General features: G+C 37.2%; 4 protein-coding genes and 1 long non-coding RNA gene across 8 annotated transcripts; 2 read left to right on the top strand and 3 right to left on the bottom strand.

Moving 5' to 3' along the window:
• Nucleotides 1-6499: 6499 nt before the first annotated feature.
• Tapdelta (Translocon-associated protein delta) lies at nucleotides 6500-9151 on the bottom strand. Its single transcript, XM_071583171.1, has 3 exons — nucleotides 8809-9151; nucleotides 8101-8153; nucleotides 6500-7824 (listed from the first exon to the last, which is right to left on the bottom strand). The coding sequence occupies exons 1-3, from the start codon at nucleotides 9017-9019 to the stop codon at nucleotides 7564-7566; spliced, it is 525 nt and encodes a 174-aa protein (XP_071439272.1). The 5' UTR covers nucleotides 9020-9151; the 3' UTR covers nucleotides 6500-7563.
• Nucleotides 9152-21973: 12822 nt separating this feature from the next.
• On the top strand, nucleotides 21974-42671 carry LOC139686059 (translation initiation factor eIF2 assembly protein-like). Of its 2 annotated transcripts, XM_071583169.1 has the most exons (9): nucleotides 21974-22058; nucleotides 22313-22524; nucleotides 22592-22687; nucleotides 32812-32925; nucleotides 34584-34692; nucleotides 36658-36780; nucleotides 37538-37731; nucleotides 38030-38170; nucleotides 40254-42671. In XM_071583169.1, exons 1-9 carry the CDS (start codon nucleotides 22046-22048, stop codon nucleotides 40275-40277), a joined length of 1026 nt encoding a protein of 341 aa, XP_071439270.1. In that variant the 5' UTR covers nucleotides 21974-22045; the 3' UTR covers nucleotides 40278-42671. The 2 variants fall into 2 exon arrangements, with proteins under 2 accessions (XP_071439270.1, XP_071439271.1); XM_071583170.1 differs by lacking the exon at nucleotides 21974-22058 and having other exon boundaries at nucleotides 22459-22524; nucleotides 22563-22687.
• A 46925-nt stretch (nucleotides 42672-89596) lies between these two features.
• LOC139686114 (uncharacterized) lies at nucleotides 89597-151071 on the bottom strand. The gene is made up of 3 exons (XR_011700299.1): nucleotides 151000-151071; nucleotides 150156-150241; nucleotides 89597-89621 (listed from the first exon to the last, which is right to left on the bottom strand). It is a non-coding gene; the product is annotated as an uncharacterized lncRNA (long non-coding RNA).
• Nucleotides 151072-151554: 483 nt separating this feature from the next.
• LOC139686058 (platelet binding protein GspB-like) lies at nucleotides 151555-221887 on the top strand. Of its 3 annotated transcripts, XM_071583165.1 has the most exons (11): nucleotides 151555-151692; nucleotides 152385-152845; nucleotides 155465-155667; nucleotides 164028-164111; nucleotides 180510-180649; nucleotides 185683-185900; nucleotides 185996-186231; nucleotides 186323-186643; nucleotides 192845-200528; nucleotides 211454-211483; nucleotides 216427-221887. In XM_071583165.1, the coding sequence occupies exons 3-11, from the start codon at nucleotides 155638-155640 to the stop codon at nucleotides 218976-218978; spliced, it is 11295 nt and encodes a 3764-aa protein (XP_071439266.1). In that variant the 5' UTR covers nucleotides 151555-151692; nucleotides 152385-152845; nucleotides 155465-155637; the 3' UTR covers nucleotides 218979-221887. The 3 variants fall into 3 exon arrangements, with proteins under 3 accessions (XP_071439266.1, XP_071439269.1, XP_071439268.1); XM_071583167.1 differs by lacking the exons at nucleotides 151555-151692; nucleotides 152385-152845 and adding an exon at nucleotides 170479-170611 and having other exon boundaries at nucleotides 155645-155667; XM_071583168.1 differs by lacking the exons at nucleotides 152385-152845; nucleotides 164028-164111.
• Nucleotides 221888-246478: 24591 nt separating this feature from the next.
• On the bottom strand, nucleotides 246479-251712 carry LOC139686124 (dopamine beta-hydroxylase-like). The gene is made up of 3 exons (XM_071583308.1): nucleotides 251541-251712; nucleotides 251361-251465; nucleotides 246479-246648 (listed from the first exon to the last, which is right to left on the bottom strand). The coding sequence occupies exons 1-3, from the start codon at nucleotides 251710-251712 to the stop codon at nucleotides 246479-246481; spliced, it is 447 nt and encodes a 148-aa protein (XP_071439409.1).
• Nucleotides 251713-268052: the final 16340 nt, after the last annotated feature.

Genomic DNA, 268052 nt, shown 5'->3' with positions numbered 1-268052 from the left:
CGGGCTCAGTACTGGGTGAACTCTACAATCACCTACCAAACTGGCCTTCGGTTTGATTACTGTGGTTATTCTCAATGATGTAGTGTATCCATCCTACTGTTTAACACGTGCACCTGGATCATGAGTAAAACCAATCTTGAGCAATTACCAGTAAGCTTCTCCTCCCCCTTTGTACCCATCAGTCTGCCCTGTGATTTGCATCCGTTTTAGTTCACAGAGGTAATTTAGCAAGGGCCTCAACCCCTTCCTTCCCCTCCCAGAAACACTGGCGAACATAGTCACTACATTGCAGAGATTGCTAAGTTGATTTTTTTCTTCAAGTAACTTTGCTTTAAAAAAATAACAAATCATATTTTTTTAAATTTTGTCCTTGTAAAAAAATCTCCCTCTCCGTGGACTACAATGTGGTGGAAGGGCTTGTGCATTCAGAAGACCCGTAGAGTTATGCTGGTGGGAAAAATGATACATACTCCTCGTAGGTTCCCCTATGCCTGATAGGTTGAAGGGTGGGAACCATATGAAAGGTAGTCCATGCAGTATCTACTCCTCAGTGACATGGCCATTTGAGTTAATTGTATGGTGTTACAGTAGAAACACTATTGAGAAAGGCAACAGGAAACCACCTCAATTAATTATCCTATGCTACTATGATGAGCATAGATCAGACTTTGCATCCTGCCAACAATGGGATTTGGCCCACTGTGCCTTGTGTCATTCCTGACTGCAGGACTAGGTTACCACAGCCATCATCTCATGAAATCCATGCAAAGCAAAATTGACAGCAGCTGTGCAAGAGAGGACCAGGTCAATTGGAATGGGGACTTGGCATGTTAGGATGATGTAGAAGGCAGGAAAATTAGGAAATATAAAGCAAGCGATGGAAAAAGGAAAGAGATATTTTAGGACTTTGAGAGGTGTGATTGAAAGATTACATGGATTACTGGGGCGACAACTATGAGGTAATATACAGTGGAGGGGAGGAGAGCTAGCAAGGGGTGGCAGTATGATCAACAAAGGTACGAAAAAGCATAGTAAGTATAGAGCAAGCAACTAATGAAATATTATTTGTAGAAGTGAAAGCTAAACCAATGAACTTGTCACCGTTCAGGCCTACATGCCACCTAGCAATCATGGGGAGGAAAATATCATTGGGGTATATTTTCAGTTAGAATACATAATTGTGACTGTAATTGGAAGGAATCCTTTTGATAGTGATGAGGGATGGAATATGATGGTAAGGGAGAGAAGAGATAATAGGGAGGTAGGTGATTACAATTTAGGAACAAGGAATGACCATGGGGTGAAAGTAATAAACTTTTGTTAAAGATAGGTGGTAATCATAACAAACTCTTGGTTTAAACACCACAATAGGCACTGGTACACATGGAAAATGGCCAGGAATTCAGAAAAATATCAGTTTGATGGTAAAATGGTTTGCCGCAGATTTAGGAACAGCATGATTAATTTGCAGATTCAGATCATAATTTAGTAGTAATGGGGTGTAACATCGAAACAAATAGAATAGGAATAAATGGACAGATGAGTTTTTATGGTCTAATTCATAATATTTTTAAGGGCCAGGATAATCCTTTGCACCCATTTCATGTGTCGTTGCCATCAGAAAAAAGAAAAGTGAGGATGGGGATCAAGATGGTGCGGTGGCTGTCGTACTGGCTTCCCACCCAGGTCAGAATCCCGGCGGCATCAAATATTTTTCAGTGGAATCTCGATCCCTACTTGAGGTGCTTTGTGTAGGGTACTTTGAGTGAGTGCATCATCTGTTGGATGGGATGTTAAGCTGTGGACCCCTTGGCACCTTTCGTTAAGAGTAGGCTAATGCTGACACTGGGTTTCTCTCCAACCTATTCATCTTTTCCTGTCCATCCCTAATGGTGCTAATGACCTTAGCTGTCAGTTGCCTTCCCTAAATACTACTACTGTGAGGATTATAGAACAATAAGATTGATTTTTTCTGCAGCTAGAGTAATATTCAGAATCATCAATAAGAGGATGGTGAGATAGGCAAATGATTACTGAAGGGATTATCATTTTGGGTTCAACAAGGGAGAGGAATGATGCCATAGCAGTAATGAAGTCACAAATAGAGAAGGTCATGCAATCAGTATGTTTCATAAGTCTCCAGAAGACATCTGATGGAATGAATTGTGCAGAATTAATAAATGTATTAGAGAAGAAAGAAGTGAATTGGAGGGAAAGGTGACCCATCCATATCCTGTGCATGTCTCAGAATGCTCAGGTGCCGGTGATAGATGGAAAGTCGGAATGGGTAGTTCTCGGAAGGGGGTCCAGACAAGGTGCCCATTATCACCATTTATATGGATGTAATGGTTAAAGGGGCATGGGTAGAACTGGAGATGGGTATGAATATCTGACAGTAATCCATAAAATCAGTTTGGGATGTACATTATCTAGCTTTAGTTAACTAGTCAGCAAAGAGGTTTAAATCCCTGATGAGCACTTGAGAAAAAAAGTGTGTTAGGTGTGGAATGATAATGAATTTAAACAAGAATACGCCATGAGGTTTACAAGAAGGAGGAAGGCTAAGTTAAATGTCAACGTTGGGGAGCAAAAACTATTGCAATTAGAACAGTTAACTTTGCTTGTTAGTGTTTTGGGCCAAGATGGTCAAAGTAGTTATGACATTAGAAGAATTGCATTAAGCAAAGAAGCTTTCACATGGAGGAGGGCACTGATAGTGAGGACACTAAGAAAGGATTTTAAGTAAAGATTATTGAAAACTTTAATGTGGAGTGGTGTTCTGTACAGCATGGAAACATGGTTGTTGAAGCAAGATGTTAGGCATATATTGGAGGCTTTTAATATGTGCGTGTGGAGAAAGATGGAGGAGGTGAAATAAGCCAAAAGAAAAGAGAGGAAGAAGTAATAGGCATGAGTTGGGTGAAGAGAGGTGTGTTGGTAGAGAACCAAAGGAGACAGGAAATATTAAATCAAAATTATTCCTCCAAAGGCGAAAGAAGAAATTTTAAAAAATTTGGAGAAGTAATAGGTAGTGCCAGAAAAAAATTGTGCCAATTAAGCTGGGCTTCTTTGATGATAGCAGAGGAGAATTTAATTACAAAATTGGGACTCCATCCTCTCCAGGACTGCAGTTTGTATGCAGTTGATTTACTGCAGTACCTAATTCTCTTTCCAGACAGGTGTACAGAAAAGAGACTCATTGTTTCTTAGGATGTGTTATTACTGTAGACATTATAGCTACTATGTTTACTGCTAAAATGGTAAAAAAGTAGTGATGAATAAGAGCCAGATTTGTGACTACAGTTCCTTTTAGATCATTTGATTGGAGGGGCATGTTAGGGAGTTAAGGTCATTTATTATTCTCCAGGGTTCTTTGGATTTATTTTTGACTTTAATAATCCTGTTATTGTCGTGGGTTGTTATTTATGGCAAATGGCTCTCTACATTTCTTTTTGCAAGCTTCATATCCCTTCATTACGGCTGAATCATGATAAAATTTGGTTTTTGCAGCCATTCTCCCAGCATTTGTCACCAAGCTATTTTTGGGTATCTTTTCTCTCTTTGCAATCTGCGCATTTTAGGAAAGACAGCATTAAAATGATAAAGAAAGTTAGTGGATAATTCCTTGAAACATTCTTCAGAGGCATGTAATCTATGAACATTCTCCCAAGGGAGCTGCAAATTTGTAGCAAAATCAAGATGATTTTCATGAAAACAGTTGCATGTTAGTGTACATGTTGGGTAATTCACTTGGCTTAATTTGAAGGCTGCAAACAATGAATTGTGAGAGGATAAGGAAGAGCTGAGAATTTTTTGTCAGACAATTTTTCAAGGTTGGTTAAAATAATATCTAAACATGTCTGAGAACTTGTGACGTGAATGGGCATATAGTTTGTTGTGTACATACTATTACAATTTATTATAGACATCAATTCATTTCTTGCTGTTGAGGTTGACAAAATGTTGCAATTTTAGTCACCTGTCATTATGACACATGGGTTATGGGAAGATTCAAATATTCAGTCAAGGAGATGGTTGAATTTGGTCAAGAAAAAGTCAAATATTTCAGAAAGAGATCTATACACTGATGCCATTATAATCACAGTTTGATCATTTTTAATGCACACCGTGCAAAATTCACACTTCTTTCAATCAACTCATCTTGTGTGAAATCCATGTTTACTATTTGCATCTGCTTTATATTGATATACTGTTTTTGTGTTCTATGTGGTAGTAGATTCCCAAAAGGTCATACTTAGGGATATTAACAACACTTGAGTTGTTTTCAGTGGGAAATATTTCTAATTACAACATCTTATTTGTAATTCTCTAGATATATAAGAGAACAACTGTTCATGTTCCTTTGAAGATGGAGCTCCTTACCTAGGGAGGTGTTTCGGAGGGTTATAAGCAAGAGGCCCTGAATCCATCACTTCAACTAGGTCTATTTTGGAATCTAGTCAACATTCTTATTTCTGATAAAACCAAAGCAATCAATTGTCACATTTTCTGGCCATATTGCAATATCTAGAATTCCATCAAGTGAGTAGATTGTCAGCAATGATTTTGAACGATGTTAAAGGCCCTCTGGCATCGAGGGATTCTACCACAAGTATGCAATTGAATTTAAAAAAGATAAACCTTGACAGAATCCAATGAGGTGTCAAGATGCCATCTCCATAAATGGATATGGGCTTTACTTTCGTTTGGTGCCAAATTATTTTACAGCAGTTCCAACTATCCGTAACATAACTTTTCCTCCTGGAATACATTTTGAATCCATCTTCATCATATGTTGTTATACCAATGCTGATCATCTTGGTGACTGTGCACATTGCAAGGTTTTCTAAGATCCAGAACAGTTTCCTTCATAGCACGAGGTAGTTTTTGGGGTGTCTGTGTTGAAGCAAGGTGTTTTACAGTGGTTGGATAAAAATGAGTAGTATTTGTAGGGTAATCTATTTACACCTTTTCACAGTAAGATTGATTTGGCTCTCACAAATTTCCACACCAATACCATCAGAAATATGTATTTCCTTTCGAGTCAAGGTCCTAGATACTGTGGAATGTGCTTCTTACAAATGCTCAGTATTGATACTATGTGCAGCTATATTGTCAGCACAATCAGCAATTTCATTAATTAGATCATTAACAACAGTGAAAATTCTACTGATTGCGTAAGAGTCCTAAGGAGACGCATGGCAGTTACTACAACAAATAACTAGTTCCTTGTTTGAATGTAGGGCATTATTTCTCGTCTCATGAAGGCAGGTACATCATACAAGGGTGGTCTGAAAAGTTTCCGACATAACAAAAATACAAGACATTTTTTCTGAGATCTGAAACTATTCAGACCACCCTCTTATGTGAAACTGAGGCAATCAAACTTTGTAATAACATTACCTTTTCCGGCAAATATTTTCCAGCATGAAGTACATTACCAATGCACTTTCACCTCTCACTGGAAGATATGCTATCAATAAAATAATCAATAGTTTTTTCCCTCTATTCCATTGAGTTATACCTGCAAAGGTGCGATACTGTTCTTTGTTTTGTGGAATATCACACCAAGCAGAATTATTAGGGTTAACGATTTTTCAAAGTCCTTTTCCCAAATTGCAAGTGTACCAGCCTAGAATAAATATTCAAATGTTTCACTGAAAGAAAGTCATTTCTGTATAGGATATTGCAAGGTTAATGCATTTCAGCTCAGGAGAGTTAGATCCAGAAATGAAAGCCGATAATTGAAGAGCATACTTGGTTCACCATTGGAGAAATGAATATATTGAAAGTAATTCACATAAATATCTTTAAATTATTTTTCCAGAACATAGGTACAAGTTTCTTGCATTCCCTTCAGCCTCAGAGATGGACCCCAATTAAATCCCCCTGGGCTTGAGGGGTTAAAAATGTTTCCTTGCCTAACCAACACATCTTGGGTGCAAAAATTTGATGGTTGTACATGAAGATAACAATGCTCTGTTTGAACAGTTGTGAACTAAAAAGACATTAAAACGTTGTTTTACAAATATTTATAATTTATACGAAGTCTGGCAGTCTAATAAGTTTTAAAACTTTGGGGAATGTTTCCCTTAGTTCTTTCAGAATTATAACAACACAGCCTAAGAATTTGACAAGGAAATATCACGAGATCTTGGTACACAGCTGAGTGGGATAAGGTTGACATGAAATAAGACATATCATCCAGTACAGTCATACAATGGATCAGTGTTATTCATTAACTCAAATTTGGTGTCAGCCATCCAACGAAGTGACACACTGGCTAGGTAAAATTTAAAATAAATATTTAGAGACCAAAATACTTCCCAAGGCTAACAAGTTGTACTTCATAGAATACATCAACTCATTTGCCACAGAGTTAAATCTCAAAAGAAGTTCTCACACTATGCCAATACAATCATGGACAATGAATATTCTCCAAGATGCATTGCATAGACATTTTCAAAGCTCCTTAAAGAAAGGCTGTGCAAAGAGAATGTCAGTCTTGCATTCTTTTTATTCATAACTGAAGTTCTTAGCTTTTGTTTACAAGATTTTGCATTTTCCAATTCATGGACAAAAAAAAATCACAGGATTAATAACGAAAACAACTAATATGGCAGCCACACAAAAATTTTTAGATTCACATTAAGTCACATAAATAAAAATTAGGCAGAAAAGATATAACATAAACCAGGTAAGGCTACAAACTGATGTTGCGACAAACATTTTTCATTCCAGGTTTAACCACCATTGAGGTGCAACAGAGGATGACAAGATGTTTACTGTGTATGGTCTGTAACATTTCCAAGAACTATCAAAAGAAGCACCGCATTAAAGAGGTGTTACTAACTAGGAGTAGCTCACCATTTCTAGTTGACAAAAATTTTTATTTAAAATAATAACAAAAAAGGTCATTCAAACATTTAAAAGGACCAACTATTTTAATCTTAATTTAGTAGACATTGTAGCTCCAATTGTAAAAATAAGTACAGGCAACCACAGTTCATTGCACTTACATTAGCTATAATGAATTTCTCAACAGTCACAACCACTCATTTTTTTAATAAAACCAAAATACAACAATGACACAAATTAAAAGTAATTTTTTGACAGTTGTCATGCTTTTAGTGTTCTTCAAGATGCAAACAATATATTCTCAGGTATTAAACACTAATACAATTATTCATTACAAAAGTGGTTCTTTGAAAGCATGAAGCTTTTCATGTGTTCTTAGGTATATATATGAACGTTGTAAAAGATATGAACAAGAATGAAGGAAGTATGGTGACAATGAAACTAGTTTTTGATACAAACATAATAAAAAAACATCTAAATGTAAAATCATTCCATACCTTGCAGGAATTTTCCTGCATTAGTATTGATTCAGAACTCTGCTAACATCAAAAATAACTTTGGAATTACGGATACGAAAGAGTTAATTTTCATCAACTTAAAAAACAATGGGCTGAAAACTTTCAGACGAAATCAATTTACTACCTACATGTGCATTTTGACCATAAGCATGAAGCAAGATCACTCTTGCAACACTAGAGTGGTCACTTATGCTAAAAGCTTGGACTTCGCGGTGAATGCCAAATACCAAACCAGAGCAGCCAGCATGACGGCCATGAATTCTGAGTTAACCCAAGGTCCCTGATATGCACCTGGATGGTTAACTACAATGGTGACCAATGGTTTGGCATTTGAAGTATCTTCATTGTTTCTTAGAAGTTTCCTGAGAGTTGCATAGCCATCTTCGTCATAGAGATGTACAGGAACATCCCCAGTGTGTGCACTGCTGATTTCTTCAGTCCAACTCACCTGAAATAAGCAAAGAAACAGAACGTGTCGAGGACACAATTCCTTCCTGTTAGTCGCTTATCTTTAATATTTGACCAATGTTTCAGGCTACGTGCTATCAATAATTTTCAAAGACCAAAAGGATAAAAATTTTTAAAAGGCTCATGGGTCGTAATTACTACACAGAGAATTTATCGACCAGAATTACACTAACACCGAAATGGTTCCACTTCAAAATAATAACGGGAGCATAACGTGTTGTGGCTCATCCACTGAAACAACAAAAATGTCACCCACCTGGTATCTACCGTAACCTTCCGGACCGATTCTAGCTGTAGGCAATGTTACACCTGCAAGAATTAAAGAGCTCATAAGAAGATAAGTTAAGTGTATCCATATAATTAACAAAAAATAATGTAATACTTTTATCATTCATTCCTTATCATGAATTGAGAGCTAAGTCTGGAATTACAAGTTTTTAGGAAATCTGTTAGAACGAATACTAACTAACATAAACACAAAATGTATGTATAAAAGAAACATCCCGATACAAAAAAATGAAATTGCATCGATCATTTCAAATTTGTCTAACTTAATTCACCATGTTTAGCATTCATTTTCCGCTTCATTTATCAACCTAAATTTTTACTTGGAAAATTTCCTCGCATTCGTTACTAGAGAATTGAGTGCATTGCTAAAAATGGGAGACAATTAATGCAAACAAACAAATACAGCCAACAATTTCAAAATGTACGATCGAGACAATGTTACTCAATAGCTATATTTCTGCGGACATAGAGATGGAATTACACAAAGTTAAAACTTAATGGAGGAGGAAAGATCATTTACATACACCATATCAGATCGAAATAAAATTGCAAAACCTTAAAATATAACGGATGCAACTGATATCATTAACTAAATTCAACATCAGTAAAACATGGAAAAATTAAATTCAGATTAAAGGCCAATGAGATATTTAAACGAAAAATGTATATTGCTTACCATTCACTTCAGCATACAAAGGCAAGCGATCCTTCTCTGCTCCATTTGAGCACTGCAACGTAAACTCCGAAACATACGCTATGCTAGTTAAAACTGTAGCATCTTGTGTTGTGAACGCAGTTGCGGATACTTCAGGATTTGTACAGGTTTTTCCAAAAGTGAAAGAAAATGCTACAAATATAACTGATACGCCTAACTGAAACTTATACATTTTGAAATCTACTAATTGATCAAACTAATACGTGGAATGTCAGTATGGAAACGAATCACACCATCACCGGTGAACGAATGGATGATGTGGAGGTAACAACGTGTCTTTAGCAGCATCGGCACGGCATATTCCCCACACCATCGCTAATATCTTTACTATGTTGTCTTTTATAAACCCGTTCACAGGTGGCGTTGTTTTTACAATGAAACTAAGTCATAGTAATATCCTTGGTACATAGATGTCACTAATCTTGCATTACTGTACCGCGGCGGTAAAAACGGTCTTCTTTGTAAAATTTATATCATTCATTATTGCCAAAACAAAGCCATAAAATTACGAAAATCACTTAGGTGATATTCGCAGTAAATAAAAATTATGAAATAGCCATGTCATACATATTTATTGAGCGTAATTACAAAAACCCGTGCAATAGTAGTTTTTTAGGGGAATACGAGTAGTTTTTAGGGGACCCGTGCAATAAAACAACAAAGATCATAAAGGAATAATTTCAAAATGAAGTCCTTACATTTCAATGTATATTTTTGCAATGAATTTGTGTGAAAAGAACGCTATTTATTTGGCAGGCAGAACTAACTATTCCAAAGACGTAATAAAAATTCCAACGATCTTCCATTATATTTCTTTGAGCCTGTGTCGAAACCAAATTATTAATTAATGTAATTTTCAATTCTGCCCAGAACTGCTGTGAATTAGGATGGTAATTAGCAAGAAAGATTTTGGAAATAATATTGAAAATATTTTTGATTGGATCTTAGGTAAGGCTTTTTTAGCCCAAGGGCCAGAACTGCTTAGTCTTGAGTTCAGCCCATAGCAAATTTACCACTCTTATGGTAGTAAATCGGCCAACCTGTGGAGGAAGGTGGATTACCTTTTTCTTTCCCTGAACTCCTACGACTGGATTGTGGTAAGGGCTTTTCCAGTGATACTCATGAGGACTCCCATTTCTGACTGCCAACTTCAATGCTTTCTAGTACTGGTTATCTGTTGACACATTCAAGCTATAAAAAGTAGAATCCATGTCCCTTAAGAATTATAATAAAAATATCTATTCTGTCCAGTGATTTGTGAATACAAATATGTGTGCATGCAAATTTATTAGTGTATAAAGGATCCATGCTGCTTCCGGGATTTACCATCCCATAGGTGTCTTAATGGACAACTGGCTTGCCCCCAGTCCTGAAGATTCCTCCAGGGCTGGGGGCAAAACAGTTGTCCATTAACACACCTACGCGACCATAAATCCCGGAAGCAGCATGAATTCAGATAGGCATAGAGGAAGCCTAAGAATTAATATTAGTGCATACAAATATAAGATAAGTCAGAGATAATAACTAAATACTGTTACACACAAATGTATTACAATTCATCTATGGCTACATCATATACAAAACAGGGCAAACAAAAATGGTTTTGCACTATCCTATATACTCTTTACACTTTAATATGATTTCTCAATGAAATAAGTTTTACTTTGAATTAACATAAACCTTAGATATATTTTAATGAACCAGGGAACTTTTTACACCATCTGATACATGTGGCTAGTGGGCTATTTAGGATCAGTGCAGTTTGATAATAGTTTATATGTACGAGGGCAAGTCAATAAATAACTCACAAAACTGGATAGAGGCAATAATAATCAAGGGAACTTCCTGAAATGTATTTCACTTGTCTACATGGTCACCCTGTACATTCAGTCAGTTATACAATCTCTTTACAAGTACTTGATATGAGCCGGCAGCAAAGAAGCCTTTTTTGCTGTCGCAGCAAACAAGTAATCTCTTGGACTTCAACATCATAATTATTAATGTCAGCCACCCAAATGATTTTTTAGGGGGCTGAACATATGGAAGTCAGTGGGGGCTAAGTCGGAACTGTATGGTGGATTTTCCAAGTATTCCCAATGAAAATTTTTGAAACAACTCCTACATTTATCTTGTTGACATTTGCAATGCATTTATTGACATACCCTTGTATATCATTATGTCTTCTAAGGAAATGATTATGAATATGTACATTTGCTTCAATGTAATACATACTATATATACATACATACATACTATACATACATATTCTGTTTTATAAAATGTATCAAAAAATAGGTGTAAATACTTAAGATTGTTAATGCTTCTATATTTATATGGTTTGGAGGATATTCTTGAAGGCACACTAAATATAATTCTTTTAGCATAATTTTGAAGCAGAAAAATCATGTTTAATAAAAATGGTGTATCACTCCATTAGACTATGCAATTAGTAGCTTCACTATAAAAATGATGGAAATACACAGACAGAAAAATATTCACAGAAACAGATGACTTCAGAAATCTGACACAAAATACAGAAGAGTGCAATGGTGAAATTAAATTAGAGGGATGGACGTACACTTTCCATTATGTTGCAAATTCACTCATAGAATTTTTGTACCAGAGGAAGTGCTTTGTGGGTTATTACCCAATGTTATACTTTAATAATCATGAAAACTGTTGTCAAATAACACAATATGAGTTTTATTATAATTACATTTCTCATTTCAACTTCTCCACCATAAAATGTTATAAAGTGACACTTGGCCTTCAGAACCTTAAGTATTAACATAAGGTGGTGAAAAAAAGAAGTTAGTGCTGTCAGCTTAGATTGCATTTTCAACTTCCGGATTATTGCTTACTGTTAACTATTCATCTATAAAAATAAAAAATAGGATTGGATAAGCTACTGAGCCCTGTTACATTTCTTCTTTGACTAGTCAAGGGTCAGATATATAATTTGTCCAGTGGAGGGTTAAGAAAACCTTCTGATACATGTTATTACAGTACAACTTGATCCAGTTTAATACCCCTGGGGCCCATAGCATGGATTTTTTTAGCAGCAGCTGATGCTTTCCCACGTTGAAAGCTATTGAAGGATCTCTGAATGTACCTGAAATGTCCATAAAATGAAAGAGAGAATGCTTTTTTTAATGAATCTTGACCTTTTATGGTTTACATCTAGATTACTATTTTCTGATCAATAGAGTTCAAGATATAGAGCATTCTGTGGAAAATGGAAGCCATGGTTGATTTGTTTTTCCTGTAGCTCCACTGAGAGTTGGATCTGAATTTGTTTTATTCCAGATGGGGTATTAGATGTTTTAAATAAATTTGTTAGAATAATTTGGAAAATCTAGAGAGCAAGGTAATTGGTCTTAAGTTTTTATATCATCTTTGTTTTTATAAGTTGGTATCACAACACTCATCTTCAAGACTTTCAGATTTTTATTAAGTAATCTACCAGTAAAGGTAGGTTTTTGGTTGGACACAACTACCAAATAAATATTTTGTGACTCCTAAGAAAATACAATCCAGCGACCTAGTCTACATCAGGTACCTCTTAATCTCTGGGTACTTCCTTCCTCCCTTCATCCCGTACAACATCCCTCTCCTGTTCCTGCCCTTTCCTTGTTTGCCTAACATTCTCCCCTCTATTACAGTCATCAACATCCCACTGCTGATCAATATGCCTTTCATCCATTTTTCCTGCCTCTATAGGATTTCTCCCAACAAACCCCTCTCTTTGCCCACCATACCAAGTACTTCCTCATTTGTTTTCTCTTCTGTCCATTTCACCTTCTCCATTCTTCTCCACACCCACATTTCAAAAGCCCCCAATCTACATCTATCCTCCTGCTTCAATGACCACGTTTCCACGCCATACATAACTACGCTCCATATCAAAGTTTTTACGAGTCTTTTCTTAACATCCTTACTCAACGTCCCTGTCATCAACTCCCCCCTCCTTGTAAAAGCCTAGTTGCCTACCCCAATTCTTCTCCTTCCCCCCCTACTACTTTGACCGTGTTGGTCCAAAACACTACTGCGATACGTAAACTGTTCTACCTGCTCTAGTTTTTGCCCTCCTATTTTAATGTTTAGCTTAGCCTTTTTCTTTCTAGAAAATCGCATAAGCTTTCTTTTATTTATATTTATTCGCATCCCATATCTGTCACACTGAATTTCCAATTCACCCAGCAATGCTTGCAACCCATTGGCTGACTGACAAACTAAAGTTTGGTCATAAGGAAACCTAACTGATTTTACGAATTTCCCACCGACTTTCATTCCTACCTCCTGTTCTTCCCATGCCTCTTTAATCATTTCCTCTGCATACAGGTTGTACAGCAACGGTGATAATGGGCAACCCTGCCTTACACCTCTTCCTAACACTGCCCATCCGGACTCCCAGTTCCCCACTCACACCTAAGCAGTCTGAGACATGTACAGATTGCAGATTAGCCTCCTGTCCCTCCAATCTATTCCTCTTTTCTGCAATATACTCATTTGTTTTTCCCAATTCACTCTATCAAATGCTTTTTCAAAATCTACGAAACAGGCAAATACGTCCTGATTGTATTCTATATTCCTTTTGATTAGTAATCTCATTACTGCAATGGCATCACGCGTACCTCTCCCCTTCCTAAACCCAAACTGATCATCCCCTAAGTAATCATTTGCCCTACTCTCTATCCTTTTGTTTATGATCATTAGAACAACTTTAGCTGCGTGGGATATCAAACTTATTTTCCTGTAGTCCTCACATGATGTAGCTGTGTCAACTATTATCTTACCCGCCTTATCTCTAACTGTAAGCATTGATCTTCCCTTCTTACTTCCCAAGAAAGATTTAACTTTGCTGTGCAGCGCACCAATTTCACCCTTCCTCCGCAAACTTTCCATATCCTCACACTGTGTCTTCCACCATGCTTCTTTTGCTTAATTTGTTGCCCGCCTCAATTTATTGTATAATTCATTGTCCTTCATTTTGCCTAACTCTGTATTTACATTCTTCCATTTTCTCTGCTCATCCATCTTTGTAATCATCTCATCCGTGATCCATGGTTTCCTAGTCCTTTTAGCGTTGACAGTTCCAATAGTGTCTTTTGCGGCTTTAGACAACCCTTTCTTGATACTTTCCCATTTTTCGTTGATAGTACTTAGCTCTTTACCATCCTCCATCATTTCCTCTACCACCTGTTTGTATTCCTTCCTTTTCAAACCATTTAATGCTTCTACATTCCATTTTCTAACCCACTGCCCCTGCCTTATCTTTTTGAAACGGACGCTACATTTCATAACAACTAAATTGTGGTCAGAGTCTGCATCTGCTCCCGGAAAGCTGTGCAAATTTATCACACTGTTCCTAACCCTGTGTCTAACCAGGATATAATCTAGCTGATACCTTTTTGAGTCACCTGGCATTTTCCATGTATACCTGCGTCTTTTTTGGTGTCTAAACCAAGTGTTAGTGATGACTAACCCCTGTCTCCTGCAGAACTCAACTGCTTTCTCCCCGCGGTCATTCCTCGTGCCTAAACCGTAGTCCCCCAACTCATCACCATCTCTTCCTTCGCCTACCGTCGCATTCCAATCCCCCATCACTATCAAATGTTTCCCTGCAGGAGCGCACGAGATTATGTGCTGTAACTGATTGTACTATATATCCTATTGACCTCTTCCTCCATATTGTTGCTCGCTTGTTCTATGTTGACTGCGCTTCTTCCTACCTCTTCATTTAATACTATGGCAACCACTCGTTGGTATCTCGTCCCCACCGCTGTATATTATTCTATAATTATCACTCCAGTAATCCCCGCTATCCTTCCATCTCACCTCGCATATACCCAAAATATCTATTTTTCCCTTTGACCTCATCATTGTCATAACATTCTTTATCCCATGAAATCCTGCAAGGGTTTTGTGAGATGGTGACCAGGGAAGCCTTGCCTCCCCCGCTGCCGGGCATGATGCATAGCCGATTGTGACGAGCCCTGTAGTTGCCAGCACTCAAAATCTCTATATTGTCCATCATATTTTATCTCGGGAATGATAATTTAGGTGGTTTCTTGTTGCCTTCCTCAATAGTGTTTTTAACGTGACACTCAATGACTGCCCCACTGGGGTCAGATGCCTTTGCAGCTGCCTGACTGAGGAACAGATGCTGCGTGGACTACCTTTTGTCTGGCTCCTAACCTTCGACCTATCTGGCATGGGTGACCCTACCAGGAGCAATTATTATTACTCCTGCCAGCACAGCTCTAAGGGCTTCCACATATGTGCCATTTATTAGTGACAAATTTGTAAGAAGCAGTTACCTGATAAAATGACCCAAAAAATGATGGAGAAGATGCCCCGAGGCCTCACCTAATACAAATGAGTTATTGCTATGCCATTTTTTCAATGTCTTCTTAAATTCCTTCTCCTCTTATGGATCAAGATTAACTGTGTCATTTAAATTCACAGAACTCATTTTGCATGTTTCAGCAGTGCTACTGGTTTTAATTGCTATGTCAAGAAAATTTTTATATACTAAATCATTAGGTTTTTAACCACCCAAACTTACTGCTACTTTGTAAGAATGAAGTAAAATTGTCCTTGTATTTTTCCCACCTCTTGATTTACTTTCTCCTGAGCTACTTTAGTCATATTGGATGCTAGTGCAAGTTGAGAGTAAGATTATGAGATTTTTTTGGGCTTGAGGTAGGAATCTCTAATTTCCTTTTAATATAACTAAGTTTGCTCGAGACCATGGAGTATTTTGCTGATTTGTAAGTTAGGGGTTGGGTTTTCAGCTTCTGTGATAAAGCAAGAATTTCTTCGGTTACTCACTCCTTCCTTACATCTCTGTGTGAATTTTCTTTCTTTCCAACTATTGTAAATCAAATAAAAATAAGTATTTTTAGTAGAAGGACTGAAATCCTTCATTTAGGGTCTGAGCAGCAAAGACTTCAGACCACTCTTCTTGTGACAAGGAATGAAAGTGGGTAACAGCAGTATTACTTTCACTGCTTCATAATAACTGGTTGGGGTTTCTAGATGTTGAACAAATGTATACTCTCAAATGAGAGTACTACCATCAGATGAACCATAGGCAAAAACCTTAATGGAGTATATTAAGAAACATTGTTAACAAATATGTTGTCAATTATAAATCCTGCTGTCATTGATGTAACCATCCATTACATTACATTCCACAGGTAATAATCAATTATCAAAGGTAATAATCCATATGATTAAAAAATATGAAGCTGAGAGACATTAGTGTCATTCAGTGGCATGTTATTGCTAAAATCACTCACTTCTCGAGTTCTTGTATTATTCTGGTGGAGTTGGTCCAAAAGGAGATCCATATTACCAAGAAAAACATTGAAGTCACCTAAAGGAGAGCAGTAAAATGTTACAGTGACAATTTTAATAGAATTAAGATTGACCAGTTGACCCACTGTGTACTCGAGAACCATTTCTTCTGCTATGTTGGCATTAATTTGCCTATGATTGCACTTGAAATTTTTGTGTATAAACGTACTTTTCCACGCCTCCTTTACACTTTACAATTGAGAATGGTGATATTATTTGATTAACTGCTTGTACAAGACATATTGACCAAAAATGATGAATATCATTTAGAAAATCTCTATATATCACCTCTTCCCACTAAGGTGTGTACTTCCACAGCAACATGATTTCTAAATACTTGTGTAGCTAAGTTTACTTACATTTTCTCAGATGATATTGGGAACAAATGACCTTCTATGAGATTAAAGAGCCCATATAAATGAAATATGATAAGTGTTATAATTATATCACTCACCAAATAATTAATGCAAATAATTAAAAACATTAATGAAACACATAAAGCCACGTCATTAAAATTAATTTCAAACCTTGATAGTTTGAAAAGTTAGTAGTGTCAATTGATTTACCTAAAATATAGATAGAGGAATGGCCATTATCAGCTAAAGCTCTTATTTGATCCTATTTGTTTACCAGAGGAATTGGTTCAACATGAGTGCTTACAGGAATCCTTATACATCCTTACTTGCTTACCAAGTAGCTTGCATAAGTTAAAATCGAGAAATGATTGTTTTTCATTGTAAATAAATGGGCAAAATGAATATTTTCCACACTTGGATATTTATTTTACTCAATTGATTATGAAATAAATGACCTATGACCTTGGAACTGGAACCAAGATATGAGCAAATAATTACACTTTCGTATTATTTTCACGTTTTTACTCTACAAATTTAGGACACAAATTTTTGATGAATTTTTGCTTGGCATCCATGGCTAAGAGATTGTTACCAACAACATAATTTCCCATAGTGCAATGGGAGACCAAATTGCTTTCAAATCAATTATTCTTATGCATTTTCCTATCCACATATGCTTTTCTATTGCCTACTTTGATTATGTCATGGTTTTTACACGTGAAGTATATAATTAAATGCAACTGGTGTTAACTTCATACTTGAAAAGATTGCTGAATCATTTCAAAATACAATGGGTAGTGAAAATGCCAAATCTTTTTTACAGTTCAAAAACAAAGAAAGATTTATAAAAAATATCTCTTAAAATTTGCAGAGCTTTAATATTACGTACCCATATAGCACACAGTAGCTGCAATAATTTTGCCAGTTCCTTTTTGTATACTTTGTGCTTTCTTGGTTAGTATGGCCAAAATGTCTGATTTGTCTGAAATAGTATTGTACAGGCTGCTTCCACTTTCCTCAAATGCCTCTGACCATCATGAAAACTAGATACTGCTTGGCACTAGAGAGAAAATTATTGCTGCCACATTCAACATATCCATGTACATCATCTGCACCATTACTGTAGGCAAGTTCAGGCATTACTGAAATCTCATAAGAAATAAGGGTTCCCTAATGATCAACAAGTTTTCCTTAGGCCAGTGGCAGATGTGGCATGGCTGACAATGCCTTCATTCAGTTCTGCAGGAAAAGGTATGTCCATTCATAACCACAGCAAAGTATGTATTTCTTGATGGAAGATGAATATGTGTGGAAAAATTAAAAGCCTAAGACTTCTAAAAAATTAAAGCAGTAAAAAGCTTTTGGAAATGAGTCCACCTCCTTTCCCTTATGCTTATATTTACTCTCTTTGAAAATGGACGTCAAAAGAAGCACAAAAGAATCAATGAGAAATGTTTTGAAATATTTGGAAAAATCAAAATTAGTTAATTTAGACATCATATTTTCCCTTAATTTTAAACCTGCTCTCATCATTGTCCACCTCTTCACTCTATTTGTAGATTATTAATGAGCAACTTTTTCCTTGGTGTCATATGCACCAGCCTCGTCACTCTAAGCTCACACAGATCAGAGTGCCTGCTGAAGTTTGCTGTCAAAGGAAGACAAAGGAGGATGAAGAGAGTGGTGCTTTCAAGGATTGCCGAAGGAGGCTAATAATAATAATAATAATATACTTTATTCATCTTATAATCATATTCACATACGGTAGATGTCGTCATTTAGGAACATACAGTTGTTCCTGGATAATATAGTATACAGCACAATATACAATCACATAAAATACTTATTTGAAAATATTTGCATACATACACTTAGTATTCTACTCACGCTAGACCTTATAATTTTAGGCTAGTAAAGTCGAGCTCATAATACTCCTCTATTGAGTATAAAGGATTGGAGGTAAGCCAATCACGCAGCACCCTGCGGAACACTACATTGCGGGCTGACTTTACAGATTTTGGAAGCATATTAAACAATTAATGGCCTGGGGTCAAAACAAAAGGAGGAGGAAGAACATCAGGGGAAGGTGCTGGTATGCTAAGAGCTTTTTTTAGATATTTTATTATCCTGCCAGCCATGGCTAGGGTGTGTGGCAGGGGGTGAATACAAACCAGACTAATTTGGACCCAAATATGACCCCTACCAAAGTCGGACAATGTTATTCTGATCCCTTATCTTTCCTGGAAAAAATGACACCTTAAGTCTATTCGTTCTACCCTTAATCTCTCTAATTTTACTGTCATGATCTCTCCTACCATAGTTCGATGGGGGTAATAATTAATTTTCAACATCACTGCTAAAGAGACATCCTTCCAATTTATGCAAAATTTTAATCTATAATTTTAACTTTGCTCCTTCTATGATTCCCATCCTAGCTCCTCAAGTTTTTTTGGATATGATACTAAGCTTATCATAATAACAATTTAAAAATCAAGCTCTTCTATGCTGCACGTGATCTAACTCAGCAATTAATCCAACCTTGCAGCATACTCCAAATGACCAACCAACAACAGATAACCTTTCTCTTTGACCTTTTCATCTTATTCACCTAGTGCTCTTCTGAAGAATCCAAATTTTTGGTTAGCTTGCCCACATATTCCCCATTTGTGTTTAACCCAGGAGAGGGTGGGTAATACCTAAAAATTTAATCAAGTCTACACATTTCATTTCAGTGTTCTCAATGCAGTAGGCATTCAGGAGGGAATTGCTCTTTATCCAAAAATTCATCACTATACATTTTTAAGTTTCTAATTGCCAAGTGTCGCACCAGCGTTGTATAGCACTAGGGCCATCTAAAAAAGCTGCTGTGTCCTCAGGATTATGGATATCAGGGTTAACCACTGCATCATTGGCAAATATATGTATCTTACTTGTGAATTGGGAGCAAACATGGTTAACATAAATTAGGAATGAAAGAGTTCCGATAACACCTCCCTGGGGAAAAATAAAAGTAACTTCTACTGCATTTGGGCTAACTACATCTATGATTACTCTTCGTCCTCGACCATTCAAAAAGTCTTTAATCCAACCCAGGAAGGGGCAGATTCCAATGGTTCAATTGCCAATAGGTAATTTAGGGGGAAAAGAATAGGCATGGCAGAAGAGGTTAGGTACCCTGATGTAGGATAGGTCATTCCATCAGTATGTCAATCCTAAGACTGGTTTACTGAAACCCTCCATTTTTCTCTACTTAAGTGTGAATTACCTCATTCCCTGATAGCTTCTCTGTTTTGCATCCCCCTTAATTTGCCTTGCGTACTTGTCTGTAGGTCTTCCTCATAGGTTCTTCCCTTCTATTGTTTCTAGCTAACTTATTCTGTCTCAAGGCATGTCCAATCCATCTTGGTCTTCTTTGCCATAGATTGTCTTCCAGATGGTCCATTCCTCAGTCTTCTGCTCTTCTATGCATGTACTTCCTTCCTCCCCTCTATGCCTGTCAGTTTAATCTTTAGCATTCTCCTCCAGCACCATGTTTCAAAGAGTCTTCATTGGTCTACTTTTCCGAAGCACCATGTCTCTGATCTGTTGCGTGCCAAGCTGCAGATGAACATTTTGATGAATGTTTACTTGATTGCAACCTTAGTTCTTGGAACATAGTAGTTGCCTCTTCTTCATGAAAGCCTTCTTAGCTCGACCAATTCTTTGTTTGATGTCAGATGAACTTCTGTCATCCTAAGTTACACTGCTACCCAGTTAGATGAAAGATTCCAGTTGGTCTAGTTCCACTCCTCAAATTGTGATACCTATCTTCAGCATCTCTCTTCCTCAGACAAGTATAAGTATTTTAGTTTTCATCCTGTTGATGATCATATTATATTCCCAAAGTACTTGATCAATAGAATAGAGTTTCTTGCAGGTCTTTTCGCATATCTACAACTACTGTGTTGTCACCTGCACACCAGAGGTGGTTAATATCTTTGCCCATCAAGTAGATTCCAAATTCTTGTGTATCTTTTACTACTTCTTACACACATCTCTTGAACAGTGCTGGCATGAGGTTGCATCCTTGTCCACTTTAAGAATAGGCAAAGGAAGTGATACTGAAATGTTTCCAGCAAATGTGACAGCTGTTATGAAATTTCCACACTTAAGGTCTCTTGAACTTTGGCTTCTAGCAGAAAAACTTCAATACCAAAGCCCTGAAAGGAAAAATAGAATCATACTACTTAATTTTTGGGAAATCTAATTCCATTGAAAAAATATAGCAATCCCTTAAAATTCTAGAATTTCTACGTGCCTGAGTAGACCATACAGCCATATTACATACAAAATAAAATTAATGAAAAAAAAGCTGAAATATCTCTGGTGTATAGCTAATTCTGCACGTAAATCAGCATGAATAATTATAAACTTCAGAAGTATACTGTCTTAATACTCACCCAAACAAATACCATTTGCTGTGGTGGAAGCCTATTGTATTTGGTGGCAGCCACTGAAAATAATCTATCATGCTCTCAACAAGCATTGCCTCGCCGCTAATAGTTAGTTATATATTTTTGCAATATCATTAAATGATAGTTTCATGTCGAATTATCCCCGCAGAAATTGACATGTTACTTATTTTTAACGCATCCGATTTAAAACGGGCAACGGGGGAGAATGGATTCGTAAGCATGCAAGTTAATAGACATAAAGTTTTGTTATGTACCTTCATCAAGGCTTTTAAGTGAAATCGATGTCAAAGTTTGAACGCCAAACATTCAAACTGCAAAATAATCATTTAATGTAATAATGACCAATCCACCTGCAAAACATTAAATGATTATTAAAGCGACCTAAATTTGAGCATGAGTAAAAATGCCCTATTACATATCAAATAATATCACTAAATAAGCCGACATGGAGCACAAAGAAACTGCCATAAAATTGTATAGGCATTAAAACAATTCCGGAACTGCAGGTATAACCAATTTTTCATCAATCAACATCCACATCATATGATTACTCCACGTATGAAATAACTGTTGATGATTATTAAAGCTCGAAGTGGTCCCAGAAATAATTCACTGGCAATGAATCCGTTTCATTATTCATTTAATTACACTACTTCTCTCTCATCTCCCTTCGGACAGTTATAAGTTTACCCTCCTCTTGATTCACACCCGAACAGGCAACATCTTATTGCTACCATAATCGATGTCGGGAATTTTCCAATTGCAAAAAGAAAACAAAAATATTAATATCATTCTTAGCTACCAAAATTTCATTTGAACCGAAATTGGATCCTTCGCGGGAAGGCGCTACATCTCTTCATCGGGGATGGGAGAGGTGAATCACCTGCTCCTAGTTTAGAAACCCTCTTGAAGATGGCAGTGCCTAAGACCCATTGAGTAGAGAACCAGTGACGTGTGTCGTGGTCGCGCGAAGAGCGCTCACAGTCCACTTTAACTGGAATACCAACGATTTAAATTTCCAAAAAAATGTTATCGTTAGGTATGGATTGACCGCTGCATCTCATTTTACCTGTTTTGTTCAATTGATGGAAATGTATTCGTCAGTTATTTAATTAGATTGCCTATCTCCACATTGGCTACAATCGTTTCAACCTTTTCGATTGGAACCCAAATTACTGTCCCCATTGCCTTATTACTATAACCTGGCGAATTTCCACCATTACATTAGTAAATACTTACGTAAAAAAGAAGGAAACATTTCATTTAATAAACGACCCATTTTTCCTTTCATAGATTACTCTCACGACTACCTTCAATGCTCCTACAATAATTGGTGCAGCGAATTTCAAAATTATGTTAATGAGCATGTAGTAATTCCTGTGCCGGATGACGTGCTATTGTATTTGATGAGTGATGTTATGGTGTTACCGAAAAACAGTGTGGTCAGCTCTAGGAGTAACAATGAAAGTGACATCATTTGGGGTACAACAGAAGAGGAATTGGAAGTGAGTTTAATTTACTAGTTTTCTAGCTCCATTTTCAGTGAAGTTATGTGTTACTCTTCTCTTAAAGGAACCGAACTTCTTTGATTTCGACGAAAAACTGAAGGAAGCAATACAGTACCTCGGTGGGAAGGTTTTTATAAAACTCAACTGGAGTGCCCCGAAGGTATAGTAAATTTACATTTATTACTAATTCAAGTAAACATTTTTCAATAGTTACCAAATTATATCACTTTCTCACTAATAAAACTACCTGTCGGTAAAAGAAATACAAAATGCAATGCAAAAATCAACCATTTAAAACGGGATATAATTGGGTAATAAAGGGAAGGTGTCAATGCCTGGGATAGAGTGTTGCGCTGTAGGTATATTTCATTTGCACTTTCCCTGTATAGCCATATTTGTATCAACGGACCAGGTATAAGATTTATTTTTCCATGTATTGTTTTGTCGATTAGGATACAGGTCGTCAAAGGATGTTAATATTTTGTATAACTTTTAATAAATCTCGCATTTAATATAATAAAAACTCATGGCAGTAACTTATAAGTTATGTGCTTATCTGTTGCAGTTCAGTTGAACAAATTTTAAAATGCGATAAACTAAAACTTGTATTGGTACAGAATCATTTGATGAAAATAAAGTTTTTTTTGTGGTTATATCTTTCAAACTGAAAAATGAAGTATAAAATATCATAGAAGATCATTAGAGCAGACCACAAGGAACTAGTATCTTTACTATTGGCCACCAACCCATCAGGGGTATGAAGACCTCTCATTTTACATAGACATTCTTTCACTCTAGTGAGTAGTTTCTCTTAGCAGATTCACCCTACATCTTTTAAAACTCCGTACTGTTTAAATCACTTATTTTATCCATTGTTTTATTGTATTACTTTAGCCCCCACACAATGATTTCATACCACATGGGTTACATGATGTGCATAGGAATAATTTGTCCTTGTTTCTTTTTTCATGTGTGTGATCCACAGGTTTTCTTTTCGGGAATATTTCAAATAATTATTATTTACACGTGGCCGATTATTCTACCAAAAGAAAGCTTCTATAAATTATCATCAGTTCTACTGTTAAGAAACAAATGCCTTCCAATACATGATTTCTGTGTCCTTTTTTGACAGCCTAGTATAAACGTCATAGCCATTGATTGCAATTTCTACAGTGCTTTAATATTTTCCTTGGTTAGGTTGGAGCATCGAGATTGTAATCTAAGTGAAGTACTATCATCGATTTGTTTTCCCGGAGCCTTGTCCACATTGATAAAAAATAACTTTGAATAACATCGCAACCGTTTTAATAATGTAATGAAAACAGACTTGTTTGATAATGATTTTACAGACCTACTTTATATAGTTTTGTAATTAGAGAGAAAATCAACAATACCTTTTCCTTCCAGATGCTATTCTAATATTTGATTTTGTAGGTCTCTTTTTTGGGATTGTTCTTTTAACAACCCTACCAGGTTCCTATTTGTTTTTGTTTTTAGCACAGCTGCAGATTTATCATAATTCAGTTTTTATTTATTTATTAGGAGCAATATGGTGAGCTCCTTTAGTTATATGGGGTAACAATTTTTTCCCTTCCGTTATAATCTCTACATAACCTCTCATCTTCCACCATGCTTCTTTTACCATATTAATCTCTCTCCTCAGTTTATTTTTTATCTTGTTGTATCCATCCCCTTTCTCCAAGTCCTGTGTTCGCGTTTTTCTCTTTCCTTCTCTTTCCTATCTTCATAATCATCTGGTATGTCATTCAATATTTCCTTTTCCTATTAAACGTTCCTATAGTTTAGTAAATGGCTTTTATTATCCCTTTTTTGATGTTTCCATTTTTCTCCTATTTTACCCTTCTCCCTTTCTTCACTCATAATTTTTCTCTACAGGCTGCTGATACTTATTTCCTATTGTTCTGTTTTAAGATTCTGCATTCAAATTCATCAACTGTCTTCCCTGATTTATCTACTTGAACCTGATGGTATACTGTCCTGTAAAATTGTATGCATTAAGTAATCAGTTCCTAAATCTGAGGCAAACATAATAGAGCCTTACTCTTAGAGACTTGTGCCCTCTGAAGTCAGGGAATTTTCTGTGTATGCATATTGAGGTCATTAAATAAAGTATTCTTAATGATGAAACCCTTGCTCTTGTAGAAGTCTACTATTTTCTCCAAGTAGTCTCTCCTTGTTCCTAAAGTGCAGTCCTTATGCTCACTGCCATCTCTTCCTTTGGCCACTGTTTCTTTCCAGTTCTAAATCAATTTTTGATGTTTCCTTTCGGAAACACTTAATATCATTTCTTCTAATTGATCATATAACTTGTCTCTCTTTTTCCTCCCTTCATAGTTATTTGTGCATATCTAAAACTGAGTAATGACCAAGTTTGTCGGTTCATCCTTCTACTCATACTGTTCTATCCCTCACCTGCTCTATGCGTACTGTCTTTCTTCCTTCCTTTTTATTCATTACTAATTCCACCAGTTACCAGCTGTCCTGCCTATACTGTATATTACTCTATAATTATCTCTCGAATAATCCCAGCTCTCCTTTTTTAGCACTTTGCACAACCCATTTAGCCCATCAACTCCATCTCATTTATTTTTTGATTTCCCTTTCCTCAACATTGTCCTTAGATTCCAGGGCACTATTCTAACTGGCTTGGCCTTCTTGTTTTTCATCCCCTCTGCTGTTTCTCGTGGCTAGACTTTTCAATGGGGTTGCATGATAACTGCAGAAGCTTGACTTCTTCTGATTTCATACAAGACACCCAATGGGCTGAGTACTGTATTTGCCTGGAATCATTTCCATGCTTGTTCCCTTTTCCTTCCTCAGTTAAGGTTTTAGCATGACACCATCACTCGAGGGGCCACCCTCCTAAGGTTAGACACTTTTGTAGCTGTCTCACTGGTGAACAGATGCTGCAAAAACTACCTTTTGTTTGGCTTCTGCCACTGGACCTATCTGGCATGGGCCAATAACAAAATATCATTGCACACACCAACATAACTTCTAGTGTCATCAGAGCACAAAAACACTCCCATCAAATGAAGGTTGCAGTTTATTAGGAGGGATTAATAAGTTGAGTCTGCAATGCAATTTACTCAAAGCCAAAAGAGAAAATTGGGGGTTATAATTATGGAGCACAAACTCCAGTTAAAAAAACAGAGGTATTACCTCTATTTTCTTAAAATGTTATTGGGCTGGACCACACTGCAATTTTCCCCCAAATACTGCGACTAGAAATGAAAGGACCCAAATTGAACATTCTAGAACAATTTGAAAAATTAGAGTGTGCAGTTTGAATAGTATAAGTGTTGCAAATGAATGCATACTCATTCCATATTCTTCCTCCTTGACCTTCCAGTATCCAATTATTAACCCCATAAAAGGCAAACCATGCCACCCACTCCCCCTCCCTCCTTCCCACTATTAGGTCACTTCCCTCCGAGCCTTGCAAATGCACCATTACCTGTTGCATTATCCTGTCCCTTGCCACACTTTTCCCTGCCCCATCCAACATCATCCACATCTACCGACCACCTTTATCCCTTTAACATTCTAGAAACTAAAGAGCTGTGGATAATTTCTTTAACATCGCCTGAAGATGTTGCCCGACAACAAAATGTAGGTAATGTGATGAATATTTAATTGTGGAGTTATTAAGCATTTTGATTTATTTAATAATGAAGCAGTTCCATGATATCATGCTGAAAATTTGCCATCAATAGAAATGGTCGAGCCATTGACCAGACTTATTTCTCAATTAGTTTTCTGCCATGCTGTTCCATTTTTGGCTTTGTAGTATCAGGCATATCGCCTAATGCTTTTAGAAAACCATTTTTTACATTGGACAAAAACTCATCGTGCCCACCTTAAAGGATCCATTTGCATGTTTCTTCATATTACATACCTTTAATCTTTTGCCTGATTTAGTCTTTAATTCCAGTCGTAATCCACTTCTCAAGTCAATTTTGTCTTAAACGACTTATCCATAAATAAATCCAGTGCCGAATTTTTTTTGTTGATCCACCCTGAATAAGCCACTAATTTTACCAGTTTGAAGACTTGTTTTCTAACCCTTTCACAACATCTGCATTATGTGCATGTCAAGTGTCCATTATAGAGGAAGGGTTTTTGAAAATTAGACAAAACTTTTGTTAAACTAGTATAATAATTTTTTACCTTAAAACCAAAAAGTTAGTATTCAAGGATTGTTAACTTTTATGTATGAATTCCAAATTCTTGGTTCAGGGAACCTGCTGAGGATGGCAACAACTTAAAAAACTTTTGCCTATCCTATAGGAGCATGCAGATGATAGTAAGCTGGATCCCCAAAACTCTGCAAACATGTCGGTTTGTGCTGGGATTTTCCCAATCATATGGCCGTTTGAATTCTATTCTTTTCTCCCCAGTGTGAAAGACCCCTACAGCGACTCATCAGTACCAAGCCTTGGCACGGAACTCCAACTGAAAGGTCACATTTTGTGGACCTTTTGAGTTGCGAAGAAAATGTACTCTATATTCTATTGTTTCAGGCTTCACTTCGTGGAAGTATTTAATATCCATACTAAAAAGAAAGACTCGTATGGAAAATGTACTCTGTAGCTTTTGCCCACATACTTGACCTGTTTTGCAAATGGGACCCTGGGCATCCACATGTTGCATTTCTAGAGCCATTAACTGTAAACTAAGATGTGTAGATTCTGTGAAAAGGCGACTTGTCTTGAGTCCAAGGAATATGACATATTATAAGAGCACTGGGAAGAGAACATTTTAGTTTACTTTGATCCTTTCATTATTTGTTCATGACCCTTGGATGGTAGGTGGGTTTCAATGAAGCAGAAAGGTTGTAATGTGTTGAGTGTCAAATTTCCCTTAAATTACATATTCACTGTGGCATAACAGCTTGTTGAGAAATTATCATAGTTAAGGAGTTCACATAGTTTCTTCCTAAAAAAATGGTGACTAATGGGATATTTAATGCTCTTTTGCAGCATCCTCGGGAAACAGTGTGGCTTAATCATCACATTGCAAACCTATCACTTTTCAGTGTGGGAGGCATGGAAACGTAATGAAATGCAGAGGTGGGGAGGGAAGAAGTTGTGCCAGTCCAATGGCCATTGCATTTACACATGTCGAGAATACCTGTAGGAACCGAGGAAAAAATTAAAATCTCAAAAAGGTTGAATAGATTCAAAGTTAAAATTGTCAAATATTGTCATAAGTTCATTGGATGTTGGTTTCCATGACAAACAAAACCTTGCAATCTATATGTTTTGTATAAAAAGTATCGGGAAAAGTTTTGTAAAAATAAATTTATTTCTGATATTGCTTCAATATCTCAAAGTTTTTCATAGTACATCCCTTGAGTATCAACACACTTTTCCCTGCGGCTTTTTTGTGACTCAAAGGCACCCTAATTGGCGGATTCTGGAAGGTCCTTAACCCTCTTAGTGCGGCGGGGATTTCAGGGGTACTAGTGAGAAGTGCGAAGTGTAATTTAAGAAAATGTATCACCTTAGGAAAAATAACATTATGAAGTTATTTGTTTAGATATCCATATGCAGTTTTTTTATTTTAAAATATAATATTATAGTTAATAATGATGTAATACATTTACATCATCTGAATAATAAATGTAATTATTACAGTATGATAAATTTGAAGGGGATCGAGATGGTGCGGGGGCTAACGTACTGGCTTCCCACCCTGAGGGCGCGGGTTCAAATCCCGGCGGTGTTGAATATTTTTCAGAGGTATCTCGATCCCTACTTGAGGTGCTTTGTGGAGGGCACTTTGAGTGAGTACGCCGTCCGTCGGATGGGACGTTAAACTGTGGACCCCTTGGCGCCTTTCGTAAAGAGTAGGCTAATGCCGACGCCGGGTTTCTCTCCACCCTTCATCCTTTCCTATCCATCCCCTATGGCGCAAATGACCTTAGCTGTCGGTCGCCTCCCCTCAAAACTACTACTACTACTATAAATTTGAATAATATTTTTTTAGCAATAATATTTCGATTTTTAGACACAAAACTAATATTTTTTTAAAAACATATTTCAATAAAACTGCCATATTTAAATATAAGAAAGATTCGAAAAGACATGTAGAAAATATTATAAATAAATAAAGAAAAACCAGTGAGTTACAAATTTTTTTGTCAGCCTCTGCATAGTTCGATTTTGTTGAAAAGGCTGATCTCACTGAGTCAAATTGGGACTTTTCCCCTTACCTTGAGACTGCAGCAATGTGCTTACAATCTAAAGGCAGAAAAAAACTAAGTTCTAACTCACAGAGAAATGCTGACAATGTAATCCATTACACAGGGCGCAATTGATTAGATACGACGGACGGCAAGAGAAACCAAAATGATTACAAAGCAGTGCTCTCATTTCCATCGTCTCAACAAAGTCTGAATAAGCAGGTATACTATATATCAACACCACGACACCACAACACATTCAAGAGATTACAGATGAAAACAGATTAGTAGCCTTTCAGTGGCTTTTCATAGTGGAAAGACTACTCAGAAAAAAAAACGAGCAAACAATTAGGCAGAGCTTCCCGACATGTACAAAACTGAATGAAAAATTATGGTAAGAATTATACTTTTTTAAAAGCATTTAAAATTGCTAATAAAAAAATTAAAAAATAGTTACGTAATTCTATGGAATTCAACCTATCGATAGTACAAAAACCATAAATTATTAAAGAAAAAACCATAAGTTACAACGATTTAAACAAAAGCCTACGCAAGAGCCGATATATCGGCCCGCCGCACTTTTCGCCAGGGATACGAAAGCCGATATATCGGCCCGCCGCACTAAGAGGGTTAAGGGTACATGAGCAAGCTTTTTTGATGGTATTTAGGGTCCCATGGTGATGTCCTATGAGGAAAGATTTCACTGTTGGGAATAGGAAATAGCCTGCTGGTGCCAAGTTGGGACTGTAAAGGGGTTGAGAACATAATGATACCATTGCAGAAGGTCTTTGCAAGCAGACACTCGACTCTGCTTCTGGTTGTGTCAAGACCTTCAGGATGAGTTTAGTGCAGATCCTTTGCATCACCAAATTTTCAGTGATAATGGTGTGAACTGTCATCTTATCAATGCCAGTACAATGTGCGATCATGCGCACACTTAATTTGTTACCAATATTTTTTATACAAACCTTGTATTTGCTGAACCCCCAAGGAAATTTACATATAACCTTAGAAAATATTTGTTGTGCCATTGACACTCCTGAAAATAGTCTATATGAAAAATTATTTCTTAAAATAATAATGATTTTGTAATTTGTGTATAAAGTAAACCACATACAAGCCTTTTATTTTGGATTCTAGGTGACTAACCTATTGATATGCCACTGTGGGTAGAGCAAGTAAATAATATTCAGACATGGGATGAATTTTTTTTTGAAAATGGTATGAATTTGATACATGAAATGCTTTTGAAGTGATTGAATTTTTACTATAATCCATGGTATCGTCAGTCAGATGGTCACATTTTGCAGGTAAAACTACAAAACCCTGAAGGTATGAAAATTAAAATTGCCTTCGTCCAAATATCCATTAAATTTTTGAATTCCTTGAAATTTATTGAAGGGAGATTTCACTGTATATATCCTCCTTAACAACACTCATAGTACCGCCATTTTTAATCCTAAGTAGAGAATTTAAAAAAAATCATAGACAGTTATCAACCTGATGGTCGGTTTGGTAGGTGACGGTACAGTTCACCCAGTGCGAACAGCATGTGAAATTCACACATCAGGGTAGGGCGGCCAGTTCCTTTCCCTGTGCCGGTTATGGCTCCCCAGGAAGATCTGGTATCCGAAAAATCACAAAGCTTGGGTGGAGCTGCAGGTGGCCAGAGAGGCTTGCCCGGGAATCGAATCTGGGCCCTCCGGTCAGTAATCCAATGCTCTATCCCTGGACTACCACGACCCACTGATAGAGAATATTGTCACAATTAGAAAAAAACTGGTGTACATAGATGTATACTGCAGCCCTTGCTCGTTGATGCATTTATCAAACGAAGCCTTAGGTTCAAGTAATTTATTTCGATTGCATTGGCCATTAAAATGCAAAATCTGATTATTTGGGAAATTTGCCCTCTTGGGTATGTTGTGTTTATGTGCAATAAACTCAGATGTTGTACTTTAATGTCAGGATTGTTTGAAATATTATCAATTGACCTGCCACCCATTTTCAAAGTATCATACATAATTATCTAGTCAAATTCTCTTCATTTTCTGAATTCCATGCTTAGATTTTGTCACTATTTAGTCATGGTTGGAACTTGGATGGGAACACCTAGAGTAGCGGTACTATTCTGTGTCTTTAAGGTGCACACTTATGTGTCAAATTGGTGTGCCATTGAGACTGATGAAATGTTAGGAATGGCACTGATCATTGCATTTAAATTGTGGTTGTTATCCACAGGATTAACTTATGGATGTTGAAACAATCAAATTTTACTTGACTTTTTTCGTCACAGAATTTGACATAAACCTCATCCAGCCGCACTTCACTGTGCAACAGGTCATTACAGAGGTTAAAGGTCATTGCACATCAGCTGTAAGCAACAAACTTCTCACCTAATCATACATTTTCACACTTGATGTCATTGCAAGGTAACCTTCTTCTCAAATAATTGACCACCACACCAGAGGTAGAGTCACTTTCAGCAAGACCCACATAGATTGGTGTGCATCATGAAAACCAATGATCTTGTCTTAGATGGGTTTGAATTAAACCTAAACACAGTTTTAATGGTGCTTGTTCCTCTAACTTATGACCTGTCGGAAGCCACTTTGTCAAATCGTATTTTATATTACTAAAGAAGTAAATGGTTTCTAAATCACCATGGCTACTGCAGCTACTGATATAATTGTGTTTGTATTTGATTTGGATGTTAAAAGTCAATACCCCGTGCCCACTTCCCATCTAAACTTACTGTTTAATCATAGTATTTGTATCAGTGACATTGTAATCTGTAATCTCCACTTTTGAATTGGCCACTTAGGTTTTTGTGACTGTAGATAATGAAGTTGCAGTTTTTGGAATAGGTTTTGATTCAGTGGATGATGTTACACATTTCCAATTACTGACCTTGTGACCAATATCAATCTCGCTCTTATCTTATCCTGATCTGAGTTTGAACTCAGACCTGTTTTCACTCATTCAGTTATTTTTTAAGCATTCAATATTAGCCATTTCCATCAGTGATGAATCATCCATCCTGGCACACTAGTAATGGAAAACATTCAGGCAAAGCCTTCAATGAATTGTTTTATCTTGCATAAACCTGGGTATCAAACCCATCCCAGAGTAAGCAAGTGTTCGTTCCCATGCTTGCTATCCATTCACAATAATATTAAATTTTGATTAGGTTATTAAAAATTGTGGACAGGCAGATAAATTAGATTAGACGCCCAAATCAGGTTGACATTAGTAGTGTAAAAACTGGAGGAGTTCGATAAAAAATTAATATCTTTCACTTAGGTACAGAAATCATCTACAAAATCAATATTAAACTGCACCACAGTTACTTTGTTGCCCTTTATAGTAATTTTTTCTAGAAGAAGAATAAGACTGGGAGAAGAAAAATAACATGAATTCTTGATAAGCAAGATCTTGTACACAATCAGGAGGTCTGTGTACATGAGCAATAAATGTCACATTAGCTTTGCCTCTTTGATAATTGAATATTCAAAGAGCTAGTCTAAACTAGGGATCTCTTTAAATGGAAATTTTTTGAAGTCCACATTTTCTTTGATAAAAATGCTGTTATTACAAATTTTTAAATTAACAGGGCATGGTGCATTACCCATGAAAAAACCAGGAATCCTGATGCCCTCCATTTATTCATTTTTCAACTAATGCTCAATAAAAAATAAAGTGTGAACATTTTCATAATTAAGAGTTTAGGAGATAGGAAATATCTAATAACTTGTTTTTCTAGTACTGGACATAATGAAGTGCCATTTTCATAGGATAGGATACTCTCTTGAGAAATCATTATTTACTATTGCATTATTTTTCCACTTAAATTTGGATCTGACATTTAGATAATAAATATTTAATGATGTCAATGATTTAGCTAAGAGCAAGGCAGTCTCAATTTAAAGTTTTATTGAACATGGAAATCTGTTTTCATTATTAATTTCATCATTCTACTGTGGTCGGCATATTTTGGCGCATCTATTGATTATTTTGTGTACAATTTTTTGGAATACCAATCACTCATTCTTTGAAATGTATATATTTTCTAACAGGATGCAAGTTGGATTACTTCGACGAGGTCATTGTGCTGTTCTGACCCTGCTGATATTTATTTACTGCTGAAAAGCTCCTCTTATATCTCTGATGACCTCTCAATTTTGAAAAAGGTAAATTGCAACTATTAGCAACCATTCGCTCTGACTTTTTGATGTTAGACATTTTATATGCTTATTAAGCTGTTGATGCATCTAAATTAATAAATTGTCTAAGTTATGTCATAATATTAAGCCAAGTTGAGTCTTTTAAATGATTTATGGTGTTAATCCTTAGATTCTCATGGTGAAATGCCGATAAATTGTGTAAATTGGTGTTTCTAATGGTAAGATGCGAGGGAGTGTCAGGATGTTGTATTTGTATTTAGGGTGCTCGATTTTTATCTGATATGAATGAAAAACAATGTAGGTTTTGGACAGGTTAAATTGCTGTTTACTTTAAAGATTCAATTGAATTTGTCTACTGTGGCTTGGTTTGCTTCAAGCTGAATTAGTTTTAATGATTATCAGATGTGTGTCATGATATTTTGTAATATTTTCACCGTAATTTGATGGAGCTTTATTCAAAGCAGTAATTTACTGTATTTGTAGTTTGTACTGACAGTTTAGTCATATAACTGGTAGGAATACCTCAGTTGTGATGAATTAAATATGATAGACTCTGTACTGTCAAGTGTTTCTATGATGTAGATGTGGATGTCAGAATCCCGAGTATCTTTTTCTAGTTTTTATCCTGTGTGCGAATTTGTTTGATAAGACATTAACACTTATTTATTAACAATCTACTATTGGGAAATAATTTTGGTGTAATATTTAAACAAACAACCAACTAAAAAACTCATGAAAGATAAAATACTCCTCTCTTTTGATTGAATAACCAATACTTAATAATAGAATTGATGTTTTATGAAATACCATAAAAATTTTTTGTAATTCTTAATGAGACAATTAATCAATATCATATTTCTATTTTAAAATATGTTTAATTTAGGGCCAATTGCCAGCTTTCTTCAAACAAGTTGTATAGTTGTATTGAGAACAAAACTAAAAGATAATAGATAAAATCAGTCGGAAAAAAAAGCAGTACACTTAAAGGAAAATTCCAAACACCTATCTCAAACACAAAAAAAAAGAAAATCCCCATCTCATTAACATCAGTTTCCCAATCAATGAGAAAAATTCAAAACTAAGCTGTTACATACAATTTTACACAACGTATCAATCAAATTAATGTATAAATTGTTTACAGCTTTTGTTAAAAGCATATACCCTATTAGGAAAGGGCTCAAATAGTTTTAAATAATACCATAGCTCACAAATGAAATGGCTGTCTATTGTAAAGTGTAAAAATGGCTTGAAACCACTAAATGCTAATTATTTTAGTGCTCATCTCATTTTTACTAAGTTTTTAGAAATTAAATTTTATTTTAGTTCACTTCACATGAATCTAAGGTAGGAATGATTGTACTGATCATTTTCACCTGCTATACCCATGTATAACTTTTGTGTCTTTTAATTTTTAATATTGAGGAGGAAATGTTTTTTTTTCTATTTAATTCTTTATTAATATTTTGACCACATCTATGCCACTCGCATCTCCATTTGGAATGTGTCTGATTACTTGGGAAAGTAGCGAAAAGAACAGGATAAAGGATTGTTTATTTGTCAAAATATTAATTTCTACTCCACATTTCATAGCTGGATAAATTCTAATTCCAAATAACATAAATACTTCTGTGATTGGGTCCTTATATTTTTTTGCTTTTGAACAGTGTTCTGAGTCCAGGCATGAAGTTCCGTGTTGCTTAGTTCTTAAAAAATGGGAAGAAATTCACCCAGGAACAGAGTATAGGTGCTTTGTTTTAAACAAGAATCTTGTTGGTAAGTAAATAAATAATTTTCTCTGCTTGATAGATTAAACTCTACATTTTGTATGCTCTAGCATAAATAATGAATGAGTGCTAATATTAATTTTTTAAAATTATTCCTAGTATTATAAGAAGTACAGGGTTACTGTATTGAATAAAAGTGGATATGGTAGGCAGTACTTTCAAAAAGTACAAATGTTGCCGATCTGTTAGAATTTTCCATCAAAAAGAGATAGATACAAGTCTCCGGGAAGTGGAAAAAGTCACATGGATCTCTGTCTGGACTGTTTGGAGGATGAGGAACAAATTGCACATTGATTTTTGCAAGATATTCAGCAGTAGCATTAGCAATGTGTGGCTGTGCATAATCGTGGTGTAGCATTCAGCATATTGTTTTGAAATGTGCCTTTTGCAGTCGTTATCTCCTTGGAGAATTTTTAGTACATTCCTATAGAATGCTCCATTTCCAGTTGTGTGAGCTGGCATGACATGCTGATAAGCCATTCCTCAAATCTCAAAAAATGTTGTGGCCATAATGTTCCATGCATAACCCACCAATTTGGCATTTTTTATGTTGGTCATTCCGGAGATTTCCACTTTAGAGCTTTTCTGTTTGGATTTAAGTGATATATTTAAGTATTGTCTGCAGTGATAACCTTCAAAAGTAACTCCTCATCTCCCGTTGACAACAATCAACCACAGACAACAGAGATCCTGAAAAGTGTTTGCCAGAGAGCTGGGCTGTATTCTCTCCAGATCAAAATGATATAGCCTAGTGTCGACTGCAGTGATAGCCTTCGAAAGAATCTCCTCGTCTGCTCAACTGTGAATAAATCTACATGCAAACCTTTAGGTGCTTGGTTATAATTAATCTTGGAACTCATCTTTTTCAAACACATCTCTGCAATTTTTCTGCTGCCAATGGGTAGGTGGCTCCGATGAAGGCTTGAAGAAGAACCTCCGGATTCAGATTCAGGTGGTCCTTAGCTCTTTCAACCTGGCCATGCATTGCCCCCTTGACCTGTGGCTTTTTCGCTACTCTTCAGCAATACCTATTCAATCCCATGGTAATAATGGTCACTGAATATGTTAACTTTGTATTTGTTCACAAAAAAATATTACTTTACAATGGTTCATACCGTATATGCTTTAATATGGTACATCATCGGGTATTTGATCATCATCAGGAATTTGACACATGATGATGTTGCCTATGCATTGAAGCAATAGAAGTGTAATGAAGATTTTGTGAAAAAACTCGTTAACTCATTCAGTGATCATTAATTTTCACTCACTAGAACCTGAAATCATTGAGTTCATAATAATGGTATTGGAATCTTAGATTAACATATAGTTTCCTTTGCCATGAGTTCAGGCTTTCAGAATTATCTTGCATACAATAAGGAGGGTCCCTGAGGTTTTGCCAAATATGTTGAGTTGTAAATCAAGATTTGAGAATTGGTGGATTTCCCTGAAGAAAGGTTATTTGTTATCACAAGGTTTCATGTCTAGAGTTGTGGTTTGAAAGTGGATTAAGTTTTTATGTAGTGATTCCATTTGGTTACCATGAGTAGCTAGTAAGGGTTCCCATAGGTTTACCCATGGAAAATTCCATGCATGCATTTGTAAGGGTGTATAAAATTAGAGGTTAGTTACTTGGCATCTGAAGTTTCAACTGAGAGAAATTTATTACTGTCCACTCTTTTAACACCGTCATCTTTGACATGGAGCTGGACTGCTTGAGTAAAGCAGTTCAGATCCATGACTCAGGTGACTTCATCTTTTCCAGTAATCTTGTAGGGAGACTGTCATCTTGTATCCTTCATTGTTTCATCCTAATATTCCTTGTCTCTCAGGGCTTCTTATCATACTTTAATGCAGACATTAAGGGTAAAGAAATCATAGGATGTGAAATTGTTACTCATTGCTTTTATGTAGTTATGAAATAATGCTTCTTTCTATTTATGCTTTATTGTAGGTATATCTCAAAGAGATGTCACATCATACTTCAAGTTTATCAGCGATAATAAAAAATCCATATCTGAGTCAATTTCCGACTTTTTCATAAGCCATGTGAAATCGAAAATTTCACTTGATTCATGTAAGTAGCTTATATTATGCCATATAAAATTTTATCCTTTAAAGGGATCTTTGAAAATTGTTTTTAGGATCTAGAAATTATATTGTTATGTTACATATTGCATGAGCATTGTACAAATTGTTCATAAAATATTTAAAATCACTTTTTGTGCTATTTGGATATTTATTTCCTAATAACATTCATTACTTATCGCCCCAAAGTTATATGTTTGTAATGTAAAATATATATGTTTTAAGAAAACAGCTATTTGGTATCTTCATTATATTTATTGTGAGATTGCTGTTTACTTTGTCAACTGACATGTTACAGGGATATCTACCTTATGGTATGGGTGTTATGATTATGTTACCAAATGAAATAAAATATAGTTGTTTGGTGCAGAATTGATAATCAAAGCCAAAATGAAGTTCTCTATTTTAACACTGAGCCAAAACTAATAGCCACACTATGGAAATATAATAAATAATTTTAGCCGTAAAACAAAGTGGTTATTACCTATCCAAGTGTGGAATTGATCCCTTCAGTTTTTTTCAAATAGAAATAGAAGACAAATGATTGGATTCAGCTCCTAAAAACTATTCATGACTTGACAGGTTTCCTAGGTTGCTTTGGGATGGAAAAGGGAATATTTCATTGACACAAGGAAACTGGAGATTTGCTCACATTGATGGTGGCTGTGAATTGCCTTCCCTGTTTTAGTTGTTATTGTAATTTTAAATGAAGACTCTCAGGCTTTCAAAGAAACTTTATCTTACAGACCATTTTGATCTTGTTATTGGACCTGGAAAGAAGATCATTTTAATTGATATTGGTGTATTAAATGAAAAAAACAATTGCCTTATGTTTTCCTGGAAAGAATTGGAAGAGAAAAAGGTGTGTAAACAGTCTATTAAAGCAAATTCAGGGGAAGAGCACCCATCATATGGTGAGGAGCAAAATAGTTTGAGAGAGGTATGATAATAACCCTACTTGATATTAGTGTATGATATATGATAATATGAATACCCTAGTGATGTACTTATTTAGTTTCAAATCTTCGATGTAGGAAATAGAATATTAACACTCTTTGATGAATAAGTAAATTATCAGTCTTCAGGTATTACACCAGTATTTTGGGATATTTGTGTCTGTAAAATGTGTTCGTGTTTTTGTTTTGCCTAAGCAATCATGAACTACAACCAAGAAGTGTGGAAATATTAATAAAAAGTCAAATCAGTAAATGAATTAATGAGGAAAACCTCTTTTTCAGAGCTCCAGTCTTGAACCAGAATTCCGCTATATTGATGAGTTTACAAATGTCACTCAGAATCCTTGCAAACATTTTGGCATACCTGTGGATGCTTTGCATTTCTGTTCTGGGGAAAAAAATGTTGCAGACTATGTTCAAGATGTGAGTTAATATTATTGAAACTTTTTTTCACATAACCCCTTTCACTGTGGCCTACTCTACAGAAAGGTACTCCTCACATGCAGTGAAAAGGGAGGGCCTCCTTACGTTTATAATTGTTTATAATTATTTTAAAATAGGGGAATGTAGACAGAATTTAGACGTTTGAGGAAATCTTAGCTTTCCTGTAAGAAGGAAGGCAATGGCTAGATCCCTAGTTGCAGATTAATGAAAGCAGAGATTATTTCAGTGAATAAATTAAATTAGACTGATTGTGGCAGGCTGGATGGTGGTCGTAACGAATTTTAAACATGTAAAATCAAGGAATAAAATATAGTCTTCTTTTGGGAAGGGTGGCATTCAGAAATACGCGTGTGGTGGCATGGACCATGTGGGAGGATTTTTGTTAGATGCCGCATTCTAAAGAGCTTTTGAATTGATGTATTTATGGTTTGATCCAAGACGTTTGAGTTATAATCTTTTTATTCTACAGTGAAATTAATTGCAGGATGGATGGATTTAAAAAAAAAAATGTTGAGGAAAGCTATTTATCTCTCCTGGTGTTCCACTCCATGTTGGAAAAACATCTAAGGGGTATGGGTGCCAGGAAATAATAATTTTTGTGGGTTTGAATTCACACTGAACAATTTAGATTCGAAGAAATCCATGAAAATTCCTGGTATGATGTATGCCATAGCCCATTGTGAGTCATTCAGGTTTTGCAATGTAATTTGTTTTCAAGCAAGAGTATTTTGTGGAACAAAAAGTGTCAATAATTCGTTGAGTTCACTGATCACAGTCAGAATGTGGTTCTTTATGATAAATATGTCTTCCACCAGATGAGGAGACTTTTAAGCTGTAACACCTGTGAATAGAGTTGTTACATCAGAGGAAGCTGGGATCATTTTGCATTGAATTTTTATGTGTGTTTTGAATCTATTGCATAATTCTTCTTTACTGAGTATTTGATAGAGAAATAAGTGAAATTTGAACAAGTGCTCCATTTTGAAGACCCATTGGTCTCCATTGTAAATTTTCTGCCAAAATTCATCCTCATTCTGCATCTCTGTTCCTTCTTCTATCCACGGTCCACTTTACCCACCACTGCCTCTATATATCATAAAGCCTACCACGTAATCACTGTATAACTGTCATTGCCTACTTCGTAACTACCTTCTCCTGCTTTTGTGGTGGTATCAACCCCAGTAAGGCCCCTTGCTGATCTGACCCTCTTCCTCTTGGCTTCAACCTCATTCCTTTTGATTACCCCCAATATTTTTGTGTGTAGAGGCTACATGTTGGAAAAGACAGCACACTGAATGATGACATTGGAACATGAAAGTACATGGTGTTCAAAATTGAATTGAAAAATGTTTACTCTGCGAGTTCATTTCTGAAGGTAGAATTTCACAAAGTTAAGGGGCCTATAGTTACATTTATTGTTCGATGAAGGATTTGCTGCAAATACAATATAACTTGATGCTTGTTAGCTGCCCAGAATTCCATAAAAGTATACGAGATGAAGGAAGAATACTGAAATCTGTCTAGCATATGGAAAAACTCATCTGATGTACCAGTAAAACTGAAGATACTTCAACTTCAAAATTATAATTTCATGTAAAATGTTCTTTTTTTAATATTTAGATATTATTTAAATGTATCCACTGATTTATGTGTAAGTAATTTTTCCTTAATGTACATTTATTCCAGCAGTAATAATTGTGGTAGAGGTCCCCAATTTCACAATTCTGATAATGGCAAGAATCTAAATGAATCTTATCGTTTTCATCAAATTAAAAATATAAAATTATCATCCAATAAATAAAATATTTAAAAAGCCTATGTTTTAAGTTTCCCAAATACTCCTTGGAAGTTCTTGTTGAAATTATTTAAAGGTTTGGTATTAAGAGTTATTATTAGAGATGGTAAAGTTTTTCAGTAGAATTAATTTACTTGGTTATTTTTCATTGAAGAGTAAATTTTATTCTGGACACATGTACTTGAAACATTAATAGGAAGAAATTTATTTAGTTTAATTATTAAGTAAAATTTCCTAATTAATCATAATTTTTCTCATTTTTTTCAGGAAATCCTTAATAACAGATTATGATATGAGTACTTGCAATGGATAAGTCAACCTGGTCACTGAAGGGTTACTGAATAGTCCAAATCATGCAGGTTAAATTGATAGCCAGATTGTAAATGTACAAGCATTCATGACCATTGGTGGATTTATGGTAAATTATTCTCCCTATTATTGATGCAATCAACAGAAATGGGAAACTATCACAAATACATTTTCATTGGTCATCAAATGTGGACCATGGTATTGCAATGCAATAATTTGAGAGTATAGAAATCATTTGCCTTGACCAGGATTCAAACCCAGATCCCTTGATGTCTGGTCGAGTGCCTTAGCCAAGGGCTTGGCTGGACATCGAGGGATCCAGGTTTGAATCCTGGTCAAGGTGAATTATTTCTACACTCTGAAATTGTAGCATTGCAATGCATATTAAGCAGATGACTCCATTTAAAGTTACTGTCAAGGCATCTTCCGCAGTTTCTTGGAATTTGGAACATGGTATCCAAGTTAGGAAAACATAGGGCTGCTGACCATATATAGTCCCAGTTTCAAATTCTGGCAAATGCCTGTGGACACTACTATCTGAAATTCGAGGGTGGTCCCAGAAGTACCGACCCAAAAAAGAAAACACAAAATTGTTGGAAAAAAATGTATTTATTTTTCAACATATACTCATTTCAGCTCTATACACTTTTCCCAGTGATATTCAATAAATTCAATACCCTTTTTATGGGAAGAACTGTCTTGCTCCTCAAAATAGCCATTAAATGCTGACATCACGGTTGGAAAATCTTTGACCACCAAGCCAATTCTTCAAGTTTGCGAACAGAAAATAATCCGAGGGGGCCAAATCTGGCAAATTGGGGGCATGAGGTAACAATTCAAACTATCATTCATGAATTTTGGACATTTCAATAATGGATTTGTGGGCTTGTGCGTTGTCTTGATGAAACAACACTTTCTTCTTCTTCTTTCTTCATGCGGCCACTTTTGCTTGATTTCTTCGCTCAAACATTGCAATAAGTTTGCATAATACTCGTCGTTGATAGTTTTTTCTTTTTTAAGATGTGTATCTTTTTTAAGAAAAGTTGATAACCCTAACATTCCTCGATGACCGATTGTTTCCTCCCTTAAATCTGATGATGTTGTAATACATTGAAATCTGATCGTAAAATAAATTTTATCAAGTGGAGAAGTTGCTATGATCAGTTATTCATTATCTTCAAATAATGTCTCCACATTTGATGACTACCATGATCAGCCACTTGTCCAGTCCCTGCCATCATGCATAAAAGACATCATTTTCTGGAAAAAATTAATTATGTCTGCTTTCCCCTACAATACAGACTTAATTATGGCCACTATTGATGCTGTGACCTCCCTATGTACCTCTATCCCCAATGAAGAAGATCTTTCCAACATTTCCTTTCCAAATACCCCATTCCAAATGTCCCAAGTACAGGTTTTCTTTTGCGACTTACTAAAATCATTCTCACATTTAATTCTTTCACAAGCAACAATAGGCACTACATTCCAATTATAGGCTGCACTATAGGAAGGAAGTTAAGCCCTTCAAATACCAATCTCTACCTTGGCCTTCTTGGAAAAGGTTTTCCCTCCCAATATGCCCTGAAACCGTTACTTTGGCTCGGATACAGTGAAGATTTTTTTCTCCTTAGGCAGCATGGAATGGTCTTACTTAAAGGTTTATATCTTCCCTCAATAAAATATCCTTTTTTTCGTTCTCTTCCACCATTTCTTCCACTCAAGTCACATTTTTAGATGAACAATTATCCCTCCTCAATAACAAATTCCATGCCTAAGTCTATATCAAACCGGCAAACATGCAATTATATCTTCATACTCTCTCATCTGACTCTGACTATGCGGACTCCTTTCTGCCCAAAAATATCCTAAAACCCTCATACGTCCCTAAATTATCCCAAAAAAGAAATATGATAGTCTGTCCATCTGCACAAAATATCTCTCTGGTGTGCAGTCCCTTCAAATTATTCTTAGAGATTTTTTTTGTCATTGCAAAGTAATTTTTATTACTTATTCAAAACCTTTAAGTTAGCCCCTGATATGAATAATGATGTACTTGGATAAATTCAAGGGGTGAACGCAATGTTAATAAATTCATGAATATAGACTATTGCATTTGGTGGGACAGCAAGGAGAAATAAAAAAAATCAATTTTCAACGATCAAGTCAGAGCAAAAAGTATTTCCAAAAAATTGAGCATTTTGTGTGACTTTTGACTCTTATTCTGTATGAAATTCTGTAATTTACATTTGTGAACCTTTTAAATTGCTATCTCTGATAGTAATTTGGGTGGTGTACTGCCTGCTGTACTAATGACCGTGCGTGTCACCACTGCCATGCAATTGAGTGTGCACTATTAAAGAATGAAAAATTGAAGTTTTTTAGTAGTTATTTCATATGTATGCGTGTGTGTTTATCTTCGAAAAAGAATGCTTTTCAGCAACGGCACAAGGTGAGAACATGCGAGATGGCACACATCTGGGTACCTAATGTAATTCCCGCCGTATATAACGCACTCTGGTTCTTCCTGTTAGAATTTACGAATCGTCCTTGAAACAGACAGAAAAGATCAAATTATTTTTATGTTAACACTTAATACGAAGAAAATTTAATGGTTACATTAAAAAACTAGCAGCTGCACGTATATCAACGTTTAATCATCGTACAGTTGTAAAAATTCAACCCTGGGCCAAAACGCCTTTCAGCTGCCTTGTTTCCGTGTTGTGAAGCATATGTCCCATCTCCTGGGTGGAGAAGAGGGCCGTGTGGGTCACGGAGGGCAGTTGCCATACAAATCGTGGACGACGTGCCCGGAGCTGTGGAAGTGCCCCCACCCTCCCCGGAACACCCGAAGTGCACCCCTGATCATTTGCGGTGGCTGATGGAGTTGGGCTTTGCGATGGACATTGCGGAGCTGTTGGGGGTGGCGGGTCGAGTCGGTGAGGCTGCTGCTAAAGTAGTCAGAGTCGAGACACCGCTGAAGTCTTTGCACTCCCAAGTCGGGGCCATAGGGTGTTCATGCCTCCGGAACTACAGTTCATGTACTAAGTGAGCAAGGGAAAGGCGTTCAGGTGACTATGTGGAGACTTCAATCCCCCGTGCAGGGTACCACATGAGATAGTGCACGAGGACTTGGTAAGACACTCCTCCGAGTACAGAAACTCTAACACAATCACTGCCCTGTACGCCAACTCCCCCCCCACCTACCCCGTTTTAATCGTCGTGGGCGATGAACTACTGAGGGCCACAACCACCCCTGTGGAGTGTTCCGGCGGCTATGTCTGAGAATAACACGACACCTGTGGACTGTTAAGAGAGCACCAAACGCTTTCCAGACCGTTACCTGGAATTATCTCAGCCCTATTGGTGCAAGAATTTTTAACTGCAATTAAGACACCGCCCCTGATTCTATTTTCCCTGTCCTTTCTGTAAACATAAAAGGATTTCAGCGTCTTTGATATCAGTGAATAACCAGCTTTCGGTCCCAATAATTATATCTGTCGCTAACCTTTGAATAGGGTTAATATTTAAAGCTAAATAATTTGGCAAATAAAACTTCAGAGATTCACAATTTGGCCTGCATGCTGACCTACAGTGCAAGCGTGTATCCTGCCCGTTTCGTGGGAAGAATACCATTAACTCACAAGTCTCTGAATCAACACCATGTTATTCAGCATTTTATTCCCAGTCAAGAATTTCTTTCCTTTCCCTAAGCCAACACAGCCACCCATTGGTAGCTGCAAACCCTTAACTATGGAAATAAGTAGCAATGTTCTCCGCGATTCCCCAAGCAAATCCTCTAAATCCTCATTCAATGCTGTTTTTGATTCCTTTCCATGAAAGTTGTCGTCAACTACAGCTGGTTTAATGGTACCACTTAGAACCAAATAGGAGCCAGAGTGAAGGATGATATTTGGCATGCTCCATGGCTTTTCTTGATGTAAAATTCCAAGCATTGAAGTTTAGGGAGTGTTCTTTCGATAAACTACATTATAGGTTATTTAAATTATTCTAACAATGATGTAAAGTGAAGAATTTTATATGTGTAAGTGGTATGTACATTATTTTGCGTTGGTTGAATCTTTTGAGGTTTAATGTTACTATTTTGTGAATCAACTAGGAAAAGAAACTCCTATTAAATGCTCATTCAGACAAAATTATAAGAATGTTGAGTGAGTGGATGATTCAAATGAATATGATTAAAGAGCATATATTCATGATAAAACCCTTCTTAAGGGAGTATTTATGTGGAATGTTTTCCTAATGGAAAACTACTCCAGAAATAAGTTTAAAAATTGAAGGTGGGTTAAAGACATGGGAACAAGAAAAGTATACCTAGGTATTCTTAAATATTTCAACTAATTTGTTTGTGATAGAATTACTGAAGTGAAATGCAAGTATTTTAATATAATGCCAAACATCCACAAGGTTTTAGACCTATGGTGAAATTAAAAAAAATAAATTATCTCCTGAAAAGGTAAGGCTTGTTGACTACAAAATGCTTATGGAGTTAACCTAAATTTTCATAGTATACATACAAAATCATCTATAATGATAAAAAATGCCTAAGTCAGGAGTCTAATTATTTAAATATACCATACTTGGTGAAGAAGGCAGGAATGGGTTTCACATACTGGGCATCTGGCTCAGGAGGACTTCTAACTTGACAACCTATTAATTTTCTTGCTAAAATGCATAATCTCTTTGCATGGAGTTATCTGTTTTATACCAGTTCTGTTGCATAAATGTACCATTATCTTTGCTTTTTGTCAGCCATAAATTTCATGCTAGGTCTTCCTCTTCTCTTTCAAGCTTCTGATCTTCTCCCAATTAGATTTACACACTAATCTCAATGTCTTTTGAGTTGTCATACTAGCCTGTTACTTCCATTTAGTACTTTCCACTGGTACTTTTTCCTTACTTTTGCAAAAACTTCATTGTTCGTTCAGAGTATCTTAATCTTACGTACAAGCATAGTCAAACATTCAACTTTCATCTGCTTCTTTTTCTAGGATGGACCAGAATTTTACCCTTTACTTGTACAGTGCCATAGTTCCTGTATAGGTTAGTATGAAATGTTTCATACCTGCCATTATTCTCCCACATTTTTTAAACCTGCTTTTGATGTGAAGTGTTTCTTTGGCCTGAGATGCAATCTTCTATGTTAGATCTGGCAATGGTGATTACATTTTACTGAATTTCCCCTGATGTGCGTATTTGATCATTTGCCAGGCTATAATTTCTTGGTTTTGTCTTATACAGTAAAGGGTGTTATAATAACATATTGGTATTGTTGGCACCATGAAAAAAGAAGAGAGAATATTTAGATAAATGGAGGGATCGGAGACCGTAAATTAAAATATTTCATTAAATATTTTTCAACTCTAGTAAATTCTCTATCTAATTACGAGTATATTGTTTAATTCTGGTTATTAATTTTGTCAGCCCATAAAATGAATTAATGCTCGGTTTTCAGCAAAAAATGAGGTAATAGATGTAGAAGGTAGAAGAAAGAACTTAGGCCAATCGAGAAATTTTATACACGACTGATTTTAGAGTCGTGGAAGAAACCATGCATGCCATACTGTATGATAACTTACTGTTGGCTAAGAAAGAAGGAACACTTTGTGTGGAGTCCAGACCTTTGAGAGAAACTTTAAGCAACATTACTGATTATTTCTACACAAATGGCCCCTGAAAATAAGAATTTTGTCAAGTTAATCCAGGAAGGCCCTCAGCAAAGGGTCAATGATTACAATACCAGGCCATAGATGTAATATTGTTACCAGGTTTTTTGTAATCCAAATTAGTCATCTAGGGAAATACGTACATACATACGTTTGTCAAAAAGTTCACTTAATGTATTGGGAAAGTAGTCAGTAACCTGTAGACCGGCTAAATATTCACGGGTCGTTCTCATTGATAAGATATATTTTACTATTTGGTGCACTGTAAAAATTGAAACCTCCCCACCAAAGCCCTCCTACTTCTCTAGATTAAAGGACTTATACAGGATAGGACTTGTACAGCATTAAAATACTTGCCTCTTTTTAATGGAGTCAGTACTATTAGGCCAGATGGATTACTTATACAAGATATTTGCTTTCACACAATTAACAGAATATGTGAAGACTTGAGAACAAAATAAATATGAAGTGTTGGCAAAATGAGACAGGTGAAATTGCAGGTATGGAGACTCCTGAATTTTTTGATTATTTATTGCTAGTCAGATTATTGAACGTTTAAATTTATCCATTATTAGCTTTGGGCAAAATTTATTTTGTGCAGGCTTGGAGAAAATCTCTGACTTTCTTTAGGTATGTAAGACTTGGGCCGAGTAAGAGTGAAACCATTTATATATCCTCACAATGTTACAATCATAACATGCTGGATGATACTGCAACAGTGAGTGCACATTCCTTCCTTTAAAAATCCCTAAACTTAGAATTGAAGACATTTTATTTTTCATTTTTATTATTTTTATTTTAGAGATGTTGGGTGCAATAAAGAGAGTCAGAAGAAAGAATTATTTTGTTTTAAAGAACGCAAATATATGATTCCTCCTTTTAATAAATTCAATTTACTCCAAAGGGAGAGGAAGCTGCCACTCCGGCTAGCCTACCCCCCTCTCGGAAACTAGCTGGCCTTTCGGGTGGTCCCCCTCTTCCCTACCTTCCCCCCGCTGTCGAGGACTCGCCATTGTCCACGGTAGTACCCCTCCCCATTAACTAACTTACCGTATTTATTTCAGTTTTCCTTCCAAATTGTGAAGAAAAATTACAGTTTTTGAATTATTTAAGAGTTAAAGAGGGCATGATGTTAAACTTATTATGTTTTAATTAACAAAGAGAAATGGTCCAAACCTTTTGAAAACTCAACTAGTGTCGGCTATCTTCCTCCCAGGGAGGGGTAGCATTCACTCCGGGCAGCTTGACCCTCTTGGGAGGGATCCTTCCCAGTTCGGGCGATACCTCCCTACCCTCTTCTCCCTTCCTAAGAGACCTGCCATCATCCCCGCAGGCCCCCGTCCCCCTCTCCTTCAGCCAACTCATTTCATTCATTTACATTCCTTCCTTCGAAAATACCTGAACTTTAATTAGACTTATAGTTTAGAGATATTTGGAGAAATAAAGAGATTAAGAAGATAGAATTGTTATGTTTAAAGAACACAAATATATTTTTCCCCATTTTTTTAAATCCACCCTAACCCAAAAGTAAAGGAAGACGCCATTCCGGGTAACATAACCCCTTGTGGGAAGGAGCCTGCCCCTTAAGGCGATGCCCACCCTTCGACTCTCTCCTCCTCACTGTCGTGGACCCGACATCAACCACGGTATCCCCATCCCCCTTCAAATCTCTAGCAATTGACTACTCTTATTTATTTACTTTTTTCTTCCAAATTGTCTCAAATTGTGATAAAAAGACACTCTTTTAAAATTATTATAAAAGATAAAGAGAGCAAGAAGAAAAAACTATGTTTTAAAGAACGCAGATATAGGCTTCTAAATTTGATAAAATCTTTACTTAGCCCATGGAAGGGAAGCCGCTTCTCTCGAAAGAATAAAAATTGTGGAATACTACCTTGATCAAAAAGTTCCCGGAATAACCACCGTGTGGCGCTCCCATCGTTCCGATTTGAGTTCTGTTTTTTTGTTAAATTGGTACATCTGTTGTTGATATTCCCTTTAAATCTTAGTGTCATAACTTGACATTTGCAAAAGTTACGTAGCCAAGAGTACATCTATCTCTGTGTGTGTTGGCGATTTTTTACAATTGCAGAAATGGATTTAAATTTGCAACAACGAACTTGTATTAAATTTTGCGTAAAAAACGGATTTAGTGGCGCACGGACGTTGGAAATGTTGGAAAAGTGTTTCGGCAACGATTCTCTAAAAAAACGGTCGTTTACCAGTGGCACGAGCGGTTCAGAAGTGGTCGTGAGTCAATCGAAGATGATGAACGCAGTGGCAGACCATCGACATCGAAAGTCGGTGAAAAAATTGATAAAGTAAAAGAAATGTTGGTCAATAACCGCAAATTAACCATCAGAGAAATAGCGGAGGACTTGAACATTGCCTATGGATCCGCCCAAGACATTGTGGTTAATGATTTGGGTTTCCGTCGTGTAGCAGCAAAGTTGGTGCCAAAAGACCTCAATTTCATGCAAAAAAGAGACCGTGTTGACGTCGCAAAAGACATGATTTGCGAGGCTGAATCCGATCCCACATTCATCAAAAGGATCATTACTGGAGACGAGACGTGGGTTTATGAGTACGACACGCAATCCAGACATCAGGCAAGTGAATGGCGTTCACCAAATGAGCCGAGACCAAAAAAACCACGTCGTTTTCAGTCAAAAAAGAAGGCAATAACTGACGGTTTTCATGGATTACAACGGTGTAGTGCATCATGAATTTTTGCCAGAAGGCCAGACAGTAAACAAAGAGTATTATTTGGGCGTTATGAGACGTTTGCGTGAAGCAATTCGCCGAAAGAGACCAGAAATGTGGGCAGAAAAACTCGTGGATTTTGCACCATGATAACGCACCGTCGCACAGTGCTATCATTATTCGTAATTTTTTGACGAAAAATGCAACAAATACCATCCAACAGCCACCGAATTCACCTGATTTGGCTCCCTGTGACTTCTTTCTGTTCAATCGAGTTAAAAAAACCATTACGGGGAACGCGATTTAGCAGCCGAGAGGAAGTAATGGAAAAATCGCAGGAAGCACTGATGGACATACCGAAAACCGAATATAAAAAATGTTTCGAGGATTGGATCAAGCGCTGGCATAAGTGTGTTGCAGTCGATGGGGATTACTTTGAAGGGGACAATATAGATTTAGATGAATAAACTTGTATTTTTAATTTTCTGAATAAATTCCGGGAAATTTTTGATCAAGGTAGTATATCTAACCTCTTGGGAAATTCCAACCCCTCACACTTCCCTCTCTTTTGAGGACCACAATCATCCACGGTAGGCTCCCTCCCTAAAGGCCCCTCCCCGAACGACCGACTTACCTTTTGTATTCAATTTTTTCCACCCGATTTGTCTTAATTTGTAAATGAAGGAATCACTTTTAGTGATATTAAAAGAGTGAAAGAGAGGGAGAATATAAAAGTATTGTCTTTTGAAGCACGCAAATTTAAGGTTTCCCTTTTTAATGAAATCCTTCCCCCCTCAGATAGGGGAATGCGCCATTCCCGGCGGAATACCCCTCTGCGGGAGTGAGCCTCCAATGTTGGGTGTTCCCCCTCCGCTGCCTCCCTTGAGGACCCATAAAAATCCCCGGATAGCACCCTTCTCCCGCCTCACCTCCCCGCAATATCCATCGTGAAGCCGCGACCGCCTCTTGGCCACTCTCGCTCGTGCCATGTCACCGCGTAATTTACCGCCTTGACCAAAGGATGTCGTCATGGAAGCACTCGCGACAGGGTTGTACCTGTGATGCAAAACACTGACCTAAGGACGTGCGTGTGTATTTATGACAACACTGGGATGGTGGCATCTGTGCCGAATACGACCCAAGCATGCTGTCAGTTAGGTAAGCTGGATGAACCTGATAGACTTAAATACCGAACGCCGGCATAATTCTGATGGATGCCTTTTTGACCAAGTATTTGTAATAATATGTTTGCAACAAATGGCACTGTCATTAATTATAAAATTATTTTTACTCAACTCTCACTCCTTTACATTTTATATGCATTTAACAATGCCACTTATTTATTGTAATGAATATTACCGTGCAAACCAGCTAGTATAATCCTGTCACATCGTGGCAAACTTAATCACCACCCTGAATCACAACGAGATATTAAACCGTAGCTTACGTATTGGCAGTGCTTGTAAATAATTTCCACATTCTTTTTCTTTGGAGTTGTCACTTTCCTTTTACCCCAATGCCATTAGCTCTTCCATGAAGTGCACTGCTAATTTCACAATAACAAACAAACGTCATGATAGTCTCATTTTTTTATCTCGGGGCCAGGTCCCTGGTTCGATTCCCGGGCAAGCCTCTTTGGACTCCCATAGCTCCACCCAAGCTGTGTGATTTTTCGGGTACTACATCTTCCTGGGAGACCATAACAATGTAGTCCAACACTACCCTAGGACTTCCACAACCCACTCAAAATTATTATTTGTACGATTGATCGTGGACCATTTCATAGCCTTTTGAGACATGCGCTCACCCTCTGTGAGAGTCACACTTAACCTCCGTGGTTCATATAAAATAAGGGCTCCCAAAGAGTCTTAGAAAGACAAAAAAGTATATTTAATCTACTCTCAGTAAAGAGAATAACCTGAAATGTACGCTCATCCGCAAGTCTTTGATGTCGAGCCGGTTGCATACATCATATTGCACGCGTGCGCATTACGTTATGGTTTTCTTTTTTTCAATCCTGAGGCTAATGTGCTGCCATAAACGTAAGAACGTTATCATTCATTCGTTAAATAAACGTTGAACTAGAACTGAGGTCTAAATAGTTATTAAAATGCTCAAAGAGTTGTATATTTTATAATTTGGAAGGTGGTCCAATTAGGCATGAATATATTATCTGGCTCTTCGTACTACTGTAAGAGAGGTCATTCCAACAATATGCAAAAATTATATTTCGGTGGTCAAAGCCACCTTCATCAGAGTTTTTTTTATGCACCTACACATTGGACATTAAAAAAATGTTTTTAAAGATGATTAATAAATATATTTTTCTTTGTGATAATTATATAATTATAAATTATATAAACATAGAGATTGATTTTTAAACATAGAAACACGAAGGAAGGACACTCATATATGTAGTTTTGACATTTCGATGCCTCGACCGTCGTCATCAGAATGGCGTTCTACATATTCCCTCCCACCCCCATGTTCATTTCCTAATGGTCACTTACCTCATCTTACCTCCTCCACTCTTCCCCGCACATGTCCTCTCCATTCTTTCCCGAGAACGCCATCCTGATGTCAACGTCAAAACTACGTATGTGAGTACCCTTTCTTTGTGTTTCTGTGTTTTAAAAATCAACATCTGTGTTTTTATATATTTGTGCTTCGCCGAAGAGCGTTCCATTTTGAAGAAATTTATACATATATATACAGGGTCGCACCCAAAAGTGGTAGGACTGATTTTTTTACAAGAATTTTATTGACGATATACTTACATCGACTTAATAATCTTCAAAGTATGCTCCTTGAGCTGCTACACACTTTGTATAACGTTGCTCCATTCCCCGTACGCCCGCTGGAAATTTTCTTTGGGGATGCCGTTGATGACCCTCGTCGAAGCCTCTTGAACGGCCTTTATCGAGTCAAAACGTCGTCCCTTGAGCTGTCTTTTCATCAGGGGGAAGAAGACGAAGTCCGGTGGTGCCAGATCGGGAGAATAGGGCGGGTGCGGCAACGTGGCAACGCTGTATATGGCCAGGAGCTGTCTGACGACGAGCGCGCCATGGCATGGCGCGTTGTCATGATGAAGCACCCAGCAGTTTGCGATGGCCGGTCGGACTCTTTTCACGCGTTCTCGGAGGTGGGTGAGCACCTGCACGTAAAAGTTCGCATTCACAGTCTCCCCTGGTGGGACAAACTCCTTGTGAACCACTCCATGACGGTCGAAAAACACAATCAACATCGTTTTGATTTTTGATTTGTTCATACGAGCCTCTTTTGGACGTGGGGACGCGGAAGTGTGCCATTCCGCGTATTGTCTTTTCGTTTCGGGGTCATATTGAAAAACCCATGTTTCATCACCAGTTATCACATTGTTCAAACAATTTTCATCTCGGTGCAAATTGGCTAACACTTCTTCGAAAATGCGCACACGCGTTGCCTGTTGGACGACACTCAGAATTTTCGGCACCATCTTGGCGCACACCTTGCGCATGGCCAAATTCTGTGAAATAATGCGTTGGACGTTGGATGCAGACAGACCCAACTGGTCTGCAATTTCTTCACTGGTTAAGCGTCGGTCTGTGTTCAGCAGTGTCCTCACTCTGTCCACATTCGTGTCGGTTCTTGCCGTCGACGGCCGTCCGGAGCAATGGTCGTCTTCAACGAGCTCCCTACCCTCTTTAAACAACTTGTGCCACTCAAATATTGTGGAACGGCTTAAGGCAGTGTCCCCATAAGGCTGCTTGATCATATCGAGGGTCTCAGTTGCCGTCTTCCCGAGTTTCGCACAAAACTTCACGGAATAACGTTGCTCTAAATTCAGATTCATTTTGTTTTTCGACGCGGACAAAAAACTTGCTTCACTAAAAACGGTAACCTCACTCAACGACAGCCCGCAGGCGACTGAGGTTGAAGTCGGTCTGTTGCTAAGAGCCCCCCCCCCCCCCACCTTACCCTGCCAGGCAGACCCCCCCTCCACCGCTCCGTTCGCGCCAGAGAAAATCAGTCCTACCACTTTTGGGTGGAATCCTGTATATATATATATATATATATATATATATATATATATATATATATATATATATATATATATATATATATGTATACTTGTTTTCGATCCCGAGGCTCAATGTGCTGCAATAAACGCAAAAACTTTACCATTTATATATTCAATAAACTTTGACTTGGAAGTGAGGTAAAAAGAGTTATTAAACTGCTCAAAAAGCTTCATATTTTGTAAATTGGCCGGTCATCCCAGGAGAGATTATTTTGGAAATATATTATCTGCCCTATTGTACTACGGTAGCAGAGGTCATCTCAATCATATATAAAAATGATATATCGGTGATCAAAGCCACCTTAATCAGATTATTTTTAATACACCCACATGTAGATTATTAAAAAATGTTTTTAAGGTGATTAATAAATATATATTTCCAATGATAATTATATAAATATATAATATAATTATATAAATATACCATATGTATTATTCTTACTATTATTAAAAATCCACACGCGCTGATATACAGTGTCAGGTGGCACACAAGTCCCAAATAATCACAAAGGTAAAATCAGTCATTAAACAAAAGTACACTTACAGGAGACTTCCAAAAACAAATCTCTTTCACAAAGCAATAAAATCCCCATCTCATTAACATCAATTAATCAGCAAGAAAAAAAGATAAATTAAAAAGAAAACTAAGCTATTACATATAATTTTACACCACACATCAATCAAATTATTACATATATTCCTTACATCTTTTCTTAATAGTATGTACTCTGTTTGAAAAAGGCTCGAATATTTTTGCAGGCAAGGAGTTCCAATTAAAATTTTTTTATTCGTTCTTTGTGCCCGGAATTTTACCTTAAATTTGTGGTAATTTCTCCCTTTGGTAGAGTTCGCCCAGTATAAGCCCGACGGCGTGTGAAATTCACACATCAGGGTAGGGGGGCCAGTTCCTTTCACTGTGCCGGTTATGGTTTCCCAGGAAGACCTGGTACCCGAATAATCACATAGCTTGGGTGGAGTATTTCTAAAATCATATCTAGAGGGACACTGTCCAATTTATATAATATGCATCTTTTTGAGCATTTTAGTAACAATTAATTCCTCATTTCAAGTTCAACGTTTATTTAACGAATAAATGGTAAAGTTCTTGCGTTTATTGTAGCACATTAGGCCTTGGTATCGAAAAAAAAGAATCCCAAAACCTAATGCAAAACCGAAGCGATTAATTTAGTCCATCCGATTCAAGACCTTTGAAGTGTGCATGTGTGAACTGTTATGTATGCAACAGGATCGACATCAAAGATTTGCGGATAAGCGTACATTCCAGGTTATTGTCAATACTGAGAGCAGATTAAATATTCTTTTTTTCTTTCTTGAATTCTTATTGGAGTCCTTATTCTATATGAACCACGGAGGTTAAGTGTGACTCTCACAGAGGGTGAGCGCATGTCTCAAAAGGCTATGAAATGGTCCACGATCAATCGTACAAATAATAATTTTGAGTGGGTTGTGGAAGTCCTAGGGTAGTGTTGGACTACATTGTTATGGTCTCCCAGGAAGATGTAGTACCCGAAAAATCACACAGCTTGGGTGGAGCTATGGGAGTCCAAAGAGGCTTGCCCGGGAATCGAACCAGGGACCTGGCCCCGAGATAAAAAAATGAGACTATCATGACGTTTGTTTGTTATTGTGAAATTAGCAGTGCACTTCTTGGAAGAGCTAATGGCATTGGGTGAAAGGAAAGTGTTATGTAAAGGGGTGTGAATTAAGTAAAAAAATTTGTAATTAATGACAATGCCAATAATTGCAAAAGTAATTAATCAAATATTTTGACAAAAGTTTATCCATCATAGTTATGCCGGCCTTCGGTATTTATGTCAAGAAGGCTCATCCTTGAATTCAGTTTATCCTGACAGCACGATTGGGTCGTACTCAGCACAGATGCCACCATCCCTGCGTTGTCCTAAACTGCACTCACACGTCAGTAGGTCGGTGCTGTGGATCATGGGTAAAGTAAGCCGTGATTTGGCTTGAGTGAGAGTGGCGAAGAGGCAGTCAGCGGCTCCGCGATTGTAAACGCGGGGAGGTGAGGTAAGGGTAACGGTGCCAGCCGTGGATTTTGGCGGTTACTTAAGGAAGGCAGCGGGGGGGGGGAACGCCCAAAGTTGGAAGCACATTACCACATAGGGATATTCCGCCGGGAATTGCCGCTTCCCCTATGTGACGGGGAAACACTTTATTAAAAAGGGTGACCATACGTATGCATTCTTCGAAAAACAACAATTTTATAGTCTTATGCTCTTTAACTATTCATATTTGTAAAAGTGATTCCTTCATCGACAATTTAAGACCAATCGGTGGGAAAAAAAAGTATACATAAAAGGTAAGTCGGTCGTTCGGGGAGGGGCATTAAGGGAAGGAGCCTACCGTGGATGATTGTGGGTCCTCAATAAAGAGGGAAATGTTGTGGGTCGGAACGTCCGAAGAGGTTGGATCCATTCCAGAATTAATTGTCCTATCAAAGGAAGCGGCTTCCCTTCCATGGGTCGGTGTGTAAATTATCATATTTTGGAGCCTATATCTTCGTTCTGAAATGAAAAGTTTGCAGAGGAAGGGTGAAATTGGTGCGCTGTACAGCAAAGTTAAATCTTTATCGGGAAGTAAGAAAGAAAGATCTATGCTAACAGTTAGAGATAAGGCGGGTAAGATAATAGTTGACACAGGAAAGATCCAAGAGAGATGGAAGGAATATATAGAACTGTATAGTAAAAAACTTAGACCAACAAAGTTAGACATAGAAAAAGAACATGATGTGGAGGAATATAGCTTAGGTCCAGACATACTCGACGATGAGATAGAAAGGGCATTAAGGGAGAAAAAACTAAATAAGGCCGTGGGGGTGGATAGCATTCCTGCGGAACTACTGAAATGTTTAGGAAAATGTGGGAGGAAGAGGTGGTATGGGTTGATTCGTAGTATCTATGAAGAAGGAATCTGGCAGGAGGACTTTGTGAGATCAGTGGTAATTTCTATTCCGAAAAAGGTAAAGGCTACATCATGTGAGGACTACAGGACAATAAGTTTGATATCCCACGCAGCTAAAGTTGTTCTCAGGATCATAAACAAAAGGATAGCGAAAAGGGCAAATGATTACTCAGGGGATGATCAGTTTGGGTAGAGGAAGGGGAGAGGTACGCGTGATGCCATTGCAGTAATGAGATTATTAATCGAGATGAATCTAGAATACAACCAGGAAGCATTTGCCTGTTTTGTAGATTTCGAAAAAGCGCTTGATAGAGTGAATTGGGGAAAACTAATGGGTATATTACAGAAAATAGGAATGGATTGGAGGGAAAGGAGGCTAATCCGCAACCTGTACAAGTCTCAGACTGCTCAGGTGCGAGTTGGGAACGGGGAGTCCGGATGGGCAGTGTTGGGAAGAGGTGTAAGGCAGGGTTTCCCATTATCACCGTTGCTGTTCAACCTGTATGCAGAGGAAATGATTAAAGAGGCATGGGAAGAACTGGAGGTAGGAATGAAAGTGGGCGGGGAATTTTAAAATCAGTTAGGTTTGCTGAGGACCAAGTTCTAGTTTGTCAGTCAGCCAAGGGGTTGCAAGCATTGCTGAGTGAATTGGAAATTCAGTGCGACAGATATGGGATGACAATCAATATTAATAAAACAAAGGTTATGCGATTTTCTAGAAAGAAAAAGACTAAGCTAAACATTAAAATAGGAGGGAAAAAACAAGAGTCGGTAAAACAGTTTACGTATCTCGTAAACTGTTTTACCGACTCTAGTAGTATCTCGTATCGTAAGTGTTTTGGACCAACTCGGTCAAAGTAGCTGGGACGTAAGGAGAAGAATTGCACTAGGTAAAGCGGCTTTCACAAGGTGGAGGGAGTTGATGAAAGGGACCTTGAGCAAAGATATTAAGAAAAGAGTCGTCAAAAGTTTGATATGGGGCATAGATATGTGCGGCGCGGAAACGTGGTCATTGAAGCAGGACGATAGACGCAAATTGGAGGATTTTGAAATAGGGGTGGGGAAAAGAATGGATAAGGTGAAATGGACCGAAAGGAAAACATATGAGGAAATACTTGGTATGGTGGGCGAAGAGAGGGGTTTTTGTTGGGAGAAATCCTATGGAAGCAAGAAAAATGGATGAAGGGCGTATTGATCGGCAGTGAGATTTTGAAGACTGTAATAGAGGGAAGAATGTTAGGCAAACGAGGAAAGGGAAGGAACAGGATAGGGATGTTGGACGGGATGAAGGGAGGAAGGAAGTACTCAGAGATGAAGAGGAACCTTATGTAGAGTAGGATGTTGGATTACCTAATCAATAACCGGTAGATAACCTAATAATAATAATAATCTTCGTTCTTTAAAACATTATAGGTTTTTCTTCTTGCTCTCTTTATCTGTTCTAATAATATTAAAGAGGTATCTTTTTATCGCAATTTAAGACAAATTTGAAGGAAAAAAATTAAAGAGATAAGACAAGTTGGTTGTTGGAGATGCGCTAAGGGGCAAGGGAATACCGTGGATGATGTCGGGTCCTCTACAGTGAGGAGGAGAGAAGGGAGGGGTGGGGATCGCCCGAAGGGATAGGATCCTTCCCACAGGTTATGTTATGGGTCTTTGAGGAAGGAAGGGGGGGTATCCCTGAAAAGGTCAAGATCCCTCGCTAGATGTTAATGCTACCCGGAAGCGCTGTTACCCCTCTCATGGGGGGAGGGTAGATTTTATTAAATATTATGGCCGTAAATCTATGTTCTGTAAAAAATAATAATTGAAATAAATTTCTAAATAGTTTTATCTTCTTACTCTCTTCAGCTCTTTTAATATTTCTACAACCGTACATTTTATCGACAGTTGAAGGAAGTATGGAAGTAAAAAATAAGTAAATATTAGGTGACTTGGTTTTTTGGGGAGGGGCCTAGGGGAGGGGGCCTGTGCGTGATGGCATGTCCTCGACAGTGAGGCGGAATATAGGAAGGAAGATTGTCCAAAGAAGGAATATCAATCCCACAATGGGCTATGCTACATTTAGATCCGGCTTCCTATCTTCGGGCTGTGAATGGATTATATACAAAAGAAGGACTCTAAATCTGAGTTCTTCAAAACATAATAAATTTATCTTCTCACTCTACTTTCTCTTTAAATATTTCTAAAACAGTATCTTTTCGTCACCATTTAGGAGAGATTGGAAGGAAATAACGTAAATAAATAATCTGAGTTGGCTGTCGGAGAGAGACCTAGGGGGAGGGGGCCTACCGTGGATGATATCTGATCCTCAACAGCGAGGGAGAGGGAAGGGAAGTGGGGGATCTACACTAGTGGCAGGATCCCCCCGTAGAGGGGAACCTGCCACTACCGTAGATCCCCCAAAAATGACAGAACTGATCGATATATAATAAATATATATGGGTAACATTGCTAAAACTATGAGAAATAATGCGAGTAAGCTCGGCTAATCAGCGTTATCACAGTGTACTACTTAAGATATGGTTTTAAACACGCGGTGTTTTTCGGAGAGAGGATGAATTTCGCCATGAGATAGAAGAATCAAAAAACTGGATGAGGGTAGTTTTCATTTTTTTAATAAAAGACAACATCACCGGAGATTAAGTATAGGTGCTCAATGAAGGAGAGATAAAAAAATGTTACCTTAGCTGTGCTAAACGAATAATTTAATTGATGACATTACAAAAAACTTTCCTCGCAATCAGGCTTGGATTAGGTAGGCGGACACCTCTCCGCCACTCTCACTCGTGCCATGACACGGCTTACTTTACCGCCTTCACAAAAGGATGTCGTCATGGAAGCACGCCGGACAGGGTTGTAACCGTGATCCACAGCACTGACCTAGGGACGTGCGTGTGTAATTTTCGACAACACTGAGACGGTGGCATACTTCTGATGGACGACTTTTAGTCAAAATATTTGGAATAATATTTTTGCAAAAAAACGGCAATGTCATCAATTATAAAATTATTTTTACTCTAATTCTCACTCCTTTACATTTTATATACATTGAACCTTGCCATTTATTTATTATAATGAATATTACTGTGAAATCCGGCTAATCCTGTCATCTCTTGGCAAACTTATCCCTACCCTGAATCAAAAAGAGATTTTAAACCGTAGCTTACGTATTGATAGTGCTGGTAAATCATTTCCTCAATTTATTTCTTTGGAGTTTGTCACTTTCCTTTTACACAATGCCATTAGCTCTTCCGTGAAGTGTATTGCTAATTTCGCAATTTTAAACAGACAATATGATAGTCTCAATTTTTTTATCTCAAGGCCAGGCTCCGGGTACGATTCCCGAGCAAGCCAATTTGGAATTCCACAGCTCCACCCAAGCTTTGTGATTTTTTGGGTACCAGATCTTCCTAGGAGACCATAACCATATAATCAAACACTACCAAAGGACTACCAAAACCCACTCAAAATTATTATTTGTACGATTGATCGTGGACCATTTCATAGGCTTTTGAGACATGCTCTCACCCTCTTTGAGAATCACACTTAACCTCCGTGGTTCACATAGAATAAGGGCTCCCAAAGAATCCAAGAAAGACAAAAAAGTATATTTAATCCACTACGAGTAATGAGAACAACCTTAAATGTTCGCTTATCCGCAGAGCTTTAATGTTGAGCCGGTTGCATAAACCATTGCGTGCCGTTTATCGGATGAACTAAATAAATGACTTCGGTTTTGAATTACGTTTTGGGTTTCTTTTTTATTGATCCCGAGGCTAAATGTGCTACAATAAACGCAAGAACGTTAACATTCATTAGTTAAATAAAATTGAACTAGAACTGAGTAATAAATTGTTATTAAACTACTTAAAAAGATGCAAATTTTATAAATTGAAAGGTGGTCTCATGAGATATGATTTTAGAAATTATTATCTGCCCTATCGTACTACGGTAGAAGAGGTCATCTCAATCATATATAAAAATGATATATCGGTGATCAAAGCCAGCTTCATCAGAGTATTTTTAATACACTCACATGTAGATTATTAAAAATGTTTTAAAAGATGATTAATAATATTTCTAATGATAATTATTGAAAGATAATATATAATTCAACAAACATTATATATATATATATATATATATATATGTACATATAAATATGCACATATACATGTGTATACATATCTTATCTGCACCGTTGTAATACCGTAGGATATATCATCCCAATAAAATTCGAGAGATTAAGTTACTGAAAGATAGATGTTAAATACTATTTTTCCTATGAACAATAATATATCAGAAAAAAGGCAAATATAACGTGGACGTACCTACGTTCGGGAAGCCTTGAAAACGAGATAGCTGAGACCGTAAACTTGATTGACACATGTTTATAAAGGGGGGGAATAAAACAAAGTTACTAGCAAAGGGAGAGATAGGGAGCACACACTAGGCCACTTGGGTTTGTTTGGGAAACATTGACCCACGCACCTGTGTTTACCTAAATAACACACAAAAAGACAAGATTAATAAAAGATTAAAACAATTAAAAACCACTTGATCACTAGGGTGTATTAAGGAATGAGAGTCACTCTCGTGAATTGCATTCATACAATCACTCACGGTTTGCAACGATATCTCCTATTTCTGGGACCCGTTGTACTCACACTGGAATAAAAACAATAAAAATTGAAAAAAAAGTTCCCTTTCGCAATCACCCAATCACTCGGGTGTTTTAGGCCTTTCTAAATTGTACTCAATCACTCGGTCAGGGTTTACAAGGATTCCTCCTATACCCTACAGGGGCACTGAAATCACAGAAATGAATACAAAAATATAAAATGGATGTTCGCACGCTTTCGCTCATTGACTCAATCACTTGTGTTTTCAAAAACAGGGAATTTTGCGATTCATAAATATACACTTGTTCAGGGTTTAACAAGGATTCCTCCTATTCCACGGAAGTCACAGAAGTAAATAGCGTAAACGGAAAGGACTTACGTACACACGTAATTACTCATTCACTCGGGTCTATTACATCTTAATGAATCGCGAACACTCAGTCGTTCAGGGTTTACAAGGATTCTTCCTGTGTAAGGGGCCCTTCAATCACACAAATACAAACAAAAAACAAGGAAATAAGTATCGTGGGTAGGTAAGTGCTTAGAGAAAACCTGACACCAAGTGTTATGCAAGCCAATCAGGCCTTTGCAGAGAAGAATTTTCAGTAGTACTAGTAGTATTTAGGGGAGGCGACCGACTGCTGAAGTCATTTGCGCCATAGGGGATGGACAGGAAAGGATGAAGGGAAACTCGGCGTCGGCATTAGCTTACTCTTTACGAAAGGCGCCAAGGGGTCCGCAGATTAACGTCTCATCCGACAGACGGCGTACTCACTCAAAGTGACCTCCACAAAGCACCTCTAGTAGGGATCGAGATGCCTCTGAAAAATATTCAACACCACCTCCCACCCAGAGGCCTCGGGTTCAAATCCCAGTACGATAGCCACCGCACCAATCCCGATCCTCAAGAATGTTCAGAGAAAGGACTGATGCTCATCGGGAATAGCCTTGTGTTCTTGCCTTTATAGGCGATTTTCTTCCACACTATCATCGGATAAGTGTAAGGCATGATCAAACTTAACTAAAGATATAAAAGCAGACCGGACTCTCCATCACCAAGTCCCACCTGAGAAGTCTGTCATACGTACATGTTGTGAACAAATCTCCGATTCCTCTAATCGAATACTGTTTTATGCATTGTATTCTGCCCAGCAGATTAATAGCTAGAGTTGCCGCTTTATAAACTTTCTTTTCAATATGGGTGGCATTTTCAGTGGATGCTATAACTATTTCTGAGCACATGAACGTATATTTGTTTGCGCATATCTGCTTTCAAAAAGTCCTTGTTCTACCTGACTAATTCCATCACAATTTTCTTAGTCGGATATGGGCAAATTTTCCTCTTGGCGGCCTTGTTACCCTGTTCTAAAGGGTAATTCACGGCTTTCAGTTTTAAATAATTTTAAATGTAAACACTGTGTGGCACTCATTCCTCTTGGGATTCAATTAGGTTACTATTATTATAACTTTTTGCGACGCTTACTTCTGTTAATAGTTTGATATTTTTGAAATTGGCTTTAAAAATAACAAAATTCTATATAAACAGATGGGCGACATCCTAGTTAGTCTAATGCTTCAATCACTTCATTTTTAGTTTTATAGTTTTTGAGCGAGTGTAAGGCATTAATATTTATTCGATTCTGCATTTTCCTTTTCGGTTTTCCTGACGCATTATGATTTCAGGATGATATTTTTACCTTTTAAAAAATTCATCACTGACCTCTTTTTTATGTTTGATTCTAATTGCTATGGGTCCCATAAACTATCTATATCCATGATGTATCTACTCAAGCTCTGATCATCGGAATTACAGATATCATTGTAATTCATTTCATCATCAGTGAATAAGATGTTTATCAAAAATCCAAGAATTTATGTCGTTACGATAAATATGGAATGAAAGAGCCCTAACAACATTTCCTGGGGAACACCTTGTGTGAAATCTACCATATTTTAGCTAACTCGATCTATAACTTTTCCTTGTTACCGTTCATCCAAAAGGTCTTAATTCAGTCCAGGTTTTTGAATTAATGACAATTGCTTCCAGCTTTGTGAGCTGTTAACTATGAGGTATTTTGTAAAAACTTCTTGAAATCTGGAAAAACACGCCCAATAAAACATTGATGTATTCCTAAATTAGAATGTCATGAACAAAAAAGGGCCAGATTGATTTCACAGTTTATTATTCTTTCTAAAACCGTGATAATATTTCATCAATAAGTTCCGAATATTGAGGTTTCTCGCAATAAAACTAACAACGATATGTTCCATGACGTGTCATGTTGTGCATGTGAGGGAATCAGGTCTGTAACTGCTCATTTCCACCTCGTCTTCGGTTTTCAATATTTATGTTGAGTTAACCGATTTTCAATCGCTGGAAACCTTGAGATCTTCTAGTGAATTTAAATATGATTTTAAATACAGAGCCAATTTCTAAAGTCTCTTCCCAGAATTGATAGTTGTAGGCTTAATTTCGTAAGCTATCGGAGGCGTCTGGTGTAACATTGTTGAATACGCTTTGAAAGAAGGAATTCAGTAAGTCAGTCATTGCCAAATTTCTGAACAACCTTCACATTTATTATTTTGAAGTAAATAAACGAATCATTTTTTTTCTTAACCTCTCGGGCATACGACCAAAATGCTACCGATGTTTTGTCAATTTTCTGAACATTTTTCCTTTTGCACTCGCTTAAAGCTTTCCAAAATTTATTCCTGGCTCGCTCTAGATATTTTTTATTCATCAGTGATCTTATACCTTTTGTCACTGGAGGTATTATCCCTAATATTTTTAATCTTGATGTGACGTAGCATTCAGTTTCTAGCATCCCCGTTGTTGTATCTAGGTTCCGTGTCATTTTTATTGAGCTCTTGGGAATTAAAATGTTGACTGCCGAGATAGTGACGTCATGGAAGTATTTCCAAGTGTCCTCAGTACATCGTGGACAAGTACCAAATTGAATCATAACGAAAACATAGAAAACTTAGATAGAAATATTTGATTAGCTGATCTAGCTCTAGAATTGTCCGTTATTCGGCGGATTGTATGGGGTATGTAAGGGGCCGAGGTTTTCTGGGTATAAATTTCACACCTGACAGCACAGTATTTCCTAAATTAATTCTAAAAAAATCGTAAATGTATTATTTATAGCGCAGCTATTTCATCTCACAAATAGTATTGCCTCAAAGCTTCATACTTGTAGGGCTTACGGCGCTATCGCCCCTCTGCCAATACATGCATACATTTTATCAATCCAGAAAAACTTGGAGTGTACAGGCAGTCAACCATATGAGTGTGCCTCTAATAGGCATAGAAAATGGTTGCTCTATATACAAATTTGGATATTATCAAAGTAATTATAGAATCTAATCTTCGCAAAAAGAGTAAAAATGACAGAGAGCATATCAGATCTAAAGAGGGAAGTGTGGCGAACAATATTGCTATTAAACATTGGGGGCGTGAATTACAATCCAGGGCACGGTAATAGGGAGGCGAAAAGGCGGTTTGGCCCCTTCTCCGACTGAGATGACTACGCGAGAACTGAGGGAGCAGAACGTGGACATAGTGAATGCAGACATGAATAAAGTAATTTACGTTAATGTCTTTCTAAGCATTCAAAAAGTACGCTGAAACCTCCACTTCAATTGAAAACAAAGGTTATTAGGTATCACGATATGAAGTCATACCAACGGGAAGTATGTTATGGCTGTCAATTTGAAATTTGTCTTTTTGAAAGTCCCAGCGGAGAGTAGAAAGCGTAAATAAAATGTTTTTTTATGTGAGTATTAGTTATGTGCTACGCGTTTTTGCACATATAAATACGCCTCTGTTCTTGTAGGTATCCTATTGTTCTTGTAAGCGAGAGCAGAAACTCCATCAACATATCATGCTATTTTATTGAATGCTATTTTTTTGTATTTGCTTCCGCAATAAAAAAGGAAAGGTGTGATTGAGGTAACTCCTTCACCACCTTTCCTTATTATTATTCGTTCTTGTAGGTTGACATTTATATATGTATGTGTTAGCTTTGAAGGAGGTTTTATTCTCTTTAGAGGGTATTGAACTAACACACCCAACACCACACCCCGTTACGATAGCTTACGGGGTATTTTCTATATGCTGATGAGTGCGGATCTAACTGTGTAAGAAGGTTGGAATTACTAATCTAAGTTTGGACATTGCTCCTACCATAATTTAAAAAGACAATCGTAGTCTCACTTTTTATTCCCTGAGGCAGCCCTTTTAAAATAAGGTTTCAGATGAGGACGGTTCTCCTGGTAACTCTTTGTGGTAATAAGCGCCCGCTCTTTAGAAGTTGAATCAGCCAACTTGTTCTTCGCTGTTGTGCCCGCTCCGGTGTGACTCGTAGTGACCCCGAACTGATGCGTAGATGAACGTTTTTTTTCATTTTAGTGCCGCGTCTTCCGATAAGCCTAGTTCATTTGTGTGCATGCAAAGCATTGTGACAAGTGACTCTCTTAATTTGATCCTCCAATTGCTTATTGAATTCCTCCAGCTAACTACCAGAACCGGTGCGTACCACTGGTTCTGGTAGTTAGAGATCCAGTTCTGATCGCCATTCGTCAAGATACTGTGAGAGTGTCACCTTGTTTTATGAGACGATGGATCCCTAGAAGCCGCAGTGGAATCCAACACCAAGGAGACCAGCATCGTTTGAGGCGAGAAGGGAGAAATTTACGGGTATCACCGACGATCTGACAAATGCACGACCCCGTCCTCCCACGCGTCGGCAGTCTGTGATGGCGCCCTCCAACGGTTGTCTCGGACCCTGACTCGAAGGTACCGTTTTGGTAGATTCTGTGTTCGATTTGTGAGTTCCCGCGAGAACTTAAACGAAAGGGCCCCACTCCCAGACTGATGAGGTCGTCGATGCGCACAGCAGTTTAATTTCTGTGCGGAATTGAATGTCGCTTACTTATTGTTTTGGTAGTAGCCGCGATGTTTGAGGGTGCATCATTGCCATCCTTCTTTCTCCATTAAGTTCCGGAAAAAACAGTTAGTCGGGAATATTTGAGGGTGATCTGATAGCTTCTCGGTTTGACGATGAAAATGGTGAGACATGTTTTGAAAATGCTATATTTTTCAACATAATCTCCTTTAATATTAATAAATTTCATTCAAAGGTTTTCCATTATCTCGCCTCTGCATTGTTCCTCTAGAAGTGCTGCAAAGTGCTTGTCTACAGCCGCAATTGTTCTTGATTGAAGGAAAAACTTTGACTCGCAAGAAGACTTACGAGCCAATGACGGCTATGTGTGTGCGATATGGCAAGAAGTCTAGACTCCATTTTTATCAATTTCTAATAGATTATTCAGTTATACGAGGGTCATCCGGAAAGTAGTACCCGTTCGTGCCGCATGAAGTGCTGACGACGCGAGTAGCCGCTGGACGAGGTCAGATAGCTTCAGTGGCTTGTCTGCCTTCTCTGAGCCAAGTTGCGTGACGCTAGCATTGCCTGTGTTGTTTCTGTGATTGTTTACAATGTTTAAAAAAATTGAGAACGCCGCCAGTTGTGAAGTGAGGGCAGTGATTAAATTCCTCAATGCAAGAAACGTTCGCCCATGTGATATTCATCGCCAATTAAAGGAGGTGTATGGAGACAATGTAATGGACGAGTCGTCTGTTCGGCGGTGGTGTCGCAACTTCAACATGGGGAGGGGGAACACACACGACGATGAGCGTTCGGAGAGACCGTCTGTCATTACAGACCAACTGGTGAGCTCAGTTGACGAATTCGTGAGGAACGATCGGCGCGTCACAATTGATGACATCTGTGAGCATTTTCCCAATGTTTCTCGAACAATTGTTCATGAAATTGTTAAACACCATCTGCATTATGCAAAAATTTGTGCAAGATGGGTCCCTCGCGTATCTCAATGAGCTGGCGGCGAAGGACTATGCAGCAGGAATACAGAAACTTGTCACACGTTATGACAAATGCCTTAATTTGCTTGGAGATTATGTTGAGAAGTAGTTTAAAGTATCCTCTTTCAAATAAAATTTTTTATGTTTGTTAATATTTACTTTTGTGTCTTTATTTCACGAACGGGTACTACTTTCCGGATGACCCTCGTATCTTTTGAGTTTTGGTATTATTTTATTTTGACAGATGTCAACGAAGGCTATTTTGGCCAAAATCCTTTGCCCCATTGCAAATTGTTTAGGGGATAAATCAATATCCCTTTTTGTGTCCCATGCGGAACCTACTGTAATTCCTGAATCGTATTTGGCACCCCAGGGCGATGGAGAGGTTCCAAGCACCGTGAAGGGATAGACCGCAGGTCAAAGATGTCTACTATTAAACGCCGTCAAAATTTCATCATTTTATTTATAATGCCTTCCGTATAATTTCGAATCGCACTAATCCGGTGAACGCTTGACACAATCGATTATTTCGGTGGATACATAGCGGTCATGTACTTTCACAACTAAGTAGAGTGGAAAAAATATACCATTTTTGCTTGCGATTAACGTCTAATTTTTCCGTGGAAAAGAAGGCTGCTCGGTGCTCACCTTCGCCGCTTTAGTTATTTCAAAAATCACAATTGTAATGAAATCTTTAAATTATTGACAAAAATTTGTTGGTAAGAGATTGCGAGAATGTTGATAACGATTGTGTTGTGAGTTAGTCATACGCAAAATAAATCAGTGATCATAATGTCCACAGTTATTGAAAGAATAAAATGTTGAACAAAAATTTATTATAGTTGAACATACAATTTGCTCCAACTTCTCGAAAGTGGACCTAAGCTTAAATAGCAGAATTAAATATTTTAAACATTTTCTCTTTTTTATTTAAGAAGTGAGCACCCTATTTTTATGAACAAATGTTCACAATGGTCCAAGTAGATAAAATAACTAGATATTAACCAAATACGGCTTTGAAGATATACTTATAAGTATTCGGTTTTCCAGAACTTAGATGTCTGACTGAATGTTTTTCCTTAACATTTCAACAATGGAACTATTTACTTTATAACTTGAATCCATAAAATTAGGAAATTGTTTTGCCCATAGGCATAAACTAACAAGATATTAATGAAAAACGTGCGGCAGAACATTCTGAGCAGCACACATTTTTCGACTTCGGACGCATGAGATAAGGTATTTATATTAGAATTATGTCATCAATTACAAATTGAGATAAAAACGTGAACCTTCTAACATTATGAATAAGTTTTCAAATGGTCAATAGAAGTTAAGATATGAATTAAATCTTGGACGCAGGTGAAGAAACGGATATCCCTAATGCCTTAGCCAGTGATGCTGATCGTGCTCCACCCCGTTTGTTTATGTTGTGGAGCACGCCATTAAGGGAAGAGGGCGAGGGTTAATCACCGGGCCGAGGGACGTAGAGAAGCACCGAGCCGCCGCAGAGACCGCCCACGCACGATTAGCAGGCCCTAACCACTCAGCTCTGCCACCCTGTAAAAACTATGCAAAGGAAATGTCACGCAACGGAAGGTTTCTGCTCAAAAAACACGGAAAGCGTCGCAATTTCCGAAAGGGCAATATTGGGCTAATGATCGGTGTTTTCAATTTGAAGCAATAGTTTGAACTATACGTTTGAAGTAAAAAGTCAATATATCCATTAGGAAAGCGTAAACATTTTAATGAGTTATGTAGGTTTCAAACGAATGCTGACTTTATTTTTAAGTTCGGGTGATGATGTAAGGCTTTTTGTTTTAACATTGTTCTAACAATAACAATAGGACTGTCTGTTTCTGCATTCACCTAAGCAGGAGAAATATGCATTTTTAAAAATAGAAATAAATCTTAAGCAATGGATTTGGCAGCGTTTTGGAAAGGAGCATGAGTTTACGTAGGAGAAACTAAGAACATTACAACTTGCAAGTTTTGCGTCCACTTTTTAAGCGGCAAGAACTCCTCCATTTACTATGCATGCTTAAAATAAGCCTCTTCACACTTACCGCGTGAAGAGGCTTACCGTGTAATGACTGAACGCTGCCGAGAATTCCTCACAATTCACCACGGACATCACCGTGTCACCTTTTTCTCTTAGTGTTAACACAAGCCCGTTATTAAACGGTTTGCTCAGACTGCTTCTTTTTTGTGGTTGTTACTTAAGATCCCTCCGGCCTGATAATTGCGCTCAACATGTAACATTCTCGAATGACAGCATTTTGCTATTTGTTTCGGGAGTATTTCTCTCTATAAGTGATTATGGCCGACTAAAATCTTCTTACAAATTAAGAAAAATAGATAAAGCTGAATCTCAGGACGATTTATAAGGCAATGAACCATGAGGAAGCGGAAAATATTTTCATCTTGAACCCAATGTATATGGAAGAGGGTGGTCTCCTTGGACTGCGCATTTGTAGCTGGTTATCTTAGATGCCTCAAGCGCAAGTGGCCTTGAACCTATCATTTCTATATTTAGAATCCTTATTTGGAAAGCACTGTGGTGAATGCGTGTTCATAGCGATAGAGAAACAAGTTTTTTAGAGCACGTGGCTCTTTTGAGCTGATGTTAAATAGTCTCCCCATTACCCAGAGGGCGTGGCATTGTCGTCAAAGTTTTTTACTATACTGATTCCATATTTTTAATATTACCATTCTTGATTGTCTATAGTAGGAACGAATATTTAAACCTATCATTATATGAGTCAAACTCCCTTATCTTTATGGTCTAACTTACTAAATTAGTGTGAGGCCATAATAAATCACTTTTAGTCAGTGTTAAACTTCTGTTTTTCGAACATTGCTAAAAGTTTTCAACACAACAATCACCCACGAATTCACTACGCAGTATTTACAATTGATTTCGTATGTATGCAGAAATGATTCCCGTTAAAAGCGTGAAGCAAGCACTACCCCCAAATATTTAACTTGATCTGTCGTGGAAGCTCTATTGTGTAATTTTTGTCCTACTCATTACATCTTATTTCCAAAATTTCAAAACGTCGCATTTATTTCCAATTCGTTCTAATCCCGATTCCAGGCACAAATGTTAGTGACAGTAGTTACGTATCAGGGGAGGCGATCGAGAGCACAAGTCATTTGCGCCATAAGGCATACGAGAGTAATTCGGAAGGGGTAGGATGTTTCAGGGTACGAAGGAAGGGCCAATAAGAATCAGTACCATTGGGAAAACCGGCCACCTTCAGGAATAGAACATGGGATATCGGGGTGAGAAACCAGTCCATTAGCAAATGCCTTACCCTAGGCCTTCGGGATGGGAAGTACATCAGTCAACGCAACATCCCAATCCCCGCCATTTCTGTTTTTTTCTAAATCACCAGAGAGTATCTCGAAATCTAATGGGGCCCTTAAAAACGTGTAAACCAACTGTTCGCCTGCAAAAAACTTAGGTAGCTAATAACAGGTGAATTTGTGTCATTATTTTGTATAAAGAATAATGCCGTCCATAATTCACTTGCCTGAGGGACGGCCGAAGCTAGATCTGCCCCTGTTAATTGCATTCCCGTTTTTGACTGCTATTTGTTTGCGATATGACAAGGAGTCTCAAATCAATTTTGCACTCTTTTCTTGATTACATATGTTTTTGCGAAAGGGTTTTTGAGGGACATACCCGAAGGTAGTTTTGAAATCCAAAATACTGCCCCTTGGTAAATGATTTTGGGATTAAATATCCATACGTTTCAGCGTCCTACGCGCTACTTTCTGCCTTGCCTGAACCGCATTTTGCACCTCAGAGAGCTGAAGAAGTTTCTATCTCGATGAAAGGATAGACCGCAGGTCATTGAATAGGGTCAGGTCCCATACGTCGTCAAAATTTCATCATTTATTTATCAATGCCTTCAATATGATTTTAAATCGTAGTAATCCGATGAGCGCGTAATACAATTGAGAATTTTGGTGGCTAAACAGTTTTAATATGAGTTTACTGCCAGGCAGAGTGGAAATTGGTTACAATTATTACTTTCAATGAACTTCTAACTTTTGCCGTGGACAAGAAATCTGCTCGGTGCTCATTTTCACCGCCTTAGCTTTCTCACAATCCACAAATGTAACAAAATCTTTAATTTTTCGACGGAAATATTTGCGTAAGAGTTTGCGAGGATGTTAAATGCTCTTATGTTATGTGTTTCACCCTATATAATCGCTCACTTTTTTACATTTGTTTTGCAAAGCAAGTATCCTATAATTATGAACAAATAAATCTGATAGTCCAAAGTAGATGAAATAATAATGAGATATTAATTAAAAACATTTTTCAAAAATACATATCAGCATCCTGTTTTTCTGACCTTTGATTTCTGAATGAATTTTTTTAAAATTCATATCATTCAAACTATGCGACTGTTGCCGTCACAACTGGTATCAATGAAAATTGTAAAAATATATGTAATTGTCTCAAGTGGATAAACTAATGAGATAATAATATTAAACGTCTGGCAAAGCATACTGAGCAGCCGTCATTTTCCTATTTAGGACTTGTGAAGAAACCGAAGTGCCTATTGCCATAGTCAGTAATGCTCATCGCGCTGCACTATGCTTGCTTTTGTTGGTGGATCACACCATTTTAGGTAAAAGGGCTAAAGATAGTCACTTGGCAGAGTGACGTCAATGAGCACCAAGCCGACGCAGCACCTGCCGACGTCCGGGCCACGCAGCTCTGGAATCCGCTGAATAGGTTACTATTCACAGGAAATAACACGCCACGGAAGCTTTCTGCTCCAAAAACGCGGAAGACGTCGCAATTTCCGAATGGGCAGTCATGGGCTGATCCTTCTTTTTATAAATTTGATGCAATGGTTTAACTAAATCCTGGAGGTGAAAAGTCAATATTCATATCTGTTAAAATTGCCTAAATTTTGAGGTAATAGGTTAAACTCTAACGTGAGGTAAAATGCTCTACATAAGAAGGGAGATTTACAAAAATGTAAAACAGTTACTTAGATTTTTTACGAGTTTCCTCTTTATTTTATGTTCTTTTGATAACGTACTGCTTTTGATTATTAAAAAATATTCTAAGAAAAGCAATTGTATTGTCTGCTTTTTTCACCTCGAGCAGAAAAGTTATGCTTTTTAGAAAATTGAAATAACTCTGGTGCGGTGGATTGGCAACATTGCCAAGGGTAAATGGATTTATGTAGCCGCAATTAAGAAGACTATAACTTGCAAGTTTTGCGTTCACCTTTGCAATGACAGTAACTCCTCAATATAGTATTTGTAAATGCATTCAACCTCCGAACATTTTCCCTGTAAAAGAATAACCCGCTTCGGGTGGAGTGAGGGTTTGACGCAATTACCTGTTGAGGCTTTGAGTGGGAGTGTTTTGATGACAGTTATCGCACTCAGCTACTGGGCGGTCGAGGGTTGTTGGGGGGTAATGGGTGACATAGGGGGGAGAGGGAGTGCGGGAAGATAACGGGATGCGTCGAACAGGGGGGCCTCCATGGAATGTGCGCAGTTATCTTTATCGCAACGGAGTTCGTAACCACCTTGCTCCATCATGTCTATTTAGTCTTCGTTGTATCGCAGAATGTTTTTAAATGTGTTTGTTGATAGTAGTTGGCTTTTAGTTTTTGCTTGTGGAGGATGGGCTTTTTCTCGGGAGTAGTTTTGCAGGACATATTTACCCAAAGAAACGGGCCCATCGTCAATTTGATTAGTTATGGTCTTGGAGTTTTAAGTTATATTTTTCATTGCTACTTTTGTCTATTTCTTATTGTGAAGTGTAACAAATAATTTTGCCGCGTATTGATTCTTGCAGCTATTTCTTTTTTTTTAATTTCGTATCGTGAACGCGAATTGAGCGTAATGCTTTTCATTTTAAAACATTCTAACAAAAATAGCACTGCTTGTTCTTTTATTCACCTTCTGCAGGAAAACTATGCTTTTTATACAATAAAAAAGACTCGGATGCGGTAGATTTGACAGTGTTTTCAAATGAGAGTGGGTTTACGTAGGAGCACTAAGAAGGCTGAAACTTGGAAGTTTTGTGCTCACTTTTTAAATGGCGGTAGCTTCTCAATTTAGCATTTGTAATTGTTTTAAACTACATAAAATTTCTCCTGTAAAAGAAGAAGTAGGCGGAGTGAGGGCTTGAAGCGATTACCCGTTTAGGCATTCGGTGGGAGTGTTTTGCAGACAGCTATCGCACTCAGCTACTGGGCGGTCGAGGATTATTGTTGAGGTAATTGATAAAATAGGGCGGAGAGCGGATGCGAGAAGATAACGGGTTATGTCAACCAGAGGGGTCCCTTTCGAATGCGCACAGTTGGTAATTTGTAACGCCTTAGGTGTTCCTAACCTTTCATCTCTATGTACAAATTCCTGGTTTGGAAAGTACTGTGATGATTGCGTGTTCATACTTGTTTAGGGGAACGCTTATTTTTTGTGAGGAGGCTGCTCTTTAATTCTGATATTAAATATTCTTCCCCTCATCTCAATGTATATGGCATTGCAGTCAAAGCATCGGAGTCCTTAACTCCACCTTACTCCATCATGTCTATTTTGTCTTTGTGGAATCGTAGATTGTTTTTTAATGTGTTTTTATAGCAGTTTGCTTTGAGTTTTTGCTCAGGGAGGATGAGCGTTTTCTCGGAAGTTGTTTTGTAAGGAATATTCACCCAAAGAAATTGAGTGGTCGTCACTTTGATTAGTTGTTGTCTTGGAGTTTTAAGTAATATTTTTCATTGCTACTTTTGTCTGTTTCCTATTTTGAAGAGTAAAAAATAATAGTGTAGCGTTCTTGGCAGCTATTTGTTTTCTGATAAGCTGTGTGAGTCGTGATATGCGCTTGTATCACTTGGCATGTGTAACCGTTTCCTAAACACGGAAAATTTAGATATCTAGTTGATGACCTTGTGAGCCATTTCCAGGAGGAATGGGACAACCTTATTGTATATAGCTTCGGGAAAGATTAAGGAGCATTGATGTCGACTTTCTGGTATTCTATGATGAATAAACGTTTCCATATATAAAACTGGTTATATGTTAGAATTTAACCCTTCATAATAGGTAGTATCTTCCCGCCGAATTAACTTGCGCTTTTTATTCGAAGTTATATCCATACACCCCCGGCCCATGAGACGTAGGCTAATTTTAGAGAAGATTTTGGAACAATATAAGTTCGTGTTATTGGCCAACATATAGGGTAATTCCACTTCTCAATCTCCGCAACTATTACATAATTTCCATAGTTTTTGCCATCTCTGACTTCACTCGTATATATTTATTATTTTTCAAAGGTTTTCATTCAAATATATATTGAACTTTTAGTGAACTCTGATCCGAACACGTTAAAATGATTTTAATAATTACTATATATATTCTTTTTTTAATCTCCATGTTAGGGAAAGCATTTTTTTTAAAGTTAAACAATGCTAAGATTGTCTTTTTATCTTACATATTGACATCTCTAATTATACGTGGTACATCGATAATATCACATTAAAAACAATCAGGTAGGCTCAATTTTAACTCTACGTCTGGAGTTCTTCAAAGAGAAACATTACAAAAAGACGACAACAGCATACCACCCCTCGTTAATGCCAAGAGCTGGTTCCTAATTAACTTTCTTTTTTATTGAAGTGACAGATTCATTCGAAGTTTTGTCTATTTTTAGGAGGACATAAATGTAAATCGCTTTACTCATATCTATCCACTAAATCCACATTCTGCTCCCTAAGTTCTTTAGTCATCTCATTCGGGGGTGGGCGAACTCGCCATACAGTTTTCTTGTGACCACATTCTAACGGATGATTCACGACTTCCAAGTTTAAACGCAATACTGTTTGGCACTCTTCCCACTTAAGATACCATGAGCTTAGCATTAGTTTTAATTTATATGTGACGCTTAGTTTCGAATAGTATTTTGATATTGACGAAATTTGTATTAAAAGTACCCTTTTCTTTGCCTCTGCGACACTCTAATACTACTTAATATTGAATGCTTTCAGATTTCGAGTTGGCCCTACGCGTATGAAGCTTCACGGCAGCACCAAATGTGGAATGAAACAAACGTTTTACCTTGTATATAATTTATTATTCCTTTGAGATTTTTTTACAACATATACTCATGCAGTGCATTAGGACATTGCCAGGTGGCACACAAGTCTTTAAAGTCGTAAATGAAATTAAATAATAGCAAAAGCGATCATTGATAAAAATTAATCATTCATATAGTCATTATAATTTTTTAAATCTTCATGTATCTGTTCTATGCTTGACCTTTCGAGTTAATTATCGGAGTGTTAGAGAACAAGTGGTAAAAGTACTCGCATATTGAGGGATCTGAATTCGAAACCCGGTCAACGTGTACGATATTTAAACTTTGAAATTATGCCATAGTAAATCATATTTAGCGGATGACACCCTTAAAACGTTATTGTGGCGAATTCTCCTGCAGTTTCGTGGAAATAATATCTCGAATTTTATTGACTTCTTTTCTCATGCTACTGCACGATGGGGCAAATAATACATTTCAACGTCAGTGCTACAGAGGTATCCTTTCAATTTATGAAGGAGATTTAATCTGTAATTTAACATTTGCTCCATGTGTAATTTTAAACATATATTCTCTAATAATTTTGATACACTATACATGTTCTCATAAACACGCTTTCCAAAGGCAGCTCCTCTGCACTGTACGCGATCCAATACGGCAACTAATCGAAATACAAAAGTATCCCATTGATAAGTAGCATACTAGAAATGAGGCATAACGAGTGAATGATAACATTTCTCTTTAATATTTTCATCGCATTTTTCCAGCACTCTTCTGATATATCCAAATGTAGTTAGCTAGTCCAAATAAAGCATATGTTTCACTCAGTAGAGTTCGTGAGTGAGAATAACGACCTTTAGTATTATATAAAAATGTAAAACTATTTAATCAGATCACACCTTGCATTTCCGTGTTCCTGGTGTAGAAAACGTTCCTTATGGTATTTTTCTTTTTCAAAAGTCTTAACTACGCACTTTTTTATGTTTAATTCGAATTGCCACCTGTCGTACAACCGTTTTATAGACATTGGGTTATCTGCTAAATCTGCGTTATCCTCAGTATAACGGATATCGGGTGACCGAGATAAGGGATGGGGAAAGTTTGGTGTATGGCGGTTAGCCACTGAGTTCGGGGTAGAGGTTCTTAAGTAGCAATTGTGGAATGTCTGTGAGGAGGCAATGGAAAGGAAAATGGTGATTTTTTCTTCTCTTTGTACACTAGTCAGAATGGCTTATTGATCTCGGATGTCCATCCGTTTCCCCTTCCTCTCCTGTCACATCATTTGCGGCATTAAGTCCGCATGATGGCCTACGGTGAGGAAATGGGCCGAGAATTGTGATAACTACTTCCTTCGTTGGAATCCCGGCGATAGTTCTCTACTCGTACCTGAAGATTAAAACCACGGAATTGATGTCTTGAAAGTTTAGAAGGAATAAAAGATATCTGAGAATACTTCACTAAGGACCACCTGAAAAGACCACTGCTGCATTAGAGGTAACACTAACTATTACTGCTATTAGTACTCAACCATTTATGTTGTCTTTAATCCAGCCCAGGATATGTTAGACTGTGCCGTGGGTTTATAGCTTGGTGAGTAGTTAACTAATAGCTGATTTGTCAAATTACTGGGAACATTGTGATCTACTAATGATTTCTTAAATTTGATTTCTCTATACGGCGCAATCTCTGACAGTAGTTCTTAAAATATTAGACTGCGTCTACAACCCGCTTGACCCTTTTCTGCTGATGCCGCTCCTACTTTCCGACCTAGGGCTATAACCTGAGTTGCTTCATGCGTAAGTCATTCATGTCGGCACATATTGACAATGTTAGTGAACATTTTCTGGCATACCCCACAGGTGTATCTGAATTCTTCCTCATCTCTCTGCGATAGAGCTGCTGCCTAGTTCCTTCAGACTGCCTTGGGCTCTCAGTCGATAGTGGTACTTCAGCTACAGCAGTTCTGACTAACTCTGCATCTTCTTCCTCCTCTTCTTCGTCTACTGCTCCTTGGCTTGACGACGTGATCTATGCTCTTCAGCATGCTCTTCAAGGGCCAAGAGAGTGGGAAATCTCTCACCACACGGTGAACATAAGTGTTATAACTCTTTATTTATTGAGGACATATGGGATGGTAAGCCTTCAAGATAAGCAAATGTGGGCGTCTCACCTAAGGGCATTTCTGGGGTGTCCTCTGCAGCCTCACGGAGGTAACAGTGATGAGAACCAGATAAAGACTCTTGAAGCTTACGATGCCACCTCCTGACTGCAGCTCATGAGAACCGATTGGCACAGTAGGCACAAAAATAAGCGTTAGGTATAGGAGAAGATGGATGAGATCTAGGAGTGGGTGTAGATACAGGGTCGAACCCAAAAGTGGTAGGACTGATTTTCTCTGGTGCGAACGGAGCGGGGGAGGGGGGTCTGCTTGGCAGGGTAAGGTGGGGGGGGGCTCTTAGCAACAGACCGACTTCAACCTCAGTCGCCTGCGGGCTGTCGTTGAGTGAGGTTACCGTTTTTAGTGAAGCAAGTTTTTTGTCCGCGTCGAAAAACAAAATGAATCTGAATTTAGAGCAACGTTATTCCGTGAAGTTTTGTGCGAAACTCGGGAAGACGGCAACTGAGACCCTCGATATGATCAAGCAACCTTATGGGGACACTGCCTTAAGCCGTTCCACAGTATTTGAGTGGCACAAGTTGTTTAAAGAGGGTAGGGAGCTCGTTGAAGACGACCATTGCTCCGGACGGCCGTCGACGGCAAGAACCGACACGAATGTGGACAGAGTGAGGACACTGCTGAACACAGACCGACGCTTAACCAGTGAAGAAATTGCAGACCAGTTGGGTCTGTCTGCATCCAACGTCCAACGCATTATTTCACAGAATTTGGCCATGCGCAAGGTGTGCGCCAAGATGGTGCCGAAAATTCTGAGTGTCGTCCAACAGGCAACGCGTGTGCGCATTTTCGAAGAAGTGTTAGCCAATTTGCACCGAGATGAAAATTGTTTGAACAATGTGATAACTGGTGATGAAACATGGGTTTTTCAATATGACCCCGAAACGAAAAGACAATACGCGGAATGGCACACTTCCGCGTCCCCACGTCCAAAAGAGGCTCGTATGAACAAATCAAAAATCAAAACGATGTTGATTGTGTTTTTCGACCGTCATGGAGTGGTTCACAAGGAGTTTGTCCCACCAGGGGAGACTGTGAATGCGAACTTTTACGTGCAGGTGCTCACCCACCTCCGAGAACGCGTGAAAAGAGTCCGACCGGCCATCGCAAACTGCTGGGTGCTTCATCATGACAACGCGCCATGCCATGGCGCGCTCGTCGTCAGACAGCTCCTGGCCATATACAGCGTTGCCACGTTGCCGCACCCGCCCTATTCTCCCGATCTGGCACCACCGGACTTCGTCTTCTTCCCCCTGATGAAAAGACAGCTCAAGGGACGACGTTTTGACTCGATAAAGGCCGTTCAAGAGGCTTCGACGAGGGTCATCAACGGCATCCCCAAAGAAAATTTCCAGCGGGCGTACGGGGAATGGGAGCAACGTTATACTAAGTGTGTAGTAGCTCAAGGAGCATACTTTGAAGATTATTAAGTCGATGTAAGTATATCGTCAATAAAATTCTTGTAAAAAAATCAGTCCTACCACTTTTGGGTGCGCCCCTGTATATGGGCTATAGTAGGAGGAAACACATGATTTGCTGATGCATACTGACGAAGAAGGCTGGGCCTGTTTGACCCTAAGTGATGCTCCATTATGCGATCCTTCAACCTCCTCTTCTCATCAAAACAAGCATCACATGTGTGGCAAAGAAGCAAGTGTTAAAAGTGTTCTTCTTCCACTCCCTCTGTCAGGCTCACATTCAGGGGATTGACTTGCTCTCCTTGGCAGTGTGGTATTCATATGTGGGTGTCTCCCACCTCCTCCAGAATGGACTGCCATTCTGTCACCAACAACAATGCCACAGTTTGAAAGTTCCTTTTCTGGCAGATGACAATATTTGATGTGAGAACGGAAGTAGTGAAAATTGTGACTGAAACTCTTCGATATACGCCTAAGCATATATCACATGCGAAGTGTTCCTCCAGCTCCACCACGGCCATCATACATAACTACACGGGCCTCTTCAATACGAAAGTTATATTTATCGGGTGGTGGAGTTTCTGCTCAATCCTTCCTTCTTCCTGGTCCAGTCCTCTGTGGAGGAACAGAAGGGGGAGTGGATGATGGTGGAATGGAAGAGGTTGATATCGAGGGTAAAGCAGCAGGCAATCTGGTATTCACCTGCTTGGGTATTGATTCATCTGGATGGTGCTGTGACATGCCAGAAGCACTTCTAAGAGGTACATCAAGCCTTCCACCTTCAGCACCAGGGGGAGTCCACTGCTCTTCACCTGGCCTACATCCATTTGCTGCATATACGTTTGGTAAAACACCCCCCCAAGAAGCAAGTTTGCTTCGGTAATGTTACTTCGGGAGGCACCGAAGGTGGGCACCTGCCCTTATAAGCTCAATGCTGAAGATGGTATTGGATCTGGAAAACTGGATTAATTGAATTTTTTGTCATGCAGCAGATATCCGGGAGGGAATGGTGATTTGGGCGAATCCAGACATAATTGGACTTTCTCTGGGTCACCTCTCGTTTATATGGTCCCTGCGTGGCTAACTACTGTATTTCATCACCTGTCCTAAAGCTGAGTCTCTGGTGTCCCGGCTTTCCTCAGCACTGCAGTAGGATATTCTACCACTGGGCGGAGTGTTCGGTGAGCCCACAGCAGAATCTCTTCCAAAAATCAAAGGTAGGTTAGATACAATTATGCGACCTGGAAGGACAGCACACCTTCCATCTGGTAAATTTGGTTGAGCCTGCTGTGCTGATACTTTGGGTGATTATGGACTTCACTTCACCAAATTTATGGGACAACTGTGGCCATGCGCCTGTTTGGCATAAGAAGAGGAAATCACTGGAGGAGGGGTAGGTGTGGATTGTGATTGCCTGCACATTTTTAGGTTCATTGCAGTGCAACTTGGTACGGTGGCAGCAGTTGAAGATTTTGCCAAGTTGAAGGCATTTGCGTTATTTTTCGGTACTGTATATGACATTACAGTCACATTTATAAAACTTGCAGCTCCTTGGGAGCATATTGAGGATGCTAGCGTAATTGAGCATGCCGTAGGGGGTAGTGGAGCTCAAAATCGACCTACACGTATAGGAGCGCAACGACCGACATTGGGACGCCTACCGACACCACAGAGGTACGTTCCTCCTGTCGCAGATCCTCTTTAATATTGCCTGGGAGCCCATACTTTGCAGCGTTCTCGTGAAGACAGCGATGGAGCCATGGACCGGACGTCAATTTGTGTGCTGACGTACGCGGCCACCTGGTCCTCATCGCCAGGAGAGTAGCGGCCCTGCGAGGTCTCCTACAATCCATGGGCGTGGTGGCAGCGTGCGTTTGCAGTTGGCATGGCACACCTTGTAGGAAACAGCAGGCGGTGACAGTGCTTTTTGATAGCCGTAGAGTGTCCTCGCCTTTACACTCCAGGAGAGGTCATCCAGGTACGGCGCTTGGGGTTGAAAGGAAGCGAGTTCGGTGCACTTTCAAGCTGCGGATCCAGCCGGATGCATTGGTGATGGGCGCAGTGGGGAACGACGCTCTCCTTTACTGACTCCAGATCCCAGAAACTCCAATCCACAGTGTTCAACGTGAGATGGTCTACGCTGGCACCAAACTGTCGTGATATATATACGTGACAGTGGGAAGGACAAGGGTCAGTGGCGGCGGAGAAGGGGCCAACACTGATGCAGGGGGCTTGTGGGATGGAAGGAAGCGTCCACCCACGGACGACGGAGGGCCCCAATCCAAGAAGGGGATGGATGAAGGAGCCCAGGAGTCCATCATGAACATCCTCTGGGACTAAGCTATCCTCCCAACCCCCCTGAGGAAGGAGCGTATGTTTTCTGTTGTGGATATGCAGGAGCAGTGAATGATTGTGTAGCTAAGTGCATTAAACCGTAAATAAGAATAGACTACGAGTGAATCTACAGTAAAGGCATAAATTTGAAGTGACAGTGTAAAAGTAATAACAAATGGGATTCATTGTTTTTCCCCAAATTTGAAGTAAACGGAAAACCCTGAGAAGTATTCTCTGTGCCTCCCTGTGCTCACCTCTTAAAAGCTCTCCTTTTCTTTTTTTTATTTTCAATCATTTCACTTGTCGATTGTATTTATGTTTATCTTTAGAAAATGTGGTTGATTTGAAAATAGCCGTTTTTATTTCCTTCAATTCAACTGTCGAATGCTCACGGCGGTCCCTAAGCACTTCAATCACATTCTTTTCAGAAACCGGCTGTTAATGGCTTTGAAGTGTTCCTCCATTTCAGGTCCGAGTGCCCGGCTGGAAGAGAAGAGAGTGGGAATGAAGAATTATTTGGGTGAAGTCTAGTGGCCTTTGTGGCGAAAGTTTGAAGTGCGTGTGTGTAGGGTACTGTTTTGCCTTGACGAACAATCCTTTTTGGACATTTTAGAACATTTTTCTTCCTTCTTGCTACCGTAAAGGTTTAAAAGGTTGCTGTTGTATTTTGGTCAGAGAGGTGCCCACATTTGTGGGAATCCGTGTTGTTTAGCATTTTTATGTTTTGCACAAAACGGCAAAAAACCTATGTAATGAAATAGTATGTGCCAATACAGCTTTGTTTTCGCTTTTTTACCAAGATGGTTGAACTTTTTTTACCGTTATTACGCACAGGAAATAAATCCTCAGCGAGGAGTTCAGAACACCCCAACCCTGTCGACGCAGCTAGCTCGTGGAATTAACAGAAAATTAAGTACTTGAAGGTGTGCTCCAAAAGGTGTTCAAAAAAATTGTGACAAATAACAAATTGAACGAAGCAGCGTGGAGGAAGACGATGCGCCAAGGTACACAAGGTTCTTAGATGAAGGGTGGACTCAATACACTGCACAAGGACGTTAAATAAATACCAGGAAAAGAGAATATATGATCGGTGTCTAGAGTCAGAGGTACATCCGGTAAGACTTTAGCTGAAACAAAACAGACCCAAGTGACAAGGAAGGAGTATGTAAAAGGGCCGATTGGTAGAGAACGTTCGCCAGCAGGCATTGACATAGAAAGTGAATAAGACGACAATGAACATAGTTTGAGTAAAGGCATAATCTACGATTTTATATCGAGAGAATTAAGAACGATGGGATCATGTATTGACGTAGTGGTCACATAATTTCTGCGGTATTTCTTAAAGGTTTTTTAAAACGTGGGGTGAAGATAATGTATGGCGTGATTTCATGGAATCAAATACGATTGACTTTGGTTGGTATATTTTGTTAGACCAGTGTTTCATTCTATTTCGAAAAGCGTAAAGGCTACATCATGAAAGGCCTACGGAAATGTAATTTTGATATCCAGCGATAGTAGCCTGGTTATATGGATCATCAACAATACGCATGTACAGCAGGAACTTGATTCCTTTGGCGAAGATGACTTAAGCTTTAGGAAAAAGAGCCACATTAAAAACCAGCAGCACCTGTGATAATGGACATCCTTACCTTAAACCTCTACTTTACACGGCCCATCCAAATTCTCCTACCCCCACTCACACCTTACCCAACTGAGATATGTACAAGTTGTGGATTAGCGTCCTTCATTTCCATTCTACATTCAATATACGGCAAAGTAAACATTTTTTGTCCTAATCTGTATCAAAGGCCTTTAAATATCTACAAAATGGGAAGAACACCCTCCTATTCTTTTCACAGGTACTGCTGGTTTTTAATGTGGCTCCTTTTCCTAAAACTTAAGTCACCTTCGCCAAAGGAATCAAGTTCCTGCTGTACAAGCGTATTGTTGATGATCCAAATAACCAAGCTACTATCGTTGGATGTCAAAATAATAGTTCAGTAGTCCTCTCATGATGTAGCCTTTACGTTTTTCGAACTAGGTTGCAGCACTGTTCCCTCTCTATGTTAATGCCTGCTGGCCAACGTTCTTTACCAAGCGGACATTTTACATAATCCTTCATTGTCACTTGGGTCTATTCTGTTTCAACTAGTATCTTGCCCGATGTACCTCTGACTGTAGACACCGATCATATCTTCTCTTTTCCTTGTATTCTTAACGGCCTGGTACAGTGTATTTCGTTCAAACTTCATCTTAAAACTTTGTATACCTTGGCGCTGCGCCTTCCCCCACGCTACACTCCTCAATTTCTTATTTGTCTCAATTGGTTTGCACCGTTTTTTACTTACTTCTGCTAATTCAGTGTTGACATGTTTCCATTTACTACCCCATTAGTCTCTCTAAACATCACATCCGTGATTCATAGTTTCCATATCCTTTAAATTTTAACATTTACTATTATGTCTTTTGCGGCTTCGCTAACCCTTTTCTACGTAAGTCTCCAATCGCTTTCTGCTCTTTTCCCACACTCATGATTTTTCTACCATAAATGATACTTTTTTTTTAAACCCATATCACGCTTCTGCATTTCCTTTCATAATTATCCGCCCGTAACTTAACTTTTAGAATCGGACACTTAAATTTCTTAGTTAAAATTAGTGATAGAGGTCCACAGGTGCTCTCGGAAACTGTGCCGGATGATCATGCTACCCGAAAATGTCTTAACTTATTACTATCTACCAATTATTTCGGTTCTGTTGCTTAACTCGGACTGAGAAAAGGCATATTTTACAAATTAATAAAAACAGCAACCATTTCCCGTGCATGGGGGATGATAGAGTATGTAAAGACAGTAATTTGAGAAAATTGGCTTGCGCACATACTATCAAAGTATCCCCGCTGCCTATTAAAAGTTTATCTCCCAGCAAATGATGGATTAAAGAAGGTGACATTATTTCCATACTTTATTACTTGAATTTAATCCCCTCATACATTTTTCCATCATACAAAGTGGATAAAATATTTTCGTATCATTACTATAAAGGAATCTTTATAAGATACGGTGAACGGTAAACCTTTAATTGAACCTCTTTTTCGTGAGTGTTTCCCGACCTACATCTACAATTTATTTTTATACCCTTTTCAAGATAGGAAACTTACTTAACATCTTAGGAAAAGAGATAACAAAAGCCGCAAAAGAAACAACAGGATGTGTTAATGAAAAAAGAATATGAAAACCATGAATCACGGATGAGAGGCTGGGAGAGATTGATTATGGTAGCAAATGCCAATTGTTAACACTGACCAAGCAAAAGAGAGTACCAAACGGTTCAAAAAAATTTAGACAAATAACAAATTGAACGAAGCAGCGTGGAGGAAGACGATGTGCCAAGGTACACAAGGTTTTTAGATGAAGGGTGGACTCAATACACTGCACAAGGACGTTAAATAAATACCAGGAAAAGAGCATATATGATCGGTGTCTAGAGTCAGAGGTACATCAGGTAAAACACTAGTAGAAACACAACAGACCCAAGTGACAAGGAAGAAGTATTGAAAAGGACCACTTGGTTAAGAACGTTCGCCAGCAGGCATTAACATAAAAAGTGAATAAAACGCAATGAACATAGTTGACCCCGGTGGCGGCGGGGTAACGTCCTCGTCTGCCATTCCAAGGGTCGCGGGTTAGATTCCCGCCTGGGTGTTTCCCTCCATCTAGGGCTTGGGTGTTTGTCAATGTGTGACCATTGTTATCGTTGTTAACAGTTCGATGTAAAGGCCAAAATGCGCTGTTTTCGGACTAATACTGAATAAAATAAAATAGTTTAAGTAAATGCATGATCTACGATTTTATATCGAGAGAATTAAGAACGATGGGATCATCTAACGACGTAGTGGTCACATAATTTCTGCGGAATTTCTTAAAGGTTTTTGAAAACGTGGGGTGAAGATAATGTATGGCGTGATTTCATGGAATCTATTACGATTGACTTAGGTTGGAATATTTTGTTAGACCAGTGTTTCATTCTATTTCGAAAAACGTAAAGGCTACATCATGAAAGGACTACGGAAATGTAATTTTGATATCCAACGATAGTAGCCTGGTTATTTGGATCATCAACAATGCGCATGCACAACAGGAACTTGATTTCTTTGGCGAAGGTGACTTAAGGTTTAGGAAAAGTTAACTTTAAGTAGATTAGTAAGTTTAGAGTTAGAAAATGTTAACTTTGCCGTATATTGAATGTAGAATGGAAATGAAGGACGCTAATCCACAACTTGTACATATCTCAGTTAGGTTAGGTGTGAGTGGTGGTAGGAGAGTTTGGATAAGCCGTGTAAAGTAGAGGTTTAAGGTAAGGATGTCCATTATCACAGGTGCTGCTGGTTTTTAATGTGGCTCCTTTTCCAAAACCCTAAGTCACGTTTGCCAAAGGAATCAAGTTCCTGCTGTACATGCGTATTGTTGATGATCCAAATAACCAGACTACTATCGTTGGATATCAAAATTACATTTCCGTAGTCCTCTCATGATGTACCCTTTACGTTTTTCGAACTAGGATGCAGCACTGTTCCCTCTCTATGTTAATGCATGCTGGCCAACGTTCTTTACCATGCGGTCTTTTTACATACTCCTTCCTTGTCACTTGGGTCTATTCTGTTTCAACTGGTATATTTCCCGATGTACCTCTGACTGTAGACACCTATCATATCTTCTCTTTTCGTGGTATTTATTTAACGTCCTTGTGCAGTGTAATAAGTCCATCGTACTTATGTTAACTTTGTATACCTTGGCGCTGGGTCTTCCTCCACGCTACTCTCCTCTATTTCTTATTTGTCTCAATTGGTTTGCACCGTTTTGTACTTTCTTCTGCTAATTCAGTGTTGACATGTTTCCATTTGCTACCCCATTAGTCTCTCTAAACATCACATCCGTGATTCATAGTTTCCATATCCTTTAAATTTTAACATTTGCTGCTGTATCTTTTGCGGCTTCGCTAACCCTTTTCTAAGTAAGTCTCCAATCGCTTTCTGCTCTTATCCCACCATCATGATTTTTCTAACATAAATGATACTTTTTTTTGTTAACCCAGATCACGCTTCTGCATTTCCTTTCATAATTCTCCGCCCGTAACTTAACTTTTAGAATCGGACACCTAACTTTCTGAGTTAAAATTAGTGATAGAAGTCCACAGGCGCTCTCGGAAACTGTGCCGGATGATCATGCTACCCGGAAATGTCTTAACTGATTACTATCTACCAATTATTTCCGGTCTGTTGCTCTATATCCTTTAAATTTTAACATTTGCTGCTGTATCTTTTGCGGCTTCGCTGACCCTTTTTTATGTAAGTCAATTTTCTCCAATCGCTTTTTGACCTTTTCCCTCACTCATGATTTTCCTAATATTACTGATACTCAATGCAACAATTTCAGAGAAGAGGATATCGAAGATATTGAGGGATCTGGGTTCGAATCCCAGTCAAGGCGAATGATTTTTACACTCTGAAATTGTTGCATTGAAATGCACATTAGCGGATGACTCCGTTAAAAGTTACTGGTGCGGCATCTCCCGCAGTTTCTTTGGAATTACTGATACTCTTTTTTGTTAACCCAGTTTACGCTTCTGCATATAATTTCATAATGCGCCGCCCGTTTTGTTGGGTATGCCAGGCAACAATCAAGGAATAAAATAATATAACGATTTTTAGATATTTTTGTAGATATTTTTAGATGTGTTTATGTACTGCGAGCCACCGCTATGGTGTATGGAAGGAAAGTAGTACACACCAGACTAATTTTGGCACAAATATGGAGGGGCAATAAGGGGTTATTAGAAAAATAAAGTAGAGGATTGGTAACGAGGGTGAGGCCATGTTCATCAGACAAAGAATATTTCCTGAATGGCTGCATGACAGATTGCGAGGAATGTAGGTGGAGGGGGAAATGGAAGTGGGGAGAGAGCAAGGGGAGATCGGGGTGGATTGAATCCATGGGGATAATAGGAAGACGGGGGAAACAATATTTCAAATTTTCCTTCAATAATTTACCATCCACCTGCTGTGTGCCCCCGTTTAATCCTCTCCGATCCCTCATCCCACGCATTTTCTTCCCCAATTCATTTTCATTGGCTTTTCAAATCCCTGCAAAATGAATAAGCTGTATCAAAAAAATGCCATATCCATTCTTAAAGACACAGTGAAGGCCTATCTGATGGAGATATCTCAATCCTCTCCCCATCTATTCCCAGCATCCCTTTGTTCTACATTCTCCCAAAAATTCATAAAGTGAACATTCCGATTGTTTCCTCCCGTAACTCTCTAACATAATTCATCTCTGAATTTACTGACATACATAAAAGACACCATTTTCTAAGGAATTTTGATACTTTCTGTTTTCCCAACAATATAAACTTCATTATTGCCACTTTAAATGTTTTAACCTCCCTATATAATCGTATCCCATACGAAGAAGGTCTCTCTAATATTTGCTTTCCAAACGCCCCGCTCCACAAGTCCTTAGTGCAAATTTCATTTCACAACTTACTTAATTCATTCCTCAAGCGTAATTATTTCGAAATCGACAATAGGCACCACATGCAAATTAAAGGTTGCGTTAGAGGAAGTAAGTTAAGTCCTTAATATGCCGATCTCTACTTTGGCCTTCTTGAGCAAAATTTTCTCTCCCAACACACTTTAAAACCCTTACTTTGGCTCTGATACGATGAAGATATTTTTCTCCGTAGGCAGTGCGTCTCACTTAGATATTTCATCTCCTCCCTCAACGCAATATCCCATGTTTTCCATGTTTTATTCACTTTCACCATTTCTTCCACTCAAGTCACCATTTAAATGCACGAAGTATTTTTAGTAGCTATATCATATATAGTATATATATATATATATATATATATATATATATATATATATATATATATATATATATATATATATATATATATGTGTGTGTGCGTGTGTTTATCTTCAAGAACGAATGCTCCCCAATGACGACTAAAAATATTAGAACATGCGATATGGCGCGCATCTGAGGAGGTAACGTATTTCCCACCGTATGAGACGCACTGTGGTTTTTCGGGTTAGAATTGACGAAATGTACTTGAATCAGAAAGAAAAGATCAAATTATTTTTATGCTAACACTTAAAACGAAGAAAATTTAATTGTTACAATAAAAAATTAGCAGCTACACGTATATCAACGATTAATCATCGTACAGTTGTAAATATTCAACCCTGGACCAAAACGCCTTTCAGCTTCCTTGTTTCCGTGTTATGAAGCGTATGCCCCATCTCCCGGGCGGAGAAGAGGGCCGTGTGGGTCACGGAGGAAAGTCGCCAGACTGCGATCGTGGACGACGTGCCCGGAGCCGTGGAAGTGCACCCACCCTCCCCGGATCACCCGAAGTGCACCCCCGACTATTTGCGGTGGCTGATCGAGTTAGGCTTTGCGATGGACATTACGGAGTTTCGGGGGTGGCGGGTCGAGTGCGAACGGGTCTAGTCAGTGAGGCTGCTGCTAAAGCAGTCGGAGTCGTGACACCGTTGAAGTCTTTTCCCTCGCGAGTCAGGGAAACAGGGTGCTCACGCCTCCGGAGCAACAGTTCATGTACTAATTGAGCAAGGGAAAGGTATTCAGGTGAATATGTGGAGACTTCAAACCCCGGTGCAGGGTACCTCATGAGATAGTGCGCGAGGACTTTGAATGACACTCCTCCGAGTACGGAAACTCGAACAGAATCACCGCCCTGTACGCCAACTCCCCCCCCCCCACCTCCCCCGTTTTAATCGCCGTAAGTGATGAACTACTGAGGGCCACAACCACCCCTGTGGAGTGATCCGGCGACTACGCCTGAGAAGAACACGACACCCGGCCTGACGGGATTCAGAGACCCGCCGATCGCCCTTGGCGCTACTTCCTCTAAATATTTACCGGTATCCTGGCGGATTACGTCATGGCCTGGGCCCTCAATGGCCGAAGGGCCCTCCTTTACATTCCAGAAGGGCTTCGGAGGACTGCATGGGGCACGACTTTGTACGCCAGACCGCCAGGAGCAGGCAAGAGATAGCTTTCTGGTGGCTCAATCTGGCGGATGTCTTCCCATCAGTCCCACATCCGCGCATCTTGAGGATGCTGGCAGAGTTGGGCATCTCGGAAGGGATGGTGGATTTCATTGAGGACCTCCAGAGGAGCACTACGACCGACGTTGGGACGCCCACGGGTGTCACAGGTGAGATAGAAGTACGTACCTCCAGTCGCAGATCCTCTTTAATCTTGCCTAGAAGCCCGTACTTTACAGCCCTCTGACGAAGAAAGAGACGACGGCGTTCTCCGTGGACTGTGCGTCAATTTATGTGCTAACGCACGCGGTGACCTGGTCCTCATCGCAAGGAGAGCGGTGGCACAGCGAGGTCTCCTACACTCGGCGGGCGCGGCGGCAGCGTGCGAGTTGGATGTGGCATGGCACACCTTGCGGGAATCAACAGGCGGTGACAGTACCCTTTGACAGCCGCAAAGGGGCTCTCGCCCCTGCATGCCGGGCGACATCGTCCAGGTACGGCGCTCGTGGTTGGAAGGAAGCGAGTTCGGTGGGCCTTCAAGTTGCGGATCCAGCCGGATACATTGGTGGTGGTCACGGTGGGGAACGACGCTCTCCTGGACGGGCTCCAGATTCCAGAAACTCGCAGTTTCGCCGTGATTTGGTCTCTCCGGTCACCAGACTGTCGCGAGATATCTACATCAAGCAGATGACGGGGGTGCATTAGTGGGAAGACCAATTCTCAGCAGCGGTGGAGTAGAAGGCGGGAGTAAGGGGCATGTGGAGGGACGGTGGCGTTGGCCCACGGACCTGAGGGGATCCCAATCCAGGGAGAGGAGAAGGACCGCGCCGAGGAGGATGAATGAGCCCCGGAGTCCATCGGGAGCATACTCTGATGCGGTCCTCTCAACCCCCCTGAGGAAGGATGGTAGTTATTTGTGCTGCGGATAAGCGGAAGCAGTGTATCAGTGTGAAGCTTAGTGCATGAAACTGTAAATATGAAGTGAATAAGTTTGAAACTAAGAGTATAAAAGTGAAGTGATAGTGTGTAAGTGAGAACAAACACTGAATTCATTGTATTTCCCCAATTATGAAGTAAACGGAAAAACCTGGGCAGTGTACCCTGTGTCTCCTCTCGCTCATTGCTTTTAAAAAACCCCTTTTTATTTTATTTCCTATTGTTTCAGTTGGCAATTGCATTTATGTTTATGTTTTGAGAATGCAGTGGTACGGAGAAAGACCGTTGTTATTTTTTTTAAATTTAAATCGTCGGATGTCGACGACGGTCCCTTGGTTCCTGCATCACTTCCTCGTCAGGGCCGGCTGTTGCTGGCTTGGATGTGTTCCTCCTTCTCAGGTCCGGGTGCTGGGCTGGAAGAGGAGAGTTAAAGGAGGAAATAAGTAGTGGGGCGGAGTGCAATGGCTTTTGTGGCGGAAATTTGAAGTGCGTGTGTGTAGGGTGCTGTTTTGCCTTGACGAACAAACCTTTTTGGACATTTTAGAACATTATTCTTCCTTCTTTCTACCGCACATATTCAAAAGGATGCTGTTGCGGTAATTTGGTCAGAGAGGTGCTCACATTTGTGGGCATCCTTGTTGTATAATATTTCGACCCAGATGGGTCAATGTATTTTTATGTTTTACACAAAACGGCAAGAAACCTATATGATGAAATAATATGAGCCAATAAAGATTTGTTTTCGTTTATTCACCAAGATGGTTGAACTTTTTTTACCGTTATTACGCACAGGAAATAAATCCTCAGCGAGGAGTTCAGAACACCCCAACCCTGTCGACGCAGCTAGCTCGTGGAATTAACAGAAAATGAAATACTTGAAGATGTGCACTCTGAAATGGAAACAGCTTATGAAGAGGAATATAAAAACGCCAGAATTGATTAATGTATACATAATAAATGGATAACAGTTTAAAACTATAAGACTGAATGCGAGGAAACTCGGCTACTGATCGTTATCACAGTGCAAAATGTAAGCTATTGTTTGAAAAACCCGGTTTTGTTCAGTGTGAGAATAAAGTTCGCAAAGAAATGGCAGGATCAAAAAAACTGGATAAGAGATTATTTTTCATTGTTTTACTTAAAGAAAAAACAGCACTGGAGACTAGACAAATGTGGTAAATGGAGGAGAGATTAATAAATATTGTTATAAATGTTACCTTATCTGTACATAGTGTAGATTTGAATTTATGATATTACAAAAATTGTCCTCGCAATGAGAATCGGGTGAAGTATGTAGTATGTATGAAAGTTCCCATAAGATGCATGATTACTGCCGGTGATCGACCCGTGTTTCATCCGCTGTGAAATACACGCCATTGCGTGGTTGTGTGCATTGGGTTACAAATGAAGCTCCGCAGCTGATTAGGCTTCCAGGATGGGTTTCTCAAGCGGGGCAGTCATTTGAATTTGAAAAGTACAGGAAGGTTGCAAAGAGTAGCGGTTTAAGCCTCTAGGTTCCGAACCGCTGGTTGGAGGTTCGTTTTTATGGGAGAGTAATAAGGTAAAAACAGAACCGAGGTAGATAGAATGTATTATTGAGTACGCACGACGGGATTTGTTGGGGACCTTTCAACCAACCTCGATAATTTACTTTCTTTCCTTCCAAATTGTCTTAAACCATGAATTAAACATACAGCTTAGCGACATAGAGATTAAAAACATTGAATGATTATGTATCGAAGAGCGGAAATATAGGGTCCCCCCCTTTAATAGAGACTGCCCCACCCCTGGGAGGGGAAGCCGCCCCTCCTGGCAGCATGCCCCTCTGTGGGAGGGAGCCTGCCCTTTCGGGCGAACGCGCCCCCCCTGCCCTTCCCTGCCTTGAGTGCCCGTCATCATTCACGGCAGGCCCCCCAACTCCCTCTCTCCTCCTCGCGGAACAGTGATCGCCTCTTCGCAACTTTAAATCGAGCCATGTCCCCGTTATATTCGCCGACGTGGCAAAACGATGACGTCATGGATGCACACCTAAATGCGTTTAACTCCATGTATTTACTTTATTTCCCTCCAAAAGGTTTTAGTTTTTAAACTAAAGACACAATTAAAGGAATTGAGAGAGATAAAGAGAGCTAGAGAAAAGAATTATTATGCTTTAAAGAGCACAAATGAATGGTTCCACATTTTAATAAAGTCACCCCACCCCAAAGGGTGAAGAAGCCGCCTCTATAGGTAGCATACTCCACTGCGGATATCATACTGCCCCTGCGGATGAACCCCCCTTGCACCAGCTTCCTTCCCTTAAGGACACTCCATCATATACGACAGGCTACTATATCTCTCGGCCACTCCTTTTTCATTCAAACCAATTCACCTCATTCGTTTACTTCTTTCCTTCAAAACTGTCTGAAACTTTAAATGAAAGATAGTTTAGTGATATGGAGAGAGATAAAGAGAGTAAGAAGTTAGAATTATTATGTTTTAAAAAACGCAGATATAAGTTCCCAAATGCAACCTAAAATATTATTGACACGATTTATCGTAAACCCTTTTATAAGCTTTTGAGATATGCCCTCACCCTTAATGGTCCATTAAGACTAATGCCTTCAAAAAGAATCCCAGAAAGCCCAAAAAAAATTTGATCCATTACAAGTGAGGCTCAATCTGCTTGCCATAAATGCAAAAACATTAACATTTACTGGTTAAATATAAGGAATCAGAATAAATTATATTTTGTCTGACTGCACTAGGAGGAAAAGGTGCTTTGGGTCAAGGGCAGCCTGGTGTGTAAACAACCCCTACTACAAATCCTAATGGTGGCACGCAGTATGATAAGTTAACCTAAAGCTAATAAAAATCTAAACATGTACAGGTTGTGAATATGTCTCCTATCCCTCAAATCGATTCCTATTTTCTGCAATAATTTCATAAATTCTACCATTTTACTTTTATCTATCATCTTGTCAAAATCCACAAACATGGCAAATACATTCTAATAGTATTCAATGTTTCTTTTTGTTAGTGGCCTCTTCACTGCAATGGTATCACTCCTCCCTCTCCCTTTCCTGTACGTAAGCTGATCATTCCCCAACTATTCATTTTCCCTGCTACCTGTCCTTTTGCCGATGATGCTGAAAACCATTATAGTGTATCAAGTGTGTCATAAAGCTAATTGTTCTGTATTACCTATATATTTCTGCACTTCCCTTGAAATGTGGAATCAGAACTGATACTGATCTTACAAGGTCTTTTGGCCAAATTGCTGCAAAATTGCTCTCATAATTGCTGCAAAATAGTCCATAGAAACATTTCCTGCCATATTTTCCTAAACTCTTCAGCAGTTTAGCAGGAATGTTGTATAACCCCTCGGCCTTATTTGATTTCATCTCCCCATAATATTTCTCCATTGACATACCTGTACAAAGGTTGTTCTTCTTCCCGAGCCCCTGCCTCTATTTCTACTATCTCATGTTTTCCTGGACACCAACCATTAATGTCTTTGTAACCTGACATAATTAATTTGGGAGAATTTACCTGAGTTCAAAAAACATTTTATGAAATATATATTAGTTGGCCATCTCAGGTCCTCCCACTTTGCTTAATATTCTCCCTTCTTTTTTCATGGTGCCAATAACACAACATATGCCACCCTTTCCTGTGTGTAGAAAAATTAGGAAATTATATCCTGGAAAATGATTGAACTGTCTCAGCTGAAGAAATTCATTAAAAATATAACCACTAAGGCCAGATCTAAAATATAAGATAGCAACTCAGGCCAAAAAACCCTTCACATCCAAAGCAGACTAACAAAATTTGTGGGAATCAATAAAGATATAAAAAATCTCATACAATTTCATGTTGGTTGAAATATTTTGTAACACACAGGTAAACTTTTTGTTTCATTGGACTTTGGTCCACCTTCAATGTTTTAAACGTTTTCAATAGTAATTTTCCATGACGAAGACATTCTACCAAAATACTCTACAGGGGAGGGTTTTATCAAGTAATATATATTCTTAAATTATAATTGTTAAAATCATCATCTCACCCAACATCTTTATCTTGTTTTATCAGAATGAACAGCATATTTTATATAAGCCTCTTTCCTAGTTGATCCACAAAATAGCAACCCTAAAACTCAATAGAATCATCTACCACAAAATAATCTACACACCACTTACACATGCCAAATTCTTCATTTTACATATCTGATGGTAAACTTTAGGTAAACTGCAACACAGCTTATCAAAAGAATGCTTTCTGAACTCCAATGCTTGGTATTTTACACCGGGAAACCCCTAACTATATTATATTGAAAAACCTATGCACAAGGCTTGGGTTCCCACGGCTTGGGCATTGGATAGGTTCCCACGTAAATATAACACAAATGTTTACAAATTCAGTAACTGCATGTGTTTTACTACATGCCTTCTGTAACTGCACCCATGAGATGACAACAAGAAACTGTAAGAGAGGCTACAACAGTAATACTTAAAGTAGCCATCTGCTAAACGTGCATTACAATGCAAAAATTTCACAGAGTAAAAATTATCTCAGTCAAGGCAAATGATTTTTACATTTTGAAATTGTTACCTTAAAAGTAAAATCTTTTTATTTTCGACAGAATGCAAATACAATGTTTTCTTGTATTCCTTTGCCAATGAATATTTGATCAGAAAAAATGTTAAAACATAGGTTTATCACCATACAATCCGATGCCAAAGAATTTATATCTAATAAATCACATATGGGGACGGGGAGGTAGTTTATAAATTCTTCATTTTATCATTTAACATGAGATGAGCGATCGTTGAATGAACTTGAAAGGGTAATAATTAGGGTAGCTCTGGATAATGAATGGTATTATTACAAGAACCTTAACCAATAACTCAATATTGCCAATAGATTTGGCAATACACCATGGTTTATACAAGGATAATAACCTTAGAAGTTATTTACAGGAGCACAATATTTCAAAACTTCTTCTTTGCTTCAAATTAGGTACTTGCATCTCAGATACATATTAATTTATTATTTCAAATGATTATGAAATAGGTAGCTCAGTCTTATTAGCAACAAGTTTAAATGCCAGCACTCCTATTACTAATTTGCATTATTTACCCTAATTTGTGATGTTGGGATCCCATCTTCATGTGAAGGGATACCATCCTTATGGGATTAGATACCATCCACCTCAAGCTCTGTATTTACAAACATTATCTCAACATTTTCAACATTTCACATGCATAATTTGATAAAATCACTTTCATGTTACACTAGGCACTAATTGTAGCTCACAAATTTTTAAAAGCATTGTGGGAGGATCAGAGTAAAGGTAATATTTGTTGCTATTTTAATTTCCAGCATCCCTGTAAATATATATTTTGTTTTTCGGTTTCAGTGGGCCTGATTAAACCAGGCAAAGACAAATGAACTTAATTATATTTGGGGTGCTAAAGATTTAAGGTCTCTTTAAAATTCATACACACACCATGATGGTTATTTTTCAAGCTGATGGATAGGCATTAAGGTTACCATTATTATGATCAGTTGCTAAAATATTTTTAGGTTAACTATAGATTGGCTATATTATTATAAATAAATTGTGATGCCTTATGTATCATAATATTTCAATGAATAGTAGTAAAAGTGATAATGAAAATTCACATATTGTCTCTAGGGTGCCCTTATTCACATGCCCAATAATTATTAGCATGAAAAACCATATGAAAACACATAGAAGGAACTCAACTTTGATATCACAATCATTGTAGCTCAAAATTGCATAGGAAAACATGTCTTTCAGTCAGTCCTTAACAAAGGAAAATAATTCTTGAAAGATAAGATGAAATCAATAAACACCTCACCATATAGAAGGAGAGATACGGCACCACAATGCAGGTATGTTGCTGGTTCCATTGACGAAAAATACTATCCTTGGTAAGGAGTATATTTTTCAGTTAGAGTAAATGAATTTTATAACCTTTCAAAGTAATGATAATTTAAAGGACATTTCCAACAGCATAGCAGTAATGGAATCTGCTGAGCAGGAATTGGCATTGATTGAAAATAAATAATTGTGCAAATGACAGTATAAAATAAAGCCAACTCTACCAGAAAATACACATTGGAAAAAAATGATGGCAATATTTCTAAAAATACTTCAATTTTTCTCTGGGGGAAAAAATCTCCTTTTCTATCCTTGAGAAAAATCATGAGTAGCTATCGAAGTTTTTGTTTTTCATCAAAAGTGGAGTTGACAACAACTATTTTTTAAGCAAGTACTATTGTTTTTACTTGTTTTCTCAGGAGATGATTCACTGAATTATGAATAAAACATGTTTTTAATTAAGTGAAATATCATTTAATTATTTCTTTTTTATGCCAATTTGCCAAAACCAATGGTTGTGATCTGTCTTATTATTCCGTGTTTGAATATGCTGCAAGTTCCATTATTAAGTGTGAAATATAATGGAATTTTCATATAATGATTTTCAAATGAGAAATGTATGTAATTCAGAATGAATTCATGTCAATCACCCTATATCCAACATTATGTTATGCAACACAGCACAAGCACTAGCAACTTCAGATGATCAATGCAAAATTCTGTTCTTTAATCGGCATCTCAACCACGCTTTTATTACCCCAAATGTCCTTTACACTATACTTGTATTGAGGCAATCGCAAAAGTATCTTTGTTCAGGGGATATTTCGAGTGCATGGGGTATTTGGATTTGAAACTCGTGGCTCTAATCTATATCTCATAGCCTGAATCACCTACGAGGCAATGAGAAATGTTTTGTGAAGAAAGCTTGGTAGCTAAGTAGATATAAACACTAATTCTAAAACCTCAAAACAATATTGCTTTTGCTTTAAATTCACCCAAAAAATAAAATTGGATGTTGCCTCCTCATGTACTGTCATTTATGCCCTTTTGGGCTTAAGACCAATGCCAAACGAATTGGTCATGAACTGAGTCAGCCCATTCAAGTGTGTTATTCTTCTATATTCTGTAATAAAAAATCTGAAAGTATTGCTTTACAGTTAAATAAGCGAGTTTCTTCTTGCCGAGGCTTACCAATTGCGACAAGGATGTAATCAATTGTCTCAATCACTCCAGGAAACTAAATATCTGACAAAAACCTGTACAAAATTAGTTAATCTCATTTTTTCATCATTAAACTATTTAGAGATTTTTGTAAACATTCCTTCTCTCAAGTTTGACCATTTCTGGATTATATACAAGGATTTCACGTAGCCGAAAGCATAAATATACATACAGCAATGTCGCCAATTAAGGGAATAACCTCCAAGTAATAACATAGACATTTTTTTTAGAAAATAGTTGGGGCGCTTTCCATAATTATTTTGGTTTTGATACGATGTATTTAGTATTTTCCCGTGCCTTCTCAAAAGTTCAAACGGTGATTTTAAATGTATTTTTTTAAATTCGAGTGCAATTTCCTTTGATGCCATAAAACATTTGGAACCTCATCAATGGGTAACCGTCGTTCTTTGCTTTCGTGTTTTGTTTTGGAACAGGAATGTTTGTCGCCACATTTGATTTAGTTGAATCCAAGAAACACTTCCATTTAGTTTCAGGGCCAAGTTGTGCGTATTAGTAATAAAAGTTTTTAGGTTTTTCTTAAGATAGTCAGCAAATTCTTTGAGGGTACCCTTTCACGAAGGGATACTGCGTTCTTCTTTCGGTTGCCACAAACGGCGTTTTAATGTGCTATTATTTAGGGACAGGTTATGAAATAGCCTTATCGGATGTTGTTACCTTTCTTTGCTGTTCCCATTACTTTGTACATGGAGTTGGTGGTGACGTGTTGCCACATATGAAAAGCGGTTTCTCACCGCGGTATTATTTCAGCAGGCACAGGCATCCCATTATCACGCTCTTCGCGTTCCTGCGGTAGAGATGTGATACTTGGTTATCTAAGGCGCATATATCTGAATTGGAATCGGTTCTTCTGTAAAATTAGCACTCGTATATTATATTGGTTATTTCTAGATTTTGAACAGCAAACGCTCTCAATCTGGTCGTCAAAATTTTTCTGCGCATAGATTTTAAATTGTTTCTCGATGCTAATCAATTTCTCCTACTACCGTTATTTTTGCCCCGTCTCGTTCGAAATGCTGTAGTCTAAAGGGAGAACTTCAATGTTCTTAAAATCTCAGTTAGTCAGCTCTATTTACAAGATTATGTCAACATTTGCACTTCATAATTAATGCTAATTTCCAACTTCTTTGATTTTACTACCAAGAAAAAGTATATTATATATTTAAAACAAAGTCGTAAATCGTGTTAGTTACACCATTTATAACTCAAGAACGGCGGTACCGATTTTTATGATATTTGGCTTGTTGGATTCGTCTCGGCCCAGAATAGCAGAATAACCATTAAAATATCGTTATAGTTCACGGAAGAAAAATTAATCTTGATCTTAGGGGTATTTTTGTAAGATCTGGTAATACTGCAACAACTGTCAAGTAGGTCAAAACAACAAACTAAATGATTTGTTTTGCTTTTACTAATTTAATGACTGAGCTTTTTAGCAATATTAAAAACATTTTAATACATCGACAATTCAACTCGAGTAAATTCGAGCTAAGCCCAGCTCAAGTTGACACGTCACTACCGTGTTTCTAAACAAATCACAGACAACAAACAAGCATTTAGGTTACGGGTAATTTATTTGCTTTATATTATTATGCCACGACACAGAAGATTTAATGTTTCCCTATAAGGAAATCAGGAATCGGAACATCGCGAATCAATCCACCGTGAAACAACAACGAGGAAATCTGCGCGCGATCCAATACGGCATTAATCCAACCTCAACTGTGTACCTGTATGTGCTGGTAGTTAATGGCAAGCATCTTGCATCGCATTTTATTTTAGCATATTATAAATCAGGTCTAAAGAGCAAAGGATAAAATTTCTCTTTAATCTTTTCATCACGTTTAGAAACGTTCATCTAATAAATGCTACTGTTTTTTAGGTTGTCCACATACTCCCAGCGTAAGGTCCATCCAGGAGAGTTTGTGAATGAGTCTAACGCCTACGTATTTAATCGAGTCGGTACATTTAATTTCGGCGTTTCTGACGGATTGTGCTTTCGGGAGGGAATTGCTCTTTTTCCAAAAACTTATCACCATGAACTTGTTAAGTTTAATTCTAATTTCCATGGGTCTCACAATGGATTTGTAACCATGATGCTATCTATTAAAGCTGCCTTCTCCTCAAAATTACGAATATTTTTGCAAACGAATGTACCGTCGGAGAATTATCGTATCTCTCATGTATTATTAATAGCGGAAATTATGTCCATAACGTAAAAAAATTATTGAAATAAGTCCGATGGCACGTCCCTGGGTAGCACCTTAAGTGACTATTGCTGCGTTAGAGCAAATATGAAATATGACTAACCTTTCTACTGGACCATTCATATAGTCTATAATCCAGCCCAGGTTTTTGTAATGAATGACATAGGATTCTATACTTGTGAGTAGTTTACTGAATAATATACTGTCGAAAGCCTTTTTAATATCTAGAAAAACCGCATCCACTGGAACATTGCTCTGTCCCGAACTAAGGAAATCTAAAAAGAAAGCGCAAGTTGCGTCTCGTAATGTATTACCCTTTCAAAAACCGCGCTAATTTTCATCAAAAACCCTTGACGGCTCAAGGGTCTCACTATCGAACTAGCCCGTTTATTTTCAATGACCTTGCATGATAGGGATGTGAGGGAATTAGATCTCTAATTTCTCGGTTCCTATTTGTCTTAATTCTTAAATATAGGTGTTCGATTAGCCGTTTTTCAATCATTGGGAACCTTGTGGTTTACAAGCCATTTCTTTAATATGATTTCTAGATACGGTTCCGTTACCGACGAGAGGTGCTCAATTATCTATCAAACCTTGAGTGGCTATTTGAGTGGATCTGGTGAATTTATTAGGCTTACAATTTTCAGAAAATGTTTTATTCTATTATATGAGATATTAATTTTGGGCATTGGCTGGCTACTCGAGACATTTGGTGAAACATTGGAGAAGACGTCTTGAAAGAACTGATTTAAAAAGGTCGCCATTTTCAAACCTCCAGTTACCATTAAACGTGCCACGAACGTACCTATGGCCGTAAAGCAATGGGAAAAACGATATGACCAAGACCGTAAACTTGATTGGCTGTAGGTTTGTTTTGGGATGAAAATGAAAACAATGCCACAGCTCATGGGACATTGAAAATCACACAATTAATCATTCGGTAGCAGTAGTAGTATTTTGGGGGAGGCGACCGATAGCTGAGGTCATTTGCGCCATAGGGGATGGATTGGAAAGAGTGAAGGGTGGAGAGAAACCCAGCGTCGGCATTAGCCTACTATATACGAAAGGGTTCGGGAAATAAAATCCCACTGACGGGCGGCGCACTCAAAGTGCTCTCCACAAAGCACCTCAAGTAGGGATCGGGATATCACTGAAAAATATCTACCACCTTCGGGATTCGAACCCGGGCCATATTTTACCTCTTATCATTAGAGATCAAAATTAGTATGACAGCAATCGTGTGGATGATAATTAGATTGGTATTGTATATAATTGTCAATATCCTACATGCTTCCCCCATCATGTTATTCTTTTTATTTTACAGACCCACCTTTTAACAGTTCTACGGCATGATTTGAATCTACGTATCCTGTTATTGAATGAAACAGTTTCTGGCGTCACTTTCTTCATATTGAAATTGAATTTAAAATACTTCGCCTTTCCACATAAATCACTTTTATTACTACCTAGGTTTCGTTATGGTATAACATCATCAGGTAAAAATACAAGTCAAACACAGTATATATAGTTCTGGACGGAGTGGAAGAAGAGGGAGGGAGGAAAGCAAGGATTGGTTGAGGTAGGAAGAGGGGGCGGAGGAGGAGGAGGAATGGTAACATTGAAAAATTAGCAGGCTGGGAGAGGGAATTAATGCATTGTTGAAAATATAAAATAACAGAAATAGACATCGTTGAAAAATACATTGAGAAAAAAAATTATACAAATATTGTTGGAGAGAGAAAAAAAAAAATATATATATATATACATTTTCTTGGCGTCGATTAGTTGGCAGAGGAGTGGGGGAATGGGTATTGCGAACGGCACTGGGTAATTAGGTGATTAAGTAGCAGGCTGGGAGGAGTTAATTCATTGTTGAAAAAGCTTAGCTTGGTGTCAGTTTAATTGGCAGATGGGCGAGGAAAATACAATAACGGGGAACGCGAAGGGTAAAGAAATTCGTTGGTCAAAACCTCTCCTCCGTAATCCATGTGCTGAAGTATTTCTAACTGCTCCAGTACATCGAGGCGGTGGCCTTTCTTCTCAAAGTGCAGGATTTCGGGGATGAAATCACTGCTGTGACCACAGTCTCTCAGATGTTTGGCGAAGAGTGACGTGGAGATGTTTTTTCTAAAGCATGCTCGGTGCTCCTTTATTCTCGTCTCAAATCTCCTTCCCGTCTGGCCTATGTAAATCCGGTTACAGTCTTTGCAGAGGAGTTTGTACACCCCACTCTTGTGTATAGGTTTTACTTGGTCCTTCGTGTGGCATAACAGGTTGATTAATTTAGATTTATTGTAGAAGGCCGGTCTCACCTTTTCTTTCGGGAGGATTCTTTGAACTTTAAATGACAAGTGGCCAAGAAAAGGAAATCTCCGCCACTGTGGCTAAAAAATACAAAAGACTATAAAGCCTTGCTGACAATCAAAGACACAATTTCGAAAGAAGACCTTATTGTTTCCAAGGCAGACAAAGGTAACGTAGTAGTTGTCCTGGATAGAAGTGACTACGTAAAGAAGTGAGAAGATTTCATCTTGAAAAACAAAGCAATAGTGTTAACTAAGGACCCCACACCCGAATATCAAGAAGTGTGCAAAGCTTCCATCAACTCCTGTGAAGTGATAATAAGCCCCCGGGAGAAACGCAACCTAATACAAATGAATCCATCAGTGCCCAGATTTTTTGGTCTGCCAAAAATCCACAAAATCAGTGTAAACAATCTGTGTAGCAGTGTTCCTATTCGGCCTGTGATTTCCAATGTTTTAGCCCCAAATCACTTATGGGCAAATAAGTTAAACGTCTTATTCAAAGCTTTTTCCAAATTTTCCCCGAAATTTGGAATAAAAAATTCACAAGAACTGGTGGATGTGTTGTCTAAAGAAATAGTAACCCCCAAGTGCATAATGGTATCGTTTGATGTTACAAATTTACTCCCCAGTGTTCCAAGATCAGAAGCCCTAAATCTTGCAGCAGTTACCCCTGTTAAAGCAAGTGTTCCAACCCCTGTAATTTTTAAATTGTGTTCTTCCTTAAAGGTGTGTGTAGAACAAAACAGTTTTGTGTTTAACGGCAAAATTTACCAACAACAAGACGGCTTTTCTATAGGCTCTCCGCTTTCCCCGCTACTAGCAGACATTTACCTGGACAATTTTGAGCAACTATTGTTGTCCTCAGAGAATCCCCTCTTAAAGAATATCCTTTGCTGGTATCGATATGAAGATGATGTTTAATGAGTCTGGACGGGTTCTGACAGACAATTGGACAGCTTTTTAAATTTCCTTAATTCTAGAGATAAACATATAAAATTTACAAAGGAATTAGAAGCAGATAGATCCCTCAACTTTCTAGATTTAACTATTAAAATTAAAAACAATAGGTTTGATTTTTCCATTTTCAGGAAGAAGTGTTATACAGACGAAGTCATTCACCATAATTCTAGGCACTGCTTCTCTAAAAAATTATCAGCTTTCCACGCCATGGTACACAGAGCATGTTTTATCCCCATGTCTAAAGAGACCACTCTGAAAGAACTCAGCATCATAAAACAGATTGCGGTGAACAATGGGTATAGAGAAGGGTTAATTGATAAACCCTACACAAGAAACTATCCCGTTTATCCATTTCCTACCTTAGGTTCGGCACATGTCGTTCTTCTCTGAAGAGGCATGCTTGACAGGCGAAGCTCGTGGTGTCAGGCTTACTCTGGACACGTTCGTATTTCCTGTCACTAATCACCTTCTTGAGTGTGATTGACAGGTTCCCCGGCATAGGAAAATTACTTACAAACCTTGAGTATGTGAGTAAGTTCATAAAGGTCACTATTTCCGAAAACATCTGAGAGTGGGTGTTTTTTTTTATTTTTTCATTTCTGTGTGTGATTTCTAGCTAACTAGCATAATAACGAGGGTCACTGTTTTTCCTAAACACACCCGATTGATTGGGTAGGGTTCAGTCCCTTTTCTTATTCATTTATTTTTGCTTTGTTTGTATGATTGACGGGTTACTGGCATTGGAAAAATCGTTGTAAACCCTGAGTGTGTTTGAGAATGGGATCAACAAAGGTTACTCTTTTTCTTGAACACGACCGAGAGATTAGGTGGACGTATGCCTGATTATTTATTCATTTTTTGCATTTTTTGTATGATTGAAGGGTCAATGGCATATGGGAATTTCTTCTAAACACTGAATGTGTGTTTGAATGCGATTCAAGACGATCACTGCTTTTTTCTGAGCACCCTCGAGTGATTGTGTAATTTTCAATTTCCCCTAAGTTTACACCTTATTTTTATTTACCGCCAAAACAAACTCAGTGCCAATCAAGTTCAAGGCCTTGGTTATTTCGTTTTCCTTCTTGTTAAACTTTCGCTAATACCGCTTTTAGATGAATTAGAGCAGACCTATAGCTTCGAAACTGTGTAATATCCGGCCAAAATGTTTATGAATTCATTCACAAATTTTCTGAAAGATTTAACGAATCATGAGTAATATCGGCCCTAATTGGTGAAGTGACAAGTTGATCAATGTAGTTCATCTTAATGGTGTGTAATAGCGACTCGTAGGTATCTTTGTCTTTTCTCTCCGATTAAAAACGATATTTGCCTCAATCTACAAGTGAGACATCAAAATCTCCACCGTTTGTTAACTACTAAAGTTGCGAACATCATTTCATCGCCAACCAAATACTACCTTGATCAAAAAGTTCCCGGAATAACCACCGTGTGGCGCTCCCATCGTTCCGATTTGAGTTCTGTTTTTTTTGTTAAATTGGTACATCTGTTGTTGATATTCCCTTTAAATCTTAGTGTCATAACTTGACATTTGCAAAAGTTACGTAGCCAAGAGTACATCTATCTCTGTGTGTGTTGGCGATTTTTTACAATTGCAGAAATGGATTTAAATTTGCAACAACGAACTTGTATTAAATTTTGCGTAAAAAACGGATTTAGTGGCGCACGGACGTTGGAAATGTTGGAAAAGTGTTTCGGCAACGATTCTCTAAAAAAAACGGTCGTTTACCAGTGGCACGAGCGGTTCAGAAGTGGTCGTGAGTCAATCGAAGATGATGAACGCAGTGGCAGACCATCGACATCGAAAGTCGGTGAAAAAATTGATTAAGTAAAAGAAATGTTGGTCAATAACCGCAAATTAACCATCAGAGAAATAGCGGAGGACTTGAACATTGCCTATGGATCCGCCCAAGACATTGTGGTTAATGATTTGGGTTTCCGTCGTGTAGCAGCAAAGTTGGTGCCAAAAGACCTCAATTTCATGCAAAAAAGAGACCGTGTTGACGTCGCAAAAGACATGATTTGCGAGGCTGAATCCGATCCCACATTCATCAAAAGGATCATTACTGGAGACGAGACGTGGGTTTATGAGTACGACACGCAATCCAGACATCAGGCAAGTGAATGGCGTTCACCAAATGAGCCGAGACCAAAAAAACCACGTCGTTTTCAGTCAAAAAAGAAGGCAATGCTGACGGTTTTCATGGATTACAACGGTGTAGTGCATCATGAATTTTTGCCAGAAGGCCAGACAGTAAACAAAGAGTATTATTTGGGCGTTATGAGACGTTTGCGTGAAGCAATTCGCCGAAAGAGACCAGAAATGTGGGCAGAAAACTCGTGGATTTTGCACCATGATAACGCACCGTCGCACAGTGCTATCATTATTCGTAATTTTTTGACGAAAAATGCAACAAATACCATCCAACAGCCACCGAATTCACCTGATTTGGCTCCCTGTGACTTCTTTCTGTTCAATCGAGTTAAAAAACCATTACGGGGAACGCGTTTTAGCAGCCGAGAGGAAGTAATGGAAAAATCGCAGGAAGCACTGATGGACATACCGAAAACCGAATATAAAAAATGTTTCGAGGATTGGATCAAGCGCTGGCATAAGTGTGTTGCAGTCGATGGGGATTACTTTGAAGGGGACAATATAGATTTAGATGAATAAACTTGTATTTTTAATTTTCTGAATAAATTCCGGGAAATTTTTGATCAAGGTAGTATTGCCAAGCTTATCTTGAGGTACTTTTGAAGACCAGCTTTTCGGAAGCAGTTCAGTTATGTTTGCGTTGTTTGAACCCACGCCTCTAATTATAATGAACGGAATGCGAGAGAGCATGTAAAGCCGTAATTTCTTCTACATTCCAAGACCTAAATGCTGAACATAATGTGAAGGAAATATCATAATTAGTGACGGCTGTACAGTATGTACCGTGGCAAAATGCATGGATTGCTAAATGTTTATTTTCATGTCCTTCCTCTCCGCCTTCCGTTCAACCAAATTTAATAGGCGCGTTACTTTCACATTCCTATAGCAATGTTTCTTGGCCCTCTTGATTCCCATAAAATGAAAAAGTGGAGATTTTATATTGGTATTGGGTAATAGGAATTCAACTCGAACTTTTATAAGGAAGCCTAATTCTTTTGATTTTGTAAGGCCGCAATCAATGAATAAAATAATGGTGTGACTCTAAGCCTCATCTGCTTACCATGCTTCTAAGGCAACTGTGCAGTGCGAGGTACATCGGGCAGAGTGGTCGAGCGGTGCGGACAAGAGCGGAGGAACACAAGAGGTGCTACAAGAAGTGTAACCTAGCCCAATCCCACTTTGCCAAACACCTGTGGGAGGAAAATCACACCAGTGATTTCATCCCCAAAATTCTACATCGTGAAGAAAAAGGGAGGAGGATGGACAAGAAGGAAGAGTTGGAGATCCGGAGAACAATGAAGAAACATCCTTTACTCAATGACATTCTGTTTGAAAACGTATCACCTCTCCTGGAAGCCTCCCTAGCAATAACAGAAAAACAGAACCTCTAACCCCTTCCCCCTAACTCCCATTGACTCCTAACCCGTACCTTTATCCCCATTAGCCATTGACTCAAATTATACCGACCAATGAAATTTTCCCCTTTCTTAACCCACCTTCCAATCCCCCCACTCACTAACGCTTTTCCTGGTGTTTCCTGCCCTCTCCCACATTCTTTCGTACCTACCCCCGTACTCCCCTCCCCGCCCCCTCTTCCCACAACTCCCCCACCCTTTCCAGAAGAGGGTATATATACAATGATTGTGACTTTAAACTTTGTACCTGAGGATGACGCCGTAGCGTCGAAACTAGTCGTACCTGTAATAAAGTGGTGGATTGGAACAAAGTGTTTCTTTTTCATTTATTAAAATGAACTTCCACAAAGTTGAGGCTGAAACTATTGAACTTACCACATATTTATTCACTTAGTGATAGTTTTTCACCATTATAATTGTTTTAAGCTAGTGGAACCAGTGAAGCTGACGCACACATTTCCAATGTTATAGTCTTTGTGCGTGCAATGCTAATGGCGTTAACTTATACAATTTAAGTGAGTCATCATAGGAGAATATGCAAATATCCAATTACTAAAAGGATCATAGCAAGGCAATTATTAACCATAAGGCGTTTAGTAAATTTTGAAATGAATTTTATCCTGTAGAACGAAGAGTAATTGCTAAGATGAGGTCATCAAGTAAAGAAGAGCGGATATTACTGAAACAATCCGCCAGGATGAAAGTGATCTTATCCTAATGCTTAATTAAAAATTGGAAATTTTTTATTACTCATAATATTCCATTATATAGCACCTGAAACGACTCTTTTTATTTTTTTATTGTATCCAATTGCGGCATCTTAACGGAAGGCGGAGAATTGTTTGAAGACAGAAGTTAGGTAGGTGAATTCGTTGAGATACCTAACCGGCAACAGCGCAGACATCCAGAAAGATAGATGGTCCCCTTACCCAGAGTATAGCACAGCGGGATTCATCTTTTCTCACCCACTCATATTGAGAGAGGTATCCATATATTTTCCTTACGTCTATGGCGGTGTTGTTCCAACGCTTCTGTCGCATACCTAATTAAACTTGATACTGAGGCTCGAGTGGTATCAGTTCATTGGCTCCGAAAACTTGCCCGCGATAACTCTGGGCGGCAGATTTAGTTGATGTACTTTTCATGGCACTCGGAAGGGAAATTTCCCCAGACTATGCGAGAGAAGGAGATCACCGTCTCTTTCAGTTTCCCAATCCTCTGAGCTCCTTGAATGAGAACTAATTAGCACACAACATAAGAGAAGGGTTCGGGGAGAGGAGGAGGAGATGGGCAAAGAAGCTTACAGGTCCCAAAGAAATCACCTATGGTTTCTAACAAAGCTTAATTCGAAAATGAAGGAAATACTGGATAATGCAGTTTAGAAAATAAATACTATAAGCATATGCTTTTTTCTGAACCCATCTTCTCAGTATTTGTAATTTAGAGCTGGCAGGAAATTTCTCATATGCGGTGAGAAAATTTCCCGTGTATTTTCTGTAGGGACTAGAACCTAATGGCATAGCTGGGTAAGTTCTTCCCTGAACGGGAAGACCACGAACGGAGGGAGCAGAACGTAGATTTAGTAAGTGCAGATCTGAATAAAGCAATTTAGTTTCATGTGCTCCTAAACAGTCATAACGTTCACTGTAACCTCAAAATTAACATTAAGACTATAAGGGATCATTGATTTACGTCATACCGACGGGAAATATATGTATGGCCGTCGATTTGCAATGTTCCTTTTTGAAAAGCCCTTGTGGTGAGTTAACAGCGAAATTAAAAGCATGTTTTTATGTGATATTAGCTATGTGCTGCGCGTAAGTGGAAATGTCATTGTGTAAGAGGAGAGGAGGAAACTTATTTGAAATAGATTCGGGAAAGAGTTAGCCGCAGTGATGTCTATTTTCTGGGGTTCTATGATGAATAAAGGTTTCCAAGTATAAAGCTGCTTATTTTTCTAAGTTTGAATTCAATCCTAAGTAATGGGTAGTATTTTTTCACCGAATAGGTTTGCGCTTATTGCTCGAAGGTTTATCCTCACACTACCGACCCCTGAGGCATGGGCTGATTTTAGAAAATATTTTGGAGCGATACTATTTCGTTTATTGGCCAACAAAGAGGTCAGTGCCACTCGTCAATCTATCAAATATTACATAACTGTCTTAGTTTTGTTGTAACTGAGGCAACTCTTACATCATTATTTATTTTCAACTGTTTTAATGATGCTATTTACAATATTAGCGAACACTGAAATCACCATGTCAACAATAATTTTAATAATTACTTTAAATATTTGTTTCTTCATCCCCCTGTAAAGAAGATCGCATTATAATAGTTAAGGGGCTACATACTACTTGTAACCCGGAAGAATTTGGTACCCAAAATGTTTTTGATAAATACTGGTATTAACTAATCACCGTATTTCCTGGCCCATAAAATAAATCTGCTTTTAAGACCCCTCCTCATTTTTCTGGTAAGAATTAAAAAAAAAATACTTGAATACGGCAGACGAAGATATGGGTATTTCATGTTAACACTTGATACGAAGAAACTTGCATTGTTACATTAAAAAATAATTAGTTATGCATATGTCTACGTTTATTCATCGCAGAATCCTAAAAATGGGATTTCTCTGTTACCAAATAATTTCCGCAGTTATTTTCACTCAAGGTAGTACCTTTCCTTTTACACAATGAAATATTTACTTACGCGTAGAACATTGATAATATCACGTTAAATAAATTATGGAAGCACAACCATTTACTCTGAGGTCCATTACACGGCGGAAGCGGCGAGTGAGGTAGCGGATAGGATACTCGACCACTGTAGGCCTTTTTTAGGATAGAGGGCAGGTCACTTAGTGGGTCAGTAACATCTGGGGATAGCGCGTATAATATTATTAATAAAAATATAAAAGTCACCGAAAACACTGGCATTGATTTAGAAAGACCTGTGACACGCACTTCCCCACAAAGGCGTCCTAAATTACAGTCAGGCACAAATAAGGACGTTATTCAACATCAAAATAATTTAACTATACTTGTTATAAATTGCAGAAGCCTCAAGGACAAATCAGCGGATCTAGAACACATAATCCAAACTCATTCCGCTGATATAGTATTAGGCACAGAGAGTTGGCTGTGCAATGACATAAACGACCAAGAATTTTCCCAATAGATTTCAAAGTTTACCGACACGATAGAGATACAAGACCCGGAGGAGGGGTTTTCGTGGCAGTTAAAAGTCATTTTGAAAGCAGGCAAGTTTCATTTGAAAATAATAACATAGAAAGTGTTTGGTGCACCTTAATACGGACCAATCAACCCAACATAAATTTATGCTCTTTCTACAGACCTCCAGACTCAGATTTGAAAACACTTCACACCCTCAACGATCAAATTTACAATTTTACACGTAAATATAATAGCAGCATAAACATAATTGGTGGCGACTTTAACCTCCCTGGAATAGATTGGGACAACAATATCGTTAAATCTGGGACCCGCGATCGCGAATCTTGCAATTCCATGATAAAATTGGTTCAAAAAAACTCCCTCCATCAAGCAGTACGCATGCTCACCCGTGGAAAGAACATATTGGATCTATTTCTCACAAACACGCCTGAACGTATTATTAGTGCATCAACTGATGAGGGTTTGAGTGACCATAAAGCAATTAATGTCCACTTGGACATAGAAATAAAAAAAATTGTTAAACCAAAAAGAAAAATTTATAATTACCATAAAGCAGACTTTGAATCTTTTGCCAATCAATTAAACTCTTTACTACCCGAGTTCAAAACCCGCTTAAGTCATGTCAACGTGGAAGAAACTTGGACAGAATTTGTCAATATCATGCAAAAAGGAATCGTAGATTTCATACCTATAAAATACGTTAAAGCAAATCGCGACCCCAGGTGGTACAATAAAGACGTTAGAAAAGCCCTTCGAAAGCAGAGAATGCTACACTCTAGGGTAAAGAGGGCAGGCGTGAACACATCATCCCCTGAGAATAAACAATTATGGGACACATATAGATCCTCTAAAATTGAAACCAAAACACAATTACGTAGCGCTTTACTGGACTTTAAACGCAAAGTACTTAGCGAGCACTTGGACACTGACCCCAAAGCTTTCTGGTCATATGTTAGGGAAGTAAATGGGAGTAAACAAACCGTGGCTTGCTTAAGGGATTGTAGCAATATAATTCATACAGACAGCGAGGGTAAAGCTAACATCCTAAATTCATTCTTTCAAAGCGTTTTCTCGAATGATGTTGCCACCGCATATCTCCAAGAAACAATACATACTCCACCCATGGAAAAAATAACAGTGGACCAACAAGGAATTCTAAAATTTCTTAATGAGATTAAACCCAACAAATCCCCGGGTCCCGAAAATATACCAGCTAGGGTGATAAAACATTTAGCTCCAAACATTGCCCCGTACCTTGAATTTATATTTAACAAATCCCTCACAGAGTGCAAAGTACCTAAGATTTGGAAAACCGCGCAAATAACGCCTATTTTTAAAAGTGGTCACAGGGAGGATCCCAGTAATTACAGACCTATATCTCTCACTTCTATCTGTTGCAAAATCTTAGAGCACATAATTGTCAGTTCAATAATGAGACACCTTGACAATATTAACTTTTTAAGTGACAATCAACACGGATTCAGGAAAACCCGCTCCTGCGAAACCCAATTAGGATTATTTACACATGATTTACTTTTATCAGGTGAGAGAGGTAGGCAAGTGGATGCCATCTTCTTAGATTTTCAAAAAGCATTTGATAAGGTCCCACATGGTAAACTCATTCATAAATTAAAGGTCGCGGGTATAAACAAGGGCGCCATAAGTTGGGTTAAAGATTTTCTTTCAGAGCGGGAACAGAGGGTAGTCCTTGATGGCGCTAGTTCCGACAGCGTTCGAGTCACGTCGGGGGTACCTCAGGGAAGTGTGATCGGGCCGTTGCTTTTCTTGATTTTTGTTAACGATTTGAACCGCGAAGTGAAAAGTAAAATTAGGATGTTCGCGGATGACACGGTGATCTATCGGGAGATATCTGGGGATGAGGATCGTTATATTCTAGCGCAGGATTTAGATTGCATTACTAAATGGTGTTCTAACTGGGGATTGACTCTAAATTATAATAAATGTTCAGTGGTAAATTTCTTTAAAAGATCAACGGGATTTGCTTACAAATTAGCTGGAGGTGACCTAGCAGTAGTTGATACGGTAAAATACCTAGGTGTCACATTCACAAAAGACTTAACTTGGGGGACTCACATACGTAAAGTCTGCGGTCAAGCATATAAAAAATTGGGATTCATTAGACGCGTTGTCGGCAAAAGTGACTCGAAGGTCAAGGAACGTTGTTACCACGCTCTTGTAAGGCCTCATTTAGAATACGCATGCAGCGTGTGGGATCCGAGTGAAAAAGGTCTCATTCGGGAAATTGAGAAGGTTCAACGCCGGGCAGCCCGTTTTGTAAAAAATTTCTACGATAAAACGCAAAGCGTCACCGAAATGCTCATGGATTTGGGGTGGGAATCATTGGCTGAGAGACGATTCAATGCAAGATTGAAATTATTAAATAAATTTAGATCCGCATGTTTCACCACCGAGATCTCGCAAATTATTCGTACTCCTACATACATTGGTCGCTCGGATCATGCATATAAAATTCGGGAAATAGATGCCAGAACTAGCCGACTCAAGGACTCCTTCTTCCCACGGACAATACGGGATAGCAACTTCAGGGTTATAGATAGCAAAAATTCCCTCCTCCTCACCACCCTCAGCAAAAAAGCCACCCTCAGCGTCTAAAAAATAATTAGTTGTATTTAAATGCATGCTCTTCCACTAACCTTATGTGTTTTGTTATAATAACCCATTCTTTCCGAATGACCTCATTCGTGTTCTGTTCATCTGTTTTTAAGTTTCCCTTTCAATCCCTCGTCCCTCTCGGCGGGGGGAAATTCCTGCTACCTGCAACGTTGGGTCGCATTCCCTGCCTTTTACAAACTCTTTGGGGGTAGAGTGTTTCGTGGTACATTTTCATGTGGTAGTGATGTTTCAATTTCTTGCTTGTTGTGTCCTGGCTTCCGTGTTGTAGGATGGCTTTCGTGCTGCATCATGGGGTGCAGTTTTTTAGATGTTTTGCGGTATACTATGTGTTTGCATGAGTATTGGATGAAGGGATTTTTGCATGAGTGTGTGCGCTGCTGTGGGTGTAATTTTCCGTGTTGTTTCTTTTGCATGTGGTATTTTTCCTTTTTACGGTTGGTGACCTAACACCCCCCGCCACACGCCCTTGCGGCGGCTTGCGGGGTATTATGTAGATGTAGATGTACTCTATGTTCTGGCTTCTTCAAAGAGAAACATGAAAAATCGACGGCCATATCATACTTCCTGTCGTTTTAATGCCAAGAGCAGTTGGCTAATAATCTTTCTTTTTAGTTCAAATGGCAGATTAAGTCGAAGCTTTTTCCATTTAGGAGCACATAAATGTAAATCGTTTTACTCATCACTGCATTCTCTAAATCAACATTCTGCTCCCCAAGTTCTCGCGTAGTCATCACAGTCGGAGGTGGGCCAAATCGCCTTTCAGCTGCCTTGTTATCGTGTTCTGAAGGGCAATTCACACCTTCAAAGTTTAAGCGAAATACTGTTTGGCACTCTTCCCTCTTTAGATCCCATTAGGTTACTATACGTTTTACTTTTATTGTGATGTTTATTTTCTATTATTATTTGTACTTAATGAGATTTGTATTGAAAACAACCATTCTCTATGCCTTTACGACACTCTCATGCTACTTCAAGTTGAATATCAAGAACACTCCGAGTTTATCGGGAAAGTCGGGAAGACTTAAATGTACGGTAATAGCAGAGGGGCGACATCCCCGTTAGCCCTACGCGTATGAAGCTTCGCGGCTATGCCGCATGTGAGATAAAGCAAACGTGCTACCTTCTATAAATATCTGATCCATTTGGGATGTTTTTATGAATTCCTATCGACAAAATATAAAAACTCTGTTGTTTACCTCTGATTAAAAACCGGGATATTATCGAATTTAATGAGAGCGGTAGCAATTCCCTTTGCCTGATGCGGAAAAAATATGTAATATTAAGTATTGGTCCATCGAATCGGCTTGTGCTCATGGGTCGAAGGTAAACCCAAACACCCTGTGCCCATAAAACGCAGGCTCTTCTAATAGGACACTTTGGAGTAAAGAGAGTTCGTCTTATATGCCGGTAAATATGGAAATTAGCTATTATTATTTAAAATATGTGCGTACAGGCACTGCCAGGTAAAGCGTACGTCTTCAAAAATCGTGAATTATATGACATATAATTACAGCAAAAACAAACATTGAAAAAATCAATCATTAATATTATCACTAAAATTATTTGATCTACGTGTATCCGTTCTATCCTTGATCTCTCGATTGTACTCTCGCAGTGGAAGAGGACGCCTCGGTAGCTTAACTGCCTCGACCGGTCATTGAGGTATCCGGATTCAAATCCCGGTCAACGCGAATCAATTTTGCCAGCGTAAAATTGCTTCATCATAACACACATGTAGTGGATGACTCCATTAAAAAGTTACCATCGCGGATTCTCCCACAGTTTCTGGGAATTAATCTCTAGAATTTTATTGACATTTTCTCCTACTCTAGTACGATGGGGTAATAATACATTTCAACGTGAGTGTTATAGAGGCATTCTTCCAATTTATTAAAGAGATTTGATTTCAATGTGTGAATTTTAACCTAGATCCTCTAATAAAATTGATACCCTATGCATTTTCTCATTACCACGCTTACAAATCTAGATCCTCCACGCTCTCCGCGATTCCATATGGTCATTAATCCGTCTTCAAGAGTATCCCATTTACAAGTAGCATATTATAAATGAGGTTTACCGAGCGAAATATAACATTTCTCTTTACCATTTCCATTACATTTCTCCAACACCCCTCTAATAAAGCCTAATTTTTGCTAGCTTAATAAATAATTGATCGTAGCACTTTCCCACTTGATGTCAACTGGAAAAGTGCTACCATCAGTTATTCATTATGTTCGACTTACACCACATCACGCCTGAAGCTACTCAATTTGTTTTGTTAGCTTGTCCACATACTCCCAATACGTTTCACCCAGGAGAGTTCGTGATTGAGGGTAACGCCCTGAAGCATAATATAAAAACTTAAAAGAATTTAATCGAATCACACCTTCTATTTCGATTTTCCTAGTGCAGAACACATTCCGGTATGTAATTTTTTTTCAAAAAATCCTTAACTAAGAACTTTTTTATTGTTATTTCCACTTGCTACGTGTCACACCAGCGTTTTATAGCCATCATGTTATCTGCTAAACCTGCTTTATCCTCAGGGTGACAGATATCTCTGTAAACGACAATACCGTCATTTTATACTAAAGTATCCTATGATTAACCATGGTGTTATTGTCCTTAAAGTTAAAAAGGAACAAAAGATGTCTGATAATACTTCACTAGGGATCACCTGAAGTGACAACTACTGCATTAGAGACAACACTAACTATGACTTCTCTTTGTACTCAACCATTCATATAGTTTCCTATCCAACCAGGGATACTTTTATCTGTGCTATAGGTTTCAAACTTTTCGAGTAGTTTACTAAATGTTCGAATTACTGAAAGCCTGGTGGTCTACTAATGATTTCTTGAATTTGATTTCAATGAAAGGCCCAATCTCCGACGGTAGTTCTTTAAATATTAAACACCGGGATCGTGCCGGGTGAATTTATTAGGCATAGTTTTTCCAGCAAACTTTTTATTCCGTTTTATGAGAGTACTAAATCGGGTATCGGTTGGCAGGAAAGATTTGGTAACACATTCGGGACACATGAAAAGAAATTGGTTATGATTGGTTGAATGAAATAATTCAATGGGATGACCTTTTTCAAACTGCTAGGAAACTGCTACTCTTTTGCACTTCTCGTTTTTGGTGCATTAACTGCAGATCATTTCTTCGAACCTCACCGACATACGAACAAAATGTTTAAAGATTCTATTTAAAATTATCAGTTAATCTTTCCCTATTGAATTCAGTTACCGTTTTCCGAAATTCCCTCGTGGCATTCGCCCAAGATGATTATAATCATGAGCAATTACATTCCTTTTGTAGCTAAAGTGTTCTAAAAAGGCATTCTTTTTATAATTCTTTTCAGTAGGGCGTAGCCTTTGATGTCGCAATGAGCTTCTAATATCCGCATTGTGCAATTTACGTTCCATGTTTTGCTTTATAAATATACTGGGAATAAATCTGTTGACAGCTGAGCGCATTCTGACCGGGAAGTGACTCCACGTGTCCTCAATATATCGGTGTTTACTCTCGCTTTCAAAATTAATAAATTTACTCAGTTAAACGAATTTTAAGGCAAAAGTTTTTTAATAAAAAAGTCTTATAAAAGTAAATTTTTCTTGTAGGCTCTTAAGTTCGGACCCGATAAAGGGAAAGCTTAGCATTGCCATCTTTGGGGTCACTATGTCGTCAAAAATTTTTACCCGGTACCTTGGACGACCAACATTCCGGGAGCAGTTCTGACCCGTTTGCGGCGTTACTTGACCCTGCGCCTCTAAGTGCATGGAAGGGAATTTGAGAGAGCATTTTCAACCATAATTTTTTCTGTATTTAACTGTTTGAAATTAAAATGGCGTCTTTAGCGTAGCAAATAACGGCAGGTAAATACCATAATTAGTGGCGGTGGTTTTTACCACGGACAAATTTATGCCCCAAGTAATGGTGATTTTATGGTCTTCCGGCTAGCCGAATATAATAGGAGACCAATTATTAATTTCCTATGGTACTGCTTCGTCGCCCTAACGATTCCCATAAAATGAAAATCTCGGACTTAGATGTGGCATTAGGTGGCCGGAAAGGAAACCTAATACTGTGCGTTGTGAAAGGCAGTAATCATTGAATAAAATAATATTAAAACGCTTAACCTTCATCTGCAAATTAAGTTATTTAACCACTAACGGAACAGAATTCGAAACATTCATGTCTATTTTGGTGCTTCTGTTCTCATGGAAACGACCCTATATATTTATTTAAAGCAACTAGAGTTGGCGGATTTCGCAATGTCAAAGATCCGTGACTTATCTGATCGGTGCATATTGCAGCATTGAAAAACAGTGAATTGCTCTTTGCTGGTTTAGCAACCCAGGCACGAGTACGTACGGAACGCCATGCTCTTATCAGTAAAAATATTTTTAAAATAGTCCAAATTTATCTGATAATTTGTGTCGGTATGTATGCTTCCCGCCCGTTTCGTGAGAAAAAATACAACAACCCACGTTTCAGTGGAAATATGATCAATATCCTGTTATTCAGCACTTATTTTCCGGTAAACAATTGCTTTTCATTCCCTTGGCCAATCCGGCCTTCCAATGGCACCTGCAAACCCTTGAAGGTGCTAGTGAGAAGGAATTTTCTTCGCTTCATCTTCATGATGCTGACCACTGAGATGGCTGTTGTCGGTTGTAGCTTGATAAAACCATTCCTGTATTTCTCGTGTTATGCTTTTCTGTTTATTTCCATTTGCGTTGCCGTCACCTGCAGTTTTTTAATGGCACCTTTGTGGGACAAAAGAGTGGAGAGGATAGATGATATATCGTTTTTCTTTGTTATTTCTGTTTTTAAAATATTTTATGGATTTTTTTTATTTATTATTTTTGCCTTCGCGTCCAGGATTTGAGATTTTAATAGGTTTTTATTGCCTTAACTACCCGAACCGAACACGAAATAATATTCATGTAGCATATATGCATTATATATTTTACCTGTATATAATTACTATGCATATATTTGTGGCCATGAATAGGGGCGCGTAGGATAGGAAATGTAATGTACTAGAAAAAGCATTAACTGGATTGACAAGGAGTATAAGCAGGCTGTAGAAAAAACCATCAGCGAAGGGAAGGAGCTGAGTTATGTCGAGGAATAATGGACATATATAAAGAGATATCGAAAGCCGGAAAAGAAAATACAGGGTGAGGCAACATAACTTCCTTTTTTCAAACGCAAAACGCTTTCCAAAGGGAATTTATACTGCTGCACCCAGTAAAGGAACAGATAATAGGATACGTATAAGAAAATCATGAATCATGGATGAGAATATTATAAAATTGGATGGGAGAAGGAACTGGAAAAATGTAAACACCGAGTTAGGCAGAACGAAGTACAAAGCGTTAAATAATTAAATGAAACAGGTAACGAAAAAAACAATAGAAGCAATGGTGGAAGGCGCAGTGCGAGGGTATGGAAAGTTTGCAAAGAAAGGATGAAATTGGTGCGCTATCATATCGCGCGATACGTTAAAACATTTTCATTAAGTAAGAAGGGAAGATCTGTGCTAACAGTTACAGATAATTCACGTAAGTTAATAGTTGAAACAGAAAATATCCAGAGAGGTGGAAGGAATATAGTGAAGAACTATACTGTAAAGAACTTTAGCCAATAAGCTTAGACATAGAAAGAGAACATGACGTAGATGAAGATAGCTTAGGTCCAGGCATAATCGACGATGAGATAGAAAAGGCATTAAGGGAGATGAAAACCGATAAGGCCGTGGGGGTAGATAACATTCCTGTGGAACTACTAAAAGGTTTAGGCAAATGTTCTTTAAGAGTGTTCCTATCATCCCTTTTTATTGTATCTATTTCCATGTGAATAAATATTTATACATACATTCGAAAGTGCAATAAAAACTTTTTTCATCTGGTCTATAAAAAAATACCGCATAAGTACTGAGGAAGCATTAAACAAATAAAACACGGGAAACGGGTTAAGTTATAAAAAAATATTATCTAACCATATGGGCCGTAACCGACGTTTAGCGCGCCACTTATTTCACCTGTTAATTTATTGACATGCTAGCATGTACCCCAGAGGGCAGCACCGATGGAGGTAGTGGTCGGCGGTTCTTCACGGCGCTGATCTCAGATGGATTATGGTATCAGGTCAGGAAGGTACCCTCGTTAAACGGTTGAATTAGCCAACCTTTTCATCGTCATTGTGTTCGCTGCGGCGCGACTAATGGTGACCACCAACTGGTGTCTATGAGGGTATTTCTTCAATATTGTCCGGTGGCAATAGTGTTTTTGTGTGTGTATGTAGGGCATTGTGATCAGTGAATCGACCAATGTGGACTTCAATTACCTCTTGCGGCGTGACACCTTTCTCGCAGTTAGAGATACAGTTTTGACCGCCATTACTTAACACAATGACAGATTGTCACCTCGTTGTTTTATCAGAGATCCGATGTGCCCAGGTGGTTAAAAATATAATCACAGGCCCACTAAACTTCCAATTCGTCTTACATCTTGTTCTCTTTCGGGAACTCTCCTGCCCACGAGTATGCAAATACTCCTGACTGAATCGATTTGGACGGTTTTTTAGCGCAGGCCGGTAAAATCGGTTATTGTTGCTGGTGGAGAGCTTGGCGTCGGGGACATCCAGAATCGTGGTGTGCGGTCACAACGCGGTGAGCAGCGTCGAAGATGGGAAGTCTCGTGACCGCCCTTATCGTCAACCTCGACACGCTGTGGAGACGATGGCGTCCTCGGAGCCGCATTGGAAGCCAGCCCCCAAGAGGCCAGCACCATCTTCAGGACAGAAGAGGGGCATTTGCGTACATCACCGACGATCTAACATTTGCACGACCCCTTCTTCCCACGTGTCGGAAGTCTGTGATGGCGCCCTTCAAAGGGTGGCTCTGCCCATGACTCGAAGGTGCGTTTTTGGTTAATTCTATGTTCTATTTGTGAATTACCTCGAGTACCTATTAGGCTAAAGGGCTCCACTCTCCGATTGATTAGTTGATCGATGCGAACAGAAGTGTAATATTTGTGTGCGATTGAATCGTGCTTAGCTTTTGTCTCTGCCCAAGTCGCGATGTTTGAAGGGGAAAGTACAACGTGGGAAGTCATAAGATAGGGTTGTAACGGGATTAGAGAGTGCTTAAACATGCAATACGTTAAATGCTGTGGATATGAATTGCTGGTCGAGGGATTAACTTCACATCAGTCTCCGAGATCGTCACCTACCCTTCGGCCGGTCAAGAGAAATCTGTGAGCATTCCCTTACGTAATTAAAAATGGTCGTGTGGATGGAAGAAAGTTACGCGACCCGCCGGCGTCTCGCAGTAGGTTTATTAATCACCTGTGCATCAGATTAATGGTTAATTTTTCAACTAAATCGTCTTTAATATTAATAAATTTCATCCAGCGGTGTGCAAGTGTCATTATCCCGCCTCTGTAGTGCTCCTACAGACGTGCTGCGAGGTGCTTGCCTACAGCCGCAATCATTCTGGATAGTCGAAAAACGTTGAGTCGCGAGGTGACTCTCTAGTTTCCTGACAAGGTGAAAGTCCGGCACTTAGTGCGCAGTTGAATTGTCTTAATGGTAAATGATTTTCCACCTGAAAGCCTGGTCTGCTTTAGAGAATTTTCGCGTTCAGTTTCGTTATAATAGTCCTCCCCAGTGATTGCTTTTCTTTTATTAAGGTCAGCAGATTTTATTTAACATCCCTAAAAACATGAGACAGGAACTTTTCCGCCAATGGCATCTTCTTCGGTTTCTTCGGAGCTGTAGAAACGACCTCTCTCCACCGTAAGGATGGTTGTTTCCACTCAGATTTTTAATGGCGAAACCATACATGACGCAATGTCACATGTCCTTCTACGCTCTATACTCCATCGTGCCGGAATAATGCCCAGTTCCTCGTAATCAGGACTTCACGTTCGGGGTTTTCGGCGAATCAGTGTTATCGACACCGGAGCAAATCCCCTCCTACTACCAAAAAGCCAAACGTTTCCCGGATATATTTCAGAGATATTCTCGATAACGCATTTTGAATTACATGAGTTCCCGTTAATCTCTTTTAGATTACGAATCACATTGTCAACGTTCCAATGATTCATTGCTGATGTTCTTCGGCGAATGATCTATTGATACATTGAGAATATTTTATCTGCATCTAAGGTATGCACCACAATCTACCGCTAATGCTTGTGGTGGGGGATGTTAGGACACCATGCGTAAAACATGCTGTACAAACACGCATACTTAAATACACATGAAAAGTTACACACATGCACCTACCAATGCACCAGAAGTACACGCAGCATTTATTCGTTTTGTACCTTGTTATGTGAGGTTTTTACTATTTTTAGTTCAAATATTTTATGTTACTATTCTTGATTGTGTGATGCAAGAACGAATATTTATATCCGTCTTTACTGGGTCCCTCTCCCTTATAGTATAATGTGGGCCCATTCTATTTCTCGTTGTTTCATTGTTAAACGCATGTGTTCAGAACCTTACTAAAAGTAGTAGTCCCGCGTGTTCTCTTCACATCTAAAGCTACTCCTAGGCTAGTTTTTCTAGAAGGCCTGTCACGCTCGTTTCAAAAATTAAAAATTTTGTAGAATCTGACGGACATTCGTCCAATTTGATATAATTTTTACATTAAAAATGATGTCCATGCACATTCACCTACGAATGCAGTAGATTTCTTCGCCGCATTTAGTTTGTCCTTGCTTGTGAATAGATATTACTTTCCAAATGCTGCCTAACTAAAGCAAAATGCCACATATATTTAACTATTCCATTGCTTCCCCCTAAAACCCGTTAAATGAGGACGACTTTCTTCAAACCTGATTGTAATATTGTCCAGGTATATATTCCCCAGGAAAAGGCGTGCAGTAAACAATACCCACAACACTTGAAATTGTTCTGTTGTGGCAGGCACCGTATGCCTTGTAATATTTATACTGCTCATAAATTGTTTTCATCTAAAATTCCAAAACTGCGTTTGTCTTTCTGTTCTGTTCTAATCTCGATTCCTTGCACCAATGCGAGTAGTAGGCAGTTACGCATGAGGGGAGGCGACCGAGAGCAGAGGTCATTTGCGCCAAAAGGGAGAGGAGGACAGTTTGAAGGGATAGGATATTTTAGGGAACGGAGGTAGGGCGAAGAGAAATCAGTACCACTGGAAAAACCCGGCCAACACCGTGACCTGAATCCGGGCATGCGCTGAGGCTAGCCAGTATATTAGAGAACGCATCATACCGATTCCCGTCAATCCTATCATTTTTTTTGAGTTCGCTAGAGAGAAGCCCGTAATCTGATTGTGTTCTTAAATCCGTATATACAACCGTGTCGTCTGCAAATAACCTAAGGTTGCTGCTAAACACGTGAGCTTATGTCATTAATGCAAATTAAGAATATTAGCGTCCCTATCTCACTTTTCTGGTGTATGCCTTAATATATATCAACCTCCGTTGAGCACATACTCGCCGATGACTGCTATTTGTTTGCAAAATTACAAGGGTCACTAAATGATTGTATAACATTTTAATCAATACCATAGCGCTTGAGGTTTTGCATTTCTTATTATGAGGGACGAAAACGAAGGCTATTTTGCAAAAAAAAAACTGTAACCCCTTGAAAATTGTTCCGTGGCTAAATTTTTGTTCGTCGCTGCGCCCTACGCGTAACCTTTTGCGACGTTTGAGCATAATTTAGCACCCCAGAGCGATGGATAGGTTCCTAGCACCACGAAACGATATGCGGCAGGTCACTGAAGTTTGTTCCAATGCGCCGTCAAAATTTTCCCTTTCCATTAGATAATGCATTCAATATAATTCCAATGGCCGTACTAACCCGGTCAACGCTAGCCACAATTGAGAATTTCCGTTGCTATCCAGATGTCATGTTTCGAGTGGAAATAATTTAACATTTTTACTTACAGTGAACTGCTATATTTTTCTGTAGAAAAGAAGGCTGCTAGGAGCTCACCTCTTCCGCCTAGGCTCTATAATAATAGGCGTATAATTCACAAGCGTTAAAAAATTTTAATTTTTTGACAGAAACTAGTGAGTGGGATTTTGCGAGGTGGTAGAGTGCGATAATGTTGATATATTTACGATTACCAATATAAATAAGTGATTGTAATGTACATAGTTATAATAATATAATGTTGATTAAAATTTTCTTACAGTTCCACTTAGTTGTACACAATTTTTTGCTACTTTTGGAACGTAAATCTAAGTTTTATTAGCAGATAAAAATATTTTCAACTGTTTCTGCTATTAATTGGTTTAGAACGTAATAACGCTATAATTATGAATAAATGTTCGCGATGAGCAAGAGTTGATAAAATAACGAGTCTACGATACGATAAAATAACCAAATGTCTACGATACGATGAAATGATTATACTGCTAAAGAGACTTCTTTCCAATTCATGCAAGAGATTTTAATCTGTAATTTAACCTTTGCTCCGTGAGTGATTCTCAGCCTAGCTGCCCTAATATTTTGGATGCGCTACTAAGATTATCATGACAACATTTTACAAATCTAGCTCCTTTGCGCTACTCGCGACCCAGTCCGGCAATCAATCCAACTTCGTGAGGATCCGATATACTAGAAGCATATTCTAAATGAGACCTAACTTATGACAGATAACATTATCCTTTGACATTTTCATCACTTTTACCCAGTACTCTTCCAATTAGTCGTAATGGTTTTTTAGCTTGTCCACATATTCCACGTGTGTTTCACCCCAGACCGGTTGTGAGTGAGGTAACGCCCAAGTATTTAATGAAGTGTACTCATTCCATTTCGGTGGTCCCGATGCAGTAAGCATTCGGGAGGGGAATCGAATGATACCAAATTTTTGTATTTATAAATTTATATACTTAGCATTAGTCCGAAATCAGCTTTTTTTGGCTAATAACACTTAGCGTACCGGGGTATTTAAAAGGACAGTAACCTTCCGTTCTGGCGGATTTTTAGGTGTAGTTTTTGAACATGCATTGCTTCAATAAAGTTGTCATAACTTTCTTAAAAATTAAACATTATCAATGCAACTTGCAATGTAATTTTTGCCAGTAATTTCAGTATTTCTTCTTTGTGTGATACTCCGTGAAACATTTTCCTATGCGGGGTGGAACATCTCAAGTAAAGCACACACACCTCGTCTCATTCCTAATTTTTCTTGAAGCACGCACTTAACATCTTCTTGTGTGGTATTTTGCCTTCCCTTTACCAACGATAAAAATGAGGTGATGTATACCAAGGTCTCTCGAGAGACAGTGTGGATGATCCCTTGAAAGAACACGCTGCGTCGGCTTACATCGCTGTCGTCCACCGAAGATGACTCATCTGGCTCCCCTCTACCCGTTGCCCACTCTTTGGCGCTCTGGAGCAAAAAACCTTTGAATCGAATGCTGTTTAATTTATTTAGTGTTTTATATACTCTAAAAACATTTAATAAGCCACAGTACTTCTTTCTCTGACCATTTCACTGTTTTTCTCATGATTATACAATACGATAAAACATATCCGCTTTGTCTATGGCTTTATGAACCTCTTGTGTTTTAAAATGTAGAGAGGTTTTTTGATTAGCAGTCCTGTGATCCTATCTTACAGCTTTTTACGTGTATTAACCATCCTAGCGCTGTAAATAGTAATAATCATCCTCACCTAACTTTTGTCTTTCCAAATCACCAGAAGCACTTGACCTTTGCTAGAAAAATTGCACCGTAACTTGAACTTTAATTCTGCAATATGGCATGGAGCCCTCTATTTAATGTGATGGTTTTAGTAGAGATTTCTGGTTAAGTATTGCCTTCATTGGCGCTCTCATCGGAGTAACTATACTTATCGAGAGAAGAGTGGATTTTTTTTCTGACCTTAACTACAGCATCGGAATCCCCTCCGCTCTCGTCGGTCTATTCGCTTTACTCTAATGGCACATCTGACAAGTCGTAGGGGCGCAGATCTAATATGATTTCTTCATCGTGCAAAGCACTCTCTTTCCTATGCGATGCCATGATATGGAATATTCCTTTAAATATTTCCAAAATGACGGATAGAGAAAACCCTCTCGCAAGACAAACCCAGCACCAAAATCACAATTCATTGGGGCTCAAGGAAACGAACTGCTTAAGTCACATTCAGAGGAGGACCTGGCCAGAACCGTGAAAGAACTAGGGACAAGACATCATTGGCCCCCTCACTCTTTTCATAAAAATTGTGACGTTGATGGAGCAGCGCCGAGAGTGCATTCCATTAGCCGGGAGTGGAACTTGCTGGCGAGGCAATATCCCTTGAGGCGTTAGAGATAAGGTTCCTCGCCTATAGCTCAGCTAGGGCCATGTGGATAAACATGAAATAATGAGGCAAGGCATTGGGGTATCCAAGGAAGCGACGAAAGAAATGTCGCCTCCGAAAATAAGAGGGACGACGAATAAGTTCCAAGCTGTTGAAGTTGAAGTTGCGTGTCAATATAGAAAAACGATCTGCGGCATAAATACAGTTATACGGCTTATTATATCAAAATTACATCAAGAAATCAAGAATAATTTATGACTGCTCTTATTAAATAACGAATGACAAATGAAAAATTACCACCAAGCAGGCAAATAATGTTCATTGACAGTTTAAAATGATAGTATCTACGTGCTAGGGGAGGTGACCGAAAGCAGAGGTAATTTTCGTTAGAAGGGGTAGGATGTTTCAGGGAACGGAGGAAGGGCGAACGGTAATAAGTACCCCTGGGAAACCCTGGCCACCACCGGGACCTGAAACTGGGCCAGCGTGGTGGGAAGTCAGTAGATTCGCCAGCGTACCAACCCGATCGCCTTCAGTCCTGTGATTTTTTCTAAGTCGCTCGAGAGTCTCTCGCAATCTGCTGGGGTCCTTAAATCCGTTTATACCTCATTGTCGTCGGTAAATCACATTAGGTCCCTACTAACGCGTGGGCGTAAATCATTAATGTTTATTATGAATAATAGCGCCCCTATTTCACTTTCATGAGGGACGGCCCTAGTTACACCTACCTCTGTTGAGTTTATACCCGTCAATCACTACCATTTATTTTCGACTCGACAAGGAGTTTCGAATCCATTGTTTTCACTTTCTCATCGATTCCATATCATTTATGTTTGTGTTTAAATTTGAGGGACGTACACGAGGGCTATTTTGAAATCAATGAGAAAGCAACCTCTTGCAAATCGTTCCGAAGGTAAATCTTTATACGAATCTGCATCCTATTCACTACCTTATACGATTCCTGGACCGTATTTGGCATCCCAGAGCGATGGAGAGGTTCCAAGCACGATGAAGGGATATACCACAGATCAAAGAAGTTTATCATCATGCGCCATCAAAATTTCATCTATATATCATTAGTGCATTCAATATGATTCCAAATCGTACTAACCCGGTCAAAGGACCGGACACAATTGAGACTTGCGGTGGCTAAACCACTTAGTTCTCAGTTTCGCCGCCTTGGCTTTCTCGCAATTCACAAATGTAAAAAATCTTTAATTTTTTCGACAAACATTTTTAAGGGGGAGATTCCGTTGATGTTGCCTGCGACAATGTTGACAAGAGTCTCATAAGCTAAAGAAACAAATGACCATAATATCCACCGTTTTAAAAAAACAGAATGTTAAACAAAATTGCCTTCCAGCTCCATTGACTTGTTTAGCTTTTTTACTACATTTGGAAAGTGGAGCTAGTTTGATAAGTAGATTTTAATATTTTCAACTATTTCTCTACTTGGGTAAATAAGCAAAAACCCTATAGTTATGAATAAATATATTTGATACTCCAAAGTGGGTGAAACATAGAGATATTAATAAAAACGGCATTCAAGAAATACTGCTCAATATTCTTTTTTTATGATCACTAATGTCTAAATTAAGGTTTTTTTTCCAATTAATATTGTTCCCCCAATGGGACTGTTGTATTCACAAAGTGAACCCCTCAAAATCGGAGAAATACTTTTTTAATGGTCAAGAGTGAATAAACCAATGAGATATCAATGAAATAATGTCCGGTAGAACATGCTGAGCAGAACACATTTTCCGAGTTAGGACGTATGAATAAACCGAAGTATATTCCTTCAGCCAGTAATGCTCACGGCGCTCCACCGCGCTTGTTTATGTTGGTGGTGCACGCTAACTAAGGGAAGAGCTCGTAAGGTGGCCACCAGGCCGAGGGGTGTCGAGGAGTACCGTACAGCCGAAGTGACCGCCCACGCACGCTTAAGGCCCCGAGCCACGCAGCTCTGCCACCCGGTGATTTCTATTCAAAGGAAATAAGACGCTACGGAACCTTCCTGCTTCAAAAAAACTGAAAGTGTCGCAATTTCTGGAGGGGGAGTCATGATAATTTTTTTAACATTGAGATAAAAGCTGTCACCATAACGTGGCGTAAAACCATTTAGATTTCCAAAACATTTTAGTGAATAACGTAGATTTTTAAAGATTTCCCTCGTTATTTTTGCGTCCGATCGTTGACGTTGATTATTGATCGGTTCTGCATTTGAATTACATTTTTTTCTGACAAAAACAATAGCACAATTTGATTTTGTATTCACCTGCAGCAGGAGACATATGCTTTTTAGATAATTGAAATAACTCTTGATCGATGGATTTGGCAGCGTTTTCAAAGGAGATTGGAATAAGGTAGGATCATTTAAGAACACTACATTTTGTATGTTTTGTGCTCTCGTTTTAAATCGCGAAAGCTCCTCAATTAACATTTGTACTTGCATTAAATCTGTTCAAACTTGCCCTGCAAAAGAAAAAGCGGGTGGAGTGAGGGCCGGAAGCCGTTGCCCGCCGAAGCTTTGGGTGGGAGGACTTGGGAGACAGCCATCGCACTCAGATGCTGAGCGGTCGAGGGTTACTGGTGAGGTCATGGGTAAAATAGGGTGAAGGGGGGATGCGGGAAGGTAACGAATTACGTCTACCAGAGTGGTCCCTTTGGATTACGCACAGTTGGTAATCTGTAACGCCTTGGTACTCCTAAACCTTCTTCTCCATATGCAAATTCCTGGTTTGGTAAGCACCGTGATGATGGCGTGTTCATACATAATCGGAGAAACCTATAATTTTTGTGAAGAAGGCTCCCCTTTGATTCTGATGTCAAATATTCTTTCCCTCGTCCCATTGTATATGACACTGCAATCATAGTTTCAGAGTTCGTTACTCCACTTCGCTCCATCATGTCTATTTTGTCTTTGTTGAATCGAAGAATTTTTTAACATGTTTGTTTGTTGTTGTTTTCTTTGATTTTTTTCTCGGGGAGGAAGGATGTTTTGCAAGGTATATTTACCCAAAGAAATGGAGTCGCCGCCACTTTGGTTAGATATTGTTTTGGAGTTTAAAGTAATCTTTTTCATTGCTACCTTAGTCTGTTTCCTCTTTTGAAGTGCTACAAATAATTTTGTAGTGTCCTTGGCAGCTATTTGTTTTCTGGTCGGCTGTGTGAGTTATGGTGTGCGCGTGTATCACTTGGTATTTTTTAACCATTTCCTAAATAAGGAAAAGTCGGAAACCTAGTTGATGACTTGGAGAGCCAATTCTAGGAACTTGAGTTCCCTCATTTTCCGACTAACTAGTTACGTGGATTGTTTTCGCGTTGTCTTGAAAGCCGTTCTAACACAGAATACACTATAATTCCTTGTTTTTAAGAGTGGAAAAATGTTTCACTTTGACTGCAACTTAGCGGATAACTCCTTTGAAATAGTTGCGGCAATGCTTTTATTTTAGACATTTTTCGAAAATATTTCTGTCCATTACGAGCTCCAAAATCGTGTCATCGTAGGAGGTGAAGTAACAACAACAGTCCCCGGATATTATTGCAGTGATAAATAATATCTGCAATGATAGTAATAAATAAAAATGCAGAAATAATTCAAAATGGCAAAAATCCTATATAAGCATTGTTCGTATAACTTATGCGCTCACTGCCAAATCAAACTCCTCACTATATACTACGAGAATCGTGGATCAGTAGTGCTGTAAAAAATGCCCTTGAGCATGACACAACACATCCTTATTCGCTACAATACAAACTTAGGGTGGCTTCAAAAACATAATAATAATACAAGCAGTAGAAGATGATAGTCTCAGGCTTATCAACCTTGAAACTGGAGATTATGATACTTTCGGTAAACTGTTATTTTTGGCCTAAACCAGCTGCAATGAGTTGCTTCAGTTTTTAAAATCAGAGATTCCACATAATGTTTCTAATTTGAGTATATTCATGTAGAATATTCGGTCAAGTGTGACTAATATTATTGTTAAAAAAGCCTCTAATTCATTTTTTTCAATTTTGTAACAAGTGTGATTCCTTAGAACTGGTAAAATGGTTAACGTTCATATTGCTGCAAGGATTGTTTCTAGGAATTAATTATGATTTTATTCGCTATCATTTCTCAGTGGACTTGCCTTAAAAATGTAGGATGTGGAAGCTAGGACATAAGGGCCTAGCCTCATGTATAAGCTGCATGCATATAAGGCATAGGGGCATTATCCCCGTTAGCCCCACGAATATGAAGTTTTGCGGCAGCACCATATGTGAGATGATAACAACCCGCTATATTGTACATGTATAAACTTATAATTTATTTAGAATTATTTTAGGAAGTACCATCCCCGAAATATTAAAATTCTTCTGTTTACTTCTGAGAAGAACAGGGATATTATCGCAATTTATAATAACAGTAAACATGTCTTGTGTTTGAAGTGGGAAAAACCTTGCAAAAGTACATATTTTTTCATTGAATGGGCTTGTGCTCGAGGGTCGAAATTCCACCTAAGTATCCTCTGCCCATAAAACACGGGCTGATCTAAGAGGACAGTTTGGAGTAAAGAAAGTGCGTCCAATATGTTAGTAAATACGGTAATTTATTATTTGAAATATAGCCCTACAGATAATGACAGGTGAGACACAAGTCTCTAAAAGTGTGAATGGAGTTGCATATAATTATGACAAAAGCGATCATTTATAAAAATCAATCATTCACATAATTATTTTTAAAATTTTATCTAGATGTATCTGTTCTATTCTTAATCCCTCGGGTGTATTATTGGGGTGTAGGACCTTAACCGGCAAAAGGACTCATTGGAGAGCTTGGGATCCGGGTTAGGATCCCGGTCAAGGTGGGTTATTTATTACACTGTAAATTTGTTGCATATTCATGCCCTTTTATCGGATGACCCCGTTAAACGCTATTGTCGCGGCATCTCCGACTTTTTTTTGGAATTAACTCTCGAACTTTATTGACATGCTTTCTCCTCCTGTATTACTATAGGGTTACTATTATTAGGTAGTCTACCGGTTAAGGTAGGTTTTTTGGATGGACACAACTACCAAATAAATATTTTGTGACACCTAACGAAACACTAATTCCCGCATCCTACTCTACATCAGGTCCCTCTTCATCCCTGAGTACTTTCTTCCTACCTTCATCCCGTCCAACATCCATATCCTGTTCCTTCCCTTTCCTCGTTTGCCTAGCATCCTCCCCTCTATTACAGTCTTCAACATCCCACTGCCGGTCAATACCCCCTTCATCCACTTTTCCTGTCTCCATAGGATTTCTCCTAACAAACCTCTCTCTTCGCCCACCATACCAAGTACTTCCTCATTTATTTTCTTCTCGGTCCATTTCACCTTCATACCAAGTACTTCCTCGCTTGTTTTCTTCTCTGTCCATTTCACCTTCTCCATTCTCCTCCACACCCACATTTCAAAAGCCTCCAGTCTACGTCTATCCTCCTGCTTCAATGACCACGTTTCCGTGCCATACATAGCTACGTGCCATATCAAAGTTTTTACGAGTCTTTTCTTAACATCCTTACTCAACGTCCCTGTCATCAACTCCCTCCTCCTTGTGAAAGCCTCTTTGCCTAGCGCAATTCTTCTCCTTACGTCCCTACTACTTTGACCGTGTTGGTCTATAACACTACCGAGATACGTAAACTGTTCTACCTGCTCTAGTTTTTGCCCTCCTATTCTAATGTTAAGCTTAGCCTTTTTCTTTCTAGAGAATCGCATAACCTTTGTTTTATTAATATTGATTCTCATCCCATACCTCTCGCACTGAATTTCCAATTCACTAAGCAATGCTTGCAGCCCCTTGGCTGATTGACAAACTAAAGCTTGGTCATCAGCAAACCTAACTGATTTTACGAATTCCCCGCCCACTTTCATTCCTACCTCCAGTTCTTCCCATGCCTCTTTAATCATTTCCTCTGCATACAGGTTGAACAGCAACGGTGATAATGGGCAACCCAGCCTTACACCTCTTCCTAACACTGCCCATCCGGACTCCCCGTTCCCCACTCGCACCTGAGCAGTCTGAGACATGTACAGGTTACGAATTAGCCTTCTTTCCCTCCAATGTATTCCTATTTTCTGCAGAATACTCATTGATTTTTCCCAATTCACTCTATCAAACGCTTTTTCGAAATCGACAAAATAGGCAAATACTTCCTGGTTGTATTCTTTATTCCTCCCGATTAATAATATCATTACTGCAATGGAGTCACGCGTACCTCTCCCCTTCCTGAACCCAAACTGGTCATCCCCTAAGTAATCATTTGCCCTACTCTCTATCCTTTTGCTTATGATCCTGAGAACAACTTTAGCTGCGTGGCATATCAAACTTATTATCCTGTAGTCCTCACATGATGTAGCCTTAACCTTTTTCGGAATAGGAACTAACATTGTTCTCAAAAAGTCTTCCGGCCAGATTCCTTCCTCATAGATACTACGAATCAGCCCATATAGCCTCTTCCTTCCACATTTGCCTAAACATTTCAGTAGTTCCGCAGGAATTTTATCCACCCCCACGGCCTTATTTAGCTTCATTTCCCTTAATGCCCTTTCTATCTCATCGTCGAGTATGCCTGGACCTAAGCTATCTTCCTCCACGTCATGTTCCTTTTCTATGTCTAACTTTGTTGGTCTATGTTCTTTACTATACAGTTCTTCTATATATTCCTTCCATGTCTCTTGGATTTTTCCTGTGTCAACTATTATTTTACCTGCCTTATCTCTAGCTGTCATCACAGATCTTCCTTTCTTACTTCCCGATAAAGATTTAACTTTGCTGTACAGGGCACCAATTTCACCCTTCCTCTGCAAACTTTCCATATCCTCAAACTGCGTTTTCCACCACGCTTCTTTTGCTTCATTTGTTGCCCGCCTCAATTTATTGTTTATCTCTTTGTACTTCATTTTGCCTAACTCTGTGTTTACATTCTTCCATTTTCTCCTCTCATCCATTTTTGTAATCATCTCATCCGTGATCCATGGTTTCCTAGTCCTTTTCACGTTAACGGTTCATATAGTGTCTTTTGTGGCTTTCGATAACCCTTTCTTGATCCTTTCCCATTTTTCTTCGATAGTACCCAGCACTTTACCATCCTCCATGGTTTCCTCTACAGCCTGTTGGTACTCCTTCCTTTTCAATCCATTTAATGCTTCTACATTCCATTAGTAACCCGCCGCCCCTGGCTAATCTTCTTGAAACGGACGCTACATTTCATAACAACTAAATTGTGGTCAGAGTCCGCATCCGCTTCCGGGAAGCTGTGCGAATTTATCACACTGTTCCTAAACCTGTGTCTAACCAGAATATAATCTAGCTGATACCTATCTGAGTCACCTGGCATTTTCCATGTATACCTGCGTCTTTAGTGGTATCTAAACCAAGTGTTGGTGATGAATAACCCATGTCTCCTGCAGAACTCAACTGCTTTCTCCCCGCGGTCATTCCTCGTGCCTAAACCTTAGTCCCCTACCTCATCACCATCTCTTCCTTCGCCTACCGTCGCATTCCAATAGGCACTAATTACTCCCCCATAACTATAAAATATTTCCCTGAAGGAACACACGCTATTATGTCCTCTAATTGATCGTATATCCTATAGACCTCTTCCTCCGTATGTTTGCTCGGTGGCATTTATACCTGAATAATAACCAAGTTCGTCGGTTCTGCTTTTATCTCTATTAGTGATATTCTATCCGTTACCTGTTCTATGTTGGCTACGCTTCTTCCTACCCCTTCATTTGAAACTATGGCAACCCATCGTTGGCTCTCGTCCCCGCCGCTGTATATTATTCTATAATTATCACTCCAGTAATCCCCGCTATCCTTCCATCTCACCTCGCATAGACCTGAAATATCTATATTTCCCCTTTCCATCTCTCGCTTAATATTCTCCAATTTCCCTGCCCTCATCATTGTCCCTACATTCCACGTTCCTATACTAACTAATTTGGTCTTCTTCTCCTGCGTCTTCTGTCCTGCTGCTTCCGGTTTTCCCTTGCAAGGGTTTCATGGGATGACGACCGCGGAAGCCCTTCCACCCCCTGCTGGGCACGACACACGGCCGATTGGGCCGAGCCCCGTAGTTGCCAGGACTCAAAATCCCTATATTGTCCATCATATTTATCTTGGGAATGATAATTGAGGTGGTTTCCCGGTTCTTTCTTCAATAGTGTTTTTACCGTGACACCATCACTTACTGGCCGCCCCACTGGGGTCAGACGCCATTGCAGCCTCCTCACTGAGGAACAGACGCTGCGTGGACTATCTTTCTTCTGGCTCCTAACCTTCCACCTTTTTTGCATGGGTGACCCTACCAGGAGCCATTATTATTACTCCCGCCAGCACAGCTCTAGGGGTCATCGAAACGCGCAAGCCCTTCCACCACGTCAAGGTTGTAGCCCGGAGAGGGTACGATAGAGTAATAACACAGAATTCAAAATCTTTGTTGAGAGGCATCCATCCAATTTATGAAAGAGGTATTCAACATAGATCGTCTAAAAATGGTAATAAAATTTTTACTATCTCACGACCACGCCTTGTGCTGTACGCGATCCAATTCGATCATTAATCCAACTTCAACAGTATTCTATTTACTACCGCATTTTAAATAAGGACTAACAAGCGAATGATAACATTTCTTTTTCACTTTCTCATCAAATTTCTCCAACACCCTTCTAAATAATCTTAATTTTTCTTAGCTAGCCCACAGCCTCCCAACATATGTTTCAACCTAGAGAGGTCGTGAGCGAGGGTAACGCCTTAAAGTATTATAAAAACAAAAAATTATATGAGTCACGCCTTCTATTTCCGTGTTTCTGATGCAGTACCTGACCGCATTGCTCTTCTTCCAAATATTCATTACTCCGCACCCCAGTAAGTTTAATTCCAATTGCCACGTGCCGAACCAGCGTTTAAGTCTATGTCTTAAAGTTGCTTAACCTCATGATGACGGATAAGTCTGCTACTCACGACATAATCATTTCAAGTAAAAGTGTGCTGTTATTAACCACAGATCTTATGTCTTGTCATAAAAGATGTCTGATAACCCTTCACTGAAGAACACCTGAAGAGACTACAGCTGCATTAGAGCTAACACCATCCGTGATTACTCCTTGTAGTTGAACATGCATGTAGTCTAATATAGCCCAGGATATTTTAGTCTGCGCCATACGTTTCGAGCTTTGTCATTAGTTTACAAAAAGGTCAAATTTGCTGTTTCCGGCGTAACTTTGTGGAATTTATTGGAATAATAGGCCTGATGATGGCGTTGAACGTCGAAACCTGGGTCGTGTTTTTAAATAAAGTTTGTGGTACCTAAAAGTCAATAATTTCATTTCAACATTCAAAAAGGATATTTTACGAATTACTGAAAACTGATTTCATAAATATGATTTCTCTATACCGCGCGATTTCCGACGATAGTTCCTTGTCTAAAATATACGACCGCATTTTTGATCGTGCGCGGTGGATTAAGTAAGTATAGTTTTTTCAGCATACTTTTTATTCTGTTATAGGAAATCACAATATTGAGCATCGTTTGGCAAGAAGATTTGGAATCCCAAAACGAGACATAAAGTGAGACGATTTTGAAGACTCATTGAAATTGTGGAGTTCAATGAGGTGACATTTTCCGAACGGCTAGTTACTCTTTCGCATTTATCATTTTTGAGTGCATCAACTGCAGATTATTTCTTCAAACCTCTCTGAAATTAGAACAAAATGCCTACAGATTTTATTTAAAATTGTTTGCTAATATTTTCCTTTTGAATTCGGTTAACACATTCCCAAATGTCCTCTTGACGTTGGCCCAAGATATATTTTAATGGTGAGTGATCTCATTCCTTTTCTCGCTAGGGATTGCTTCGAAGGCATTCCTTTTATTTTTCAGTTCAGCTGGGCGTAGGCTTTGACGCAACGATTTTCCAACATCCGCGTTGTGCCATCTACATTCCGTGTTATGTTCTATAAATACAGGTCTGTATATAGGGATAAACCTGTTGACTGTTCAGCACGTGATGTCGAGATAGTGACTCCACGTGCTCATAGTACATCGCTGTTTACTAACCCTCCCAAAAATTACTAATTGCCTCTGTAAAACGCATTTTAATGCATGTTAGTGCCCATCTTTAAACAAGCCAATTTTGCTTTTAAGCTTCTAAGTTCGAATCCCAAATAGGGAAATCTTAGTATTACCAGCAATGTGTTCACTAATTCCTCTAATATTTTCTAAGGTTAAACCTTTTTCGCGTGTGTTCTTTGCTTAGATTTCAAGAACTTAACATATTGTAGTTGGCGAAGTGACAAGTTTATGCATGCAGTTCAACGTAAAGGAGTGTCATTAGGACTCGCAGGTATTTTTTACCCCTCGTTTTAAAACTATATGTGCTTCAATGAATAATTGTGAATAAATGTCCACCAATTGTAAAGTTCTCAATCTGTCCACACTCCTTGCACACCAATATCGCCAAACAGATATTGCAAAGTTTGTTACCCGGTTCATTGGACGTCCTACATTTCGGATCAGTTCTGAACTGTTTGCGGCGTTACTTGACCCTATGCCGCCAATTAAAAGGAAGTGAATGACAGAGAGCATATAAAGCCGTAATATTTCTGTGTATTTTACTGTTTCAAATTAAAATAGCGTCTTTAGCCAGGAAAATAAAGGGAGGTAAATGTCATAATTAGTGGCGGTTGTATTTACGGTGGCAAAATGTATGCCCTAATAAGTGGTGAGTTTCATGTCTTTCTTCTCTGTCTTTTGTTCAACCGAACTTAAAAGGCGACCAATTATTATCTTCCGGTGGTAATGTTCCGTCGCCCTGATGATTCTCTTACAATTAAAAACTGGAGCTGTGATGCGACATTATGTGGTAGGATTTCTAGTCGAACGTTTTTAAGGAAACCTAATTCTATGGAGTTAGCATGGCAGCAACCAACGGATAAAATAATATTACGATTGTTAGCCCTCGTCTGCTTATTAAATTTTTTCCACGAAACAATGAACAGAGTTCCAGATATCCAAATCTAATATCGTCCTTTTATTCTCCTGGAATGGTTCTATAATTTAAAGCAACTAAGTTGGAGGATTACGCTTCGAGTCTTCAATTATCTGATCCGTGCATATTGCAGCATTGAAAAACAGTGACTTTCTCTTTACTTCGTTGTCATTCCAGGCGCGGCTCCATACGGAACAACATGCTCTTATCAGGAATTAGATTTAAAAAAGTCACAATTCTTCTGGCTGATTGTATCTGAATGTGTCTAAGCTGCCCGTTTCGTGGGAACAAATACAAAAAACCCACATATCAAAATATATATAATCTACATACTGTTATTCAGTACTTATTTTCCGGTAAAAAAAATACTTCCCCCAACCAAAGCCGTTCCAGCAATGAAATGGCAGCTTCAAACACTTGAATATTCTAACGAATAGACATTTTCTCGGCTTCGTCCTTATGCTGACCACTGAGATAAATGTCTTGGGTTCTAGCTTAATAAACCCATTTTGGAAGCATTTCTTCTGATTTTTCATTCTCATCTTTTTTTGTTACTATCATTTCCGTTCCTGTCTCATGCAGATTTTTAATGGCCCCTCATTGAGAAAACAACAGTCGAAAGTGTAGACGTTGAGATCGTCTTTTCTTTGTGATTACAGTTTTTGGAAATTTAGGATTACTGTCATGTCTTAAGCAATTTTTACCTTCAATTCCACGAATAGCGATGATTAATAGGTTTTTTTCACTAACTGTCCGAACCGAACACATTCTCATGAACATATCTCCATGGTAGCAAGCAACGTCACTGGCTGTCGATTTCATGGTGTCGTAGTCCTATTGCTGTGATGCGTACATTAGTACAGGGGTCATTATGTGTGAGCTGAGTGGCATTCATAATCGCAACCGATCTGCGTTTTTATCCTCAAGCACGAATTTCGTAACTTTCTGTGGAATTTCTTTCGTCAAAGGGTCTATAGATAGCCGCTCATACACCAAAAGGCGTTGAGGGAGGCGTTTTATAATTGTATTAATTGAAAATAAAAAGAGAAAAAAGGTTATTCTGTGGAACGAAGTGTAATTGACTTTTGTTCCCTACGTACGAAGCGGAGGTCTGGTCCCTTCAAATTCGTTTTAAGCATGTACTACTGTGTGTGTGTGCATCAGTGTAAATGACTGCATCATTACTTCTATTTTTTCCGATGAAGACGGAGCTGAATTCCGTCGAAATGATCAACAAATAACGAGTGAGAAATCTTTTTATGTGTTCTTATATTGTTTTTTGCTGCCCAAGTTTGTTATATATATATATATATATATATATATATATATATATATATATATATATATATATATATATAAAATACTTTATTCATTTTGAAAAAATGGTACAACCATATTAAATGTCGTAAATATAAATATTATTTAACATATAATCATAAGTTCTTAAATGTGATAATTGTCACAAAAGAATTCATCCAATGAGTAAAGTGAGTGAGCAAGTAACCAGGTATATACCCTATTATTGAAACTCTGGATACCGTCTGATATCAGCTAGGTAGGCAGATAGTTATACAGTCGTAAGTTCATGATGAAATTGTTGTAAGTTGATGATAATCTACAATAAGTAGTATTTAGATTTGATTTACCTCTTGTGGAGTAGTTATGGATATATATATATATATATATATATATATATATATATATATATATATATATCGTCGAAAAAAAGCATGCACGAAAAAGGTTAAAACAAAAAATATTATCAAACCATGTGGGTAGCAAACGACGCTTTGCGCGCACTTTTATCGCCAGTTCATTTATTGGTGATAGGTGATGATAGCGTCTATCCCAGAGGGCAGCACCTGTTGGAATAGTGGGTTGGTGGTTCTTTAAGACGCTGGCTTCAGGTCAGGACGGCTTCCTCTGTTAAACGGTTGAATTAGGCAACTTGTTTGTCGTCATTATGTTCGCTGCGGCGCGACTAATGGTGGCCACCAACTTGTGTCTATGATAGTATTTTTTCAATAATGTCCCGCATGGTCCAGTGGCAATTGTGTTTTCGTGTGTATATACGAAAGTGAGGTAGATTAGTGAATCGACCAATGTGGACTTAAATTACGCCTTGCGGCGTGACACCTGTTCTCGCAGTTGAAGATACAGTTTTGACCGCCATTACTCAACACGGTGAGAGATTGTTACCTCGTTATTTTATCAGAGATCCGATATGCCTAGGAGGTGAAAAATATAATCACAGGCCCACCAAACTTCCAATTCGTCTTACATCTTGTTTTCTTTCGGGAACTCTCCTGCCCACGATTATGCAAGTACTCCTGACGGTTTTTTTAGTGCAGGTCGGTAAAATCGGCTATGGTTGCTGGTGGAGAGCTTGGCGTCAGGGACATTCAGAATCGTGGTGTGCGGTCACAACGTGGTGAGCAGCGTCGAAGATGGGAAGTCTCTCGTGACCGCCCTAATCGTCAACCTCGACACGCAGTTGAGCCGATGGCGTCCTCGGAGCCGCTTTGGAAGCCAACCCCCCAAGAGACGAGCACCATCTTGAGGGCAAATGAGGGGCATTTGCGTGTGTCACCGATGATATAACAAAGGCACGACCCCGTCCTCCCAAGCGTCTGGATTCTGTGATGGCGCCCTCCAGCGGTTGGCTCGGACCATGACTGGAAGGTGCGTTTTTGGTTAATTCTATGTTCGATTTGTGGATTCCCTCGAGGACTTATGCAAAAGGACCCCACTCCCAGACTGATCAGTTGATCGATGCGAACAGCAGTGTAATATTTGTGTGCTATTGAATCGTGCTTAGCTTTTGTCTCGGACCAAGACGCGATTTTTGAGGGGGCAATCACAACGTGGAATGGGACATGCAATACGTTAAATACAGTAGATATGCATTGCAGGAACCTGGTCAATGGATTAACTTCGCATCAGTCCCCGATGGCGTCGCCTACCCCTAGGCTGGTCAAGGGCTGTGTGCAGTCTCCCTCGTTATTAAGGAACGTCCTGTAGGTCGAAGGAAATTACGCGACCCCTCGGCGTCCCGCAGGAGGTTAATCATTTCACTGTGCGTTAGGATCGCAAAATGCAGTGGAGATGATGGCGCCCTCGGAGCCGCAGTGGAAGCCAATAAGACGAACGCTATACGCCATTTTAGTTCAGCAAATCGCAAATTTGTCCTATTTCGGGCATAGCTATTGAACGGTTTTTTATTTTTAAGAGGTTTAAGGTTTAAGGTTTAAGAGGACGTAGTTAATAGTTCTCGATCAGTGTTTGTATTTTTTAAGTGTATTGAACATAAATGAGGTTACATCACTTTAAGACGGAGAATTTAGGGCGTTTAAATTAAAATGCTGGCTGTCAGTGTATTCCCATGAGCGTTCGAAAAGTGAGTTGCCTGTTTTGACAAGGGAGTGATTGAAGGAGTTTGCTAGGTTTTTAAATGGCCAGGGGTGTCGAGGTCGTGGGTATTAATGGAGTTTTGGAAAAACCATTTGGCGTCCGCTAAATACGTATGTTAAGTTTGGAAAGCTGACTGGCTATGGCCGATCCGCGAGCTGGATATCGACAAGTTAGGATAGGGCGGATCATGGATTCATACAGTTAAACTTTCACAAATTCCAAGAAACTGTGGGAGATGCCGCGATAGTAACTTTTAACGGAGTCATCCGCTAGTAAAACTTCGTGTGGAGACGTAGTGGACCCGAACGTTTGATAAAGGGGTAGTTGGAGAAGGGGGCGGCGTTTGCCTTGTTTCTGGCGTAGTCGATATGTGTGTGCCACCTGAGTTTTTCATCAAGGTCACCCATAAACTTCGCTGATGAGGCCTGGGGGATACGGTTTCGGCCGTAAATAAGGGGTGTACAATTTGGTTTACTCCACTTACGGGCGAAGTTGACGTTTGGCATTTTGCGAGGTGTACGGAGAGTTTCCCAAGGAGGCCAGCATCATTTTGAGGAGAGAAGAGAGACATTAGCCTGTATCACTGACGATCTGACACGGGTGCCTGGAAATGCACGACCTCGTCCTCCCATGCGTCGGCTGTCTGTGATGGCCCCCTCCAACGGTTGGCTCGGACCATGACTCGAAGGTGCGTTTTTGGTTAATTCTGTGTTCCATTTGCGAATTCCCTCGAGGGATCAGCGAAAGGGCCCCAATTCCAGACTGATGAGTTCATCGGCGCGAACAGCAGTGTAATTTTAGTGTACAATTGAATCGTGCTTAGATTTAGACTTGGTAGAAGTTGCGATTTTTGAAGGGCAACCACAGTGTTGTAAGTGATAAAAAAGAGATAAACGGGTTAGAGAGTGTTTAAACATGTAATACGTTAAGTATGCATAGCAAGGGGCTCGTTGATGGATTAATTTCTCATCAGACCCCGAGAGTCGCCTATGTTAGTCGGCCGGTCAAGGGAAATTAGTAAGTAGTCCCTTGCGTAATTGAGATTTGTCGTGTAGCTTGAAGGAAATTACGCGACCCGCCGGCGTCCCACAGAAGGTTAATCATTCAGCTGTGCTTTAGATTAATGTTTAATTTTTCAGCTTAATCTCCTTTAATATTAAAACATTTCATCCAGCGGTGTTCCAGTGCCATTATCCCACCTCTCAGTCGTGGCGAGTGTGGTTATTACAGCTGTGGCACCTGTGTGGGCTTCAATAGACTTGTCTTGTATCGTAATATTATTAAAAAAGACAGTCGGCCTTTTTCGTATGCTTCTTTATGTGTCACCATTAGACTGAGGAATTTAATTCCTGAAAGCTGGTCATGTGCTGGCATGAATGCAAATTTCAACTAAGCATATTGAATCCTGTTATTACAATTTAAGATGGCAACCCAAAGAGCTCGAATGAAAGCGATTGTAAATGTACCAGCATGAAGGTCTAAAGCAAATCACGATCTTAATAGCACCCTGCCACCGAAATCTCCAATTAGTAAGGAATCTCCAACTGTAGAATCTAAGATCAAAAAAGTCACTATCCCAAGTACAAAAAGAAGTTCGTGAATCGAAGGCTCCAAATGCAGTGATATGTGGAGACAAATCTATCCCAAATCCATACTCTGAATGCATTCTGCAGGAGAATTAAAAATTTCAAGCAACAAATTCTGAAACTGATAATTCATTAGATCAAAAATAAAATGACCCATCGTACCTAAGCTTATTGTACCTGATATTAGAGAGTCCGAAAAGAATTCAACTGATGTTAGTGCTCCTCCAGACATGCTGCAGTGCTCGTCTACAGCCGCAATCGTTCTTGATAGGCAAAAAATGTTGTCGGGAGGACTTTCGAGTTTTCTGATTAGGTGAAAGTCCGATGGAGTTGAGACACTATTGTGGGCAGTTTTATTATCATCATGGAAAATGTTTTTTTACTCTGCAAGCTTGGCCTGCTTTAAAGAATTCCACGTTCAGTTTTGTTAGAAGGTTAGAATAGTCCTCCCCAGTGATTGTTTTTTTTTCAAGATAGTCTGTCAACAGAATTCCATTATCATCCCAAAAAACAGACGCCATGAACTCTTCTACCAATGGTATCGTCTTTGCTTTCTTCAGAGCCGAAGAACCGGCCTCTTTCCACTGCATAGATGGTTGTTTCGATTCTGGTGTGAAATGGCTAATTGGCACGCCAACGTTCCAATTATTCATTTCCGAAGTCCTTCGGTGAATCATCTATTTTAGTTGTTACGTTGAGAATATTTCAACTGCATCTAATTATACCCTGCAATCCACTGCTAATGTGCGTGGCGGGAGTGTTAGGACACCATCAGTCATATAGAAGGAAACTAGATGAATAACAAACGAAAACATGCTGCACACCTACACATACTTTAATATACTTGAAAACTTGAAGGCATGTATCGACCAAAGCACTAGAAGTGTACACGGCATTAAAAGTTTGAGTACGGACCTCGGGTCTCCGGAGACCCGAGACATACATTTTCGAAAATAATTCTTTCGATTCTTTTGCTGTAATTGATACTTCATGTATTCCTAGAGAATCATATTTTGAGTTAAAAGTCTACAACAAACATTTACCTTAATTTTAAAGTATAGGAATCACCAGCCTTAAGAGTGCGGAGTGTCCTCGGGGACCCGGATCTATACTCTGCGTCTTGTAAATTTAATCACCGTTATGACGGGGCAGTTCAAGGTGCAGACAAAGACAGCTCGCCGCTGTACTACATTGTAATTGTTCTCAAAGTCTAGACGCCTCGATTTTCAGTCTTACCGTTGTCTCCACCGTTCACATCGTTGTTATCCTCCCGAATCTTATTGTAATATAATTTTTGACTGTTTGTGGCTCTAGTTATTCTGAAATGGGAGATAGAATATTTACAAGTGGAAAATAAATGTTTGCAGTATGTAGAGGTCAAGAAATGGAAGAAGTTTGTGAGAATTTTGGAAATAATAGTGATGAAAGTAATTTAAGACCAGATAATGTCGAAAATGAAGTGTGTGATATGAAGGACAAATTCGATTGAAATGTGATCTCCGTGTGTTAAAGGGATGAAGATGTGACAGTAGGCCGTAATGATGAAGTAGAGGGAAGGCTTTGGAGGTACATGGGCCCACAATTTACAAGAAAGAGACCCGAAAATTTAATTCGTAATACGGGTGGAGCAGAATGGACTCCCTGATTTGACGAGTGAATTGTAAGAAAACCAACCAGGATAATTGAGAAAGGTTTTTATTTCTGAAAACTACATAAAATGCCATTTTATTTTCATTAGGTTTTGAAAACTATTCCATCCTGGTGACGACCTTGGTGAGCGATGCACAAGTTAAGTCATTGAAAAAAGATTTCGAAAACTCTTCTCAACATATCTTGCATTATTCTGGCGATGACATTGTTAATTTCCTCCTTTAGAGCTTCAAATGCTCTGGACGAGTATTCTGGGATAGGGCTAACCAGCACCATTAATGCTTTTTCTTTCTTTTTTTTTTTGCTACACTACTTCTGTTTAAATTTCTCATTACCCAAAGAAGTACTACAAATTATTTCCACATCACATCTAGTTGAACTCCCTGCCCAAGTTTCATAGGAAAGTAAAGGCCTAAATATTTGAAAGTATTCCTAGATGGGATGATATCTCCAAACTGTAAATATATTGGCTCTAATATCTTTTTATTTGAAAAAGTTATATGCTTGCTTTTGCTTGTGTTAATGTCCAGAATACTTTTTATAACCTAATCGGCAAGGAAGTCAATGCCATTTGGAGTATCAGACAGTCATTTATTTGCTGTATCCATCTGTAGATAATGCAATCATTGACAAAGAATCTTTCTTCAAAATTTAAATCATTTGGCAGATTATATGCTGATAAATTAGAAAAAGTAATGGAACCCTGCAATGTGGAACTCCTGATGTAAGGTTTGCCTGGTTAAGAATACTAATCTGCTATTTTCACTTGTTCAATTCTACCAATAAGAAAATTTTTATCCATTTTTACCCTCAAGTCCAATGGTAATGATTTCAACTTTAACAATAATCTATCATGAAGCCATCATGTCTGTTGGACTATTTGTGCCAACTCGGGACTTCCCACTGAAATTAGGAAGGAAATTAACTATTAAGAGAAACGACTACATATTCTTTAGAAGGGGCTAGTTCTGCTGGTTGCATGGAAAGACAAGAGAGAAGTGAGGATATTGTCCACAATGTATGATGTGAGTGTGGGCATAGGTTAACAAAGTATGTGGACTAGGGAAAAATGGAAAAAAGTGTATTTTCGAGTGAAGTGCGAAGTGGAAGGAAAAGTTTTCCATGGTTGTTCAAATATGCATCGTTTAACTTTTTTATAGTGAACTAAATAGTGAACAAATTTTATGATGTTGGTTTTAAAAAAATTTGTTTTGGAATCTGCCAAGGGTTGTGTTAACGCTAAGAAGCATGTACATCATAGAGTGATGAAGACTCGGAAAGTGAGAGAAGAGTGAGTGAGACTTAGTGTGTGCCTCATTGGGATCACCCAGCTGGATTATACAGGAGATTAGTGAAACACATCTTTAGGAGGACAGTGAGGAAGTGAAGGATGAAATATTCATCATGGCCATGGCAATTTTGTTCTGCAAGGAAACATTGCATCTCTGTACAGTCTGCAAGGTGCCTCAGCCTGAAGGGAGATGCTCCACTGGAAATCATGAGAAAAAGGAATACTAGGATCTGTGGTAAGTACCATTTTTTAAATTTTATCAAATTTGGCTAATAAATCCTCTAAGAGTAATTTTTATACAGCAAGATCATTTTGGTTCAAAGTCTTTTATGCTCAGCTCTAAGCCATAGTGTTGGAATGAAATACCCAGTCTTCAATGTGTTACAAAATAGTATGAAATACACAACCCAAAGTCTGTCACAGTGTACAAATTTTGGTTCCCTGCTGTTCTTGATGCTAATCAATCATCTTTTTCAAGGTTTCAATCCTAGAGCCAAAATTTTTTTAAAGAACTCTGTAGCAATATTTCAGTTGACCATCAATGGGAGTGAGCATTTGAAAACGGAAGACAACAGGAGCAAAGTTATGTCTATGGTCAAGTGAATATGTTCAAGTGGGAGGAGGTGGGATTGCAGATATTTGCATGACCAGTACTTAGCTACTGTTTTCTTCCCTGTTGTCAAATTCTCACTCCTGTAGATGTTCACAAAATATTGGTGTAGAGTCCTTGAAAAAATCAATATTGGCTAAAGGATAGCCTACAAATTCACAGCCAATAGTTCACAACCTCTTAGTTTATATCAATGGCATCATCTTAAGTAAAGGTAACAGAACCAATGCCATATGCAGGTGACACAATCATTCTAATTAATGCTGATTCTATTCATCAGCTGACAAAAACTGTACTCCGGCACTGAAGATAACTTCTTATTGCCAAAAATACAAATGGTTTGAATGTAATTAGCGAAAAAATTCCAGACTCTCCATTTCACTCGAGCCCTTAATATGAAAAGATAACTAAGCCTTGCCTTGTTGTAAATAGATAGTTCCTTGGCATATACTTAGACTTACGCTTAATGTGGGAGGCCAAATTGACATGATATCAGTAAAATTAACCTCATCGTACTCCCATGGATCACTGGAGACCCTGAGGGATGTGCTAAAAATTTTCGATATACTCTCATATTTTTTATGGCATCATCCTTTGGGACTCATTGCCTAATTTGAAAATATTTCAATGTGCAAAACAAGGCCATCCATATCATTGCCACTAAACCTACCACATACTTCAAAATATTTCAGGACCTGGGTGTCCTGTCATTACCATGTATTGAATCCTAGTGTCCTTCCTAGGATCAAATATTAAACAGCACATAAATGAATACCAAAAAAACTTATGAACTGCCGCATATATCAATACAAAATTTACTGAGGAAAATTATAATAGCATTTCAGAATTTATTCATGAAAAAAATGAGACCCTATGTATATAAAATTTATAATTTTATCCATACTGCCTGCCTTAGTATTGATTCTTGTGTTGTAAATATGAGTATCTTGTAATTTTACCTGTGCTGTATAATTTTTTGTATTATTATTCTTTTTGTATCATCACTGAAATGTAATTCTCAAGTTTTCTGTTGAAGAGATGACTATTTATTAGAACGCTGAACCTTATTGGATAATTTCCCCTTCCACATCACTGAATGTTTTGAAAGAGGGCAGGCAATGTATACAATATCATGGCCTCTTTACCCCAAATATAAGGATTGCTTTGAATAGATACTGAATTTGCCGTGTGTTTGCAACAGTAAAGTATTATTGTATGAGATCAAAATGTGAAATTCAGACTATTAACAGATTTTCTACTTATGAAATTCAATGGTAATTCATTGGGTGAAACAAAACTTGGTGTTTATATATACTTGGATGATTCTGTATTTTGACTAACATGGGTGAAGTCAGTTTAGCCAAGGAAAGCCCATCTGTTTTGGTATGGAGACATGGGTTCTGTCATAGCCACAAGGGCAATGTCTTCAAGTGAGTATCGGTGAATATATAGGGTTGCCATGTGCATAATTTACACAAGAGGTCAGAATCCCAGAACTTCAGAATCACGCTCACTTTCTTTTTTTTATAATTTATTCACAAGTGCCTAATTCAATTCGTAATAATGAAGGAATGGAATTGAAGCTACAGGAGCAGTTAGATTAAACAGAAACAACCGCTACCCATTTCGTGGTGAAAGAATGATGATGGGAAGACCACAAACATCTCCCAAATTTCTAATTTGAAAAAGCAGTGAACTTAGTTGTTGTCATGTTTAAGGACATTAGCGTAATGCTGTCAAATGATGTAGCTGCAACGTCACGTAAGCAATACCCATATTACTCAGTTTCACTAAAAATAAAATGTAGTAGTTAGTTGGTGGAGGCAATTGACAGTCAAGGTCAATAAAAGAAAAATTGCACAACTGATAATCATCTAGTATTGCTAGATGGAAAGATATTTCCATTGATTTGAGTGTCTCAAATGATGGAATTGTCTTTGAATCTCTTGCTTTCAGTCTTTGATATGCCAACTTGTAAAAGCAAGTTCTGGGCGTATATTGTTTGCTATCAGCTTTGCTAATAGCATTGATCTCTTCTGTAAAAATCTTGACATCTCCTCATTGCATTACTGAATCAATCCCCTATGGAAATTATCATAATAGCCTGTAGCTTAATGCAAATTTGGTGGTTGAAAGTAAATAATGGAGTAAGCACTGCTCAGTTTTTAACTGTCATAATTGCCTTCTTGAGACTGTTGTTGAAAACTATAATAAGCAAAATGTGCATTCGCAGTATTTTTTTACTCAGTCAAGGATATGCCTTAGAATAGCTCTACTTCTTGTTATACTAGCAAAAATAGTTTGCAGTTATTTGTAGATTTGGTAAAAACATACAGTACAGCCACACACGGTGGTAGCTTTGACTTACAAGTAATTTTCTTCTCAGTTTGAGTGCTCATTTCCTCTGGTCACTATGCTTTCAAAGCCTGAGCATGCAAAACATTGGATTTCTCCTGACACTCTCCATTTGGTAAGTGATAATAAAAGCTTGTACCATCATAATTAATGCCATGATAATGAACAGCTTTCAACAAATACTCTAATCTCAAGAAAATGCATAAGATCCTAATTAATCATAAGAAAAAATAGTAAAAAAATCTAAAATTATGAATGCTCCAATAAAACCAAAGAAGAATGCAATTTAAGCAATAGTGGTGTAGGCTTAAAGAAAATAAGGTCTTTATCTCTTGTGGATAACAATAGCGATGGAAGTAATTTCAATCCTTTTCATTCAGCCAATTCGCATAATTCTTTTTTTGAATTGTCTTTACCATCTACTACAGACATTCTAACACCTCACATAAGTGCAATGGAGAATATTTAACCTAACTGTGAGCCCTTGTTCCTTCAGGCTTGTCCATCTGAGCATTCATTTTATAATGTCCAAGTTGGTAATAAAACCTCTGCTAGTTCAGATGGAATTCCTGGCAAGTTGCTTACAGAAAACAGGACAGTTTCCATGTCACCCCTTTTATTTCTCATCATTCAGTCATTATTATTATTATTAGGTAATCTACCGGTTAAGGTAGGTTTTTAGATGGACATAATTACTAATTAAATAATTTGTGACCCCTAGCAAAACACAACATCCTACTTTACATCAGGTCCCTCTTCAGCTCTGAGTACTTTCTTCCTCCCTTCATCCCGTCCAACATCCCTATCCTGTTCCTTCCCTTTCCTCGTTTGCCTAACATTCTCCCCTCAATTACAGTCTTCAACATCCCGCCGCTGGTCAATACCCCCTTCAGCCACTTTTCCTGCCTCCATAGGATTGCTCCCTACAAACCCCTCTCTTCGCCCACCATACCAAGTACTTCCTCGCTTGTTTTCTTCTCTGTCCATTTCACCTTCTCCATTCTCCTCCACACCCACATTTCAAAAGCCTCCAGTCTACGTCTATCCTCCTGCTTCAATGACCACGTTTCTGTGCCATATCAAAGTTTTTACGAGTCTTTTCTTAACATCCTTACTCAACGTCCCTGTCATCAACTCCCTCCTCCTTGTGAAAGCCTCTTTGCCTAGCGCAATTCTTCTCCTTACGTCCCTACTACTTTGACCGTGTTGGTCTATAACACTACCGAGATACGTAAACTGTTCTACCTGCTCTAGTTTTTGCCCTCCTATTCTAATGTTAAGCTTAGCCTTTTTCTTTCTAGAGAATCGCATAACCTTTGTTTTATTAATATTGATTCTCATCCCATACCTCTCGCACTGAATTTCCAATTCACTAAGCAATGCTTGCAGCCCCTTGGCTGATTGACAAACTAAAGCTTGGTCATCAGCAAACCTAACTGATTTTACGAATTCCCCGCCCACTTTCATTCCTACCTCCAGTTCTTCCCATGCCTCTTTAATCATTTCCTCTGCATACAGGTTGAACAGCAACGGTGATAATGGGCAACCCAGCCTTACACCTCTTCCTAACACTGCCCATCCGGACTCCCCGTTCCCCACTCGCACCTGAGCAGTCTGAGACATGTACAGGTTACGAATTAGCCTTCTTTCCCTCCAATGTATTCCTATTTTCTGCAGAATACTCATTAGTTTTTCCCAATTCACTCTATCAAACGCTTTTTCGAAATCGACAAAATAGGCAAATACCTCCTGGTTGTGTTCTATATTCCTCTCGATTAATAATCTCATTACTGCAATGACATCACGCGTACCTCTCCCCTTCCTAAACCCAAACTAATCATCCCCTAAGTAATCATTTGCCCTACTCTCTATCCTTTTGCTTATGATCCTGAGAACAACTTTAGCTGCATGGGATATCAAACTAATTGTCCTGTAGTCCTCACATGACGTAGCCTTTACCTTTTTCGGAAATTCAGTCATTACTACATGGTGAATTCCCTGTTAATTTAAAAAATCTCTGAGGTGGTTCAAGTCTATAAAAATAGAGATCTTAAGTATCTAATCAACAATTACAGGCTCCAGGTCCACCTTCCTTTGAAATTATCTTCCCTCTAAAACTATTTAACTATTTCCTAGCTGTGCTTTAGGGAAAATAAACTCTCCATAAGCCTCCAGTGGCATTGCAGAGAGATCTGCCAAATAGGGCATAAATCATCATCTTAAATTGGTTATTCCAAATATCATTATTATAAACTGGTATCCAATCCATATAGGTTATATATCCAAATATTGGGTGGTAACCCTAAGGAGAATAGATTGTATTTTGAAAGATATTCAGCCTTTGAATCAAATGTTTTGCAAAAGGGATTTGAATGTAAGGGTAAACACTGAAGGAAACATTCACAAAGATAGAATGGCCGAGCTATTATGTGGACATGTCCTGTGAAGAACACACATCAATTAATTTCTTTAATGCTTTAAATGCTCTTCATTTGAATCAGTGTTCACTGAGGAGGAAGTTATCTTTCACCTCTGTTAACTGATAATTCAACAATGATAGAAGGAAGAGCATCAGTTCTTTATAAGCTTAGAGACAAAACACTTATAAACAGGGGTGACCTGAGATCAGGTTACTTATCCATAATGTCTGTTAGTAAAACTAAACAAAATTCCCTTTTGTGGAGTTGGGTAATCTGATGTCTATATTTTAGCTCGGGCCAACCTTACACTCTGACCTTCAAGTGTGTCATTCAATAGAAAACCTCCTGAGCTGGTCTCCCATCCAGAAATCAAAGCATAATGATGATTGTGTCCCATCATTGGTAAAACGGCTTTATTTTCCATATAGAAAGGGAGTGGGTACCCAATGAATGCTGGGGAGGAAGGCAGCCTAGGATTTGCCAATGATGTTGGTGAATGCTGTACCAATATAGTGCGATTATTGTATAAGTAACATTTTTTAAAATCATTTTTGTTTGTAGAGAAAGGAAATGGAATATGTTTGGAATAAACAAGTAGAGGTGGCAGGTTTTGGGTGAAGGAATGTTTAGGTTGAAAGAATCAATTGATGAGAGCATTAGGGTACTAATTAGGGAGAGGATGTTTATTCAGAGGAGAAGGTTGTAGAAATTTAAAAACACATAAACAAACTGTCAGGCCTGAAGAATGGCACACTCCTGTTGACCCAATGTTTTGAGTCACCAGATCTTCCCAGGAAATCATAGGGAATAAATTACTGGTCCCCTTACCCTGGGAAGTGAATTTCATATGCATAAGGATTCTCACTAACACTCTAATTTCACCTTGAAACAAATTTTCATTTTGATAACTGTTTTTTGGGAAGTAGATTGAACAAAGTATTTTTGGATGGATCCTAAAAACTATTACAAATTGACATAGTCTTCAAATTGTATTAGCACTTCTAAAACAGTGAACTAAATTCGCCTAACCATCCTACGATTCCTTGGTTTTTTTACTTCCATTTATGATGCTGAATGGTGCTACTCTTTTCCTCTCTCTAACTTGCCATTCTCCTTTGTATCCCAAACACCAACACTCCATTACCAGATTAAATCCCTTCCATCTACTTATCCTGTATTCTTCAAATTTTCCTCATCAACTTCCTCCTTTCCTGTGCACTGCCTACAGTTTGCTTTGTCATCCTCTTGGGCTATCCTTTTATTTTATACCCTCACCTCAAAAGTTTTATGAACACTCATCTTTTCCCAAGGGGTGGGTTTTTGAATGACTTAATCCTATACTTTAGGTCATAGTCCTCAGCAGCTATTTCTTTGTTTTCAATTCCCTCTGCTATGACAGCTTCAAATGCTAATGTAACATCTATGACTTAACATTTCCAACTTTTGCCTGAAATTCGGTTCAAATAAGTATGTTCTACGTGGCTTAGTTTTGACCCTGACCTTTGAATAACTCCATATTGTACTCCATACCATCTTGTCATATTTTCGTATAATTTATTTTCATTTAATAACTTCACCCTAATTGTGTACCCTAAGTAAAAAATAAGACTGCAATGCGTTTACTAAATCTTGGTTACCTTAAAATCTAAACTTATATTATCCACTTCATTCATGCTACCATTTCTAATCCCACCCGTTGCTTTCTTATAATTTTCTTAACATATATCTAAAGAGTACCTAAAGAGCACCGATGATAAGGCACAAATGTAATGCACCTACTACATAATTTTAATATAAACGCTTTTTCTCGTGCTCGTTACTAAATGGTTTAACTCATCATATGTCAGTGTCCAGTTTCTTTATGCCTCACATTGGTTATCTTCTACGAGTGTTGAGTAAAATAAGAAATTAAGTGGCCTATCATATTTTTCAAGGTACAAATGTAATTTACCAACCCTTAACGAAAAGAATTATGCATTAATAGAATTTACCAATGAACCTATTTTCTAAACGAGATGAAATATTTTAAAATTATATAAACACACACACACACACACATATATATATATATGTTATAAATATTAAGAAAATGGTCAAGTCCTTTATGAGAAGTCAATAAAATATTTCAGGTGGCATTATCATAAAATCTTGGTTCACCCAGCAGTCACTGGAAATATTATCTCTACCCTGACCAAAAATACATGACGATTATTTCATTTAAAATTAGAACTTAAGCTACTTAGCTCACAATTCATCGTTGATATCTGAGTAGTAATTATGCTGTATGCATAGTAACAATGATGAGTGACAGCGGCTGGGGTAATTTTCACCCTCCTGTAAAAAGATTTTGTGTTCACATTGTGAGAATTCATTTCATTCTTTAAGAAGAATTCGTAGCTTTCAGTCCACACAAACAACCGTATAGGTATAAACGATCGAGAGTTATAAGGCGGAGACCTACTGAACGGGAAAATAAAGGTGCAATCGACTTCACTTCGGCAGCCAAACAGTTAAAGTATTTAAAAAAATCAGCGAAATGTTGCACAACGGCATCGGCGAATCTACCATGCAATTTTAGCAACAAAGACAGCTCAATCCAATGGATCATAATTTATTTTGGCAGAGTTGAAACGTGTAAATAAGAATTCTTCTTTCCTGAATTGTGAGATTAATGCTTCTGTCCGACCTCCGATGTTATTTATGATGGTAAAATAATAAATCTATCACCACCACACACGGATCCGTTATTCTGCCAAATATGAACCCCAATTTAAAAGCTGACCCAATTATCACCATGCATTATATGCAATAATATTACCCTTAGAATTTTGGATTGTTTGTTCGGTGTTGGCTTTGCGTTACAGCAGCATTGTATCTCGATTAAATGACTTGAAGATTGTAACCGTAATATCGCGTAGCAAAAAATAATAACAATGCGATAATTTCTGCCTCGTAGAAAATATCTGTAATTCTGATTGAATGATAAAGCTACAGAAATAGGATCTCTTACGGTGACATTGAGGCATATGCCACTTTTTACTTATGTTATGAGGCATTCAGTTACTTCGGAATATTTCTTTAATAACACTTACGTTTGAACAAAGTAACGCTGAGAAAATATCTTGTTTTTACTTTAAAATGCGGGCATCTTTGGCGAAAGAATTCCTACCCCCGTAACTAAAGATAAGAAACGAGGGAATGCGAGACAGGAGAAAGGAATAAATTACAAAAAAGTACCACCAGTTTTGGCTATCTTCCATTCAATAAATTGCATTAAATTAAATTCACCTTCAATATTCTACGAATATTGTTCCTGGTATAGCTACATTAAAAAACGTACAGATATTTCTATTCACTTCATCATGAATTCAAAACATCGCACAGCCGAATATAAATGACTCATTAGGACATTTAAATAAAAGGGTTACCCGATGATGCCATTAGCGATGCCTTTTAAATGACGGGACTAATATATAATCAACACTGACGAAATAATAATGCCATGAATAAAGGATTTAATTACGGCAAAAAATGAACTGTTTATTAATTTATTCCAAACGGCATTGGGGACTCGTCATTTGACATTACTATCCTATATTTTTAGGCATGAAACAGTCCCTTACTTTGACTCCTCTAGTGACCTCTAAGCCAATCGTACATGGCGGTACTGCGTGGTTGGTTGTTGGTTAAAGATGTCGGCCCGAGAAGGAAGAGAAGGTACTCTCGGAAACTGTTTAAACAACGTCGATGCAGTGGAAATAGGGATTGTATATTTTCTTCTTAAGGTAATATAGAATATAAGAAACATGATTTTCAAACCAATGTACATAATTATGAATGGCTAAGATCATTTCTTCTTCTGTGATAACATCAACCGTACGCGTAACAATCCGCCATGTTCTGTTACATAAAGGTCTTAAAAGTTATTTTGTTTCTGTTTTATTATGTGCAATTATGAAAAACTTGTGGCCTCTCGTTCGCCCAAAATTTTCGCATGAATGTGTTACTGTAAAGGGTGTTTAAAGTCTTGTAGTGTGTGCGGATACACTGCCGTGAGGGTTACGCGTAAACGTTCTCTGCCATGTATTCCGTGCCGATGCTGGTTGAAATCGAAAAAAATTGCTTTTGTTTCCACCGAGGTATTTCACATCAGCCTGATAACGACTGGATAAAGTTTAACTTGCATGCCTGGTCAGGCCGCCTAACATCGTCAACAACATTGACTCACCGCTTTGCATCTATTCTTGTTGTATATTGTATGTTTATTTGATCATGTGTTGACATAATATAGGTGTTGTTTCAATGGATACTGACTTGCATTTTTGGCAGTTATCAAAATAATATTGAATCGTTGTCTCGATTATATTACGGGCATTTGTTGAACGTTGATTTGTTATTGTTTCCGAAATTTACGTGCCTATTTCTTACTAGGCTTAGCGGCCGTTTCCTGTTAGCCAATTTCATTTCTGTTTTACAGGACGTTATGGACATCTCCTTGCTCCGTGGTAATATAATGTCTTGCACCTTGGGGCGAACTTAGTAGTTGGAGATGTTCATTATCATCCTTTCACTTAAGACGATCAGAAAAGTTTGGCATTTAAATGTTTAGATTCAGCTGTGGTCCCTTCTTCTCAACTACAATATTCAGCAGTTAATTAAGCTTCTTGGTTACCTACTGCATTTAATTGACTTAGTTGTGAAGTGTTCAGGTGGTGTTCCTTTTCAAAGTATGAGCAAGATTGAGATGTTGCACATATTGTAACAAAAGTGCTGTGGTCTGTGCTAGTTACCACAAGTGAATATCGGAAATACTAAGATTTTTAATGGTTGAGGTGCTGAGAACAGTGGGTGAACGTCGGTTTTCATGTGGATGCGATTCAAAAGGATTATTGTGCTTCAAAAATTTCATCGCATTCATGGATCCTGCAAAAAGTTAAGGTAAATTTTAACTACTTTATTATAAAAAGTTGATCGTGATTGGCAAGTGTTTATTTCCACTTTCGCTCTCAGCGCCTTAAGGTGTGTTGAAGTTTTGGATTGAGTGACCGTACGAACTTATTTAAAATGCACCCGTTTTACTAGTTGATTGGTTGACTGAATGACAGCGGTGATATCTATGGCGCTTAGTTGTGTATACTTCATGACCCTTTTCATTAAATGCCACGGGTTCGCTGTGCATCCCGACAGTTATTGTTAAGCTATTCTGCCAGTTTTTGTAATGCTCTTCTACCAATTTTTTCTCAGCAGTTTGAACTAAATAGATTGAAATGTTTAAATGTTATAGCTTTTGTATGCGTTTATTCATTTACCATGTTCGCAGAAAATATTGGAATTTGATAAGATGATGTAATTCGTTCGTACTCGTGTACCCGTTATATTCTATTTTGCACGAATATATTATCCTAACCTTTTAAATAGCCGGTTTTAGTTGGTCTTAGGAGGTGACATTCGGTTGATTTTGCTATTAAGCAAATGTGTTAAGCCTCCAAGATATTCTTATGCCAATCGTTCGTTCGGTGTGAGTACCTCTGAAAATGTGACTAATTTTTAGTCTGGTTAATGTATGTTTCGCTTGCCTACATGCTATGCATATTTTTTCTATTTCGACCTCACCTATTTTTATTGCGTTCTTTTGAAGTGGTTGCCATGAGCTTATATATTAGTTCCTTCGTTGTTGATGGTCACCGTAATATGTTTGTCATTTTTGATCGATTATGGGAAGAGATCACAAATATTTTATGTAATGCTTACTAGAGACACCTTGCTATTTACCTTTGTTCTGTTTTAAATGTTTCATAAAGACTCCCTTAATGGGAAAAATACGTTGAGTTGATACAGAAGATATGTGATGAATTCGGAAAATTGTTAAGGATATTTATGTGACATTGTTTTGAGGGAGACATTGTTTGACGTTGACTTTTGGAGATTTTCTTTTGGAGATTGCTTTTGGAGGTTATCTCCTTTTCGAGAAACATCGTTGAGTTGATGCAAAAGACATGCTTTGATGACTTTGGAGAAATGTTTAGGATATTTGTGACATAGTTTTGATGCAGATATTGTTTGACATTGACATTGGTTTTATCCTTCTGGAAACAAAAATATTTTGAGTTGATACGAAGACACGATTTGATGAATTTGGATTTGGAATGCAGACATTGTCTGACATGGACTTATTGAATTTTTTTCCCTGACTTGAAGTTATTAATATTGGCTGTTCAAATGACATTTTTTGATCATATGTAGTACTTTATTGACTTGCATGCTGATTTATGTTTCTCCTAATGTTAGTGCTATTTTTCACGCTTTGAATTTATACGTGCCTACGACCTACCGAATCAATTTATTAATTGTACAGAAGTTCTGTTGTATTATAAACAATCGTCCACGAATATAGGCAGTGTGTTACCTAAGACATTTATTGTTGCAATTTTTTGTTTGAATATCTTTCTTTTAAGACTAATATATGTTCCTAAAATAAAAGGTATAAAAATGTTTATGTTATTGGCTGTTGTTGCTCAAATCTTTTCAGATTTCGAAAAATATTTATGCTTGTAGATTTCATGTTTTTTAGCATGGTTTTGTTTTTTGTCTGTAGATAAATGTAGATGATTTTTAGGGTAATTTGAAAATTCATTTGCGTATAATGAAGAAGAATATTTAAATGAAGAAAATAAAGTCAGCATGCTAAATAGTCTATGCTATAGTATTCATTTTTACAGCAGTGTCCGTTGGCTTAATGCATTAACGTGACAGGATGAAAACGTAAACACAAAATTGTATATACTCCTTTTAAATAATTGGAGTATGAATTCAACATTAGAAAACTGAAATGTCGCTGTATATTGGAAAATAGCTAGCGAAATCTTTTCTTTGACAAAAAGAAATACTTTTTTGAGTATTTCCTGTTTTGTCCAATTATGGAAAAAAAACCTTGATGGTTAAATGAAATCTTACATATAATCCCGAAACAATTTCACCAGGTTAATGCATTTAAAAGGTACTTTTAAGGTCCATTATTAAAGATATTGAGGTATTTTTTTAAGGCTATTTAAAAGAATAATAAGGCCTTCACACTTTGCCGCAATGCATTTAAGCGGCATATAACAAAAACCCTTGAATGGCAAGAATCTGCAACCTTCCATTTGAGCAGAAGGGGGCTTGCAAAATTGACAGTTACATTTTGTGACTATGGTCACTATTCAATCATTACAATTAGATTCATGCATTTGTGGTTGAAATTACTCACAAGCAGGAATCGGCATCACATTTGCAAATTTATATTTTTGCTTGTGTGGTGGTATGCACCACTCAATATAAGCTCCATGTCAAAATGAGGTCAACCAGCATCTACTTATTATTTTCCTTGCAATTTCGATTTCTGTAGTGAGTTGGTCTACGCTGTCTAAAATCAGTGGATCAATGGTTGGCACTCAACCTTGTTAAATCAATCTGGTATATTATTCTCCTGTTACAATTATATCAGAAATACTGGGCGTACTTAGTAATTAGTTTTAGGGGTAGCTTTTGGAGATGTGAAGTTATTAATTTTTTCCTTAGTGCATGCAGACAACATTCGCCTGATTAAAAAAAAGATAACAGTTTTTTGAAACTGGCCTGTAAAATTTCTTCTTGTGTGCTGGATTGGATTTGAATTGAAGAGAAGTGGGCCATATGCTGGCAACTGCCACTGATGTGACTGTGTCTCCAACTATAACATTGGTACAACCTGAATGTCGTCCCTGTACTCCGTCCAGACCACGGTGAGAGACATTTGCATTTAAGCATGTGTTTACGTTGCCTATTCTCATTATGCTACGCCACAGAGGAAGATACAACAATAGAGCATGCACGCATTTTATGAACGCTGTGCACATAACCTACTAACATTGTTATATTGTGCTATATAACTTTCTCATTTTGGTGTTACTTGGGTGTTTATACCACCTTGTTTTCACTGTGCTGATTCCTGCTTAATGGTGGTCTTTAAATGTTTATTTCTATTATGTTTCAGAAGCACATCTTGCTGCATTAACTCTTATTATTATTTGGTGTATTAATTTATGTTATTAGTGAAGTTTTTGGGTTTTGTTATTGTTTTTGTATGAAATACTAATGAAAAGATACTTGTAATTCCAAATTGTAACCATACTAATATGTCAGTGGATGGCTGTGAGCCAGAACGAATTGTACTGTATAATATTATGTCAGTGCCCCCTAAGCTTAAGGTTCTTAAGTGAAAGCACTGATTCACTTCTATTTTTGTGGAGTTTCCTTCAAGCGCTTTTGGTGAAATGCCTTTCATTAGTAATGTTTATCTGCACATGAATTCTTCTTTGATCGAAATTTTGTAAATCACTTGACTTGCTTGAGTCAAACAGGCACCAAACACTGAGTAATAGACAGATCTACATGGAAATTGGTGTGTTTCTTCAAGAGATGTTACTAATTGAAAATAATTTTAATATGCACCATTGGTGCCATCTCTCTTGCAGACTGTTCTAACTAGCCTTGTAGTTCAGTTTTCTTAGCTTATTTTTAAGCATTTTTTTGAAGTTAGATTAACCCAAGGGGTGGTTTTACTGATCATACAGGAGCATAATGTTTAACATTGGAGAGTAGGATGGGTGTCATATATTATCAATAATAATGTCCTTGTCTTTTGTCAGGTATGCAAACTTTATGAGCATCTAGTGTTTTGCCTCTATTTTCATTATAATATCAGGTAAAAAATTGGCATAGAAGATTTTTTGCCGAGTTAGAAGTATCATTGTTTTTCTGTATAAAATGTTTATGTTTGCAATCCCTTACTTCTAAATTCCTCCCATTTTGATGGATGTTCATGGTGGCATATGATGTATACTGCAGTTCTTAGCTTTCTTTCCCTAATACCTTTGGCATTGTTCAATAATGATAATTAGTTTTGTTGCATAAAAATCAGATATGTAATTGTGTTTTTGAAATAATTAATGTATGTTTTGCAATAATCTCCTAATTGGCTTGGGTAAATAAGCATTTTCTGCTTCTAAAACTTATAATAATTGCAGCAACAGCTGAAAGAGAAAAGCACCAATGAAATAATTTCCACTTCTGTTCCGCAATGGCTTCCCTGAGTTCCCCCAAATGAGTCCCTAGAGATAGAATGACTAATTGGAGGTAGGCACTGGCTCACTGGAACAGGAATTTTTAGGGCCGAGTAGGGGCAAAGTGGCAAACTGGTCATGAAACAGTCAATCCCTGAGGAATTCAAGGAAATCTTAGTAAATACTTCTGCCAACTATCTGAGTGCCCTGTTAAAAACTGGAGATAGGCTGCAGTTAATAATAGCAGCAAATCTACAGTTATCTCAAATGAGCATCTAGCATATCTCATCTCAGAGGAGAATATTCCGAAGCCTCTTCGAAAGGGAAAGAATTATATCCTGCTCCTGCCTATTATGCAGGAATTGTGTCCTTAAGTGAACATAAGCACTTTCTCTAAGAATAATTAGCAATGCACCCCATTAATATTTTTCTATAAATATCACTATAAATTGAGAAATGTGTGTTAATATTATTATATAAATATTTCTATTTAGTTAGAAATATTTTTTTCATAATAAATTTTTGTTAAAAATCTTATGCTTTTTAGTAGCAGATATGATAGGTACTGATACATTAACTCAACAAATTGAAGTAGAAGATATAAATAGTAAAACCCTGAAGAAATTAATAGCTAATGTATTTGTATTAGGTATTATATGGAGACTGTCTTAAAGTTTCCAAAGTGAATCTAGTAGGTGAGAAGCATATAAAAGGTTTATATTAGTTTCAAAATGTGTCCCCTGAAATTTAGTGTAAATGGAGGAATTATATTTCATCATAATATTTTTGCGAACATTTCTAAGATTCCTAACCCAAGTAGGTTAATCTCAATCTTGAAAGAGAAAAGGTGATAAATCTTCAAAAAGAAAACATCCAGTTTTTTAAACTCAGTATTATAAAATATGAGTGAGATTTGATACAATGGGAAGGTATGTGAATAAGTGACGTATAAGTGAAGTATAAGTGAAGTAGTTTGTCCATATTTCAACCCAAGTTTCAAAGTGGCTTGCAATGGGGGAAAAGTTTGTTAGTTTATCAGCGTTAAATTATGCATCATAAATGAAAGGAAAAATTCACATCTGTGATTTGGCTTGTCTAATTCTGCAGTCTTTGCCATTTTTTTCCTGTAAAAAAAGGCTTATTGTGCCATTGGGTATTACTGACAGAACACTCTTAGAAACATAAATGACATTGTCTCGCATAACAGATGGCTCTGTCGTTAGATGAATTGAGTTTCATGGATTTCACCTTTGCTCTCCACCATCATGTTCGTATTTCTTAAAGTCCATTGACTCATAAAGAGAGCCTTCAGCTCATAACACTTTATGGTTGGTCATTCTAATGTGTACTGCATTGATGGCATCGGTCGTTGAAAAAAATACCGAATCAATGGTAGAATTCTATTGCCTGGAGAGCCATTTTTTTTAAAGAAGAATTAAGTAACTGAGGTACATGAATTTCTTGAAAGATTTTCAGGGTGTATTTACTTAATTAACAGGGAGTAGCTTATAAAATGTACATACATCATAAGGTGATTTCCTTGTGCATGCCTAGTAAACTTGACTGAGGTAACTAATATTATTAATATGAAGATTCACAGATTGTTTAAGGCATGTCAAACAAGTTATTGAATGCCAAAGGAACTTATTTCAGCCGAAAATATGTTTTCTTACTGTCCAGTGTATTTTTTTAGAATAGATAAATTCAAAATCAAGTGGGAAGTTAACTTATGACAATTTTCCCTTTCTTATAAGTTAGCTAAGTTATTTGACTTGACTTAGTTTGCCTGATCAACATATCTTGGCTCTTTAAAGGACGAGAATGGTCAAAGTAAATTGAGCATCAAGACACTCAGCATCCAAACTCAAAACCTCATACTTTATTATTTCCTCTGAAAGTAATCTTTCAAATAGTATTGAATGACTTAAGAAATTGGTACATGTCCATTTATCTAAATACTGAGTACTTTGCCATGTGATTTCATCCATCAAAATGCGTATGGTGTAAACCTAAATCATGTAGTCATAGTGAAATATATGACTTACTTAAGTTCATTTAAATTTATTTATTGCAATTGATAATTTTATATACTGATTTGTGAATTACACACGCCGTTGGGCTTAGTACTGGGTGAACTTCGGGTTGATTACTGGGTTTATAGTTTTTTTTCAATTCAAGTAATCAAAGTAATGCAGAGCTTATGTCAGATTGGTACCAATCATTTCAGGATCATATTTTAGTGTTGTGGTAAATGGGAAATATGTGTTCCTGGTGTTCGAAATTAACTTAAGCTAACTTAACTAATTGGTACAATGTTTTGATGTATATATCGTATTTGGTGGCCTATGGGATGCTTCCTTTTTTTTTCAAAAATATGGTGAAAACAATCAATGGTCGATGTTCGGTACTGAATATTTTTACCGCATATGTTTGGTACTCTGTATTTTGCCTCCATTAAATTAACTTACATGATATTTATTATTCAATTCAAGAATTTTGTGGTCAGGGATTGTTATTATTAAGCTCATCACTCTTTATGTTGTGTGAATATCGTGTTGCACACTTTGATGTATGTATCGTATTTGCTGGCCTATGGGATGCTCCTTTTTTTTCAAAAATATGGTGAAAATAGCCAATGTTGATGTTTGATACTGAATGTTATTTTGCAGAAAGAGATGCAAACGAGATATCAAATGATCTTGATCATATTTTATCAGGACTGATCATAGCAAAACAGCATATGCTATTCTTCATGACTGGCATTATTTGTTTTGCAAAATTACACTAATAAATGTGGCAACAGGAGACAAGATTAAGCTGTAGAAATAGTTGAACACTGAAGCAGTAAACATCAGATCCAATATTCTATTCTTCTGATTTTTTTGCAGTTAATACATAAAAATTGTCATATGAGAAAATATTTTCTGAAGATTTGATCTGTAGGTTAGATGTGAAAAATTGAAATGTGAGAAAATCATTAGAATCATGATAAAGATGAAATGCATTAAATTGCAAAACTGTAAAGTTTGATGAAAATATTGAGTCTGAGGTAACTTGATTGAAATTAGAAAGGCAAAATATCAAGCAGATAATGTTGTTATAAATTCTATTGTAAGGCTGTATGATAGTGTTGTGGCTAATCAGAGAAAAGGGAAAGCTAGAGATTCTTAACTGTGACCCTTGATTAATCCGTACTGCTGGTTTTCATGTGGAGGTTTAGTGGAGACAGGTGTGTCCCCTCTTCACATCCAAGAGGTGATAATGAATTGCAGAGTGCCTAATAGCAAAGCATCACTGTATGCATTTAGATAAAAGTTCTTATGGTTTTCATGTTCATAGTACTTCAAATGCATTCTCAGAAATTGTAAGCGGTTTGTTTGGCGAGTCCTTAGGAAAAAATAGTAAAACGAATTATTTTTGGTACAAATTTTAAATTTTCAATATAATCTCCTTTAGCTTGAAAAACTTTTCCCAGCATTTCTTCAGTTTTTTTAGTCATCCAAAAAGTGGGATTTTGGAAGATCCTTAAAAAAGGCAGCTGGTTGGTGGTAGTCTCCTTGTCCAACGTTTGTTTACTGCTGAGAGAGAATTTTTTCAAGATTGGAAGTAAAAAGTCACTGGGGGCCAAGTTGGTGGATTTAGTAGATGTTGTAATAAATTGACTTAAATTCCATAATTTTCATCATTGCCACTGAAGAGGCATGCATTTTCTTGTTGGAAGATCACTTTTGCTTTGCCAAATGAAGGCATTTTCTCAAACAACCATTGCTGTAAAGAGATATAATACTCTCCCTTTACTTTTTGTCCTTTTGTAACCAATGTAGTTGATTCCTGCTGCGTGCATCTCGAAAAAACTGGCCATCACCTTGTTAGCCGATTTCACTGTAATTGCCATATTGGAAGCCGAAAATTGAAAACACTGTACCCTGTGATATGCCCGCTGCCTAAAGTATTTTGCAAACTTTGATCGGTGGATCACCCATAAACATATTGTGGATTTGGTCAATCATTTTGGAGGAATTCACTTCCACTGAGCGTCCTAAAAGATGTCCATCATTTGTGGATATATGGCCATGTTTAAACCCAATTGTAAACAGTCACAAGCAGAGGAGCAGATGTGCCATGAATTTCATCCAATACGGCTTTCAATTCTTTTGATGATTAACTTTTTAAATGGAAATGTTAATAACCGCATGAAACTAATTCTTTTTTCATGTTTACAAATAAACAAAAGTTTGTTGCTGCAATCAACTATAAAAATGAAACCATGTGATCGAAATAACTGAAACTTAAATTAGCAGTCTAGTGAGAGATAAGGATTACTAAAGACAAACCTTTACCATTAAGTGCCATCTCTTGGAAGTTCTAAGGACTTCTTGAACGACCCCTGTAAAAAAAGGATGTTTGATTGCATGCAGTTAAGATCCCTTATGGTATCACTCCGATTGAAGCAATTTTTTTGAATTAGTAATCCCATTCTTCCTGTGATTTTTTATCCAGTTCTAAACATTTTCTCTAAGGTTTGACCTTTTAGGAACACATTAATGTGTACATTTTTTATTCATATCTGCATTTACTAAATCCATCGTCTGCTTCCTCTATATGCGTGCATATTATCTCAGTTGAAGGTGGACCAAAACATCTTTCAACTGCCTTGTTACCGTGCTCCAAAGAGTAATTCACAACTTCTAAGTGTAAATGCAATACTGTTGGTCAATCTCCTCTCTTAGGATTCCATAAGTTTGTTGTCATTTTAACTTTTTATGCAACACTTAGTTTTTGTTAGTATTTGTTACTACTGAATTTTGTATTTCAAGCAACCATTTTTCTGCCTCTATGATACACTGTCAGACCAATTAAGGTTGAATGCCTATAGGCTCAAAGTTTTCTGGTAGAGGCACAATATATGTAATAAATATCAGAGAGTTGGTGACATCCCCATTAGCCCAGCAAGTGTTAAGTTTTGCAGCAGCACCACATGTGAGATGAAGCAAACATGCTACATTGTGTAAATTAAGGATTTATTTGGGAATTTTTTTATGAAGGACTTTTACAATGAAGTTTTGAAACTCTAAAGCTTGCTACTGACTCAAGACAGTGATATTATCAAATTTTCTAAAAAATTTCTAAGCCTGATTTGGGAAAGAATACTTAAAAGCAATTATTTTTCTGCTGAGTCGGCTTGAGACTTATAGACGGAAGTCAAGCGTAGGGCAGGACCGCAAGACACGGGTTGATTTTGGAGCAGAAAAGGTGCATCTTTTGGGCCAGGAAATACAGTATATAAGAGGGAACATTGACAACTTTATGAAAAACCTATGGTGAGAAACCATTGGACTCTCATTAAGCTATAATTTTCCATCTTACTAGTATAAGTAGTTGTGGATTGCAGTGAAATGTTAGATCAATTAAGTATCAAGTTTGTTAAAATGCACTGGACACAGCCTGATCTATATATAGCCAGAATAATGTATGAATTGTTGGTAGTGATAGCTGGAGCTAGTGTTCATTTAACTAGTTGCTCATCCCTATCTGATCATAAGTTAACTTAGGAGAACTTTAAATACCCTCTTTAAACAAAATCATGGCTCCCAATTTCTTTGTTCTGTATCTGCTGACAACATCCGAAACCACATAAACAGGAATTTTAAGGAAAGGCTACTTCTCATTTCAAGCCCCGTGATGAAAAAGCCATTGTTATACCCAGGTATTGCTGTAATTTTGTCCAATATTTTGTGTAGATAAGATAGGGAGGAAATTTGATTTATCTCTTATTAATTGTACAATTCATGTTTCTTATGCAGGAGCTTTGCATTTACAAGTACAAGCACCTGCACATCTAGTATGATCAACAAGTAGCCTCTGTAAATTGTGTTGAATTTACTATGTGATAAAGAAATCTTGCGGAAAAGGATTCTTTCATCATTCAGTTCTCATGAAAATTGCAATGCAAAATGAGTATTATTAGGCTTAGGCCCTCTTGTCAAAGTGAACTTTAGTGGTCGTATTTTTTATTTTATCCCTTAATTTCTCCCTTGGTTCAACATAAATAAGGTTTGTTCATTTGCATCACAGCACTTTATATAATCAATCCATGCCTTCACATTCTTGCTGTATCATACATGAGGAGGGCATTGTGAAAGCACTATTTGGTTAATGTAAATTATAGTGTTATCAATGAAGTAAAAAGTAGAACTCTATTGGCACTTCTCAGTCGACTCTCATGCATAGTCTATTAAAATTTAAAAAATCAAGTAATTTTTAAAATTAATTGTTAACATTTTTCAGTTTCATTCTTCAAATGTCATCGATATGCTAGATTTGAAGTCAAAGTCAAATTAATGTTTAAACATTCTAGCAGTATTTTATTTCATAATTTGCAGAATACTCAGAAATGCCAAGTTCCCTGTATAGTGTGATGAACCATTTTGCAGGTTGTAATGCTTAAAATGGCTATACAACCAATAGTTTAAAGATTACTGAGTGTCCATAATTCAAACTATCTGTCCATGGGTTAATAACTTTCTAAGACTTATTATATACCTGTATAGCTTTAGGCCTTGCAATTGAAATATTTGTATTGGTGTTATGTGTATTCCAGTAACATAGATGTAAATGGTATTTGTGTGTAATCTGTAACAACTGTAATGTGTGAAACAACAATAATAATGGTTCATTCTTTTTTTGTAAAATGGTCTGTGAAAATATATCTAAATATTAGATACCTTTTTTGAATTGCATTTTGATATTCTGGCATTGGGTATTATGAGCCTTTTTTTCATTCTATCAATGGAATATCAATTTAATTAAAGACCACTTTTAGCTCCCATTTGATGATGTGGCTTTCAAAACAAGAGGTTTATAAAGATAAAGTGTGATTTATAGCTCTTCCAGTTACTTTGTTGCTAACAATGTTACCAATGCCATTAATATTGTAACATGATGCCATATTCGTAGCACTATCAAATGGTTTACAAAAATTAAGTAAGGAAAAATAATAAGTGGATTATCAGAATTCTTCGATTAATATTTTGATTCAGAAGCCTCCGACTATGTCTGCTGAGAATGCATCATGTTCATCCCTTTGCATAGATGTGAGCCAAGTCCTAGGATCAACAATAAAGGTAAACCAGAAATATGTTTTGTAAATAGCACGCCGTGGTTCATATCTGATTTAAGTTCTTGGTGAAGGCGCTTGATATTTTAATTATTTGTATTGCTAAGCAAACAGATTTTTACTCATCCATCCATCACATTATTTGGGGAAGTAAAATAATTGTTCATGGGCATAATTTGTTTTTATTAATGAGTCAACATATTTTCTTTCATCATGAGTGGTGTCTATTGGTAATTCATGTGGATCTCTTTTCTTCTGGTCCATTAGCATCAGTTTCAATGAGTGACATGCAAAATGTTCCATTTATACTCCATTCTAATTAACTAGCTTTCTGGCAACTTTTATTCCTAGGTATAATTTAATCACCACATTTTATGCCACAACTGGGCATAAAAATGAAGAAGGGGCTACCCAAGTTTTGCAGTGTCCTCTTTTCAATGTTTAGATTAGAGATGATAATTGAGAACAATCCTTAGGCCTAATGCACTCGTTAAGATGATAGTGAGCCATAGGTAATGTGCTGTACAAGATGCGTGTTGAGAGTGATGTTTGGTTTCTTAGTCTTTGGAATTCTTGCCAATCTGCTTAAACCTGTACAGTACATTGTATATATGCTTGCTAGTCACACTGCAACAGAAAAAGCTAGAGCACAGTCTTGCTATAATTGGATTCTGCCCAACACTTAGCGTCTTCGTCACTTTTGCACTTAAAAAATAGTGATATTCCTTGCACAGAAATTGCCATCCTTTAGATAATTGAATGCTATTGGATGTATGCTATTTCTTAACTTTATTGATTATCAGCGCTAAATTAGTTGGGAAATTCAGAAGCTTATTTTTGTATTTAGACTGAGCATTATGCACTAGAAAGCATATGTTCCCTGAAAGAAAAATTTCAAATGCCACCATTAATTAGTAGTTTATTTGATGCATTTGCTTTTTTTAGCCCTTAAATCGAAGCAGTAAAAAGTTAGTGAAATTAATCTGGGGATTTTCTGCACAAGGATGTAGCCATTTTAGTACAGGAGAAAGGAAAGGTATGAGGACTTCCATGGCCTTGTACACACTTATCAGGCGCTCAACGTTTCAAAGATAAATTGGTGAATTTTGGAGGGATAAATTTTGTCGGCAGTTTGATTTAGTGAATCGTCATTTGAAATGAAGTGCTACAGGCTTTGAGAATCAACTTTCTTGTCTTGTATCTATTGTTGGTGCGTAAAACACTCAAGCTTGCTTTGAAAACTTCTGTTTGAAAGTTTTAATCCTAAATTTTTTCTCATTAGAAGTATAATAATCCTGCCCTTTGATTTTATTAGTTAATTTTTAATCCTTCATCTATACTGTTAGTTTGTATGTTCTGACTTTTTCTAGTCCTTTATGCTAGAGATCTACTCAAAATATCATATTTGATTGTCTTGAAAAATTGTTCTGTCTACATGCTAGATACCAGTTTTTAAAAAGCACATTTCTCTCCTAAAGTACATTCATCTGATCATCCTCTCTTTCTAATTATGCTATTTGGCAAAAGAACAGAGACTGGAATGAATGAAACATGGCATTTAAAATGCTTTGGTTAGAATCATAAGTGTGACCATATTCCTCTAGTAAAGTTATTTGAATGACATAGATACACACTTTTTTCTAATTTGGCTATCTCAAGAAGATGCACAATTCTTAATATATGTGGGTGTTTATGTGGCAGCCATATGGTGTGTGGCCCCTTATTCAAGCCTCTTACTTTAACTCACACTGGTGTAACTTGTGAGATAATGTTTTTGGTAGCTATTCACATTGTGTGTGTTTAGATTAAATTTAAATTTTGTTAAAATTTCACCTATCATGGAAATGCTCATTTGGTCCATCTTTGATTTCTGTTTCACGGTTTTACTTCTCCAACTAATGAACCAACCTCTTAACTTTCCTAGTTTACTAACCATTTGAATGCGTTTAAATTTTTATTTTGTGATCTAATGTTTATGAACACCAGGAGCCTTGATATTTTTAAAACATACCAAATATTTTTAAAAGTAGATGCAGTATTCAACTAGTTCAAGGACCATTGAATGCTTCAAGGGGAATTGAAGAATTAAACAAGAGAGCAAACTTTGGTCATTGTTGAAATTATTATTGTATTTAAGTGCAATAAGCATATATATTATGTGCTGAGTGCACATGACTGAGCCTCAGCTGAATGTGTTGAGGGTATGCCAGACCTAAAAACTGAGGATGCAGTATTCCTTCTAATGTAAATAGTTTACTTGCCGGTTAACTGGAATGGAGTTTTTCAATATTACTAATTTAAGAACAATGAGCCATCTCCAGAAGTAAGAATTTATATGTGCAAGAACCGTAAAGTGAGATACACAAAAGATTTTACGGTTAACCACTAGAAAATATGAGGAAATAATAGATAATATTATCTGTAATAGATGGATGAAATGTCAAGGATGCTGCTTCATTTAACAAATTGAAATATACCTGCTTACCATAAAGGGTTATTGTAAACGGCCATTAAAGATGGAAAAATGTATGTGCTTACTTCATTGTGGGTGTACTGCATTTTATTACTGCTAATGTAAACAGAAACATATCCCTTCACTTCTACGTCTAATGAATGTTTTCATTTTCCACATACAGCAAATGCATGAATGAGAATATTGCAAAACTATGAGCTACATAGTCCAGATATCTCATATTTTCCTATTTTCATTCATTTCCTCCCTTGCATATCCATTTAATTTGCGGATAAAAAGAATTTGAAATAGATGCCACTACATAGGCCCCTACAATTTTTCTGGGCGTTTGTGAAAACAATGAAGAAATGTTATCCTTAGCAAAAATTAAGGCTGACACAAAGTTATATTTAGACCAGGTGTAATGCCTCTTTAAAAATAAGGTTAACTTGATTTTCCTGTTAAGTTAAAAATTCAGTTTGATGACCTATAGTAAAGTTCAATATTTACTTAAATTGATCAGCAACTGAAAGATGGTGTTACAACAGTTATGTGATTGTTCACATTTACTAGTAAGCAGTATTAATTATCTTTAAAATTGCATTAGTTGGTTATCTCCACGTATAGTTAACATCCTCATTACTGAACAATTGCATTCAATGAGATCAAAAAACCAGACCATAGTGTGTCTTTTTTTTTGGTATTTCTCAGGAATATGTGTATAGGTTATCATTTGAATGAGTTACTTAATGTAATTTCAGGCTGTCTCTAAGTTTTGGCATCTGTTCTGCCTGTTTTGTAGCAATACAAAATTGAGATAAATACATCAACACGAAATTATTTCAACTTCTGAATCAGAATTGTGTTGAAAAATAAAGTTCTAAATGATTTCTAGATGAAGTGTTTTTGAGTCTTGCAAATGGTCCCTCTACTTGTCCCTTATTTGCCATTTCGTTGCATCTGAAATAATTTCATGAACAAGGCATGAGGAAATTGAAAACTGAATTTTACCTCCATTTTAAAAGATTTTGTACTCTTCCACAGATTTCAAGTTACAATATGTTTCACCAACTTACTGCATCGTCAGGTATGCTACCTACCTACTTCCTACCTGATGATCCGGCGATTTGGTGAAAGGCGTTTTAACTTAAAACAAAGTGTGTTTTAAAGTACACAATTTTTTAAAATGGATACTGAATACTTCCATGAAGTAAAGCCTGAAACTCCAGAGCCAAATTTTACCTGTTAATTTGCAGTAATGTATGATGAAATGTATGGATTAGTGTTTGATAGGCAAAATTACATAGCCTATTTTATGGTAAGTAAGTAAGTAAGTAATTTTATTTGCCCAGCAGATTTGTACAATTGTAAAAAACAAGCACAGATATAGGACACGTCAATGTTATATAAAGAAATGATAAATACTAAGTACATGTTTAAATACAAAGAAACTCATGGGACAAGAAGTTCATTAATAGAATAAAACATTTTACAGAGTAAATATTTCTGAAGGTTGAGCTTAAATATAGGCAGCTTATGTTGTGCTTTCAGTTCTTTAGGAAGTTTATTAAAAATCCTGAGGCCCATATGTTTAGGTCCATGGGCGGTGGTACAGGTTCTGACAAAGTTTTGGTGGAGGTCAGCAGAATGCCTTGTGTTATAATTGTGAACGTTGGCATTGGAAAGATAACTAGAGAAGTTGCTTTTGACATACAAAGATGCGCAATACATATACACGCAGGGAATGGGTAAAATTGTCAATTTTTTAAAGAGGGGACGACAGGATGCTGCATGAGTAGCAAGGCAAATAAGTCGGATGATCCGTTTTTGAATTTTAAATATAATATTTGCATTAGGTGTAGGGCCCCATAAAAGAATACTATAAACAACATGAGAGTAAAATTCACTATAATAAAGAGACAATAAGACCTCAGTATTGACGGTATGCCTAATGAATCTGATAAGATGACAGAGTGAACTCAACTTATTACGAAGTTTGAGAATATGGTCATCCCAAGACAGACGACTGTCAATAGAGATGCCTAGAAAACATGATTTACTTTTTTGTACAATAAGTTCGTTATCAATATTTACAGTTATGCAAGCAGCTGATTTATTCTTATTAGCAAAGTAAATTAAAGAAGATTTACTAACATTGAGGAGGAGGGAATTGAGGAGACACCACTCATGTAACAGCTGGGTAACGGAAACAGAGGTTAATATTAGTGTGTCTACAGAGGAGGCAGACACGAGGACATTTGTGTCATCAGCATAGACGACAGGCAGCACGCCTGGTACAGAGTTCAGTAATGTTGGTAGATCATTTACGTACATAAGGAACAAGATTGGGCCCAGGACAGATCCCTGGGGTACACCACATAGAACACTTTTTACTGGAGAAAGGAACTCTCTTCCTTGTTTACTTAAGGCTACACATTGTTTTCTGTCCAGGAGATAGGATCTAACCCAGTCTAGGGAAGTCCCTCTTATTCCCAGGCATTCAATTTTTCGAAGTAAGAGGTTGTGATTGACAGCATCAAACGCCTTTGAAAAATCGAAAAATAAGGCAAGAGATTCAGATCTATTGTCAAGATCAGAAGTTATTTTGTTAACTGCTTGATATATAGCTGTGGATGTAGACCTGAGTTTCCTGAAACCATGTTGGTTGGGAGAAAGTAAGTTATGGGATTCCAGAAATAATATTAAGCGATTGTAAAAAATTAATTCAAATATTTTACCGAATTGGTTGAGCAATGAAATGGGCCGATAAGAAGTCATATCGTCTTTAGGTCCTTTGCCCTTGTAGAGGGGCAAGACTTTCGCTACTTTCAAGGTGGCAGGGAATTTCCCTACCTTTAGAGATTTGTTAATTAAAAATAATAATGGATGCTTAATTGCCTCGTAAGATTTCTTAAAAATAGTGGCTGGTATTCCATCAAGACCTGCAGAGTATTTATTACTAATTTTGGACATTGCCTTAGTTAATTCATGTTCCGAACAGGGATATAAGAATAGCGAGTTACAAGAGTTGGAAATAAGGGGATATTTGCCACTGTTACACTGATTTGTAGGAGTTATCTGAGATAGGTAATGTTCATTGAGGGAGGATGCCATCTGTATAGTATTTTGATTGAGCTTTCCAGAAGTATTACGAAGTACAATGTCAGAGTTGACATTTGAGATAGATTTGGATTCATTAATTATTTTCCAGGCTTCCCTAGATTTGTTAGAGGCATTAGTAATTCGAGAATTGTTATATGATCGTTTGGCATTGTAAAGAATAGTCCTGTATTCCTTTTTCAAAGTGGAGTATTCACATGAGTTACTTTTTCCCAAAAAATAACTCAAAAAGTAACCCTGCACGTTTTTAGTATTTTAGACTAACATTTTGTTGTAAATAGGTTGCTGTATTTTTAATAACATTGTAGTGATAATATAAGGTGCTGTGATTGTAATTATGTTAATATGTTATCATGAGAGCTTTATAGTGATTGAGTTTGCTTGCTCTCTTTTTTTCTCATCTTGACAAATGTAAAAGGTTATGAAAATATTATAATTAACAATGGTATAACATTTCATGTTATGAATACTTGTCTTTTGAATAAATATTTTCTGCTTGTACTATATCACGTGAAACTTCACTTGTATACATGTGAAAATAATAATTTTTTGTTGACTATTTGCTTAATTTACTAACCTCCTTAATACCTTTAACAAGTTGTCTGTAAAACCTCCATAACTAATCTTGAGGGCCTAACCTCTCCCTGCTATGTTGGCTGTAGGCATGAATTGAGTTTCTTCTTGTAAACGTGGCTTGTCTGGTTTTAAAATATTTTAATAAAATGAACTAACTGGGAAGGATTAATGAAATAAACATAACCTGGAAATGAGAAACTGGGAAAAATTTTCTGCATTTCACCAGAAAAAGAAGCTATCCTCTTAAGTGGCTACATTTGGAAATACACCAATGAAATGCACAGGAGCTGCTGTAGATTGGAGGATTTCCCGTAAAGGCTGCAGCTATGGAAGGCTATTTACCACCTGCTTATGTTTATGTAAGTTACTGAAAATGAGTGCACACTTTCTGTTGTTAAATAGTTGAGGCATAGTCATCCATTATCTACGTATGTGGAGAGGAAATTAAAACAATATGGTGTCATTTACCTTTACCTTTGTGAAGGAGAAGCACGGAAGATGCATGGGAATGCATTTCATACAAACTTATGATGAAGTATTTGCATCATAGTGTATGTATGAATCACTGCTAGCAGGAATGCCTTTATAGGGTTTCAAATGGGAAGTTTATTCAATTGTAATCAACATTTTTTTCAGAAATCCTCTAACTGTAGGAGAATGTCTTTTTAAGAAAAGTGTAAGCATTAATGTACCCTATATTTCTTGTTGTGAAGAGGCTTGTTCTGTGTTGGAGAACTCTAGGGTGTGTGAGTTTCAGCAAATGCATCACAAATGATACAAAATATGTAAACCATGTGGATTGAGGGTAACATTTATGCCGTACCAACTGTGGAAAAGGCCTTGGAAGTCATAGATGCTCATGCCATTTTGGTCCCAGCCAATTTTGCATCTCATCAGATGCAGACTAGTTCATTTTCGTAACCGTGGTGCTGAGGTTGAGTTGAGTGGTTTGTGAACCATAGTGTACTGAGGTGTGAAATATTAGTTTTATTATCACTGAAGTTCTAAAACAAAAAAAGATGTTAGCCGTGGTGGCATTAAGTGGTGTTAGATATATCAGTGACAACTATTTATTTTCGATATTGTGTAATAACAGTTTAAAGAGTTAAATACTGTTGGAGTCTAAATTTTTATCCCCAGTTAATATAGTCAAATGTACATTCAATAAAAATTAATATGCACAGTATTATCTGAGTCTCTTTTCATTATGAATTTCAATGAGTTTTTTTTAAGTTCAAATTGTGTAGTTTATTTTTTAATGCGTGAATTTCACTTGCCATTGGGCTTGGTATTATGTGAGATCTACCATCCACCTATAAAATCAACCTTTGGGTTGATAACTTTTTTTTTTTTAATCAGCATCAACTTAGACCACGTTATAATTGAATCAGTGTATGTCTGTTTGGAAAAAAAGTAGTGAATTTAGATGCATGCCAGGGAATGATGATGATGTGTGCATAAGTGTAAAGGAAGAATACCTCTCTGTTTGCAGAATGCTTTTTTGAAAACCAAACTAATTTTTGCACATCCAGCCTAGATAATATACTTGCCTTTGATATTCCTGCATGATCAAGAAGTTAGGTGAAAAATTAGCCTTGATCTTGTGCTTGCTAAGAAGGCTAGATAATAAAATACGTTAAAATGTGTTAAAACATGTTTGAAAGAATATTGTCTATCCTTAAAATTGCTAAACAATGTAGAAATAAGAGATACAACTTGAAGCATAGCAGTAGTTTGTGTATCGAATGTAGGATTTTATGTTGAAGGAGTTCTATCTGCATTAGAAAATTTCTTTGCTTTGATGTTTATGGTAGGTTATTTAGTTTTCTTCTTTGCTTATTCAAGATGTGGCATGTCTCTTCAGCTTGAAAATCCAATCATGATTCACCCCATGCACATTTTTCTTGTAGCTTTCCAAAATATGTAGTGTCTGTACATTTTTTCTTTATTTGTTAGTGGTTGGGGTGTTTGTCATCATATTAACATTTTATTACCAACTGTATTAATATCATTACAATTAAAAGTGTGAAAATATGAGGCATGTGTCTTTAATATTGTCATGAAGGATCTCTTTTTTGCTTACAGTGTTCTTTATCTTGGGAACCGCAGTTCCATAGAAATACTGTTAATACTTTATTACTCAGGAGATGGTATATTAATGCTGTGCTTATCAGAGTAATTGGTATACCACTTGAGCGATTGCCTGAGAGTTATCCATTTGTTATGACTCTCTGCAAATTGTTACTTTTCTGCAGTTTATTGTTTGCATACCTTTCTAGAACTTATGATGCAATAAATGCTAATTACTCTCTTTTGGCGTATCATACTAACCTATAGAGGAGAGGTATGATAATCTGGTGGGTAGAGTGCTAGGCTACACAACAGAGGACCAGGTTCAATTCTGGGTGATGCTTCTGGGCACCCTGTGTGATTTTTCTGACACCCGATCTCCCTAGGAAACCGCAGATGGCACAGAAAAAGGGCTGACCCCCTATACCCTGACATGTGAATTACACACATCATTGGGTTTAGTGCTGGGTGAGCTCTACCTTCCCCTATCAAACTAACCTTGGAGTTGATAACTGTTTTTTAATTGAATCAAATCTTCTAAAGCATAATCAGTTAATTTATATATGTACACAATGACGTTTCACTTTTATTTAATAATTTAGCTTCGTGTGATGTATTTTAAGGCATTGGGTGAACATCAAGAAGTACATCAATAAATACATACATGATATCTTGTAAGCTACCCCTAGGATGTAGAGCAGGAGGTGATTACACAACAGACTACTAGATAAAATATTCTTCCCCTCCTAGCACAACTGAACAATGTTATTCTGATCCATTATCGTCCTCAGGAAAAATGCCATCTTAAATCTAATTGTCCTATTCATAATGTCTTTGATGTTATTTACATGATTTCCCTTATGTAGTACAATGGTTCCAAATATAAATTTTCAACATTATTTCTAAAGAGACTTCGTTCCAATTTTTGCAAGAGATTTAATCTATAATTTAATTTTTACTACAAGAGTTATTCCAACCTAGTTTCTCTAATAATTTTGATTTACTACGAAGTTTATCATAACAACATTTTACCAATCTAGTTCCTCTATGCTGCACGTGATCTAATTTGGCTATCAATCCAACTTCTTAAGGATTCTATGTACTTAAAGCATATTCTCAATGAGGCCTAATGTGCAAAAGATATAAAATTTTCATCTCATATTTCCAAGAGTCTTCTAATAAATCTTTATTTTGTTAGCTTGTCCACATATTCCCCTCATGTGTGTTTCACCCAGAAGAGGTTTTAAGTAAGAGTAACACCGTATTATTTAATTGAGTTTACACTTTCTATTCTGATATTCCTGATGCTGTAGGTATTTGGGAGGGAAGTACTCCTATCCCACAAATTAATTTTATAGCACTTTTAAAATTTTAGTTTTAATTGCCATGTGTTGCACCAACCTTTCATAACATTAAGGGCATCTGCTAAAGATACTTTATCCTCAGGTTTACGGTTATCTCTGTAATTTAGTGCATAATCAGCAAATAACCATATCTTACTCTTAACAATAAAGGTACTGTCATTAATATAAAAGGAATGAAAGTGGTCGGAATGCATTTCTCTGGGGAACATCTGAAGTGGCATCGACTGCACTAGAGCTAATGCCATCTCACCAAAGAACTAGCAATTATATGTTCCATGACCTTATATGATATGGATGTGAGGGAAAAAGGTCTGAAAAGCCTCAGTTCTTCTCTGATACATCATCCACTCACTGCAGGAGAAAATAGTTTCCTTTCATTTTTTTTATGCTAGGCATGCAACACTAGTTTTGGTGTCATGTTTTCTCTTCCCAGATGGTGGTTTTATTTGGACAATGTCTCTGTTAAGTCTTCTCAGTATTTCCCATTGTCCTCTTTTTCTCTTCTTATTTCTACCAATTTATACCAGTCCCTCCACTTCATTGTCGTTAGTTTTCTCTGGTGTACATCGCCTATTTCCCCTTTTTTATTATATTTGTCTCGTAATTGTTTTAGGGGTTTTTTTTGCTGCTCATTAGGACATTCCCCAATGTGTTATTTTAATATTTATTTGAAAAGTCAAACACTTCAGGTTACTGAAGAAATAACTTATCCCTGTTATATAAATTTTTCAGCAAATTTTATGCAAGAGCTAGTACTATCCTGAAAGGTCTTGTTAAACCCTAACACATCTTTGCCTATGACTTTCTCAACTAGCTCTTCTGTTTTTTTCTGGTGAAGGCAATCATATTCTGCACTCATCCAGTTTTAGCATCACACTATGTTTATAATTACATTCCATATTGTGGTTGTTTTTTGTAATGTGCAATTTTCATCCACAGGTAACTTTCAGAAATATAACTTCTGGTACATTTTTACTAAATTTCCTAACTAAACGTTTTGGTCATAAACTTGTGATAAATTTGGGTGGCTAGCTATCTGTTTTCTTAAAAATAATTATTTAATTTGATTTTTAAGTGATTCCTTGCAAAGTAAGGGATCAAAAAAATGTTGCATTCCCTTTCTTGTCAGTTTGCCTCCAATATTAATCCAGACTTCTTTTCATCTTTAGCTGCTTACTTTTTTCCTCTTTTAATTTCTGTTATGCCACAAGTTTTATCTCCATGGACATCAGTTCACAAATATTTTCCTCAAAAAAGTTTTTAAATATGTATAGGGACTCTTTTATTCACATGTTTGATGCTTGGCAATTGAGAATACTTGCCAGAAAGTAGAGTTGAGGTTCACCTTTGTCACACTATTCAAAAGCAGTAGTCTTGTGTACTGTGTGTAGGTGATACTTTTGTTGCTGCTCATTTCTTATGTGTCACTGATGGAAGACTTATCCAACTTTGCTATTTTTTCTTACTGCAGGGTTCACTCTGCTTGGGCCTGACCTTGGCTGACACCAATATTTAATCCTCCACAGTGAAATAATCCCTTAGTGTAAAAATTATTCGCCTTGACCTAGGTTCAAACCCTGATCCCTCAGCGATATCCTCATGGCATCTCCCATGGTTCCTTAAAATTTCATCCATCCACTTATGAACACTGTCCACTTGCTCACTGAGATCCAGAATTTCTGTGACAGCCCTCTGGTAATGTTGTCAAACCCACAAGCAAACATGTTTCACCAATATATATGGAAATTTTGAAAGTGCATTTTGTGGCAGGGGAATGATTGCATTTCTAGTATCTGCACTTCCCGATGAAGGAAAATGATGTGTTCAAGAATAGACAAAGAAGGAAGAATACATTTTTTACAATGCCCAAAATTAAAATACCTTTCCATTTTTTGGGGTCTAGGGACCTCACAAGTTGAAAGGATTTATTGATGACAATGTTTGCCATGAAAATCAAATATTTTTAGCATTTGCGTGGATCGCATGTACCACACTTTGACAAGGAAGGAAGAAAAACCTAATCTGAATTGGTAACTGTAGACTAGCCTGTGTGAAATGTGGTGACACCTTCTTTCATAGGGTGACTGATGCCACACCAGGTGTCTGTACACTTTACTTAAATCCATTCCTCGAAAATGGAGGGGTGGTAGTGATTTGTAAATTTTGGAGGCAAATGCACAGAGACAGCGTAAAAGACAAAGGTTATTTTCTTTCCCTCTAATTTTCGGTGTATGATTTAAATATTTGTTGCTCTAGAAGAAGTTTTATTTTGGAGAAGAATGAATGCTGCATTGATCATATGAGGCTTATGATCAAGGTAGCTTTCTTATAATTCTATAAGGCTTGTTTTGGACTCATTTCTTTCTTATGATAATTTATCATTGTGTTGAAAAAAATCGTGCACACTGTCGAGGTACATATCAATTACGCATAGCATTTTTTAATCAAAAAGATGCGAAGTTTCTTCCATTTCATGTGTCCTAATACGGTTCATTCCCTGAAAGTCAAAAGTCAGGGAAACCACCTAACAATGTGATCTAAAGTCTTCAATGAAACATTTGCATGACTGCATTGTAAGATCATCACAACATGCAGGAAAATTATCACACAATAAAAATTCCCTCAAATCTAGAGGTAAATAGCATTTTATGGGAAATAACATCAGCCCTAAGCTATAAATATGTTTTGAAATAATAGCAGAAATGACAAGGTTTTTTGCAAAATGCAAGCAATTGGTATTTTCTAAATACTAAACCCACTTACTCTCTTGGTTTAAAGACAATATGATTTCCACTTACTCAGCCTTCAGTTAGGATTTAAAAGAAACATCCAATCAGTGTGCTTAGAATTAATGCTTTTGTTTAGCATGAAAGAAAAATTGTTAAGTATAATTGAATTATGATGTACCATTTGATACAGCACAGTTTCAATTGCCTGCATGAAGTAATATCATATCCTTCATAATATTGTGTGATTCGTATTATTTCAAATTATTAAATAATCTTCACAATGAAATGGAAGAATAACCATTGCTATAAATCACTTAATGTGTTCTAACAAACAACTAAAACAGTTCAGTTGCTATAATTTCAACAAAAAACTGATTTCCAGTTCCACCATGCAGTAAAAAAAACTTCCCAGAGATATCAGAAGTGTACTCAATGGAGCCACAAGCTTAGTAAGTGTCTTTTGTGGAAAATTTTGACAGTCTTGAGCTCTGAGGAAAATAATTACTGGATTCCCCGTGTTGTATATGCATTCGGCTAATGCATGCTTTGGCAGAGTTATCTTAATGGGTTTTCCACAATGATATTGTTCCTGAAGTTGGAAGTTATAAAAACCATATTATTGGACCATATTTTTTCAAAATCTTTCGAAGTTTGTGTAGTAATTTGGAAATACACATTTTTCCTCTACAAATGTTTTGAGATGCATTGCAGAGAGAATAGAATCAAATTTTTATTCAACTATTTCCTTGAAAAGAAGGTAAAAGAACCAAGATGCAGTGTCTGTCATGCTCAACATGCAACAATCATCATGTATACTGTGAATCCGGTGGTTCTGGCTGAATTTCAGGCTCTTAATTCTAATTTCTAAATTTTGTGTAGCATATGTAAGACTTATCAAATCAATTTAATGTTTTTTGACTGGAAATATTCTTTAGTCACATAATTTTCCTATGTAATAATCCCACCATTGTTTTCCTGTTTTCACATTGTTTGCAGCCATTCTAACTGATTTTCAGACTCCATAATCCTAATCTCTAAATTTTGTTTAATGTTTGCCAGGTTGTTTTTCAAATAAATTTGTTTTTAAATGTACACAATTATTTATTAACATAATATGCCTCTTTAATTATCCCAATATTGCTTTTATAATTTCGTTTAAAATTCACCACTTCAACGTTCAGAATTAATGTACTTGTTATCAGCATTAGAACTCGCATCATTTCAAAGAGTAGTATCTTGAGAGTGTGCCTCTTAAATTTGTGGAAAAATATACTGACTTAATCATGATTTAATCTAAGAAAGTTGATTTTTTTGTTTTTTATGTTGTAAATTTATTATTTTTAAAAACAAATTGCATAATGGTTGTTTTTAGTTGATTCAAATTGAAATTAAAGAAGGAACCTTTGCATGATCTTATTAAGTGTTGACCTTTGTCTCTACCAAAATGTAGAAAGGAGGAATTTGGTTGATGCCTATTAAATGCTTTGACCCCCAACCAACTTTTATCAATTTTTACAGACAGACAAATAATTTAATTTTGATGCATACACAAAGATATCAATTTATTTGAAAAAAAAGACATTCATGTTGACTCCTGGGTTATATAGAACAACAAATTTTAAAGCAAAATTACATGTTTCATCTTAATGGACTGCAAACTTCCTCATTTGTGCAGTAGATATTATGGTCATTGTTCGTTTGCAACAATTAGCATTACTCATCAACCAACCCATATTCATCATAATAATTATGTGTGTACATGAAATAGAATTTTAATAGCCATAAACAGACTAAAAGACAGAAGATAAACCAAAACACTGACCTGTGATGGGTGAAGTAGGTATTTGGTAATTCAAGAAAACATACTTCAGAAATGTCTAAAACCTTCCGCTAGATCATAAGTTATTGCTTTTCATCTAATTACTCCTAAAATATGGAAATTAATCTCCCCAGGTCCATTACAGGGTTCCTTACTTCCATTTGAATTGACCTGAAAAAGAGTTGGCAAATTACTGTCACAATTTGCAATTTCCCCACGAGAGAAAACTTTAGGCTGGCCTCTCTGGATTGGCATGATTCTCTCATCCGAGTCTCCTGAAAGTTGCTTCGTGAGTTACGGACTTGGGCTGGGAGACTCATTTTCTATGGGAGATTCACCTTTCCCTTTCTTGGGAGAAACAAGTTAGAGAGTTGGGTAGGAAGATTCGGAAGTGGCTTTCTTGGGAGAAACAGGAAAGAAATACATCTCTATTATGCATTTTTTAGGACATTTTTACCCTAAAAATATGTTCCTTCCACTCCGAGGCATAGTCAAAGACTACACCAAGTGAAATCATGCTCAATATTTTTAAAGTATTAACAGTGAATAAGATATTTTTAACTTCATAATTTATTTTTTAAAACTTAACTCTGGTGTGAAGTAAAATTGCAGTTGACCTATTTATTACATAAGTCGTGTAATATATATTTAGTTGTATCAGTTAGTTGCACCCATTCACAATGAAACCATTCAGACAAGATTGTCAAGCCTTTTTCTAGTTTCCTTTTCAAAACATCCCGTGGAATATTTTATTACGTAAAGGCTACATCGGCTTTAAATGCAGTGAAATAACCATGACATCTATAATTAAAGAAGTCATTTAAGATCAAATCATTCTTAAGAACAAATGGGGCCAAGCACATCCTTGTGGCACCAAATGTTATAGTTATTTTGTTCACTGTAACAGTTATTAACTTCTATGCGTTGGGAGCACATGTTTAATAGAGTGTTTACCAGTGTTAATAAAGTGTTAACCAGTCTGTGGTAAAGCCCTGAATTCCAGCTTGATAATTTTTTTGCAAATAGTATGTTGTGATTCGGTGTATTAAATGGTCTTTAGTATCTCTAAATTAACTAGCTGTATGCCTATTAACATAGGATTATATGCTCTGCGTAAAGTTCATTAGTGCATCTTCAGTACCTATTCCATTCCTGCATTGAAATGACCTTAGGCTAAGATTGTTAGTTCTGTAGAAGAATATTAGTATCCATTTTTTTTAACCAGTTTCTCTAGGATATTGGAGAGGATTGGGAGTAGAGATCTGCAGTTTCCCAATTTGTCATTTCTGCCTTTTTTACGAATTGGGATGACTGCTGCTTTCTTTAGATCCAAAGGTAATTCACCAGTAGAAATACTGAGGTTATATACATGGTGAAGAATAGGGTCTAAGTAGACATTAAACTCTTAAAGGAGAACTCCACCAATGCCATAAATTCTGGAAAATTGGCTGGGTGAGAGTGATATCCATCTCGAGTAAAATTTCATTTGCTCAAATTAGCTCAAAATAGTGAATGCTCTACATTTTCATTTGGGTTGGGTTGTGGGTTTCATGATTATTATAAATGGTTGGTGCTCTTTTATGGAAATGCAAAAACTAGAACAAAGTGTTCATTAAATGTGAAAGCTATTTTCAAGTGATCATTGAATGATCTTGAAGACTGAGTTGTATCGCTCATGTTTTTCCTTCTACTGTGGATTAACCCCAGTACTTTCTTAATAATCTCCCATCAGTGCTGTAAGGTATTTATGGTGTCAAACCACTACTGATGACACTAATGCCAAATGTGGGCAAATCTCTAATAAGTAATCTCCCACAATCAATAAAAAAATTATTGAACAAATGTCATAATTAAAATTCAAAAGAAGACATTTGGGTGCGTATACTGCTGTACAAGGATTCCAGCAATCACTTTTCTTTTTGGCATTTTGTGACCGCGATGGAAAGGGAGAGCAAATTAATTTCGGACTCCGTTTATAGCATTTTTCTGTGTTTTGATGGGTCGTGGCCTGATACACCATCTATATGTCCTTATGAAAGCTCATATGACTTCTGTAGACTTAATACAAAGCAGTCTCATCTGATTATACCTAAGGTTTCTAGTAAGTGCAGTAGTTATCTAGTTAATCTAAATAATAGAGGTCGAGTATAATTTTATTAGTTTTTTATTTAAAAATATATTTTGAATGCAGAAGTCTTGAATCACATTATTCATCATTTATCAAATCATGCAATGGGAAGTTATATGATATTAACTCATGTACCTCTCCTTTTAGGGTTTGGAAGTGGTTATAAAGAACCCCAAAAAAAAGTACCAGGACAAAGTGAGTGCACTTCTGTCAGGATGGGAAAGACTTGCCTCACTTTCAAATGCATCTCCTGGATCAGTCAACAGCCTGGCAGAGTGCTTGTACAGGTGATGTTCAATTATTTGAGGGAACTATTGTTCCCATCAAGTAATAAGTACTATTTGCAGTGCAAATCTCTGGTATCCAAGGAATCCAGCTGCTCATAACTTAATGTTTGATTCATTATGGAGAAATTTTACATAGATACATGGATTGTAATGCACTAGCTGAAAATTGTCTCCATTGTAGGGTTGACTCCATTAAGTACATTCATGGTTGGATGTAATTGGAAGTTGCACTGTAATGATATTTTTAGGCTATAAGATTTGATTTTGTATTATGTAAATAAAATATTATTAATGTGATTTTGTATTAAAGGTTCATTATCAGGCCCCTTCTGGGAACAGTCACTTGTAAAGGTAATGGCAATGCATAGGTTCAAGGAAAGAATGTCTCCTACTTGCTTATGAGATTTCTCTAAAAAGTCAAAATTTGTAATTACCCATGGCTTTCAACCCTTAAGTCTGAATTTTATTTCATGGGGTTGGTTCATTTACAAAGAATTTATCAAATTTTTTAGACAAGCTTAACGATTCACTAAGCTCTTTCTGGTTTGTTGGCTACAGATATTTTGTATTGTTACTGTTGGATATCATTTCAAGCTGAATGTGGCTAAAGTAATCACCTTTGAAGAGTAAAAATTATTCATCGGAAGCAGCACATACCTAGCATTGCACTGGAACCTAATTTTTGAAAGCACTTGGTGACTTTAAGCTTGTATGAAGATTAGATGTGATTATGGTTCATGAATGTCATGGCATAATGGGTCTTTCAAGGATTCAACATGAGTGCTACATAGGGGAAGTGACAATGATCCTTTTTTTGCCAGACATTTGCAAGTAACTGCGCATACATGTTTTTGTTGAGTATGTTGGTTATTGTAATGATAAAAATGCCTTTATTGGGACAACATTGAGATTACATAGTCCCAACCAATCCCTTGTTATGTGCATGTATTAATCCATCAACAGTCATAGCTACAATGTTTAGATATTTTGACAGTAGTTACAAGGACAATTGAAAATAAAATAACAATGATATATCGAGGAAAAATTGGATAGGGTGTTGAAAGATTAATGCAAATTGGAGATTGTTTTGGGATTGTAAACTGATATCATTGAGGAAAAAGTCTGTTGCTGGAAATCACCCGCACAGGCAGGGGGGAGTGATAAACCTGCGAAACCTACTGAGAGAGACTAATGTGCAGATACCTTATAGCAGTGGAGGGGTCATGAGAACACTAAGAAAAATTATACTTGCATTATTTAAAAAATTTTTTGCTAAATATACATTTTGAAGAAAGCACACGTTTCATCAACTTATAATAATAACTCATAGCTAATGGCAAAGATAAAAAGAAATACTTCTCAAACCAGGCATTCATTCACTGAAATGCCATAGTTGCTATCTCTCTCAATGTCAATCAGACTGAGAAATTTTGAGACATGAGTCAAAGAGCTTGCCAGGCATCCCTGAAATCAGAACTCCAATTCCCTCTTTGCAGAACACTTGGTATAATACAACCATGTTAGCAATTTTTTCCTTAAAATACTGCACATCCTCCCTATAAAGAATTACAAACGGATGATCTCGAGCAAATCTAGTTAAGAAGGTTATTGGCTGGCCCCAAAATGATCCTTTGTTATGAACAGTTGTGCCCTCCCCACTCTACGAGAAACTTACCAAGAGGGAAGAACAAAACCAACCTGTCAACATACCTGATCGTCCCGACCCTTCCCATGTCCCTCCACCAGGCCCTCATGCCACCTCATAGCCATGGTGGAACCACTATCCCTTCCCTGACACAAATAAACCCAACCCCCCGCTTTCAAGATGTTGGAAATCATCATTAATATGCCCAATACTATTATGTAAGAAACTGAGTGCACTGTGTAAATAAATTGCTGGTCGTCCAGTCATATGCATTTTCAATGTCATTAATTCATATTTACTGTCTCGTCTAGCTGGGGATTATTTTTTCTGAAGCAGGGAAAAGTTGAAGTAATAAGATTGCAGTAGTTTCCTTAAATAGCTACCTATTAACATAAATTTTCATTTAAATGCATTCTTTCTTGCCTGTATTTAAAGTTTATACTTTTACTGCAGTTTTATGACATAAATCCATATCATTAAGCTAAATTAGAGGAAGAGATTACTGAGCACACTTCCTTGTGGGATACTAATATCACAAGGCATTTTGTCAAAAATTCTGTCATCTTTTCTCTTTGATATCTCCAGGATAATTAAACTACTCCAGTGCCATCTCAGTGATTCCATAATATCTATTTTGTAATCAGTGTAGTGAGATTAACTGTATCAATAGCCCTCTTCATGAATAGCATTGCATTAATTCAATGTCAAATTGGGAAATGATGCAAGGCCAAGAATAGATCGTCATTAGTGAAATTGGGTCCAGACAGTAAATAGTAACCTTAAGTAACCTTACATGAATAAGACCCTCTTAAATACCTCGTAAAATATTTTACTGACAGTAATGACTAACTGATTAAACTGACATGGTTAATGAAATCATATTACTGTAGTTTTCTTGAATATTCATATTTTTTATCACTTTGGATAGAAGAGACAGTTAAAATTCATTTAAATCAAGTTATTCTATAATTAAGGCAGGTTATGGGCAGTTCAAAATGAGAATTGTCTTCTAAACTTCACAAGAACTTCTTGCTTGTCTTGCATTGTTTCCTTTTTCTGTTCTCATGACTTTTTCATGCCATCTAGGCAGCCTATTCTCTTCCTGTCTCAATCCTGGTTACCTAAAATTATCCATTCTATCATGGCCCTCTACTTTCTACTATCATGGGAGAATAGCTTAAGAGTCGATAAAGATTTCTTGAACAGCAAGGTACATTGTCACAAGTCGTGTATTTTGAATTCCAATGAGGATACCATAGGGCAGTTATTCCAGTTGCATCACCATGACTTTTCAAGAATTTATTCAAATAGTATTTGGCATATGGAAACCTTAAAGGGGAACTGTGCTGTAACTAATAAAATATTTCAAGAAAAATGACTGGTGCATTTAAATAAGTTTTAACTGCAATAGTATTGAGAAGTTATAACTTATTTATTGAAAAAAAGATATTGAAATTTGGTTAAATAATATCAGCAAACATATGTACACCTGTCAAAATGTTTTTGGCCAGTTGTAAGAACTTACTATTTGAGATCTGTCCAGAAGGTATCCAGCCATGCAGTATTTTGAGAAAAATAGCCGAGCTAGAACAATGAGGCCTTAATCCGCTTTAAGTATTCCCCTTGGGACATCACTTTTCTCCTCCCAGCATCTCTTCCACTTTTCAAAACAATTGGAAAAGTCCTTTATCGGAATGGTCTTTGGCTGCCTCATCACGTTCTCTTTTCTCTTGTCAAAATCAAGACTTTTGTGCTGCAGTTGTAGGGGACTTGCTCCCAAGCCACAAATGATGACTATAGGTTTTCTAAAAAAAGGTCATAACTGGAGATGAGCCATGGGTCTACAGCTATAGCCCTGAAACAGAAGCCAGTCTTCCCAGCAGTTTTTTGAAGAGATAATGACGAATGCGATGTGGCAGTCCATGACCCTTCTGTAAAAGGACTTTGCCGTTGTTTTGAAAAGTGGGAGAGATGCTGGGATGTGTGAGGTCCCAAGGGGAATACTTCAAGGGGGACTAAGGTCTCGTTGTTGTAGATAGGCTATTTTCTCAAGGTATTGAATGGTAAGATACCCTCTGGGTTGGCCTCAGATATGAAAAACACTAGAACCAAGTAAATGTGGCATGCACTATAAACTAAAGATGAAATTAAATAGCAATAGCCATTATAACAACACGTTGAAAAATGCATCTCAAAGGAGGAATGTAGAATGAATGAACTGTAATTTTGAACACATGGAAGAAATATCCCTATAATTTTATAAAACGCACCAAGCGTTGGAGTTAATAGTTAAAGATCAGTGTGCTCTGTCCATGTTGATAAACTCATTGTACCAGTCAGCTCGCTACTTCTTCTGGATGCACTTTCGACTAATTTGTGATTGCTTAGTTAAACGTAGTGAATGTTGAGGTGAAAAACATCAGCTGAGGGCACTTTGTAATCTTATGGAAGTAATCTTGAAAATGTCAAATATCAGTTGAATTTTTTATGTGAGTAAAACCAACATTATAAAGTAGTCACATGAGGAAATTAACTTGCCATGGCAGTAATATCTGGCAATGTTACTCTACACTTCTTTAAATGTTAATGTGCGGTGAAGGGAATTTTTCCCCTATGCTAAATCTAATATCAGGTGTTTTATATGGTAATCAAGAATAGTTATGTAGATATAAATTGCTTCAAATGATTTTCAAGGGTTTATTTTCTGATTAAAGGTTTATTTACATTAGCCTACATAATTGGAGCATTGCTTGTGAGAACTGATTATTTTACTACTCCGATGGTTTCTCTTTGGAATTGGTGGAGATTGGAAAGAGTAAAGTGATAGGTCAATGTTGCACATATTCTAGGAAACTGGCAGCACTCAGAATTGTGATAGTCCGAAATCATTTGTATAGATAGGTGTAAATGGCTTTAAAAACTTCACCAAAGCATTTTCTGTTGACATCTATCTCTTGCAATCAATTGAATGAGATAGAGCATGCATGAATTAAATTTGTTGAACTTGATGGCTATTACTGAATTTGGTATTCAGAATTCTGGTCAATCTACTTCTTTCTTCCCTTCTTAATTCTACTTGTAGTAATGCATAAGAATAATTTGGAATCCAAAGCCAATAGCTATAACGATACAGAAATAAATGGTCCAAGACACGATGATGGAAAGGGATCCCCAAGCTGTCTCAACTTTTCAATAAAATGCATACATTACTTTTTCCATTAGTAAGTAGCTTTTATGTATACCAAATACATATTTTAATTCTGATATTTGACTAGGACTTAGTAATATTTCCATTTATGTGAAAAGCAGCCAAAGTGTCCACTTTATGTTTAGAAGTTCTGGTAAGAGCTGTACAAATACTAATGATTACATTTCTCTTCATTTACAGAGACACATTAACCCTGGTTTTGAAGGGTCATTGGCCAAAGTTGTCTCCTGCTACCAAGACCCATTTGAGTGTCATTTTGCAGCGTTGTGTTGGCTCCCTTATAAGTCACAGTGCTCTTAAAAAGTGTCGTGACCTAATTGGATTGGTCAACAATCCTTGGGGCCATCCTACACTGACTGGGATACTTAATAACCAGGAGAGTGTAAATGACAGCGATGGTAAGTGGTTTGCTTGGCATTGTCAATGTCAATTTTTTTATTATCTTCATCCAAAAAGAAAACTGGATAATTGTTTGCCCAAACTTTTTTTTCAGTCCTTGAATTTTGCCTAGCTGAGAAGGAGTCGATGATATTCATAAGATTGGAGACTTTATGTGACTCAAAGTGTGAGGATCTTGCTCTGAAATTGGCACGTGCTTGTGTGCAGTGTCTCCGGTCATCTGATACTCGCTTTCATGATGCGTGCACCAAAGATGAGCATTACTACATTTTAGACTTGTACATCTTTCTATTGTATAAGTTTAAAAATGTTCAAGAAATCATTAATGAGGTCATTATGCTTGATGAGTTTATTCCATTATACTCTGTTGCTGAAGTGTGCCTTTTCAAATTTTATAGTGGTTCTCTTTTTTTATTTTCAGTTAAAGCATTTAGATCTGAAAGAGGGACTGGCATTAATTAGAAGATATTCTGCTGAAAAAGTCATTACTAACTTACCAAGAGTTTACAGGAATAGTCATAAAGTTGCTGAGTTAGCAGCTCAGTATTTTTTGGCCGTTGCCATGGTTAAATCTGTTGCTGAAACTGTAGGGCTTCTCAAAGATCTGATGACAGAATGGGTGATACTGCACTGTAGAGATGAAGCAATTTCAGAGAACCTAGCTAATATGATCCGCAAACTGATACAGCCTGCTGAGTCTGCCTTGCATGTTTACATATTTATTGAAGTACTTGTTGACAAGGTAATTATTTATTTTGATGTCTTTTGTTATAATTTTATTGTTTTAACATAACAATTGGCATGCCGGTAAATATAGTAGAAGTTAGTCTATGGGAAATTGCATTTCACTTTAATAGACGTACCAAATGAACTGCGTAGAAATTTACTTTAGGGCATTTAGAAGCATATGTTGCTCAATCTAGTATACCAAAATCCAATTTAGAACAGAGGAGACCATCATTAATTTGTTTAATGTAACTGATAAGTTAAACCGAATCTTTTTTAGCTATATAAAGAAGTCTATTTTAATAAATTTAATGTTAGAGCCAACAGTATACAGTAAACACTAGCTAATTTGGACCTTATGGAGATGGAGGTTGTCCAGATTAGGGAAATCCAGACTGGGTTCTGACGCATTAATCCCAGGAAATGGTTTCCCCCCCTCTAATCTTGCGCATCTTCAATCATCCGTGACTTCTAATGTGTGTCTTTCTTGAGAACCTGTTAGAAATGCATTATGTGAAGAACTTAAAAAATGCATATGGTAGTAATAGATTTTAGGAAGGCTTGTAACAACATCCTAAGAAATAACTGTTGGGATATATTAGGCAAGACAGGAATTAACATGATAATATGCTACCCAATAAAAGTTTAAGGACTGCTCAATGTTTTCTATGAAATAAGTTAGGAACGTACACTTGGGACGACAAAAGATAAGTACGAGGATTCTGTATTTGCCAACTTCATTTAAAATATGCATATTTGAGAATTTTTACCAGATAATACTGGAAAAATGGGAGTGCAGATTGATTTATACCTTTATTCACAACCTTTTGCTGATGACCAAATTGTCAACAATATGCCGTGGAAACAATGAAAACTTATAATGACATTTCGAGGAGAAAATAGCTATGACCAATGCTCAAATGAAAACAGATCAATGAAAGTAGATATGTTGGTTTAATAAAAAGAGCTCTTGTAAAATGTCTTTTAGGCTTGTTTAGTGGAAATAGGAAATGCTTGTTTTAGGACTCAAGTAATAGTAGCATATTGTCTTTGTGTCCTTGGTTAAGCCCCACTTGCGCTGAAATGGCCCAAGTGGCAAAGAAATGGAACGCTTCACTCTAATGATTACCAAAGCAGCTTTGAGTGTGGTAATTTGGATTCACTAGGAGATCATGTCAGTGTTACAGTTACATAAAGCACATAGTTAAAATATAGCCAAAATATGTGGAAAATATTTATGTTGTGATATACACGTATATGCACACAAACTTACCTTTTCCATTCCATGTGATTAATTTGAGTTTTTTTAGCAATGAAAAGTATGTATATTCCATTTTTGAGTTATTTTTATAAAGGTGGGTTATTATAGTTTTAAAAGAATGCAGAACCATCGTAAAGTGACTAATGGAACATATTTTACTCAGAAAGCTAAACTAATCATGTAGCCAGATAGAAAAAAAAATTACTGGAGAAAGATGAGATTGAAAAAGGATTGCTGATGTGGATTAATATTCTTCATATGATTAACCAGTCAAAATAATATGGAGTAGGCAATTAATGACTTATTTGTTGCATAGTAAAACTATGTATTTGTTCTTGTCTTTGATGGAGAATATGGAATTTTCAGGGCTAAAAATTCAAGGAAATCAATAATTGGATGGCAAAAATGTTTAAATTTAAACACTAAATTCCAAGAAACTGTGAGAGATTCTGCGGCAGTAATTTTTAATGGAGTCATATGCTAAATGTGGATTACAATGCAACAATTTCAGAGTGTAAAAATCATTCTCCTTGACTGGAATCCTGGTGAACCACACCTAAAGATATGAATAATGAAAATAGATCAGACCATCTAAAGGCATGGACTAATTAATATAATTGAGGAATGTTTTATCGAAGGAAGTACTAAACACTTCTGAGTGCAATATTTGTGTTTCAAATTGTTGAATAAACACTTAACTCAAGGGCTGATATAAGAAGTATTTCACTAAATCTATTGCTTGGGGTTACACTTTCCTCAGAGTTTGTAATGCATGGTTATCAAGAGAATAGTGTGAAATCACTGCAAATAGTGAACTCTAAATGTTCAAATTCACTTGAAAGATAAAATAAGGAAATAAATCAATTGATGAATTAGTTCACAAAAAATTACCTACCAAAGACTTCGTCAAATGTGCTGGTTCAATGTCAATCAGGAGAAAGCCACACCTCAATATCAAAGATAACTATGAAATGCATTGAGTAATACATTTTGAATGCATGTGGTTCTCATACTAAAAGGCTTAGGCTAGCATCAAAGGATTGAATTATTCTTCGACTGCAATGTGTTTGGTGTATAACCTATATACCATATGATCTTTTAATAAAAATACAATCTTCTAGGCAGGGTGCTACTCTCTGCATGTATTTGTTAGTGGTGCCTGAAAGGTAGTTTTTGTCTTAATATAATAGATTTATCTGCAGAAAATGGCATCATTGAGTGCCCTGCATGCCTTTTCAAATTGTTCAGAGTTGAAAGCCAGTTCTGCAAAACCTACTAGTACTTTCTCTGTCATGTGGAAGCATTCCACCTTTTTTTGGCCATGATGTTTTCTGTCTTTTAATTTCCTGTTCTTTGAAATTTAGCCCTTCTTAATTTGGTCTTCCAGCCCAGTCAAATCTGCATTGATCAATTTTTGTGTAAATTGCAATAATTCATCAAAATCATTTGCTTCAATATTCAATTCTAATACCCTTCCCATATCAATAGGTTCTCAAAATACACATGTAAAAACATGTGTATTTTGTTCATTTTATTCATGCTATTCAAGCCACCTGAAGCCCTGGGCATGTTTGCAATAAATTGGTAGTGTACACCAGTCTGCAGTTTTCTGCAATCGATTATTACACCATTACTGAGCAACTACGTTGGTGATCTTTGCCTTAACCCTAAACTTCATTAAAGCATATCAACGTCATGTGACTGTCAATTTACATAGATAGGACACAATGAATTTTAATGTACTACATTTGTTATGTGAACTGATTAATAAGTATTAAATATAATTTATTTCTAAGTTGCCTGAACAGGTGATAAATATAGTATATCCAGTTTATTAAGCTGAGTCTGCCAGTATTATATTGTATAGCAGTGATTAACTTAACTCATAAATTTGTAATTTTTAAGTCATTTGTGACATTTTTTCATCTGATAAGTGTACATTCTATATTGACATAAACTAAGCATAAATAGCTTTTAAAAGTTGAATTGAATTGAAAACAAACATAATATTGACCTTGCATATGTATTGGAGCATGAAGAGTGAAATTTCATTTTTGAGTAAAGGTTAGTAATAGAGCGTTTGAAGCTACAATATTAAAAATCTGATTGGCAGTTAACTGTGTGATTGCTGAGGAGACCAATGCTATGTGTAATAAATGGTCATTTAGGACTATGTATTATACTGTTAAGGAGGCGTAAGGAAACAATGTCAATATTTGCATGCCTTAATGACTAGAAACAGGGGGTCTGCAATCCATTCTTCCTCCTGGCGGATGAAATGGTAGTGTCCAGCACATGGATAAGAATCAGTACCAATTTAAAATCAGTTGGGATGAAAATATCACTAGGAATACTGTCATTACTGAGAGTTGAACGTGAACCTTATAACCCTGAAAGGCTATGTCATGCCAAAATGAAAAAAAATTAGGGATGATATCTCTAGCGACAAAAAGAATGAGATAACTTCTGATTATAAGATATCTAGGACAAATGCCATGAAAGAATTTCGGAAAGCATTAAGGGAATTCAAAAGGAAAAGGTTTGCGGAAAATTTGAAAGAGTATATAAAAGCATTTTGGTCACACGTCGGAAAAGTTCGGGGAATAAGTCAACCGTTAATTCACTCAAAAATGATGAAGGCCAAAGAGTAACATAGTTTGGAAAGGCTATCTCGCTAAATTCCTTCTTTCAAATCATTCTCACTAATATCTCAGAGAATACTCTCGATAGCTTACCAAATTGTGCTGGACAACCGATGCCCTAAATTGAAATATCATATAATGGAATAGAACATATGCTGAAAAATTTTATGCCTAATAAATCATGTGGGCCCGATGAAATATCAGCTCATATATTTAGGATCTAGCTTCAGAAATTGCACCCTTTCTAGAAATAATATTTAAGAAGTCGCTGGTAAATCACAAGGTTCCCAGAGATTGGAAATGGCTAACATAACACCTATATATAAATGGGGACAAGGAGGAACAGAGCAATCACAGACCCTGATATCCATTTCATGTAAGGCTATGGAACACATAGTTACTAGTTCGATTGTGAGACACATTGATAATCAGGAGTTATTAATGAAAAATCAGCATGGTTTCCAAAAAGGTAGATCCTGTGAGACATAACTTGCGCATTTTGTTCATGATATTCTTATTTCAGGAGAGAGCAATGTTCCAGTGAATGTGATTTTTCTATATTTTAAGAAAGCCTTCGACAAAGTACTTCATAGTAAACTACTCGCAAAGCTGGAAGCATGCGGCATAGATGAAAATATCCGGGGTTGGATTAGAGAGTTTTTGAATGGTTGGGTACAAAGAGGAGTCGTAGGTGGTGTTAGCTCTAATGCAGTAGAAGTTACTTCAGGTGTTCCCCAGGGAATTGTTATCAGACCTTTTTTATTCCTACTGTACATCAACAACATTCATTCTGTAGAAATTGGTGAGATACTTTATTTGCTGATGATGTTGTGGTTTACCATGATATCCATGATCCTGAGGGCAGAGTAGCTTTGTCAGATGACCTTAATGCTATGCAATGCTTGTGTGACACTTGGCAATTAGAATGAAACTTTAAAAGTGCATAGTGATGACCTTTTGGAAAAAGAGCAATTCCCCTCCTGAACGCCTACTGCATAGGGACCACTGAAATGGAATGTGTACACTTCATTAAATACTTAGGCGTTACCCTCACTCACAACCGGTCTGGGGTGAAACACACGTGGAATATGTGGACAAGCTAAAAACCATTAGGACTAATTGGAAGAGTACTGGGTAAAAAATATGAAAATGTCAAAGAAAAATGTTATGTCGTAAGTTAGGTCTCATTTAGAATATGCTGCTAGTATATCGGATGGATTGATTGCCGGACTGGGTCGCGAGTAGCGCAAAGGAGCTAGATTTGTAAAATGTTGTTATGACGAACTTGGTAGTGTATCCAAAATATTAGAGCAGCTAGGCTGGGAATCACTCATGGAGCAAAGGTTAAATTACTGTTTAAAATCTTTTGTATGAAATGGAAAGATGTCTCTTTAGCAGTGATGTTGAAAATGTATTAGTACATCCATCGTATTATGGTAGGATAGATCATGTCAATAAAATTATAGAGATTAAGTGTAGAACAGATAGATTTAAGATGTCATTTTTTCCACCAATGAAAAGGGATCAGAATAGCATTGTCCCACCACGGTAGGGGCCATACTCTGGTCAAACTTAGTCTGGTGTGTATTCACCCCCTGCCTCACACTCTAGTGGTGGCTTGCAGGGTATATATATAAATAAAAAAATTAAATAAATTACACCTAACATCTCCTTAAAGCAGTCTCTTCCATAATTAACCCTTCAGAACAAACTTGTCAGTGAAAGGATCTCTACACACTGTGTTGAGTTTTGCAGGGAAAGTCAGTAAACTGTAATTTACCTAGTAGACTTATAGCTGAGTTCCTTTCATAATTCTTTCCTTAATCATGAGAATTCGTTACAGAATGCTATGAACCACATATCGCATAGTTAGTAGGTAGTTTTCACCTGTATAGGCTTCATTATGGAGAAGGATCCATGTTGTCTCGTCAAATTGCATTCTTTGCTTATTTGATACATTTGGAATTTTGGATACCCTAAATGCAATCGTTATGCATGAGTGTATTATGCATTAATATAGACATAATGTTTACACCTAATAAAACAATGTTCTGAGATAACTACATAATAAAAATATTGCACTATCGAGCATTTTGAGTAAGTTTTTTTTATGATAAGACTTCAAAAAAATTTTTTGGAATAAACCATTTTGTAGCAAAGATGTTGAGTGAATTCTTATATTAAGCTTGGATCAAAATTTTTACTAATAAAAAAATAATTTTTATTGATAATAATTGCATATATCATGTAGAAGTCTACATGCATCTTAATGATTAGTTTATCTCAATGAAACACTAATTATTTTCTCTTCCAGTTTGGTTACAGGTTAAAATCTCTCTGCATAGAGCTGTATATTCGTGGCCTGGCCATGGATATGAATGAACTGGAACACCAGAAGGTGGTTGGAGATGAAGAAAAAGTGAAGGAAACAGAAGTGCGCCTTTCTTATGGATTCTTGAAGCTTGCTGATCTTCTTAAGGATAACCTTGGTGTATCTCGTGAGTGTTTGTTGACAGCATTTTCGCTGTATCCCACTGATAAGACTTATCAACAATTGCGAGAAATGGCTATAGCCAGTGGGAAGTTGAGCAGTTCACCAGTGATTACTAGAAAGAGAAAGACTAAGTTCATCCCTCCAAGAGTAAGGGAAGAGAGAACATGCAGATCAGTGTACAGAAAAAAACAGAAGGTTATTGAAAGTGATTCCAATGGTGTAAGTCCTGTGTCATCCAATAGTTCTGTAAAGAAATACCGTGCCGAAGCATCTAGTGGTGATGTGCCAAAGTTTATTAGGACGGTGTGTAAATCTCCCTCAAAGTTGTCTGCCCATGAAGGTAAGGATTTTGATCCTAAAAAATATCAGAAGAAGGGTGAGCATGCAATTCATAGGGATGGGGACTTCTTAATGAGCCCTGCAAGGAGAGGAATTGGGAAGAGTAAATTTGAGGTGTCAAGGAGAGCTAGTCAAACAGATTTGCCTTTATCTGTAAGTGCTGCATGTGTTGATAGGCACTGTGGGTCTAGAGATGAAGGCTTAGTTCTTGCTGGAGCATCTGCCATTCAAAAGGCTATGCCATTAGATGTTAACCCTAATATTCGCTCTAGATCAGGGAGCTTTACAGAAACTGAAACAGACATATTACCTTCTGCTGATGTTGATTCAAGTTTGCGTTCTAGGTCTAGGCGTGTCGATAAAATGATTGAATCAGAGAAGGTATTAACTAAGCCAGTTATTTGTAGGTCTAGGTTTAGATCAGGTGATGATACTTCATCATCAGTTGAGTTGTGTGCAGTGGATTCCCCTAATACATGTAATTCAATGACTCAAATGCATAATAATAAGTGTTATTGTGAAGACTGTGGTGATATAGGAAATGAGAATTCAAGTGTGTTTAGGAGAAGTATGTCATGTGACACCCCAAGAAATAGTCAACATGGCCCCAGTTCCCTAGAGCTAAACCCTGAACAGAGAGCCATTTCTACAGAGTTATTCCTGATTAGTTCGCAAAAATCCAATTTTATACTTGCCAAAGAGCTGCAGATGTGCTCATCTGGTCCCCCTCCTAAGTGTAGTGTATATGAAATTCCTGTAAGCTCCAAGGCTGTAGCTCCAGTAACAAGACTCCGTTCGAGGCATGGTAGTGCTTCGTCAGATGATAGTTTTTTTAAAGAGGCTAAAGCAAGGCAAACTAGATTATACAGTGGTGCAAACAGTGTCTCTGACAAAGCAAATGGTGTAAATGATACTAAGTATAAAACTTTAGTCTCTTTAGATATAGCTGTTAAGGCAAACTCAACTGAATCTGAAGGTTTAAACCATGAAGAAAGATGTAAGGCTTCTCATGCAAGTGGTTGTTATGGAAATGAATTACCTATGGGAGTTAATCAAAAACCTCAAAGCTGTAGCGACAATTTCAACGTGACTGCTGATAATGAGTACCCTTGTAAAGTTTGTAGCCATCCTCATCAAGATTCAATTAACAAACTAAGCAATCAAAAATCTTCCATTTGTGTGCACACAACAGACATTACAGGTACAGACATGCTGGGGCATCCAAGTCAATTAACTGAAAGTGGCAACTCTTCTCTAAATTACGATGTCCTCTCTGCTCCGAATGAGGTACTTGATGCAGAAAAATTGGGCCTTACTAGTCAGTTATGTGATGATTTGGCTGTTGTGTTAAGTGGCCCCAGATGGCATATGCTGAGTTGGGTGCTTGAATGGAATCATCTGAGTTCCCTTTGTGAAAGATACCTTCAAGATCGAGAAGGCATGAGGAATATTACAAAGGAACTGAAGTATCTAAACATCGATTATAACCAGTTCAAAGATAGACCCAGTACAATAGATAGCAGAGATGAATATAGTGGAATTGAAAAAGGTTATGAGCAGTGGGCTGATGTTAGCAGTGAACATTCAGACTCAGAGTATGCTTACTCCCCTGGCCATAAGAAGTCTGATTCTACGCAGTGTCATGGAGAAAGCGATTCAGACTCGTCAGAAATGTCACAGAACCAGAAAAACAGTCTCCTCAGTCCTAATTCTTCACAATCAGATTCAGATACTAAAGAAAAGAAGAGGAGAAAGCAAACTTTTAGGACTCTGTCCATTTCTGATTCTGATACTGGAACTCAGGACAGCAGAGCAGAGAGTTTAGGAAGTGATGGCTGTTATAAAGAAACACCCAAGCGGAAAGTACCTGAATGTAGAAGAAAAAAGATACCCTTAGTCAAGAGAATAGCTGAAAAAAGACTGATTGATCGATCTAAAATAACACTTATTGTTAATGAGGATATTTGTAAAACCAGCCATGACCCCAGAGATATTCCCAATGATACCAAAGAGGTAATGACAATCTTGTCAGAACTAGAGGCAAGTGGCAGAAAATCCTCTTCTAAACAGTATAAGCATGGGTCATATTCAGCATCTGCAGTAAATTTACTTAATACTCCAGAGAGGAGGGAGAGGGATTCCAAGACTCTTAAAAGCTTAAGAATGTTTAGGCCGAATCATTTGAAATCAATTCATGATAGAATTTGCTTTTCTTCAGCTAATGAGTCAAGTAAACTCAAGGGAAAATCGCATGAGGAAAGCATAAAATTTGCTCCCATGTTAAGCACTTTAAATCTAAACCCTCGAATACTCTTGACTCGAGCTGATGTCAGCAGTCATTATGTAAAATCAAAAAACTTTAGCCCTATCATAGTAAAAAATGCTTCATTGAATGCACAGCAGTCAACGAAAGCCCATGGAATCACAAGAAGCAGCCAATGTCTGCGGGAAAAAAAGTGCATTTTTTCCTCGAGTAGGAAAACCAACTTCTCCAAAAGTCAGAGAGTGTTAAAGAAACTGAATGGCTTGGGACCGGACTTTGAAATGATAACACAGGTGATGGAGAGCCAGTTGCTGGCCAGGACTGTCCCTGGCCTGAATTCTTTGGACATGATGGTTCCTCCACCATCTGAACCAACTGTGCAGGTGATTCAGCTTCCACATAATCCACCATCATCAACGAGTGGTACTCATAGTTCAGGGAGTGTAAATAATCCTCAAAAGGTGACAACTACTCAAGGTGTTCAAACATCACCTCCTGTGATCCCTCAAAAAAATACAGCAACACAAGGCGTGCAAACTAGTCCAGTAAATGCACCTAAGTCAACATTTACACAAGGTGTTCAAATATCTCCGCCAAGTCAGAGTTCGGTCACTGGAGAGCCTGGTCCATCATCAGTTACACATGGAGATGAGCATTGGCAGTCTAGTAGAATTGTTACTACTTCTGAAAATCTAACTTCTCACAATGTTCCCACATTTACCAGCTCATCATCTCAAGTGGAACCACCATTTTTGGGAGTGGGGATGGAAACTCGGTACTTTACACCTGCTTGTATTTCTAGTAGTGTGAATACTGGCACACCAGTAACTGCTCATATTCAGAGAGTTGGTCAACCCCCTGTTGGATTGGATGGAGACAGTGTTTTAGCAACACCTTTACGGCGGCTGAACCAATGTCCTCCTCAGTTGCTAAGCAGTACTCACATTCCTATTGTCAAAGGTGTACGTCTTGACATTGTGGCCAATATAAGAGCTGAAGCACTAAGGAGTTCTGACCTTGGCGAATCATTCTCAGCAGTTATAGGAATGCAGCATGACATCCAGGTTGCAGGATCTCATGATACTCAGAAGGCTAATGTTATTTCTACAAAGGATGGAAAAACCTGTAATTTGACTTCATCAGGTACTCAAGCTAGCCCTGAAGACAAATTAAAAATGCCTAGAGCACAAAAGGTTGATGAAGATTCACAGACAGAAGATGTTCACAGTACAGGTGCATGCAGTAAAGAGGGTGAATCAGGAAGCATTCTTTTATTGGAAGATGGCGTTCCCAAGTTTATTAGTGCAGAGAGAAAGCAGCAATTTCTTAAAGCCATGAAGTCATGTGCAAGTCAGGTTGCATCTTTACCAAAATTTCAGCAGGCATTTGGGAAGACAATCTATTCTTCAAACCCTGCTGGTGGTGGTGATTCTAGTTCTATAACACAAAATACTAATATACAGGATGGCTCCGGTTGTGTTCACCAAGGAGCAGCCATTGCAGCAGAGAAATTAGAGGCACCAGCTTCATCTGGAACTGTATCGTCTAAAGGTGTTCAAACGAGTAACTTACAGGTTTCATCACCATCTAAGAAATGTGCAGGAACCACATCAACATCACCTCTGCCTGATGCCAAAAAACCAGGTTTAACGGAAGTATCCCAGCAGGTTCCAGTTTTGCGTCCAATACAAGGTGTATCATCAGTGGCCACTCAGTCTGATCCTCCTGTTGCTGCAGGCCCAGTGACACCGAAATTTTCCCCTGCAGTATCATCTGGTCAAAGTGCATGTCAAACTTCTGCTGTGAATTCAGATACCTCACCCAATGCTCAGAAGATTCCCCTAGTGACTTCATCGCAAACGATTGGAGCATTATGTGAAGCACACCAAAGTAACGAGCAAGAAATAGCAATACCTATGAAACATGATATGGTGCCATTGACTGCCAATGTAAATGACAAGGAACTTATACTTAGGAATAAAATGTCTGATCTCCTAAGTCAAGCATTACGAAGAAATATGGCAGCCGCAAACTGCCCTACTAGTGAATCTACGTCCACAGATGTCACTGTACCTGTTGTAATGAAAGAAAAAAAACGAGAAGGATATACATCGAGTGGTTGTGAAGATCTAGGTAGTGATTCAATGGAGTCAACAAATGACCAAGAAGATTCTAGAATAAGGAGCTCTGAAAATGTCAGATGTGTTATCCAGTCCCCCAGAGTTAGGAGACCTATTGTTGAAATTCCCGTGGAGGAGAATGCCGTCTCATCAGTAGGCTCACATGGGGTTGCTTTGCAAAGTACTTTAAGATCTCAGCCATCTGCATCTGGACATGTGCCTTCTGTTTTATGCAGTTCCTCTTCCAATAACTCTGTTGTTACCTCTCATGTTTCACCAAATGTAGATGCTGGTAGCAGTCTTATAACCCATAACACCATACATCCAACTGTAAGTTCAACTACATTAGAGCAGTTAAGAGAATTTGAATCTGTATTGGAGCAAGTTACTAACACGTCGCAAATGAAGGAGCGCAAATCTGGTTTGCCACAGTCTGAGAATGAGACAGCAAATGATCTAACTCAGCAGCTTTTACTGTCACAAACTTCCACTCCAACGAACTCAACTGATTTTGAAAGTTCAAATACTCCTTCAACTTCGTTTTCTAGAGAATCTTTTCCATCTTCTCCCCCGACTACTCCACCCAAGGGAAGCAGTGCAAACTTTGGTGGGCAGACTTCTGGAATGCAAGGTAGCACTTCACGAATAACATCTTCAACACCAGTAGTAGTTGTAACAACATATTCTCAACCTGTAGCTTCTCCTTCCCTAAGTGTAACTTCACAAAGCTCCTCTAGTCCCAATGTTACCCCGACTTCTACCCCTGGGAAAACACCACCCAAATCATCACCAAAAAGTTCCAAGTCTAAATCCATGAAGGCTGCACCTACCACTACCTCAAAGACAACACCTGTTACAAAACCTCAACAAAAACCTCAAGAAGATGAAGAAACTGCTCAGAGAATATATGCTATATTAGATCAGTACGCAGAGCAGTTGAAAAATTCTCCTGATTTGATTAATAAGCCTGCCCCTAGAAGAAGATCTAATCCTCCCATTAATCCTATTGGCTCATCAAAACGTAAAAAGTCTACTCCAACGAAGCTGAGGCTCTCTGGACATCCTCCCGTATTAACAGAATCCAGTCAAGGTGGGGAAGATCCTAGGACAGCAGGAAGTGAGGATAGCTCTAATGGCATAACCCAGCTACCACAGGTTCATGACTCCCCAGCCACAATTCCATCCAATTCTGAAGACACGTCTGCCCATGAAAGTCCACAAACATTTCAAATTCGCAGAGGGCTTAGTCAATCAACTGAATCAAGTGAAGCAAGAGAAGTAAACAGAGCTTCTCGAGGTACTGAAACAAGCAGCACTTTGAGCTCCATTACTGCAACTTCAGATGCTGCGACACCAGAATCAGGTAGTGGGGGAGCAGTTCCAATTAGTAATGCAGCACCATCATCAACTGGTGCTGTAGTTGCTGGGAAGTCTTTGGTAGTTGGAAGTGCTACTGCTTTACCTTTATATGTACCTGGTGGTGTGCGTCAAGTTCTCTTCCCTGTGGCTTCTGGATTGACTGCCTCAATGCAAGGACGACCAGTGGTTGTTACAAAGGGATCAAAAGTTATTCGAGTGCATCAAGTGACAGTTGCTGGAGGTACCCCAATGCTGGCTGGTGCAGTTGCTGGTGCCAAACCTATTCAAGTTAACGCAAACCCAGGAGCTGTTCAAGGTGCCTTGGTGGTGAGGCAGATGTGCGTCAATAAAGCCATGGTATCAACTCCCTCAGTTTCTGCTCCCCAGATGAGTCCTCTCACAATGGTTGGTGCAACCAGTACCGTTAAGCAGTTAAAGCTTCCGGTCATGCAAGCTGTGACTGGTGGGATTTCCTCACAGACTCTCGCTGGTGTTACTGCTCAACCACCGGTGGTTCTTCCTTCGGGTAGTCACACCCTCGCGGCTGCTTCATTCCTACCTCCTAATATAAAAACACCTCAAGGAACTTCAGAAAGTGGCAAAGAGAGTGTAGGGACCTCAACGGTTGAGGATAATATAGCTGCTTCTGTTGTGGATACCAAAGTGAATGTGAAGCCAGAGACTGTATCAACAAAATCGGAGCACGAGGAACTGATAGCTGGGTCATTGATGTCAGTCAACCCTGAGAGTGGAGGTGAAGCACCGGGGTTCATTCAAAGTGATTGTGCTTCTCCTGTGGACACAAAGGTTAAAAAGTCTGTGGGATGTGAAACAGATCCTCAGGATGATGCCAGCCAATCACATGGCACCAGCATAAAATCTCTACCACAAGGGAGCTGTTCTATAAATAAAATTGAAGTAGATTCCAAAGAACAATCGGCAGATATCAAAGTGAAGATCAACTTTGAGGACCAGATTCAGTCAGGTGTATCATTGGAGCAACCCTTGAAAAAAATTACCGAGGAAACAGCTGCTATAAACCCTCCCCCAACAGTGCTTGTGCCTCATTTCCATGAGACTGTTTTAGTGGATGCATTGACTGGTAAAGTGCCACAAAGAAATTCTAAGGATGATGCCTTAAGTGTTTACCAACGTATTGATAATTTGGCATCTTGGAAAGCTGGGATTATGGGGGTTAGCAAAACTTACATTGAACCGAGTAAAGACAGTGGCTCGAGATCCAACCCAGAGCAGAGCATCATTGTTGGTTCGTCGGTGATTCGCAAAGACAGTTCAACAGAAATGGATAGGACATCAGAAATTAGTGGTAATATTCAGCCATCCATTAACACGAGTGTGGGAAGTGCAACTGAATGTAACAGAGGACCTTGTAGCAGTCAGGCTGGGATAACGACATCAACAGGTGAGCAAAATTTTAGTGATTTGTTTTTTTTAAAATATAGATTGTTATATTTAGCAGTAATTGCTTGCTTTTTAAAGAAGTACTAACATAAAAAGCATGTTAACTAATGTTATCTAGAATTTTTCAATGATTGTTTTCTCTTGGTTCATTATTTTATTTCCCTTGCTCAATAATACAAAAAGCCATAACTTTAAATCCTAAAAATTAACATGGCTTCAAGGCAATTTATGCTGGAAATTAATTTTTTACCCTGAGTAGCACTTTTTGCGTGATAGCCTGTGATGTGTGAGACTTGAAGTGTATACTATTAACTCATCTCTACTTTTATAATGGAAAGAAAGAGAATGTTGTACGAGTAGTATCCTGCAAGTGTCTTGACTCTCATCTGTAACCAATTTCTCTGGCAAAATGAGAAATATGGGTCTTCTTGAGAAGTTGAAAGTATGGTTCATTCAAGTGCTTTTAAGTTGTCTCCCTTAGGTAAAGAGGTGAAATTATGATCTCCCAGTCTAGCCTCACTCAGGACAAAGATTTTTTCCCCCAAGGAGAATTTGCATATGGATGAAGACATAAGCTTATTTCCTCTGAAGAGGTCCCCACTTACAAACTGGGGATGATCACTTTTTCCATATAAGAGGATGATATCTCACTCAGCTGGTTGCATTGTGACATGATTTAATCGGAAAATTCTTATTATGAGGATCCAAGAGAAATGTCATATATATTAAGGTTTTAATGTACTAGAGATAAGGATCTACTCGCATGTTTGAATTAATGTCATATGCCCACTTACTTAACTTTAATTAAGCCTATATTATGGAGTATTTCAGCGATCAATTAACTTGAAAACTATTGTTGCATTACCAAAAATGAGAGAAGGATGACCTCCCTTTACACTTATTGTTTTCTCAAGTTTGGCCTGATAAATATTGTTCAAAAACTTATTACATATTAAAGCCCCAAATATATTTTTTTTAGCTTAGGTATTCAACATCATAACAAGGGTAATTCAGATCAAAGAACACACGTCATCAGTCTACATCAGTTATTCAGGAGTCATCATGTAATAAAAATGACAGCATTGTCAAAGGATAGACAATGTGAAGTACTGCTTAATACTCTGGTAGGATGCATGTATTTTAATTCCCATATTGTTTTCAAATATTCAATTCTGAATAAACGATACTGGCAATTTTATAATATTGCTTGAAAGTACATTTTTTCAATAAAGCCACTCTGCTTTTAAGGTGATCGAGGACTAATTCTTAGCCATTTGCTAATAATTATTCTAAATATTACAATTATTTGGAGATATTCCTTTAGTGTTGTGTGTACCATGAGATTGAAGAGGAAAATTTATTTTAAGTTGATCTAGAACTACTCCACAAAGAGTCACATCATCATCACTCAATCAATACCAAGTTAAAATGCGATGTTAACCAAATTTTCCCCAAAACACAGGAGAAATCAACTCTGGTTTCCATGCCGAAATGGCCACTAACTTTGAAGTCGAACAAGAAATAATTTTACTGAAGAGATATTACAATTTATGTAGAATATGTGTTCAATTTTTACTAGTCTATGGATAGTATCTAAGTATCTGTATGGTGTACCCTGCAAGCCATCACTTGGGTGTGTGCCAGGGGGATAAACATATGACTGAAGATATGACCCTGTATCATTACGACTTATGACCTGAATAGAAAATATATGTACACAGGTTTGATACCCTCATGCCAGGCTTTGCCCTTTCCTCTGGGACTTTCACACTTTTTGGTGCGGCATGGACGACCCCTCTGGATTTTCTGTCATAAAATGCTAATGCAACGACTCAACTAATTGATGGCTCAAGGTATTTGCTAAGAGTGTTCATTTATTTTGGGGCCCATCACAGATAGGGAGCAGAGAGAGAGAGTTTCATGAGCAGATTGTCCATGCACTTTAGACCAGTCATTAGCATGGAAAACCGAGTTTACTGTAGATTTATTCCCAATTTCTTCAAAGTTCTCTAATTCACTTCAAAACAATAATGACATGCAGATACCTACTCCTAGTCACAGACATAATATAAGTCCAAGAAATCCTTTGATCTCATAAATGCAAAATCAATAGCTGTTATTGATCTCTAATGAGATATATTCTTACTATCATTATATATACGAGGTTTTTCCAATAAATATGGGAACTGCGGCCATAAAAACTTTATTTTGCTAAATTTAGTCTACATCAACTTTGTCCCCTTCAAAGTACTCTCCATTTGTTGTGATGCACTTATTCCATCTTCTTTTCCACTGTTTAAAGCATCCTTGGAAGTCCTCAGCAGTTAGGCTTTTTAGGTTTCTTGTTGTTCAGTGCTTTATTGTGTCCATATCGCAGTAAACAGTAAATGCTGAGTTCTACCTTATAGTTCTCAAGCGTTTGAGAGATCGCATAGGTTGTGTGCAACCAAATTTGACACAAGGTGATGGATGGGTCCTTCATTATGACAATGCACCTGCTCATTCAGCATTGATTGCTCGCCAGTTTCTTGCAAAAAAATTCAATTACCATCCTTGATTATTCTCCTTATTCGCCAGATTTGCCTCTTGCTACTTTTTCCTATTCCCAAAACTCAAGAATATGATGTGGGGACATTACTGGGAAGATGTGGACACAATAAAGCAAGAATCGAAAAAGAAACAAGGACTTTCTTTGTTGATTTTTTGTATTCAGATTTTTCCTTTTATCACTCCTTATTTTTCCCATGTAAAATATATTCTGGAAATCAAGTCTTCCTTGGTTCCTGCATCATACAGTCCAAAAGAGTATCCATGAAGTTGAGGGCATTAGTGTGACCGATCCAGCTGCCCTCTCTCTATCCCTCCCTCTCTCTCCTCCATCAATCTCACTCTCTTTTGGGCCGACTGCCTTTGAATCACACTTTGATGCTGGAGAAAATGGGACATTTGATTCTACATCTATTTTATCAAAGTGACCAATAAGTCTGTGCCCCCATTGAGGTTGAGGTTCTAGGTTTCTTGTAAAATTTCTCTCAATTCAAATCCATTTAGGGTTCCATTCCAACACATCTTCTTAGTTTCTCCCTTCACCATTTATCACACCTTTGAAAAATTAAGAACAGCATTGATGAGCACCATTCTTTGCCAAAAAGCTGAACTATTTTCATCTTCTGCAATGTGCATGTAAGCAGTTCTCTCTCATTGTTATGTTTCATGGATGTGATCAATCCATCGGCTGAAAAGTGGTCAAATATAGTCACCTTTGGAGGCCAAAATTTAAAAAAATCTCTTCATCATGCAGTAGAAAGAAAGCAGTATGTCCCCGGTGTGGGAGAGGGAGTGGTATCAAATAAAATAAGTTTTTTCAGGGAATATTTTTCTCAGAAATTTGTGATCTTTGCGAACTAATTTGTCATAAGGGGTATTTTTTGTAAGAGATTTATAAAAGTCTTGCTAGTAAGCTTCCCATACTTAATAATCACTTTCCATACATCCCTGCAATCGTTTTGCATGGAGAGGGCCAGCTGACAGAGGTGGTAGAATATTAGAATATTACTCTGCGCCATCTTCATTAAGGAACAGGAAGGTCAGCATCAGTGTGTCTCTCTTGCGCAATCTATCCCATTATGTGTAACCCATCTTGGAATGGGTAAGCCACCTGCTCATTGCCTTCCACTAGACCATCACCCTCAAGAAATGACAAATCCACAGATAATGCACAAGATAATATTTAATAGCTCACTGTATTACTAATCAATATCCCAGTCTCATTTGGTAAGGATGAATTAAGCAATCATGATTTCTTTGGCAAGTTTTATTAGCTGCAATTTGAAATACCTTATTTTCCCATCGATAGAGTGCAACCAGAACTTTGTAGTTATCATGAATTTGAATAGATACCACACACCCAAGGCTTCATAGTTATCTTGAATGTGTATAGATGCCGAGCATCTGTATTTAAATATATATACAGGTATATATATGTGCGTAAAAGTTATATATAGTGTGTGTAAAAATACGTCTGTATCGGATGTGTGTGTGTGTAAAAATACGTCTGTATGGATTTTTTCAATTTTCATTGCATAATGCGCATTGTAATTTTTTCAATCATCTAAACACTTTTGTATAGATAACCGGCATGTTATCGATGGGAAAATATGGTATATTACGAAAGATAGAAACAGATTAGCCTTGACGGATTATCTGCAACCTGCGCATGTCTCGAACTACTCAGGTGGATGTGGCAGATCGAGTCAGGAAGGGCTGTATCTAGAAGTAATGTAACCTAATAATGCTGTCTAATATCTTTTCACTTCTCAATGTATATGTGGAAGAAATGGTGAAAGAGGCATGGGAAGAACTGGAGATAGGAATGAAAGTCGGTCGGGAATCATAATATCATATTCATTGTAGATGATCAGGCTTTAGTTTTTCAGTTAATCAAGGGGTTGTCAGTGCCATAGGTATAGGATGAGAATCATTGGGACCAAGACAAAATTTACAAGATTTCCAAGAAAGAGGAAGGTTAGGATTAACTATAATTGGAAGAAAAAAACTAAGGCACCTGCAGATGTAACAGTTAACATGTCCTATAAGTTTTTTGGATATAGATAGTCAAAAGAGTAGGGTCATAAGGAGAAGAATTGCATTAGAAAATGAAGCTTTCCTTAGGAGGAGGGAGTTAATGATGGATACCTTGAGGAAGGATGTGAAAAAAGATAAGGGAAAACTTCGATATGGAGCAAGCACGGCGTGGAAACATTGGAATTGAAGCAGAATTAGAGGCGCAGATAGGAAGGCTTTGAATGTATGGATGTGGAGAAGGATGGAAAAGAAAATGGAGAACCACATGGCATGGCGATGGAGGTGAGAAGATGGTTGTTCGGAGAAATCCAGAGAAGGCTGGAAAGGTGGGGGCAGAGCTTGTTGATTGGTGATAAAATTTTGAAGATGGTAAGGGGAGGATGTTGTACAGTTGAGCAAGGGGGAGCAAAAGGGTAAGCGTGTTGGTTGGAATGAAGGGAGGCTGGAAGTTGGCAGAATTGAAGACAGTTTAATATATTTTGAGATGTCAGAGTTTTTCTTGGTAGGCAAGGTTTAGCAATTAAGTGGTGCCAATTTTGTGTCTGTCCAAAGCCTATTTAAAACCATCGCCATGTAACAACATAAACTACCTTAAAGCATTCCTATACCCATCAAAATTTTTACTTTCCTTAGTTGTGGAGTTTTTATGATGTTGAAAAAAGGTTTATTTTAATATGGTTTGCTATCCAATTTAGTGTCATGTAAGGCAGGGCTTAGTCCCTGGGTCCATGGAAAACCTGCCTTGATCCATAGATAGGAATTGTTACAATGAATAGGACAGGGATACCATGGATCAGGGATGAGATGATCAGAAAGATAGATGAGAGAAGGAAATGGAAGGACGTAAACACAAAGGTATGCAGAATGAAGTAGAAAGAGTTATTTTAGAAAAGTAAAAAGAGAAAATAATGAATTGCGACAGGTAACAAGTGATGAGGAGCATGAACAACAAATGAAAGGAGAGCAAAGGAAGTGTGGTGGAAGACGCAGTGCAAGGAAATGGAGTTGGCAGAGGAAGGGTGAAATTGGTGTACTATAAAAGAAGATTATAAAACTATTGGGAATATATGTGTGTACAGTTAGAGGTAAGTTGGGGAAGATGATAGCTGCAAGAGGAAATATCCAAGGGAGATCGAAAGAATATATAGAAGAACTGTATGGTAAAAAAATTACGCCATCAAGCATAGGCATAGAAAGAGAACATGATGTAGATGAAGATAGCTTAGGTTCAGACACTTGTCAATGTGATAGAAAGTGCATTTAGGGATAAGGAATCAAATAAGCCCGTGGGGATAGACAATATTCCTGCGGAAATACTTAAGGAAAATGTGGAAGGAAGATCTTCAAGGACTAATTCATAGCATCTATGAGGAAGGAATTTCGCCAGAAGACTTAGTGATATCAGTGTTAGTTCCTATTCCAAAAAAGGTAAAGGCTACATTATGTGAGGAGTACAGAAAAATGAGTTTGATTTCACACATAGCTAACGTGATTCTCAGGATTATCAACAAAGGGATAGAGAGCAAGGCAAATAATTACTTAGGGGATGATCAGTTTGGGTTTAGGTTGGGGAAAGAGGCAGATTTTTCATAGATTTCAAAAAAGCATTTAATTGAGTGAATTAGGGAAAACTAATGAATATACTGCAGGAAGTAAAACTAGATAGGAGGGATATTTTTTTAATTTTAGAACCCTGCAAGCCGCCAGTAGAGTGTGTGGCAGGGGTTGAATATGCATAAGGCTAATTTTGCTCGAACATGACCCTACTGTGGTCAACCAATGTTATTATGGACCCCTATTGTTTGTGGAAAAAATTACATCTTAAATCAATCTGTTCTACCCTTAATCTCTAATATTATTGACATGATCTATCCTACCATAATACGATGGGTGTACTAATACATTTTCAACTAAAAAGACATCTTCCCAATTCATGCAAGAGATTTTAATCTGTAATTTAACCTTTGCTCAGTGAGTGATTCCGAGCCTAGCTGCTCTAATATTTTGGATATGCTACCATGTTTATCATAAAAACGTTTTACAATTCTAGCTTCACACGATCCAATTCGGCTATCAATCCAACTTCGTGAGGATCTCAAATACAAGCAGCATATTTTAAATGAAGCCTAACCAGTGAAAGATAGCATATCTCTTTGACCTTTTCATCACATTTACTGAGTACTCTTCTAATAAATCCTAATTTTTTGTTAGCTCTCCACATATTCCCCATATGTGTTTCACCCAGGAGAGGTCGTGAGTGAGGATAACGCCTAGGTATTTAATCGAGTCTACACATTCCATTTCGGCATTCCCAATGTAGTAGGCATTCGGGAGGGAATTGCTTTTTGCAAGTGTCCCACTGTATAGCTTTAAGGTTATTTGATAAAACTGATGTGTCCTCAGGATCATGGATATCAGAGTATACCTCTGCACCGTCGGCAAATTAATGTATCTCACTAATTATTACGGAGTGAATGTCGTTAACATAAAGTAGGAATACAAGAAGTCCGATAACATTTCCCCAAGGAACACATGAAGCAACTTATTCATTTGAGCTAATTCCACATGTACCCAACCATTCAAAAACTCTTACCCCAGATATTTTTATCCATGACATATGCTCCTAACTTTGTGAGTAGTTTACTATGAGGTGCTTTGTCCAAGGCTTTCTAAAAATCTAGAAAAATCGCGATGCCTCTAGACTGCTCAGGTGTGAGTGGGAGACGGAGAGTCCAGATGGGCAGTGTTAGGAAGACTAGTAAGGCAGGTTTGTCCTTAAGCACTGGTGCTGTTCAATGTATATGTAGAGGAAATGATTAAAGAGGCGAGGGAAGAACTGGAGATAGGCATGAAAGTTGGCGGGGAATTCATAAAATCAGTTAGGTTTGCTGATGACCAAGCTCTAGTTTGTCAGTCAGCCAATATACTGGCTGGTTTAAATGTACAGATCCCCTGGTCAATTGTCACATTTTCCCCTGTGAAATAAATGTCCGTACATATTGTTACAAAATGGTCTATCAATGGTTGAACCTTGTGCAAAGAGCTGTTACCTGGTTATTTATATTTTTAATATTATTGGTATCATTCACTTGAAAACTGGAGAAAATGGCTGTACATCTGTCAACTGACATAATGTGTTGACAGAAATTGTAGGACTAAAAACAAGATGATCTCTTGAGCTCTTGATGTTTGCTTAATGCTTAGCATGGCAAATTAATTGTTTCGTTTCCCCAAGTGTGACACACTTTCATCTATTTTATCTTTCATTTGGTGCTAAAGCATTTATTCTTCTGAGTATCCTTATATTTTTGCTTGTTTACCTGTAGTTTCTTTCAGAAGATGAAGTTAGCCACCGTCTAAGAAATTTTAAAAAACCTCTAGTTCCATTAAATTTTCACCATAACCTAATACTGAATCAATGTCATGATATCCTTTAAACATAAAGATATAAGTATTGTTATCACTTTAAGTTACACCAGCATTTGAATGATGGCCAATTGTAGTAATGCTACCATGTCTTTGATGTTGTTACCTCCACTGATAGTGAAGTCAGGTTCCTCACATTCCGTATCAATTTCTGAATCTTTATTCAAGTCATGACTTATCTGTATTGACCCCAAGAAACAATATAATTATTCTCAAAAAAGATGACATCTCTTAAGGTTGTTACATTTCTGAATCAGAGTTGCAGCATCTGCATAATATATCATTCTGAGAGATATTATTGTCGGAGGTTATTAATAATAACAATAATTGTTTATTGTTATTTTCCCTTGAGATAACCATAACAAGTTATAAGGCATATTAGGTCATATAATATAAATGTAAGCAGTTTTAGGCACAAATAAGAGAATAAATAATGTACAAATGAATAACTTATTAATCTATTAATTCAACAATGGAATAAAACATAAATTAAGGGATTATTTTTCAATTTATCTTTTAAAGAATAAATATTCTCAGAATTTAAGAGATCAACAGGAAGTCACTTGTTTCATGAGGTCCCAGTTTCATCCTTGTTGTTCATATGGCTTGCAGTGCAACTATTAGCTCATGAGAAATGAGGATGATGATCTGAATCAAGGGCAAATCTACTTGTGTTAGCATTTGTTTATGATAAAGAGATAACATAAAAATACAAAGATGAAGAATTGTTAATGGGCAGAATATTGCTTGAAAGGTGAACTATTATGCAGAAATTTTACTGTTTGAAAAATCATTTGCTTTGACTGGGACTTGAACTTGAATCTCTCTATTACTTTTTTTAAGTTTAATTATGAAATTTCTTCATTTTGGTGCACATTACTGAAGACTGAAAGAGTTATGCTTACATAAGGGGTGCCCATGGAACCCCAGTTAATATTTTGGAAATGATATAGCCAATGGATATTATTTTCAAATTTGTAAATGCTATCCACATCAAGTGATATTGTGGAAAACTTCATTGTTTCAATAAATCTCAATAATTAACATAAATTGTTCAAACACACCTTTGATTTAAAACATGATCTGCTAAGTGATACCCACTTATTAATTTTCTATCTTTCTATCCTCTTTTCTCCGACAAAAATAACATCACATTGCCCTATTTTTTGAGATATTCTGGTCAATTCTACTCCTGTCACTTTCTGTTATTGGTTGCTCTCTCAAAAATATGTCATTTTCATAAAGTCTCCATCTTGCCCCAAAATAAAGACAACTCTCTATCTATCTATCACTCTGGTGCAAACTTGTGACTAAAAGTATGGTATCAATTTTTCCCTGGACACGGATGGAACATTTTCCTCTTAATGTAGCTAGTCTGTCTAGGGATTTGGGAATAACCACCAAGAGTGTATGTGGCAAATCCATCATATTTTAATCAGACTGAATGAGGTTGAAAATAATTGAAATCCTTCAATCATTATTCTAGCTGTTCATTTGAAATTATGATTAAATTGTTGCTACCAGAAACAGCATAAATATGTTCATCTAAACTCCACATGTTTTGCAGTTGCAACACATGTATTGACGTAGATGGCTAATTCTTTCCCTGTGGTTTCATGACTCTCCATGTATCTAGATCTTCAATGATTATTAGATCTTGTGGATGGAAAACTAAGGTAACATTTGGCAGTAGCACCAAAGAAGAGTGGCAATAAAAGATAACTTTGAGGAGTAGTGAAATTTCTTGAGGAATTGAATGCGTAGGTTTCTGTTGGGAGTTTGGTATCACATGGCACACAATCATATCTGTAAAAGGTAATGACTAAGGTCCATCCATTTGCTTTTCAGTTCGAATTAAATTGACGCAAAATGGAAAGGCAGTTTTGGGAAATAATGTTACCAGAAGTTGAAAGATAACAAGAGGCTGTCCACAGGTGATATGTCCATCAACAATTACTTGGTGTTGGACTGTGTTGCGATTACATGAAAAAAATCAGTATTTTAAAACAAACCAAATCCTTGCAATCAGACAACTTCACTGCGAGCAGTGTTTGGCAGTGGTGGTTTAGGATTATGCATAATGTTTACAATGAAGATGTATCTGGAGTGCTGCTAGAAACACTTTGTGACCATTTACCGTCCTCTCATCATTTTCTTTTGAGCCTCAAGTCATTTGATGTCCTATCTCCATTTTATGTCCTTGTGTGAAACTCATCTTTTAAGTTAGCGTAATACTTTTGCATACAGCCATGTCTCTAACATTGCTTACATGCTACATTCTGCATTTTAAGATAATTCTTTGCATGGTTAAAGTTAAAAAGTGCATTGGGGCATTGTCTTTGGCATTGATGAATAAGCAAACGAGGTGTAGGTCATGAGGAAATTCATGTGTGCAGTAACCTCGAGAGTAACACATGTCATTGTTTAGAGTTGTCCAGCTGCAAAAGTAATCTTATTTGAATCATCATTCACATGAATTAACTTGCTGAAAAAAAACTGGTCCTAAAATTTATAGCTGATTTTTTTTGTTGTATTAATTGATATTGTGTGTGGAAGAAAATTGTTTTCACCCATTTCTAATATCTGAGGAAAACAATTTCACATTTTTATGCATAAAATAGCTTTTCGATATCTTGCATTCATTCAAGGTACTTTTATTCATTGTCTTAGAGAGTAAAATGACCAACAGTTCATTATTTAGTAATTTTAAGGGTATGAGTTCAGTTTTCATGTACCACAATTAAAGAAGTTGTTATTTTTAGTTGCAATTGCTATTGACTACAATTTATGGTCTTAAGACTTCCAGAAAGTGAATTGATGTGAAAGGTTTAGTACTAGTAATGAATTTCCATTTCCTAATTCAATGAGCAAGTCTTAGTTCAGATTGTAAAACATAACTTTTTTCATTTCTGACAGCTACGCAGACATTATTTCTTTTTGGCTGTGGTAAGTATACAGTGTTGCAATTATGATTGTGTGTGTTTGGATGTATTTGGAGCATGTGACTTGTAATGCTGGATGTAAGTTTATTTAATTGTATGACTCATGACTGGCGATGGTGTTAATTATTAATGCATATGTGGTATTGTTTCCGGAAATACAATGGAAGATTTATTTTGTCAGTGATACTTACGTATTATGCTTGTTGGTTTAGTTGTTTAACTTTCAATTGTGGCATATTTTATGATATCTTAATCTTGTGTTGATAAAAAGTTTTCTCTTTGAAAATTATATAATTAATATTCCAAGTTAATGGGTGTTTCCATTTTACATTGAGAAATAATTTTGCATTGAGACCCTGGAGGATCTCAATGTTTATGCCTAGTCCTGATGTTGTCATCATTGATCATATATTATCTATAATTTCCAAGCTTTCGCCAAATAACTTGGAGAGGAAATGGAATCTTAGGTTCAGCCAGAAAATATCAGCAACCAATATGCGAAAAAGATAAAATGCAAATTTTAAAATTGTCAACTTTTTCATGTATAAAATATGAACAAAAAATTTTGTTTGGATATTTTAATGCCAACTTAAATGTTACTCATTTTTGGTTGAGTATTTGCAGTGCTTTTAGCCTAATTTATGGGCTGTGATTTATATTTAGAAAGTTAGGTTATCGAGGACCACAATTTTTTAAATGGCTGCTATACGTGGTTTATTTGGATATTCATCAAGTCCTCCAATTTTAGCTTTTTTGGCATTGCCTTAATGCCACCCATTTGTTATTAAAATTTAAGATAGCAAATTTCTGGTCTTTAAGTGTTACAATGTACTGAGGCATAAGTATTCCGGTTATTTTCTGGCAATAAGTGGTTTACCAACTTCAGTTCGGCTGCATTGAATTTGTATTAGTTGAAATTTTGGTTCAGGATATCCCCAAGATGTCATGTTTTGTTTTCCTGTGCTCTGAATACAACGAAGGAGACATCTTTATTCACAGAAGCACGATCGTAACATTGCCTTCACCTTGCTCAACAGTAGAAAATTAGTCCCAGAATTTCATGTTTCATGCTAGTAATTCAGTTAAAATTAGAATTGTAGCTAATAATTAGTTTCTTCACTAAGTATTACTCTTGGCCCCTCATCATAAGTTCACTGGAAATGGGGGTGAGTAAATTCTAATTAGCAGTGCACTTTTTTGTAATAGTTTTTTGCTTTATTTGTACTTGCACTACATAGCTCTCCTGAGTGCAGTGTGTGCTGAAGGCTCACTAAAATATGTTATAGCTAGCAGTGCTCTTTTGAATTTTCTTTATATCAGAGGAAGAAAAGCCTACTATATGTCTTGTCTTGCCATATGGCTGTTTTACTTAGCTGGCTGCTGTAGGTAGGCTGATCAAATACTTGTGAATAATAAATTGTTTCCTAATGGATGTAAATTACTTTTTAGTATTTTTAAATTCCTGGTTGTTGTATTTCATTTGGAAAATAGAGGTGTTTGATATAAAATGCCAATGTACATTTATTACTCAAAAGTCGTGATAAAAAATTAAAAACGGACATAGTTTGATAAAGTGGCAATGAAAATTTCTTAATGTTAAATGCATACTTGATAAGCAATTGTCTGAAATTTTTTCTTAATGTGAGTAATTTTTAATGAGAAAGTGGGCAGCAGATAATTTGGTGTCTCCCTGCTTGAGTGCTGTGACTCGAAGTAACCTACAGGAGACTCACTCAGGTGATAGATTCATTCAGAGTAATTTAGTAAGTGCAGAGAGAGCCTGAACTAAATTTTTCTCTTGGGGAGAATTGGCATATTGCGTTGGTGATTTGTTGATTTTTATCTTTAATTGTGACTCTCTCTGAACAGTGAAGGCTGATGAAATGAGCTTTATGTACTTCAGATGAAATAATTGTAATCCATAAGTTACCTTTTCTTCATATTGCATTACATAGTTACCAAGATTTCGTTTTAACAGTACAGATATATTGCTTGTTAAACAGAATAGTTTGAGGCGTCACTTTGTGGAAGCGATTCATTTCGAAAAGAAATACTTAGTTATTCCACATATATTTTATTAAACACGACCTAGGTTTTGACTTACAAAGTCGTTATATTATTATTCAGGTGAAATTTTGTGGAACTAATAATATTGAATGCTCGATTAATTCTAAAGATGATTTCCTTCTTCTAGAAATAAATCTGTAGGAACTAACCTACAAAAGGCAATTAAAAAAATTTCAGCTCGCTAGTAAATAAAGCTTCAGCTTGCTAATGAAATATTAGATACAGACTCTTTCATACTCTGCTAAATCATCTGGGAATTATGGAACTGGAAGCCAAAACTGGGTATTGAGGCAGAAATGAAAGCTTTAATTGGCTCTGAAATGCCTTTGCAAGTACTTAAAATTTTCTATACTTGCTTTTGAGTTGAGGCTTCTCCTTTCCCAGTTGGCAGAGAGTTTTCTCAGCTAATTACGTATGTACTTGCCTTGGGAGAATTGCTGCAGGAGAAATTGTTTTCTCTTGAAGAGATAAGCTGAGAATTGGGCCCCTGGAATTGTGACCAAACGTGTGTTTATTTGACTTACAAGTTTAATGAGTGAAGGTGAATCGTGAGGAATTTAGTGGGTTATTTTTATTTTGTGTGATTCAATTTTGTGTATTGTGTAAATGATGTGCTTAGGAAGCTCATTATTTGCGTACTAACATCTCAAAAAAATATTTTTTAAGTTGTTATTTGGGACGTAAATACACCACTCTTTTATGAGGCATAATTATGTAAGTATTCTGTTATAGTAAATTAACTCCTTGCTAGCCTGATATTTTAGCTCCTAATTTGCATTGGCAAATTCAAATAACAGCAGTTAGAAAATGAAAATCATTAATTCATGGGCATATCATTGGTGAGGAGTGCAGTTGAATGTTAATTTATATGAAATTAACTTAAGAGCACATTGCGCAAATGGTGGATTTGGTTTGTCTAAAAATGTTTTGTGGCAACATCTCTGATACCCAATGCTGTACTGGGTACCACTAGGAATTTTTCCTGGTTGTACAGGCCAATGAAATGTCTATAATACAAGAATCATAAAATGGGAGTCCTAGATTAGTATAACCACTAAAAGTAAACCCCCTTTGGAAATCCTTTGTTTGAGCCAGCTGACCTTGTATTTGTGTGAGCCCCGGCCTCACTTGGCCCTTGAGTGTCTTCCCACAGTTTCACCCACAGAGCTATATAAAATGAAACAATGCATGGTGGTGAATAGAATATTCATGGGATTTAAATGGAAATTTCATATAGAATGAGAAATAATGAAGCTTTTGAGGGAAAGTAATCTCATAAAATTCTGAAGCACTTACAAAAGAATGCCGTAGTTTCTTTTTAGCTGTGTGAAATGTATTGCATGCTAGTCTTGCATGTCTCAACTTGTGGTGTACTGATAATTAAGTATAGCCATCTTAAGGTTTCAAGTTATTTTTTATGCTTCTAGGTTATTTGTAGCATTTATTACAAAATACTTGCAGTAAACAATTGCAAAGTCACTGGTTAATTCATGTAACTGGAATGTTCTTCTCCAAAAACTAATATACAAGTAATAATTTGAAAGTCTAAAAATTATTTGCCTTGACTAAGATTCAAACCCTAATCCCTAATGTGCCAGCTGAGTGCCTAAGACAGTTAAGAAACCGAGGTGCCCTCTTACTGCACATTAGTGGATGATTCCGTTAAAAGTTACTGTCACGGCTTCTCGCATAGTTCTTTGAATTTAATGTACAAGCATTGAAATTTCTGCAAAGTAGCTGATTTGAAACATATGTCCTTTCAGGTAACGTTTGTGAGGAGATAGCTAGGCAAGTTAGCAGAGGAATAGATAATGAGTTTAAAACCGATGATTTTTAATTTAATAACTCTGTGGGTAAATCTTCTAATTCCTGGTACAATCATCCAATCTAGTGCACTAGTAAGCTGCCCTTTCTAATTAAATTTCTGGTTAGGACTAGAAATAAGATTTATGAATTCATTTAGATAGAAATAGTAAACACGTAATCATTATCATTTTTTATCACCCAAAAAATTACAAAAGTACTTAGGTGAATAATGTCTTGAGAGATGAAGTTCAAAAAAACTATATTCCTGTAATGTAATATTATGTATGGAAAACTTGTGCCTACTTATTAAATCCATTCAGTGGTTTAAAATTTAGCCTGAGGTATACAGTAATACAGTAATGTGTATAGTAATTATGCTCATGGACTTTCTCAGCATAAATTAAGGTGTTTCAGAAATTCAAATCTTAAATTTTGATTGCATGAATTAGATATGTAAAAAGTGTGGAATTGTTAATTACAATTCTTGTTTACACGCTTGCTTTTTCATTTTTATCAGTCAATGAAAATATATTTTTGGAATGACTGCTACAACTCTTTGAGTTATGAGCACTTACATGCCTGTGCGAATGTAGTCTTATTGTTTGTTTTATTCAATTTAAGGATGGGTGTTGTTATGATTCTGAGGTGATAAATGTAATAATTTCATTTTGATTCACACATTTTGTGTGTGCATGTGATTTTGATGTCCTTTGTTCTGAATGCTATTTTAGTGAATTTGAATTGTTAAGTTTGTATCCGATGTATTTATGTTGAGGGCACATATCATGAGTAGTTCACCTGTGTTGAAATCATCAGGTTTTTATGGTCCTAATACTAAAAAATAAGTTCTTTAGCATAAAATAAGGGAGGAGTACTGATATTTTTGATGAAGGGTTTTGTCATTATATCATGGAAGTTATTAAATAATATTAATTTTGTGGTCATACCCACAAGTTTTCCTAGTGTGGGTTTTTCAAGTTTTAAATTAGTTTTTGAAAAAAATTGATCGTGAAGATCATAAAAAAAGACGTCTCTTTAAATTTTTGTTAACATTATTTTTCATTAAACTTTCAGGTCAGCAGGGCACTCCTTATTTGGCGAAAGACAGTCAGGAAAGAATTCATCTTCATCACAGCCCTGGGAGTTCATCATCCTTCAACCGGGAAAAGAAGAAACCAGACTTTCCTCTGGAAGGGCCAATGCTGCATGAGTCTCTTCCACAAGAGAAGGGTGTTGTTAGTACCGAGAAGGAAAAACTACCTCCAAATCAGTCGAAATCCATTAATGACAACAGTTCTTTGGAGAATGCCATTGATGTAGGCAAGAGTTTGGTTATGGATGTCAGTGTGCCCTCTGAAATCCCCAAAGAATTGGTTCCTTGTAATGAATCAAGTAAGAGTATTTCCCCAGAGAATAAGTCTTGTGAAGAGCGAAGCTCTGAGGATGAGGAAAGAAAATTAGCGAGAACTCTTACAGCAACAAACAGTTCAGAATATTGCTTCCCAGTAAAAAGAGCTCAAGGGGATGGCAAGACGAGTGATTCACCATGGAGATATGTGCCTGTGGTGAAACGAGTGAGTGTTAGCCAAGGGAAAGCTGTGCCTGTGGACTCAGCATTGTTAAGGACCCATGTTGAGTCTGAAGCTTGTCTCAATTTACCTCGTATAACTGACTCACTTCCTGATGAGCTTAAGGAAGGCGAGTCAGATGATAGTTGTCGACCCAACTTCACCCCCTCAATTGAAGCTACCCATTCGGTAACAAAGAGAAGGCTTTTTAGTGATGATGTTTTGGAGTATAGCACTTACCCTACAGCAAAAAAACCGGAAAAGAAGCAGCGTGTGGAGAAAATAAATAGAGTTCCTGATGCCATTGAAAGGGAGTTTAGGCAAACAAGATTGGAATTAGAAAAAGAGTTAAGGTTGCAAAAAAGTTTATCAGAAGAGTGTGAAGATTTAGGTGTTGATGAACCCAGTACGAGTGATCTCTTTCCCGAGGCAGACCTTTTGCTTGACCCTAATCCTTCGCCAACATATGACCAAACTATGCCGGACACATCATGTGCTCAAAATATTGATTCCTCTGAGCCATTTTCTAGCTCAGACTTTCGGTCTGTGGACTCATCTTCAAGTGCAGAGGGAGTTCATGAAAGTGCAGGATGTTCCAAAACATTAACTTTGCCAGGAAGCAAAACTGTGGTACGTAAGGAGAAGCCTACTCCTCCTAAGCCAAGAAAGTATTTGTTAAGGCATAGGGGAGATAAGAAGAAATGGATGTCAGTGCGTAATCATCATGGTACATTAGAATATCGAAAAGTGACAAAGGAGGATGAAAAGAGGAACCCCATTCTTCAGCGGTCGGCCAGGGGAAATGTAGGTGATTTAGGTAAAGGTTCTTTAAATGGCTCTAAGTCCCTCCCTCAGTCAAATGTAAATGTAACTTTTTCTAGTTCATCCGGGGAAGACAGTCTGTCCCAACATCCTGCTGAAGGAGCCATACACACCACTACGCCCACATTCTCATCTGACATGACATACTCATCCCCCCAAGATGACACTGCTGCATCCCCCAATTCACCCAGTTCACAAACCCATGAAATTTCACCTGCTCCAACTGCAGCTCAAAAGTTTAATATAACATATGGAAAGAAGTGCCAGACTTATGGAAAAGAGTATTGCCGCCGAGGATCTAAGCGCTCAAGAGTTTGCCGGTTTATAAATTATCTTTGTGATCAGGGAGACTCGCGTGATACTTGTGATAGTTGGGAGTCATCTAATTCTGTCGAAAAAGAGAGTACAAGTGAGAGTTCCAAGTGTGGTAGGACGTACGGAATGATGAAGGAGACTCAAAGTCCATCAACCAGCCCTGAGGATGATGATGACGGCAAATCTATCCCAGATTTCCAGGAGACAACTGCCAATCACAGTTTTAGTAACCTATTACCCCTTGGTGCAACATCTAAGCTACCTAAGGATAACATGGATGATCCTGTCATAGAAGGGATTGAAGATGACAATGCAATACTTCCGCCAGTTAATGGTATTGAAAGTGATGAAGAGAAAAATACTCAGAAAAGGAACTCATTGGGAAAATCTTTGAGGAAACATGTCATGGAGAAGAATGCCAAAAAGATTCTTGATAAGATTGACTTGTATCCTAGAGTTTGTTTGAAGAAATGGAAAGGCAAAGATTCTATCACATGTTCTAGATATGCACTTGAACTGGAGAATGTTTCTGCTATGCCGACTGGAAGCAAACATTTTACTTGCATGGATAGGCCTTTGTTGGAAAGTGAGTCATCTGTGTCATCTGAACCCTCCAGTGAGAATTCCTCTAAGACAAGCATTGAGCAGAATATTTCTGTAGGACATTTAGGGTTGTCAAAATCTCTAGTACTTGGTAAAGATGGAGAATTAAATCTCCAATCAGAGTGTCCAAATGCTTCAGAGTTAATGAAGGCGTCATTGCGCAGGTCTTCCCTTAGGGGTCATGTTAAAAAGGGCTGTCCTTGCTGCAATGGGTCACCGGAGCCAAAGAAAGCGCGTGTTTTTAAGGGGGAGAAATTGAGTAAAAAAGGGCATTCTGGAAAACCATGCACCAAATTGCACATCACAAAAAAAAGATAGTGGGGATCGACATTGTTAAGAATAGTGTGCTTGTTAAGTGTACTTTAAAATTGTGATGATCCTTCTGTGTTGTGCACTGCGCAGTACCTATATGCTGCTCTAAACTGCCAATTTAAGCCACAAGTTTGCTTTGGTAAAAGAATTTGGTTTTTACCACCTAGTGTGGATTTGGTTGGGAAAAGGTAATAATAATATTGGACTAAAGAGCTGTATTATCACTAAATTATCTCTTTAAGTTTCATTCACATGGAATTTGTCTTACTCATGTTTAACGATTGCTTGTGAATCTTTGGTTTTTGCATTGTGGTTGGTTGAGTATTATTTATTGTTATCTTGGATGTTTTCCATATATTCAACAGAAATGTCATGATTCCTAAGTAGCCTATGGAAATACAGCTATAGTGTTGGAAAAAGACTTTCCCAGCTAAAAAAATGTTTCATAGCATTCAAAATTTACTCTTGCAGTTTTAACTCTCATTGGAAAATGATTTTAAATATGCAAACATTTATGAACATTTTTGCATGCATGTAAGATAGTGACAGGAGCTATTATTATAATACCACAAATTCTGATTGTGACCTGAAATGGTGTAATTAGAATTTTTATTGTCTGGAGCACAACTGGCTGATTTATCATTTAGTTATAAATGAAACATCTGATGTTATGCTCATTTCACTCTAATTGCAAGGTGTACTTGTAAATTTCAGGCTGATGTTTTGTCAGCTTTACCTCTTAATCTCACTTTTCTTTTACAACTAAATTTTGTATTTAGGTGAAATACTGTCTTACTTCAATGGCCTGACAAATAATTTGTTGATGATGAAGTGTTCAAATGCCTTTTACGAGTTATGGATTGTGGTGTAATTTAACTGTCATAATCAACCTAGAGATTGATGAGTTGTATATTAATTAAAAGTGGACTCTTAGCTTTATATTACATTCAGTCTGTAAATATAGGATGATTAATGACTGGTGTAACGATATTTGTTATGGTTAAGTGTGCATTTTGGGGCTCAATCAAGGTGCCAAATTGAACATAAAACAGAGGTTTCTGCAATAGATGGCAAATCTGGGACAAAGCCTGTTTACACAGTTCCATTTTCGTGATAGCACATGGGCATTTGCCCCAAAGCCATGTTGTAGGGATATTGGTCTTAATGAGTAACAACCAAGTACTGACTTTTCCAATTTTTTTATTTTAAACTATTTTTGCATAACTAAATTATTGGTTCCTTTTCAAGAATGTCTGCTACAGTTGGAATGAGAGTTTTATTAATCATGTTTACCTATAAACTATCATAATTTTGTGAAGAGTGAAATGGTTAATAAAACTAATAGAAGTTTGTGTTACCTCAGTTAACATCTAGTCAGTGGCTAATGCTGTCATTTTACCAGAGGTATCACCATTCAAGCTGCACTTTAGTACAAATAACTAGTGTGGATCACCATGCTTTTTTAAGTCTTTCATTATTGCATTTTGAATAACTGTGAATGTGAAATACAGCATGTTTATATGCAATTGACTGTAAATGCCATTGGTTTGTGGTATTAGTATTGTTTGGTGTGGTAGATATATGATGATGGCCAGGCTTCACTTCGTTTAATATATGCAAGAATAAATGTAATGTAATGTTAAACAGGCCCACTCAACCACATTAATAAAATCCACTATGAAGAAGTGCATAGTTTTATCTATTTTTTGTGATTGGGAGTGCTGAAAGAGATGTCAATGTTAAATGTATAATGATATTCATTATGGCACAACTTTTTCTTCCATCTAAATCATAATAATCATAGAAGATGCTATTTGGTGACAGTACTGTAGTCATTTACTTCTGGTGTTTTCACACATAGGGGTTATAAGTATCATCACTTTTTTAAAATGTGCTTGCAACTCAAGACATTAATTTTTGTTTGTCTAAGGTTTTGCAGAGGGCTCCAGTATATTCTTTGTGGTTAGTTTATATTGAATCTGAGTGGAATTCTATGAATTATGTTTACAAAATTAATTGCTGTTTGATTAACTTTTTATTTGTTAAATAATATTTCTGTGGTGAGGTAAATGTGGAGTGTTCACTTCATTGTACAGGTGCCTAAAGGCACAGATTGTTTCTTACTCATTGATATTTTGTACATTTTGTATCAAACTGTGGACCTATTATAAATTTCTTCTGTAAAAACGAAGGTATGTTTAATCAAGTAAAATTTTGATACATAAAATTGCCCCATCATTTCATAATGAGGTTTTTCTAGCTTTTCAGCAATCAGTATTGTACCTATTGGAAAGTACAGTATGTTGGTGCCAAATTGTGAGGCTGATTTTCTTAAGATATGAAATTTCTTGCATTTGATTTTGAATGAATCATGTAGTACGCCATTGATTGTATGGGAAACCATGTTGCCTTTGAATTATGATGATATGGTTCCCCAAAATGAAATAATTATAGTATTCAAATCATAAATTACTTGCAAATGGTTGGGCTGGTTAGAAAAAAGAGCATGCATTTATTGTTCCTAATGCAAAGCCCATTACTTTTATCATATTTCCATGTTTAATAAATTTTTGGGTATAATTTGAGCATTTGGGGTCCATCAAGCTTCATTGGGCCGGGTTTTATTTTTTAGAGATCGAATATCTTCATGATTTGAAATACTTATGTGCTACCTGATTTATAACTACCTACATTTCTGATGAGTATGGTTGTTTCAAATGCTGAAAACCAATGTCTCAGGGATGAATAAACCTTGAAGTAGTAGTTCTGCGACAATTAATATCTTCTTTAGCTGTGGTCTGTTGTTAATAGCCCAAAAAATATGAAGGGGTGATGTTTTTTATGTAACTTTCAATTTCAAGACATTTGTTTTGAAGTGTTTTAATGCCTAGTCTATGAAGTACTGACAATAAAAGCCAAAGAGATGACTGAACCAATGGTATTAGTGATTTTGATATCAACTAGAACTTATCGGAGTCCAAATGTGTGTGAATGTGCATGTGTAAGTATCATATTGGCTTTAGGATGGTCAGTAGATGTAGGTTAAAAATTAAATTACATATCTGATAGCTTAGTTTTGTTTTCATGTGTAACACTATAGCATTACTTAGTGTTTCATGTCCCCCCCCCCAATGAGGTAATCTATCTGCCATAAGCAAGAATTATCAACCCATGAATGTATATGGGAAACCGCTAAAATATTAGCTCAAGTAAATTTAGCAGGGTCTGCTGGATTACAGTGAGGATATGAGGTAATAACATGATAGCACAGCTTTAAAAAAAGATTTTCTCATAAAAACTGAATTTGTATTAAAAAATCTGGAATCAGAAATCATTAATTGCTGACCACCCTGTAAATTTAACTTATCTTGCAAAATACTTGGAAATCAGTGTTGCGTACATGCATAATTTATCATGGGGTCCTGTTTCCAGGAAGCACCCATAAGGGAAGTTTTGAAAATGGTGAATAGCTAATGAAATGGATGAGTGTATGTGCATGATGTGTGTACAAATTTTATTTGCAGGTTTATTAACCCAGTGATGGCTGTTAACTACCTTAAACTTGATTCAGTATAACATATTCAATTTCTAACAATATCCAGGCATATCCTTGATTTATGCTGGAATTTATTCTGTGCAACATTTTCAGTTTTCTTCCAACCTAGGAAACTAGAGCCCCTAGAACAACTATTTTCTAACTTCTTTGATGACTTCATCCAGAAATTAAAGTTTTGAGCCCCTTGGGCTATACATGTTTTGAAGTATAACGGAATGATTAATCGTACGTTGTATTTCCTATTTGGAAGCCACTTCCGTAAAGTGTTATTGAGAGGCAATATGTTGGTGCTGATAAAAGCAGTTTCCTTATGAGAGTGAAGTAGGAGATTTAATGGAGGGATCCCAGCAGTGTAGTAAAGGCATGTTTCATGCAATATGTAACATGACTAATCTGTTACTATGGTAGTAATTATACCTAAATGAAAGTTAAGTACTCCCAAATCAAATGCTAGTAAGGGCATTGGTCTCATTCTTTTTTAATCGACTTGAGCAGCAGTGAATTAACCTTAAGTTGTGTGTGTAGCTCATTTTCCATTCCAGAATTTGATTTCAGAGAATCCTAAGGAAGACTTCAGGTAGGTAATTGGACAACAATGTTGGTGCCACTTGGTTAGTGTAATGGTGATCATGGAGATGTCGTATATTTCTCTATAAATTCTCTGCTTATATTTTTGTGATGCATTGTTCGTATTATGACTTTTGTTTTTTAATATTTCTATAAAGAATTAAATTGTGGTGTTCAGTTGAGCCCATTCAGCAAACAATAAAAACTTATTACTAGGGGTTGATAGTGTAGCACCTACAGCGCCGAGTCCTGGCCCAAGGGCCCGGGTTCAATACCCTCGGCTACACCCAAGCTGTGTGATTTTTTTTTGTACCAGAATTTCCTGGGAAAGTATCTGCCCCGAAACCCTGATGTGTGAATTTCATACACTGTCAACTGGTTGAGCTCTACCCTCACCTGTCAAACCAACGTTTGGGTTGATTGCTGTTATTATTTCACTGAATAATTAGTACCAATGAGGTTGAATATTAGAGCCAATTTATATTTTGAAAATTATCTCTACATGTATTTGGGTAGGAGTTCTGTGCAGCATCCACATGAATCTTCATTGTTCAAGACCTTGTTTCGTAGCTAGATGACAACACAGGAAATATAAACCATGTATATATGTGAAAACTATTGGAAAAGCTGGAGTTTAGAAGCCATTGAAGGGTATTACCTTCTTCCACCCCCTTTCCTCCCCATCTTTTCCAATGGTTTTTTGCATATATACGAGTGTGTAGTTCATATATCCTATGTAGTCACCTGAAGATATAGGCTTCCTGTCATAAAGGATTTCCACATAAGTTTTCCTGAGAGGGTGTTGTGCATCTGTATTTATTCTTATATACATGGGTGTGCACTGCATTTGTTTAATTATGGAATTATCATTATTTAAAAAACTATGATCTGAATGGATTTCATGGTACTTCTAAATCTTTTTCTGGCCTAATACACAAGTGATGTGTGTTGGCACCCTACCGGTACAGCACATAGGTGTGATAATGATGAATTTTCTGATAATTGTAGCAAAGGGTAAAATTAAGAATGGCTAACTGCCTCCATTTCTCTTAATGTGGCTATCCAGGAAGTTCTTATTGTCCTCTAGTTTATAATTTTTCATTAATGGTGGTAGATACTTCCATTCGCATACATTGGAGGCAACTAATTATGGCATATCTTCCTCATTGAATTACAACTTGCATAATAACTATAATTAATTAATCTAATAGTGTCATCCAGAATCATTATGACAATCATTATTGCCATCTGAGAATGATTGAACAATTCAAACAATGAATTCATTTTTTTACATCTCATCGACTGTAGAATTGGAAAAAAATGAAACATGGAAATCTCTTGGTGAGAAGCTTTTCTACTTTGAGGTCGATAGAGTTTTAAAGCCTTATGTTTTTATAATGAGCAGTATAGGCCCCTCTATAGATACTGGGTGCTCAATATCCTGAATGGCTAGTTATATCAACCCTTGATTGGTTCTTCAGCCATAAGGTGCAATGTTATCTGGTATTTCTGTCAATGGATGTTTTCCGGTGTGCTGAATGGCTGTGCTGTTGGGAGGTATGAGTAATATCGTAATGCCATGCATGGTTCCTGGCATGATTAGGTAAGTTGAAAAAAGACATTTTGAAAAATGCTGAACTGTTTCAGAGGAAAAAATTTGAATGAACGGCAATAAGCAACCTGCCACGAGATTCTATTCAGCTGGTTGAAGAATTAAAATCTTTCCTACAGTGGTTCCAGTTGCTAAAAGAAATTAATCTTTGATTTATTGGGCATAGGATTTGCCAGTAACCATACCTTTATCGTAAAATATGAGAATTTTGAGATATTGATTTTTTTTAGCTTCACTTAGCACACTAAAAGTGGCTGGGTAGTTTTCATAGTTACTTCTAAGGTACTGGAAATAAATAGGTGAAACCATATATTCTGTATAAATATGGTTACAAGTTTCAATATTCGAGTATTTTATTGAGTGTAACATACATTATAAAAGGCAAGTTGTCAGTAGGCCTAACCTGGTGTGAATTCTAGCCCCCAGCATTTTGATGGCGAGTTATGTGGAGATATACAGATTAGGGGCAACTAATTCAAGGCTTATGCCTGGGATGAGGCTGAAGTTATTGCAGCAACTGCATCGCAGGGGTGATCACAAAGGGAGGAAAGAAGTGAGTTTTTAGAAGAATGGTGTCAAGGATAGGAGGACATCCTGGATGGTGGGAATGCATAATATAAAGAGCAATTAATATCAGCACAGTAATAATACAAAAACAATTATTTACTAGCAAATGAAAGAATATAAGATAGTGTTACAAACGTGTTAAGTGTTTGCCTTCAACTCTACCTCACCATAGGAAGGATTTTGGTTGATACTTATTAAAATATTTCAAGCCAAAATCTACCTGTATCAATTTTACCCAGATGAACAAGTTTATTTTTGATGCATGCACAGAGTTATCCATTTGCAAATAAGATGTTTGCGTTGGAGTGTGGGTTTAATAGATGAACAAAAATGTACAAAGTAGAAGTGCATACTTCATCTACATTGGCTTTAATTTTGCTTGTTTGCACTCTACATATTATGTTTGTTTGAAACAATTAGCAATGCCCATCTTACTCATATTCGACTAATTATCTGATTATTTCTACATTTTTCTAATTAGTGTTTATATGAAAAGGAAATTCAACATGCATTAAAAAAAATCTTTAGATAGGTACAACCCCAAAATATTGTAACCTTGTAACAGGTAAGGTAGGGTAATTGTTAATCGAAGCAGAAAATACATATGAAAAATGTAACATTCTTTTGCTGCATTGTGAGTTATTATTCCTCATTTAATAACTGCTAAAATGCAGAAATTAATCACAGGTCCATTACATGGCTCACTAATTCATAGAGAATTGACAAGTCACTGTCAAAACACCCAATATCTCAGAGAGAAAGAGCTTTGGATGGCCTCTCTGGATTGTCATGATAGACTCTCCCATCTGAGTTTTCCGGAAATTGCTTCCTGATTTATGGACTTGGGCTGGGAATCTCATTTTGTTCAGAAGATTCATCTTCCTCCTGCCACATGAAAAGTGAGTTACAAACCAGAAACCATAATGGGTTATTGAAAAAAATAATTTAAGAAGAAAATTAAAATTTTCTGTCAAAGGAATATCTACGTGCAGTTTTGTCTAGCATATCCAACAAATTTATTGAATCGTCATGGGAATGGAACTGATTCTTTATGCTCAAGGTACAACTCACTATTCTGTAATAAGTGAGTGCTTCATGGGAATATTATTATGGTTGGAAAACTTGGAAGTACTTTCAAGACCCAATTTTGATGCCGCGTGGCTCATATTTGACCATTCTTCTAATTTTAGCTGTTTGCACATTACAATGCATTAAATATTAATTAATGGAAAACATAAACTTTTATAAATTGCCAGGAGATGTAACTATAGATGTGAATGGGAGCATATTGCTACTATAGGACCCCCCTGAATTGCCCTTATCTGAGGTAAAAGACAGGGGTTGATGTAATTAAAGAGAAAAAAACACCCATGCCCACAAATGTCCCATGTACATATGGTAATTATGTATGGGTATGTAGTATGGGTCCCATTAATGGTAATTCAAATCTTGCTATCAGTCCTAGCCTGTTATCTATGAGCACAAAAAATTGGGTTGTTTTGATAGAAAATGATGAAAAAAGACAAAGTATGCCTGATGACACCAGAGAAGCTTGTTCCACAATGAAAACTTTGTTAGTACAGGAGTTGACACTCAGAACCGACCATAGATATAAATGAGGTGAATTATGGCAAACCAAATACATGATTTATGGATTTTTTTAAAGGAGTGTAATTTTTCAACATTGCAAATGAGCAGCTGCTTTTGGGAAAACTTTATTTAGCATTGATACCAAATTTGCACTACAGAGGTTGAATTCTCAGGCTGATAATCTTATGAGCTTAAAAATATAAAATAAATCAACTTTTTATTATCTTTTGGATATTTTATTATAACATTGGTCTCATTTGTTGATGAAAAAGTTGCATACAGAAAACTTCATGCTTGTTATACATTTGTGTCAGCCTTAAATTTAAAGATAAATAATTGAACAACCAGAAAATCTTTGTTGTGTTTCACTATTGTGTTACAATAGTTTCACAAATTTTAATATAAATATTTTTTACATAAAGTAGGTAGGTTTCAAGAAAACTTTTTGGTTTTGAGAGAGATTTTCAATACATGAGGTCTATCAGTTAATTAGCATAGGAGCCATTAATGAACATAAAAATAACTATCTGGGACTTAAATTCGATTTTTAACACTGCCAAACACCAAATTTTAATAATAAGTTGTGAGTAAATCTTCATTTTTGTTTTGAACATCTGGAAATTGAAATAATATTTATACAGGTTTCACTAATGAAGCTACTGAAAGAGTTAGCAGGAAGGAATGATTCAACAATAATGGTGTCTGGATTCAAATTAATATTTAGCACGACTAGTAATTACAACTTTATGCATGGACAATCAGTAAATATTTGATGCACAAAACAATATATTAGTAGGTACCTACCTAAGAATGCTTTACAATTAATATTTGCGGCCATGGTGGTGAATTTAAATTATTTAAAACTTGATGGGTACTAATAGAAATCACTGTGAATCATTCAAAGTTTTCAAGGACCAGCCTAAGAGCCATGATTGTGAACCAGTGTGAGCTCTCAACCCTTGCTATAATCTTTTTCTCAAGCTTAATGTAATTGTTAAAGCTCAGACGCTCCCATGAGAATTAGATGATCATCAGGTATTTCAATTGCAAACAGTAATAACCCTCTTTATCAATAAGTTTAATATATGTGTCTATTTTCATTTACATTGCTAAAGGGGTAGGCATTCTGGCCTGCAGTTTTCTGCAGTTAGATGTTTAATAAACTTTGGAAACAAGAAATGTAATGTGTTATAATTAACAACAGGAAGAATATTAAAAAGTTCTTCATTAGATCAACACACTTGCATTAATTAAAGACCAAAAATATTGAGTTTTGCATGTACCTATATCTATAGTCAAGTTCTTGTGATGACTAAGATAATTTGCATTACTCCAGAGTTCTCTTTGCCTTATGATAACAAGAGTATCAACAAAACACATTAAAGCAATACAGACAGCCTCATTCACAGTTACATTAAATAGAATTATATCATGATGCATTCAAAAATGTAGAAAAATAAATAGAAAAGAAATAATAATGTTATAAATCAATGTGGCACTCCTTATTGATGATTCATTCTGTAGGAATGCTTGCTCATTCAAACTGCTACTCCATACTCCATAACAGCTTTCAGTCATATTTTGTAAATTGATTATTTTCATTGGCGCTTTCACCTGAGTAACCTGTAATGTTGATAATAATAACATTTTTTATTACAAACATATGCCTAATTTTCATCACCATAGATGCATATTTAAAATAAAATACAATGTGAAAGTAACTCAGATAAGTAAGGGATAATGTTCACAATAATACAAATTACCGTATTTTCCCATCGATAACACGCACCTTATGTATATCGCACACCCAGAACTTTGTAGTTCTCATGAATTTATATGGATACCACGTGCCCAGGGCTTCATAGTTATCTTGAACGTGTATAGAGGCCGTGCATCTGTATATACATATATATGCACATATATATACATATATATAATGTATGTATATGTATATATACACACACACACACACAGATATATATATATATATATATATATATATATATATATATATATATATATATATATATATATACATATATATGCACATATATATATACAGAGATATAATGTATGTATATGTGTATATATACACACACACACAGATATATATACATGCGTGTAAAAATTATATATAGCGTGTGTAAAAATACGTCTAGATCGAATGTATGAGTGTAAAAATACGGCTATGTTTAGATTTCTTCAATTTTCATTATATAACGCGCATTGTCATTTTTTCGATCACCTGATCATTTTCGTATAGATAACGCGTGCGTTATCGATGGGAAAATACGGTAGTTTTAATTAATAATGGAATACCACAAAAAAGATGTATCAATGGAAACATTAACGAAGAGTCCATAAAAATTAAAATGTTGTACTTCACTGTTGATAAAAATAAACTAATAATTTATGTAAAATGCCATAGTAGATAAAGTCCATTATTGTCGATGCAAAAAATAAATCAATTTAAAATGGGTTAGCATTAATTGTCATCAATATTTCTACAAATTTCTTCTTTAAGTGAGATAAAGTATCACAATGTAAATCAACCCCTGAAATAAATAGATATGTGAATGAAATATTCTTGTAAAAGACGAATTGAAAAAAAAAGCTTCTTTAAAGGGTATTTCTTTACTGGGCTCATCTTCTAATATTGTTGGATTTGCAGGCATTTCACAGAGTAAAATCATATGCCTTGACTGGGACATAAACCCTGATCCCCTTAATTCCTGGCTGAGTGCTGTAACCAATTAAACTAAGCATAATCTCTTTTTGATGTAACTGATCATGGCAACATGTTAATGACCCATAGGTTGTCACCTCCGTGGGAAGATAGGGAAGTCATCCCTCTCCTCTCACAATTCATATTTGTGGAAAAATTTACGGTGTTATATGTAGGCCTCTTGCAAGTTGTTGTTGGGATTATCATCCTTATCTGTGCTGTTGGAATCACATATGTCCATGCTTTTTTAAAATTTGATTATTCTCTCCAGCTTCGAGAGAGTCGAAGGAGCCCATGATTCTTAAAGTAATTCTTTTTGCATGTTTAACAGTGCATATTTCTCTGGTTTAGTTTTGAGTATTGCACATTTTGAATATTATGACCCATCTGTAAACTTGAGGAATTGGTTATAAGCAAGGAGTGTGGAGGAAGAGGGAATGCACTTACTTTAATAGGTGATGGCAAGCAATAAATAATATATTTAACGTGTGGGACATTTTTAGGGTCCAAATGATCATGGATGGGAACATTCTATGGACTAACTTCTGACTGTTCCATTAATGTTAGAATGACTTTATGACTTTTCAATACAGATTTGGGCAAATGATCTCTTCTGATAAGGTAGCCAATTTTAGGCATAGCAGATGCTTGTAGCCTAGATAGGGCATTTAATCACCAATCGATCATGAACATGTCCCCATGACCAGCTTTGCCTTTGGGGACCTACCATTTTCTAATATATTCATTGCTGTAACTCTCTTACAAAGAATATAATGGAACTGCTCATAGATGTATATTAAGAAATAACATGCATGATACCAGAAATACATGCCTATTAAGAGCATATATTTTTCTCACCTATGTTGCAATGGCGTTTGCTTGTATTATATTATATGTGTTAAAAGTTCATATTCACATCAGTGAAAGTTTTACTCACCAGCATTAATTCAAAGTTAGAGTCATTAAGTATGTGATATGAGATGTAATCTGCCATCAACAAATTCTCATTCAGCATCATTGGCTCTTGCTCTGGGACTTTTGGCATATTTTGAAGGTATTGACTCAGTCCTGTGGGTGGTGCTGTTGCATCAGCATTTTCTTCCTCTACAATAAGTTGATCAAATGATTTTGGTCCTGTGTCCATCATTACTCCTCCAAGAGGTGGCAGCTTAAGGAAACCCTTTCTCTCTGGTCGGTCTGTAGTGCTGCTCTTAGTTGTAATTCTAGATCTTGAGATGGTACTGGAGGTGTCCCCTGATACCGTACTATCAAGGGTGAATTGAGTCACTTGTTAAAAATATCTATTACACAGGATACCTGAATTACTGATATTTATTTTAGTGAAAAATATTGAAATGTTAAGAGAAAGTCAATCTCGATAGGTAGGGAATAATTTACGACTATGCAATGATGGGAAATATTGGCTACAATGTCATCTGGGTCATCTAAGATTCTCACAATCATGTCATTATAATAAAATATTCAGTTCAATATTTTAAGGAAGAAATGCACAAAATTGAAATATTTTACAAAGTGTATAAAATCGTGATACTTGGCACTTGAGTATAAATTCAGGTACCGAAATATGCATAAAAGTCCTGGTCTTTTATAAATGACAAATGGAAGATTAACCCCTCAAGCCGGTATAGGTATTTAAATGCTTTGGCCCCACTCGCGGTATTTCATTTTTCTAAAATCTCTCCCTGTTGCAGCATTGTTGAAAATAACATCTATCTTTTTAAATATTTATTCTAAAATTTTAAAAAAAATTACCTTTACTAATTGCTTATTCTACTTAGTAAAAATTTTACTAGCGTTACATTTTATATTTTCACTTCCCTATTTGCCTTTAAGTTTTGAGCCTCCATTCTAAAAGTTCAGTTTTGTGTGATATAATTTGAAACAATCCTCTAAACATAGGTCTGAATTGCAATCGGTGCACCAGTAGACTGTATCCCTCCTTTTACCTCATGCGGAGCACACCTGACATCTTCTTTAAGGCCTGGACTTCTTCTCGGTCAGCCATATCTTTTCAACAAAGTGCTTCTCAACCAATCTTACTCCCTTGAACTTGCACTATCACATCCAATACTCACTTCTCTTTCTCCGTCCAGGTGTTCAACTAAATTCTCTATATTTTCTTCACTCGAAAAAAGCTTATCCCTCTTGGAATCCATTACGGGGGTTAGTTACAAGGCTTTTTTACTTCTCTTTCTCAAGAAAGAAATATAACATCTTAGCCCTTTTGCCCTCGCAACTGTTATGACGAAACAAAAAGAAAGAATGATACTTTAATGGTTCCAGAGAAATTAGATAGGGAGATCATATCAAGCAATAAAGACGAACAGAACCTGAGGAGAAAGCATAAATGCGAATAACTCGCTTATCTCATTATGACAATGGACTTGATAGATTTATCTTCCTTTTAGAGTGCCTTTTCATGCAGCTGAAACAGAATTATTAGGAAGATTCATTATCTAAGAGGCCTAAGGCAACCATATATATTGAAAAAATTCGATGGCACCGCAGAAAAAAATTCAAAACCAAGGGAGTGGAGCAGGTACTGAGAACTGCGCTGAGAGGTTAATGATTTGGGAAGAATTTTACCTGGGTGATAAGCAAAATAAAACGGTGTATTATTGTTAAATTGTTTGCAAATTATTTTGGTGCTAAGAATATTATTTTTCAAATTGTTGCATACTGTTAATGAAGCATCAATTTTCTCTGTTCCTGGTATATTAATTAGCTGGTGTTTTTACAAAAGTTAACTAGCTAAAAAATTGAACTTGACATGCACTGATAGTGTCTCTAATTATTTATTAATGTCTTTCCACTTAAATTAATATCCACTTTCTATTTCCGTAAATACTTTGACAACATTTCACTTTCATGGAGAATATTTCTAAATTTTATGGAAATGAGTTTTGTTAGGGTTACAATTAAACATACTACCTTGATCAAAAAGTTCCCGGAATAACCACCGTGTGGCGCTCCCATCGTTCCGATTTGAGTTCTGTTTTTTTTGTTAAATTGGTACATCTGTTGTTGATATTCCCTTTAAATCTTAGTGTCATAACTTGACATTTGCAAAAGTTACGGTCGGTTTTCGGTATGTCCATCAGTGCTTCCTGCGATTTTTCCATTACTTCCTCTCGGCTGCTAAAACGCGTTCCCCGTAATGGTTTTTTAACTCGATTGAACAGAAAGAAGTCACAGGGAGCCAAATCAGGTGAATTCGGTGGCTGTTGGATGGTATTTGTTGCATTTTTCGTCAAAAAATTACGAATAATGATAGCACTGTGCGACGGTGCGTTATCATGGTGCAAAATCCACGAGTTTTCTGCCCACATTTCTGGTCTCTTTCGGCGAATTGCTTCACGCAAACGTCTCATAACGCCCAAATAATACTCTTTGTTTACTGTCTGGCCTTCTGGCAAAAATTCATGATGCACTACACCGTTGTAATCCATGAAAACCGTCAGCATTGCCTTCTTTTTTGACTGAAAACGACGTGGTTTTTTTGGTCTCGGCTCATTTGGTGAACGCCATTCACTTGCCTGATGTCTGGATTGCGTGTCGTACGCATAAACCCACGTCTCGTCTCCAGTAATGATCCTTTTGATGAATGTGGGATCGGATTCAGCCTCGCAAATCATGTCTTTTGCGACGTCAACACGGTCTCTTTTTTGCATGAAATTGAGGTCTTTTGGCACCAACTTTGCTGCTACACGACGGAAACCCAAATCATTAACCACAATGTCTTGGGCGGATCCATAGGCAATGTTCAAGTCCTCCGCTATTTCTCTGATGGTTAATTTGCGGTTATTGACCAACATTTCTTTTACTTTATCAATTTTTTCTCCGACTTTCGATGTCGATGGTCTGCCACTGCGTTCATTATCTTCGATTGACTCACGACCACTTCTGAACCGCTCGTGCCACTGGTAAACGACCGTTTTTTTTAGAGAATCGTTGCCGAAACACTTTTCCAACATTTCCAACGTCCGTGCGCCACTAAATCCGTTTTTTACGCAAAATTTAATACAAGTTCGTTGTTGCAAATTTAAATCCATTTCTGAAATTGTAAAAAATCGCCAACACACACAGAGATAGATGTACTCTTGGCTACGTAACTTTTGCAAATGTCAAGTTATGACACTAAGATTTAAAGGGAATATCAACAACAGATGTACCAATTTAACAAAAAAAACAGAACTCAAATCGGAACGATGGGAGCGCCACACGGTGGTTATTCCGGGAACTTTTTGATCAAGGTAGTAGTTTGAGATGTTTCTATATTATGTTCATAGGATTTCAACAGATGAGAATCAAAATCTATCACCAAATTATTAGAAGGCATTTCGTTTAATTAATGGTATGGTTGCTCAAGGCCACAATCTTTAGAGCCAAAGGTTATGATCCTTAGGCCACAATCTATGGTCTCAGAGATTTTATGGCCTTAGGCAATAGTTTCAGCTATTGATACCATGGTCATTCTAGATATTTAATATTCAGTTTATTTAATTAATTTCAAGCCACCCTGCGAACTGGGTCGATTAATTTAAACAATAGATATTCAATCAGAATTCAAAGGAATTTCTTTTAATTGCTAAGAACAACAACACAAATTGCTATTTTTATATTGCTTTATAACATAATTTTTTTTATAATATTTTTATTTTCTTTTTATATTGTTTTGTAATAACTTGCATTGCATTCAGAAATCGAAGCATTCTTTCTTGGACTTGAATTGAAGCCAATAGGTAATCTTTTCAATAAAAATAAATTGCAAAAACATCTGCTTGTGGTATTTATTTTACTTCTTTGCAATAGCTTTAAAGCAAAGACTAATAACATAGTAACAACTGTTGAGAAGATGTTGCATATTCTCACCCCACATTATTTCTTTTGAGCATTTTTTCTGCTGGTATTGAGAACATGTCGTCTATGCAAACAATCATTAATTTAAAGCAGTTAGCGATCGAAATGGTGTGGTGGCTTTCCACATGTACAGGCTTTCCACCATGAGGGCTGGGGTTCGAATCCTGAAGGCGGCATAGTATATTGCCAACTATAGTCAATTTCTAAAATGTACACAACACCACGAGTATTTGTCTCATTAATAATGGAGTCAAGTCTTCCAGTTTTAAAGTATTATTTTGGAGGTGCTGCTTTGTTTTGCAAAAAGTAATAATAATAATAACTTTATTTTTTTGGTTAAGTACATGACATAGAACATGGTCAGCAGGGTAAGGAAAATAAATAAAAAAGTAAGTAAAGGTGTACCAATATTCCATGCTATGAGCAATTCATTTCCAATGCTATGGATAAATGAGAGCAGGTTGACTCGATATATACATATCTTTTCAAAGTCATTATTTTGTTAATATTGAAATTAAACAACATACATTTTCTGCCTGCTGATAAGCAAGGCAGGAGACTGCTGAGTAATCAATCCACCAATTTCAGTATTTATTGTAAAAATAAAAAAATAACCAATAATTACTCCATGATGTTGAATTGTTTAATCTAATATTTTGCTAATTGGTAAATAGTTTGTTCAATGCATCAAGATTTTAATTTGATAAATTAGCCATGGAAAAATCCTTCATTTATAACTGGATTCTAAGCCTCATTCCTCAATTCCCTGTGTACTTCTTCAGCCAGTTAAGCTTCAGTAATTTCATGTTAGTCATTCAGCTAAGCTATTTAAAAACTCATTTTCAAATGAATACCCTGGTAAATTGACTATTTCATTGCTTATGTTGAAAATTGGTTGCTTAAAAGATTTCTATGCAGAAGATACATTACATCATTCAGTCCAAGTGAACACAAGTTGCTGTAAAGATAGACTTATTTTTAATTTTATTAAACTTTGCAGAATTTCCTATGCCCTAAGAAACCTAGCAAAGGTTGTACCTGTACATCAAGAAGTCTTATATATGGATAAACATGTCTACTAAAAAAAAGGAAATTATCTATGAATATGCCACAAGACAAAGAAAGAAGGTGTATGTAATACAGCATTCTTATGCTGGCATTAAAAATTATTATCATTTACCAGCAGGCATAAAAGATACACCAAATCATATCTGATGTTCAGTCATACATTGAAGAGGCAATGGAGACAATGAAGGAGAAGACTAAGGGAAGAAATATGCCCTTCATTAGTTTTGCAGATGATATTGTGACCCTAGCAGAATCAGCCAAATAAATGAATAGAGTGCTCCAAATCCTGTCCACATCTTTTGCCTAAAGGGAATTGAAAATAAATGTGAAGAAAACCAAAGCTGAGATAGTTTCTAGGAAAAGGACAGAACTCGTTGCAAGTTCAATGATCAATGAGTAATCAAGGGTAAGCCAAATAGAGGAGTTCTGCTACCTTGGGAGTATTATTATAAGAGACAACACATGTGCCTATCCAATGAAAAGAAGTATAGCCTTTGCAAAGAAAGTATATGAAAATAAAAAAAATCCTTTTGGAAACAAGCAGACAAAATTGGAAATTAGAAAATCTTTTGCAAAAGCGTTTCTTTGGAGTACATTGTTACACATAAAAATATTTGAAACTTGGAAAAGAAAGAAAAGTCTCAGTTGGAAGAATTGTAAATGAGGATTTAGAAAAAGATTTCAATAGCAATATGGTTAGGCAAGGAAAGCAAAATAGAAGCACTGAGAGAAATTTAAAGAGGAATGGAATTTCATGAAATAGATGGAGAAAAGGAGAATACATTTTTTTGAACAATTTGTGCCACCAAACAACTTCCTGGAAAATGGAAGGAAACATACCATTCAAAAGGAAGTGGAAGGCCACGAAAGAAATTTCTGGATGACATAAAAAGTACTATAAGAGTCACAACATTTAAGGCTTTGAAAAGAACCACAATGGAGAGAGACATGTGGCTGCAAAGACAAGGTTTTGCCTTTAGAAGATGATGATGATTGACTACGGGGAATATTTACTGGTGTTTCAAGAATAGAAGCATTTGATTGTGACAGAGGATTGGAACATGCTGATAGGTGAGGGGAGAGTTGGTTGTGAGTTTGGAGAATGACCGTGGGGAGAAAGCAATAGAGTTCTACAGGAGATGGTGTAATCATAAAAATTACTCAGTTTAGACACCTCAACAGATGAAGGTATATAGAGAAATATACATGGAAATAGGTAATATACATGTAAAGTGCCCTGGGTTTTATAAATTTGTGAGTTACACCATTTCATGTTTATGCATTGATTTAGGAGCAGTGTGATAATTCGCTGCTTCCTGGGAGTGGATGTGAGTTCAGATCATAATTTAGAACTAATGAGGTGTAAACTCATAGTCAAAAAAATGAAACAGGTATGATGGTTTAGGAAAAGGAATGTAGAGACATTAATAAGGGCCGAAAGAGGGAAATACCAGGAGGCAGTGGAAAAATGTATGAGTGAGGACTAGGAGGACACTGGTCTGGTAGAAGAAAAATAAAAATATGTCAAAAAAGTGATATTGAAGCCCACAAATCAACCAAGAGGAAAAGAAAATTGGGAAAGGACCCAGAAAACATGGATTACAGCTATAAGGATAATTAAGAAGATAGAAAAGAGAAGGTAATAGATTAATGCAAGCAATGAAGTTAGTAGAAGAAAGTAGTAAGACAATAAACTAAGGTGGAAAAATAATAGGGTGGGAGAAAGAGTGGTTGGAAGATAGGGGGAGGATGAAGTGGAAGGTGTAATAAGGAAGGGTGGAAATGGTGCACTGTACAGAAAGATGAAAGTCAGTAAGAAGGGTAAAATCTGTGTAAACCATCAAAGGTACATCAGGAAAACTATCAACTGAAACAGGAAAAATTCGAGAGGGATGGAAATAATGCAAAGAGGATCTTTATGGTAAAGGTAACTCATTACAACATAGCCTAAGATAACCTAAGACCTCAAGGTAAATATGATAAATACAGCATAATTTGGTAAAGCCAGCAAGCTTAGATATTTGTAAACAGAGAATATGACGTCGCTGGGGATAGCTTAGGACCAAGCATACTTGATTGCATGATAGAAAGGCAATATCAGAAATTGAAACCAAAGAAGGCCATGAGGTTAAATGACATTCTGGCAGAACTACTTGAGGATACAGGAAAACGTAGGAGAATTGAGTTTTCATGGACTAATGGCATTTTTGAGAGAAGAATCTGGCAAGAAGATTTTATTAGATCATGCTAGCTCCAATCTCAAAAAAAGGGGAAAGCAGCTGTAGAAGTGTGAGTGCTATAGAAAAATGGGATGTTGAAGGGAGAGATGGGAGAGCATTAGGCAAATGAGGGAGGGGAAGAAATAGGGTAGGCATGTTGGATGGAATGAAGACATGCAGAATTGAAGAAGGATTAAAGAGAAGAGATAAAAGTAATGAATAAAAATTACAAATGTCACAATATTATTATTATTCAGTATTCTAACATTTAAGTTTGGTTTTGGATGAATACAGACTGAATGCTTCATAATAATTGATAATAATGTGGCATTCTGTAATTTTTTCTTGAAATCCTTGATACGGAAAATCTCCCTAAAAAACCTCATCAACCACAGTCATGAGGATAGTATAGGTAATGATTATTTCTCCATCTAAGCATTTTAATGACCAGATACCAATTTTATTATTCAAGCCTGATTTCCTAACTGTAACCCAATATTTCCCAAACTTTTCTGGATCATTGTCCCGCTTCATCTCCTCATAGATTTTCTTGCTCTAACTCACATAGTGGCTGACTTAATTCTGAAAAATAATAGTTGGAATGGGAACTTTAAATAATAAAGGCGCATAGAAATAAATAGCTGTGTTTGTCTTTGTTGAATGCACATGAGGTTCAGAAACCTTAGAGTGATGAAATGATGATGCAAAAATCATTTTCTATTTGCCTTCTTGTAGGGTGCACATTAATAAGAACCTAACCTGTATTGGAAGTGTTGGCCTTAAGAGTTACATTAATTTAATAACTCCCCTAATGGGCAATCATGATGACTTCATTAAATTTTTGGATTGTGATCTAGGGGAAAAGAAAGAATATAAAATATTCATTAGTTTCAATGCAACAAATGCGGATGACTCCGTTAAAAGTTATTGTTGCGGCATCTCCCGCAGTTTCTTTGGAATTCATTAGTTTACTATTAAAATTAATTTTTCATTTTCGATACAGCAGGAATCTGAGCACAATTGTATATGGCTAAACATTTGTGTTTTATCGGCAGTCATGATGATGTAATGACTATCCTTTGATACTTAATTCAACTTAGAATAATCCAAATTAAGAGAAAAAATTTAATGATGAACAATAATTCAAATATGAAAGTGTTGACACCACCATAAATTCTTGTATTTGTAACCAGGTGGGTGAATCTTATATGGAATAAAGTTCAAAAAGGATTTGCTGCATGTAGTTCTGTTTTGAAGTTTTTTACACCCCACCAAAATTTGAAAGAGTAAGGGGAGGTGAGTACTGAGATCCTGACCACTGTGCTGCCCCTCTCAGCTTATGCAACCTGCTTGATCAAATTGTGTGGGGACCAAGCATTGCTAGTCTCCTTCTCAGATCCTTGCCCCTCTTGCTACCCACCCCACTGATTGATATCCCTCGTACCCTTCCCAAGGGTACAGTTTACCACAGTTTGGTCACAGGAGGGAATTCCTGGTACTTATATTGCACCAGTTAAAGTGATTTCATTTAAATACTGTTTGGAAAATGTCATTTGCATTATACATTCAAAACAATTAAATAGTGGATTAATGATATTTGAATGCAGGAAGTGTTCCAGAGAAGCAAGAAAGACAACTAATTAAAGCATTACATAGACTCCAATCTGTGACTTTGACACTTGTTACATTTAAATCCATGCCTTCACAGTGCAATATTTTCCCGAAAGAATTAAGTATGGATTGCAGTGAAACAGTGTGTGTGTGACCCACAAGAGTAATAACTTTTTAAATGATAAACTTTAATTTTAAAATCATTTGAAATAAACACCTCGGGATGCCCTCAAAAGAACAGGGAGGAATTTTATGCAGTGTAGTGGTGGGATGTGGAATAATGTCACACATGCCCACCATGCATTCACTGAGAGTCACCCAAGAAGAGGAATGGGAAAAGATTTGGATTCTTCCTGACAGGCTAAGAATATATAAGGTATCCAGAATGTGGCAGCAGTATCATACAGCTACCATGAAAGGTATTGTGCCACTGATGCATACCTTTGGTCACCTCTTGTTCCTACGCTTACCTTTGTGTGATTATGTTTACCTCTTGTGTCTATGGTAGCTTACTCCCATAGTGGGAATTTTCACCTATAAGTACATACTTTTCGTGGAGCCTGCTTATCTCTTCTGTAAAGTATGGTGAGTATTTGTGAATAATAACTTTGTCATTCATTTGATATTCATTAATGAAACAATTTAGACCTTACCTTCAAGAATGACAGTTACAAGGAAATTATAGCTCACTTAAAATTTTGTGTCTCAAAGTTTTTGTGAGGCTTGAGGTTATTGCAAAAGTCCTTGCAAAAAATGTGATTTACTAATATGCATTGATAAAATTGCATTACACATTTTGAGTACTAAAATTATATGCTTATATGATGGCCATATTTGACATGATATATGAAGGTTATCCAGGACTGCTCAAAGACTGGGTATCCTGTGTTACCGAGAGAGGGGAAATTTGTCCCCATATAAAAGTTGCAACTTCTTTATGGAAGGGGCAGCTGAAATTGCTTTTCCCTGGCTCCTGCATCTGCCAAATCCTCTTAGTGAGGGTGAATCAACTTATAATTCTTATCTTATCAAATTTAGAATCAAAGAAACAATATAGATTATCCAATGACAAAAATGAAGAAATAATTGAAAAAATGAAATCATATGCACAAAGTTTTTATCTTATTGTTTAATTAACAGAAGCATCAATGAAAGACTGAATATTCTAAAAATGCTATTGCCTAAGTTAATTCAAACCCTAGCCCATTTACCATTTGCACAGAGTCCAAGGCTTTTAAATACCAGCATGAATAATGCAAATGCCAAAAGAGGTCTCTAAGTAATCACTCATCATTACGCTTATCACATGCAGTTAATATTTTAGAAATAATACCTCTTTGTGGCTTCTGTGGGATGAGTGGTGTCCATTGCCATGCCAGCATCTTTTGTCATGGCATCTTGATTCCTTGTAGTGGCCATCGACATATTTGTGGACATGGTTGCTGGTACAGCTGACTCTTCCCTGTAAGTGTTAGGGTCATTATACCAATGGTGTTACTCACAGTGGATGTACTCAAAGTTTAATGCACAATTAAGTACTTAATCATATGCACTGGCATTCAGTGTACAGAGTAAGAGTTAAATAGTTTCCTTTTTCCATATGACATAAGTAATAGCACAACATGACCAGCAGAATTTTAAAAAGGCATAATCAAATCATCTCTGATTTTTACAGGGCTCAAACCACAGAGCAAGAATAAAACCTGCTGCTGCCAGGAAAAATAGATGTATAAGACTGACAAATAAAGCATACTTGTCTCAAGGGACATATTTATTAGATTTTTTTCTGGGCAAAATGAGTCATTTTATTGTGTTAATTTACTTTTTTTGCTGTCCATGGCAATAACCTAATAACTCTACAAGGATCTGAAATGATGGGCATTCATTTGAAACCTATATCTGTTTCCAACAAATATGAAAATGTGGTCATTTCACATTTGCTACTCACTCCAAATCTCTGTCTTCTTTCACCTCTATCAATTGATGGATTCCTTGCACATGATCTTCTAGTCCCATAATTTTCTTCAGGTGAATTGCTTGTAGAAATGACCTCCTTGATGGTCTACTCATACAGGACATTAAATTGGATGGTGGTGTAGTTAAGAGTTGTGCTACACATACCTCATTGTTATTCATCATTCCACCCTTTGGAAAAGCAGGAAAGAAAAAAAATATGAAAAAATATATTCCACTTCTTGTCTCTTTTAACAGATAGAGTCAAATGGAATATGAAAAGGAAAATAAAAGAATCTTTAAAAGTGGCTAAGAAATTCCACTGGGGGAGTAATATATGACTCATTGAATAACTTCATTTTCCATAGCATATCCAAAGTAATTTTTTTAATTCCTTTCAAAGTCCTTCAATATCAAAATGGTCTAAAATATATTCCATGAAATATGCAGGTATTAATCATGCATATGAACTGCCATTTGCACTTTTGTATTTTTAGCAATCCATTTCGCTACACATAATTACCACTGCAAATGCTAAATGTTGCATTTATGTACTTAAATTACTAGCTGTAAGATAGCCCAAGCTCTTATGGAACCTACATTATAAAAATTGGACTGAATAATAGTTGTACTATAATGATATTAATCTTACATAGGTCAAGTAGTCTCTGTGCATGGTGTTATAATGGCATTCAAGCACAATTGTGTCTCCAGCCATTATGATGACATCGCGAGGTAGCTTCCGGTGCCTTTGTAGTTCATAGTTGAATCCTTCATCCTAAAATTTGCAAAATTCCTGTTGGTATTGCTTTACACAAGAATTTAAATATATGTATTGCATTGATAAAGTAACAGTTAAGTAGATACATTCAAATATTATGCAATTCACATGTATATATTCATATTCCTTTTAACATTTACAAGAAATACTGTTAAAGACATCTTTTTGTTATCTTCACTTAAAAAATATTAAACATTTGCAAGAATATCCATTTGGACCAATTTCCATTGTTTTCTTTTTTGGAGAATCTCCATTAGATATTATTCATTCTCCCAGAATTGTGTTTGGAAGAAAAAATTAAAAACTCTATTCCTTGCCATTTTTTACAAAAATAGTTTAGGCATGTACCTATATGTGATCATGCATGCATATTATCACCCATTCAACCAAAACCATGCTGGTCACTGATCCTCTCTCTTCAAGAAGAGAGATGATGATTTGGTGATTTACCTGTCTGATGGATTTTATAATTCGATGATTTACCTTTATTTCTTTTGCTAATGCCTTTGCTAACTCCAGCCCCAAATGCTTCCATACCAAGTACTTTTACCTTTATCTCTTCTGTAAAGTATGGTGAGTATTTGTGAATAATAATGTGAATATACCAAGTAGAGTACTTTTAAACTCCTCAACGATCACAATATCTGTATATTTTTATTTATACTCATTACTGTATGATATTTGACTGTTGAGTACAGTTTATTTAATTAGTACACATGATGTGTGCATGCATGCAAATGTAGGCAGCCACCAATTATTTTTTAAAAGGAAACATTGAAAAAATATATAAAATCATATTCACTATTTCAGTACAAGCTTAATAAAAATTATAATTAACTTTATACCACTCATGTCAAACTTATTTTTCTTATATGTTCATAACATTAACTTATTGGTACCTTTTTGCCAGCCATCATGCTTAGGTACAATTGATTTAGGTTTCACCATACATACCACAATAAAAGTTATAATAAAGGTATAATAAAGCTATAACTGTAATAAAGGCAGAAGAGTCATCTGTTTAAGCAGTGAAATAATCAATTCCAGTGGAAATTGTTACCTTAAAAATAGGTTTCAATTCATGCCCTTCTCTGAAATGTCGCAGAACAACTTTTCTTCCTGCTTGGTTTGTCATAGGCATTATTGAGAAAATTTTCATTCCCTTCTCACTCATTATCTGAAATAGAAAAATAATTTTAATGTAAGTTGAGAGCTTAGGTATACGTATTTCATTTGATTCAAATGCTTAATATTTGAATCTTACACTAGTGTTATTATTATATTATGGAATGACAAAGTACGTTTGTCTTAAAGGACAAATTTTTTGGCTTTGGTAACTAATATTTTTCAAATCTGTCCAGAGTAGCTAATATAGAATGGTATTTGGATCATGAGACTTAAGCATCTAGCCTATAGTAATTAACTCCAAGGTTGGCTTTGATGCATGTGGCAGAACTGATAACTGCACCAGTCTTCCTCCTCACACTTAGGAACATTGCTGCAAGAGCAACCTTCCAGATATTTCCAGCCATCTGGCTGGGACTTCTAGGGTTGCTGACAGGGTATGCCATGGGAGAGTGGAGCAGAGTTGGGCAGTCATCAGTACAACCTCTATGAGCCTGTCTGCCTCTCAGAAAAACTTACTCATTTGCATATCTATGCTATTTTATATGTGCAATTTTTGAGGCTGACAATGAAACCCATATTTGATATAATTCACACAAAAAACCTCATAAACCTTATTTTGTCATTTGGAAGAGTAACTGATACATCCCTACCTCATCAATAATTTAGGATGAAGCTCCCCCTACACTAAACCTTTTGGGTTTTTAAATTGTCAATTTTATTGATACAATTGTCCTGTGTCACCATTCTGAAATTCTGGTTAGGAGACAATCATACCACGTAGATTTTAAGTGGAATTTTCAGGAGTAATCACCAAGGATTTTGACATGTCAGTGAGTGAACGCTCAACCTACCAGGCAATCATACAACTTGGGCCGTTCATCTAATACATGAAAAAACCATACTCGGCCACAGTGTACTTGGCTGCTTTGATAAAGTACTTCTCAGAAATTTGTGATTATAGCAAGAGAATGAAATGGGAAGAAAGAATGAAATTTTGTTTGAAAAATAAGGCTGTGGAAATTAAAAAGAACTCATTGGGTAGAGCAGATGATATTCTCGTGCAGGTGGGTCTGATATTGTACTACTGATACTATACATACTTTGCTACTGTGAAGTGTTACCTTGGAGGCACATAACTTAAACTATGAGCCAATTTTGAGTCTGTTTTGGCACATTCTAAACATGGACATCACTTTTGAATCCTGAACTAAACTCCCTGTAGCAATACAATTACAGGCTTTAGGTTTGAGGCCACAGGTCTCCTCAGACTCTTATACTGGACTTTGAAGTGATTGGACTTTTGCCAAGACTGGCTACATACTATGGTAGGAGGGTACTAGAAAACTGAAGGTTTTCCAGTTGTGCGCTGTTAGAGGCTAGAGCAAGTAAAGGGTCAAAAGGAAAAGAGACAATGTAGTACTATATTATGAGGCAAAATAATAAATAGGTAGTATCCTCTATTTTTAAATCGCCCATTATTGGGGTAATGTATAGTTTATTATCTATTAGGAATTAGAACATTAATAAGTAAGCGATCAGTGTAAGTATTAGTGCACTAGGCATATGTTTAGGGTGCCAAAGTTTTAGAGGCCCAGAAGGTCAAAATGTTGTGTATGAATTACATAATTCAATGAAGCTATAATTTTTTTATAAAATTAAAAATTTATATTAATAAATGAAAATAATGTGCATTCATATGCTTTGGAAATACTTAATCTGTTATAATTGTTGAAGACATGTCCAAGGGGCCTGCCATGGTGCCAGAGGACACAAAAAATGCTTTTTTTCATAAATGCCTTGAAATTTATTCACCAAAGCATTTTCAAATAAATTCTGTATGCCATATTAGAATTTTTACATAACAAGTAGCTTATTGCATGGGATAATCTCTCATACAGTTTTTCATACCCTAAAACCTAATGGCAATGTGGAACACATAATTCTGCTAGATATTTTGATGCTTGAATATTTATCCTGAGAAGAAGTTTAATTTTGGGCATGAAAAAGGATTGTAAGAACTAAATAAATATCTGATTTAGAGGGTAATAGCTACTTATTCCTTTATTCAATTTTTCTGTTCTGAAAGTGGTTTTGCTTAATTATGATCGTAAGATATACAGGTCTTACCTGTATCTATATATGGCAAAATAGTTTTTATTGTTATTTTATAAACTATTTTATTATTATTGTTATAATAAGTATAAATAAAATATAATAGTAAAACAATAAAAAATTTGTCTGTTTCTTTTCAATATTTTGTTATAATATAATGACCCAATGTTTTTATACTACAACAGCATTTGAGAGTGGGCCTTGAGTTTTACTAACTTTGAGTGAATGTAGCAGGCTTCTATGAGTGAACAGTAGTGAATGGAGGTTATCAGCTTTTGGAAAATGAATATCACCACGGGAGTGGTTGTTTGCATTTTTTTGATGGATCATTTCAATGAAAATGAATGATTTTCTATTAATTTAATTTAAACCTAAAAGCAATTAGATTAATCTGAGCCCTTTCTCTTCTTCAGATCAGATATTGTGTCAAGAGATACCAAACTTCAAAAAGAAAACCAACACATCCAATTTCACATGAAACTTTACTCTGTTTAAAGCTCACAGTTGCAAGTTATATTTTAGTGCCACCTGTCAATGAGCCTATAGTTGCTAAAAGTTTCTATAGTTTTTTTCACCAGAAGATTTCATAATCATTAAATATGTACTATGTGTAGAGTCATAAGATCTCATGGAAAAAATTAGACATCTCTTTTAAATACATCAGTATGTCTGTAGCGCTATATGCAGCATCTACATGAACACGTGAATTATTTTTCATACAGCAATAGTTTATTCAAGAAATGCAATTTCAAACTTACAACTGGAATATTGATGCATTATTGAAGTATTATAATTATTTTCCACTACATTCATTAGAACTTCTAAGCAAAACATACTCTTCAGCAGACTAAAAAAGTGCTGTCCTCGTGACCACTTAATAAGCCAACCGTACTACTCTGCTAGACTCTCGTCTGGATTATTCAGGAGTTCGGATTACCCAGGTCAAAATTAGCAAGGGTAAGCATTATATTTTTTATATTATTTTTTAAATAAAATACTACATTACACATATTCTCCTTTTGCAAATGATTATAAATTTGATAATGCAATGAAAAATAGCAATGAAAAACATTCATACAACATAAATAGTTGGCATTTTTGTCCAATTTCAATCCGGCAGACTAAATCAAATGGATTCATACCTCATCTTTTTCAAATGTGCACCAGCCTCTCACAACAAAGTCAGTTTTCATTGGGGGCAATACCATATAAGGATGTGTTCGATGACCAACAAGAATTGAACCAGCATCTGTGTATCCTTTCCTGTCTGTGTAGAGCACATCTAAACCTGAGCGGTCTGTTACAGCTGAAAATAATCAACTTACATTATGAGAGCTATAATAATAATACTTCATTAGTTCTGTTATTTTTCACAGTTCAAAAATATGGGACAAGTCAGAAAGAACATAATCACATTGAAATATTACGGAAAACAGAAGAATATACATATACTACCTTGATCAAAAATTTCCCGGAATTTATTCAGAAAATTAAAAATACAAGTTTATTCATCTAAATCTATATTGTCCCCTTCAAAGTAATCCCCATCGACTGCAACACACTTATGCCAGCGCTTGATCCAATCCTCGAAACATTTTTTATATTCGGTTTTCGGTATGTCCATCAGTGCTTCCTGAGATTTTTCCATTACTTCCTCTCGGCTGCTAAAACGCGTTCCCCGTAATGGTTTTTTAACTCGATTGAACAGAAAGAAGTCACAGGGAGCCAAATCAGGTGAATTCGGTGGCTGTTGGATGGTATTTGTTGCATTTTTCGTCAAAAAATTACGAATAATGATAGCACTGTGCGACGGTGCGTTATCATGGTGCAAAATCCACGAGTTTTCTGCCCACATTTCTGGTCTCTTTCGGCGAATTGCTTCACGCAAACGTCTCATAACGCCCAAATAATACTCTTTGTTTACTGTCTGGCCTTCTGGCAAAAATTCATGATGCACTACACCGTTGTAATCCATGAAAACCGTCAGCATTGCCTTCTTTTTTGACTGAAAACGACGTGGTTTTTTTGGTCTCGGCTCATTTGGTGAACGCCATTCACTTGCCTGATGTCTGGATTGCGTGTCGTACGCATAAACCCACGTCTCGTCTCCAGTAATGATCCTTTTGATGAATGTGGGATCGGATTCAGCCTCGCAAATCATGTCTTTTGCGACGTCAACACGGTCTCTTTTTTGCATGAAATTGAGGTCTTTTGGCACCAACTTTGCTGCTACACGACGGAAACCCAAATCATTAACCACAATGTCTTGGGCGGATCCATAGGCAATGTTCAAGTCCTCCGCTATTTCTCTGATGGTTAATTTGCGGTTATTGACCAACATTTCTTTTACTTTATCAATTTTTTCACCGACTTTCGATGTCGATGGTCTGCCACTGCGTTCATCATCTTCGATTGACTCACGACCACTTCTGAACCGCTCGTGCCACTGGTAAACGACCGTTTTTTTTAGAGAATCGTTTTAAAGGTAGTATGAGTCATTTTAAAGCTATTCTGCTATCTTTCAAAAATTCAACTGTACTGAAGTAATTTCAGTAGTAAAGAAGATTTTTAATTAGCTTTAAATATACTAAGAGTCACTTTATATATATTTGGGAAGATAATTATACAAAATAATCCTAAGTATAAAGGTCCCATGAAACAAAATGCTATTGCAAACCAAGATAAAAAATTCCAATTTTGGTTTGATTGTTTTATCAATTAAGTCTATGCTCATTCTGTATCTTCTGAGTGATTTATAATCCATATTCCGAGCCAAAAAAGAATTCAAAATTCATATCACGTAGTCAACAATAACAAGTAGACAAATGTTGGAATGGAAGTAGCATAGACCTTTATGACAAAAGTATGCAATCCAATTTTGAAATTGTAAATATTTTACTTGGGAAAGTTGACCAGGTCAAACTAAAAAAAGGTACAAGCAAGAGTTAGCAATGACAAAAGACCAATGAAAGAGGATTACATCTCAAAGAAATGAATATTTTCCTAACTACTTAAAAAGTATAAGTAATTGTGTGGTCATATTTAGTTAATTTTAGAGTAACCTAAATTAAAAATAAAGGCATAACATGAAAAAGCATGAGGCCCGCCAAATTTAATTTGTTCGTTAAATAGCAAATGCAGTGCATCTCCTGCTCCTCCCTCTTTTAGGGCCTCTACTTAAATCTGCATTCCTTCAGCACTTAAGAATGGCAATCACAGAGACCATAATCAAAGAAATTATGAGCATATGATATTGTATGGGTGGTCCACAATTGGGTTAAAACTGAATCTCTAAAATATCTGAAAATATTGTAATATGAAATTTTGAGGGAGAAACCATGCATGCATGCACGTATTTCAGGGTAGGGATTCTTTAAAAGCAACAAAACTTTTACCTACCTTCTTATGACGAAATGCAAGATATTAAATATGTGCCATAAGTGCTTTCTCCTTATTGATTGTAGTTGATAGTTAACGTTTGAGGCTAATATAAGGGAAACCTTTGTTACAAATTCGATATATCCATCCTTTTACTGCTGAAGCTAATGGTGAAGTAAGTAACCATTAAGAGGACGCAATTTTCATTGGTATTTAATATATTACAGATATCTTGATAGCTGTTATTAAATGCACATGTAATTTGGATTCTCTGATTATGTTTAGGCTCCACCAGTGGTGGGAAAAAGTTGGGAGTGCTCTGATGGATGGAAGAAAATGCTTGAGTAAATGGAAGATGCATTGTGATGAGATGCAACACTGCATCCTCAGCATGCAGACTTGGACGCACCCCAGTGCATCCTCCACATTGAACTAGGTAGTGGAAATGAAGGAAGTTTTTGTGATTAATAGAAGTTCTAGAGGGGCTTCTGATGCTAATTTCTAAGCATTTTTAGCATTGGACACATGCTTCTAGTCTAATGTTGGTGAATTATTCACTTTTTCAATGAAAGAATTCCTAGAGAGGGGACAGAGAGACTGAAAGAGTGCTATTAATAGCATGAAAAGAGTAAGGCTGTATAGGGAGTGGTGAATTTAGAGAATTAATTGGCTTTTTCTAGCCAAAGCAGTTCGGAAGTTCTGAATGTGCTAATATGTGCCATATCATGATAGGAGGGTAAGTTGTGTGATTTCCAGGGTTGAAGGAGGGGTATAAGTTACAGATGGGGTGTAAATGATTTATTTGATCAGGAATTTGGTGTGGGATTGAAGGTTGAAAGTGATATATAGTAGAACAATGGATGAGGGAGGGAGGAGAGTGAATATATTTCAGCAAATATTTTGTAGTGGGGTAAAGGAGATAGAGAGAGAGGAGCATCCTAGACATAGGTGAAGAGATTTTCAGATTTATTACCTCAGAGACTTGTAGTCCATTTGAAACGTAAACAAAGGCACTAGGTTATATATTAGGGGTGGTTCTAATTTTATGAACACGGTATGGAAGTGCCCAAATCAGAAAAAGCTGGTCAAAATTGAAATTTAGAAATTTTTATTCAGTGGCCGAGTATATTTCAATAATATTCTCTGGTATATTAAACACAAGATAAGGTGGGTGTTACATGGAGCTCAAAATTTGGCCTAAAAATTTGTGTAAACTCCATAAGATGGCTAAAATAGTATGTAAACTTCCTCAAAAACTTCTTGTTTAAATTTGGCTACATTTGTTTCAATTTACAGAATTTCTCAATTATTAAATTGGCTTAAACTACATGCTAATTGTAAGTTAACATATTTGATTGTGATATAATTTCATAAATTATATTATTTGCCATAAAAAAAGAATGGTTAAAAATTTAAATTATTTTAGCTTGAAATTTTTAAATGAAATTGGCCAAAATCATTTTTATCTATCTAGTTGTCCAAGCTGTGTGATTTTTGGGTACTAGAACTTTGTGGGAAACCATAGGTGGCACAGCCCCCATACCCTGCTAATGCTTGACTTTCACTCACTATTGTGTGAGGTATGAGGTGGGCATTACCTTCAACTTTCAAAACCAGTTTTCGAGTTGATTCCTGTGATAATTCAGGGAAGATAGCATCACAGAAGAGAAGAATCTTGTAGGAAGTTAAACAATGGTGATTTTTGTTCACAATTATTTAAGCAGACAGAGAACATGTGGGATGCTAATTTGCAGGAAAGCTGCGTGCTTCCTTCTTTATTTCCACTTCTTCCATGACTTCTGCCATAATCAACATTAACTGAGTGAATCTGGATATTATCAATATCCCCCAACTGAGTGTTGGGGTGTATTCATAATATCCATTTATAATATTTGAGCAAAAACAAATTATTTGAAGTTACTTAATCCTTTTATGGTGAAAAAAATCAGTGCATACTTGTCACTTAGTCAAATTCATCTTGCTATTTTTTTCTCTGCAATTTTCTCCGCAAAGGATATTTAAATCAATGCTGGAATCCTTTGACAAACATCAATGGTAAATAAATGGAAATTCAATGCACAGCAATTGAAAGAGAGTCAATTTTGAACGAAGGTTCAAAGTTGCATCATCAGGAACCTATAATGGGCATGAAAGCTTGGACGAAAGCATCCCTAATGACAATGCAACAACACTCAAAAACCTTGTATATCAATAGAATTATAGACCATGACAAGTCATCAACATGGCTGCTGATTGCCTGTAAAGAAAAGGCCTTCTTAAGCTTGCCTTATAATAATCACTCAATTCGCTCGAATTGGGAGCTTTTTCCATCATTTGCAGTGCATAAATTAATGCTGTGGAGTATATTCAATTTATTCAATTTGATGTTTCTAGATGGAGGAAAAACCCTCTTTTGATTTGATATTTCTTGTAACTTGAAAAATGGATGAGTTATTTTTAGAAATGTAAACAAAATTTTAAAAGTAATTTTCTCATGATATTTCTGGTGATTTTCTCCATTTTAATATGCTGCATGTTAGGGAGCAGTGCGAGTGTTGTGCTAGATGACTATCATGCTTAATAAGGAGTCATTGCTGCTAAATAGTTCTCTACTCTTTCTAGGGATCATTATCCACTTACCAGGATGGCCAGGTGGATGATCATATTGCATTTGCATTAAGAAATAAGTGGTTTCTCTATGTTTTCCACCAATGGGTATTCCTCGTTTCTCAGGAAATATGGTACCTATAAGAAAAATATATCTTTAATTATTTTAACCACTCAAAAATACAAATAAAAAATGAAGATATGATGCATTACCTTCTGAACCTGGAGCCCATAGAAAACTAACAAGAGATTTGCAATGATTCCAAGCTTTATTCATATCACCCATGTAGCAATGGCCTCCTTTGTTTACAGCTTTCTCCATGTCAGATGTGTCTTCAGGATCCGCTCGACACTCATATAATATCATTCGTCTGATATAATTCATGTTTTGAAACTTTGGCTCGAACTGAAACAAACAAATGCATATGTTTAAATATTTGTTCATTGTTATCATGCAATCAATAAAGTATCAACAAGTTGGCTGAAGATCTTGCTGATAAATGTAATAGAGCACTTTGCATTTTAATCGGCCAACTCTTATGTGATTTTAGCTCACTTTCTCACAGAGCTTTCAGGCTATTAAAAATGCAGAATCTGATTTGCATTCATTGCTCTGTTTAATCAATAAGTATCTTTAACATAAAGCCTTTAGTATGGAACAATCAAATTGTTTTTTGATTTGGTTTTGCAAATTGAATAGTTGGAATCTTCAAATGAGATATGATGAAAATGTTTTCACAACAATATAGAGTGGAAAAATGTTCAAACTAAAACTATGTAATGTAAAAAATACTATTAATATATCTCTGATTGTATTAAATTATTTCACTCATAATTTAGAAATAGGTTTCATTTGTGTTCTTTTTCAATACAAATAAGTGACTAATAGCAAGCTAGAAAACTTTTGTGAAGGATCTATCTTCTTTTGGAAGTTTTCATCACATGGCTGTTTGCTGTCAATGTCCAGAAGAAGAACGAAGTCTTCACCAACTAAATACTGTTAAATTCCCCGGAATAGAAAATCTATGTTAATATTACATACCCCTATTATCCAATGCTTTCTATCCAATCTGGGGGTTCTGAATAATTGGCACCAGTTCATGTTGCTGGCCTCATCATCAAGTTTCACCTGTTTTAAGAGAGTTGGAAGAGAGTAGTAGATGAACGTATTCATATTAATAATAAATCCATCCAAGCATTAATAGATTTGCATTTTAGAAATTCTTTTTATGACATTGATTATAGTTCAAATAGTTTGATTTCAAAAGCCCAAAAACATTTACATCCTTGTAAACCTTATGTAAAATATTGCTGAAGTGCCAGCGTCTGATGATTATATATTAGGAAAAATCTAAATAAACATAATAATATCCATATTTTGCAGAAAAATTATACAAATGAATCACATAGTGCTAGGCTGTTCAATAATGAATGATCATGTCACTTTTGGATAAAATCCTTTACTTATGCTTCAGATTTTGATGGTCCCTCTCAAAGTTATTTTGATGAAAAGGACTTGTTCCAGTTTTGTTTCCAATCTTCGAAGTCATGTTGGAAGCCATTTATTGGTAGGCCCTTCAAAATTGCCATATACTTCACTACTGCCACGAAAGATGAAAAATACTTTGTACAGTGTTTCTTCCCACTAGAGAACAAAGTCTGGTGGACTGGATTGAGGATGGGGAATACATTTCACAAAATTTCTTGTGAGATATTCAGCAACAATATTTGCAATGTGTGGCCTTGGATTATTGTGGCATAGTAACCAGATTATTGCTTCGAAATGTTGCCTTTTGTGATTGCTATGGCCTTGTAGAATCTTCAATAGACTCCTATAATAGCACATTTCTTCAACTGTTTCATTTGCTGAAAAGACATTCTGGTACACCATTCCCTGGATAACAAAAAATGATGTGACCATAACTTTCCCAGCCAAAGTTCCCACCACTTTTTCTTTCTGGAATCACCACCATTTTGTTTGTGTTGGTGATTTCAGAGAATTCCACCCAAAGCTTTTTGAAGAAAGATCTGGTACTTTCCTGGCATATATTTGTGATTCACACTTCTTAGGATCTCCACAATGGGTTAAACCTGTTTTAGTGCCAATGCTTCAAGGTAGATGGATTATCTGCCCCTTGTAACATTGACAACCATGCAGGATTTAACCTGTAGCAGAGATTCTTGGCTTAATTCTATCAGGATCAAACTGATATAGCCAAGTACTGCAGTGAAAGCCTTAGAAAGAAACTCCTCTTCTTCTCAACTGTGAATAAACCTGATTGCAAATATCCAGTTGTTTAACAATGAGCAGTCTCCACTCGAACACTTCTCATGTGCAGTTTTTCTGTTGCCAACATGTGGGTGGCACCCAATGGAAATTTTCAGTATCTACGGTGGGGTTCTTAATGTTATTCAATAACCTTCTCTCACAATAGCAGCAGTGGTGTTAACATTTACTTGCATTAGAGAAGTGACTATATCTCTTGATCCATCTTCCTTTGGTGTATATTGTGTCCACTTTTTAAACATTACAGACCATCCTCTAGCTGTACCATAGAGAAGCATCATGAAGCATGGTACAGGCGTCAACTGATGATTTGTTTGGAAGAAAGCAAAACTTCAATATGACCTATTGCTGATTGCCAGTTACCTCCATTTTTGTGGCAGGGAAGTTGAACATGTTTCAAATTATAACGAATGCCACCGATGCAATACTGAAGTCAAATCAATGAAACCAATATTAAATTTATATCAGTAAATTTTACAATGAAAAAGATTATGATCACTCCTTATTGAATGCCTGCCATAAATAAATATTAGAAGGTATCTTGTGGATGTTGCACTTGATTATATCATATCATTGAATATTATGTTTGATAATCACATCAAAACCAAAGAATTTATGATAATTCTCTTCTATCATTTGAAATGCTCAATAAGTAATTGCGAATTTGTTGCTGATTGCCATGAAATTCATTCTCCATCGGCTGATGTCTGAGAATCAGAAGCCACATGTACCATACCCTGGATTTCCTTGCACATCAGCAACATTGACAGGAGAAACTTCACCATTCAGTGGCTCTAGGTCACAGAGGGTGAAATTTTTTGGTTATGTTCATCACTGGTGATACATGTCACCATTGTCATTGAATATGACACTTGAGAGTATGTCAATACAATGGGGCTCCCCTCATATCCAAGTTATGGGTTACCAAAATCTAATATTCTGTTTTGTTGGATATTATCTTTTTGAAAATACATGGGTATAAAACATTACCCAATTGACAATCATTACTACTGTATTAGAAAACTATTTACTCCAGGAAAAATGCAGAATTTGTGTGCATAAGCATTGATTCAAATTCATTTCCATATATTCCAACACTCAAATGGTGTGCAGATATTTATGCGTGCCATAGCAAGGGAGGGACAATCCGTTCTAAAAATGGTTCTCATGGGGATCAAAATTACCTGTGCTTGCAGGCAGAGGGTTATCAAGCTTTAAAAACTTTCTTTGCCTCATAATATTATGCAACCTATATCATCCTACCAAGAAGATAGACTTTAATTTAATGAATATTATTCAACAGAGAGACTGGGTAATATGGCATTACATTCCATTTACTCAACTTGTTCCCTTTTGGGATAGCCGCTGTCAAGAAAATTCTGATATTAGGTTATCGATGAAAGCTTACTCTCTCTCTCTCTCTCACCAATAATGGTTAAGTTACCTTTCTTTAGATGCTTTTTTCATCTCTATTGCATGTATACCCCCCTACATTTATGCATTTTTCCTGAAACTTTAAGTATTCCTCACCTTGAAAGTCTCTTTGACCACCATTATCCATTCCTTTCTTAATCTACCCTTCCCTTCCCTGCACACTCTTTACTCTTCCATCATGTACCTATTTAATTAATTAAATTTCATCCATTCTCTGCATAAGCAAATCAGCTCTGCACTCATCCTCCATTCTTGTCAATATCTAATCCCTTCATTTCTTGTTCTCTCAGGTAATCCTCATTCCTCCGACTCCTCTCTTGTCTACTTTCACCATAAACACTCCTCAAGAACCCTATATCCATGGAATGCAATCCAAATTCATGGGTGCTGACTCTATGGGGCTATTGGGGAAAATAGTCTCATTGATGTTACCATCAGAGAGCTGAGCCGCCAAAGCAATTGCACATGGTGTGCCTTCATATTTTGTACTTTTGAGATTAAGCGAGAAAGCTATAGTAGCAATTGGTTGCTCACTTGAGAGACCCACATGAGCCCTTAACTTTTGAGACCATGCTAGTTGAGAATAGGGAGGAAGGGGCTCTTTGCCCCATGCTTTGCTGGGGGAGATGAGCCTCAGCAGCTGGTGCATTGTAAGGAGGCTTTGCCCCTCTGGCCAGTGCTCGTGACATGGGGACTGGGGGGGGGGGGGTTGTAGAGCCCCTCTCAATTGGCTGTAGCTGATGAGTGCGAGGAGTAAGATCTGAGGATTAATTCTCCAAGACTGACTAACACACACATTATTTACTAGTTGAGAATTTTCCTGGGCATTAGTTTGGCTGATGTACTAGCAGAGATCTGAAAAGGATTTCCTTCATCCTGCTCTTCTGCTTGAAATGAAAGGCTTCTGTGAATCTGGCATGTAGTTCAAATTTATAACACGAACTCTTAACTCTTGTTTCTTTCTGTGCACACAACTCATATTCCAGCTACCAATGGTACATTTAAAACTGTCATTTTTGTCATCCTTTGTATGAACTATGCCACCCATATTTGATGTATGCTTTGATGGCCTGAGACTTGTGCTTAAATTGTATGAGCCATGAATGAAATGGTTTCCAAGATCACCAACATTTTCATTGCCCACCCACATGCTGCATTCGTGGCAAATGGCAATGACTCTGCATTTCAGCTTTGACGCATTTTTGTCGATATGTCATGCAAAATCAAAGACTAGTTCTAACTCAAGCTCACTTTCACTATTCTAAACAAGCAGGTATCCATTCTCAATGGACTACCCTGATAACCGACATATTGTTTTACTTGCCCCACCATGAGGAGATATGTATTATGTAGCATACGGACACATCTGGAAACTCATTTGATTTATTAAAGATTAGATTCAGACTTGAGAACCACTGACTGAAAGTGTAAAATGTAAATCATACTAATTATTATTTAAAGAAATATAATTTAATTCTCTGGTAATGGGCAGTACTAGGGATGATCATATTGGTAAGGTGATCATAATTCTCTGACAAGACTTGAATCTCCCTGCACAGAAATAACTGTATTTTCATATTTTCAATTTGGACTCAAGTGTGGAGTTTTTCTCACCAAAAGAAAACAGTTGTTACATCACTTTTTCAATATGTGCTCATATTTAATGCTGCTATTAAATATGAGTGATAGGAAAATGAATAGGTGAATACCATCTGGACATGTAGATGTTCTCAGTAATAAAAACTCAAAATTAATTGTTACTAAGTATTCATTATTCTTTTTTTCCCTTCTTGAAATAAAATTGTTGAACATATTGATCGCAAATATTATAAATCGTAAAATGAGAAAATGCATAGGAGGAGTGTTTTGATGGGGTGAGGAGGAGTGGCTTCCCAAAACGCTCCTCACCTAAGAAACTGTTAGCGCTAAGAAAATATTGTTGTCAAAACTCTGGAAGAGAAATTTAGTGCTTAAAAAAATGAGGAATTTGTGAAGACTGTAGAATTAAAATATTAATATGGAATCATTTGCCTTTTTTTGAAGAATTTTTCTGCAATCATTTCTGTTTTCACCTTTTCCTGGGTTCACATTTTTTAGTTTATACATATCTCTAGCAAGCCTAGGTGCTTATATGATGAGTGGAATTAAATTATTCAATCAGGAAGACCACATGGAAATCTTAGAGTAAACTCATAAGTTAATCATTTACCTGTCCGAGTCTCATTTCCCATGTTTTATACCGCTCCAATTTTGTTTTCTCTCGACTTATCTCAGGTTGCCAAAACTGAATCTCCAATGATCCATTGATTGTTCCAGTACCCTGTTTTCCAAATATAACTTGGTCTTTAGGAGTCTGAACAAATATTGTCCAATTCATCATTGCAGTATCCACCTAAAAACAAGTAGAATTTGTTTAAGTTACAGCATCACAATTAGGTTTATGTTTACAATTTGGCTTACAATTATAGAAAATGTGCTTACTTTTGTCATACATATACTATGCTTCCTTTGGTGCTCCCTCAAGAATATGATGGCTTTATGGGCCATTCAGATCAAAATACAGACTTTATATAAAATAGTGCGGGCTGTCAAAGACTTACAACCAATCTGACAAGTTGGCAATAAAATATTTTGACAAGATGCCAAACAAGGCGTACTCAGTAAGCTGCATAAGGTTCAAAAATGTCATTGAAAAATGGTTGTGTAGCAACCCAATGTCCTTGATAAGTATTTTGCCATATTGTTATATCATTTTATTGTTTAGTGACATCAACATGGATATCTCCAAGGCATGGACGAATGAAGGTTATGATTAGTATGATTTATCATCTTTCAGAAGCTATAAAATGCAAAAATGTGTTTCGGGCACTACACATAAATATCACTTTCATGTTTCAACAAGCAAAATATTTATTTGAGTTTAAGATTAGACCAAAAAATTTGTGTAGAAAATTTTAATAACAAGAGAAATGCAAGCTGTTAATTAAGTCCATATTAATGTAATATCAGCAAACTTGAGTATTCCTTGTTAACCATAGAGACAGAGGTAATTACTAAAAATGTCTGATCATAGTTGTACAGTAATCAGAATTAGAGTTCATGGGAATGGCGTAATGTTCGAAAAAAAATCATAATTTTATTTCAAGACAGTTTTAACTCATGGAGTCATTGTCATTTTGCAAAGCATATTGCTAATATCTCAAGAATATAGTATGTAGAAATAGAAACAATTTTGCTACCAGCTAACTAATAGCAAATTTGAGTGGTGATTATTGGTTTTCATAGGCCAAGGGGATAACTGTATGGGCACAGACACAAAGAGCAAGGAAAGCCAACAGACATTCACTTTTATGCATATGAATAGACTTTGAACAATGCAGATTATGTAGAAATTCAAACTAAGGCTGCAAAACTGGATATTTTTCTATTTTTCCATTTTGCTGTGTTTTGTGTGAATGGACTGTGGGGGACGGGAGACAAGGGTTGCTGGTTTTGTTAGATAATCACCAGCATTTTGTTGAATTTGGGAGAGGGTCCCAGGCATGTTTATGAACAATGTAAATAACACCACCTGGAGTGCACCATGCTAAAAGTTGCAATTATAAAATAACGAAAAAACCTGGATTTTACATTTTCCAATTTTTTTGAACAACTGATTTCATACATTTTTGAGGTACAATAATCTCTGAACAATAATAATTCTAATTTGACAGCCTGCACCAAGCCATGGCCCTTGGGTTGACAAAGTTATCAGGATCAGGTAAACAGGATATGAAAGGCACTACAAAGACATATTGAAAAATAAATTTGAAAATATTTATTTTAGATTTTGAAATAGGCTCGTTTGATGGAATGAATGGAGGTAGAACATTTGCTGCATTGAAAAAAGGTTTTTTAGAATAGGGTGTCTGATTGCATAAGGATGGGCCACGACATGTAGCAGAGTTCAGTTTGTGTCCAAGTAAATCCTACCTTAAATGATGGACTACTAAAAAATAACAATATCCATCTTGGAGCCAACTGTCCCCTGACAACCCTGATTAGGTTGATTGCTGCAACTATGGAATAGATTCCTTACCCCAAGGGGATAGTCTTCATCATCGTCACATGTTTTCCATGCCCGGGAAAAAATGAAAGAAAGATGGGTTGAGTTCCTCTGGCCCGTTTCCAGCATCCAGTTCTCAAGTTTATCTTCTTTTATCGTCCCATTGAAATAAACAGCATCCTGGAATGAAAATAAGGTGTAATGAAGGGCATTTGACTACTTTCCTAGAATTTAGACATATAGTAAGCTTTTTCACAGTTTTCATGGCTATTATATTATGAGCGGCCATTATTATTATATATTGCTGTTCTGTAGAGGGAGTAGAGTTTTTCCTGATATTTTTCTTGCTTAACTTGTTATGTTTTTTCTGTTAATTTATATCACCACTAAAGAATAAAAAAAAGAAATTCATAACATCTTAAGGAGTTGGATACCTTTCTTGTGCATCAATAATCTCTTTCAGGTGGTGTGGGATGCCTTTGGCTGAAGGGGAAGTGAAGAGAATTGGTGGGTGGAGTTCAATAATCACCTGACCAAATTGAGAGAGGATGCCTAGTTTGATTACCATACTGGTTGGATTCCCACAAAATTGCCAGACCCTTAACTTGACAACCAAGGCTCAAGTGATGAGTGCTTATGACTGCATGGGTTTGGAAACTGACTCATGAGAAAATTTTTTCAACAAAGATATTTAAAAGCCAAGGAATTTTGAACAAGTGTGTATCCAGAACTGAACAAGGGAAGACTTTTTTTTAAATATCTCTCCTCAGTTTCACATTATGCTTTCAACCAAAGGTCTCAAATTCAAACCATTGACAAAGGACTTAAAGGGAGACTGACAAAGTTGAGGAATTATCAAGGGATCATTCTTCTGATTGGCAGAGTGATTTTTAAACTCCGCCCTCTACTTCTTTTCACTCTCCCTCCATTCAAATGCCATTTCACTGCAAATAGCCTAGTTAAAGACTTTACAAGTATCCAACCCCATAAACTCTTATCTTATAAATGACAAAATACATACAAACACGCAAAAATATGTGTTAGTGTCTATTAGTGATATGTTGACATCTAGCCATTTAGGAAGGTAATTTGGGAGGACGAAACGGTAGAGGTGAAGGAAACAGTGGATGAAGCGTTGAGGTCGGATATGAAGGTTTTCAGGGATTCAGTCCCATGTGGCCAGAGAAGGAAATATCAGATTATTATCAGAAATTAATTACTCCACCCTCTACATTTTTTCATCCCTCTTCTCTCAAAACCTTCATCTTAATCCCACCCTTCCATCCTCCCGCTCCCATCTTTCCCCCACCAACTCTTCCCCTCTCAACTCTTACTCTCCCAAACCTCCTTTCCGCGCCTCCCCCTTCCATCCACCTTCCTTCTCTCGTTCATCCTTCTCCTCACGTCTTTTAACACGAACTTATTTTTCCGATATTACGACCAATTATTGAAACAATTGAAAGTGACGTATTAGCCAAAGTAAAAGACTTTGGAGTATAATCTAGATATGCTTACAGTTGGAGTGATTTGCATTTCAGCCGAGACGCATGTGCTCTAGTAAATTCGCCTGCGGCAGATTTGTTCTCGGGCCACGTATTCTATTTAAAACGCCGAATATATACCTAGCATATAAATCCTTAAGATCAGAAACTTATAAAAGTCTCAGATCGCAGCATTATGGATTCTTTATACTTTTAAACAGTCATTAGTGCCAAACATAAGGAAGCTTGGTACAAGTCTTCCAAAAGCATATGGCCATGCGCAGTTGACGAATTTGGATTATAACCCGATTGCTGCAAGGGGAAGGGTAATGGCTATGGCACACAGTTTACAATAAAACCAATCATGGTATTTTCCCTTGTTTTGGCCTCTTTTTGGCCAACTTGGAAATGTGCACAATTCTGCATTTAGCCGCGCCATAGCGAGCCGCGTCCCTTCCGACTTGTTCCCGTGCAGCGTGCCAATGGCCTGCGCCCCGGAGTGCCCTGCTACATGTCTCACGAGTGGACGTCTGATTATCATAATATAATTAGAAACTAATATCGTAATCATGCTCTTCTTGATTTGACACGAAACAGTATCTACTGACGTTGATTTTCAGTCGTTTAATACGAAGGTACTGCATATAGGTTAGCGTCCATAAAAAAGAATTATCAATTACTTACGGACAACAATATCATATACATTACAGAACTAAAGAAGTACGATTCCGAAGTACGAAGTACGCCGGGTTCCGCTATATTCAAGCGGAAGTAAGTATGGATAACGCGACAGAAAAAGGTGGCAGTGAGTTTAGAGGGTGATAGTGAAACGGAGATTGGGGAGACGGACTAACTGCGGCATGTGATGAGTTTTCTTTTTTAAATTTATATTTTTTTGTTTCTCAGCATGTGAAATTTTAGCCAGTGATACACTTAAGGATTTTACCTACCTATTGCATCCATACCTATGTTTTACCCTGCGGGCCGCGGGCCGACACAAAGGCATAAAACGCAGGGTGTTTGGGGAGAATTGCATGAGCTGGGTAGGTAATAAACTAAAAAGGTATTATTATTTTTAAATATATTAAGTGACACCTTAAGCCGGAGTCCCGTAGTATGTGGCTAAGGAATTCCGGCTCACATTAGGATATTAAGTTGAAAATTAATGGAATACCGTGAAGTTTGGGTTCCAAATTCGTCAGAAAATCATTATGAACGAGAAAAAGATATTTTTTTTGATTCGCTGACGCGAAAAATATTACGTTTTTCGGGTATAAAGTGCACTTGTGAATCATCGCACGAGGAACTTCAGGCGGCAACTCCGGACACGCAGAAGGAAGGGAAGGGCAAGTGGGCCGCAATAAGGGCTGGCCCGCGGCATTTTGATTTCTCCACAACACACGAATTCATTACTAGATTTGAAATTCTGTTTTGGCTTAAGTGCTTTCCATCCCTTCACCCTTCCCGCTCCCTCTCCTATCACACAGCTCACCGGCTCCCTTGACGATGTGCTCCGATCGCATCTGGAGTCAAATAAGATTTCATGAGAGGCGTGGGTGAATAAGGCCACAGTCCTCCGTATATGATCCCGAGAATACCCACTGCTGGTACCTCATTCTATAATTATTTCCTGATTATACTTAAATAAATGATATTCTAAATTCAAATTATGTATCTCTGACTTTTTCAATGAATTTTTGCCGTTCACATACTCATTTATGAGAATATGAGCATGTAGCATAACACCCCTCATTATACGTTTTCCTATGATTGTCCTCTTATGAGTGTTTATCAAGTCTCGTTAAAAATACGAGCAAAAATAATCTTATATTTGATGGGATTTAGCCAATCTAAGCATTTACTTTTGATGTAAATTCGTACCCGTGGTCGCTGAAAAAGTTGCAAAGGAAATTATGGGAACGGGTTAAATTCTGGGCTAAAATCAGCACGCAATCTTTGAAATAAAAGAGGAGACGGTTGAAAACATAAAATTGGCCAGCACTGGTGCCTATGCTAAGAGAATTATGAGGTCTGTCCCAAAAGTAGTATGACTTATTTTTTCCCGGATATACGGACGGACAGGCGGCGGTTTCTCTGGCTGGGCTCGAGGGAGGGTAGTTCGCTCCCAGTCTTTGCGGAGTGCGGATCGTTCGTTTGGGAAACCTCTATAACGTGATCTCGTTACGCTCCGTCATGAACCGGTTATTGGAACAGTGCTACGCCTTCAAATTTTGCGTGTAACTGGGCAAAATCGGGAAAGAGACTCATTATATGCTCAAGACAGCTTATGGTGATAATGCCATGGAAAGATTGGGCGTTTTTGAGTGGCACAAGCTGTTTCGGGAGGACAGAGAAGATTTTGAAGATGCTGAACGTTCAGGACACCCTTCGACCTCAAAAAGTGACGAGAATCTTGCAAGAGTGAAGGCTTTGTTGAACAAGGATCGCAGATCAAGTGTTCGAATAGATTCTGATGAACTTGGCATCCCTAAAAGTGATGTGCATCGACTTGCGATCGAAAACATGGGAATGAGAAACGTGTGTGCGAAGTTGGTGCAGCGAGTGCTCTCGGACGAACAAAAGGCCCATTCCCAACATAGAGCAGGGACGGTTGACCCTACGTGCAGTGCCCCTCCACCCCCAATCGCACCCCTCACACCTGTAGGTAGGCCACCCCTCAAGGTATGGGTTTCGATGTTAAAGAAATAGGTGTGTAGTTACTGGGGTCCTCCCTATTGCCTTTGTAGAGGGTGGTTATGTTGAGCTACCCTCAAATCGCGAGGCATAAAACCTTATATCGGCTTGTAAAACACGGTCTTCGAATTAGGCACGATGTCTTTCGCAAATTCGCTCAGTATTCTGATGAAGATTTCATCCGGACTTGGGACTTTATTTGGTTTTCTTCAGTGGAGTTATTTTTCTATTCCTTCCTGGGATAGTAGTATGTCGCTCATGACCTTTTCAGTTATTTGGGTATCTTATTTTTTTGCACCAGTATTTTTGATGAACAGGTTCTGATAGCAAACGTTCTGTAAGGATTTATGTAGGTTATTGGCCCTTTTGTTTTACGCTTTCTGTAGCATTTACACGTTTAATGTATGTACTAATGGACCTTTCCTTGCATTCTTCTACCATGAGACCAACATCCTTTTGGCTTACCTCTAAGTATTCGAACAAAAATTTTCTTATATATATACGTAAGGCTTTGCGCACAAACTTTTTTTTTCGTGTTCACTCGGATTCGAGCATGAGTTTACCTGATGGCTTCATTAGAGTTTCGCCCTTACTTTTTTTATATTGTTTTTAAAATTTGAGTTTATCTTTCGTTTCTTCCAAGGTAACTCTCTGACCACTCTATTGCATCATTGTGGATCACGTTGCAATTTGTGTGGAATAGATTTCTCCGTCCCTTCACTTACAAGATTGTAAAACCTTTCCAAGTGTATTGTGTCATCACTGTGAGTGTCCAACCTTAATGACCTTAGGTCGAGTTTTAATTTCTTCCGATGCCTATTGAAGTTCCCTTTGTTGAATAGAAATGATATACCTTACGCTTTTTCTTTATAACTGTCACGAACTTAGTTTTTATTTTCTCTAATTTAGTTTTGTGGTCACCAACGCCATCGATGATGTCCACGTTTGTAATAAGGGCAATCAGTTGCAAATATATCGTGAATGCCATTATCTTGTATAGGCGGGGGATCGAGATGGTGCGGGGGCTAACGTACTGGCTTCCCACCCTGAGGGCGCGGGTTCAAATCCCGGCGGTGTTGAATATTTTTCAGAGGTACTCTCGATCCCTACTTGAGGTGCTTTGTGGAGGGCACTTTGAGTGAGTACGCCGTCCGTCGGATGGGACGTTAAGCCGCGGACCCCTTGGCGCCTTTCGTAAAGAGTAGGCTAATGCCGACGCCGGGTTTCTCTCCACCCTTCATCCTTTCCTGTCCTTCCCCTATGGCGCAAATGACCTTAGCTGTCGGTCGCCTCCCCTCAAAACTACTACTCTTGTATAGGCGATTTAAATGTTTATTCGAACGAAATTTTGGACAATCAGTCTCAGTGGAGTATCAGAGGCTGTCGTCAGGAATCGATATTTTTTGTTGGTTTACTTAATCATATCTCTCCCAATTCATTGTGAGCAGGTAAAAGTCACCAGAGACTTCAAATATGCGTATTGTTGGTATGCTAGGTGACTAGTTTGGAAATATGGCCATAGAGTTTCAAGAGAACATTTGTGTTGGAGTTAGGTGGTCTGTGGAATGAGTACATTAATAAGCTTTTTTGATTATAATCCTTGACGCAACTCCAAACCGCGGAGTAAACCCTGTGACCAAACACTATCCCTAAAGTTGTCGTCGCATTCGTAGCAAGAACTACTGAGCTATGTGTTTACTGTGATAATTAATAATCTATCTAGCCAGCTAATTGCCTTAATATGACCCTAAAAATCTTTGGATCAACTACCAAATAAATATATTTTGAATCCTAACCAAACACAATCCAGCAACCTATTCTACATCAAGTGCCTCTTCATCTCTGTTTACTTACTTTCTCCCTTCATCCCGTCCAACATCCCTATCCTGTTCCTGCCCTTTCCTCGTTTGCCTAACATTCTCCCCTCTATTACAGTTTTTAACATACCACTGCCGATCAATATGGCCTTCATCCTTCTTTCTGCCTCCTTAGGATCTCTCCCAGCAAACTCCCCTCCTCGCCCACCATACGTAGTACTTCCTCATTTGTTTTCCTTTCGGTCCATTTCACCTTCTCCATTCTTCTCTACACCCACATTTCAAAAGCCTACAATCTACTTCTATCATCCTCCTTCAGTGATCATGTTCCCGCGCCGTTCATAACTACGCTACATATCAACATTTTCACAAGTCTTTTCTTTACATCCTTACTCAACGTCTTTGCCAATGCCAACTTCCTCACTCCTCCTTATGAAAGTCTCTTTACCTAGCGCAATTCTCCTTACGTCCCTACTACTTTGACCGTGTTGGTCCAAAACGCTTCATATGTACATAAACTGTTTTCCTGCTCTAGTTTTTGCCCTCCTATTTTAATGTTTAGCTTGGACTTTTTCTTTCTGGACATTTCATAAACTTTGTTTCATTTATATAGATTCTCATCTCATATCTATCGCACTGAAATTCCAATTCACTCAGCAATGCTTGCGATCCCTAGGCTGACTGACAAACTAGAGCGTGGTCATAATCAAACCTAGCTGGTTTTACGAATTCCTCTCCGAATTTCATTACTACCTCCAGTTCTTCCCATGCCTATTTGATCATTTACTCCTCATACGAGGTCTGTCCAATACATACGCGAACAGAGGCCATACAAACTTTATTTTGCAAAATTTAACCTGCATCGATTTTGTCCTTTTCAAAGAACTATCCATTTGTTACTTTGCACTCATTTCATTTTCTTTTCCACTGTTTAAAGCGCGCTTGTAAATTCTCGGCAGTTAGGCTTTTCAGTTTTCTCGTCGATTCTTGCTTTATTGTGTTCACATCTTCCCAGTAGTGTCCCCTCATCACATTTTTGCATTTTGGGAATAGGAAAAAGTCGCAGTGGGCGAAATCTGGCGAATAAGGAGGATGATCAAGGATGGTGATAGAATTTTTTGCTAGAAACTGGCGAACAATCAATGCTGAATGAGCAGGTGTATTGTCATGATGAAGGATCCATCCATCGCCTTGAGTCAAATTTGGTTGTACCCGTCGTATGCGATCTTTCAAACGCTTGAGAACTGTAAGGTAGGACTCAGGATTTACTGTTTGTCCTTTAGGAAGAAATTCATAATGAACAAACCCTTCGACATCAAAGAAAACCAGGAGCATGACTTTGATTTTCGATCAGCTTTTTCTTGATTTTTTGGTTTCATTTAATCGCTTGAAAACGGATGATTTCTTCAGAGCGTTATCACCGTAAACAGCTGTCAATATTTCAGTAATTTCTTAAAGGAGATAACTTCAGGCGTCACTTTGTGGAAACTATACATATTTGCAAAAGAAACACTTGGTTTTTCCACATAAAATGTAATCACGACCTAGGTTTCGACGCTCAGCGTCATCATCAGGTGAAATACAGGCCAAAATCTTTCTTTAGATAATAGAAGGAATGGGGAGGTGGGGGGTGGGTGTATGGATGTAAGAAAGGAAGAGGAGATGGTGGGGGAGGGAAAAGAGCGGGATTGGGGTATTACTGTGAAGGAGGAGTCAAGGTTAGGTCCTCTCTTCTCGGAGCCTCCGGGGGGGGGGGAAGGTTAAGGTAGCATGGTAGGGAAAGGGTTGCCTGGCGGGGGTCCGCCTTGGGGTTAGTAGAGATAGGACAATGAGTTTGGGAGTTTAAGGTTGAGGAGGGGTGACCGGGAGTTGCATAGCACGCCGTTCACTATATTACAGTTAGAATTTGGTCTTTCCAATATCTCCTTATGTTCCAAAATGTCCAACCGGGGGTCTTTTCTTTCGAAATGTAGAAACTCCACGCTAAAATCACTTTTATGGTCCTGGTCAATTAAATGCTTGGCAAATTGAGATTTTCCATTTCCGTTCTTCAGGCAGGCCTGGTACTCCACTCGTTCTCGGAACTTCCTTCCCGTCTGGCCTACGTAGACGGCAGAGCATTCACAAGTTAGCTTATACACTCCGCTCCTTTCAGATTTTGGGATTTCGTCTTTATTATTTGCAAGGATGTTACGCAAGTTGCGTCTATTGTAAAAGGCTGGCTTTATCCGTTTTTTGGTAACACTTTTGAGACCGAGAGAGACAACTGTTCTAGGAAGGGAAGCCTGCGCCACTTGGCTTCTGAGAAAACATTAAGATTGAAACCATATATTAACAGCGTGCTTAGTTTTTTTCCTTTTACTCTGGTATAACCGGTCAATTAATTGGGGCGTGTAACCATTGCTGTGCGCTATCTTTTTAATAATAGAAGTTCTTTCGCAATATTGCACGAAGACATGGGCACGTTTATTACTCTATTAATCATTGCATGAAAAGAAGACAGTTTTTGAGAAAAGTGGTGCCTGGATGTGGCATGGATTACTTGATCTGTGTAGCAGTTTTTTCTGTAGATTGCAAATTCCAATTTCTGATTGACTTTGGTTACTACTAAGTCTAGAAAATTAAGAGAGCCATTGCTCTCTTTTTCTAAAGTGAATTTATTGGATTTTTTGATTGAATTAATTAACATTAAGAAATCGTCAAGTTGTCTCTCTGATCCTGACCAAATACAAAAAACGCCGTCGACATAACTGAACCAGCGATAGACGTTATTCACTAAGGGGTTGTGGTGAGCAAAAAGGTCTCTTTCCACCTGACACATAAAGATATCGGCTAATAATGGAGATAGAGGTGACCCCATCGCTAGCCCTTCTGGTTGTTCATATATTATCCCATTGAATTTAAAATAATTTTGCGCAACGCATGTTTTTAGACCTGAGCACACTTCACTTATAATGGGGAACGGAA

The sequence above is a fragment of the Hetaerina americana genome, unplaced genomic scaffold, assembly GCF_022747635.1.
Source record: "Hetaerina americana unplaced genomic scaffold, ioHetAmer1.1.p SCAF_13, whole genome shotgun sequence".
NCBI lineage: Eukaryota > Metazoa > Arthropoda > Insecta > Odonata > Calopterygidae > Hetaerina > Hetaerina americana.
The sequence above is the reverse complement of the archived record's forward strand: the minus strand, read 5'-3'. Positions and strand labels throughout refer to the sequence as shown.

Excerpts from the sequence above, each read along its gene's own strand:
- Tapdelta (XM_071583171.1), bottom strand. The coding sequence starts at position 9,019 with ATGTATAAGTTTCAGTTAGGCGTATCAGTTATATTTGTAGCATTTTCT. Across the intron at positions 8,154-8,808 it reads TTTGTATGCTGAAGTGAATG|GTGTAACATTGCCTACAGCT; the intron begins GTAAGCAATATA and ends TAATTCTTGCAG. Across the intron at positions 7,825-8,100 it reads AAGGTTACGGTAGATACCAG|GTGAGTTGGACTGAAGAAAT; the intron begins GTGGGTGACATT and ends TGCTTATTTCAG.
- LOC139686059 (XM_071583169.1), top strand. Across the intron at positions 22,525-22,591 it reads CAACAGAAGAGGAATTGGAA|GAACCGAACTTCTTTGATTT; the intron begins GTGAGTTTAATT and ends CTTCTCTTAAAG. Across the intron at positions 37,732-38,029 it reads AGCAAAATAGTTTGAGAGAG|AGCTCCAGTCTTGAACCAGA; the intron begins GTATGATAATAA and ends CCTCTTTTTCAG.
- LOC139686058 (XM_071583165.1), top strand. The coding sequence starts at position 155,638 with ATGTCGTCCCTGTACTCCGTCCAGACCACG. Across the intron at positions 180,650-185,682 it reads CTGGCAGAGTGCTTGTACAG|AGACACATTAACCCTGGTTT; the intron begins GTGATGTTCAAT and ends CTTCATTTACAG. Across the intron at positions 186,644-192,844 it reads TTGAAGTACTTGTTGACAAG|TTTGGTTACAGGTTAAAATC; the intron begins GTAATTATTTAT and ends TTTCTCTTCCAG.
- LOC139686124 (XM_071583308.1), bottom strand. The coding sequence starts at position 251,712 with ATGAATTATATCAGACGAATGATATTATATGAGTGTCGAGCGGATCCT. Across the intron at positions 251,466-251,540 it reads ATGGGCTCCAGGTTCAGAAG|GTACCATATTTCCTGAGAAA; the intron begins GTAATGCATCAT and ends TTTTTCTTATAG. Across the intron at positions 246,649-251,360 it reads TCATCCACCTGGCCATCCTG|CTGTAACAGACCGCTCAGGT; the intron begins GTAAGTGGATAA and ends GATTATTTTCAG.